At 34.8% G+C, this 244,485-nt stretch overlaps 17 protein-coding genes across 26 annotated transcripts; 9 read left to right on the forward strand and 8 right to left on the reverse strand.

Moving 5' to 3' along the window:
* Positions 1-1,770: 1,770 nt before the first annotated feature.
* On the forward strand, positions 1,771-4,211 carry LOC111518367. Of its 4 annotated transcripts, none has more exons than XR_006954004.1 (7): positions 1,772-2,009; positions 2,072-2,181; positions 2,253-2,325; positions 3,331-3,525; positions 3,588-3,697; positions 3,769-3,845; positions 4,010-4,211. XR_006954004.1 is itself a non-coding variant. In XM_023174864.2 (4 exons), the coding sequence occupies exons 1-4, from the start codon at positions 1,892-1,894 to the stop codon at positions 2,440-2,442; spliced, it is 336 nt and encodes a 111-aa protein (XP_023030632.1). In that variant the 5' UTR covers positions 1,771-1,891; the 3' UTR covers positions 2,443-2,501. The 4 variants fall into 4 exon arrangements, 2 of the variants coding, with proteins under 2 accessions (XP_023030632.1, XP_023030631.1); XR_002723955.2 differs by having other exon boundaries at positions 3,769-3,841; XM_023174864.2 differs by lacking the exons at positions 3,331-3,525; positions 3,588-3,697; positions 3,769-3,845; positions 4,010-4,211 and adding an exon at positions 2,408-2,501 and having other exon boundaries at positions 1,771-2,009.
* A 569-nt stretch (positions 4,212-4,780) lies between these two features.
* LOC111518374 lies at positions 4,781-5,793 on the forward strand. Of its 2 annotated transcripts, none has more exons than XM_047010273.1 (4): positions 4,781-5,039; positions 5,102-5,211; positions 5,283-5,355; positions 5,423-5,575. In XM_047010273.1, exons 1-4 carry the CDS (start codon positions 4,922-4,924, stop codon positions 5,551-5,553), a joined length of 432 nt encoding a protein of 143 aa, XP_046866229.1. In that variant the 5' UTR covers positions 4,781-4,921; the 3' UTR covers positions 5,554-5,575. The 2 variants fall into 2 exon arrangements, with proteins under 2 accessions (XP_046866229.1, XP_023030665.1); XM_023174897.2 differs by lacking the exon at positions 5,423-5,575 and adding an exon at positions 5,582-5,793 and having other exon boundaries at positions 4,787-5,039.
* Positions 5,794-8,488: 2,695 nt separating this feature from the next.
* On the reverse strand, positions 8,489-10,976 carry LOC6640558 (mitochondrial sodium/calcium exchanger protein). The gene is made up of 7 exons (XM_002063050.4): positions 10,516-10,976; positions 10,116-10,441; positions 9,983-10,057; positions 9,412-9,924; positions 9,208-9,359; positions 8,910-9,144; positions 8,489-8,851 (listed from the first exon to the last, which is right to left on the reverse strand). The coding sequence occupies exons 1-7, from the start codon at positions 10,797-10,799 to the stop codon at positions 8,556-8,558; spliced, it is 1,881 nt and encodes a 626-aa protein (XP_002063086.1). The 5' UTR covers positions 10,800-10,976; the 3' UTR covers positions 8,489-8,555.
* Positions 10,977-19,732: 8,756 nt separating this feature from the next.
* On the reverse strand, positions 19,733-21,679 carry LOC6640557 (phenoloxidase-activating factor 2). The gene is made up of 3 exons (XM_002063049.4): positions 21,635-21,679; positions 20,856-21,374; positions 19,733-20,801 (listed from the first exon to the last, which is right to left on the reverse strand). Exons 1-3 carry the CDS (start codon positions 21,644-21,646, stop codon positions 19,902-19,904), a joined length of 1,431 nt encoding a protein of 476 aa, XP_002063085.2. The 5' UTR covers positions 21,647-21,679; the 3' UTR covers positions 19,733-19,901.
* Positions 21,680-21,985: 306 nt separating this feature from the next.
* LOC6640556 (phenoloxidase-activating factor 2) lies at positions 21,986-24,992 on the forward strand. Its single transcript, XM_002063048.4, has 3 exons — positions 21,986-22,060; positions 23,446-23,938; positions 24,004-24,992. The coding sequence occupies exons 2-3, from the start codon at positions 23,453-23,455 to the stop codon at positions 24,880-24,882; spliced, it is 1,365 nt and encodes a 454-aa protein (XP_002063084.1). The 5' UTR covers positions 21,986-22,060; positions 23,446-23,452; the 3' UTR covers positions 24,883-24,992.
* Positions 24,993-41,922: 16,930 nt separating this feature from the next.
* LOC6640555 (mitochondrial sodium/calcium exchanger protein) lies at positions 41,923-111,787 on the forward strand. Of its 3 annotated transcripts, XM_047010235.1 has the most exons (7): positions 41,924-42,057; positions 42,122-42,342; positions 42,394-43,229; positions 44,170-44,279; positions 44,344-44,578; positions 44,635-44,805; positions 68,350-69,027. In XM_047010235.1, the coding sequence occupies exons 1-7, from the start codon at positions 42,007-42,009 to the stop codon at positions 68,376-68,378; spliced, it is 1,653 nt and encodes a 550-aa protein (XP_046866191.1). In that variant the 5' UTR covers positions 41,924-42,006; the 3' UTR covers positions 68,379-69,027. The 3 variants fall into 3 exon arrangements, with proteins under 3 accessions (XP_023030528.2, XP_046866190.1, XP_046866191.1); XM_023174760.2 differs by lacking the exons at positions 44,635-44,805; positions 68,350-69,027 and adding an exon at positions 111,101-111,787 and having other exon boundaries at positions 41,923-42,057; XM_047010234.1 differs by lacking the exon at positions 68,350-69,027 and having other exon boundaries at positions 41,923-42,057; positions 44,635-44,936.
* On the reverse strand, positions 48,314-70,642 carry LOC6640514 (fatty acid CoA ligase Acsl3). The gene is made up of 11 exons (XM_047010233.1): positions 70,452-70,642; positions 70,021-70,025; positions 57,438-57,737; positions 54,726-54,861; positions 52,214-52,652; positions 51,932-52,138; positions 50,767-51,241; positions 50,532-50,704; positions 50,201-50,464; positions 49,856-50,131; positions 48,314-49,789 (listed from the first exon to the last, which is right to left on the reverse strand). The coding sequence occupies exons 3-11, from the start codon at positions 57,458-57,460 to the stop codon at positions 49,635-49,637; spliced, it is 2,148 nt and encodes a 715-aa protein (XP_046866189.1). The 5' UTR covers positions 57,461-57,737; positions 70,021-70,025; positions 70,452-70,642; the 3' UTR covers positions 48,314-49,634.
* On the forward strand, positions 51,321-52,182 carry LOC6640515. Its single transcript, XM_023174762.2, has 2 exons — positions 51,321-51,734; positions 51,800-52,182. The coding sequence occupies exons 1-2, from the start codon at positions 51,424-51,426 to the stop codon at positions 51,903-51,905; spliced, it is 417 nt and encodes a 138-aa protein (XP_023030530.1). The 5' UTR covers positions 51,321-51,423; the 3' UTR covers positions 51,906-52,182.
* Positions 71,741-90,431, reverse strand: LOC6640513 (protein patched). The gene is made up of 6 exons (XM_002063044.4): positions 90,107-90,431; positions 76,063-76,616; positions 74,026-75,997; positions 73,751-73,958; positions 73,414-73,685; positions 71,741-73,352 (listed from the first exon to the last, which is right to left on the reverse strand). Exons 1-6 carry the CDS (start codon positions 90,233-90,235, stop codon positions 72,555-72,557), a joined length of 3,933 nt encoding a protein of 1,310 aa, XP_002063080.1. The 5' UTR covers positions 90,236-90,431; the 3' UTR covers positions 71,741-72,554.
* A 6,223-nt stretch (positions 111,788-118,010) lies between the features above and the next one.
* LOC6640512 (zinc finger CCCH domain-containing protein 15 homolog) lies at positions 118,011-119,667 on the forward strand. Its single transcript, XM_002063043.4, has 3 exons — positions 118,011-118,206; positions 118,340-118,774; positions 118,836-119,667. The coding sequence occupies exons 1-3, from the start codon at positions 118,138-118,140 to the stop codon at positions 119,562-119,564; spliced, it is 1,233 nt and encodes a 410-aa protein (XP_002063079.1). The 5' UTR covers positions 118,011-118,137; the 3' UTR covers positions 119,565-119,667.
* Positions 119,668-120,913: 1,246 nt separating this feature from the next.
* Positions 120,914-123,879, reverse strand: LOC6640511 (low-affinity glucose transporter HXT4). The gene is made up of 3 exons (XM_002063042.3): positions 123,305-123,879; positions 123,077-123,249; positions 120,914-122,084 (listed from the first exon to the last, which is right to left on the reverse strand). The coding sequence occupies exons 1-3, from the start codon at positions 123,588-123,590 to the stop codon at positions 120,945-120,947; spliced, it is 1,599 nt and encodes a 532-aa protein (XP_002063078.1). The 5' UTR covers positions 123,591-123,879; the 3' UTR covers positions 120,914-120,944.
* A 57-nt stretch (positions 123,880-123,936) lies between these two features.
* LOC6640002 (vacuolar protein-sorting-associated protein 25) lies at positions 123,937-124,704 on the reverse strand. Its single transcript, XM_002063041.4, has 2 exons — positions 124,549-124,704; positions 123,937-124,481 (listed from the first exon to the last, which is right to left on the reverse strand). Exons 1-2 carry the CDS (start codon positions 124,596-124,598, stop codon positions 124,007-124,009), a joined length of 525 nt encoding a protein of 174 aa, XP_002063077.1. The 5' UTR covers positions 124,599-124,704; the 3' UTR covers positions 123,937-124,006.
* A 2,706-nt stretch (positions 124,705-127,410) lies between these two features.
* LOC6640001 (latrophilin Cirl) lies at positions 127,411-135,766 on the reverse strand. The gene is made up of 10 exons (XM_023174899.2): positions 135,574-135,766; positions 134,009-135,504; positions 133,720-133,947; positions 133,449-133,662; positions 132,072-132,312; positions 130,572-130,737; positions 130,281-130,510; positions 130,123-130,220; positions 128,205-130,058; positions 127,411-128,136 (listed from the first exon to the last, which is right to left on the reverse strand). Exons 1-10 carry the CDS (start codon positions 135,606-135,608, stop codon positions 127,671-127,673), a joined length of 5,028 nt encoding a protein of 1,675 aa, XP_023030667.1. The 5' UTR covers positions 135,609-135,766; the 3' UTR covers positions 127,411-127,670.
* A 4,051-nt stretch (positions 135,767-139,817) lies between these two features.
* On the forward strand, positions 139,818-171,923 carry LOC6640000 (protein unzipped). The gene is made up of 5 exons (XM_023181968.2): positions 139,818-139,855; positions 140,727-140,795; positions 169,849-170,590; positions 170,655-171,004; positions 171,069-171,923. Exons 3-5 carry the CDS (start codon positions 169,849-169,851, stop codon positions 171,489-171,491), a joined length of 1,515 nt encoding a protein of 504 aa, XP_023037736.1. The 5' UTR covers positions 139,818-139,855; positions 140,727-140,795; the 3' UTR covers positions 171,492-171,923.
* A 7,076-nt stretch (positions 171,924-178,999) lies between these two features.
* On the forward strand, positions 179,000-197,987 carry LOC6639999 (neuropeptide-like 1). Of its 4 annotated transcripts, none has more exons than XM_002063038.4 (5): positions 179,000-179,347; positions 192,929-193,054; positions 193,220-193,898; positions 194,402-194,679; positions 197,007-197,987. In XM_002063038.4, exons 1-5 carry the CDS (start codon positions 179,267-179,269, stop codon positions 197,349-197,351), a joined length of 1,509 nt encoding a protein of 502 aa, XP_002063074.1. In that variant the 5' UTR covers positions 179,000-179,266; the 3' UTR covers positions 197,352-197,987. The 4 variants fall into 4 exon arrangements, with proteins under 4 accessions (XP_002063074.1, XP_023037841.1, XP_015034225.1 ...); XM_023182073.2 differs by having other exon boundaries at positions 194,402-194,698; positions 197,007-197,070; XM_015178739.3 differs by having other exon boundaries at positions 194,402-194,685; positions 197,007-197,070.
* Positions 197,988-202,332: 4,345 nt separating this feature from the next.
* LOC6639998 (protein gooseberry-neuro) lies at positions 202,333-220,849 on the reverse strand. The gene is made up of 5 exons (XM_002063037.4): positions 220,373-220,849; positions 219,102-219,415; positions 212,426-212,537; positions 203,039-203,683; positions 202,333-202,964 (listed from the first exon to the last, which is right to left on the reverse strand). Exons 1-5 carry the CDS (start codon positions 220,428-220,430, stop codon positions 202,675-202,677), a joined length of 1,419 nt encoding a protein of 472 aa, XP_002063073.1. The 5' UTR covers positions 220,431-220,849; the 3' UTR covers positions 202,333-202,674.
* A 15,120-nt stretch (positions 220,850-235,969) lies between these two features.
* Positions 235,970-238,568, forward strand: LOC6640165 (protein gooseberry). The gene is made up of 2 exons (XM_002063036.3): positions 235,970-236,257; positions 237,183-238,568. The coding sequence occupies exons 1-2, from the start codon at positions 236,203-236,205 to the stop codon at positions 238,445-238,447; spliced, it is 1,320 nt and encodes a 439-aa protein (XP_002063072.1). The 5' UTR covers positions 235,970-236,202; the 3' UTR covers positions 238,448-238,568.
* Positions 238,569-244,485: the final 5,917 nt, after the last annotated feature.

Genomic DNA, 244,485 nt, shown 5'->3' on the forward strand with positions numbered 1-244,485 from the left:
CATGGCTATTCTTTAGTGTGAAAGTCATCAAATATTTAGGACACAAGTGCCAAAGAATGGTATTGAAATGTCGAGAATAGAAAATTGATTTAAATGGTTAAATTGAATTGATAAAAGGGCCAACAATGTCTTTAATATTGTTTGTTTTTATTGAACTGACGTAAATTTTGTTTATAAATTCTTATCAAAATGGGGGTTCCTCGGCGCTCAATTGTAAATTTCAAATAAACATTTATAAAATTTACAATCTGATACTATACTATGTATAATATTTAGTTGATAGCAGCTGAAATTTTCATATAAAAGGGGCTGCATATTCATAGTATAAGTTTTAATTGTACAAAGAACTCATGAATGATGTTCGAGATAGGATTCGGTATAGTTGAGTATTTAAGTATTCCTTTATATTTGAAGGCAATATTTGGTAAAATTTTGTTTACTGTTATTGCTTTTATTTTTATGCCGGACTAGTAAATGCAACTAAAGTCTCAGTCTGTTCAACTTTAATTTAGCATTTCACCCAAAGGGTGCACGATAAAAAACTTTGTAATATTTGGCTGATTTCTAATCGATTTCAAAAATTTAGGTAAATATTTTACGTTGAAAATCACCTTTACAGGTGTGTCGCAGAAATCTCTAGAGATTTTGAGGCAGATTGTAATTGAAATCTACCAAATGAAATGTCGGTGTCACAGAAATCACGTCGATTTCATTTTTCTTTACCTCTTTGGGCTTTGATTGTTATCGAGATCTGTGACACACCTGGTAATAAGAAATGAAATAAGATTCCCATTAGGTTTTTAAGAATTTTTAAAAATTCCCTAAATTTAATAAAGAAATAGCAAAATAGCTAGAAGGTTTTTACTTTTTGTCTGATACAGATCCTAAAATTCCTAAATTGGAGGCTTAAAGTGAATACATACCACAGGGCGGACTGACTGACAGGAAGGCGGCCATGGCTAAATCCCGTTCTAAGCAAGAATATATATACAATTTGTGCCCACAATAAATAGAATTGCTGTTATATTTAGTATATTATTTATTTATTTAGTAAGTTGTTATAGATAAGAATATGTGCGAAATTGGTTTTGACAAACACATATTTTTATCTGGTTAGATTTCGACCTATTTGAAATTTAAATCAAACCTTGCAATTTAGCCGACTCGAGGTCAATCTTCCAAAAGAAATTTTTTAAAAGATAGCACAAAAAGGTGAGCAGGTTGTCTGTATAGATATTTCAAGAACCACCAAGTTCTATCATCTGCAGACCTTTCTAAAGAACTCCAGAGTTGCAATAGCCATACCATGTCTTCAACGCTAAAACTAGTTGGAAGATGATAAGAAGATTGACCTCGAGCCGGCTAAAGTGCAAGGTTTGATTCATATTAATTTATATGAAATATTCTAGCTTCGAATCGTCGTTTACACACGCCTCGTTCGTAGTTTTACTAGACTCCCCGTTTTCGAATCTGCCTTGCCACATCGTCTTGTCTGCTCTCCTTGCCAACTTGTCGATCAGCTGCTTCCGAATAGATCTGACCTTATAAACCTACCATACCATCTCCACATATGTATATGTCTATACTAAATGGGGCCGAAAAGGTCGGAGGAGGGTTGCAGAGGGCCCTTCAAGGGTATAAAATAATAAAATTTAAAAAAGCTATCACTTAGTTTCATTCAAGTCCAAATGTTAAGTGGAATATATATGTACATGTACATATATAATTAAAATATAAAAAAACAGAAAACACATACATAGGTAGTAGCCGACACTCCAAACTTCATAAAATTTAATAATTTCATTAATTTTCAGGTTAGCATTCTGATCGTATTTAGTAGGTCTAAAATATTTAGGTAATTTTTTTTTTCTAATCTTAAAAATTTCGTATAATGGGTTGCTGTCGACTGCAATTTTGTTTTTGCGGATTCGAACTTAAAGTTGGAATCTGGACTCTTGCCATACTAGAAATTCTTCTAGGCTCTTGCTATTTAATTGTCGAGTCCAGTGGTGAGTAGATTATTTTTGGAATGGCCTTTGGTCAAATCTTCATGAAATTTTGTTTCTTAAAGGATATTTGAGTAATGTCGATTGGATAAAAAAGTGGTTGCAAATATTGATCTATATTCTCGCTACATTGTCAGTGATTGGTGGTTTCGTATTAATAATTGGAATTGCAAGAGTAAGATAACCAATGCTCGTTATTGAATAATTTTTTTAAACCATTTCCCTGTTGATTTTCCATAAATACAGAAAAATCGTGTGTTACTTATAGCGGGTACAGTTCTAGGATGGCCAGTAGCTATTTTAAATGTTTTCGCCTTAAGTATGTATTATGGTTTATTATACCTATGTGTTAATGATTTATAACCAAAATGGAATTTACTTCAAATTTCGACCGATTTCAGTATACACTTTGGAAGGATTTTCATTTTGGTTATAGGCTACCGTCATGTCTGTTTTATATCCTTTTGTAATACATATATATTTTTTTGTATCTTAGTCTGGCAGATTTATTTTTCAATTGTCCTTTGTTCATTATTGGATCAAATTGGATAATATATGAATTATTCAATCCTGAACTGCTAAATAATTTGGGTCAGCGGATCAACAGGAAGAACATTTATAAATGCCCTTTAAACTGTTTTGTAGCATGCAATTATTAGTATTGAGTAAAGAAGCCTTGTCACAAGATTAAATCTAAATAATGTAAATAATTTTTTTGACAAGCGAATTATTCTTTGGCAGAAGAAACGATAGAGATATGTTACTCATATTATTGATTCCTTCCTTCAGAATACAGTACGCGGTTCACCGTTTTTATACCATACACCCATAGGGTGAAATGGTATATTAAAGTCGCCAAAATGTATGTAACAGGCAGAAGGAAGCATCTCCGACCCCGAAAAGTATATATGTTCATCATGATCAACAACCGAGTCGATCTAGCCATGTCCGTCTGTCCGTCCGTCCGTCCGTATGAACACGCAGATCTCGGAGACTACTTATAGTCTTAAGCTAGAGCCACCAAATTTGGTATGCAGACTCGTGTGGTATGTAAATATATAGAGTTAATTGGAATTTTGGCCACGCCCCCAGAATTTACATAAAACTGTTTTTCTTAAAAAGTTTCACAGATACTGCAAGGGTATAAAATAATAAAATTTAAAAAAGCTATCACTTAGTTTCATTCAAGCCCAAATGTTAAGTGGAATATATATGTACATGTATGTATATATATAATTAAAATATAAAAAAACAGAAAACACTTACATAGGTAGTAGCCGACACTCCAAACTTCATAAAATTTAATAATTTCATTAATTTTCAGGTTAGCATTCTGATCGTATTTAGTAGGTCTAAAATATTTAGGTAATTTTTTTTTTCTAATCTTAAAAATTTCGTATAATGGGTTGCTGTCGACTGCAATTTTGTTTTTGCGGATTCGAACTTAAAGTTGGAATCTGGACTCTTGCCATACTAGAAATTCTTCTAGGCTCCTGCTATTTAATTGTCTTGGCCAGTGGTGAGTAGATTATTTTTGGAATGTCCTTTGGTCAAATCTTCATGAAATTTCGTTGCTTAAAGGAGCTTTGAAAGATGAAGTTTGGTTAAAAAAGTGGTTGCAAATATTGAGCTATATTATCGCTACATTGTCAGTGATTGGTGGTTTCGTATTAATAATTGGAATTGCAAGAGTAAGATAACCAATGCTCGCTATTGAATAATTTTTTTAAACCATTTCCCTGTTGATTTTCCATAAATACAGAAAAATCGTGTGTTACTTATAGCGGGTACAGTTCTAGGATGGCCAGTAGCTATTTTAAATATTTTCACCTTAAGTATGTATGTATTATGGTTTATATGATTTATAACCAAAATGGAATTTACTTCAAATTTCGACCGATTTCAGTATACACTTTGGAAGGATTTTCATTTTGGTTATAGGCTACCGTCATGTCTGTTTTATATCCTTTTGTAATACATATATATTTTTTTGTATCTTTTAGTCTGGCAGATTTATTTTTCAATTGTCCTTTGTTCATTCTTGGATCAAATTGGATAATATATGAATTATTCAATCCTGAACTGCTAAATAATTTGGGTCAGCGGATCAACAGGAAGAACATTTATAAATGCCCTTTAAACTGTTTTGTAGCATTCAATTATTAGTATTGAGTAAAGAAGCCTTGTCACAAGATTAAATCTAAATAATGTAAATAATTTTTTTGACAAGCGAATTATTCTTTGGCAGAAGAAACGATAGATATATGTTACTCATATTATTGATTCCTTCCTTCAGAATACAGTACGCGGTTCACCGTTTTTATACCATACACCCATAGGGTGAAATGGTATATTAAAGTCGCCAAAATGTATGTAACAGGCAGAAGGAAGCATCTCCGACCCCGAAAAGTATATATGTTCTTGATCATGATCAACAACCGAGTCGATCTAGCCATGTCCGTCTGTCCATCCGTCCGTCCGTCCGTCCGTCCGTGTGAACACGCAGATCTCGGAGACTATAAGAGCTAGAGCCACCAAATTTGGTATGCAGACTCGTGTGGTATGTAAATATATAGAGTTAATTGGAATTTTGGCCACGCCCCCAGAATTTACATAAAACTGTTTTTCTTAAAAAGTTTCACAGATACTGCAAGGGTATAAAATAATAAAATTTAAAAAAGCTATCACTTAGTTTCATTCAAGCCCAAATGTTAAGTGGAATATATATGTACATGTATGTATATATATAATTAAAATATAAAAAAACAGAAAACACTTACATAGGTAGTAGCCGACACTCCAAACTTCATAAAATTTAATAATTTCATTAATTTTCAGGTTAGCATTCTGATCGTATTTAGTAGGTCTAAAATATTTAGGTAATTTTTTTTTTCTAATCTTAAAAATTTCGTATAATGGGTTGCTGTCGACTGCAATTTTGTTTTTGCGGATTCGAACTTAAAGTTGGAATCTGGACTCTTGCCATACTAGAAATTCTTCTAGGCTCTTGCTATGTGATTGTCGAGGCCAGTGGTGAGTAGATTATTTTTGGAATGGCCTTTGGTCAAATCTTCATGAAATTTTGTTTCTTAAAGGATCTTTAAATAATGTCGATTGGATAAAAAGGTGGTTGCATATGTTGATCTATATTATCGCTACATTGTCAGTGATTGGTGGTTTCGTATTAATAATTGGAATTGCAAGAGTAAGATAACCAATGCTCGCTATTGAATAATTTATTTAAACCATTTCCCTGTTGATTTTCAATAAATACAGAAAAATCATGTGCTACTTATAGCGGGTACACTTCTAGGATATCCAGTAGCTATTTTTAATGTTATCGCCTTAAGTATGTATTATTGTTTATTATACCTATGTGTTGATGATTTATAACCAAAATGGAATCAACTTCAAAGGAGGAATAAAAAACTTCTTAGAAATTGATGAGGAAAAAACGGAAGATTCCGACCGATTTCAGTATACACTTTGGAAGTATTTTCATTTTGGTTATAGGCTACCGTCATGTCTGTTTTATATCCTTTTGTAATACATTTATATTTTTTTGTATCTTTTAGTCTGGCAGATTTATTTTTCAATTGTCCTTTGTTCATTCTTGGAACAAATTGGATAATATATGAATCATTCAATCCTGAACTGCTAAATAATTTGGGTCAACGGATCAACAGGAAGAACTTTTAGAAATGCCCTTTAAACCGTTTCGTAGCATGCAATTATTAGTATTGAGTAAAGAAGACTTGTCAAGATTAAATCTAAATAATGTAAATAATTTTTTTGACAAGCGAGTTATTCTTTGGCAGAAGAAACGATAGATATATGTTACTCATATTATTGATTCCTTCCATTTAAGTAAACCTGCAGAACACAGTAGGCGGTTCACCGTTTTTGAACATGAGTTCTTCGGGCTTTAAGGTTTCATGTGTTTTCAGTGGCAAATACTGCTTGAATTTGGAATGATAGCTACCAAACACACACACACATCTGTGTTATTAAAAAATCATCTCGATATATTTTAGTAAATTTCAGAAAAGCCCATTCTGTGATGTTATGAGTCTTATCTGCTTACCTAGATGCAAGATGCGATTGTTTCATTTTTAGGACTAAATTTTCTTAACTGTCACAGGTTTGACATCTTAAAAAAAAAAAGAATCCCTCTAACCATTTAGAGCTTATTTGCACCCTTTTTTAAGGATTTAATAAAGTTCTTCCTTTAAGTCACACGGATATAGTGCTTTAGTTAATAGCAATAGATTGTTCAGGTCTTTCAATACTTGTTTTAATGATGAATAATAAAAATTAATCTAATCTCTAATACAATATGGCACATATATGTTTTCAGTTGGAAGAACATTGAAAACAGAAAGCAGAAATTGGTGATGAGTTCGGGAACCTAAACTTTGTTAAATTTTTATAATATTTTTTCGTTATATTTTGCATCATTTGGCGTGTGTTTTTCTGTAAGAAATGTTTCCTACGAGTAACCACTTAAGCCGCTAAATTTAGTTTACTGATTTTCCTGATTCGATTTCCTCTCGCATGCCAGTGGCCAAAGAGGTCGAAGAACTGAGGAAGACTTTGCAGACAAGGAAATTGTTTGTGCAAGATTTAATATAAAAAATCATAAAAATCACAACTTCAAAAATTGTGCTTAAAGTTACCATTTGCCGGCTTAATGTTTGTTTTTATTTTAACACTTCTATTTCTATTCTATTATATAGCTACATACATTTAAAAGACTTAATTTTTGTGATGTCAGCAATACAGTAAAAATAGTCATTGCAATATTAAAGTAGCCAATGAAAATAGTTTCCCATTGCAATCTCAGTGAAATTTTTTGCAATCCATCTTAATGTTTAGTGCAGTCGTTTAGCAAGTTGATGTATGTGTAAAGAGAAACATACTCTCTCATTCTTTCTTTCTCTTTCCTTTTAGTTTGAGAAACAATTTGCTTGGTGCCTTCATCCTCACCATTCATCTTGAAATTGTTTAAAGTTTATTTGCCTCCACTCACCGATTTCTTTCATATATGTTTTATATGACCTGCTGCTGCTGCTGCTGCTGCCATGGATTATTATTATTACTATGACCATGCCATGGGGGATCTGTTCTAGGCAGGGCTTGGCAGTATGTGTAGCCATGCAGTTGCCTGAACTTCATCATTTTTCTTAATAAAGGAAATACCCCAAGAAAATACCAAAAATATTTCTTCAACGCCCGCCACAGAAGCGAAAAGTTGCCCGTTTTGCCAGTTTGCTATTTCCTTTGCAAAAAGTCTATGGAGGAGGCGAAAAAAAAGCGGAAAACTTTTGCTACCATATTTTTATTTTCCCCTAATCCTCCTCACCCCTGGGTTACTCTTGCAATTCTAGGGTAAACTATATATTGTGTCGAGTTGTCAGGGCCAAGAAAATATATCCGGACAACAGCAGCAAGTAAAACGAATATTGCAAGTTGCGGCCTAGTTGTTGCCTGGTTACACACACACACACACACACACTCATACATACACCATAAATAGCTGCTTAGCTGCATTTATAACTCAATTAGCCAGAATGCAGAAGACTGGGGGCCAACATGGCGTATACGCAACAGTTACAACTAAAATTATGCAGGGCCTTCTTAATTAATGTGCGGGTAACTCCAAGGCACCAACGGCTTGTGGCAGTTCCAGTGCCTATATAAGGTAGTTGTAGTTGTTGTTGTTGCTGTTGTAGGTTGTTGGTTAGATTTGCATATCATTTCTGCCTCACTTTCTCGCTCTTTCTCTCTCTATCTCTCTCTCTATCTCTCACTCTCTCTCTGTCTGTCTCTAATGAATATGATGCTGCTGCTGCTGCTGTTACTTGGGCTTGTCCTTGTCTGATTTTGTCTCTGTGGCTTGACTGCAATTAGCGTCGACTTACACTTGACTTACCATCGGTTGAGGTGTGAAAAGTTTGGCATCCTCTTACCGACATCAGCAATCTCTCACTCACAGTCGTTGAATATTGGTAAAAGGCATTGCAAGTCTAGTAAGAGTTTTATTGTGCTGATTGCATGGCTTTAATATTGACAAAATGTTTATAAAATCTTTAAGAAAAGCGTAAAATTTAATTGACTTCTTCTGGTTTTAGTGGGGGGAATCGGAAATCACAACTTCTTTTAGTCAGCACTAAATCAATTGCATGATTTGGCCAAAGAAAAAAAACTAAACCAAAAGGCAGGAAAAAAGCTTGAGTGAATTGCTAACAGCACTTACATGGCCCAGCGAACAACATGAAGGAGCAACGACAACGAGTCCAAGGACTTCTATGGCATGTGGATAAAATGACAACATCCGCTAAGTTTTCTTTTGGCAAATGTTTCCGCTAAAGGAAAAATATTTCATATAAAAGAGGATGATATAAATGTATATATTTTCAGTGTGTAGCAAAGGAAAACTGATTAGTTATTTTTTGAATGTATATTTGATTTTGTCTGTGGCATACAAATTTAAAATTTTGATAAACTAACATTTATAACAGAAATTTTGCTTCACTAACGTTTAAGGATTTAATCCGATGCAAAGGCATCTTTTAAGCTAGCATCCTTGGCATAAGAATGCACAATACCCTGCCATATGAGTATGGCAAAAAATATATACAGAGCATAAATGCCCATCGAGAATATGCCAATCGAACGACGTGCATAGAAATTCAAAGTCGAGGTCCACAAAAGTGTGGCGAATAGGCCAAGATTGAGAAATATATAGGCATTTAAACCATATTCCCCGGTTTGATCCTCTTGGGTGGGTACTTGACCATTTAGTATTTTAACATACAACACAGCACCAGTGGCCATCAAAACAGCTAAGGAAAAGTTATTAGGAAAAGTTACTTTGTGGAGTAGAAATTATTTAATACTCACTGAAAAAGGGACCGCCAATGGCAGCTGCATATGCCATCTTTTCATAGCCTTGTGTGGCCATGGCCGAATTGGCTACCAAATCGCCTAAAGCCCCGGTTACCGAATTAACCGTAACGCCCATAAAGTCATTATCAATACCCAATATATTACCAATCACTTCCAATAGCAAATCAATTTCTGATGCACAAACGAATATTAGAAACATGGAACCAGTTAAATTCATTATGGTATATAACTAAAAAAAGGGCATATGAGTAAGATAATTAATTGCAGGATATTTTAAGATTTACAAACTCACCCAATGATAGCCTGGCGGCACATCGGTTCGGGCATGACATAGTACGAATAAAGCAGCTGGTATGGTGACTACAAATGTATAGACTCCATACATATATTCATCTTTTATGGCCGTATACCAAAGTTGTTTCTTATCCGCACGCAATAGCAAAGCTATGGCCAAATGATTTGGATTAGATATCAAACGTTTGAAGACTTAACTTACCCTTGAATACCACAACAGTTAGGAATGGATTAATAAATATATGACATACATTCAATAATTTACTCCAACCATTTTTATCCAATTCAAAGTCGACTAGGGGTATATAGAGGGCACAAAGTAAGACAACCGGAACCTTGGCCAACAAATAGGCACGTATGAACATACTGGACTCGCCCCATTCCACACAATCGATGGGGGTTAACGATTGGAAGAATTCGCGAAACAAATGCCGATTCTTGTTGTGAGTTAAATTGTAAAAAACATTCCGTTTCGCATTTATATCGACACTTTGACGATTTGTTTTAACTTTTGTGGTAAAGGCGAATTTATTGTGATTACTGCTAACTGAGTTCGAACGAACGGATAAAAGATTAACGCCCGATGTCCGCTCTAGAATCTCAACTTTTTCATCCTCGGCCAATTCATCGTATTTATTTTCCAGATACTCAAGTCTGTGTCTCACCTCTGGTGTCTGTCTTTGATCGCGAAGACTTTCTATCTCTTTCAGCATGTCTAAGTGTTTGGTTTAACAAATGATTTAAGGTGATCGTTGAGCTTACCATCTACTTACGTTTCATAGAAATACGCATTAGATAGACATCAAGAATATTTACCACCAAATAGAATATATAAACCATCACCATAACTAACAAGTAGAAGAAAGATCAAGTCAAGTTTTCAAGTCCAACTCATTTGAAACTTACTATAGCATTCACTTATCGTCACTTGATCATCGCTATACAAGACATATTCGAGCAAGGATACACCCAATATAAAGAATAATACATCTCTTATTGTACCATGAGCATTCATCTTAAAGGGACTTATATAGCAGACCAAACCACCCGTAAACATTGAGACAAATAATGCAGTCGACAAGCTATTTGCAAATACCGGATTATCGCCATCGAAATTTGATAAATTGGCAAATAAATCGGGTGAAGTATTGCCAAAGGCCAAGAGCGTTACACCAGCTAAATGCTCATTCATATGCATCATTCGCGAGACTACCTTGAGAGCTGGACCATAGCTATTTGTAAAGGGGAAAACAAAAGTTGTAACAAAAATCCATGCTTTAATTGATTTTTCATTTTTACTGCTTACTACATATCGACAACATGACCCAGACACAATAGCAATAGGAAACAAAGCAGCACAAAGAGTGTGATGAAAACCAATTCTTGAAATTGATTCACACATTTGAAATCACATGCCAAAATTCTCATATAGGGCACAAAATGTGTTCCGGCTATGCAATCTGTGGCATTCTGTACAAAATCACATCTTTCCCTGTACGGAAATTGTGTGACCACATAACAACTGACTTTATCCCAAAAACTATTGAATTCTTCATCCATGTCATTGGGTTCCAGTTCCGTGTTCTCCATCGTTGGCTTGGCTATATTCTCTAACTATTTCCGTGATCTTTTGAACTGGGTATCGGTGGATCAGGGGCGTGGGAAGTAAAAATTCGTAAAAAAAAATAAGGCGAAATTGTTTATCAATCAAATATTGTCACATAATTTTTGTATGATATGTATAAATTTTTAGATTATAACAAATGAGTGAATTTTTAAATCAATGAAAACGTGATAGATTATAGTTCCAGGATTCCCTATTGGAAAAACTTTTTAAAAAACTACAATAAAAACGAAATAGAAGATATGTTAGTCCTTCTAAATATTCTAATTATTTTACTTAAATATTAGTAGGTTTTTATTTCGGTTACGACTAGATGACTTTATTCTTAGGTGTAATAACTCATATCAAAACATATCAAAATAGATAACTAGCCAACATGGAAATTTCCATATTGAAATTTCCACATTAGTTAGTTTTGATAAAATATATTTTATAATTCTCTTTGTATTCAAGGTCGACTTTTCAAACTATTTTGGATTATACCAACTATCAACACAAGCGTGAAATACTTGCTTTAAATTGAGGCCAGGGTCAGTTTAGTATTTAGATTTTTCCATGAATATTACGAATATTACGAAAAAGTCTTTTATTCGAAAGCTGCCAATATTCATAACAATATTAATGTTAATTAATATATATTTGTTTATTTCTTCTATGACATTAAACATATCGTATGACAGTTAGCCATTGCCAGATGATTTTAAACATTTTTCACTTAGCCCAGAAATGGGCGTGGAAACATTTTTATCTAACCTAAATAAAAAAGTTATTAGAAATAACAAGAGTCAAAATTTTATCTCCTACCTATAATAAACATCGTTACATGTCATCCATCGAGCTGCGATCGGTGCACCAGATGCGAACCAGGCAAATGCAAGAATTACTAGCAACTAATGGCAAAATAATATTATACTCTAGTTAGTATTAAATGACTTAGATAGAGACACTTACCTTTTGGTACATTAAGGCCAACATTTTAAACTGTATTGTTCTCTGTCCGATTGACAACTATTTGCTTTATATTCAATACAAAGCTTTAATATTTGACACAAGCACGAATAATTGTGTTATGGATTAAAGCGAGTCAAATTTAAGTCAAGGTAGATTGTACTCCAACCAAAAGGTTTACATTATAACATTACAACATAAAAACATTAGTTTTTCCATTAAATAATACACACTTCTCGGACACGATTTATATATTTGTTTATTTCTTCTATGACATTAAACATATCACCATTTTAATGGTATGGCAGTTAGCCTCCCAATGATTTGTGAGCTTTTCCACTTATAAAATTATGGGGAATGCGGACTTTATTGTCATACGACCTAAATAAAAATATTGTTAGAAAAATCAATAGTTAATATTGTATCTCCTACCTCAAAAAAAGATCTTCTACGTTTCGAAGATAGGAGTCCAGGGGATCCTCTTCAAGTGATACATCTGCGATCGGTGCACCAGATGCGAACCAGGCAAATGCAAGAATTACTAGCAACTAATCACAAAATATTATACTCTAGTTAGTATTAAATGACTTAGATAGAGACACTTACCTTTTGGTACATTAAGGCCAACATTTTAAACTGTATTGTTCTCTGTCCGATTGACACCTTTTTGCTTTATATTCAAAACAGATCTTTAATATTTGACACAAGCACGAATAATTGTGTTATGGATTAAAGCGAGTCAAATTTAAGTCAAGGTAGATTGTACTCCAACCAAAAGATATTACATTCCTTGAGGGGTACACTTTTTTGATCGTCCCAATCTTAAGCAAATTGGGCACAGTCATTTATATATTATATAATATTTTAAACTAACAATTACTCTTGGGGATTTTAAGGTTTCTATGAAAGCTATATACGGTCCGATTTGGCTGAATCTTAGATGTATTTAAGCTCACGTGCAGACAGACATGGATCAAGGCTGATTATTCTTTATCAGCCTATATACTTTATATGGTCGGAGATGCTTTCTTCAATGCTTTGCACACTTCCGACCAAAATTAATATATACATCTTTTTTGCAATGGTAAAAAAAAGTAACATTATAACATTACAACATAAAAACATTAGTTTTTCCATTAAATAATACACACTTTTCGGACACGATTTATATAATTTTTTATTTCTTCTATGACATTAAACATATCACCATTTTTGTGGTATGGCAGTTAGCCATTGGCACATGATTTTAAACATTTTTGGTTAATCAGAGGCTTGGGAACATTATTATCATTTGACCTAAATAGAAAAGATGTTAGAAAAATCAAGAGTTCAAATTTTATCTCCTACCTCAATAAAAGATCTTCGTTTCGAAGATTGGAGTCGTTAGGGTCTGCGATCGGTGCACCAGATGCGAACCAGGCAAATGCAAGAATTACTAGCAACTAATCACAAAACAATATTAAACTCTAGTTAGTATTGAATGACTTATATAGAGACACTTACCTTTTGGTACATAAAGGCCAACATTTTAAACTGTCTTGTTCTCTGTCCGATTGACAACTATTTGCTTTATATTCAATACAAAGCTTTAATATTTGACACAAGCAAGAATAATTGTGTAATGGTTAAATTAAAGCTACGGTAAATTTGATCATAAGTCCATATCAACTATTGAACCAAATATTGCGGGATGGGTAATAAGTGTATGTAAGAAGTTTTTCTAATTTTTCCATGCGAAATTGGTTGGAATTTTAATTACCCCAAGTTTGCTGTATAGAGTTAGATAAGAAGATGAGATATTTTATAACTCACTTTGTAGTCAAATAACTGTTCAAAATATTTGTCTATATCTTAAATTCTAGGACTTTTTTGGATTATATGTCGTGTCAATATTAATATTAGACCGAAGCCAATTTAATTAAACTTAACTATTAACCCATGCGTAAGAAATCTGCTTTAAATTAGAGTCAAGGTCAGTATAGTATGTAGATTTATTTCTATGGCTATAAGGACCATAAGAATGAGGCCCTTCAAGTCGAAAAAGTTTTTTTTTTTTAAATTTAAAGTTGGTGTTCAAATTCACAAAGGTTTTTCCTTTATTAAGTCACATTTTTATATAACCCGATTTGTATATATACATTTATATCTTCTACATTTCAGGTGGAAAGACAGTTAGCCGGTGCTTGTCTTTAACAAAGCTTCACTGAGCTCTCTGCTATCGGAATAAATTGACCTATTTAAAAATATGTTATTAGTGGATTCAAATGTCAAGCTTTTGAGAATTTTTCCTGAAACATACCCAGGAGAATTTTTCCTTGGCACCCAGGCAAATGCAAGGACAAGTAGCAACTAAACTCAAGAGAAATTTTTGCTTTAGTTAGTATTAAGTGATTTAGAGACGGAGACTTACTTTGTAGAACGTTAAAACCAACATTTTAAACTATCTTTTTCACTGTCCGACTCAACTATTTGCTTTATATTCACAGCCTGTAAGTGTTTAGTATTAGACAAAAGCGAGTATAATTGTGTTAAGGATCTAAGCGAGGCGTGAAATATTTATCGTTGTAAATTAAAGTTACGGTAGACTTTTTTTAACTAAAAGAAATCACATTCCATTTACGAAAGGTAAAAAATAAGTTCATATTAGCTATTAAACTAGAACTAGGTGGGGCAAAACGAGTATCATACCGCAACATATTTTAAAACCAGAGGTCCGGGGCTAACTTCGACCGCTTCAAAGTTTGTATTTATACCCTTGCAACTTTTTTGGTAACTCTTTTCTTACCTATAGCCATCAAAGTGGAAAAACGTTCTATCTAAAAAGGCGAAAGAACGACCTACAATCTTAGCATAGCAAATAACGAAGATATTGATCAAAGTCAGTGTTTTCCACCCATCGTTCCTATGGGAGCTATATGATATAGTCACCCGATCTTGATCAAATTTGGTACAGTCACTAACAGATATATTAAACTAACAAATATTTAATTTGAAAGCAATCGCGTCAAAAGTAACGAAGTTATTGAGGAAAGTCACTGTTTTCGAAAAATCGTTCCTATGGGAGCTATATGATATAGTCACCCGATCTTGATTTGGCATAGTCGTTTATATGTATAAATAACTTAACAATATTAAATTTCATGATAATAGCTCAGAAAATAACGAAGTTATTAAGAAAAGTCACTGTTCGTGACATTGCAGTTTGTATGGGAGCTATATGATATAGTGGTCGGATCCGGCTGACTCCGAGATATACCTCTGCAGTATATACAAGCCTACATGCAAAATTTAAACTCTGTAGCTCTTACGGTCTAGGAGGGGTTTGCGTTGATCCAGACGGACGGACGGACGGACGGACGGACATGGCGATTTGAACTCGTCTCGTCGTGCTGATCAAGAATATATATACATTATATGGTCGGAGATGCTTCTTTCTATGCGTTGCACACTTTTGACCAAAATTAATATACCCTTTTTGCAAGGGTATAAAAAAGATATGTATGTCGTGATCCAAAAAATGCTCTTTTCGAATTCAATAATTGCTATCATAACATTTTGAACTAAAATTTTGAATTTTCTATAAAATTTGGCCATTATCCATAATTGCTAAGATAGAGCGGAATTTTATTTACCATACTACAAAACTCTACACCTTTACAATTTATAAGAAACGGAGATAAATTTGCTATATAGAATTAAAGCTTGAACAAGATGAGAGTTTAATTTTTGTTTTACCAATTTCTCATAAAAGAATACATTAAGAGTAAGCTAGATACACATATGTACTATATATACGATATATATTCAAGCTTTAAGTTTACATAGCAAATTTATCCCCGTTTCCTATATCTAGTAAAGGGAATATAATCTCAAAAATAAATATATAGATATAGATACAAACATAATTCTGATTTATTCTATGTAATGAAATTTCCATATAGAACTTGAATTTTAGTGGAATTTGAGCAGGTTAAACTTGCTTAGTAACATTTAATGCATTTTCTATCGATTTGGGAATTTCTTGATTTTTTTTTTTTTTGTCAATTTAATTTCATGCCTTTTGGTAATAAGCAAACAGCTCGAGACCAATTTGACTTTGGCATGCCTGGTCCACAGCAGGACGCCGACAACTTTTGATGTTGTTGGCCCCAAAACAATTATGAGCCTAAATCAACAAATATTTTCTTGTGGTTGGGCAAATATTTAAGGTTCTTAAAAATGATATCAGAAAATATTTGGTAGCCAGACCAAGACCAAGTCCTTTTGGGACAATAAGAAAGACAAACAAGAAAAGGAGAAATTGACAAATTTTTACTTCTTTTTTTTTGTTTAAAACACACTTGCTTTTAAATATAAATTTATTTAAGAGTCTGTCTCTCTCTCTCTGTCAATGACAGACTAAGTCGTTTTTTCTACGCCAATTGAAACTTTTCAGCAATTGTAAGAATTTATGTGCTAATTTTCATTGCTGGCTCTGAAACAAACAACAAAAAGGGCAACAAAAAAAAAAAAAAAGCGAACATTGTGGCAAACGGAGGTGAACCAGAAGCAAGCCAAAGTCATTTACTCTTGCCATGAATGTTCCACCTTCTCCACAGTAATCCTCCGTCTCCTACTCCTCCTCCCCCACCTGCTGCTGGTGCTGGTTCTGCATCTACAAAATTCTACGTTGTCGTCGTTTAAGCACAATTGACTGGCGCTGCAATGGAAATTTATGGCTGAGCAGGTGAAAGTTCTAGTCTTCTTTTGCCATTTTCCAATTTCCACCAACGATGGCATAGATTTATAGGGGGAGGAAAGACTTTTCGATGAGACGGCTTAAGCCGCTGATTGCTAAATGAATTACTCAAATTTCAACATCATCATGATCATCATCGCAATCATTGTCGTTTAAATTTGCCTTGTTAATTGGCAGCATTTGGGCACAAAAACCACAACCAACAATCAACAATCACAATTTTGCCAACAGACTAAATTTGCAGGGGGAAAAAAAAAAACAAAAAGTCAAAGACTTGAACTCCATTCAGTTTCAATTTAGTTTATATTTACCCAGAACCAAAAGAAAGAAGGCAAGAGAAAAACAACTTAATTAGAACTTGACTTTTTTCTCCACTTTTGTTCATTTTTAATTGGTAAGTTGATATAATCTAATTAATCTCCAAGGGTGAACAAGAAATGTTTCAATCTAAAAGAAATGGCAATAATTATCATTATTTTTATATAATTATTTGTATAAATAAAAAAGTTATAGTGTATAAGGAGTATGTAGCTCTTTTTCTATAACTTGACTTCTTAAGTAAGTAAGAAACATCCCCAAGACATATAAGAAAATATGTTTTAATGAAAATTAGATGAAGAGAGATCGACAAGCTTAAGAGTTCATATTCTATATTTAAGTTTCTTAAGTACATATAATTTTAATAAAAAACTGATTTCCAAATAAACTTTAAACTTGAATAAAACTTAAAAAGGATCTAAAATTGAAAAATCTCACTCCCAAAAAGCCCTATGTTATCAGGTTTCATAATATTTTGAATATTTTTTTACATATGTAACAAAAGTTTTTATGTTGTGTTATTTGAAATTGAACCTTTTTTGCATATTTTATTATTATCTTATTGAATTGCTTTATTCTTAAGCAAATCTTTTGTATAAATCGAAAGTAAAGTGTCTTTTATATATATATAAAAATTATAAATTATATGTATATAAAAATTATAAACTTCTTGACACTATTGACAAAAGATAATATATAGAATATACAATTTTTTTAATTTCAATGTACCTATTTATATTTTTTCTTTATTTAATTTTTAGTGTCCCAAATCATTTTTAATATTGAATTGAGCCTTGTAAGTTGCATGAGAACCATGAAGTGATTTTGGGCTCATTCAATCGTTTTGGCCCAGTTTAAAATTGGCACTTTAAATTTTGCTGTTCCTGTTAAATTTACACTAGGTGAAGCATAAATGCAGATATCAGTAGCTAACTGACTCACTGACTGGTTGACTGATTGCTCATACGCCCCGTTGACTGCCCCTACAAACGAATGCAAAGAGTTGTCTGCGTTGGATTTCAATAACCAGAGCAGCACATTTTTTCTCCCTTTCCCCAGCTCTCTCTCTCTCTAACTGCTGGCATTTTGCTCTTGTTTGGTCTCTCTTTCTCTCTCTCTATGTTTCACTGTCTCGCTGACTCTTCGCCAGTCGAAGTCTAAATATTGGCTACAAATCAAAATTTGTTTGAGCTTCATCCAGTCACATAAATCAACATGGACCGGACATGAATCCTTAAAAAGGCAAAAGCAACAATATCAGCACAAGCAAAAAAAAAAAAGAAAGAAACAACAAAAAATTGTAAACAAAATATATCATCCACTCTGCCACATTTGACAATTTGCAAAAGTTATTGTCTAAAATGTGCATTAAATTTGCAGGACTCTTCCGTGTGTGTGTGTGTGTGTGTATGTGTGTGTGTCAGACTCCTGTCTCTCCGTGTGCCATAATTAAGAATTCAATTTAAACTTTTGCAACTTTTGCCAGGGTTACGCGGCATCAGGTGGTGGCTCTAACGTTGTGGCTTTTTGTTGGGGCTTTTTCGGGGTTCTCTTCTGTGGCCGTGTAAAGTCAAAAAGCCGCAACATCATTATGCTACACACACACACACACGACTAACTCATCTGCATGCTGCAACTGAAACTGGCAACTGGCAGCAGCAACAACGAGAGAACGTGGCACAAAAAAGTTGTCCTTAAACCATTTGAGCCACACGCACACATGGCGTATGAGCAATATAAACAGATGCTAAACAGTTTCGACTGCATATTTAATTAGCTTCAAATTGGCAAAACGAAAGAGAGGTAATATCTGGGCAATAGAATCCCTTTATAACCGAAACTTTTCACTTCCAACGACTTAACCTAAGCCATAACCACTTCAAAATTGATTCAAACAAATGTGACATTGTTAACATTCAAGTCTCATTCTAATTTTAGTTGTGTCCTCATAAAGGTCTAAATTTGGCTATATGAACTAATTATGTAAGTGATATTTGCAGCTTGGAATCAGAATTTCGTTGCACTGTTCAATGTGACTGAAAAATTATAATAAAATACCCAAAATAAAAAAAAAACATATTAATTTAAAATAGATATTTAATTATTGTCAATAATTGAAAACAGATTTATTCTGCATAATTGATGTTGAAAAATTATATTTTATTAAAAGAAAACAAAAAAAATTAATCGATAACTTCAGTAAAAAAATAATTATATTTAAAGCTTTCAATACAAAATCTAAATAATTGCAATTATTTGAATTCTTACTCATTGTAAAATGCTATTTATATTCAAAATTGTATTGTCCTCAATTTGAATGAATATGCATGAATATTAAACACTGTTTTCCATTCGGATTTCAAACAATTTTATCGGGATCGGATTTCAGGACTGTTTTCTCTTTCGTTTTTAAGTCCGTGATGAGATAAGTCATTGCCAATTCTCTCAATGCAACGTTTAGATTCAATCTCCCAAATAAATTTCAATTATTCTTCAGTATTTTAAGCTCATATTAGCCATAAGTGAATTAATTTGTTGTTCTTAATATATATTAATATATATCTTAAATAAAAGAATTTTATGTAGCAAGTAGAACCAGAAAACTAAGTTGAAAAAATAATCGAAAACAAATTTCACCCCTTTTCATTTCCAAACGTTTTAAATTGTAATGCTTATGCCATATTTTTATTATGAAGCTACAAATCAATTTAAAGTAAAATTTCAATGTTTAAAATCGTATTCATTAGGGTTAGAATGAAGCAAATTTAATTGTTTAGCCCTACAAACATTAACTTATCTAACCATTAAAGGAAATTTCAGTAGTTCAAGTGACTCTGACAATGCAGATACAAATCCCTTTTAATCAGTTAACCTAAACTTACTCAATGTCATGAATTAATACCCATACCATAAACTTTATTTACATCACGTTTTTAATCGCCAGTTTTGTAAAAATAATGTACAAGTAATTATTAACTAATATACAAAGTTTATGTGCCTTAGTTTTCTTACTCTCTAACCGGTCACCAGAATAACAAAAACCTAACCAAATTCTACGAATTGTCTATGGTGTTGGCAAGACAAATCCTCGTTGCTGTGCTTGGCCATTGATCCAATCTCGCAAATAGGCCACATTGGTATAGGCGGCTGGAAAATCCTTATTATTGCATTCAATGCCCCAAGATACAAGACCTGCTAGTTGATAGCGATCCTTTTGGCCCGACATGGTGCAGAAAAGTGGTGAACCACCATCTCCTTGGCATGTGTCCTTGCCCTCAACACCGCCGGCACAGATGAAACTTGGACTCAAGCGGAAACGAAGACCTAAAATGGTGCGTCTGAGTTTTTTCTGGCATTGGCTATGTTCCACCACCGGCAAATCGATGCGTTTTAATAAATGCTCCTCTGGGGCCATCTTCAAAGTTGCTGTTGTTAAATTCATAGGTGAACTGGGCGTTCCCCAACCAGTAGCAATACATTGAGCCTTTAGTAGATCGTCTTGCAATTGCACCGTCTCAACGGGTGGCAGGCATATGGGTTGAATGTGTGGCGAAATTTCGAAGGGCTTCTCAAGGACCAAGAGTGCCATATCGTTATGGAAATTTGCTTTATTGTATTTCTCATGCGTTAGTTTGTTGGCAATACGACGCGTCTGATAGGGATGAAGTTCACGCTGACTATTCAGATCCCAATCACCGGCACGGGCCAGAATCGAATCGGCATCATATTTGGCCACATTATGAGCAGTTGTTAGTACAAGTTGAGAATGTATTAAAGTGCCACCGCATATGTATTTGCCGTCTATATCCATAAGGGCAATCATCCAGGGATATTGAGCGAATAACGATTCATTGTCATTAAAGCCAACAAGATCATAGTATAATCCTTTGGGATTACTATAACCACAACCTTGATAAGTGAAATTCGTTGTGACTGGTTGCAATCTAGTGGACTTTTTCTCCACCTAATAGAAAAGTTGATTAATTATGGTTATTTGCCATCGTCTAGCCAAACTCACCCGTTCATTTACTGGGCAACATATCTCAAAGTATTTACAACCAAAATTGCTTGCACTATCAATTTTAGGCCTTATAATATATCTGCCATCATCATTAACCTCTCCAGTTCTACACAAATGTCGAGGGACACATAATCTTTGCCCTCCACAACTTTTATAGTCATCATTATCGTCTCCATCTTCAGCAGCAGGATCACCGCTCTTGAAGTTGATTGCTTCTGTGGTGCTAGTTGATGTTGAGGCTGTTGTATCCCAAGGATTACCAATTGTTTCTTGTTCCTGATTAAAATAATAATTGTCCAATTGCTCTTTGTCACAACAGACTAAACCATTGCCACAATAGCGATAAAAGGAGCGTGGCGTTAATAGACCTCGACCCGAATCATCACTCTTGGTGCAAATTTCTTCAATGACACAGGATTCAGTGGCTTTGCAACCGTTGCGTTGGGTTAAACCGACCTTCGCATGGCAGCTGATCAAGATGAATAATGCCCAAAGATACGAGGAATACATGTCAATCTAAGAAAAAGAGAGACAAACAGAGATAGGCATGAAAAAAACACTGAGAGAGACAGACAGTAATGTTTCGGGGTAATTCCCATTAAAAATTTAAATTTATATATTATTTATAATTGATTTAAATAAATGATTTATGTTTTTATTACTCTGTAACTCACATGAGATTACTAAGCGTATACTCAATATTTAATTAATACAATCAATTTGAATAATTTAATCAATAGATCAACTTTTCTTGCTACTATATAATTTCTACTCACTTGTAATCCCATGGAATAAGCGTTGAATTGAAATCTCAATGCAACAGCAGCTCGTTTGTAACTGAATTCATTTAGCTTCCACACTCGGAATTTATAAGCGAACGCAAAAAATTAATTCACATGGATTTTCAAGTCTTAAACATACATATATATTTTAGTATTACTCTTAAATAACTCTCATTCTCTTTTTTTCCTGATAGATGATGATGATGATTAACAAGATAATCTCAGATCTGTCTCTCTCTCTCTCTCTCTGTGTCTTTGTCTCTGATCTCTTCAATATATTTCAAGCCGGTTCTATAAATGCTCGATAATCGCATTGAGATGCTTCAGTTGAAGTTGAGTGCGCCATCGGAACGTATGAAAATTAATTCTTTGCAAACGGAATTCAAGTTTTTTTTTGTTTTCTGTGTGATATATACATAAGTATGTACATACATACACACAAATGTATTTATATGTACATACATATTTGTATTTAAATCAAATGCGCATATATATGTATATGTATATATATAGAAATCTATATTAATAATCAATATATATGATTTTGATAGACTGATTTGTGATCTTTGTTTATTTCTGCCAATAATAAATAATGAGTCGAGTTCCGTTTTCATATAAACGTTGCGGTTTTACAAACTAAACACGACATACAGTGGTCAAAACTATAGTGAAAATTGTGTGAAAATTAATCACTTGGATATTAGCCTACATAAAAGATTTAGTGTAACAAAATAAGAAAAATATACACTCATTTGAACTGATAACGTTAAAATAAATTATATTTACGTTGCAATAAATGCATCCATTATAGCTCATTCTTATCAGCACTAATGAGCACTTTGGAATTTCATCGAGTACATTTTTTCTAAATACCTCAACTGCTAAAAAATAGGCCTAGTGAAAAATAAAATTTTGCAAAATCAAATAAAAAGTATTCTCAATTCCTTTAACAGTTTTAATGTGCCTAGTTCAAAAATTTATAATTTGAAATATATAAATTTATGATTAAATGTTTCAAATAAATATTTATCGTTACTGGAATATATTTATTCTATAAGTGTTCAAAATCAATAAGAATGAAGAATTCAAAATAATTGAAAAATAAGGGATTTTTTCTAAAATAAGAATTAAAATTAGATTTAATGATTTTTAACTTGATAATGATTTGGATTGCTTAAAATTGTGATAGTACTTTATAGGGATAAAAGAATACGCTAAAGAAGCAACGACAAAATACAACTATATCGCCCCTCATTAACATCTCCAACTATAATAAGATAGACATAAACAGATTAAAAAAAAACTACTTTTCAACCTAAGTAAACTTTCAATTAAACAGAAATCTAACTAGTATAAGGCCATAAATAGTCACTACAAATTCGCAGTAGATTACTAGCTTAAAGAGCTAAATACCAAGAAAAACTCACACCATATAAATAAGACTACATTTACGACATATGAGACTAACACCCGAAAACCCTTTTCTTTTAAATAACTCAAAATTATTGTCATATCCTTGACATGTCCACGAATGTTTCAAAGCCTTAAAAACCCAAATCCAAAACCACTTCTATCTAAAAAAACGTCTGATCGAAGTTGCATAGTATTTTAAATATCATAAATGAATGTTTATGGCTGTCTACTAGAAACCTTACCGACTTCATTAACAACTTTTTTGATAATACTTTATTAAAAAGTAGTAAATTGTCATCTTTGGTTCTCTAATATTTATAGATCTTAATGCAGGACATACTAAATTTTAGCCACGAAATTTCGTCAACTTAAAATATTTGTATTTTTTGTAGCTTCACGATGATGGCATTTCGTGGATGGAAGTGGCTGCAAGTGCTGGCCCTTATCTGGTCAATAAACTTCTCCTATGGACAAAATGTAGACTCTCTGTGCCGCTCTGATGAGGTTTGTGTCACTGTGCAGCGTTGCAATGAGACCGATGATTCGGGACGTTTCAAGGGTATACAACCACGGATAGCTCGCTTTTGTGGTCCTAATATGAATAACATATGCTGCGAGCGAGAGCAACTGGAGAACTGGGATGCCGATGCAGCAAGTCGAGCTGGACAACCCACATCGGGAATAATGACAAAATCAATTGTGGGTCAATCAGTTGGCGACGATGATGAGAGATATGAGAGCTGTGGACCAAATATGGAATGTGTGCCAAGGAAATTGTGCCAGGACAATATAATAATCGATGATGGACGACATATTATCAATCCAAGAATTGGCACAAGTGAGTGTACGAAATCTTTGCATCGTTGTTGCCGCATAGATCAGAAGGTAAAATGTTTAAAAAAAAGAAAAGGAATTTAAAAGTTTATCCAAGTACTTTGTCTGATTTACAGTTAAATGAAGATGAGAGTCCGTATATTGCCAAGCTAACAAATTTCAAATATCGGGGATGTGGCTGGAGCAATCCCATGGGTCTCATTCCCGACAAGGATACCTATGAGTATGACTCGGATGTGTCTCTGTTCGGGGAATTTCCCTGGATGATGGCCATATTTACGGGACGTAATCAATATTTATGCGGCGCCACTTTAGTTCATCCCCAATTGGTAATAACAAGTGCTCACAATATCAGAAATCAAACAGTGGACACACTAGTTGCTCGAGCCGGTGAATGGGATCTCAATAGTCTGGATGAACCGCATGAGCATGTGGTGGCACGTATTCGTCAAATAATCACCCATGAGGAATTCGATCCGGATAGGTATTACAATGATATTGCTTTGCTGGTGCTGGAAGAGCCGATGAAATTGGCACCACATATTCAACCACTGTGCCTGCCACAGCAGGAGTCACCGAAAGTGAAGGCCGAATTCAATACGGGAGTCTGCTATGCCACCGGTTGGGGAACCAAGAAACCAAACAGCGATAAGCTGGAACGCGTATTGAAACGCATTGATTTGCCGGTGGTGGGCAAAGCCGAATGTCAGGGGATGTTGAGAACAACAGTTCTGGGTAGAATTTTTCGATTGCGTCCCAGTTTTATTTGTGCTGGTGGCCAACGGGGCAAGGACACCTGCAAGGGTGATGGCGGTTCACCACTCTTCTGCTCGCTGCCAGGACACACTGATCGCTTCCAAATGGCTGGCATAGTGTCGTGGGGCGTTCAGTGTGGCGAGGAGGACTTGCCAGCGGTTTATGCAAATGTTGCATATCTCAGAACTTGGATCGATGACAAGGTCAAGGCATTGAATTTCACTCTGGAAAAGCCATAACAGAAAACACGACAAATCTCAATCGTAATAATTAATAAATAGAATTTAAACAACGGATTTATAGGCATCCCAAGGAATAATACAAACTTACAGATATCATGGAAAATTAATTCGATTTCTTTTCTTTTTGTTTATGGTATGGTAGAAGAAGGTAAGAATAACATTTTATTGGCCATTTTAAATGGTCTAATACAGACTTAATTAAGTACTTTAAGTAGTTTTTAGTATTTTCAGCGTTATCTATCTTTATTTATATTTCATTCAAAATTATATCAACTTTGTATAGGTTTTAGTGCAGGTTATGCAATGAATTCCCAATTGAATGCAGCAGCCTGACAGTCGAATTCCCAAATCTAGGTGAAGCCGTATTTTAGTTCGACTACGGCAAGAGATCAATTAAGTTAATTTTCCAGCCTTGAAATCATTTTTTAAAGAATATATAGAGTATTTGAAAGAGTATATAATCCTTTGGATATGTTTTTTTTAACCTCCAGCTATGGCCTAATACAAATATGTTAATGGTTTTTTGATTGTATTGACGAACTAGATCCTTATAGCAGAGATTTCTTGCTTACTTATTTAGATCCATATATTTACTTATTTAGATATATATTTATGGTTCGAGATACCCAAAATTATTATCTAAATTACTGGTCCATAGATACGAATCTGGTTTCTATATCTATATATTTTTCACGGGAGCCAGTTACAAGCCTATCATACGTGTTTCCATGTCGGGGTCTGGCATTACCATGATCCTTCCGATACACATGGGAGATGACACGCAAGACTCTTTCTTTAACCACTAGTTTACCATGAAACTAAGTACACAGAAGCTTTGATTTATAGTTATAATTCGTTTATTAATCACTTGAATCACTAAACTAAGACTGCCGCTCTTCCAGAGATCGGGGCCTTAAATATACCTCGATAGGGCTGATCAACGTCTATTGATGGTACTGTGGCCGATGTTGACAGTAGGTTGCTCTTCCGGTGAATTCATCAGAAATGGGTTGGTTACAAAGGTGAATAGAAAAGTGTTTATGCTAAGTGATAGAAAGTTAGTATTGGGTCAAGCGTTAAAGTGCTTACTCTAGGTATAGGAAGTCGATTAAAATGAGTCACAACGTACTTCTTAGGGTTACGGGATGTGTGTTTTGTCATCGTGACTTTTAAAGAGGGCGGGTATACTACCCAGAACTCATTCAGCAGTTTCTGGTATTGCGTGTCGTCTTGCTGCATCATAGTTGGTCGGGGTGCAGGGCATGGATCTACTTGTTCTGAAGGATTTGGCGAATCGTGGAGAAACGCGTGTGCTAACTTCTATGTATATATTTGTATATATATGCTCAATTAGAAGTATTTTCATATACATATGGGAGATGCCTAGGATTATACAGCTTGTGTAATACACGTTTTTGACTTCGTTTCAGTTTACTCTTTATAGCATAGAGCAGTAATTGAGATCCCTGAGTTCATACTGCTTTTCAAGTACTTTCATAGGCGGTCACAGCGGGAAATAGAAGCAAAAATTGAGACAAAGCCTGCAGAAAGATTCCAAGATAGAACCTTTTGACCCACAGTGATGTATGTAAGTATAGACATACATATATTGATAGTTATACATGTTATCAATAAACTATACTACACAATTCTATAAAGACAATTGCTTGAAGATTTGTAGCGCAAATTTATTTATTATTTGCAGGCATACTTTTGAGCGAAATGATTTCTGTTTGATAGAAATATATTCTTATCATTTATCAATGTGTTTCCATGCCTTATCTATCTTGGCTATCTCTTGCCATAGCAACTTGTCTCATTCCCACCCCAACCCCTCCTTCCCAGAGGTTTCCAACTGGGCAGAGCGACCAACTGATTTATTGCAACTTTTATCGCCGCATTGTGAAGTAAAAGCAGTAGCAGAATACGAAGAAGTAGAGAAATAAGAAGGCAGCTTATAAATAGTCCAAGTCATAGCATATTGTAGATGCTGTTTTCCCCTTCCCTTCTCCTCCTTTCCTCTCCACTCACTTCCTATACTTGCACAAAATTAAGTGAAAAAGCTGAAAAGAAACAACAGAAATGGCAACAGCCGAACAACATCAGCTACAGAGAAGCCTCCTTCATGGCCAGCATGGAATCGGGTTAAGAGTTTCTCCCGGAGCAAGAGAAGAAAAAAAGAAAGAAAAACGAAGCAAAGCAGAAAAATGAAATAAAAAATTGAGAAATTACACGCTGTGCAAATAGCTAAAGGGAATTGATTTTCGGGGCTGCTCCCTGCTCCATGAGTGCTTCAGCATCCAGCACTTGAATTGTTTCAGCGAATTTCTTATTATTTATTGCTAATACTCATGCTAGTTGCTATATCTATGGATTAGACTGGTGGTGTATCTTATATCATACATCTAAAAAAAGCTTCTTTAATGACAATATCTTAACATTTTATCATTCCATTTTGAGGGTATAGAAATTTGTACTTTTCGGTATATTCTTCTTTCCACATGAAGTTATAAGCCTTAATAAAAGAAACACCGATGAGAAACTATCATACAAAGATCCCATTATCAATGACTCGTTTTCTCTTTCTGCAATGACTAGGAAAATTAAAATGCTACCTATATAAAATCTATATATTTGCCTTAAGTTGTTCCATGAAGATTCTTATTGGGTATCAGTTTAGTTTCAACATTTAAATTCAGTTTACCTAATCTTAATATTTCAGGCCTTGAGAATGAAACTAAACTGATTTCTTACGCATTCATTTTATAGATGGATAGCTACTAAAACAACAATAGAAACAAACACATTTAAAGTGGCAAATTTGGAGAATTGTGCAAGCAATAAACCGAAGAAAGGAGAGGGAAAGAGTGAGCGAGTTAGTAACAAATAGAGAGAGAAATAGATTTGAATGTGTCGTTGACATTTGCTGTTGTATCTCATTTTCAATCCCCAAAGCACTTCTTCTTCTCTCTAACTCTCTCTCTAACTCACTCCCTGTCTGCCTGTCTGTCCCTCTCATGTCGTGAGCAAATTCATGGTTGATTAGTTTAGTTTCCATTTCCTTGAAGCTGGGGCAAAAATCAAATATTTGCCAAATTGATTATCATTTAATTATAATAAAGCATAATGCAAAATGCATATGCAAACTGCAAATGTGTGCGTCTATGTCTCCCTCTCTCGTGTATGTGTGCATGTTTGCAATTATAATGGCCCTGGCCGCAATTGTGTTGCATACTTTGAGGCACATTTTCTCTGCCCCGCTTTCAGTCTCTGCATAGCTTGTGCCCTCTAGTTCTCTCTCTCTCTCGCTCTCTGGCATCAAATTACAAATGATATAGTATCAAGTGAGGAGGGGTAGGTCGTGAGGGGGAAATGGTTTGGGTTCAAGGGAACCATTGCTGCTTTGTGGCCTGCCAAACGGGAAATAGAAACAGCTGCAAATGGCAGTTAGTTCTGCTGGTGGATGGGTGGCTAAGTATGTGTGAGCCCCATGGATGTTGTATGAAAAAAAAAAAATAGGAAAACATGCCACTAATGTTGCAACACACACTCACATACACATACACGTGAACAATTGACACTGGGTAATTGCAGTGGAAAATCCGCTAAATGCAACCATAACCATGTTATTTAGACACCCTATAAACAGTGGTCTATGATGAACTCATAGAAACTATATAATCAATAAAATGATACATAATATTTTTATAAAAATAATAATTTAACTGTCTTTATCAAATTTTTTAACTATTATTATTTTCAACTTTTGGTTAAAAGTTAAATAAGTAGTTGAATAAAGCTAAAGAAAGTGGAAGTAAAACTAGGAAATACATACTTATCTGAAAGATCCTTCTGAAATGTTTTTTCTTGGGAGGTTCTTAAACATATTTTTCCCAATCCTATTTTAATGCTTCTTTTTTTTAATGTGTATGTTTTTTGTATAGTTTAAGTTCAAGTTTCTTTTTAAGAGCGCAAATAAAAATTTAAATTCTTTTTAATTTACTACTTTTTCGAGATTTAACAAAATTTTTAAGATAACTTTTGGATTATTTTTCAATTATTTAGTATAAATACATCTTGAAACATGTTTAGACAATGATTTATTCATGCTACAGCAACCAGAAAAAGTTATGTAAAGTCAAGAATTGCAAAAAATATGTATGTATGTACATCATTCGTAAATACATCCAATTAGCTGAAACAAGAACTGAGCAAAAAAACATACAAAAGGATTTTGAATTATTTTATTTAAATTTATTATATACAAAATATTTTTCGACATTTACCAACCTTTTTTGTTTGCCTGATCAAGAACGACTATGTTTTATATAGATCTTTTCAATTTGTCCGATTTTGATATCGTTTTACCTAATGAATAGAATCCACTTGGTAAAAAAGATATAGAGCCAAGATATATGATATATGAGCCAAGATATATGACCAAAAAGTCATCTACAACATTTAAAAAGAACACCTGTCAAAAATAGTTAATTACCTTTAATTAACTAAAAAGGCGATACTCACAATAAAATTTCTAATAATGTTTTGTATCATTTGAATGAGAAACCCAAGCAGAACAGAAAGTCTATTATGACCACTTGACCACAAGAAAGAATTGAAAATCTTTTAATCAAAAACTAGATATTATGAAAAAATCAGTTACAGTTACAAAAAAGCGATAAAACTGATTGTAAGATGTAAAATCAAAGACGAAAGGAAATCCTGTCAAAATAGTTGTTGTTGTCTTCAGACTAATTGTAAGACAAAAGTTTAAAACAATTTATATAAAGACAATTTTTCAAATCATGAACAATTATTACTTAAGGATCTTAACTAATTTAATAATAAATTAAAAATCAAATAGTATCTTAAGAATTTCAAAAGTTTTTATAACCTGTACACCTAAAACGATCAAAGCCATTAATAGTAAATATATTCAAAGAGAGATTATGTTTAAAGTCGACTTCTTGTGCTTTAGTCAACTCCTCCCACTCGTTGTTCTGTTTGCCTACTTCAATCTCTTTCTCTCTCTTTCTTTTTGTGTCCGTCTCGCTCTCATAATATTCTTTCACATTCACATTGTTGTCATGCTAATTAACAGCCCGAGAATAAATTACGAACATGCATTTGAAAAATGCCAAACCCTGTGGCCAGTGAAAAAGTGTCATGGCTGCTGGGCTGAGAGGAATGGACTGGAGATGGTGGGGGGGTGGGGGCGGATGAAGTATGGGTGGAAAAGTAGTGAAGCCTGCCAGCTATCATTGTGCTGGTGGATTTCGCTCGTTCGCTTCAGTTCGTTCAGTTCGAAACAATTAAATGCATGCCAACGTTGCGTATACGCAACGCAACGTAACACATTAAGCATGCGCCCCGTGTATGCCGCTTCATATCCAGTTCTATATGCTATTGCTCGGCTCGCCCATACAAACACATATAGGCAATTTCATTTCCTATTCCAAAACGACATGTTGTCAGGCATTTTAGACAATTTGTTATGCAAATTGCTTATTAACTTTATGACCAGCTCTACTTGTCCACTTGTCGCGTTGCACACAAAACATTTTGAATTGTCAATTAGCCTGGATATATGTTTCTACATATGTATGTGAAGAGAGAGAGAGAGAATTAGTAAAAGAATTTATTTAAACAATTCAATAGAAGTTTGAACCATTTTCCAATGTATTTAGGTATGAACATAAAATTGTCAGACTTCGATTTTAATTTATGTTCCTCCAATGTGACTCTTCCCGTGACCAGCTCATCCCCCTCGTTGTATCACCTGCTAATGACATTGGCGCTATGGTGCGCTATGGGCCAAATGGCCTTTAGTTTAATTGAAAAATTTCATTTTGTTTTAGCTAAATGGCAGCTGTGTTATTTATGGCATCTACTCGATGTTGCCCATAGAATTCTCTAGCTATTCGACTCCACCTCCCTCTCTTCCCATCCCTTTCCAACGTAATATAGCCATTGGGCACTTACTCAGTAGCCGTGGCTGGTGGGAGGTGGTCCGGGGGCAATGGCATGATTTGTGTTGTTTCATTTTAATGATGCCAGTGGGAAAGCAAAAAGAGACTGCATAACAGGGCAGTTGGTGTAGGTGTAGCTAAAAATGTATAGCAAAGTTGTTAATGATAAACTCGTTTTGCAATAAATGAGCTAAAGTTAAATAGCTAATAATTAATATTATAGTTTGAAAAGCACAATTTATGCAAGTTTGGAAATCTTCATAAGACGTAAATTCTCTTCTAGGAGAAATTAATTGTTTTTATTGATTTGCTATCTATGTATATCTGATATTATTAGTGCTACTTCTTTGCAATCTTATATGTACGTTTATATGTGCATATATATCTAATCTTATGATGTTCATCAAGTTAACCTCTAAAGTGGATCCAACTTTTATTTGAGGGACAGTTGTTTCGGTTAGAGACCTAAAAGGAAAAAGTTCCCCTTCTAAACATTTGGCAGAATCATTCAAGAAAGACCTTTATTTTACAACTTTCAAAGTTTTCTTTAAAAATTCTTGCCATTTTCTTTGGTGAATCTATAAAGTTCATAATATTTGTGAAGAAAATTTGAAGAAGATTGGATTTTGGAGGTAAAATTAACCAGTTCTCCCTCAGAATTTCCCTAATTTTTAACTATCTCAATATATATAAGAATAACAATATGTTATCAATATATTTCGCCTTTGCCATCTTCTAATTAAATTTATTTTTGTAAAATGTTGACTTTGTTTTAATTGCTGCTAATCTTTTAAAATCTTTATGGCATTTACATATCATGAATTTGAACAAAAATCTGTCATTTTGTAGCTTGGGAAAACTAAGAATTTTTTGAAAAATCTTGGCTAAACTTTTGAGATATTAAAAAAAGAAAAAAAATTTTATTTTCCTGCCTTTACAGCAGTCAATTTTTAATTTATTTTCATTTTGTCTTTATTTTCTTTACAACTCATGTTATTTTTATCATAAAATCTTTACAAAAACTAATTTTTGTTGCCAAATTTTTAATTTTCACATAGAAACCATCGTCAAGATTTGTCAAAACAAAATATGTGAAAATAATGTAAAAAAATTGTTTCTATGAATTTCTAAAATTTGTATACCATTTAAATTTGTTGTTGTTTGAAATATAACTTTTTCAAGTCAATAAAAAAAAATTTTTAACAAAGAGCTGGGGAAGTAGAAATTTTTTTGCCATATTTGAAGTTTAAAAAAATATTGTACCCTAACCTGAAGATTGTGAAATTTGGTCATGGAATTTTCAGTGCTTTTTGGAATGACTTTTGATTATTCCTAAAATATAAAACACCTATAAACATTTAAAATCACTCTTTTGTGACTTCATAACTTTTAAGATGAAGCAACTTTTGGTTATTGTGATTATTGAGCCTTTAAATTTCCATTAGCTTTAAGAGTAACGTTTAAAAGTGCAATTAGGCAGCGTAAAACAATGCATCAAAGCACGACATATACAAAAGGACAAACAGGATACGCCTCCCGCTAGATTCTTTCCGAGCAGTCGCCAACCTAAATATCGTGTATGTGTGTGTGTGTGGGGTGAAAAACAGAAAAAAGAAAACAAGAACTAAAAATACATGCATATGTAGAGCCAAGAGCGAGCACATGAGGAAAAGAACTGCAAGAAATAGTCAAACAAGCCAACTACTACTAGCCACACCCACAAACACACAAAGAGTAGGCGTAGCAAGTGAGTAGATTCCTGTGTCCTCAGTCCTAAGTCCTTTGGGTTCATAAGATTATCTTGCCGACTCTAGACTCCTCCTGACTACCGTCTACCGACAACTGACTTTGCGGTTGTTTGTCTTCGACGGCATTACGCTGCCTTAATCTATATGCAAATTACTAAGTAAGTGTGTGTGTGTGTATGAGAGAATGTGTGTGTGTGTGTGTGTGTGTATACATGCATGAGACTGTAATCATTGTTGTGGTCGTCCAGTCCTTTGCTGTTTAGTCTTTAAGGTACACCAAATGAAAATGTTAGCCAAGAATCAGGCTAACAGGTAACCCAACAAAATTATTCCAAAAATGATATTTTGTTTTAACATTCATGCTAAATTACAACCCTTGCTCTGTCAGAGGCGTGGTCGGAATTATTTCTTACCACAAACCAAGAGATTTGAGCCAAACAAAAAAAAACCAAAACTTTGTAGAACTAAGAACCATTGACTTTAGAAATGGTCAGGAAGGAGACCAACTAAGACGGACTTAAAGCTAAGGTAGACAAGTTAACGACTATCAACATACTCTTTAAATGAAATGGTCATATGAGTTTTGGAAAGAGAATGACACTTTCAATTGATTCAACATTTCTTCAGCAGATTTAGCTCAAGGTAAAATTTCTCAAATCGGTACAACAAAAAATTAAATCTCATGATAAAATTTTGTAAAAATAAAGAATAAAGAAAGAAAATTAAGCTTCAGCCTGGCTTTTCCCCCCTTTGGAATAGTGCAAGATGAGCATATTAAAAACGAATTTAATTTAATACGAATTTTACATGTTTTTCGCTTAGTTAAGAGATAAAAGCTAACAATTCTTCAACTCAATTTCTAGATCGTTTTGGTATTTACTTCGAGATAAAGAATTAATTCAAATACTATACAAACATTTGGATAACAAAAATTTAGAAAATTTTTTTTTTTTATTAAAGAATTTCCTTGGATTGTTTTTTAACTATTTTCATTAGATTTCTTTTTGGAAAGAAAATTTTCTTAAAATCTTTATTCTAGAATCTATAACGTTTTTGGATACTTTCAGAAACAACTCTTTTATGAAGAAGAAGAACTCAGAATGTCAAACTGAAAACAAAACTAAAATTTTAATTCTAGTTTAATTTATTAAATATATAATAATAATTAATATGTTTTATTCACTTATTTCTAAACCACTTTTATCTTTTTAATATATATTCAGAATGCATTTTAAGATAGCAGATTTAAGATTGTTAAGAAAATTATTAAAATTTTAAAATGTCCATGGTTTTAAAAATATTTATATGTCTTTGCCAATCCTATTTACCTATTTCCTAAACACAAAAAATTTTAAGATGGCTAAAAGGCAAAAACTTCGTTTTTGAAAATATATTTTTAATCCCATTTCCAGACAATTCAAACTTTAAGCAAATGAAAAACGATATATAAAATTTCTATCTCTTTGTTTTTGCATTTTTCTTAAAATAATTTTACTATTTCAGTATTGAAGTATTGAAGTGGGAAAAATGGACACAATTCAATCCACAAGAAACACAAGATCTATATGATCTTATCTTTTGCAGAACTTGATTGTTCGACTGGGGATAGTATGGTAAGTAGTCTCTCTGTCTGTCTCTCCCTTCTTCTCTGTCTGGGTACGCAAAACTTCTCACTAGTCCCAAATCATCCATGTCTAGAGTCAATGGAAATCTTGCAAAACTCCTTTACTTGACAACTTCAACTCCTTGAGGATTGTGGCTGGGGGATGGATGGATGGATGTTTGGGTGGAGGTTTGTTGCTTCTTCAACTTGCACTAATTAAAACTGCAACAGCTGGCAGCTTCAAGATGCGAGATGAGAGGGAGAAAAAAAAAGAAAAAATAAGTAAACATTTGGCAAATGTGCAACCGGGCATACAAATTTTCCTCTCCTCACACTTAGTCTCTCTTTCTCTCACCTCTCCCCTGGGTGGGTCTGCATATAATTCGACTAAACTTGCTCTTTGATTTTTTGCTTTTCTGCTTCTTTTTTTGTTTGGTTTAAATTTTTGAACTCTGACTCTCTAACTCCGTCGACAATTGGAATGTTCACAGTCGCTGTGCGTAATTTGATAAGCAAATATTTTTCAATATGCCACACAGACTGGAAAGTGAGAGGTGAAAGAGTGAGAGCATTTAATAAAGAGCGGGCAAACAAAAGGTGAAGCAGGTGAATCAGGTGAGCGACGGGGCTAAATGTTGCCCGGAGCCAACATCAATTTGCATTTGCCGTAAAGAAAACAAAAGTTGTATTTAGCATGGGAAAATGATATGAATGAATGAATATATATGTGCATACATATATACATAAATGTATATGCATGTTTTGCTTTCATTAAATTGCGCACAAATGTTTGAAAAAGAAGGCAAGAAAAAAAAAACAGACCAACCAACATTAAAGAGATGGAGGGATTTTATTATGGTTCCTGGTCCTGCTAATCAGGTGTGGAGCGGAACATTTCGTTTACTTATGTACCTTCATTTTGGCTGCTGCATCTGTTGGGAACAAATTTACCTGGCTTGGTGTCGACATTTTTATGGGTTCTCTCCTCTAACAGAGGAGCAGCAGCAGCAGCAGCAGCCACTTGGGTGCCCAATTAAAAGTTTTAGCACATTTTCACTTGAAATTAATTGTCGGTAAACGTAATTCATGTCCGAGACAAGAATGCGCAAGTGAGCAACAACAGCAGTAACAGGGAACTGGAACAGGAACATGGACACGGAATTGGTAAGGGAAGCGATGGAGAATACATGGTCATGAAGTAGGTGAAGGAATATATATAGTTAAAGGAGCTGAAGGAACTCGTAGAGGCAGGACCACACTCTCTCGTAAGTGTTTGCCAAATGCAACAGCAACATTTTGGTTGGTTTTTGGGGGATCTCGTGTCTGCTGCCACTTTGTTGCCTTATTTTTTGGATCTTATTACCATTGCATACTTATGGGCGCTAATGTTGCAACATTTCGTAAGCGAAATGCTCGTTCAAAGTTGAGAAACGCCCCATAAAGAATGTGTTCAACACACACTTAACCAAATAACACTAGCCATTTCACAAAATTACCTACATTTTCTCTTTTTTTTCGTCAAAATTGAAGTGACTTTAATTTAATTTTTACTAAGTTTGCAAAGCAGTATTTAGAGTTTTTTTTAAATGTTGTTTAAATACAATATGTGTAAGGGACTACATTCTCATTTTTTAACTTCGGTGTATGGGAAAGTTCACATTAGAACCATTTCTTTGTGTTTCTTAGAATTATCTAGAGATGTATATTACAAAGTTCGAGAATTGAAGTCATTTGAATTGTCCAGCAAACATTCAAGTAAATTTAAGAGATTAGATCTCTGGTGTTTATCAACACTTTTTGACGTTGTACAGCCTTCTCTTAGACAACACTGAAAAACCAACACAACAAAACATTAACGAACACCAAATAACCCAATAAAATGGCGTCTTAGACTTCACGTAACAATTGGATTGGTGAATTATGATAATTTAAAAATTAAAAATGCATACAAATTTAATAAGTTATTTTTACCCATCCAGTTGATATCACCTTGGATCTCATGTTTCAATCATATCTTTCAAGTTAAATTCACATAAACAAAAATTAACAATAAAATGGCAGAGTTCTTAAATTTTTCCTTGCAACACATTTGCATGTTTATTTGTAGCTTGCCATTTTTCTTCTCTATCTGCGACAGAGGCGTCTCCAATTTCCATCCAAAAAACGATAATCTATTCCAATTTCAGCAATCCTTCAAGCAAAACAATTGGAAAAACATCAATTTGAAAGCTAACTGCACGACCTCAATAACCACACACTTATTTCTTAATTTTCAAACCAACAACAACCAAGCGTACAATAAGAAAGCTAAGCTGACGACACGGCGTTGCCAGATGCTATGTAAATAACTTATCATATGCCATAGAATAACTATTACAAGTGCTGGTAACCCTAAAAGTGAGATTAAAATGTTGAAAGCAAATGTGTTGCTTACTTTTAGAGGCAAAATAAGTAACAAAGCGAAGCTGAGTACAAGATTTCATTAAAGCTTCTTGGAATCCGTAGTCAAAGGTTAAATAAGACAGCAATTGTCTCTACACATATTTAGCAGCTCCAATTAAGAACTCAGTTTGCCAGCTTTGACCTTTGCAAATGCTAAAGAACTTAATTCTCTCACCTCACATTTCCGACACGACACTTTTCTCTCACACATTCTGTGACCCATTCAAATGTTTATTTACCCTAAAGGGTGGAGTGCGGGGGTAGCGGTAATAGATGCATTTGTCCTTAAGCTTGACTAATCAACTTGGACACTTTCACACACACACACACTCATCTCTCCTCGAGCCAGTGCTAATTATGTGAATTGGCCAAGAGCACTTGGCTCTGTCTGACACTTTGCCAGGCAATTGTCATGGCGACATTTGAACACTTGTATGGTGGTGGGAAAAGAGGAGGAGGAGGAGAAGGTGATGCTAAAATGAATGCTGCATACTCGGCATAGATGAGTGCATATCAAAGAAAAGAAGCGCCAGCATGTGACAAGCTAAACAGACCACCATCATCATCATCATTATCATCTTGAACAGGAACGGAAGAGAAAGTAGAGATGCCAATTCAAATCAATTCTGACAGAAAAAGTCCGGAAAGCAACAGAGTTAGAGTAGGTCAGGGTCAGCTACATATGTACATACATACATATGTGGGGTGCCAGTTACTCAACCATTAACTAGCCCAACTAGCTGACCAAAAATGGAAAAAACACAACAAACAAAAGCCCAAGAAAGACACCGAATGGCTGCCGTTGGTACACTTTTGTGAATTGGCATACACGTGTTCAAAGACAAACAACAATATGCCAAAGACTGAACCAAAATCAACTCACGTTCGGCTCGTTATTTATTCACACACAAGCACACACACACACACACACACACACATTTCCAACTATTTTGGCCTAAATGGTGCACTTCTCTAAATGGCCGCAAAAAAGCATCAAGCAATAACAACACTAAAAATAAGAAGAAGAAAAAAAATAGACCAAAAAAAGACCAAAACGAACGAATGAAACCAAATACAATCTATGTACAAACTACAAACATACAGTCAAATAACAATAACAATTCAATCAAATGTTCTCATGCTGCTCCAATACACATACAAGCAAACATACATACATACATATATCTATATAGGTACATATATAAAAAAAGTATATGGAAATCTTCAAATGGTAACAAATAACAACAATGTGATATTGAAGGGAACGGGGGGTTCGTAAGGGTTAGATCTAGTTCCACATCGTTTGCCTTTAGAGCTGGCTAAGAAATGGTGATAGAGAGCAGCGCGGGGAGGGGAAGTATTTTGGCCACAATGTTTTGATTTAAAAGTCCAAGCTTTTTTTTTAATCTTACCACCTTGGCTCTCTCAGAGGCTGCGCAGTTCGAATGTGTCCCAAAATAACCGTTAGTTATCTAAAGCATCTACAGGAGAGCGAGAGCAAAAGAAAGGTCTTTCTCTCTTTAGACCACATTAGTGGCCAGTAAACAATTACCCCTCACCAAAGTTAGGCGATGTTTTTATACCCTTAACCATAAGGGTATTATAAGATCTTAATCTTAACTGCTTTCAATCCAATTTAGGCAAACTCATTGACGTTAAGAGCTGAAATTTGTTGATTTATTAATCGCCATGGTAGCAAATTTGCAAAAAGCAGAAAGTATCTTCGGAAAATCATTTCTGCCTACACCAAAATTATAAGACGACCACAACTACTCAGCTAAAAGATATTGTAAAAGTTCTATAACTTTTACAATTATGAACTTAAATACATCAAATGAATTCTACCCTTGACCTACCTTTTCTACCTTTGACCCTTACTTAGACCTTCTTGACCTTGTAATAAAATTCATAGAATTTGAAATTCGATTTCTATCAAGTTCCTTTTAGCCTTTGAGGCAAAGTGCTTATGAACAGTTAAAGAGGAAAGATAGAACAGGTATTAAAGACAAAATCATTTAAATTATTGAAAAAATAATTTGAAAAAAAAAAACATGAAAACATATTTCCAGAATCAAGTATGTACTGATATTAACATTTGAGAATAATTCAAACCCAGCCATTCAAGGGAAATAAACAAACATATATACGAAAGTAAAAACAAACATCAGAAGTAAAATAAAATATACATATTTATTTACAAAAATGCAGAGACGCCGCAAATTGAGTTCCATTAAATCACGAAAGGTCAATGTTATAGTTCATCTGATGGTTATCGATCAGGATCGTTTATTGCCAGTGGTTATAATTGGAGCCGAAAGTCGCCTCGATGCCTTAAACGAAATGAATCAAGTGCGTTACTTGGAATTAAGTTAAACAAAATGTATCAAAAATTAACCGACTTCGCGAATTGGAAGATGTTGGAATAAAGCTGAACTTCATTTTGTTTTAGAGTTCCCTCCTTGGCAAACACATTTTTACGACTTCTAGTTTCCATTCCCCGAATAGATCTGTTTAAATTGGTGAGGGGTAAGAACTTGGGTGTGTGTTTGAGTGGGTGGGGAAAATGGGAGGGGGAGGTTGTTGAAGTTTTGCAAACGCGTGTGCATTTTCACAGCCATTTGAACTTGGCAACATTCGCAAAATGTGCAACATGGCGTAAAGAATTCGTGTTAAGAGCAGAATCAGTTAGCAAAAAGAAGAAAAAAAAAAGCCTTTTTCAAACAATTTACATAGAACCAAGAGAACGAGATGTTTTGAGAGTAGACACCCTTTTTTTTTCTTGTATGCACAAATCAGTGAAAACAAAAAGGTCTCCCGCCTATTGACTTAGGCCACGAAAAAAGAAATAAAAGAAATAACTGAAAACAATTGAAATAGTTGCATCAATTGAAATCAAATTGTATTTAATTTACCAAATTGAAATGCCAAAAGGCACTCACATGGAATGCAAGGGACACGACACACACACACACACACACACACACAGTCAACCGCACCTAATGTGCTTTCAATGTCAACGAAAGTAACACACACACCCGAGAGGGAGCAAAAAAGTAGATGGCAACTTTGTGGTAACTTTTGCTACAAAAGTTGCAAAACTTTCACTTTGAAGGACACATGGCCAAGAGATAGACATAGGATGGTATGTATGGATGGGGGAGAGAGTCTCGGCCGAGACAGAGACACTGGAACCGTCAGTCAATCTCAGTTCGCGCCAAAAGCGGAAATCAGATGCCATATCACAGGCAAGACGAACTCAGTGTGTGTGTGTTTGAACAAGGCCAGTCTGTTCCACAAAAGCGGAAATGAAATCTAAGTGAACATTGAGTAAAAACAAACGACAACATAAAATCGAATAACCCAATACTTAGAGACAACAACATTGCACATACGACTTTATCATTGTCATTGGGAGAAACAACAACAGGGCCAATAAAATGCACTCGAGCCTTTTTTTTTTGTTTTCTGTGTTTTTGCCTTTCTAAATTGACATGTAAACCAAAACGAGAGTTTCTACAAGAAAACACATGAAATCGATTTCAAATTTGCAGTAAAAATGCAAATGCCATCTGCAAACAGCAACAACAACAAAAACAAGGACATGCAAATTCCCATTTGACTTACAATAAGTTTCGTTTGTCAAATGTATCAAAAACACACTGGGAGGAACATGTAGAGTATACCACACGTTGACACAGTTTGAAATGCTCCTCCTCTTGTCTCTCTCTATCTGTTGCAATTTGGAATATCAGATACATTGAAGAGATACATTTTCAGTTTGGCATTGGTTTTCATGCATTTTCAATAAGTCAATGTTATGAACGTATGGATGTTGAATGCAGCTGATGGAGGAACGATGAGTCAATTGCTTGTATAGTAACAACAAATCATCTTGGTCAACAGTTGAACAGATGCAAAAACACAGAACTGAATACTTCACTTTGTGGTCGAATGGAAACTCAAAAGCAAAGAATTGTTGAATTTTGCAAAAATCGAAAAAACCAAAAACAAAGACTAGCCCATCGTTCATTAGCTTAACCATTTTGTTGGAATTTATTAAAGACAAAGGCTTACTGCTATATCAGAGACTTAAATTTCAGATGCAAACGAAATTGCGTATACGTCAGGAAGTCCTAAAGCTGTAGAGAATATTAAGGAAATGCTAATTCAGAAAATTCAACTCCAGGGGAAATTGGGTATACGACACATAGTCTCGTGGCCGCAGAAAATATTCCAAGAAAGAGACCAATGGACCCTTTTATCTTACTTCTATATATATAATATTATGATACATGAAGATACAAAATTTGTTACTCCTTGAACCCCTTCAAGGCGTCCCCGCCTTTCAATGGTCTTCCTTTTCTTTCCTAATCCTCTAATGATGTTCCACATCCCCATCAATGTGACTACAACGTGACTATGCAATTTATTAATTGTCTTAGTAATGACAAATCTTAAAAGAAAATTCAAATAAAAAAAAAAAACGTCATTGGCGTCATTTTACGTTACTAATTGAAGTCTTATTTGAATTATGAATTAAATTATCAGTCGTATTAAGTTTTTTATCGGATAACAATCAGATACCTTATAGAGAGTCAAATTATCGCCCATCAAAAAATAGGATTTATAAACTAATTCAAAGCAAGTATCTTCCCTTTCTCTCTCTGTATTTGGAGTAGTCCACAGTATGCCAAGTTTTGGCTTAAAAACTTAAAAAAAAATGGTTTTACTCTTCGAGATTTTTAATCCTGTTAAAGTAAGCTGAACAAAAAATCCTTCAAACTTGACCTACCTGCAGAAATGAAAAGCTTAAATAGAAAGTTTTATCCTGATAGCCTTTAGCTTAAGAGATAACTATCTACTTATACAGATATGATATGACTATATCAACACAGCTTCTAATGAACTTTTTGATGTCGGAAACTTCTCTTTTTCGTGTCACAAACATCCAACCAATTCTATAATTTAAAAAATATATTGGGAGTAAGAACATACTAATTTATAGAATTGTTTCAGACCGACTGAAGGTAAAGGGGACTTAAAAATATGTAAACTAAACATTTGCAGGAGATTTCCAAGCAGCGTTATAGACTATAGAGAAGAAACTCTTTTTTGGAAGATTCTTGAATATCTTTAGAATCTATAATTCAGTTTCTCTACTTTTTTTGGTTTAGTATTAAGCGTATATAAAATTCACTATTTGTTTGTATCTCTATGAATTATATTGTCCTTTTTGTACAACATTGTAGTAGGCCAAGTTGGTTTTGTAACTATAATTAAGTTAGTTGAAAATAGTTTTCAATAATTTTACTCAATAATAACATAATACCTAAGAAAACTTAATACGAATTTATAAATAATGCCGATAAAAAACGAAATATTACAAGCCTTTGAGGATCACAAAGAATATGTAAGTAAAGAATTATGTACCACAGATCGTTTAAAATCACTTCCCTACCCCGCCCCTCGTTTAGTTAAGCTGTTCGAATGTTAAAATTGTGCCCTATGGCATGAGATGTAAATATGTAACATCCACCAAGACATGTGTTAATATGGGCAATTTAATTAATTATTTGATATTCATTGAATGCGGTTTGGGTGTCCAAAATAGTACACAAGAATTGTTGGCAATTATCGCTTTGTCATTGCTTTGTGTTGTCTATTTACTGATCGTAGCCATAGTGGCTGATAAATAGTAAGTAAGGGGAAGATTATCCTTTGGATATTTCTGATTATTTGTTTACAGTTTCAGTCCTGCTTTGAAATCAATTGCCAAAAGTCTGCGAATGAATGAGCATACAACTGGAGTGACTTTACTTGCCTTTGGCAATACCATTTCAGATTTATCTTCCAATTTGAGTAGTAACTCTCAGTCTTTGATCTTTACAAGCAGCTTGGCATCTGCTTTATTTGCCATGTTGGTCACTGGTGGACTCATTTGCTATCTATATCCTTCGCAGTTGGCTAAATATAGCACTTTACGTGATATCTTATTCTTCATATTTGGCATTATGCTGGTCGAGTATTTATTTGCCACTGAAACAGAGGTGTCGGTCTGGACTTCGATTGGAATATTATCGATTTATTTTGTCTATCTTGGCATAACCATAGCCGATGGTTATCTACAACGAGATGATGATAATAAGACGCTGGTCATTTTGAATACTAAATCCCATTTCACTCGTTTATCTCAACGCTCCTCATCGAATACCAAGTCTTTGAATAACAAGTCAAAGTCGAATGTTCGTCTATTGCCGCGTAGATCTCTAATGGCCACCACATCGCGGATGACCCAGACGAGTGTCAATGAGACAGCCACTCGCACGGCGGACTACAAAGTGGATAATCCAAAGAATTTGAACTTGGTCGATGATTTTTTTTTGGCCATTCAGCCCATCGATGAGGAAGTGTGGGTGAATTCGAATGGTCCATTGCGTATATTTCTAATTCTTGTATCTCCATTGGTCTTGATATGTCAACTTCTGATCCCGGTTTTCAATGTAGAGCACGCTCGTCATGGCTGGTCCAAGTTGCTAAATTGTATACATATTGTGATTGCTCCATTATTTCCAACCATGGCACGTAAGTAGAAATAATATATTCTATAAACAAGTAGAAGGGAAAGTAATATGCATTTATAGTAATATGATCATAGAGCTAGAAAAATCACTAGTTTAGGTCCTACTTTTGAAGATGAAACTGACATAAGATCAATATATTCGGCTTAAAAATCTAGTAATTCACGTTAGAGGCATTTTGTTAGTAGAATGACTTTTAAAAAGTTTAAAGACTATCTCTGTGACTTACTAGGCACGACTAAAAGATCGAGTTTTCGATAAGTGTTTAGAGACTCCCCAAATTACTCCTCTGTATAATCATCACCATAGATGATTATTTGCGAATATAATCGTTAAAATTACTATGTGAAGTATTCGTAAAGTAAATATCTTCCTTAGGCGGATTTAAGGACACCAAATGTCCCGTTATTCCAAACTTTGCTACAGTTTCCACTCAGTGGACTGCACTGTCACTATCTCGATTGGAAGATCAATATTACCCCAGAGTCTGAAGATAACTATCTTTTGAAATAGCCATAGAGCCAGTGGAAGATCCTCGGAGGGTGAAATGATAAAAGTTTCACCAAGATTTTACCTATGAAACAGGTCCAATTACCAAAGAATGATTTTCCCTCCAAAATGCACGATTTTCCCTCCAATAGATCAGTTAGCTAGAACAATTTAAAAAGTTCGTTTCTTTAACGGACTGTAAATATATATTGTAGATAGTTTTCTCTTCATTATCTCTGCCTTCCACTCCACTCCACTTCCAGACCTAACAAAAAAGGGTCCCCACTTTTCTTTCACCTCTGTCTGCTTACCAAGTTCCAACCATTATAAGACTAGAAAACTAAGAGGAAAAACTGTTTTGGGGAAATACGGAGAGTAAGGCCGGATGTTTTGAATGAAGTTTCAGAGGTTTCTCTGCTACATTTTTATCTCCTTTTATTTCTATATTTTTGCAGTCTTTATAAAATATACACCTTGGCAAGCATTGATGGTTTTAATAACAGTGCCATTAGCCCTTTTGGCATTTTTTCGCTCACGCACAGATGTTCCACCACGTTTTCATGTCGTAAGTTAAAAAAAAAGAATGTCATAATCCAAATCTCATGGAAATCCAAACCATTACCTTGCAGATATATCTTTTTGTGGGCGGTTTTGGTTCCATGTTCATGATCTATCATTGCACTATTGAGATGACTGAGGCCATGAAAGTGGTGGGAATGTTTTTGGGTTTATCGGAAGGTTTTATAGCTGCCACAATATCCTGTTGGGGCACTTCATTGAGCACTTTGGTGACGAATCTAACATTGGCTGCTCATGGTTATTCCGCCATGGCATTTGCTGCCTGCTATGGTGGTCCTTTCTTTTGTAAGTTGAAATATTTTCAATATACGGGGAACAATTTACTCTTATATCTATTAAAGCTTTCATTATATCCACGGGTCTATCGATGACTTTGCATAGCATGCAATTGCGTGAGGAGAATATGGAGAAGACATCCTTTGGCGCGAATGCCTATGTCTTTCTCATTGGCACATTGACAAGCACATTGATCTGGTCATTATCCTATGATTTTTATGGTCGTCGATCGATTGGTATATTTAATTTTGTTTTATATTTAATATTTGTTCTCTATTGCGTTTTATGTGAAAACGAGATCATACATTCTTATACAAAGGATAAGATTTTTTCGGTTGTATAACAAAAAAAAAAAGTTAATTCGAACTTTTAATATATTATAACAATTTTTGTTTCGTTCAGTTGAGTTTCTCCTGTGTTGTTTTTTTTTTTCTGGCCATTTATCACATCGCATCGCATTGACTTTTGGTATACGCAATTGAATTGATTTATGTTGGGGCATAAAAATATGAAACAATGTAATGGTTGAATCCTTCCATGGCATACGTTGTTGTATTGGCCCACTTGTGGATGGTTTCACCACCTCCTGCTCCTCCTCCTGCTGCTGCTGTTGGCACACTAATGCGTTTGTTGACCCATTAAATGCCATTCAATCCGATTCGCCTCTTTGGGCATTATGGTTAAGCAGCTTCGCCGTTGACATTTTTATCAGAAATGTTGTACACCCCTACCCTCCCCTCCCCATCCCCCTCAGACTATCTGTCTGACTGTCATACAAAAGCCATTCAGCGTAACGTATGAGTATGAAATTCTTAAGGTTTCATTTCGCATGTGCTCTGAACTCTGAGCACTTTGAGTGTTGTGTGTGTGTGTGTGTGTGTGTGTATGTGGTGTGTCTGTCACAGTCTATTAATTTTATTAGAGCCATTGTCATTCAGCTGTCGAGTCCTTATTTTTGTGGAGTACTTTTTTTTTGCATTTTTATGGGAAATTATAATTCAACAATCGCATATAATCTGACAGATGAAAAAAAATGCAATAAATTTGGACAATCTCTTGCTGGTCAGTAAAAGTTTTCAACACAAAAAGTGGTAAAAAAAAAATGCATAGATTATAACAAAAAGTCGACCTTGAGATGCCCTTTTGGTGTTGACCTTAATTCAACCAGTGAAATTCAAATTTTGCAGGAAAATTCCGTTTCAAACTTTGAGTTTTGAAACAGATATATTTAAATATCATCTATTAGGATCAAAAATATATATATAAATTATATAGAATCTATATATCTACCAACTTCCATCACACTTGGCAGAGGCACTAAACCTAATAAGCCATTCAAGCCAACAGGATAAAGGGTATAAATAGACTAGAATTTTTTTCTTCAAGCCAAAAGTTTCTAAATATAATAAAATATTGTGCCAGACCGTGGCTATTTCTTATTATGATTTATTTGTTGCATTAGTGGATGTCTCAGGCAGAGGAAGTAAAATAAAAAAAAAAGTCCTTACTCACACTTACACGGGGGAACCACTTAACAGTGTCTGACTACTGCGCCTGAAGGTATGCAACGCTCTCTTGCATTATAAATGGCTCTACTCGAGGCGAAGGGTAGGCGAAAAAGTAGGAGTTAAAAACGGAAAGTGCCACCGGCCCCAAAATGGCCCAATAAACTGACCGGTCAGCGGGAGCATTAACAATTTTTTAATGCACAAAGTCATTTGGGAGACAAAACGAAACTGGCAAACAAACAAACAGAAACACACAGCAACCAACAGAAGCTACAGTAAACACAGCCTGTGAGTGGAACTCAGCGAGGCGGTTAAATTGTACCATTTACATAGTTAAAATCCTTTTTTGCCTTCTCCTTGCCAGGCGGCAAACATTGGCGTGAATAAGTTAGAGCCTCACAACTTTGTCCTGGCAGTAGCAGCAGTTGGAATTTGTACATGGGTGTGTCTAAAGGGGTCGCTTTTGGGTAGAGATTTGTAATTGGGTTTTGTTATTTATTAACCCAAGAGCCTTAAAAAAACTATATTGCTTACTGTTTTTTTTTAACCTGAAAAGTAAAAACAATTTCTCGACCAAAATTAGCACATGCATGAAAAAGTGTTTTAAGTTTTTATTGTTTTTTATATAATATATTACGCTTTGACTATGTAGAATTTGCTATAGGTAGTCGAACGATTTTGTTTAAAACAAAACGAATTTTAACAAATATTTTATTAAGCAAGGACAATTTTTTTTTATTAGCAGAGCATTCTAAAAACTGTTTTTTCTATGGCATACTTTTGAGTGCATATTTTACAAGCCCAGATCCCCTGATTTTACAAAATCACGTCTAGGCAAAAAAGGGGTTTAAATTTACAATCACAACAAAAACAACTGCTGCATCTATTTAAATGGAATTTCGTGAAAATTTGAGCAGTACTTACCCTTTTAATTCCTTGCATATTAATTATAACTACTCTAAAAATAAACTCATTCAGTTCATACAAAAAATTTTTAGTAAACTTTCATTATCTATTCCATTTTTCAATCCTCTGTTATTAATAACTTAATAGGATTTTGTAAATTTTATGCCTATTTTTAAATCATTCAATAGGCCGACAAGATTATTCGAGTTCCTACCTATCAACAATTGATGAACTGAATTGAAAAGTATTACATAAAGATGCTAAATAAAATAGAAAACTTTTATAACAATTTATAATATAGCAAAGAAATATCTAAGTTGATATTGCCCAAATTAATATAAAATTTAAGAAATGAATTCATTTAAAGATGAAGAAGTTGGAGAAAAGTTATTAAAGAATATGATTGTTTTCTGCTGGACCTTGAAGTCAAATACGTTCAGGATCCAGGGGAAGTCTGCGAGGTCTCGACAACTCCCAAGATGTCAGTGATTCTGATAATTTTTCACTTCCTCTAACTTCTTATACCCCCATTTACTGAGTCTTTGAAGTATTCGAGCAATCGTGATAAATCTTCACTGTGAAAAAAATGCCTTCATTATAAAATTATTGAAATTACAGAGCCGAATATCTTTATTTTTTTATCGCACCTTCCCCAAAAACATTATCTAGATGCGTCTATGTGCTATATTAAAGCCTGACGACAGAAGTTTACTATAGGAGACATTTTTAGATAACAATTTTTTATGAAAAGAAGAGAAAAATATCAGAAAAAAAAAACTAAAATCATCTTTTATGTATAATAAGCAAAAATCTTCAAAGGAATGTTAACAAAAGGTCCATATAAACTATAGCTTATGGCACAAATATTCTTTAACCGAAACCTAAATAAAGGTCCTTGTTGACAACAATGGAATATAAAATCAAAATCGAGCAGTTTTCGAAAAAGTGTAGATATTTTTATTGACTTCTCTCAGTATTTGATACGCTCGAATATACAATAATGCAATTTAGTGTATACTTATAATTAACTATAATGTGAAATCGGTATTTCATTCACTTTTTTGTTTGTTTTTTGAATTCTTTTGGTTGTAACTCAATAATAATAATATAAATTTATATATTATTAAGGTATTATTAAATTTTAAATTGCTACAACATCTTCAATGCCCATCTTGCCATATATATAGATATATATATATATATAGTATGTGTATATAGTACAAATAAATTGCTATACAGCAATGTCACTGTATAATTTGTATTTATTTTCGATTTTTGGAAAAACTGAAAAGTTTTTCGCACGAAAAAAATTGCTAGACATTGCTAAAAATATTTGTTGTTTTTTGTTTTATTTCTTTTTATTTATTTTGTTTAACTAAAAATATGACTAAAGTTTATTCGGTCTTGCACACATCTAAAAACAATTTAGTTATCTTTCTTATTTTGTTGTTTTTATTTAGTTATGCTTTTCATTTTTATGGTTTAGTAAGTCTAAGTCTTTCATGTTTGTTTCATTTAAAAATTTTGACATAATTCGTAATTCAGGAAATTCTAATTTGTGTTTTTTTTTTGTTTTTAGTTTTACGTGTATCATTATTTAGATTGCATAACTAAATTGCGCTAAAATATATTTAACAACAATTCATGGAGGGTTTTCATTTTGGTGCGTCCAAGAAAAAAGCAATCAAATCACTTAAGTGATTTAAGGTGTTAGTAGTAAATATTGTTTTGTTTTTTAGTGTATCTTTAGTATTCCTTTTTCGCTTTTAATTCATAATTTCTTTTGTTTTTGCTCCATTTTCCGTTTTTCGCTTCGTGCTACAATTCAAAATTAATTCATTACATTGCCATACACTCTTAAACTTAGCATAGATTGAAGAACTACACTAGATAAATATACGTGTTCTGTTTACATAAACGTATATGTATATGTATATTGTATGTACATAATTATTAGGCAACCGCTTAAGTTTAATTGTTTTTTTTTATTGTTTTCCTATAAAAATAAGTATTATTTATGCAATGTGTTTCTTTTGTTTCTTGTTTTCTTCTTTTCTATGGGTTTGTTTCTATTTCTTTTGCCATAAACAAAAAATGTACTAAAAACCAAAGCTGTACATTCATATAATATTCATTCATCATCATATCATCATCATTTTTATCGTTATCGTATCATTATCATTGTCAATCTTGTTGTCGTCGTTAGGTTTTATCTATCATTCATCACCATTAGCAGCATTCGTTTTGTTTTCTTTTCTTTCACACTCGAAAACCAAAAACTTTTCAAGAATTACATTTTCTTTCCTTCTTTTTTTTTTATTAACAAAAAATTTGGTAAAACAAAAAAAAATATATGTATGGAGGCAATTAAGCAACCAATTTTTGTTTAATAAATTATATAACTTGGCTAAGGTGCTTTCATTTTTGATTTTCGGGTGTGTGTGTGTGTTTTGGCTTTTAGATCTTTTAGTACTTAAACTATGTTTGGGGGGGTGGGGGGGGGCGTTTCTCTAAGCGATCTATGCCTATATATAGCTGGGCACACAAGCTTTCAATTGCTCCTGCTGCTGCTGCTGCTTCTGCTACTCCTCTTTTAATTGTTTGCTGTTGTTGTTGCTATTGCTGCTTGCTGCTATTTAGTACATTAATTTTCATGAGGCGTACATGCGATTAATATCATGCTGATATCTATCCTGAATATCCTTGCGCTTGAGCTTAAAGGCAGCCGTCACCAAACCCATATCCGGTGACCAGACTTCCTTGCAAAGCGTTATGGCTGCCGGCACTTCGAACTTTTGCAATTTGCCTGTAAATAATACCACAAAATGCCATTAAATTTCAAATTCATTTAACGTTTTTTTTGCAAACTTACATTTGCGTGAATGATCGGCAATTTCCTTGAGTATGGCCTTCTCCATGACGGGTGATGAGCACAGATCTTCAAATGATTTATTCTGAAGTCCATGACGTTCGGCCAATTCTTCAAGATGCTTCTGATTTGGTACGACCAGCGCTACAGTAAATTGCTTAGTTGGATCACCATAAACGCAAATATTCTCAATAATGCCGCATGTCTTCAATTCCGATTCAACTTTGCCCAATGACACATATTCGCCGGCCTGCAGCTTAACGAGATCCTTCTTGCGATCTAAAAACGAAAACAGATTATGAAGATTAACTTGAAAAGGAAGAGGAACAATCTATTTGCTTGACCTACCAATAATTTTAAGTACACCATCACTTTGCACTTCACCAATGTCACCAGTTTTGAACCACCGACGACCATCTTCCTCGAAGAAATCTTCATTGGTCTTGCCAGGCAATTTATAATAACCCTGTGATACACAATCGCCACCAATTAAAACTTCTCCTTGGGGATAGGGTTTGTTTGTAATGCGATAATTTCCCTCCTCCCAGTTGACCAAACGTATATCGCAGACAGTTAAGGGGGCACCAGTGCGTCCATAGGTCATGTCACGATCTATTAGAGAAAATCCAAAAGTATTGAAGTTAATCATTTCGATTGGATATACCACACAATCACTTACAATCCATTACTGTAGCTCCCGATGTAGTCTCTGTTAGACCATAACCCTGAATCAAATCCACACACAAACATGTCTTAATCTGTTCATGTGTATCCGATGATAGAGGAGCTCCACCAGACATCATAATCCGGACACGTCCACCCATTAATTTAGCCACTTTCTTAAAGACCAATCTGAAAGGGGGCAAAAAAAAAGGATTAACAAACTTTTTTATATGCCAATTCATTCAACTTACTTGTCAATCAAGGGCGTTAGATAGCCTCGTGTTATCCATTTCACTTTGTACTGATAAAGAAATTTAAATAATGCCTTCTTGAATGCCGAATCAGAGTTGACCTTGTCGTTAATGCCCTTGGAAATGCGATCAAGTATCAATGGCACCGAAGTCATGCAAGTTGGTTTCAATACGGTGGCATCTCCCTTGCATCCGCGCTTTATCTTGCTACTCGTATCGATCAGTGTCAATGGCGTTGAATAACCAATGGATACGCCCGTCATTAGGCAAACACTCTCGGCAACCAATTCGAAAACATGAGCCAATGGCAGAAAACCAATTAGAACATCATCTGGATAAATTGGCACCATATCACAGAAACCCTTCATGGTGGCAATGCAATTTTTATGCGACAAAAGTACACCTTTTGGTGTGCCAGTCGAACCAGAAGTGTACATAATAATGGCAATATCATCGCCCTTTGGTGGCACATTCTCTGCAAGTGAAAAAGAAAATCAAAAGATTAATAAATATAGAAAAGAAACTTGGCAAAATTGTCTAGTAAGAAATCAGTTTATCATGTTGATTACTGTCGGCTCTTTCGAGAACTTTTACTCATTTCAAAATTTTCAGTTTTATTTTCGGTAAATAATTATACGAAAAAGTAAATACAATAAAATGGATGGTTTTGAAGAATTGATTACATTGACCCCCATGAATTGTGTGAAATCTTGCAATGATCTCTTGGATGCTGCCGATGTAAAACCACGTTCATATTCTTTATTTATTACACTCTTTGGTCTCTATTGTGGAGCTTTAATCTATCGTTCGTATCGCAAGAGAACTCTTCTGAAGGAAAGATTACAAACAGTTCAAGTGGAGAATCCCGAAGTGCAAATAATTGTTATATCTTCCGATGAGACAATGAATTCCGAAGATTTACTAACACACGATTATCGTTTGGAGGCCAAGAATGGACCAACCATGAGGTCAACCGTGCAACGCGAGAGTATCAAACCAAGCGTTGATTTCTGATCATCTCTCTTTTACACAGATGGCAATACTGCAAGCAATTTAACCAAATGCGGGAGCAAGTGAAACCCATAGAAGAATCATTTGAAGAACAATTTGTTTCCTCCTTCCAAACAATGGAAGATTAAAACGACGAGACGAGATGTGTACTTACCAAATTTAGAGTCCTGACCCGTTTTGACAACCTGAGCAAATGGCAAAACCTTGACACCCTCCTTGAAGCCTGTGGTCTCTGTCTTATGCAGCTGATCCTCCATATAGATAATGGTAGTCACATTTGGGCACTGAGCCAGCAAAGTCCTGAACTTGGGCAATAGATCATGAGAGGTTATCACTGTGGTTACTTCCGTTTCCGAGATACCTGCAGAACAGAAAGTGCAATAAATTAAATCATCTTTCGGCAAAGGTTTTTCTATTCCTTTTGGATTTTACTTACAATGAGCCACACCATCATCTCCCAAAGTGGCATAGACGGTAACAATGGGCATGGCCTGTTTGAAACAACCATGGGCCGCAATCATCCATTCCGCTCGCGTTTCGGCAAAGATCACAATATTCTCACGAGGTTTCTGTCCCAATTCACGTAGACCACGTCCAAAACTAGCTGCCATGCGTTCCGCTTCGGTGAAATTCTTCCATTTGTAATCGCCCATATTGTATTTCTTAAAGACACGACCATTTGGCTGCACTTCATCCTCCTCGCTAAGGATTTGCCTGGTGCCCAGGCAACGTTTGGATGAATGAGTTTTTGCCACATAATTGAAGACCTTCTCCAATGTATCGATATTCTCTTGTAGCATCTTCACATGGACATCACGTGGTGGTTCCGTGGTCCTGTATGTTAGCTCATTATCATCATTCTTGATGACTTTGGCCTATAAACAGAGAGAAGAGAACAAAGTTTGTAAGTTTTGGTTACCGACTAAAAGTTTTTGATAAAAAGTGGGGGGCGGGAGAGAAAGAGAGAGATAACAGAGACATGTGAGTATCAGTGGTAGGCATAGTGGAAAGAATTTTGTTTCGTTTATAACCAATTGGGAATGATTTGTTTTGGTTTTCGTTTTTTTTTTTTACTTGGCCAACACCAAAGAGTCTCAAATCAAAACAGGGCTTGGGAGCTTGACTCTTCGAACTGAACACGATCACCAATTTATATTGAGGAACATTTAAAGTGCTTATATGTGTACGTCTGTGTGTGTGTGTGTAGTGTGTGGGGATGTCAAGTGTGAGTGTATGTGTGTGTGTGTTTGTAGTGGTTCCTTATTTCACATATACCAAATAAAAGAACAACAAAAAATTATGACAAAATTAAACCTCAATATCATCCGGCGCGTATTTGGACTCATCATCAAATTTATTCTTGTTTAAGATCTTTGCCTGGGAATAAGGATCAAAAAACACCAATTAGCTGTATACCAAAACCCAAAAACAAAATAAAAACATAATACTCCTTATGGCAAACGAAATTTTCACTTGCTTTTTAAGTGTCATTAACTATTTAAGAGCTTGATTTCCAAGTCTCACGCCTTTTTAACGCTTTTTTAAAACTTTTCCAGAGTGCAAATTACTTCCTATATTCTTTTTTTTTTACAAACAAAATTTTTAATATTCTTAGAAGCTAAATATTTAAATTAGACTTTTAACTTTTAAATATAAAATTTTATTTAAAGTGTTAAAATTTTGTATAATATTTGCTATAAACAGTTTATAACACTTCAAAATTCGTTCTAAACTTTTCCTATATACTAGATAATCTTCCCCGAGCATATCCTTTCTCTTTCAATCAATCTATGGTAATGAATTTGATAACCTCTTATCTTATCAATTATACTATAAAATATTTAAATAGATAAATACACAATTATATATTCATACTTTTTTCTTAATTATGTCATTTTATGGCTAAGAATTGATATGCCATATACTTTTTATAATGCAAAAAAAAAATCAGTTATCAATTCAAAGGTGTTTATATAGATAATAATAATCCAATTGCATTTTTCCTTTTTTGTGTGTCAACTATCTATTTATGGCTATATATATAGACTAGAAATTGATTTGCTATAAAACTCTTTTATAGCAGCGCACGAAATTCTTATCAGATAAAATAAAAAACACAAGTCCAACAAACATATAGCTATGACTTATTTTAAGTATTTAGCCCGCTTATCAAAACAGTTGAAGAAATCAATTAGGGCAAATATATGTTTGGAAAGTTTTATTCCATCTGATACGGGTCGGTCGTCCTCCTCCCCCTCACTCCCTAGGGTGGGTTTAATCAATTTTTCTAGTATTTTTCCGCTGAATTTTTTCTTTGGTTTGTCCAACTAGATTAGTATCTATATCGCCCCATATAGAAACCTTGATTTGTTCTGCTGATTATATCTTCATTTTACTTATTCTACCTACGCATCAAAGCTATGCGATTTTTTTTTCTTTTTTTGCTTTTGATAAACCAAAATAGATAGTGGAACTGACTCTGGGGGGACCAGGGCATAAATCAAAAGTCAGCAATTGATTAGAAAAATGTGAGAGACAGAGAGAAAGAGAGAGCAGCCCCAACGAACGAGCTAACTTTGCGTGACGGTGAAAATGACATTTAGAAGAAAACTCAAGAGAAAACTGATAGTAAAAACAAAGAAGAGAGATAGAGAGAGTGAGCTATAAGCTAGAGTAGAGATAGGTAGGTAGGTAGCTAGGTAGATAGATAGATAGATAGGTAGGTAGCTATAGGTACTTGTATAGAATCAAAGTGCTGCAAAAAAAAAATGCTATGCGAAACATGCGATTACAACGAACTTTGTAACTTGGTGCAAAGTCGAAAGTGCATGTAGCTCAAATAAACTTGAATTCAACTTTCGACCGAGACAGGTTGCAGCAACTCAATACATCTTACTAGTTAAATATATGCATGTATATTTATAGAATTTCAACTTCCTTCAACTTACCTTCACACGCCTCGAGTCCTGTCGACGTTTCCATGGCGCCTGCAATACCAAATAGACCGGCAGCGTTATGATATCATAAACGAATGCAATTGCCTTGATGGCACCAATTGCGCTCTGCACCCAGAAACTGTCCATTCTAATAAATTAAAAGAAAGCGAAATGCAAATTAGATAAAATGCAATAACCAAATCGAATTTACAAAAATTATATTCAATTATATATACACATATATATACGTAGATAGATAGGTATTATATATATTTTTTGTATACCTCAACCCACTTGTTCTAACGCTGTCGCAGGCCGAAAACCAACTGATATGAGCCCACCTGCTGCCACAGTTAGTAAATCTTATTGAATGGGGCAGAAAATTTTCAAAAAAAGGGGTCTCTCTTTATGCTCACCGCACTAAACTTGGAGCTGAGAAACATTTTGGAAAGCGATAACACACACACACACACTCTCACAAGCGCCCCATGGGAAATAGTTTGGTTCTTTATCAGCTTGAGATTATTTCTTGCCATAAGGTAGTGTAACATGCACTCGGCTAGACATTTATACGCTCAGTTGTTCGGTCATTCAATCGGCTAAGTGATGCCTCTTTTGTCTATTTGTAATTGATTAACCCTCAACTTACCCCTTGATTGAGTGTTGCGGTCTACAAAGTATTATATGTTGTTTAGTTTAGCTAAGTTTAGTTAGAGTGTTAACCCTCTCAAAGAATAGTTGCTGTTAGTTTTCTTATCGAATACTAATCGTCTTGTTCGTCTGGGGCTAGTCTGGAATTTGTCGTTACCAACGGATCGAGTGATAACACCAGCTGTAACTAGGTCTTTTCTTTTAAAAGAATCTTGGACTATCAAGGTCTTGCGTGAGTAATACCGATAATAGTCAATCAATAATTCCATGATTCTCTCATAATCTTAAAATATACAGTCATTGCTGTTGAATTTCACTGGAAATCCAATAATAATATCTTAAGTTCTTTTTACTATATTTTAAATTATACTGTAGAAACTTTGTCAATGGAATTTCAGTGACTAAAACTTTAACAATCAATATTTTATATACATTTTGATCAATTTTTAAGCTTTTTCAATTAAATTTATTTGAAAACTTTACAAAAAACTGAGAGATGAATTTAATTCATCAGTTTTAAACTGCACCTGAACTCATTTTTTCGCCTGCTCTGTCTTAGGCGATTGCAAATTTGATAAGGTCTTTCTTTTTACACCCCGAAAATATCGATCTTAACTACTGTAGGTTGTATTCAATTAATGATTGAAACTGGATTGATTTAAGTATATTTACGAATAATTGATTTAATCCACGTTATTACCTTGAATCAATTGGTTTGAAATTATATAAATTTACGAATCAAATATTCTAAAATTCTTTAAATATTCTAATATATGTTTATATTGTTTAATTTGCAGTTTCTCAGATCTTTTATAGAGTCTTATATAAAATAAGTCAGAATTTCAAATATAAAAAATAAAATCCGAACATTGATTCTTAATTTTTCAAACTATGTGTTTTCTGGCACTTGGTTTTAATTTGTTCTTTTAAATATTTTAAAATTAAGACGCAGTTTTCATACTATTAACTTTAAACCATCACAATATTGACATCCCAGAGTCCCAAGAGCTCTGCTTATTCTTGTTTGCTTCATATAGTTGGAATTCTCAATTAGTTGTAGCGTTTTAGATATGGTATGGTCATTCGAAGTTTTGCTCAGTGGACTGCGTTGATTATATATTTCTAATTGAAACTAATTTAAATTCGTTTGAAATACTATAATATTGATTTGATTGAACATATGTTCCTCATTAAATGCATACAAATTTCTTGCAATTTAACTACATAAATTTTTATATATATCTGGATAATCGGATAAAACATATTACTATTAATACAAAACTTTGCTTTACTTAATGGAATCTATTTCATTATTTTAACCACCTTGATGGTGTATCCTCTCCCAATTTTTAGTTTATATCTAATCATTTCCGAATTCAGTTTAATTTCCTATTAATCATCATCGATATATATGTATATAGTACACTATATTAGCCTTGAAATTGTTATTGAACTTATCCCCATTATTTAAATATTTATTTCTTTATATTTTATCCAATTTAGATATAAATCATCTGGTTGGCTAAAGTAATTTCCGTTTCATTGACAATTTCGCAATGGAAAACTTTCTTTCTAGTTGCCAAGTAAATTATTTTATATTTGACTGTGTGTGCTGCTTGCTTATCAAAATTATACTAATTAAATTTAAATGCAGAAACTATGTCTCGATGTGTGTGTGTGTGTTATTAAGTGTATTTATTCGTTTGTGGCGTGATTTGTGACCGTGCTATCTGCTAGTATTGAATATTTGTTCGGTGATTTCCTTTTCATGTATGCAATATTCTCTCCTATCCATTTATAGAACTTTATCATTTCCTATATAGTTTTGTTTTGTTCTTTTTATTTTGGTTTTTATTAATTAATAATAAAAGGTAATTGACGGTCTAGAGAGCTTTAAGAGCTTATCCAATTAGGTTGGTATTAACGTTGGCCATAATCGCATGATGACGTTTCCGTCCGTGATAAGGCATAAAGTTCAAGTTCAAGGACATGACTTTTACTTAATTGATAGCAAAGCAAATGTGTTTCCATCACCTTATGACGTACTAAAATTAAGAATTAGGTTGTACTTACTGCGCATCATCTTCGATGAACATCTTGATGGCTTTTTTTGCAACTCTCTTTCTCTTTTTGTGTGGCAATGATCTTCAAATGCGGAGATGATTAAGGAATTGGTGGTGGTCAATGGATGACACTGGAGTGGAGAGCACTTCCAGCTCTGTCACACGCGCGCACACACACACACAAAGAGAGAGAGAGACAGAGATAGAGTGTTGTTGTTGTGGGTGGAGTATGAAGAGCAAATTGCCTAGCCACCAGCTTATATATATTTTAGCACAAATGATGATCGATCGGTTCAGTTATAACGTTTAGCTGAAATATTTAACAAAAAAACAGAAAGAACAAAGAGACAAAAATATTTATTATTACGAATATGTTTAATGAGTATGAGAAACATTAAATATTTATCATATTGAGAGTTGTCCTGTGACCATGGAGAGAGAGAGAGAGAGAACAAACACAAATGCATATATGATAATTACAAAAACAAATATCAAAAAAATTGGGTTAAAATAAGAAAACACAAGAACAAAGCAAAAGACATAAATAAAAACAAATAACAAAAAACCATCAATCCAAATAGAAAACAAAAACAATAACAATTTGCTTGTGAGAGCGAAGCACAAACAAAAATATATAGAAAGTCTGCCGAAAAAAAAGAATATGAGAAAAAATCACAGCCTTGCACTTTAGTCTCAAATTCCAGGAAATATCGACAGTTAGCAGTCCCAGAGCTTATAAACAGGGACGGATTATGGGTAAATGCCGCCCGGGACCCCGTCAAATATATAAGTAAAACTGTAAAAAAATCTTTTCCCGACTTCTGCCCTTTTTTTGGATCCGCCACTGCTTTTAAATAAAGTTTTCTGTGGGAACTTTAACCATTAGAATTTGAAATTCAATGCATTTTTTTGCTATAATTTTTTTAAATTAAGCTTTTTGTTTTTAAATACAAGTGTTTAAAATACGTAATTATTTCATTTTGCACACGAGCATTTAAAATAAAACTAAGCATTTTAGTTGCCTTAGAACAACAAATATTGTGAATAAAAGTCTAAAAATGTTTTATTAAGGTAATAACTCTAAATTTAAAACCTTTTATACTTAGAATCTAAAAAATTATAATTTTTTGAGTCAAAATAAATCGTATATTACCCCTATATAAAGAAATTACCTTCTAAAAGAGTATAAAAAGTTCTCTAAGCTCAACCTTTTGTTATTAGATTCTAAATATGTTAATAACAAAATGAACTTTTGTTCAAATAAATATTCAAAATAAAAATCGAAAGCAAGTCAAATAAGTTTCTCTTTCTGTTCCTCTTTTGCGGTCGCACTTTTTCTCTCTATCTCTCTCCTCCTATATATGTTTTACTTTTGGTAATTTGCCAGCTAGAAATTGATAATAAATACAACGAAAAGAGAGAAGAATTCTTTTTCAAAAATTATATAGACCAAACTGACTAAAATTAGAATACAAAGATTACATAATGTGTTAGAAAGAGATGATAACCGGCTACCACACCTTTCATTTAACACTTCTAATACTTTCTTCCCCTCTCCCTTGCCCACTCTCTTGCTCTTTCATTCTCTTTCTCATAGATAATTTCATTGTCCTAGGTCGCGACGATGAGGAGGCCCATTCAATCAGTTAAATCGAAAAATATTTTGTTTGGCCTATATAATTACATTCCTCTCTTTGTTTTTGTTTAGACCGCGTCCACAGGAAAACTTTTAATCGAAAAAAAATAAACATTCAACAAGTTTCCAATGTTTTTGTCAAGAGCCAAAGTCCACTCAGAGAAAGAAAGAGAGAGAGAGAGACAGAGAGAGTGAGAGAGACAGAGAGAGTGAGAGAGAGAATGTTCAAATTCAGCAAATTTTACGTTTTCCATTCGAATATCATTTTACTTTCTTAAGAATCTACCGATGGCGATAAATGGAATATATATATATGTATGTATATAAAAATAATAATAATTATAACTAAGTATCCCTCACAAGCCACAATACAATCAAATGTTCAAAGTTCATACAAAAATAATTTAAGCAATGTTTTATCAGTTAAAAATAAAAATTTAATTGGTCTTTTAAAATTCGCATGGTCGTAAAGAAAAGGAAGAATCAGAGAGAGAGAGAGAGAAAGAGAAGAGGGGCCATTGAACTGGAGAGAATACCGACATATATACAAACCCGCCAAAAAAAAAAAACTTGATTTTGAAGAGCGCGTCACTATCATCAACAACAACAACAACAACAACAAGTTGGCAAAGAGTAACAAAGTCAACAAAAATATTAACAACGTGTTTTGTTTACAAAGAAAGAGGCCAACAATGAAGGGGGAACCAAATTTTGGCATTTAAATGTTTGCCAACTCTGGCAATGACAGTAAACAGCCAACAACTGGCACAGTGAGACTGAGCCAAACGAAAACCAAACCAAATATTAAATAAACTAAGGTTCAATATTGTACTCAGGTTCATTTGGGGGTTTGAAATTGGGTTCAGAAGCGAGCGAATTAGACTTAAAATCGCAACATTTAGTGTTTCCCCCAACATCGAGATGTTCTTTAAGGTGTCTGAATATTGAAATCGATTAGACGGTAAAAATATTCTGCCTTAATCTAATCAGATAATGTAATCACACACATTTCCACACAAAATTTCCTTCTATCTTTCTACTTGTGTTGGTCTGAGATGGTCCTAAAAATTACATTTTCCTATTTGTCTCTTTTAATCTCAATAAAGCTATTCACAGAGCAGTTAAGCTATGGGAGTTTATCGATATCTTAACGACTGATTTCAGGGATATCTAAATGTTATCTAAATTGAATTCCAACCACTGTGCCAACTCTGATAGTTTTCATAGTTCATAAAGTCAATTGACCTAAGCAAAGGCGAAAGTTGTTTTGAAACTAAATAACAGTCAGCAGGTGCTTTAATTGCATATGTAAATAATAACAACGAAGAGTCAATACTCTATCATAATAATAGTAAGAGAATACCTTGATAGAATAAGAATGTGGAAACATTTGAAGTATATCAATGTCTGGAGAAATAATAATATCCATAAATTCAAGTGAAGAAGTAAATTTCTTTCTATTTCTCGATATCTCTGCCAATCGCCATACGTTCGAGCAGCAACTGCCTTGAACTTGGTAGCTGCAGCTTCTTTTATAGCCTCAAATTTCTCTAGTGACTGAGAGAAAGTGAGATATACACTCTCCTTCTTATGGGCTCACACTTATTTTCTCTCAAGTGAAAACAAGTCTCGAGAGCAAGAAAGTGCCCATTCTGTCTCTCTTTGATTTTTCATTTGCTCATTTCTCTACGCTGCAATGGTTATGCAGGTCAGTTCTTCATAAATGGGAAAATTGCCAACAGTAATCGGATAGACATTTAACTTAATTCGCTACCGGATATGTTTCTATTAATTACCGAAATTAAATTTTTACTTTACTGAGACCACTTTGAGAGATTTCGGATTTCACTTTTGTTACAATTAGTTACAAATATTATCATATAGACATTTATGTACGAGTATGTATTGAAACTAACACTAAACACTTGTTGATTACAATTTTCTCATGAACTTTGAACATCTCATGCGAGTGCCGCCTGACCCTCATCATAAAATGCGTTCCAAGTCGCGCCCCGAGGTATCCAAAGGTTAAAACCTACATAATCAAAACAAATGTAGAATTATTTAAAACAATCAGGAAATCAGTCATGATGATTACACAAAGTATACAAATATAAGTACATATATCTTTTCTAATAGGGGACAAGTGTTGTGAGAAGATGATTCAATCATAGACATAGACGACAAGCTAGAAACATATGTAGAGCGACCTTCGTGGGTTAGATAATCTACCTCACTACTTAGCGCACACATGTCGTATGCGTAATATTCACACAGAGAGCGGCGAGAGGTCAACAAGGCGCAGCAAAATGAACTCGCAAAATTTTGGCATGTGTTTGAAATAAATTTACTCCGCTTGCTTAAAAATGTTTCCAGATATTAGATTGAATAGCCATTTGAAATCTCTTTTTATGCCTTTAAAATTAGGTGAAACTTATTGCAATTTGCTACGTTTAAAATAATTGCAAAATGACGACGACTTAATTACTAACTGTATACATATACATATATATACAAAAGTCGTCGTCGTTTTTTTTTTTTATTATGATTATTGTTGCAGTTTTTGTTTTTTGTATTTCCCCGTTTCTCCACTTTTGCTTACATTGCACAACACAACAAAATGCATTCTGTGTGAAGGCAAGAACAAAAAAAAACTCTCTCTCTCTCTCTCATTCCGCCCGTTATGCTTGAATAACTAACTCAACCTCGAACTTGAATATTAGCAACAACAATTCATTCGATAAAATATCGACAACAAATTATATATTTTTTAAGTGTTTTGTCACGCAACTAACACACAGTATTTAGAACACAATAGTCACAAAGTTCCAAGCTCAAAGTTTTAAGTTGATTTGCTTTTCTGTACAATTACGAAACGAAACGTAAAATCTGTTCTATATTACGTGTATCTACACAACAAAAAGAAATAAATAGACAAAAGAATTGAACGAGACATAGAAAGAGAGAGAAAGAGAGAGAGAGAGAGAGAGAGGCAAGTTAAAGTCGTATTAAAGTTTCTATACCCTAGCAAAATGTTAAGAAATTGTTAAGTTATGTAAAATATTATCTCTTTATGGGAATAGTTTCAGAGATAATACTTTGGCGATATTAACTATTGTTTTAACTATTAATTGAAGAGCCTTAAGGCTAGATAATCACATTTAAAAACTCTTACTTTAATTATAGATGTAATGTGATAAAGAAGAGGTTATCTTTACTTATCTTTACTCACTTCATTTAGATATTTAGTTTAAATATTTCATTATAATTGACTGAAGTACTAATGATTTTATAAGTACCTATTCCTAAAACTAGCAAAAAACATAGATAAGGATTTGCCATTTTGCACCAAGGAGCTCATATCGTTTGTTTAGGGTAATTTGAGGTCGTTGTTTCTGATTGCCGAAGTGCAACCAACTATTTTTAGAGCTTTTTCTAGGAAGTTCTCTAACTTTACAATTTTAAAATTGATCTCGAACCTGTTTTAATTCAACTCATGATTTTTGCGTCTTAATCCAGAAAAACCGAACTCAGCGATTCCAAAGCCCCCTAAAAATGGATATGAAGTCCTTGTCATGGAAAAAAGGTGTATTTTGTTGCCCTATGTAATACTAACAAAACTATTACGTTCCGATTTTAAATTTTTTAGTTTAAAACTGCAAAACAAAGTCGAAAAAAATCGGGCTAGTTTATAGAAATTTTAACAGTTTGAAAGGTAAAAAAATCTTTTTGGTAAAGGATTCTGGGGATTTAATAAAAGAGAGCCTATCAAACACACCTTTAAATCTAGTTTTAATATAACCAGTAAAAACTTGAAATTATATGAAATACTACCAATGTGTTATTTATAACAAAATTGAGTCTCCTTATTCCTACTTCGTCTTACACAAAGTGTATTAAAGAGACGCAATAAACACCAAGAATGGACACGTCATTGATATGTTAAGATCTCATTGGTTAGAATCATTGTTAAAGCATTGCAATTTAATGGTTAAGCTGTTTTTTATCGTCTTTAAACCTTTCCTCCACATTTAAAACAGAAGGCATGAGACTAATGACGTTGTATGTGTGAAATGAATATGAATAAAGTTGTTTAATTAAGTTGAAATTATTGCAAAAATAATATTTAATCATGTGGAAGAAGAAAACCAAAAACCTGTTTTGTCTTCCATACACGATCAATATCTAAAAATATATTTTGATAAGAATGAAAGTTTGTTATTGCGAAAAATATCTATTAAACTGGAATGGCCTTGTGGAACTCGCATTTTAGAATGATTATTATCTCTAGAGAATGTTGAAATGACGCTCTCGAATAAGAAAGGGTAGAAATTCTTTTGCTAAAAATGTTTGAAAGTAAGATTTTTGGTTTCTTCAAATGCCGCTTATTAAAGTTTACTAAAGATTTTCAAATTTTTTCACTTCAAAATCTTAAAAGAGAGTTTCTGTGGCTTTATTCAAACCTAAATCCAAGAGTACGATGACATTTTGATATTTAATTTAGATTAAGAATAAATGTTTATAACATCATCAATGGTTAATAAGAGGAAACACAATTGCATAAATATTTACACAATTTTACTTTTAATGAACAATGAATAACAACAAAATTTAACGTATTTTTCCACTTATTTTGTATGTGTCAGTGTGTGTGTGTACACAGTTATTTGAACTATGGGGTCAGTGTATGTATAACGGGAGTTATTTCGATCAACCTTGACATTGACTACAATTGCAGAAATGAAATTGATATGCAACTTGTGTGATTTATGTACGAATCAAATGTACTCATAGGTAATTGTCCATTGTCCGAGAGTCTCTCTCTCTCTCTCTCTCTGCTGCTCGCCTTTTGGGGGAGAGAGAGGTCAACAGAGAGAGAATGAGAATGAGAGAAAGAGAAGGGAAATATAGTGTAAAAAATCATCGTATGATTGTGCCAAAGTCCAAAATAAAAAATAATTTTTGTTCGTTTGCAACGCGCAACGAGAGTAAAAATAAAATTACTCGAATGAGATTGAAATAAGAAAAACCAACAACAAAAATCGGTACATATATTCCATTCAATGAGTGAATGAGTAACAACAAACACGACAAACAAACAGAAATAAAAAAAAACACATACACATAATAACAACAACTGTTCGTATGCTAATTTATTGCACAGATTTAATATTACCCTGCATCGTCCCAGCAAGTGCGTACATTTTTATTAAACTTAACTAATCGTTTCCAAAATAACCAAAGAAATTCTTATAGAAAAGTAATAACTTTTATCAATTTATTATTTTAAAATTCAAAGTTTATATTTTTAAAGTTATTATTTTTTTCTTCAAATCGGAATACTAATGTATATTCTTTGGTTCTAATTGTCAAGTCTTGATAATTTATAACCCTCTAAATCTAAAAAAATGCTATTCCCTAATGGAAATCGCGATAATTTTAATTTCTTTGTAAATCGAAAAAAAATGATAACCTTGCCATTTCGAATTATCGGGACTCAACTGTAGTATTTTGTCCAAAAACTCTCACGTAAAACAATTACGACAGCAGTCGAGAGATTTCCCTTGGAATTGAGAACAGAAAATGCCAATAACGGCATGGAATTTTTATCGATTTACGTTTGAAATCTCTCGGAAACGAAAACAGACCTGATAGTTGAGGAATAGGATTTCCTATAATAATCATTTGAGAACTTTTCTTATAAAATATACACAAAATATTGTTCCTTGTACAAAATTTAAACTAACTGGAGTCGGTTTTGTATTATGTTAGTTAATCATTCAATATTAAAGCGTTCCATATGTATGGTAGTACGTTGTCCTTTTTATCTAAAATATTCAATAATATATCAATAACAACATCAATTTTCATAAACAGTCTTATTTTTGACACTGACTGTCTATCTAAATCTTTTCGAAAGACCCAATATACCCCTTCATTTCTACCTCAATTATGCAGAGTATTTAAATACATACAAAAAATACGAGATTACGTTGAGAGTACGAGAGTACGAGATGGCGAGTACTATGAGTGACCGACCACAACCACCACTAGCACCACCAGCATCAGCATCTGTCTATGTCTATGTCTATGTGGGGGCGAATTTAAAATAAATTTGATTACGGAGTCTCGAGTTCTCGGGCCCCACACAGATGCATTAGTAGCTCGGAAGAATAGCTGAGAGTTAATTTGATGGCTGTTAGTAAAAAAAAAAGTGAGAGCATTCATGTGTGTCTCTCTTTTGCACTCGCTCTTTCGCTTTTTTGAAATGTCTCTGTGGTGTCCATGTGAAAGTAAAACATAAATGTGCTAAAATAAATGACCTAGACAAGATTATTGAATGGCCCACCCACTGCGGCAACAGCGGAGAGATATCAGGGGCCAACTCTGTTTGTCTATTTGTCTTATCTATCTAGAGTGAACAGAGACCAAGATCACTGCCAGACAATTAATCGATGGATGGCGGGGCACGTGGCGCAGTGAAAATTTTCCACATTGAAAAAAAAAATAGAGTATTAAATTAAAAGTATTAAATCCCCACGTTCAAGTTGAAGCCCGGTTTAATTGACTGCCAAAAAACCGGTTAGAAAATCTCTCAAAGTCGTGACCAAACAAAAAAAAAAAACAAACACACACAAACTTAAATTAACTTTAGAGTTAAATCTTTCTAACTGTGTGTGTGTGTGTGGGACTTTGTGTGTGGCGCGTTTAACGTGTTTTCAAACATAGAATTCCATAACCAGGAACAACAATGGCAATTCCAATTTCATTATTTGACCCTGACTTTACTTAGAATTTTTAATCTTGATCTTGACCCAGCAGCATCTTAGAAGCTGTAACTTATAATGCTATAAATTACAATAAAAACTAAAATTAAACACATTGTATTACATCATTTAAATCATTTAGATTTATATAAATTAAATGTGTTGTATATTTTTACACTTCCTTTCACTATTTAAACAATTTTAACAATTTTTGTCTCAGAAAACCCGTTTGTAGATTCCTTAACAATAAATTAATTGGCATTTAAAGCCAAAGAATTTTCTGAAATACAAAGAATTGCCCGAAATTGGCAGTTTATAGAGAATAGAGTTAACAGGCGAGGCCAACCTAAAGATCCTTAACGTATAAAAAACAACTTTGTACGACCAAAATTGTTCCAAGAATCGTTTCCACTTGAAGGATGCGGTGCAGACCAAAGAACTTTAAGCCAAATACGTTAAAGTGCAATGTTATAATGTTATACACTAAAAATTCTTAAGTTTAGTATTCTGAGCAATAGAAATTCAACTTTAGAGCTGACCTTTAGGATAAATGGTAAAGAAACACCGAAAGTAGCCAAAACATCAAACAGGAAACGGAAGGCACTGCTTTTTCAAAGGATTGCCGTTTTTTGCCAGTAGTTCACCTATTACGACATTGGTCAGGAACCATTTCCTCAGGACAAAACAAAGGGAACTTCTTATAGTTTAGCGAACTGTACTGCTCTTTATCGATATAGTAATGCTTTTCAATGATTACTCTATCACCTCCACGCACATGTAAAACCGAGCCAAATTTAATGATTCACTTAAAGTCCGAGGGGTATCGAAAGGGTGAGAGAAGCTGTTGAAACGATCGCGTTGGGCAAGCTGCCAAAAAAAAAAAAGGGTCGGAGCTAGGGGTTGGCATGGCCGATTACAAAATGTCATTACGAGTTAGGGTATAGGGTGAGGGGATCGGAGGCAAAGGTAGTGTAGCAGACATAAAATCGCGTGACTATTTTTGATATGTAAAGTGAAAGAGGGAAGGAGAGAGAGAGGGAGAGAAACAGAAACAGAGCGAGCAAAGAGCAACAACTGCAGCTAGAGAAAAAGTCACGAGGCGGAGGCAGAGGTTGGGGGGTTGACTAAGGGGAGGGTGGGTCGTTTCGTATGCAACGGCGGTTGTGGCACGTTTTTCTTTCTTTCTGTCTTTCTTTTCGCCGCATCACATTTTCGTTATACCAGCTGAAAATCGTATGAGTTTCAGGGGAAATGAATGGTTCAATTTCCCCGTCCCTTTTTCCGCCCTCGTGGCGTGGCAGCAACGTGGTATAAAGCTCAAGAAATGAATGCGGCGAAGAGCAAAGAGCAACAGCAACAGGAGAGACAAAGAGAGCAGCAGCAACAACAACAACAACTACCAAAAAAGGGAAGCGAAAGAGTGACAGAGAGAGAACTGTACGTCTGAGTTGACTGTACAAAAGTGCAAGGCAAGAAAGAGACAGCGAGAGAGAAAGAGAGTGAGTGAGAGCGCACTCTAATGAAGGGGCAACAAATGAAAAGTGTAAAGGTCAAAGAGCATATTGTTTACATGTAGAAAAAGCAGCGACGGCGCCTGACCAAAAGAGCTTCAACGCGTTGGTAGGCCAAAAAACACGTTGGCCATGAATGAAAAGTGCAACCGGCAAAATGGTGGAAAGAGGGACTGGGACAGACACAGAGGCAGAGGCAGAGAGTGAGGGAAATACAATGCGTGGGTTATAAATAGAATGGCGAGCAAAAGACATGCAGGTAATGATTTAAATTAAGCTTACCGTTAATAAATATAGACAGAGTGCATATCAAGTATTGCCTTCTTATATTTAGCACATATTTCAGTTAATCATTCGAGTGACTTTGTTCGGCATTTTAACTATATTCACCTATGTATATAACATCTTAAGAATTTCATTCTTATATGTAGAACAATTCACTTGGTTGGTCGCAATAGTAACTTATTTTAAAGGGCCTGCAGTTAGGAGGTCTTCCGGATATAACGACGAAAATCGTAGGTGCGTCGTTATAACCGGATTCTATTGTATATAGAATTGCATTCTTAAGCGCAAAAGACTTTAGTTTAGGGTAAACACGAAAATTTGAGGTATGTGAAACTTGGTTTAGGTATTCAAAACTTAGCCTCAATGACTAACCTTGATATATTTCAACACTTTCAAGTTCAAGTTTTTAGACTTAAACTTTCGTAAAATTCACTTAAAAAAGTTCGAATATCTTATTAAATATCCATACTTTCTACAGATTTAGTGTTTCCTTATGAGAAACAACGTATCACTTGCAATTGTCATGTTTTTAAGGTGGTTTTGTCAAAGTCAAAGCCCTAATACTTAATATTTTTTAACCAAGCCTGACTTCACTTCACTATAAAGTTTCTTAATTTGTTTTAATTTGTATTACCTTAAAGTTCTACCTATAAGAGCTTATCACTTGCAATATTCACCTCCAATCGCATTGCAATAATTAGATTATTTGGCTTTATCTTGCAGAGCAATCCACAATTTCATCACAATTTTGAATTTACAATCTAGAGCGGAATTGCTTATGGAAAAGTCATTATCTCTGTGGTTTGTCTAGCTACGACGTGTCTTTTACCTTACTGAAATGTATAACGAACGATTGGAAACATTTCCGGCCATAACAGACCATAAAACCGCGCCCAGGCAATGGCTTGGCCTGGCTCAGCTGGTACATAGGTAGCAAGGAATCACAAAACAGATGACCCCGTGTTAGAAGAGAGAGAGAAAGAAACCCCCCTTTTGCTACCGCATGACCTCGCCCCTTTTTGACCAACAAAGCGAAAAACTCGCATGATTTTCAGTTGGTATAACAAACTGCTCTGAGAAACAGAGAACTACAAGAGAAAGAGAAATATCAAGAGAGAGAGGTCAGAGAGAGAGAGAGAGCGAAAATCAAAACGAGTTTGCGCAAATACAACAATTACAATGGAAATTACACGTGCAAATCTGAAGACAGAAGAAGAAGAAAAAGATAGGGAACATGTGAGTGGGTGACAACGGGCTTCTTAATACCCTATACACACACATAGCCTAAGGAATTTAGTGGTACTACATGGACTAAGAAGTTAAAGGAACTTATAATTAGTCGATACTTCTCAATAAATTAAAAATGTTTCTATAAATAAATCATTCCTTTTCAATTTTGAACTTATCGGTGTTTCACTATACATACATACTTATATATGTACTTTAAGTTCAACAATCAAAGTTTATTACGTCATCAGACGTCGCAATATAGACTTCCATTAAAATTAATCACGATTTTATCTTGACGTCCTTAGCTGCTTCAAACAGAAACCTTCAACAATCTGACTCGAATGGATCAGGGCCGGATTTAAGGGAGGGACCTCAATTCCCACTAATCTTCTCTTTTCCCCTTATCCAGTAATTAGCCTACTAACTAACTAAATGACTTTTAAAACGACTTGTCTGATAAGAAGCTTGAAATGATTATGAAACTTCAGTAGAATTCAGCTTAAACAACTGCGTCAATTAAACTTGAACTTGGTAATGACAAAAAAAACTTTTAGTGAGGGCATCGACAAGTCGTTGTAGTAGCTAGAGAGAATGTTTTGATTGCTATTGCTGTTATTGTTTAGGTTTATACATATATCATTTCAAATGTTTTGAATAACGGTAAACGAACGAACACAAATGATCCGAGGGAGAGGGGAAAATCAATAAACAAATCAACAGAGTAACAAATGAAAATAAAAAACAATTGTTGTTGTTGTTGCCATTGACGACAAGCCATCGGAAAAATGCAATTGCAATGCAAATGCGTCAAGCAATTTAGGTCAAGTCAAAGCGAAGAAGGACCCAGAGCAGAAAGTAAATCAAGCGCAAAAGAAAGAAAAAAAACAAATTAAACGCAACGCAAAAATGGATAAAACTTTAGTCATTGATAAGGTGGCGTGACATTTTGAGAACATAAATAAAAAGAGGTGAGAGGAAGGTGAGAAACACACCGAGAGAGTGAGAGAGAGAGAGGGAGCAGAGAGAGAGAAGGCCACGCCGGCAAATAAGCGAGATATAGAAAGAGATGGAATGCATTTGCGTCAGCTGGTTAAAATTTATAAGAGGAAGAAAAGAGTGGGAGGCGGCAGGGAGAGTATCCATATACAGTTTAAAAAATCTTACCTGCTCTTTTTTAGTTAATGTTGTTTGTTTTTGTTGTTGTTGATGTTAGAAATTCCGTCAAATTTGTAAGAGAGAGATAGAGAAAAAAGGCCATTAAAGATTATATAAAATTAATACACACACGCACGAAGAACAATCACACACACACAGGCATATAGAACCAGAACCACCGAAATTCCGTTGCGTTGGCGTTGTTTTTGCTTTTTTTTTGGGTATTAGTGTGAGTGTGTGTGTATGAGAGAGTTTGTGTGTGGTGAGCACGTTTTTTTCTTGTTAGAATTTTATTTTAATGCGTTTTGGCTCAGGCATCACTTGAAACTTTCACAATTTGCGAAAAAAGGCACAATTACTCATACACACAAAACCACACACACACACACACACACACATAGAGACACGTATGAAAGAAATACACTGCGACTGACACTTACTCGTACACACACACACACACGCTGGAGCACACTCCTCGAAAGTTAATTAAACTGCGTTTTATTTTATATTTAGTATATACTTTTTCTCTTCTTTTATTTTTTCTTAATTTGCCGCCCGCATTAAATTGGTTTTTATACTCCGCTGAAGACGCGTGCGTTGAAGAGCAAAATAACAGTACGCCCGCTCACTTTGAAATAAAAAACAACAATAAAAAAAAACATCTTCAGTGTTGCCAGAAATTTAGAGGGTAATGTGGCCGAATATCACGACATGTTGAAAAGCACATGGCATTGCCAGATGCAAATTCTGGGCGGGAAATCAAATGCGTTGCTGATTAACAAAGTTTTCAAAATGGATAATAATATTGTATAATTGCAAATGAGGTCGTTTTAAATAATTGCAACGCATTTTCTGGGAAATCCTCACGTGATGGTGATGTGCAATATATTTGTGGCAATATATTTTTAGGCATCTTAAAGATTTTCGGATTCTGCCATGTTTTATGACATCTTCGAATCTCTCATAAACATTTTGTAAATATAGAATGAATTGAAAGTATTTAAAGTTGTTTTTTAATTGTAATGTATTTAATTGTTAAATTGCACCACAAAAAGTGAATTCCCTACGAATACCCTTTCGAACCACACCGAACCGAGCCATTTAAGGTCGAACATGCAACAAAAGAGCGAAAATGCGGCAAAAGCATGGAACTTCCAACCAATGAGGCGAACGGCAACCGATGAGCCGAACCGATGAGGCGAACCGCAACATGCTTGCGTTTACAAAATTCGCCTTAACTTGGTCGAAATGCTTCAAAAAGTGAAAACTCCGAACGAATACCCTTTCCGAACCACACCGAACTCCTTGCAACCACGTCGAACTCGAACATTGTCAAACACTACCATTGTTTAGTGTTGAGAAGCGATTAAATATGAGGAATTGGTGTTGCCAGAGCTTGCAATTTAATGCGCGGATTTTTTAAAATTAGAAATTACTGTTTTTATGCAACCAATTGCAAATTCTTACTGTGATTTGCACAGATTTTAAAAAATATTTGGCGGCTCTGGCATAAATTTATTTCATTTATATTGTGACTAGCAACTGTGATATTTTAAATTTAGCCAGGCACAGACAACGATTACCAAAACCAAAACCATAATAATATGGCGCCAAGTTTTTAATCAAAAGACTCATTTTTGTTTTCAAATTTAAAACTTATTGAAAATACTCTGTTCAATTCATATTAGTTTATAGTAAAACAACTCATTTAAATTGTTAATTTTTTGTTTTATTTGTAATGTTTTCGCTTTTCAAAAACTCTGTATAATGTTGTGTAATAAAGTGTGTGTGTTTTTTATTTTGTTGTTTTGAAGACAATCTCAGTCTTTGTCTAAGAAATTTACATAGTTCCATAAATGCGGAGTTACTTTATAGTTTACATTGTTTTTTTGTTTTTTGTTTTGTATTGTAAGTACACCGTTTCTTCCTTTTTTTTTTTGTTGTTATTTTTTGTATGGGGGATGCGGGTTGGAGGGATTTCATCGGGGAATTCCCACTTTTTAACTTTCTTACTTTCTTTCGTTTTGTCGTTTAAGCGATACTATTTTGGTTCAAGTCCTTGTGTTTTATGTACATATTTAAACTAAATTATAAACTATAAATTACTAGTTTTTCTTTTTTGTTTTGTTTTGTGTGGGCGGTGAGTGGGTGGGTGGGGTAGATAGGGGGTGTGGGTGAGGGGGTGGTTTGATGTACGAATCTCGCTTAGAATTGTAGGTATGTAAGTACATAGCTCGATGTGGTTACAATTACAATAAATATTTCTATAAATGTATAAAAAATGCCTTAGATGCTAAAAGAAGAAGCTGCTAGGCAGGGGACACAAGAGGGAGATGGTGGGGGGGTGGGATCAATTGGGTTTGTTTCTGGAGGGGATTGAAAGTTGTTTTTTTGTTTTTTTAGCAGCTCTTAAACTATACTTACAATCTACATGAGGAAAGTTGGATGGGGGTAGAGGGGGCTGGGTACGGTGGAGAAATTAACTAACATGCACATACACATATACAGCAAAAAAAGAACTAGGATACTACAGGAACTAAGTGCTAACTCGTAAAGTTATAACTGCGTACGGCTCGTCCGGGTGTGACCAGCTCCACCTTGATATTGGCCGTGGCCGTTACCTTGGTGGTATTACTATCCGAGTGGGTGGTCTCCACAGTAACCTCCGGTTGAACCACAATACTTTGCAACTCCGGCGGATAATTGCACGGAGGCTGCTGTTGCTGCTGCTGCTGGGAAGCCTTATGATACGATGGCGGTGGTTGCGTTTGAGGTGGAGGACCACCATGACCTCCATAGGATTGATGTTGTTGTTGATAATTCACATTCATATTATTCACTGGAGTGCTCCAATCATTATGCATTTGTATGGACGAATTGCTCGATTTCCATGACTGCGGCTCTTCCGTAATGGTTGTCAACGATGGATCATTAATATTCACATCCTTGTGATAATGATGCGATTTCTGGCAATTGTTACGCGACGATGATGAACGAGAACCATTCACAATGAACGATTTGTTCGAGTTGCGTTTCGAACTGCGTTGCGGTAAAGGTGATGGGGTAGATATACGATCGGGATGCTCTAATGGTACCAACTCTGCCTCCGGGCCCAACATACTCAGCATTATGGGAAATACAATCAGACTGTTACAGGCTCCAACACAGAGTACGACCAAGAGCAGCCAACAGAAGTGACGCAGAACAAACTCAAAAGGCGATGTGGAGAGCATAAAGACAGCCACCCCCGAAGTCAACATGCCATGGACCAAGGGACCCAAACCCATTTGCATGGCCAAGTGTATGCGACGCTGTCGATTGCCCAATGAAGTCATAAAGCCCTGCAAGATAAAAAGCAATCGATTAGAAAGAGAAATTATTGAAATTTTCGTCTAGACTTACCAATGAGATGTGCACATTGAAACACAGCATCATTCCCACACTAAGTATGAGTATGACAGCGGGTATAGCTGATAATTTAATGCCCAACAAGGTCATGGCTCCAAATATTTGTGCCAAAGAAGCCAACACACTTATGATTACCAAAACTGCTGCCCACACCGAGAGCAAGAGCAGGGAAACCAATACTAAAGCGGCCACAAAAGCACAAGCCAAAATCATGGCCAATGAGGAGCGTAAAGTCATATATTGTTCCCAGAATATAAAGGGAATACCTACGGAAATGAAAAGAAACATTAATAAAAACTCTCAAAGTGCTAAAAATGTCTGAGTTACTTACCCGATGGATAATTGGGCAGACCAAAGCCCTCAAATTTAAGACTCAAATCACGTATGTGACTGATCAAACTCTTAATTTCCGATGTATTTGTCAAGCCATGCAAATAGAAAGGCATCTGGGCATAGGTTAGAGGCAGACTTTTGGGAATCTTTAGATCATATTCGGATGGTACATGATAATACTGACGTGGTTCCGGATACAGTTTGGCCTAAAAGTAAATAGAAAATGGGGTCAATAAATGTTTTAAAGTTTGATTAAAAGTCCTTCTTATTTACCTGTGAAGCTCCATAGGCAAAAACATCATTGTAGGCCCAGGCAGAGAGATAGTTATAGAATGCCTTTGGATTGATAATACCCTCGCTGACTAAACGATTTGTTTCCACAAGACTCTTATCGACTGGATTATCCACATAGCCTGTTTGTACAATCAATTTGTAGGCCAAAATGGCATCGCTACTTGCATTTGTGTGCCAACTCTCTTTGGTCAGGCGTCCATCTTTGAATTCCTCGTCGAAAATGCGTTGCAAATTACTCAACCAATCGCGAAAGAGTAGTAACCAAAAGTCGGGTAAGCCACCATTATCATTCTTAATCACATGGGGTACACGTACAAAGGCATCATGATAATCTCGTAACAGTTGCTGCTGCGTTGGATACTCGAAATTTCCTTGGGTCACCGCATACATGCTATAGAAGCCAAAGAGGCGAGTTTGCGCATCCAGAAATTTATGCTCTTGACTTTCCTTTGGCACCAGATCTATGATATCCAAGCCGTCTTGTAATCTCGTCGAGGCATAGAGGCTAAAGATTAGGGCACTTATGAAACCCATGACAGCCAGAAATTTAACCCAACTCAGCATCAGGAATGGTGTATAGTATTTGTAGGCAAAGTGTGACAACGAAAACGAGGGCAACAGTGAGGAAGTGATGCTTGGATGTGTCTTCATGGGCACATTAACACGCGTCTCCAGCAAAGGATTCTGAACCACAGCACCGCCACCTGCGCTACCACTACGTGGAGTATGATTACAATTCTTGACATGACGATTCTGACGATTGCTATTGATGCTATTATTATTATTGTTCATATGCATGGGTGGCTGGAGTACAGCTGGTTCCTTCCAAATGGGAAAGCAACAGCAGAAAATATCCGCTCTGCCAGCCGTGCGTCGTCTCAAGTCGAGGGATATTAGAGCCGGGAATACTAGCAAAGCTGCAGCGACATTGAAACACATTACAATGGCCGCCTGCAATGAGAATACCTTTAAGGCTGGCACTGGTATGAAAGCAGCAGCAAAAAATGAACCCGCCGTGCTGCAGGCACTGAACAATATGCTCGGTCCAACTTTCTTCAATATCAATTTCGTTTGCTCCTTTCGATTACTCTCCGCATAGGCAGCCGTCAGCATAAAGATGTGATCCACCCCAAGACCGAGGGCCAAGAAAGGTACCACCTGAGTGCTGGCGGCATTGAAAACAATGCCCAAGAGGGCACATAGACCCAAACCGGCTGCAGTACTGAAGCACATCAACAAAACACCAGCCACACCCACACTACTCTGACCGCGGACTGGATCGCGCCAACGCAAGAGTGTACAGAAGGCATAGAGAACGGTAATGGCCACACCAATCACTATATTCCAGGCACGCGGATGCGAATACTTGGCCAATATATCATCCAGAGTGGCCGAACTGAACACATACACATCATAGTTGGCCGCAATGCGTGAGTTTTTCCTCAACAATTGTTCCACTTCGCGTGAGAAATTCCTTTGCCAGGCATTCAAAACTTCGGCCGCCTTCTCCTGGGTCCAACCAATATGATGTACCTTGAAATTATCCCACCACTGATCGTACATCTCTTTTTCGGTCATCAATTGTACAACAGTTTGCAGGGCCTTGGCTTTGCGTAAATGTGCGCTACGATTACGTTGGGCGCCACCCACAATTAGCTCCTCGGGCCAATGCATATGCTTGGCAGCATAACCATAACATCCTCCAGATAGTATGGCTCCGACATCCGGTGGTTGGGCACTATTCTTATTCGGTGCGGTTTGTGGACATTTCGGGTTGAGAGGATTAAGACATGGTTTCTCCATGTAGCCACTACTAATGCCAGCACGTTTCAAATATTGTTCCACTGTATCGAAATCGAAACTAATTTGTTGCTCCGAAAGTTGTTTCTTCATAAATTGCATCACATAAGTGGGATTCAAACTGCTCCACACATGTCGTTCATTAAGGAATCTGCAAAATGAATGAGGAAAGGACATTAGCTAAGATTCAAGAGTAATTTTTTAAAATGAACTTACGGTATATAGACTGGCACTTCGGGTCCAAGTAGCTGACTGCCCTCCCAAAAACAATCCAAAGGTGTTATGATCGAACATGGCGACATTCGTTGCAGTGTATCCTCTATGTAAGAGTGTCCTTCGAAACTTGGTGTACTTGGGGAATTGCACATATCACGTAAACCCCATTCTGTATCGTACATATGAACTTTCACCGATGTCGCTTTAACAAGGACCTCTAAATGTGATAATAATGCCTGCGGATGCAGCACTGAGGCATTCGGATCATGTGCCGTTTGTATTACCAGTTGATGCGTCGTCGATTCAACCTCACCGATAGTTTTCTGTGTATATGCCAACTCGGATTCGAGTCGTCCGCCTTCTTGTATCCATAATTGATGGACTTTTGAGTGTATCTGTGCACTTTTGAGGCCCACACAAAAGGTGCTAAGTACTAGAATGGCCACAAATAGGACCTTGCCCGCATGCTTTTGCACTGAGCTGCCAAGTTGTTCGAGGTGGGATTGAAATACTGAGCGCAGATAGATTGCCGTGCGGTTGCCACGCGCTTTGCCCTGCAAAAAGAGAGATAGAAAGATATAAAAATTTGGGTTTAGTTCAGTTTGCTGCAGATTTTAGGGAGGGAAGAGGAGGAGAAGGAGGAGTGTAGGGACTTTTACGTTTGCCATAAATAAGGCATTAAAATTATAACGAAACAGCGTGTGGCCTCAGAGACCCAATATCACATCCCCAATGTAGCAGCCATATAATTTATATATTTTCGTAGCATCTGCGACCCATCATCATCATCATCATCATCTTCATCAGCAACAACAACCAGCCTCAGACCTACAACAAAAAAAAACTAAAGATACAAGACGCCGCTATTGGCATTTTAGCCCTTACTCCGGACCTGAGCCCTAAGCTTTAGCAACAGGGCCTGGCTTTCTCAATCTTTTGTCTCTTCCCTTTACTTTGCCCTCCACGTTTTGTCTGGAAATCGAGCATGCTTCTCCCCAGTTCCCCAAAACAAAATAATAATAATGAGGCAGAGCACTAGAGAGCTAACATCTCAATCGAACAGTCATTCGCACAGTGGTACAAATTAGACCACTGAAAACTCCATGGAGAATAAATTTTTAAATTTCTAGGAAAAATAAAATACTTTGAAGAAATATTAAAGAAACTCAATAGTAGAATAGTAGATACCTACACCTAAACCAGTTGGGAATTGCAGTTGCTTTAAAAGGAAAACAAGTACAAAACTTGAGAGAATGATTTGGCATCACAAAGAACGATTTAATTTCCTTTAAGACTTGACTTTCATTCCTTCTTTTCATTCCGAATAAACAAAGTGCTTTTTTTGCCTGAACCACTTGGGAATCATTAGTACATTAGGCGAAAAAGCAATGTAAGAGCATGAAAAGAAGAGTTGGTATCACAGAAATCGTTTTAATTCCATTGAAAACTTGTGGTCTTCTAGAATCCCTTTAAAATTCTGTACTTTTCTTTTCGTACTAACCCAAATCTCTTTAAAATTCGGTTTTTCTTCTTTCGTAATAAACCAAACGTTCCGAATTGAAATTAAAAGTAACTATAAAAAGTTTTTTCAACATTTTGTAACCAATTTATAACATTTCTTGACCCGGAAGATTTGTTATATTAGATAATAGATAAAAAAAAAAGCAAAACTTGTTAAAAATATAAAGCAAATTGGTTTTATTGACCCCGTACCACTGTGCCCGCACCCAAAAAGAGACCTCCAGAGGATAGCGTCTACACAACAACAACAAAACAACGACAACAACAACGAAAATACCCAAGTCCAACTTCATCTCGAAACGTCTGAGCATTTCCAGTCTCTTCTGTTGTTGGAGTTGCCCCTTGCTGCATGCTACATGCTACATGTGGCCTGCTGCTTGTGTAGTCTCTTCTTTCGTCTCTCGTTGGGCTTTTATCGCTTTTCACAGATTTTTCCGCGCAGTTCAAGTCAAGTTTTTTTTTTGTTTTCTTTTCTTTTCTTTTTATTTTTTTTTTTTACCTTACCAAACTTGGCTGATGGAATGGGAATGGGTTAAGGCTGAATAGATAGAGGTAGTAGTCATGGGTAACCACAAATTGTCTTGGCTTTTGGGTTTGGTTTTGGTTGTTTGGGCATGGGCAACATTTTATGACTACCGTTAAGATCGCTGAAGCGGGAGTCAGTCATAAATAAAAACCCAAGACAGGCAAAAGATAGCTAAATAGACAGAGAGAAAGACAGAGGGGGAGGGCTGCTTCCTGATCGTTGGCATTTCCGCAATCCAAACAAAAACAAAAAATTAAATGGAAGGAAAAAGACAACTTCAAACGACTTTGTCGCCTTTAATTAAGTCATTTGGCGGCGGCGGCGGCGGCGGCGTCGGCATTTTCCTTGATTTCACATGGTTATGGGTTCTTTCGTTTGGTTCATTTTTTTTCGGAACCTGTTCTTGGAATGTTTTTCCTCTAGGGGGGCACAAGAGCAACAACAAAAGAAGATGCACAACAAATTCTAGGAATTTTTTACTTTAAACACAACTCACAATGTTGCTTATAGTAAGTAGTAGAGTTGTAGCCCCGAAGGCAACTAAAAATAAACTTAATCTAGATTTTCTTACCAAAAACACGAAAGGCGGTCGGTCTGTCGGTTGAGCAGTGCTGCTCAAACTATGTGTATGATTGAGACATCAAAAGGCGGCCTAAAAAGTCAAATTCTCCCATTTTTTTTGCCTTACTGTTAACGCTTGCAACATGCTGTGCAACATGTGACATATCATCAATCTTGTTGTTGTTGTTGTTGCATGCAGTCACACCCCCGCTGCCGCGTCGTCGTCGTCCTCCGGCTCGACTTGGTTGTCGTGAGGAAATGTCACAAATTGATTTATGACCGTGCCCCGGAGACGACGTTGTCGTCGTTCCTTTGCAGCACAGCAGTTTCAAATGAAAATGTATTCCCTCTAAGCAACAACTTCATTAGAAATGCACATAGACACACACTCAGACACACACACACACACACACATAACACACAGGGGAATAGTCTTTCATCGAGGTTTTCTTCTGAGTCTTCTAATCCCGAGGTCTTAATCCCAAACCCAGTTTCACTCACAGTTTGATGCACATTGATTGACCGCTGGGCATAACGAATTGGTCTTTGTTAGTGTGTGTGTGCGTGTGTTTGTGTGTGAGATGGCAGGTGCTACATAAGGTAACATCAACACACACACTATCGAACAAGTTTATTTTCACAAAACTTAATCTTCTTCTTACTCTTCCGAAAGTTTCCATCAATTGCTTTTCAAGACCCCCCACAAAGAGTGTGAGTAATTAATTGCATGGCACATTAAGGCGCACTCGAAAACGAAATACGTATATGAATATTTATGGAAAACAAAACTCAAAAAAAAGAAAGAAAGATCGGGGGGAAAAAAAACCAATGTTTCCATGCCCATTTTGCTAATGGAAAAATATCCACTTGAACAAAACCAAAAGAGGCGCGTCAAGCCATAATATATAAGTATACAATATGAGCACGGCAACGGCACGGCACGGCGTGGCATGGCATCCAGTTATGCCGCAATAAAAATTGAATGCAAACCAAACAACGACAACAACAACAACAGCAAAGCAGAATAAATATTTTAGCATAAAATGAAATTCAATAGTTTTATAGTTTTTGCCTAGACCACCCAAGACATCAAAAAAATTCACATATGTTTGGAAACTATGATGAAGTGTAGACGAATAGATAATTACCCTGCATTTAATTTTTTATAGAAGCGACACCTAGCGGTTGCATTAATAATCAATGTTTCTTCATGATGCTTAAGGCTAAGTTTTAGAAACAATATAGTGTCAAGGGCTAAAGAACAAGGAGAATAAGTATCATTTTTGAGAATTTTCGAATCAATATCTATGCAAAGGATCCTCACTAGATCGTAAAGTAGATATTTCGAGCTCGAAAACGACTTAATTATGCACAAGCATGTAGCCAAAGCACTAGAAAGGAAGAGCATCGAGAGAAATATTAATGATAAGACTTCAAAAAAGGCCAAGGCGATGTAGAATGAGGATTGGATCTAAAAAAAGTAAACATTTCGAGTTCGAAAACGGCCAAGTGATGTCTACGCATGTAAACGGAGCATCAAAAACACAGGGCAGCAGGAAAATGTACATATTTCGAATTCGAAATCGGCTAAATAACGCACAAGCCTGTAGAAGACACACTACAAAGAAATGTTCGAAAAAAGCTGAGTGAAGCAGAAGAATGTAGAGGAAGATGCAGAATTCTTGGACTGCGAAAAAGTAGACATATTTTAGTCAGGACACTAAGAAAAAGTTAAGATTTCGAGTTCGAAAACGGTTAATGACTGACATGCATACATCTAGAAAACATCTGAAATACAGGACACAAAGAAAAAGCAGAAATTTTCAGTTCGAAACAGACTGAATTATACATGACACAATAAAAAGACAGAGCATTAAGAAAGCTAAAATATTTTGAATTCGAAAGAAGCTTAGTAACGCACAAAACGACCCATAGAAGCTTCAAGTATATCAAAACACCAAAAAACAGTTTCGATATCGAAACCAATATATTTAAGTGTTGCAAAAGTCCATTTATAATATTTTAAACAATAGTGCAAGCGTAAATAGAAAGAAAAAAGAGGATAGTTTAGCTTTAGCTTTAACGTAAAGTTATACCTTTTATCCATCTATTTTTTTCTATTAATATGCTCTTCAACTCTTCGACTACAGGGTATATAAACCATATGAATAATGAATGAATATGTATTGTATTATATTGAATAGTATCGTTTGGCTTAAAGTCAATATGTATATGTATATATCACACATGAAGACATAAAAGACACGTTTAAAGTTCACCCATTTAATCAAAGAAATAAAAGTTTCTAACAAAGCGTGGCCAAAAAAGGATCTCCATAACTTGGCGATCAGCAACTGTGTCATCATGATGATCATCATCATCATCATGATCAGACCCAGCAGCAGTGGCAGAAATGTTTTCCCATATGTTTCTCACGTAAGACGTGTGCCATAAAACCTGTGTAGATACGTTCATAAAAGTTATACGAACGCTGATAACGTTTTTGAATACTAAAAGCAAAAAAAAAGTGGAATATCTCCTCCATCTCCCTGCACTGGTGCCATGTGAATTTCCGATTTACGACAAAACGCGAAACGAATCTTCAGGGTTTCTTTTTTTTTAATTTTATTTTTCTTTCGTTTGGCATTTAAATGGAACTTTGTTTTATTTTCACACACAGATGCCCAAAAGGCGGGCAGACAGCAGCAGCAGCAGCTGTCAAAAAAATGTAGAAAAACTACGTCAATATAAGCTCTATTTTTAGTCAATTCCATTCCATTGTGTATATACTATATAGACGAAATCCATTCATCTGCCACACACACACTGATCTCACCCCAAAAGACCACACACAATGCTTGACAAACATGAAAAAAAAATCAGAAAAATAATTATATTTCTTTTTCAACACACACAAAAAAAAAAAAAAATAAAATAAAATACAGATAAAGAAATAACAAATTAAAATCTGACCCGATGAATGCAAATTATCATTTGCCGCCAATTTATGGCGCCCCCAAAACGTGACTAGCAAACAGCAAATTTTTTTTATAACTTTTTTGATTTGGTTTTTAGTTGATTTTTTTTTTTTTTTTTTTGTGGTATATAAATACGAAATCGTTAAAAAAAGGTTTGAAGGTCATTGGAGCATTGGCAGGCAACAGGTGAGAGTTAAAAAATTGAGTGGCAGATGGCTTACAGTTAACTTTGTTTAACCACGAAAGTAGAGAGCAAAAGGAGGCAAAGAGAAAGAGAGCGCCAGGTGCACAAGGACCACCAACGATAGAGTTACCGTATCTACACTTAGAGAAATAGCCATGGGAGCAATAAAGAAATGGCTAATTGTAAGATAAGTTTGTACCTTTTGATCCCATTCAGCTTTTTTATTTGGCTATAAAAGATTATATTCAAAAAACTTATTACAGTAAAGTGCTTTAAGTTAATTCTATACAGGACTTTAAGTAACGATGTGCCCAAGCCCATAAAGATCCTTTATAAAGACTAAGATTTAGCACTTTTGTTGAAAGTTCTCAATATTTTTAGCTTCAAATTTTAGCTATAAAATAAAAATAAGAGTGTTTTGTAAAGAACTTTAAGGTGAATTTGATGAAAAAGTATCTGATGGACTCTCGTAAAGAGGTTAATTACTTAAAGTTGCTTGCTTTGTTAAATTTTCTTATCCTTTTTAGCTTTAATATTTGGCTATAAAACATAACTTTTATAAGGGGATCATGAGAATGTTATTCTACGATGGCTTTTAAAGAAACTTTCTGAAAATTTCTATACTTAGAAAGTTTCTATATACATATAAGCCTAATTTTAATTTTAGTTGAGTTTCCCCTTCATTTTTAGCTTGAAAATTTAGCTACAAAACATAAACTTTTATAGCCGTTAAAAGGAATTATATTTTAAAGTAGTTAGGACTGCATCTAAAGCTTTTCTCATATATGTATACCCCCCTGTTATATACCTAAATCTTTCATTACATTTCTGTATAATTTTTAGCTTTAAAGTTTAGCTAGTTAAAATTGTTTTAAAAGGTAGTTCCGTGCAAGTGTTTAAACTAACCTCTTAAAAACATAATAATCATATATAAAGATATTGAAGACATTAAGTTAAGTTAAACTTAAACATAACTTTTAATAAAAAAGAACTTGAGAATATATTTCAAGGTAGTTCAACTATGCGTATAGCGTTTTTCGTGGGTGATTAAAGAATGCTGTAATATGTACAAAACTGGTACTGAAACTGAAACTGGAACTTCACCTGCCCTACCTACCTACCTACCAGACAACAACAAGCAGACTTAATTTCTTTATTATTTTCATATGAAAAGCCAGTCAGTCAGTTGGCCTCTCAGTCTCAGTCCCAGTTTGAATACGAGTACGAGTCCAAGTCCAGTCTACCTGGCCGCATTCAAAAAAACTCAACTTCAGCTTCCATTGAGGCACACACACAGGTATAAACGCATGTTGGTCGGTTGGTCGGTTGGATGGTTGTTGGTTCCTACCTCCCTCCTCCTTCTTTACCTACCTATATCCCTCCCTCTCATCCTCCCCTAGTTGGCGTTTTCTGTCCATTCTGTCCGTTAACTGCTTTTTCAGTGAATTCCGTGATTATTGCTTGAATGTTTCTTTCCGGTACTCTGATACACTCTTCTTCTTCTTCTTCTGCTTTTATGGGCCCGTACACTCTCGAACTCTCTCAGAGATCTCTCATTTTTGCCCTGGCCCAATGTCACTGTGCGTCTGGGTCTTCTCTTCGTCTTCTTCTTCTTCTTCGGTTGGTCTTCGGTCTCAGTTTTACCTTTACCTTTTGTGTTGTTGTTGTTGTTGCTGCTGCTGCTGTGTGTGGTCGAGTTAATGTCTTCATAATTCTTTTGATTTTTTTTCTTTTTTTCTTTGGGTCTCTCTTTCTTTCTGCTGTTGTTGTTGCTGTTGCTGCTGCTTGCTGATGAAGACAATAACAGTTTTATGTGCGGCCCGGGCCGGCCCGGTCCGGTGCCAGGTCCCTGGCCCCTAATGAAGACGAAACAAAAAAAAAAAAACACAGCAGAAATATATACATTTTGAGTTCCCCTCGCACCAGCTGCAGATCTTTTTATTTTATTTTTTTTTTTGGTGGGGGAGATCTCTCTATCTTGGTTTGCGTGTGTTTTTTTTTTGGAGGCCTCAAAATTGAGCTGTCAATTCTTCGACTCAAAAGTCAGTGTGTAAGTCTGTGTGTGTGCTTGTATGTGTGCGGTTGTGCGTGTGGGTGTTATGTGGGGCAAAGGTTTAAATTGGAATGTTCGTCTTTTTTTTGGGGGGGGTTTCTAAGCAGATTATTGAGTTATTTATAGTTCCATTTCTATGCTGGCCATAACTTTGGAAATCGATCAGTTATCATTTAAAGGTTTAATGGAAAAAAGTATCTTTATTTTTCTCATCATTCCTAAACTTGATATTATGGAAATATGTACGTTCATGTTTGTTTTTCCAAAGAAACTTATAAGTATTTGTAGTCATTTTATGACTTTTTATAGAAACAAGTTAGATTTTTTCTTTGTATCCTTAAGTAAGGAGTTAAGAGGTTTGTTTGACCAGATTTGGTCATAGAATCTTTTGATTATATACATATATTTCTTCTCAGGAGGTTGTAAAAATTTGGCTTTGTATCCTTTTTAGATTGAAGAGTGTTTTTTAACTAGATTCTACTAAATGTGGACATAGTATACTCTGATTTTATATAATTTCTTAGGGACATTTAAATAATTTTAATAATTATGCTTTGAATCCTTTATAGACCAAGTTTTAAATTTTAGTAAATTTTATTATGGAATCTTCGGATTATTATCTTCTGATTTTATATAATTTCTCAAGAACTTGTAAGAATTTCCCTTTGAATTGGATCATATGATATATGTACATATATTATTTGTTATAAGAGATTGTTACAATAATCGCTTTATATACATATAAACTTATATAAGTATCTAAAGAAACTAAAAAATTTTTGTGAATTTCAATATTACTACCAATAAATACTTTGATTTTAAAACATTTCTTTAAAAATTATTATAAAAAAGATGTTTAAATTTTCAATAACCAACTTATTTTTAAGTAAAATTTATAGAAATTTAAGAAGATCTGAAAACATTGAAGTAGGTTATTATAAATGTCATAAGCTAAAGAACATTTTCTAAAAGAAATCCGAATACGAAAAGAAACCTTTAATATTTATTCTTTTATCTCCAAGTCACTTTTAATATTTATTCTCGTATCTCTAAAACAAAAAGGAAAGACTAAGTCATATGCAAATATAGTAACTTAAGAAGAAATCTGAGCATTTTCTTAAGAGATAAACTAGAGGTTTAAATTCTTTAGTGTGGAACTTGCTTAGATAAGATCTTATCTGTTTAAGGTGTAAATCACATAAATCATGGTCACACTTTATGAGAATTTATATCTTATATTTGTAAGAGAACAAAAAAAAATGGGAATAGATGGAAAATGTTTGGACCCCAACTCCAAAAAAACCCCAGAGACGAAAGAAAAAGAGACCGAAACCTAAAAATTGAAAGATCAAAGAAGCCAAACCGAAATAAAAACAAGAGCGAGGGCTGATTCAAGTGGTGAGTTTCTACAGAGACACTCGGAAGGGCGGGTCTGTGCAAACTAATCCTTAAGCAAACACACGTCTCATTTGAGGAGTGGCCCCTGACGGACGGGGAATGCCGAACGGAACGGCTAAAAGATACCTGCATAAATTGCTATTGCTTTTTTTTTTGTCTTTTCTTCTGGGTTTTCTTGAAAAGTGGCTTCCGAGAATGTGGCAGGCGGCAAAGAGTGAGTGAGTGGAGAGGACGACTCAACAATGTCGATGAAGATATCTCACGCCTACAAAAGCATTTCCGGCTTACAAACAGGAGAAGAAGAAGGAGGAGGTATAGAGGAGAGGGTATAGAGATTGTCAAGTAGATAACGAGAGGAAGTTTAACTGTTATGTGGCAACATGCTGGGCATGTTGAAAATACAAAATCATAGCATAAAAATTTAATTCGTATAACTTTTTGCACATCATCTTTCTAAAATACATATTTAAGTTAGAGTCTCCCCACCCCCCTTTTCTAGTTTCTTTGTATTTACTCAATTCATTAGTATAGACAAATTTCATGCTACTGGTTTTTCTATGTCTATCTCCCTCTCTCTCTCTATGTTTGCTCTTTTGGTTCTTTTGTGGATGCCACAAATATTTGTAGATATTTTCATCTATTTGTATTTGTCTTTGGCTTTAGCTATTTGTTTTTCATGCTTAGTTGTGAAAAAGAAAAAAATGAGAATTTCGTAGCGTGGCGGCATGACTAAACAGAAATATATTGCAAAGACTTTGCTTCTTCCTCAATGCTTCTTTAAAATGCCGCCAATGTATCTCTGTCTCCTCTGTGTTGACTTCCTGTGTGCCAAAGTGTGTGTGTGTGTGTGTGTACTACAATTGGCACAACAACAACAACAACCGAGTCCCAATGCTTAGTGTCAAGTGGTAATGGGAAGGGGAGCCGCCGCTGCTCCGTTCATCGTTTTCATTCATGAATTTATATGTATCCACACACACACACACACACACACATCTATCTATATCTATATCTACATATATATATGTATATCACATAGATACAATGGCTCATCGTCGTCGACTGGTGTGTACATGGCCTGCATCTTTAGTGCGGCATTGCCATAAATATGAGTTTGCGACACCCAAACAAAACGCATAGAGAAAGACAGAGAAATACGAAATATCAATGGGACAGCAGAGAATAAAAAGAGACCTGACAATAATAATAACAAATACAATCCAGATAAGCTCATATCTAACAGATCGAATCTGAAAGATACACTTTAAAAGGTTCTCTAATCAATTTGTCTAATGTTGTTTGATTGGTTAAAAAAGTTTTCTTTTAAATTTGTTTGGCAACTTCCGTTTCCCATTTTTGTTATCTAGAAAGTTAGAAAGGATCTTCAGACCAATTTTAATAAAAATTACGAATCGACATTCAATACATTTCTAAAAACTCGTAAGAATTCAAAGAAACTAATTAACAAATTTCTCTGAAGAACCATTTTCCGTTTCTTTGACTAAAAAACCGTTTTTGATTTAAATTTGTATATATTCTCGAATTTGATTTTATAAAGTTTCGTAAGATCCTAATATTCATAACATTTGAAACTATCTTTAAGCTGAATTGGTCATAAGATCGATTTTGATTAAAACTACGTAACGAATTTTAATACAATTGAATTCCATTTCTAGATAATAACATTTTTATTTTCTATATTTTTCAGACAGATTTTATATATGTATCTATTCCATATAATTGATTTTTACTAAATACTATGTACTCAAGGCATACATGAATACATTCAAAACTTTGATTACTCTGATTAGTTATCAATGACTATACATATTCCTTCAGCTATTCGAATACTCTTACAATGAGCACGAAATTGAATGAATTTTGAGAAATGAATGAATGTACATATGGATAAATATTCACAGAATTAAGAGCACTCATTTGTCAATGAATGAATAAAAGACAGATTGATTCTAAGAAGCTAATGAAATGAAAAGGAGGAAAGCTAGGTTTAATTCTCATTGCTGAGTGGAAAGTTTTTGAGTTCTTACAGAATTTATTATGTTTTGACAACAAATGGACCTTTCCATATAGTTAGGGAATAACAATTTGTATATATTTTCAATATTGCTTCATTTCGCATTCAACTCATTCATGAAAACGTCATCTTTTGCAGACCTCCCAGTAGCGAGATACAAAAAAAAAAACAAACCAAGACGAAAAAAAATAATAATAATAATAATGTTAATTTGCATAAGCTAAACACAAAAAAAAAAAAACGGTCCGAAACAGACAGACAAACACACACACAGTGCTTTTTGCCTTGCTCTTTGGCTTCGTTAGACAATTTTAATGTCTTAATATATTTCGTTAAATTGAGTCATTAAAATAAATCGCCAAGCCGATGACGATGTCGTCGGCGGCTGTGGCAGCAGCGGCGGCGGCGGCGGCGGCGCCCGTCACGAGCGCAAAAGGCAAAACTGGCAACAACCAACCAACAATAACAACAGCAACAAGACACGACCACACCTCAGTTGCAGCAGCAACATCAACAACAGCAACAACAGATCCAGCCAGAGACCAGACCGAGTCAGAGTCAATTTTGTTGCTGGAATCAGTCCGTCCGTCTGTCTGTCTGTTCGACTGTCCGTCCATATCCAACACACAGATCGAACGACGATCGAGTGGAGTTGCCACAACTTTCGAGAAGTTCAAAAGCAGCAGCAGCAACAACAACAAAAATGTTACAACGATTGGGGAGAAACGGACACATAGTGAGAGAAACAGAGACAGAGCCAGGGAGACATAGAGAGAGAGAGAGAGAGCGAGTAGAAGAGATAATTGAGCTGCATATAGAGACAGCAAAAGAAACAACAGCAACAACAACAATAATGAAGACATCAAGTTGTAAAAATTCCCCTACCTAAGGACAGGGATAACGACTTTGAGTTACCCTTCAAATTCCAATAGATTTGAATATAACCAAATACAAATACATTCATAAATGGAATGAATCAAAATTTTAGAATAGACTGAATTGATTGAATAGTTAGAATAGAAATATATTTTACGTCTTCTTGGACTAAAGTAATATGCCCTTCTGACACCCTAAAGGGTGTAGATAGATCTTTTACAGTTTGAGGATCTTGAAAATGCTGTTACTACAATTTTTCATCTTTTTTTTTTTGTTTTGTTGTGAAAACCAATACATTTTCATTATCATTGTTACATTATTCGGCTGCCAGCCAAGCCCTTGCCATGCTGCCGCTTTCCTGTTCCCTTCCCCCACCCACCTACCGAACGTCTCTCGCATAGCTCACCGAAAATTGTTGAGCAAGGCAAATCACAAGCAGCAGCAACAGGCAAATTGAGCAAGGGAGTGGAGAGAGAGAGAGCGAGTGAGTGGGGGGCAGTGAAGGGGAGTAAGCAAGCACGTACGAAATGACTCTGACTCTTCCTCTTCTCCTGTTTCGCTGTCCCTCTACTCCGCTCTCTCTCTGGCTCTGTCTCTCTCTGTGAGGCCAAACGCGCCCACCCATGTTGGGGCTGCTGCTGGCTACGAAAGCAAACAAACATACACACACACACACAAACACAGCAAAACAGAGACTGTCTGCGCCGACGACGACGTCGACAGCATTAACATGCAATGCGTCGGTTGTTGTTGTTTTTGCGGTTGTTTATTATTTTGCTGCTGAAGCTTTTTTTCTTTTCTTTTCCTTTTCTTTTTTTTTATTTTGGCGCTCAGTTGCAGTTTTGTTGTTGTTGTTGTTTTTGCGGTCAAACCGTGCACAGTAGCTTCAAAGTAATGAAGTTGTCGGCGAATTTAGCTGGATGTCCTGCGGTGTGCCAGTTTGTGTTTATGCGTCTGAGTTATCTTTTTTTTGTGCTTAAAAACTTGCATAGAGCTTCATATATTTATATATGTATGCCTTTCTTGGGAAAGCTTTCGAAAAAAACTATATGCTAACCTAACCTCAAAAATATAGGAATAATTTTGAGAATTAAAGTTTATAAAATATGAGTTTTAACATCTTTTTTTTAGGTTTTACTCAAATTCAATATTCTCAAAGGATTAAAATTTATACAGCCTATAAAACGTTTAATATTATGTTTTTGGGAAAGATTTTCGTGTAAGGATGCACGATAATACTATTCATGCGCTGGAAAGTATACTATAAAAAACGAGTAAACACTATGCTACCAGTTAAAAAGTCAAAAGAGCCTGATTAGATAAAAAAAAGTGATATATGTGTGTATATCAGATAATCCTTTCCCAATAACTGAAAGCGCAAAGGTATCAAAAAAACCTAATTCACAATCTTACATAAGACCTAATTCAACATTATTAAAGCTCTTTTATATATTTTATTTTATTTTGATTCCATGAAATATATTAAAAATTTAAAATTGGCAATCAAATATAGTTTTATACTATTTTTCACAGCTCGCTTATGGTTCAAATTCTACGAAAACACGTTAAAATGCCAAAATGCCTTAAGAACAACAACAAATTCTCATGAATACAATAAGCTGTTTTACAACTTAATTCGCCCAGCTTTTAGTTAATCACCTTAATTAATAAGCTTGGCAACTCTATTAACTAAAAACACAAAAAAAAAAAATAGAAGACCAAATGAAAACGAAAAGAGACGAGGGCGAGAGCAAAAAGAAGCTAAAATAAAATTAATGGCCAACTGTCGGCAAACCCTAATGGGGCACATTAAAAAACTAAACTAGCTGAAAAATGTTTCAATTTCGATGGCGTTTCGTTTCGTATTTTGTGTGTGTGCAAATTCTACGTGATATTTTTTTTCTGAACTTACCTTATCAATTTGATCGAGCGCCACTTGGGCATCCACCCAGCTGGTACGTATATATAGATCCGAGAATAATTTCTCATCGACCACATCGCCGTGTGTGTCCGGTACGCGGGGTAAATTGTCCCTATCCATTATGGTATGGTATGGTACTTCTTCTTCTTCTTCTACGTCTCCGTCTGTTGTTGCTTATTCTTCTTCTTCTTCAGCTTGTTTTTCTCTTGCCTTTTCTCGTCTTCTCAAAATAAAAGTGCTGCCAATGTCGGTTTTTACTTTGTATCTACGAGTATGTTTTGTGTATGTACGTGTGTGTTTGTGTGTGTGTTTGTCAGTCAGTGTGTGTGTGTGTAGTTGTGTTTTGATGTTTATTGTTTATATTTTTGTTTGTTGTTTTTGTTTAATATGAAATTTTATATTTAGTTTAATTTGCATTTTCAGTAAATTAAATTAAATTTTTCTTAAACACTTTTCTTTCGTTTAACTCTCTCTCTTTCTCCCTAACGCATACGGCATGAATTCTCTTTCACTCTCAGATGTTTGATTCGGTTTTTGTTGTGATTGCTGGCTTCGGTTTTGTTGTTGTTGTTGTTGGTATTAATAAAATCTTGATGGATTTTTGTTCCACAACATTTGTGCACATTTTCTTGAAGAATTTCAACAATTTTCACACATATGTAATTTTATTTTATACACCAGATACTATTATATTTTTCTTTTTCTCTGAGACGCCTCACGTTTTTCTTCAATTCTCTTTCACACAGCCGCTCTCGCTCTCTGTATTTCTCGCTTTTTTTTCTCGTTTTATTTTTTTTTATTATGTTTCACACACACACCACTTTGCTTGCGCACGTAGACGATTTCGTTTTAATTCATGAATTTTGTTTCGAATTTGTGAAATTTTCCATTTGTCGAAAAATTCATCTTGTACAACACAAAAAAGATATTCGTTACAAAAGATTTGGTATAATATTTTATAAAATTTGTCACTTTAGCAGGTCTTGTCGAATATATATGTATATAATTTTTTGTTTGTTTGTTTGTTCAATGCGCGTTGCTCCGTATCAAACAACCGTTTCGTTCGAGGATCGCTGAGAGAATGTATCTGATAGATGCGCTCGCCGTAAATACTTGCCCTCTCGCCGTAAATACTCTGAGAGAATGTATCTGATAGATGCGGCACGCCAGGCCAACAACTTCATTAGGGCCGCAGATACATTTACTCTCGCGAGAGAGTGAGCGATTACGCTCTCTCGTTAACTGCGGCCATTTTGGATTGAGCTCGCTCTCTGCGAGGGGAGTTTTACTAATCATTAGATGACCATCTGGTATGAGTAATTTTTATTTTTATTTCAAGTTTCTTCACTAAATTTAAAAAACAAAAACTATGATGGTAAAATATGTATGAAATTGATTTATTAATCAATCAAATTATTATTCGATATATGTATGTATGAAGTTATTTTATATAACATTTTTTCAAGTTTTTTTTATAGACTGTTCAATTAGGTCTAATAATTATATGATCTTGCGATACTTTTGGGTGAAAAATAATTATATTAAACCGTATATAATTATTTCATATATTTATTAACATAATAAACAAATTTTTTTTTCTTTTAAGTTTTAATTAGACAACATTCGCGGAAATTCTTGCCTTTAAAATGTATTAACTAATTAATATTATTTAAAAAACTTGCATTATTGAGCTTAACACAAATGTGTTTTCAAATTTTGGTTTCAAAATTAATCCAATTAACTGTGCGGACTTTACAGTTTTGTACGTTTTTTAAATTTGACAGTTTGACAGCCACTGTGGACGAAGACAGAGCTTGCTAATTTCTATTGTTGCTTTTTGGTTTGGACCACCCAAGCGAGGTTGCTGGTGGTGGACCACCCAAATATAAATGTTGTTGTTGTTGTTGTTGCCTTCATTAAACTCAACGGCCGGCATTGTGGGTGGTCCTCGGGTTTCGTATCCCTCTGTCCCTGTCTCACTTGACGGCAGCGTCGGCGGCCTTCATCGGAGCTTTTATTGTATGCTCTCTATATATGTATGTGTGTGTGTTTGTGTGAGTGTATGTTTGGGGAGCGCGTGCGTGGCAGGCTTTTTTCCCCCCGTATGAGTGTGTGTGTGTGTGAATTGTTGGCAAATTTGTTAGCTTTGTTGTTGTTGCATGTTTTTAATGCTAAATTATGAGCAGGATGTTTTTGTTTTTTTCATTCTTTTGCATCTTCTCCCCATTCGCGGAGGCTGTCCCTGTGTGTGTGTGTGTGTGTGGACCACACAAGTTGAGATGATTCTCTTACCTTTTCGCGGGCAAATTATAGCCATGGACTGTGATTGGAGAGTTGGATCCCAAAAAGGATGATGGAGTTTCTTTCGAAAAGATCAAATACAATTTGCCCAAGAAATCAAAGAATAAAATATTTATTTTTATAGCCTCACACCTGTTTTTACTATAACTGTTTAAAGCAAAAATTGGCGCTTCAATTCAAATTCAAATGCAACTGTAACTGAGAGTGAGAGATAAACAAGATGGAAAGACAGAGAGAGAGAGAGTGTATGGACCCACCGCCATGCAGCGGGCTATTATAATCAAACAGTCAAAGCAAGAACAACAACAACAGCAGCAGCAGCGGCAGCAGCAACCACAAACAACAAACAACTTTGATGACGAGCAACACATATCCCCCCTCCCTTCTACATGCATCCCCCCGTAAGCCCACAGGCTCTCTCACCTGGCCTAACGTTAACTCAAATGTGAATGGCTGCACTTCTTCATCCCCTCCCCATCAGACATCTCTCCCCCCTCTCTACTGACTTGTTTGGTTTGTGTGTGGCTTTTTTTGGCGACTTGGGCGGCAGCTTCAGCTGCTCTCTCTCTGTGTCTGTCTTTTGCTCTCTGGAGATTGCGCCATTTTTATACCCTGTATTTATATGTAAAAAGGGTATATATAGGGAAAATGCACTTGTCTTAATAGATGAAAATTTGAGAAATTTGTTTCGAAATTGGGTCTATAGTATGCTAATAGTTATTATAGAGTCCATATAACCTATGTATGTATGTATCATAATCTTAATCTATAAATAGTCAATAACCTTTGCACTTTAATTTAATTCATTCTAGGTATTCCTCAGTCGTCTACAAAAGTTATTGCTTATTTTATTTTTTACTCAAACACACACACACACACAGACAAAAAGAGATGAAATGACTCTCAACTTTTTGGTTTTTCGTTTTTGCTCTCAATGACTTGCATTTTGTTTTTGCCTGCTCCAAATGCTCCCCATATGGATCAAGACAGAGAGAGAAAGAGAGAGAGTAAGTATAAGAGGGAGAGGCACTCACACACATACACACACGCATACACACGCTCGCGGCGGCATCTCTGGCAGCTGCCACTGGACCACCAACGTTGAGAGCTTCATTTGCCGTTTCAGTGGTTGTTGTTGTTGCTGAGGACAACATCTTCGGCCTTATATCATTCACAGTGAAGCGAACTAAGCAATAAATGGATTTCACTGCAGGCAATATTGTGAATGATTTAAGCTAAACTCTCTCGGCCAGGCCTAAGCCGTGCTCGCACTCTCTCTACGTCTCTCTATTGCTGATCTCTTTCATCTTCGTTGGCGTTTTTTTGTGCTCCCCTCACTATCTCTCTCGCTCACTCTCTGTTGGCGTCGCTATCCTTTTTGCTCTTTCAGTGGATTTTAACGACACGCTGTTTGTTTTTAATCGTATAATGTCTTAATTTATAGTGCAGCCAGCGGGCTGCCTAGATCTGCCTTTTGCCTCTTCTCCCGACCGTCCCCCCTATTCGGAGACCGGGTTTTAGTCGCCGACCAAGGCAATTGCATTTGTCATTGGCCTATAACGCCATTAACATTCCGCCTTCTTCTGCTCGTTGCTTCCCCCTTACCCCCCTGCCTACATACTCCCCAACCAACCCACCAACTCACGATGACCACTCGCTATGCCACTTAAAGTTTAACTGCATTTTCTGTCGTACTGTTGTCGGCTAGAATGCGATGAGGAGGAGTAGATGGCTATATGGAGGGGGACGAAATGACCGTAGAGGGGCGTTTGGGTGTATTTAATGTAATAATTACTATTTGCCACTGGTAATACGTAGAGGAACCAGCCGCAGTCGCGTGTGTGGTAAATTTGTTTGCGGTTGGCAACTCTTTTTCCTTTTTTTTTTGCTGTCTTTTTTTTTGTGGTATCTTGGCGTCGGCTTTTGCGGTTCATGTAATCAACCGCCCAGTCAGCAGCTCCCCCTCCCGCCCCAAGCCCCATCCAGTTGGCTGTCCCTCTCTCTGTCTGTGTGTGTGTGTGTGGTTTTTCCAGCTTCTTTGGTGGTCCTGTCCCTGGTCTTTCGATGGTTTCAGTTTATGGTTTTGGTTTTGGTTTTGCCAGTCCAATGAATCGATGGCTTTTTGGTTATCATTTGGCATGGAAAGTTGTGAAGTGGCCAGCTTGATGAGTTTCAGGTGTGGGTGGCGGGACAAAGCTTGAAATTTATGAAAGGACTTTGATTGAATCAGCTTTAAATTATAAGAGATTGTTATGCGATATCATAGTAAGTTTACCTTGACTTGGGTGGACCTTGCTCCTTGTGCTCCCACATAACTTTTGGAAAGGTTTTTAGAGGGTTTTACCTATTAGGAGCACCTTTAATGGAAAACCAATAGTTTGCTTCAAATATTTCTCTTTCTCCACACATTTATATTAGTTTAATCAATTGACAGATCATGTTAAATCGATGCAAACAACAATGTCATTCAAAGTTAATCCATCTAAAGCTGACCAGTTTGATATAATTGCTTAAATCATCTAAGATTAAGCTCAAATTGACATGAAACATGCATTATTTCCAAGTTTAGATTACATTTCCTTTGTTTTTTTTTTGCTGATCATGATGCCGCCAGGACCAAATGTTATCCATCATGCTCATATTTAATGTATCGTACTTATACACTGGTAATCCTGCCGACTGAAAATGAGCTTATCGGTTGGAGACCATAACCCATTTTCAACTTGGAGTCAGTCGGATGTGTTAATGTGACTGCAACAACGATAAGAACAACAATAACAACAAAAACCGAAACCACAAAAAAAAGAGCAACAAACAAAATACATTGGAGTTGGAGTTGGAGTCAACAACAACAAGCTTAAGATAGATATAAAAGTAAGGCGATAAGCTTCAACATCAACTCCAACTCTGGACTTAGTGGATGGACGACAAAGCTGAAGGAATGAGACTGGGACAAAGTGATTGGAGTTGAAGGAAGGTTTTGTGGCGGGGGCAGGGGGCGGTAGGTAGGCTGAAAAATGTTGACGACGCATGCGTTTTGCGTTGGTTGTCAAATTAATTTCGTTTTGTGACGACGTCGTCGTCGGAGTCGGAGTCAGAGGCAGAGTCGTTTGGAGTCAGAGTAGTCGTCGTCGTCGTCAAAGTCTTATTGGGTCTTACGGCCATGACAACAATGCGACTGCGTGGGCGATGTATATATATAAGCAAACAGAATTGTTGAAAAGAACAGAACCCAACTCTGGGGCATTTACATATCTTTAGAAGACGCATGCATAATTTGGTGTCTATATCTCTCTCTCTGTCACTCTCTCTTTATTATCTGTGTGTGTGACAATAACGCAGTCGAATGGGTGGTACCCAATGACGCACTGTAGCAGACAGCCAGACATCCTTAGCATACATAAAAGCTGGTGAAATGTGAAATGTGTTGACTCCACTCCACTCCACCGCCAACCCAACCCAACCGAAACCAACGCACCGCACTTCTCTTATCGTTATACCTGTGCTCCAACCATTTATGTAGAATTCGCCACAACAAAAACAAAAAAAAAACGTCTTAACCGCAGACCCAATCTCAATCACCCTACCATTCGGCTTGATGGGGAGCTTGGTAAGAATTCGTGGAATGACTGCACAAATCGACGACGACGTCGACGACTACGACGATGACGATGACGACGATGATGATGACGCCTGGGTGGTCCACTCTCGCCCGGTGGTTTATGAGGCACGTGCGCTGGAGCTTATGGGGCTGCCGCCAGCTCATTGAGTTGCTTATTTACGGCTCGAAGGTATTTCGATATATATTTTTTTATTTATGTCGACTTGCCCGACTCTTTATTGGTGTGAAGTGAAGAGTAATAAGAGTAGGTACACAAATTTTGCGGGGGTTGTATAAGGTCTGAGAAGGTGGGAAGTTCAAATGAATTCAGGTAAAAAAACAGATCGCAGAGATGTGTAAACAAGAGATGTTATGAAAGATCGGATAGAACAATGCCCCTTTACATATACATACATACATTATATATCAATTTGCGGTTACAGTGTTGGTAAACAGACTAGAAGTTCTTCTTAACTTCTTGGTAGTGTAGGTTAACAAGTTCTAAGCAGACTTGAATATAAGCTTGACGACTAGAGAAAACATGTTTGAATATTAGTTTAATGACTTAAAGTTAGTAGTAAATGATCGAATTTTACGATGGTTTAAATTGGGACACAAGTTTAATGGCATGCTAAGTTAAAGACTAGAAAAAATAGGAAGAAGGGGCCCTAGTAAGCAGCCTAAAAGTTACGTAAAACTGAAGTACACTGGCTCTTAAGCACTTTTCCACACTCAAGTACTCCATGAGTCGTTCAAGTGATATTTAAGTTAACCAACACTGCTTGCATAACACTCAAGTACTACTTATGCAAGCAGTGTTGGTTAATTTGAATATGACTTCAACGACTCACAGATCATTCACCTATAAAATCGTTGCTCTATCACGGATCATTCACCTATAAAATCGTTACTCTATCAGAGATTTCCCAAATCAAGATTTCAACGATAATTTTCATAATTTAATTAGCCATAAAAAGCATCAACCGGCTATGCAAGTTTTTCTCTCCATTTGTGGTAACTATCTGCATATCTAATCATTGACAACATTTACCATTTTCCATTGCCTAATACAATCAATTAGGCAAATGTATATGCTATGTATATGTATGTATGTAACCGACTTAACTGAACTCAACTGAAGTCATCATAAAAACCATCGAACCATAATTCAACAACACTTCACTTGCCTGCCGAGCTGCGTTGACAACTCAACTTGTTAGGCCCGACATATCTCTAAATCGATACGATCGCTAGAGACACTGTGAGATGTGAGGAGAGACCACACGAAAACCAGGCCTAAACCACAGGCTCTGGCCTGGCTTGGCTTGGCCTGGGACAGTTTATGGCCTTTTGCGACTCGAAACTCAAACTCAAATCAAATGAAAATCTCTTTCCAAGTTGATTTGCAGCTCAAAAGCGAGCGAGAAAAGACACCCAACTGTGCCGACATACATATATATATATAGTCTCTGGAGTGGTGGTGATGGTGGCGGGGGGGAATGGGATTCGGAATGGAAATGGTTACCGCTCTGTGACCGTATATCATTTGTTTACATTGTATTGAGTTGTTAGCTGGCCGCCGTCGCCCGATGTAACATTTTAATTGGCATTGGCCAAGGGCCGCACACGTTGACCCGTTCGTTCATTCGTTTTTTGGGTTTGGTTTGGTTTTTTTTTTTTTTTGGGATACAATTTCGATAAGCCTATCAATGTCGGGGTCATGCGTGGGCTGTCCAGATATTGGAAAAGACTTATTTATTTTTTTGGTTTTTTGTAAGCTTGCCGGAAGTTTGTGCTTAGCCCCTAACTGATTCCTTAGCTTGGTGGCCATTAATCAAACAAATTTTCCTTCCCCCCTTTTTTTTTTAAGTTAATAACTTTATCGAGCATTGTGCGGGTCTTTTCTCTGCTGCGGTAGGTAGAAATAAAAACTTTAAGAACCGCATTAAACCTCTTAAGTTCCTATTCAGCTCTCTATGACAGTTTTTTTTTTTCTAATGCATATTGTGGCTGGCTATAGAATTGACTAGAGAATAGAATAGAATAGACTAGAGAATAGAAAAGACAAAAACTCGAAACGCCTTTTGTCATGGACACATCTTGAGAATCTATTTGTTTGTTTTTGTTTGTCGCACTCGGTGTAATGATCGGCGTTTGTCATTGTAAAGGTACAACACAACAACAACAAAAAAGACAGAGAAATAGAGGAACATTGCGTGGGAGAGCGAGAGGTGGTTGGGACAGGTGAGATGCAGATGGAAATGGAGATGAAGATGAAGTTGTAGGTGGATGTGGAGAGAAGTTCCTATGAAGTCAACAGCTGGTTTCAAAAGAACTAACAAATGTATGCTGAAAAAAAAAATAACTATGAAAAAACTTCTTTAACATTTACTTTTGGGAATCTCTTTCACTTTTTTGTGTTTCTTTTTCTTTTTTTTTAGGAAAAATTAGGCAAAAATGGAAAGGAAATTTTTAGAAATGCTAATTAACTGAGACCTAAATGTCAAGAGAATTATTCCTTTTCTTGGTATTTGCATTCTTAAAGAAATGGGGAAAGATTTACATTCAAATATTAAAAGTTAGTCAAATAAAATTTGAAATCTTATATTTGAAATATAAAAATCCATAACAACATTTTTTTCTAAGTAGAGTAAATGCTTAGGAAATTAGACCGTTAAAATTTTAAACTAAATAATTGATGATTTTTCTAATAAAAATCCCAAATAAGGCCCAAAGTTTGTGTAACTTATTGATAAGTTAGTAAGAAATATTAAAAAATTTGAATTAAAAATAAAATGGTATTCCCAAAAAAGGAATAAGCATTTTAACATATATTTGTGAATAAAAGTTTAGTTCAAATTGTTTTGTAAAATCAATAATTTAATATTAGAAACTGATATATGTACATCGATTTGTGTACAGTTTAGGTAGAAGAACAGAAACGGATTCAGGTCATTGGTCCAAGAATATAGGACTATAACCTATTTTGATTTTGTTTTATCAGTAATTTTTCGACAATTTATTCTAGAGCCGTCCCTGTTCGGGGATGTTCTCGGAGGACATTTAATATCTTTGTAACTGATTTTTCTTTCTTAAAAAATATAAATATAGTTTATTTACTTCATTTATTAATGAAGTCATTCCCCTATTTATACATATATTCAATTCGTTGTCTGTTAAAAAAGTAAGATACAAAATATTTGTATACTTTAGCGGACGATCTTATGAAAAATGTAGTATTTCATTTTACATTAAAGCTTCAATTAAAGCTTAAACTGTGTTTAACGTTGTAAATAAATAAAAAATACATAATTTTAAAAAAAAGATGAGATTTAAGTTAAATAAATAAAAATTATTGTCCAAGGAATGATTGTAAATATAAAAAAAAACTTTTAAATAAAATAAATATATATTTTTTAAAAAGAAAAACAATTATTATTATAAATAAACTAGCTAGTAAATTAAGTAATTTAATAAGAGGCTTGGGAATTAATAAAATTTTCTTGGTACTTAAATAAAACCAAAGAAAATGAATCAAAACTAAAAAGCTCTTCAGAAAATTGATTAAATATTTGATCCTCTGATTATAATCAGAATTTATTTATTTAAATTAAACAAACAAATAGTTTTCTTTTGAAAAAAAAGAAATTCAATCATAATTGAACGCTTTCAGAGATTAGAATCTTCCAAGTGATTCTATTTACCTAACTCCCACTGTATTTTATTCTTCAAAAATATTTTTAAATTTGCTTTAATGAGTTGACTTACAAAACTTACACATCAATCTAAGAGAGCAAGCTACAAATGAAGCAAACGATTGAAGTTGGATAATAAATTGACTTGAAATTAACTTTGAGTAGAGTTCTCTTCAAAAAAAACTTAATTTTATTACAAAATTAGCTAACCATTAAAATGAAAGGAAAAAAAGTAAGAAAACGATTCGTTCTACCTTCCAAGAATGATCAACCGACACACACACAGGCACCGAAGGAGGTCCTGAACTCATAACTCATCATTAATAACCGAACCTAAATAAGACATTTTATTATTGTTACCAAAAAGAAGAAAAAATTGAATTCCAGCTGTGTAACGGGCCCAGAAGCAAATGGATGGCCAGTAGATTGAAAGACTTCTTCTTTTCAGGTGTTTTGTTTTTTTCTGGGCGGCGGCTTTTCAGTCAAGGCAAAGGGAAAGGAGATCTATATATATATATACATATATACAAATGTAGAGGAAAATATCCAGAGGGGCCTCAAAGAAGACATCAAAGTGAGGTTGTCGTTCGTTCTGCTGTTGTTATTATTATTATTTGTCTCACACTTCCTACACCTAAGGGCAATGCCATAATTAAAAGAAAGAAGGAAAATGCAACCCTCTTCTTTCCCTTGATACCTACCCCTAGAGCACAACTAGTTGATCTGATCTGCTCTGGTCTGCTGTTAATCTCATTTTTGCCAAGTGCAAAAGTCAGTCTTTGGAGATCAAAGTCAAAGCCGTCATTCGACATTTTGCCCCGAAGCGTTAATCTGGCGTATAGAGAGCTACCGCTACCTGTTCTTTTTTCTTTTGCTTTGTTGTTTCTTCTGCTGATGATCATCGGTCTCTCTACACTCTAGTGTCTTCATCTTCTTACAACAGTTTCCGTAATTTTCGTAAAAGCGATTTGTGTTTTGGTGTTTTCTTCTTCTACTCGTTCTGCGAAACTAATTGATTATTTTGCCCAGTTGTTGACGGCAAATGGCAAGAAACGGAAGACAAGTTAATTTTCTCACACCTTTTTTCTACGAATTAATTTGTTTTGGCCTAATCAAGTCAACTACCGACCGATGGGCCTGAGAAGATAATAAAACCGAAAACAGAGAACGACAAGAGACTCAAAAATAAAGAAAGAAACATCAGGAGATAATCTACAATGTGCTTATGCCTTCAACTAGGACCCCATCCAACCCATTATCATCAGCGCAGCATCAGGAGAGTCCCATAAAGACGAGGAGTTGTGCTTATTCGTCTGCAAGTCAAGTCAGCAAATTTTGAGTATATGGTTTCAGATTTCATCAATGTCAACAAATTTTGAGATTTTTTTTGCATTTGAAAATTGGCAAAACAAAGCCACAGAATCATAAGAAAAACAAAAATCCCATGAAATCTAAAAACAAACAATTTTTTTGATGTCTTTATAGCTGTTTATTTCTTTAAAAATGTTTTTAAAATCTTTTAGAATTTAAAATCTTCTAGAAAGTGAATTCAGTGGAATTGACTAAAGTTAAGGAATATAAAATTCTTTAAATATTGCAATTCCCTAAAGTAAAAATGTATAAAGGATAGAAAGGGTATAAAATGTTTCTTTGAATAACAATCTTAAAATCTTTTCTTCAGTACTTGAAGGAAAAACTTGAAAACTTGTCATAAATTCGAAAAAAAAAACAAAAAATATTTAAATTATTAACTTTTAAAGGAGATTAATGTGTTAAGTTGCAAAGAGTTTATCCTATTGCTGTCGAATATGTATTTAGATTAAGAATATTCATCATAGTTTTAATTATGTAATCACAACAAATTAGGCGCTTAATATAAATCAAAGTTGAAAAATGTCATACATATAGTAGAAAATTTTAAAATAGAAAAGAAGGTTTAATAAAGTTTTAGCTGTTAATTCAGTAGTTTTGAATTTAAAAGAATAATTATTATAATCAATCAATTATTATACATATTTATATAGTTTTAGATAACTTAATATTATTTGTTTTAAATTTTGATGAGGTCATTTCTCAATACAACAATGATAGAATGATAGAAGAATATAAAGTACCTAAAAAACTTTTTCTTAAGGTCCAAAAGCGTACAATCAATTTTACAAATTTTTAAAATACGACGGGTCTGAATTTTTGAGCTATTCATCGAAATTCATTTTTTAAAAAACCCATTAGAGAAACGCCCACAAAATTTACGGTACATCATCACAATAGAATGACCAACGCAACGTTATAAATTAACACATCAAAACTTTTCACTAACATTATATAAAAATCTCATAAAATCTAAATTTAAGGTCAAAAAATTTATGTCTCAAATTTTTTGCCGCCACTCTACGATTTGATCTATACCTATGTAAATACAGTAGAATCCGGTTATAACGACTCTCAAAGGACCGAGGATTTTCTTCGTTATATTCGGAAGACGTACTAACCGGAGGCCTTTTCATATAAGTTTGTATTGGGACTAACCAATCACTGATCGAACTTTAGTCGCTATATTATACGGAAGTTATAAACGGATTCTACTGTACTTATATTATTATAAATAAATATTTATCCCTACAGTGTCTCCTGTTTTTGTGTTAAGCCTGTTCTAAATGGTTTCAGTTCATTTTTGTAAAAAATACTGCCGAAATTCGCATAAGTGAATATTTTGTAATATCTAAGGAAGGGTGTAGCTACCTATGGTATGGACAAGGGGGGTAAATGGTTTACATTTTTTGGTATTTAAGGAATTCAAATCAAAAAGGATTTATGAGACAAAGTTAAAAAAAGCTATTCCGACCCACTCTAATTTGAATCCTCGTTACGCTCTTGTATTAATCTACATTTCATAGTAAGAATATAAAATAAACTTAAGTTCAAGTTCCAAAAATGCAGATTTGTGTCATGAACTGTAAGATATTTTGATTTTTGATCATAGATTCCTTATTTTTATTACCAGGATGATTTAGTTTGCCTTTTTTAATAGTATTCTCTTTCATTAGCTTTTTACAAAGTCTTCTAGTGGACTCTGAAGTACACAATATATAAAACCTTAAATTATTGAAAAATTTTATTAACTTATTCCTTGCATATTACATTTTCCTTCTGGTGTAAACTTCATAAAAATATTCTTTCCCATTTTTTTACCAGTTCATTGAACTTTTTGATGGGCATTAAAAGCAAACTAGAACAACAAATTCCTTCAGTTGAATTCGGAGTGGGATAAAAAATCAAACAGCTTCCGAATTTCCGTTGAAAAATAAACAACAAACCAAGCGGCAAATTACTTAGGCAAATATTTATTTAAGAAAAACCCAAAATGAAAACCAATGAAAAAAGCGAAAACAATTTCGGTATTTGTCTTCTTTTGTTTTTATTTTTTGATGATTCATAAAAAATATTGTATTATAAGCTTAATTAAGGCAGAATAAACTGTCCAAGACAAGGATAACATTTTTGATTTTTTTTTTGGGCGATAAAGTTTCAAGTCCAATTGACACAGCAGGAAGAAAGAGACTTTCGGGATCAGATCAGATGAAAGAGGAAACTTCGTATTCGTATCAAGAGGGAACCGACAATTCAGAGACCACCCGGAAAGCCAAAAGAAAACAAAATCGAAAATGAAAGAAACATACAAAATTAACCTACCTACATACTTATTATGTATATACCGAATAGATGGCGGGTCCAAAAAGTGACATACAAACATCCGGATGGCTGTATAGAGATCGTATAGATATATATTTCATGTACATATATAATCAGATGTATGTATTTTTGTGTGGATGGCTGGCTTTTTGAATAGCCCCAAAAGCAACCTTACATTTATTGATTTCATCGCAAGCCAAGATGTTTGCCAGTTCAGTTCACCAGTTTTGCGTCTCTCTTGGTCTTGGTCTTGTCACTCCACTCTGCCCCCCAAAACCAAACCCCTTTTCGGTTTTGCTCATCGCGTAGAACAGTGGCAGCCGCACAGCCCAGAGCGATTTACCACACACCCATCAACATTTCAACTTAATTCCTTTTCGAGTCGCTTTCTTGGCAACAGCAGTGCCAAAATTGAACCCTACATCTGGCATAGACGACTGGCCACAAAAACCATTAAGTATATATGTTATCTTTAGGATGCAATACTTCAAAGAGTGTTTAGTCTTTCTTTGTAGTTTGATTTGATTTTTTAAAGGTTGTAATTGGTAGACTTTTAGATCACTGAATTCCTCACATTTGTAAGCTCATAAGCTCTGAAATTTCTTAAATATCTCAAAGCTAATTTTAAGTATAATAAATTTCCTTTCATTTCCTTAATTCCATGTTGAGTTACTAATGGGTTCACTTAATGAATCTTCCAAATAGCTTAACCATTACGTGTTCATATAATTAACCTTCATTTAAGCTTTAAGTAGAAAAAATTTCAGTTCATTAACTTCTTTTTAAGATGAGTTATGGATAGGTACCTACCTACCTAGGGGACAATTGTAAGTCTACTGTTTTATAAGAATGTTTCAATGGAATGCCATTAGATCATCTATACGTTTTTTTTTCGGAATTATACTACAAAAACTTTAAAATTTTTTATTTAAGTTTTTCTTTCTCATAGATTTAGTTATTAATTTAGTATTTTTTGTTAATAAGTTTGAGAGGAACTACGTTAAAACTCTTCAAAAAAAACGTTTTAAAGATCGTGTATTTTTGTTCCTTGTATATATTATTTAATCCCACCTTAGAAACTCTTAAATGGTTTTTCACTTAATAAGGTTTAAAAGATTTTCTCTAATTTTATGTATCAAATATGTAATTTAAGACTTTTCGTCCAACATTTCTGTCCTTTTAAAAGCGGTTAAGCACGAGAATCCTTTATTTAAAGATCTATGGATCTATTTTTTCGATTTGAATATAATTTCGTATTCAGAAATTGTTCTTTTGAGGTTAAGCTGAGGTTAATTTTACTGAAAAAGGTCCTTAAATGTGGTATCGGTTCAGGGACTTACTTCATAAATAAATAACTTTAGTTTTACACTGGAATCGATTTAAGGACTTAATCTAAACAAACTTTTCTTTCGTTCTGTGGGTTACTTTTTGATTTTTCTGTTAGCAAATGAATTGATCAAAACTTTGTCCGGTTTTTGGAGACTTAACTTTATATCGCTCACTAATTGTTTGTTAAAGACCTTTCTTCATTTCTCTTTCAGCCTGAGAAGATTTTTAAAGTTCGCTAGTTAAAGTTAGGTCATCATCTAGGTCTGTCTGGCCTAGACTTTTACTCCGAGTCTTTGTCGATTTGTTGTTTTCCTTGCTGATTGCCAAGGTGCTGCCTGCGATCGCCGCGTATGCCATGAATTTGTTCCACTATACGTGCAATCATGTCGGTGCCGGCTGACTGAGTCTGACTTTGACTTCATCTTGGTCTTGGCGGAGTCTTGAAGTCTTGGCTCCTGTCTTTGGCTCCTTCCTCGATATATATATGCACATATGTACATACATATGGTTTAGGTATCTGGGCCTGTAGACTGGAGACTTTGTGTAAATCAGTAGCCTGCTATTGAAGATGCTACATGAACTTTGGCTGCCATGGTTCAATGATGCAAAGGGGGGTCGAAGTAGAATATCTCTCTCCCTCGCTCCCTTTCTCTCTCTCTCTCTCTGGTTTCACTTCATTCTGTAAGCGGCTTAAGTGAATTTCATTTTCCACAAGGAATAGAATGAGGAAAAGGAATGCTTGATGTGAGATGGACTGACAATGTACGTGGAAACCATAAAATATATATAGGGAATTTTTTTCTTTTTTTTGATTTTGTTATATGAATTTCCATTGGCCATTTAGAAGAGAGTTTATGTTTAAAATTCTGCTGAACTAGAAACTGATAAAAGCTAAAGTTCGTAAACGTTCTAACAGTTTTAACTTAAGCCAAGTTGATGAGATTTATTTCAAGTTGTTCTTTGATTAAGGAAGAACGAGAAGCCTTCTGTTCTGTCCTGTCCTTCTCCTGCCTTACAAACTTACAGGCTAGTTGACCAAATGTAAGTTGATCTTACCTGCCTGTTGGAAATATTCTCACGACTTTATCCTGCTTACCTTTAAGCCGTCAATCTGGTGACAACAGGAAGTATAGCATTAGAACACTTATCACTTCAGTTACGGCCACCCGCATAATCTTCGTCGGTCTGTCACCAAGGCAATTTTCCATACCTCTGAGAAGATGAAGATGACTCATGTCTGGACACTTAAGTCGATCATAATGGCCATTGGCCAGAGAGACAGATGCCGAGGCAAAAAGGCACTTAGAGCCCAAAAAAAGGGGCCAACATTTTCGAGTCGTGGCTCAAATGACTTTTACGGCCGACTCTCCATTTAGGCCAAATTTAGACATTATCACCGACAAGCACACACACACACACACACCGAGACAAATTCACTCACAGGGGACATAGAGTCACTCTCCCATACCGATCATTGTTTGTACAAATGTTTTGCGGTTGTGTAAATGCGTGTAATTCCATTTTATGGCTCCTGTGCATCAACCCACCCCCAACTCCTTCCAACCAACCATCCATCCATCCATCCACACACACACAGACACACACACACACACAGACACTACTGGGATGGGATGGAGACGTTGAAGAACTTGCTGCACATGTAGGATGGAGGATGGTGGCCAGCTCAAAAGGTAGGTTAAAGCAAAAAAAAAAAGAGAAGAACCCGACGACTACATAAAATTGTATTTAGTCATGCTACATCACTTTGTAATAATTTTCATTTTGGCGCTTGCTTTGATCTTAAACCGCGGCCTCCGGTCCAAAAACAAAAACAACGAAAAACCAAAACTAAAGACAGCAAAAAACAAAAAAATAAATAAATATATATGTATATGAAGGAAAAGAAATCCACAATAACAACAACAACTACAAAAACTGCCACCGTGTGGCGTTCCGCAACGAGTTGCGTTAAATTTGAAATTATGATCGTGGGGCAAGCGCCAAGTTTTGCTTCTTAGAAGTAACCACAGCAGCCAAAAGCAACTAAAAGCAGCAGCCACTCCGAGCCAAGCAATTTGATTTGGCAATCATCAATAATGCGAATTGAGCATGAAGAAAAGCGAAATTTATTTTTGTACTCAAAAATTAATGGAGTTATGCAAAAAGACAAAACACACATACAAAGCAATCGATGAAATCAATAAATTGATATGAATAAGCAAATCTTAAAGGTGTTATTAAACCTAAAGAACATGACTTTAAAATGTTAAGTTTAAATGAGATTTTTAAATAATAAAGGGCAATTAGAATTATACATACATATATAGACAAAAGTATGTAATTTATAGCGTAATCGAATGTAGAGATCTATATATTTGGTGCTGAATGTTGTTGATTTGGGGGAGAAATCCTACTTGGCTATCGAAATTGTACCAGTTTAAGAATTTAAATATGAATCTGTTAATGTTTCAATAGTAATATCTATAATATGTGCAATTAGTTTCATTGTTAGTTGCTTAAAACTATATTTGCAAATCTATATTAAAAGCCTACATACCCTAAGCGAAATATGTGAATTATTGAAAATAAAGCACAACTTGGAATGAATTGAATGTAATGTTTATATAAAATTCAATATCTTATTATATCTTGAAATAAATTTAAGATAAAGTAAAGAAAAAATGAAGAAAATTAAGATGCTGATATGCATAGACTTTGATACTATAACATACTAATCCTTATAGATCATAGAAATCTTAAAAATTCAGCTTCAAATCAAAAAAAAAGAAAATATTAGTATTATAAATAAAAATTCAATATATAAAGTATTAAAAATTTTATTTAATATGTTTCAAAAGTCTAATCAATGCTTTTTGAAATGACCCCTAAAACTATGCTAAAGAAAATTTCTGCTAAAAACTAAACTAAAACTAAATTACTTGACAAGGAAGATTTTTGGATATATGTACCTACATACATATGTACCTAAAAGAATCAAGGTCCACCCAATTAGAAGTCTTAAAAAATAAAAACTATCAGAATCAGAGTTTGTAGTTTTTGCATGGAAAAGAAATCGAACATTTTTACTTTTTGAAATTATGAATCCTTTTGTTGATTAATTTTTCCCTCTTCTTGAGGGTGTTATAAAATTAAGATTTTTGTAATAAAGAGAGAGAGAAAGATGTTTCCCTAAAAAAGAAATCAAGTCGATATACCCATTTCCGTCTGTTCGCCTTTTTTAAACAAACCCACGCCTTGAATTCATGGGCTAATGGGCAAATGTAAAATAAACTAAATCAAAATTGGTCATGTTATAATGTTTTTGCGCTAGGGATAGTACAAAATCGATACTTGATCCTTTCCAATCAAGAAACTGTAAAAATGTGTCTGGTATACAATTTAAACCAAAACACTGTGTCTTGAATGGAGTCTGAAGTTTAAAATTTCAGTGCGGTCAAGATATCCTGGATACGTTCCTGATTGCTGTAGAAATTATTATTAATATGAACTTCGATGCTTTATTTTGCTTACTATAAAATCTTTAAATCTAAGCTAAAAAGTTCTTCGATTCCTTTCTATTTCATAAACTTTAGAATAAACCAAATTTTGGTTCAAAATTTCTAATTTTTGTCAAGCACACCGAATGGCCTTATTATATGTGCCAAATCCTTATAGCTTAATTTATCCTTTCGAATTCAAAACTATTTGTTAACTAGTGAATTTGTCCAGCTGATTACTGCACAGTTTCGACATCGATTTTGGTTTTCTCCTACAAGTGATCTTCTTCGTTTTGTCTGTATTAAATGCCTATGTGTGTTTGTGTTTGTGTTAACTGTTAACTAAAGACTTGGTGTGGTCTTTTAGCTCTTCTCCCCCGCACTCTTATGGCAAATGAATAAACACTCAATCATATACCCCCCATATGGTTTCTGTTTACCCACAATTGTTGTCACGGTTGGCTATTCAGAAAATTGTTGACATGCAAATGGCAACGAGCCGTGTAAACTGACCAGGGCAAACTCTGCCGCAACCTCCGCCTCCAACTCCATGTCTCGATGTCCATGTCCGTGTCCGTCCATCTCGGCAATAGCCTTCGCAATAAGCCTCAGCTCTCTTCCTCACTCTTTCTTTCTCGGTTTGTGTTTTTGAGCTCATATATCATTGGCCGTTTGTTAGGTAGTTGAAAACGTTTTCCCTATAAATAGCACGTGTTTGACCTTTGCCTGAAATCTCCAAGTGCAATGATTTCCAGGGAAAGAAACACATAACCATATAAGAAGGCATTACAAACTTCTCGTACGTTGTGGCTCTGGCTCTGGCTCTAAATTTTTATGGTACGAGGCCGACTAACTGTTGTGACCTTGTTTAGTGCTTGTTGTTGTGTTTTTTTGGCTCTTTCATAGCTGTTGACGTTGGCAATTAACAAGAGATGACCGTTGTATTTGCTTTTCCTTTTTCTTAAAATCTTCAAGATCTTTCAACAAGATTGCTTTTTGTGCCTATGATTAAAATGGAGCAGCAAATTTCAAAATATTTCAACTTTGTTAGAGAATTTTTGAGCTCAAAAATGGGTTGTAAATGTAGAACAATTTTAGGTGAAGCTTTTGAAATAGTTTATAGTTGACATTATTATTATTTGGGATAGGGTTAAATAATTTAGTATAGGATATACATAGCTGTAAAATATCAAACTAACTAAATTATAGTCGACTCAATGGACAAAATAATTAAGATTTTTGTAGGTCAGAAAGGTTTAATTAATGATAGTAAGTAAAGCAAAATTTTTTGTTCTTTATTTAAGATCTATTCAGGAGACAAAGCAAACTTGAAATCAAAATTTGAAAGATTTTTGACAAATTAAAAAGCTTGCAAATTTAAAAGAAAAATTATTCGATTAACGTCTTACATTTTTACTATAAATATATATAAAACCTGTTATTAGGTTCATCCTTTTTTTTAATAAGAGAAATACAGAACTATAAGTTGTAAAAGAATTAATTTTTGAAGAGTATTTAAGCAACAAAGTTCTAATAAGTTTTAAGTTCTAGCTAAATGAAGTCGAAATAATTATGCAAATATATAAAACCTGTTTTGAATGAGTTTGTTTAAATAATAATAAACCATATTAGAATAATACATATAATTGTATAAGTTATAATATTTTATATGCAATTGAAAATGTTTCAAAGTTTATGGAAGTAGTTCCAGGAAACGTTTTCTTGGGAGATAAACGTTTTTGACATAATTTTCATTATTTAATCATAACTTTGAAATAATTCACGATATTGTGTTTAAGTCCTAAGTTATAGAGCTTATATAGAACTTTTACCTACTTTATAGAAACTACTAGAAATTCACATAGAACGAGAGCTTTCAGCCAAAATTTTGCATTTTTAATACATTATATTTTCTGAAATGATATTAGTTTTTAAGAATATCCCGAATTTCTAGAATTCAGTAAGTAATTTTTGCTATTATTCGTTTTAAAGTTTTCTTTAATTTAATATTGAAAACTAACAACTAATTACTTAAAAAACTAGTTAAGTATATGGTTCTTTTACGGGTTTATCTAAATGAATTTACTTTACTACTTTAATATATTTTAATTAGAACTTTTAAATTATGTCCTAATAACATTCTTTTGTTTTGAAAATGCTTTTAAAACATTCTTTAACCTATTGAGAAATAGTTTTCTTTGAAAATTAAGACAAAGATTATCTACAAGTTTGGTTAAATAAAACTTTAAAATCTTTAAGAAATCAAAAAAGGTTACAAAATGCCTAAAATATGTCTTTAATATAGGAATGGAAAGATTGCAAACCAAATTTCTATATAGAAACAGTTTTAAATTGTAAATGATAAACGTAGATAATTTCATATATTAATTTTTCAATTTTCTTTTAAATTTTTAGGTAAAATGTTTAATAACAAATTTTGTCACTTTTAAATTGAAAAGAAATTCATGTCTTATTGTTAGTTTAAAAGTCAATTTATTGATTTCTAAATGTCAATTTTTAATCTAAACGAACTTTAGGCCTAAATTTGAAAAGTTAATTTAAATTAGTTTTAAAATTAATTTATTCAGCTTTGTAAATTCAATTATGCTAAATTATGTCACTAAAGAAATTTATTCCTAGATTTTTAATAAAAGTTCCAATTCAGATTTTTACATTAATAAATAAATAGATAAATTATAGAGCAACTTTGTTTAAGAAATATTTTGAGACATGCAAATTTATGCTAGAACGACGAGTATATTTAATAAATGAACGAGATGATTATCAATTGTAGATGTCTGTTCCAATATATCAGACAATATTGAATAATTTTATTTAATTTTGTTTTGTTCTTTTTTCTGTTTTTAAGGTAACCAAATGCTCACATCAAGTTAACAGACCAATTAATTATAGCCAATGGGCATGAACAATATGTGACAGCCATGAAACACGATCGATGCCAAAGGAGGAGGAAGCTATCGAAGCAATATATATAAATATATATGTTTGTATGGAGAGGCATGAGGCATGAGGCATGGGCATGGAAGAGAAGTGGAAACTGGAAATGGACTTAAGCATTCGAGATGCGGGACCGACCCAGAGGCTCATGAAAAGGACCACACGCATCGTGTGTGACGGCGATAAAAATCACAGCATGTTGCAAACAGCCTGCCCCGGTTCAAGTAGTGGTTGCTGTTGTTGTTGCTGCTGTTGTGGGCAAATCTTTTGACAGTTGTGTTGAAGTTGAAGCATAAAGATGCCAAAAACAACAACAACAACAACAACGACAACAATCACAGCAATAATACAACCTAAAAGCCGACACAAGTGCAAGCCAAAGTCTCGCTGGTCTCAAAAAAAGAAGAAAAAAAAGCGCATCAATCAAACGCACCGCCAACGCCGCCGCCCAAAGACCGATCCCCACTCATCCCCACACACAGCAGACACACACACACACACACACTCATACACACATATTCGATCAATCATTTATTATGGCATCGGTGGTGCCCCTAAACAACGTTGGTGGCGGCCTCTAAGAAAAAAACAACAAAAAAAATTAAAAATAAAAAGCAACAAGAAGAAAATGAAAATACTTGGAAAATATAGCTAATTTTCTATGGGGCCATATAATTTCCTTTTTTAATTTTTATATTTCTTTTTTTGTTCCTAATATTTTTGGGCGGACAGCCAATTTTGAACACGAAACAATTGTATCGTTTTCCATCTATGGCATTACGATCGACCATTTCAATTCAAATATGATTGACATTTTGAGTAGCGGGCTGATTGTTAAAGAAATATATAATTTCATAGGCCAATTTTAATGGTAGAGGACTAGGGTAATACCCCTTGAAATATTTTCATGTGGAATTAATTTAAATTGAATTTCAAAATTGGGGTTTGAGAAATATATTTGGAGGGTTTTTGCTAGTATCAAATATTGATTTAGACATTATATTTAACAACCATTCAAAGAAGTTTTTGTTTTTAACAATAAAAAGGCTTGGAATTGTAAAAAAAAAAAAAGAAAATGGGACTGAAAAGAGAAGAGGTCCTCTTAATACCATAGGACCTATAGTTAGTTTTAAACTCCACATTTGGCCCAAGCTGAAGATGCTTATAGAAGGTTCTATAGGTTATAGAACTCTTTCTTGTGGAGTAACTGTATCTTTATATAAAATTGTAGATCTATAAAATATCACTCAGACATTTTGGAACAGGGCTTAATAAAGGTATATAATAAACTGCCAATTTTGGTTCTGTTTTTCAAAAAGATTTCCTTTTAAAATAAAAAAATTATGCTGATTAAAAAAAAAAAAAAACAGATGTTAAAGATCAAACATTTTCAACAGTTTCCTACAAAAACACTATGAGTTTGTCCATGGACGGATCTATAAAATACTTTCGCGTAGGATCCCATTTAAAAATCAAGTTTCTCAGCAGTTTAATTTCAGTCAGTTTGAGGATTTATCTAAATAAGATATTGTGACAGAGAGAGAGTATAAAAAGTATCTTATTTTCAGGCTTTAGGATATATCTTAATATCTTTGGGATTTATCTTATAATTAGATAATATTTTAGGTTGTATCCTGAGATGATTGTTGATTTCATTTTTGGATATTCAATAAATATTCAATGATTATCCAATAATAATCAACAATATACACAATGTTCTTGGGAATATTTTTGGGAGTCTTGACGCCAGTTGAAAATACCAAAATTATTCATTATTCCATTGTCCCGGATGCTGTTAATTCTGTTTTGCTTCCTACTTAAAGGCTAGAACTCAAGAACAAGAACTCAGATCTTAGACTAGGCTACTAATGAAAATATATGTATGTAATTGAAAACCTTAGATCCTCAGTTCTTAATGATCTTCATTATTTTGATATTGATATGAATATGAATGGTAACTACTATATATTATCTTTTAATTTAAGGAATCAGTAACAGATGTCTTTAAGTTTGAAAGAAATTGACATCGTAAATTTTCAATTTTTACCATAATAATTTGATTATTAAATGTCAAAATTACCATTTCAGATAAATAAATCTATAGTGATTATCAATATTTTTTACATTTGTATAAGATAATATAAATAGAGATTAATCTACCCTTTCACCATGATACTGAATACTGGGTATATCAAAAAATTTCAATTTCTGAATGAAATTTGATGAAATTAATTGCGCTATGCCACACAGAAAGTTTAAATAAAAACCTCCAATAACAGCAACAACAACAAAAAAGCAGACCGACCAAAAATCACGCAACTCTGTGGGTTCGAGACCGCCCAAGTTGTCGAGCATCGTTGGTGGGCTCCACCGATCGACCGAGAACAGCAAAAACAGAAGAAAAAAACAAGAGAGAAAAAAACAACAACAACAACAAAATTTAGTTGTTTAGCCTTATCGGCACATGCATAAATATGGAAATTTTTTCATTAGCGATTTCCGTTTCCGATTTATCTTAATGGCCTCTCGAGGCAAGCTCCAAGTTGTTGTTTTTATTGTTGTTGTTATTGTTGTTGCTGTTGTAATTAAGAACAGCTACCGTTTGCTCCAAAGGAACGGAAAGATACGATGGGGGGACCCTACATGAGAAAAAGAGCGAAGGGCGGGAAGGGGAAATGTTGAGAAAAAGGTGGAGAAGTACTCCTCCATATCTCTGTCTGTTTTTTTTAATGTGTCTCTCGTTTTATCTGAGGGGGACTTTCGTCCAGGGCCGCGCTAAGTAAAAACATTAACTAATTTTGCAAATTCTCATTAGTTTTTAAAGATATGTTTGTATTATTCATTATTATAAAAGAATTGGAAATTTGAATAAGCAAAATCTCTTCTGAGAGTCTATAAATTTAATAAGGATGTTGGATTGAGCTCAAGTGAACTTAACAATTTAATTGTTAAACAAAATAATCAAAAGTTTTCTACAAATTCAAAATCCTGTTGAAATTTTGAAATATACATATGAGATAAAATTAGTTAAATCATCTTTAACGTAAAGGAGAGACTGATTAGATCTTAACTAAATCTTAAAAATGTAGAATTCTTTATAAGTTCTGTAGAAAATTTTAGTCCAATATTAATATTTTAGTAGCTGAATTCCTAATACTACATTTGTTTAACTTTAAGCTTAACTAATTTTTAGGTTAAATAAATTTTTATCAAGAAAATCGGGGCTAAAATTAAAAAATATCAATTTTGGCACCGATTTTCTTGAAATATTTTAGAAAATTTAATTTAAATTTATTTTCTTTAATTGTACCAATCAGTTCTTGAAATTCTGTAGAAAATTACCTAGAATTTTATATTACTTTAAAAAAGAACCCTTTGATCTCCAAAGAAGATTGAGTTATATTTCAATGCCAAAAAAGGAAAAAACCTTTTTATCTTTATTTGTTGACCTCGAGACAGCAAATGGAAGGTTTTATTTTATTATTCTATTTTATTTACCTATTTATTATTATTTTAAGCCAAAAACATATTTTTAACAATTTTATCTACTGTTCAAATATATACATACACATGTAATATATGTATATTTAATATTTAATTTCTCATTAAAAATTAATTAGTTAATTGGAATTAGGAAATTCATTAGGTATACAAAATTACATAATATTCTCTCAGAATCTCTCAGAATTATGTAACTTTTGAAAAAAATTCAATGCATCTAAGAATATTGTATTTTAAATCCAAAATTAATAAAAAAATTTAAAAAAAAATTAATTACAAAACTGCTCATTTATAAAATTTTTACTTCAAATCTAACAGACTTGTATAATTATTATTATTAAAGTATAGGATATAGTTATAAACTATCAACCTAACTATATTTTACAAGCACTGGCAACTTAGGCCTTCGGCTTAGACTTGTATTATATATGGACTTGTATTATATATGGATGTATGTGTGCATTTTTTTTAATTTTAGAAAACAATTTTTAAAGCAGTCTAAAATATATGTTATTTCACATCTAAAATTGGCTTTTAATTATTAAATATACGAAATAGTTTGAATAAAATTTTAAATATATATTGTTTTTAAATTTTAGAAACTAAGTCTAAAATCTGAAAAGATTCTGTCATATTGAGACATACTTTATTAAAACTTGAATAATTCAATCATAATTATGATTGGATTGATTAGGATTGATAATTACCAATTTATATAAAATCATCACCATCACATTAAATCCCTTAATCTAACTAAAAATAAAACTTTAAACTTTGAGATTCCACCCACGGCCAATCACGAATTTGAGATCAACCCTTTTGAGCTTTTAAATTTGTGAACTGATTAAAATTCGTTAGGAATTCGTTAAGTTTAGGATCTTAATCACTTAGTAACGGTATTCCCCCAGACAGTTCACGAAGGTCTAGAATCTAAGAGGATCATTAAATTAAATTGATGTTCTAAACTATTAGCAACTGTGTCTCCTCCCTATACATTAATTCTTGCAGTTGTTTGTTTAGCCCTTGAAAAACTTGCTTAGAGCCGCCCCTGCATTTTGGCCAATGGAAAGCTGCTGGCCACACACATACACACACAACTTGGCAACTTGGGTGGCAACATTCACCAATGTCCGTCTGACTCTGAGTGTGTGTGTGTGTGTGCTGGCGGCGCTGCAAAAAAAAGAAAAGAAAGCGCGTGCACTAAAAAAACAAAACCAACAAAAACTCATCGGACCGGAACTGCAACTGGCGCTATATGCAATTATAAAAGAGTCTTCTCTTTCGCTCTACCTCTCTCTCTCCACCCTTTCTCGGTTTTACTGTTTTTCCCCTCCTCATCGTCTTCTTCTTCTTCGTTTGCAACTCTCAAACAGTAGCAGTAGCAACTTTTGCCTTAAAGATTGACAGCAGCAACAACTTACCACGGAAAACAGTTTAGAGATGTATAGACCACCCTGGCAATTGACTGTCTGCTGCTGCTGCTCCCCACTTGCTCAATGTGTGGGAGAGGGGCAGCGGGGGTGGTATAGTTGCCTCATCATGCAGCAGTTGCTGTTGTTGTTGTTGTTGCAGCAGCTTGTCGCCACTCTGTTGTCGCTGTTGTTGTTGTTGCTCTCGTCTCTTATGTGTGTGTATTACGCAGCGTGTTTTGTTGTTGTTTTTTTTTTTTGATCTTGGCGCACTGTAAATTACACAGAGAACAACAATTGTTAATGCAAATTGTTGTTATCTGGTACGCGGATCCGCCGAGCTGTCAACAACGTATAATTGTATGGCAACATTTCGTTGTTGCTTGTCATAATATTCGCCAGAGGGCGGTATAGTTTATTGTTAGGATCCATTGCAAGGAACAAGAGCAGCGGGAAACTTTTTGATGTCGAATTGAGGGAACAGTGAAAACTTTGTTATGTTTGCTGAGGTCAGTGGTCTGGCGAATACAGTTTCCATTTATCGAGTTTTCACTGTAGTTGTTGCTGAAGTCTAATTATTATAACCCACACACAGTTCATTGTTGACAATTTTTAACCGTTACTTTACTTCTTGTCAACTAAAACTATAGTGGCAACTTTTGCATTCAACTAAAATGAAAACAAATAATAAATATTATTATTTTTTTTGCCATTCACAGAAACCATTTTTGAGTGAACTACTTATAAAAATTCTCAAAAACAAAGGGGCATATATTTAAGTAGTGTTATTTTTTGCCATTATCTCATTTTCATTTCTAGGGAATCTCAAATTATTGCTCTAAAAATTTCATTTTTATTTCTAGAGAACCACTAATTTTTTGCTCTAAAAAAATCATATCTAAATTTTAAGGCCAAACATAAAAATCAAATTTAAGCACTTTTTTTTGCGTTCGCTCGCACTAAAGTTTCCTAGAAAATGCCTTTTATATGTGTGTGTATACATATGGACGTACGAAATTCATGCCCATGAATCCCAAGACCAAGACCACACACATGACGACGAGTCTTTTGCCCAGGAGCGCACACTTGAAAAGCTAATAAAAAAAACAAATAATTGCTAATTTTATGCTCGAATAAATGAGCCTGAGTGCCCCAAGTAGGATCAAAATGGGCGCCCCAACCAAGATCATTGGGTAAGTGTGTGTGTGTGTGTGTGTGAGTGTGTGAGTGCGAGTGAGAAAGAGTGAGAGTTGAAAACGTCACGCACTATCAAACAAGAAAATGATCAATGGGGGCACAAGCACACACACACACAGACAGACAATCACTCAGATAGAGGGAGAGCAAGCGAGAAAGATAGAGAAGCGAGGCAGCTAATAGACCACCCATGACGATGACAACGAAAGGCCACCCACGAAGACAAAGTAAGTGCGAGCGAGCGAGTGAGTGGAAAAAGACCTTTGAAAACAATTTCAGAGAGGGGGAGAGCGAGAGATACAGATACAGGCCAGATAATTGAAATATGTACAACTTGAACATGTGCGTTAAAGTGGTGTACATACATACAGCAAATAATAATAATAATAATATAAAAAAAAACACACAAAAACAACAAGATGTTATAGGGTAAGGGCAATCAGCATAAACAAATAAACAAAACATGTGTATGCCCAAACAGAGACCAAGCGAACAGCTGCGACATTTGACCTTTTTTAACCTACATTTATTAAAAGTGTTTGACTTTTCTGAACAAAAAAGTATTTCAAATTATTAGCCGAAAACCGTTATATTTTCACAGTCGATAATTTAAATTTTTAAAAATTGTTCTTTTTTACGGCTTGTGGCAACTCTAATGCCGGCATTAATTAGGGTGACCATACATCTGGCAGTGCAATAACAGCCCTGCCACTTTCTAGAATTCTGGCAACCTTCAGGTGCTGATGCCACATGTTATTTCATTTTTTATAAGTGTTATTTGAAAAAGTTTCCAACAAATTCTTGTTTTTGCTGCACAAGGAGCAGCAAATAATTAGTAAACATGCCCCCAAAAAAGGCGCCCGGTCCTAGCAAAAAGACGGAACAAAAGAAGAAGGAAAAAGTCATTGAGGTAACAGGATACACACCAACACAAACACAGGCACACAAAAGCACAGGCCATAAATTAACACCCAAATACATATACATATATATGTATATGCATATATTATATATAAATTAAAGTTTAATTTGATTTCTTTTAGGACAAAACTTTTGGGCTAAAGAACAAAAAAGGCAACAAGCAGCAGAAATTTATTCAGCAAGTGCAAAAGCAAGTTCAAGCCGGTGGCCATCATCCGCGTGCCGATGGTGATAAACGGAAGGATGAGAAGGAAAAGAAATTGGCCGATCAGCGGGAGATGGCCATGATCTTCAAGCCAGTGCAGACCCAGAAGGTGGAAAAAGGAACCGATCCCAAATCGGTGGTCTGTGCCTTCTTCAAACAGGGCATCTGCACCAAGGGTGATAAATGTAAATTCTCCCATGATTTATCCCAGGAGAATAAGGTGGAGAAACGGTCCATCTATGTGGATATGCGTGATGATGATGATTTAATGACGAATTGGGATGATGCCAAGCTCAAGGAAGTTGTCGACAAGAAGCATTCGGATGAGAAGAGACGTCCAACCACTGAGATTGTAAGTGTAACGAGACGAAAACTTCAAAATTGGAAAATAATTTCATGTTTCGCTAATTTAGATCTGCAAATACTTCCTGGAAGCTGTGGAGAAATCAAAATATGGTTGGTTCTGGGAATGTCCCAATGGTGAAAAGTGTATCTATCGTCATGCCTTGCCGCCTGGTTATGTTCTCAAGCGCGACAAGAAACTGGAGGTGAAACAAACGGAAATATCCCTGGTGGATCTTATTGAAAAGGAACGTGCCGCTTTAGGACCCAGCCAGACGCGTGTTACCCTGGAAACCTTTTTGGCCTGGAAGAAACGTAAGATAGCCGAAAAGAAGGAGAAACTGGCTGCCGAAGAGGAACGCAAGAAGAGTGACTATAGCAAGGGTAAACAATTCGGTATATCGGGTCGTGAAATGTTTAGCTTCAATCCCGATTTGGTTGACGATGGCCCCATTGAGGAGGGTGATGCTGCCTTCGATATTTACCAACGGGAAGATGACGACGATGAGAATGTTATTGAATTCAAGGAACTTGATTTGGCTGCTCTCTCGTTGGCAGCCCAAGAGGTAGATGGTTCTGGTACCATAGCCTCAAGTACTCGTCTCCTAGATCAGGCCGCTGAGGCGGCAAAAACTGCCGCTGCCGAAGATGGTGCGGCTGCTGCCCAACAAAATGGTGAAGATGACAATGATTCCTCATCGTCTACCCCTGCCAACGATGCTGCCTTCATCAATAAGGATCTCTTTGTTGATTTGGCGGACGAACTTGATGATTTGGATTTGGATGATGTTGATGATTAATTAATTAGTTTTGGCCCCCCTTAAAAAAAATGCCAATTGCTTACTTAATTCAATTCATTACAAATGATCCGAATATGAATAATAAATAAATTGTGGCTTTTAATTTGTTGCATTTTCTAAAAAACAATTTTCAATTCCTTTTTTGGATTCAATTGGATGGGAAGTAATGGGATAAACAAAGTAAGTATATTTTAAGTACATTTTACGGTAAAACATCTGTAAATTTTTGTTTATAAATGATTTTGAAAATGTCTTAACAAAGTATCTTCGGAATATTCGTTTTCATTGGTTTTTTGAATAACTTTTGTTTAGTTGAAAATTAAATATTTGTAAAATACGTTGACAAAATGTGTTATATTTGAAAATTCTTAAAATTGAGAAGAAGTTTGGCAAAAATCCTAAAGTTTTAAAACATACAAAATCAGGACTTGTCTATAAATAATTAAATGCTGTTTGGGATAAACCAATTTACACACAAAAGGTATAAATACATTTTCTAATTTTTATTCTTTGTTAAGAGTTTTAATGAAAATATAATTTTAAAATTTAATAAAAAAAGAAATGTCATAAATTAAATGAATAGTTCCAAAAAGAAATTATGATAATCGGTTTCTCAGATTGAATAAAGAACGTTTTCTTTGGGGAAATGTTTTTTTTAGAAAAACAAACAAATAACATTATTCAGAGTTCATAAAAATATGCTGAGATTTACACTTAAGGGGGATTCTCTTGTTTGGGAAAAATGTTTTTCCGATATTTTTAGCTAAAAATATTTCTTGGAGTATTGAGAATCGTTCCAAAAGATATATTGTCGAAATACTTTAGGATATATGACTTTTTTGTAAGATAATGTAAGTCAAAGTTCAAACTTCAAAAGCATTTATCTCGAAACCACGTTTTTTTTTGAACTGGATACAGCTCGTAATTCTTAACCGATTTTAATGAAACAAAGTGCAAACGACGTCGAATAGCTACAATTCTAGTTCCGACCTTATTCTAAGTTTTAGGATTTTTGTAAACAATTTTTTTTATTAAACAACGTAAAAGTAGAAAAAAACAGGTTTTAATTTTTAAGCGACCACAAATCCTGATTGAGATCGTGGACAGAATTACATCTATACTAAATTTAAACTACGATTCTACGTGGTCTTATCCTTGCCGCCAGTAGGATGCCTCATTTGGGGCCCAGAACTTTTTTAACGAGAAGTAACTAAAACAAAAACCATAATTCCAATAACTCTAAAAAAACAGACTTCCAACCAAGATATAAACCCCTTGAAATTCTGATTTAGTTGTGAAACTTAAAAATCCGTTTTCGAAAGTAAAACAAATGATTTTAAAGAATTATATACTTTTTGTGGTTTTTGTTCATTTATTTTTCTAATAAGCAGCAACATCATGAACGCGACGGAATCTTTTGCCCGCCTCCCGCAATGTCATGCCCCGAGTCTCTGGCATTAGGACAGCAAAGGCTATCAGTGCCACCACCATGATAATGCCGACAGCCACAAAATAACGAAACTCGATGACAAACACATCCAAGAAGCTAACCAAGACAATAATGTGTATAATCTGCTCAATGCAAACGATCAGGGCAATCAAATAAGGTTTGGTTTTCATGGGAAACGCTTCACCCAGATAAACGGATGAGGTAGCAACATAGAAGCCAGCAAAAATCTGAAAGGCCATGCAAAGATGACTCACCTGAGTCATGAAATACCAACTAGTCTGATGCGATGGTTCGCCATAGATGCCAGCAATGCCCAGCATTAAGGCAGCCATGCAGGTTAGACCCAAAAGCGAGGTGAACTTACGTCCCGGCCAGTCGGAGAAACCAACACCGAGAGCGGTGCCAACAAAACGCAACAAGCCATAGACGAATAAGGTCCAACCGTGATTGTAGCCCAAATACTCGTAGCTACTCCATAATAAAGCGCAGGTCAGTGGAGTCGAGAAGGAAAAGGCAACGATACTGCGAAAGAGCAGCATCTTCAGGAATGGCATCACCGATGCACCCAATTGATGGCCTATGCTCTCCGACTCTCCCTCAACCACATACAATTTGGCCTCACCGTAGGTTGAGTCCAACAAAACATCCGAGCACAGAGGTCCGCCCAACAGAATACGTTGACACTCACGGCCCTTGGACTCTTGATTGCGGGTTATATAGAAAGTCGGCGATTCCACGGACATTGACAGACTGCCCAGTGCAATGGCCGAGAATATAATGCCAAAGATGCCATGTACACGATTTGAAGCCATATTCAAATATTCATATTCCCATTGTGAATTATATATCACTTGAATGGCCATGCCCAGGCTGAGGCCCAATTGTTCAGATCCACTGACAAGTCCACGATTATTAGGACTGGCCGCCTCTGAGCTGTGTATGAGAAATGGTACCGTGATCAGGCCAATGCCCACTCCACCCAACCAGCGTGCTGCCAATATCGGTTCATATTCATATGGAGCACTGACAAAGATAATGGCATCGATTAGTTCCATTATATTGCCAAGAACCTGCAGAAAGAAGAAGCATAAACACACCCATTAGAGGCCATAAATTGTAAAAAGAATTCAAAAACAGGTAGCAACGTTAAATTGACAGATAGATAAGATACTAGATAACAATTTTTAACTATGAGATAGTATAATAGTTAAACATTTTTATAAAGAAAAAATTAGTCAGATGTTTGTAAAGCAGGCAAGAAGACGTTTTCGATAAAGTATATATATTTTTGATCAGCCTAAGAAACTGAGAAGATATAACCATGTTCTACTGTGCAAGTCAACTTTACGCCTTGATAAGCCTTTAGGATAAAAATTCGTATTAAATCCCTACTACTAATCGCTTTTTGCTTGAATAAGATAGAGCATTGCGAGTTTTCGGGATCGGACCACTATAACATATAGCTTACATGGCAATGATACTTCAAGAAGATGTTTTAAACAAGAAATAGCTCAAACAATATATAAATATATAGAAAAAAGTAAGAAAAAACCTTTTTAAAAGTAGATCAAGTGAAAAATGACTCAGAAGTTAGAAAAATCTTAGTCGAACATGGCTATATAGAATTTTTATCCTTTTCAAGAGTATATGAGAATACATCAAGAAATAAAACTGATTCAGGAAAATTTCTGGGGGAAACTCAATGTGTTCATCCTTAAGAGTATATAAGAATAGAGGAAATTCAATATTTTCATTCTTAAGTCTTATATATTCTTATATGGAATGAAAATATTGAATTTCCTCTATTTTTTTGAATCAGTTTTATTTTATTGATTAAGAATATATAAGACTTAATCAAGAAATAATACTGCTTCAAGGAAATTTATAGAAGAAATTAAATATTTATATCGAAGCCCACTTCTTCATCCTTGTAAGGAATATATAAGACTTAATCACGAAATAAAACTGATTCCAAGAAAATGTTGTAGAAGAATATAAATGTTTTTTCGCAGACAACTTTAACTTATTCAATATTTTTCTTAGTAGTTATTATTATACTTACATAGAAAACAGTTTTGGGTAAAAACTGCACACACAATGAGGCAACAACTGCTCCAATGATGACACCTATAAACCAGCTGTAGTTATATTCAGGTGTTATTTCGAAACCGGAGTAGTAGCTCCAGCCCAAACCCTGTGCCATATCCATGCCGCCATAAAGAAATAAAGTGGAAGCTAAAAAAGGGTATAAAGACAGAGATTAAATATTTTTAATAGCTTTGCTACTCACCAGTGCCCACCATTTGCCTTTGTCGCTTCTGTGATTGAGAGTTATTATTGATGATTACATTTACATTTTGTGTTGGTGGTGGTGGTGGGGGAGGTCCTGCGGGGGCAGTTGTTACAAATATTGTTCGAGTTGTTGTTGCTGTTGTTGGTTGCACAACTGGAGGCACTGAACCCGTCACAAAATATGTTGTATTTGCAGTCTGTTGTCCATAGTTTGGTGGAGGTGCCCCAAAATGTGTCTCCTGCTGCTGGGGCAAGGGCCCCGCGGTAACATAAGTCTTTTCCATTATATAAAAACAAAAACTTATTCCTCTTCGAGAGGCACTTTCGTTTCGAGTGTCTGTATGATAACTGATATTACATAGAAAATGTACAAAAAGAACACCTTTGCTTTCGGCATATCGATATCTTAATAATATATAATACACACATTTATATATGTATATAGATATCAGTAATCAGTTGTTAGATACATGGGGTATTCTATGGGCCACAACTTTGGCTGTGATTCATGGCCAGAAATGTCAAAGATTATGATAAGGATAAGTGATTGATACTTTTGATTATCTATAAATAATGTAAACAGAAACAGATGACTAAGCATTAGCATCTTTCCCATCCTGTTCTAACACGTTTTCTATTTGTTCGGTTTATTGTTTATAAAAAAAGAAGGCCATTATCACAACAAGGCAATAATAATTAATTAGAAAAACTTAACACCATGGCTGCCATCCATTTCGATGAGCTCGCATCTGCCCTTCTCCTCCAGCAGACGCAAGGCATTGACCAGGACCGCTTCATCAACTCCATGAAAGGATTGCTGTGTGGTATTCTCACCCGAGGCAATCTCGTAGAGAGTACAAATACTATTCGTTTGTCCTGTCTCCTGTATCCAATCGTAGACCATATTGCCATACTCTTCTAGAGTATACCAATACACTTGCCACTCTTGACGCCTTTTGTCCAGTGGCGCGGCATGGCCACTTTGCTGCAGTTGCTCCAATATCAATAATATCAATTCCGGCGATAGGCGTCGTTTGAGTGTTTCATTGTGATAGAGTGGAAAGTTCTGTTCATTAATGCTGAGTGTAAATCTATTGAGATGTTTGAGGTATTTGAGAAAGAGATCCGCCCACACTTTTAATTGTTGTTGTCTGGTTTCTTCATGGGGCTGGAGACTGCCAGGAGAGAGAGAATCCATATAAATCTACAAATTTATGGGACACTGGAACATGGTCTACTCACGTGAAGAACGGGGGAAATGTATACTCCCAGGGCCATTGGAAATCGCTCATTCTAAGGGGGAAAGGGATTTAATAAAATTTATTTATTTATTAATTTGTTTTTCTTTTGTCTTTTAATTTTGCAACATCTGTGTGTGCGGCAAGAACTTGGCGACCACTGAACTAGTTCCAAATGGTTTCATTAGACACCTTAGAACTACTTACAAATTAGTGGTTCCGTTTGAATGTAACGGAAAATATATCAGGAACTTCAAGGATAAAAATGCATTAAATGTTTAAAAGATTTTTAAGTTTTCTTATTATTTTCCAAACTAAAACGATCATTTTCAAACCGATTTGAAATTAGAAAATGAATGAATGAACGCAAAAAAGTAAAACAGTTTCATTTTTAAATCTTTTTCGAATTAGAAAATGACTGAAAAATAATTTTTGGATCCTTCTTTTTGCTAGTGTTCCATTTTTATAGCGCTTTGGAATTAGAACATGAATTTTCAATATTTTTGAGGTGATATTATTTGGACTAATTGGAAACCCAATGAAGCGTTGTTTGGTCGGGTTTTCACATAAAAACAGCTCAAATCGCTTTGAAATTGGAATATGAATTTTCAATAATAATTCGAAAACCAATTAGGCGTTTTCAAATCGTTTTTAAAAATAAGACAATTCTATTTTAAAATCGCTTTTAAAATAGAAAATGCATTTTTAATGTCAACATCATCTTAAAAACATTGGAAATGCATTCTCTAATTGGTGTTAAGCGTTCTTAAAACATTTCCATTTTCAAATGCATTTGAGATATTGATATTGATTCATTGAATAGATAACAATTGCCAAACAAGTTAAAACATTTCACATCCTTTTCAAGCACAATACGATTTTATTTTTAAATCGCTTTGAAATTAGAAAATTAATTTCCATATTGATATTAAGTGACTGAAAAAGCTAACAATTTAAAAAACCCATAATACGTTTTCAAAAATAAAACGATTTCATTTCCAAATCGCTTTAAAGGTAAAAAAATGAATTTGAGGTGATATTGATTGACTAAAGATTTAACAATTTGAAAACCAATTAGGAAATGAAAACAAAAGATTTTAAACTTGATTCCGACTAATTATTTAGGAATGGAAAACGAAACGAAAACAAATCTCCTTTCAATCAACTGATTATATAAAACTTAACCACTTCATGGAAAAATATTTAGTTTTAATTACCTGTTAAGCGTTGCCTTCTTCTATTTGATCTATTCTATCCAAGATATCTGAATAATTTTATAAAACTTTCTGAACTCCTGGAGAAGAGGCAGCTTATACTGAATAATAAAACTCTTACCTTATTGCATTTCCATTTTCATGAGTTTATTTGTCTTAATTAGAAAAGTTTGTGTACATTAACATGTTTTTTTTTTTCATTTTGGGGAAGGAATTTGGTTTGGTTTTAGTTTTTCTATGGCAAATTGCTGTTTGCGGAAACGAAGTTTGAAAAAACAAAAACATATAGAGACACAATATACATTCACATTTATATAGGCGCAACACTATACATTCAATATTCGAACCATTCACATGCAATACTCATCTCAATTCAAATTCATTCAACTCTTTGCCCAAGTGAATCGTAAATAAGTTACGTTCGTTCTACATTAATCCATTTACATTTATTTCAAATTTGTCTTTTCTGTATATGTGTGTGTGTGTTGACAATGTTTATATCTGGGGTTTTTCTCTATTATATATTTTTCAAGTTTGTTTGCTTAAGTTAACTAATCTTTGCTAAAGAAATGTCTGTCAGGAAGGGAGGAAAGGGGAGAGTGTGATGTGATTTTGGTTTTAGTTTCTTGTGCCTTTTTTTCTATATAGTGTTTTTTGAAATATCTCTCGGTTGTTTGCACTTTTTTATTTATTATTCATAAATATGTTTTGGTTTTTATTATTATATTTCTTTTTTGTACACATGCGTGAAAGTCATCTAGGGATTTAAGGTGTCGTACAGAGCCAAGTTTGGTTTTAGTTTATATATATATATTATATATATATATACTTTAGCTTAGTTCTGTTTCTCTTTATTTTTCTTTTCTTTTGTTTAGTTCCTAGTTAACAAGTGAGGTTTGCTTGAAATCATTCTTTGCTAGATAGGTAAAGTTTCCATTTGTTTTTTGTTTTTGTTTTATTTTGTTGCTGAATCGATTTTTGGTTTTTTAAATATTTTGTTTTTTTTTTTGTTTTTTAGTTTAGTTTTTATTTTGTTACAAATAATAAAGCAATCTAAAGAAAAATACATACATACACATATGTGCTTATAGCATACATATATATTAACTCTATATATATATATATTAATTATATATCGGATGAAAATGTACACACATCGACGAAATGCTTTAATCTGGTTTTAACTCTGTTTTAGACACACACAAAACTAAGGAGAGCAAAAATTGCAATAACAAATGGCATAAAAATACATAATTGGTTCAGTTCTAGAATATTTAAAAAGAAAAAAAAAAACAAACAAACTAACAATTTGTGTGTGTGACAAAATTAAGAAATCGGAAATCTGTCGAAACTGATTGGACATATTGCCGCATAATCCGCTTTTTTTATATTGTACACTTATTTATATATATATATTTATATATATAGATAAACTACTTAAAAATGGCATGTGGTGACATTATACATATACAGTACATACATTCATTTTTCGTTTTTTTTTTTGTTTTAAATTGGTATAAAATAATGCATGCAAGTTAATTTTCATTTTCATTTTTTTTGTTTAGGTTAAGCTTGCCTTCCTTTCTGTTTTTGTTTTGTTTTTCTTTTTTAGCCTAAGATCTAGATTATACATTTATAAAGTTTTTTCTTGATTTTTGTTTTGTTGTGTTTTTTTTTTCTTTCTTGTTGGTTGGTTTCAATTTGGGATTCTCGAATCACTGCACGTATATATATAGCATAATATATATATATATATATAGCATGATGATGAGCATGTACCATGCTCCATGCTCCATTAATTATTTCGACTAAAGACTAATACTAAAGTGGGAGACCTAAGCTATATAATTTTTGCCTAAGCTGTTTGCTGTTTACTCCTCCGCTCCGCTCCGATCCGCTGTGCGCTCTCTATTTACTTGGCCAGCGGCTCTAGGTAACAGCGTACTGTGTTATTCTCATCCAGCATTGCCGATAGATGACGCTGTTGAGGCTGATGGCCAAGCGATGAGGAGGTGGAGGGGTGGAGTGGAGGATGCAAAGGATTACTGTGCGATGTATGCGACGACGATGATGTTGTGGACTGCGGTGATAGTTTTTGCAAATGCTGATGCTGTTGCTGCTGACGCTTCTGGGCGGGTGTCTGATTGGCCGGTGGCAGTGGTGGCCCATGGCCAAATAGCTCATTTACCGCCAATCGGCCACCACGCATGGAGCCCTCACCAACGCCGCCGCTAACCCCAAAAACCGCACCATTCTGTTGATGTTGATGCTGATGTTCGGGATGCTGCTGATGATGAAGATGATGATTATGCGATCCATTTGGTGGTGCTAAACCCGCTCCATAATCCAATGGGGCACCATTCTTGCGTAGCTGACGTCTACAAAAGAAAATGAGAGATTGATTTTAGGATTATAGCTCAAGGGATTTGCAATTTTGTCTACTTACTGAAACCGTCGCTGAAAATCCTCATCTTGTAGGGCCATCAGACGACGCATACGCTCGTCACTTTGTGGTGGCAAACCATGTGCCATTTCCATATCTTCCATATCGCTTTCATCATCCTCCTCCTCTTCTTCCTCCTCATCACAGACGTTATCTTGCAGTTGTTGGCCAGCAGTTGGCTCCTCATCATCTTCCTCCTCCTCATCATCGTCGTCGTCATCATTGTCGGCTGCACAACGTCTCGCAGATCTTTGTTGAGCCATTTGTTGCTGATGTTGCAGCTGCTGCTGTTGCTGTTGGAGTTGTTGATTTCTGGACGAAACACTGCCACCACTTAAACTGCCAGCATAGCCAGCACGATTTCCACTGGCAGCCACTGCGGCACGCATATTATTAAAGACCCCAGTGCCGACACTATTGTTGTACACCTCATCGACATCAAAGTCACCGACTTCATAGTGCTGGACATCCGAATTGCGATTGCTTAGGATCTCCTCGTATACTGGACCATCGGCGGATGATCCACCGTTGGGCCCTGCTGCAGCTGCTGCTCCGGCACTGCCTTGATTGTAATAGGCATCGCCCATGCCCAGATCACAGTTGGAATGCTTATTTCTATATTGACGCTGCATAAATTCCTGCTGATATTGCGCCATATGCGGCGGTGGTGGCGGTAATTGTTGTTGCTGTCCACCGCCAGCGCGTCGCTGTTGCAAATGCAAGAGATGAGCATGCTGTTCCGCTTGCTCCTCATCGGAGGAGAGTTGTTGTTGTTGCTGCTGCTGCTGCTGTCGCCTCTGTTGATAATAGGCCGCTGTTCCTCCAGCTGATGATGGGGGATCCAAGGCTTCAGCATAATGTGGATAGGGCTGTTGCTGTCCTCCTTTGGTCTTTTTATACGATGGATAGAACAACACTTGCGATGCGGCAGTGGCACGACTATGTAGCGAACCACTTGGCGAGGGTGGCACAGCTCCGGCTCCACCGCCAGCGCCACGTTTCTTTTTGCCATGATGATTATTATGCTTCTGTGTCCAATAGAATACCTCATGTGCCTGCTGTGGCGATGAAGTGGCTCCACCTCCTCCACCACTCTGATTGTAATACTCTCTGGGTGGCTGTTGTTTCATTCCTCCCGGCTGTCCCGGTTGCTTCCAGCTATAGTAATCCGGTTGATGGTAATAAGCTTCTCCGGGCACCTGTTGCTGCTGCTGCTGCTTGTGATTAAAAATGCGATGCGTTGACCCAGCTGAACTTGTGGGCGAGGCATGACCCGTGGAACGCAATGTTCCTCTTTCCAGAACAACATGACTGCCGGCAACGGATTGGGCAGATGGCGTAGTTGCTTGCAAAGTGCCCGACATTAAACCACTCTTCAGTGTCCTCCTCTGTTGGGCCTCATTCAGTTCACAATCGGATGTTGCTCCCATTATGGCATCTTCTGTAATGGCCATATGTTGCTCTTGCTGCTCATGATCATAGACTTCTTCTGGTAATTTTGATTTCTTGGCTGTTCCAGTGGATGGCATAACTCCACCCACACCCACACCAACACCCCCATTCCCACCAGGTGGTGCTACAATGCCCGATGAAATCGAAGTCTTGGAGCAACGTAAACATTTCGGTAGCCAAGCATGTTGTCTCACATATTTCCTATACTCTCGTCGTATCTTCTCATTCTGTATGCAATGGAACACAAAGACATATAGCCCAAGTACAGTATTGAAGCATATAAAGCAATAGCCGTAAACAGTGGACACATCATCGTCCATTTTGGCTCCACGCAAATAGAAATAGGCCGAACACCAAACGGCACTCAACAAGAGAAGAAACACAAAGGAACATCTGATATCAAAGCTGTAAAGAAAGAAGATACAATTGAGTTTAAATTAAAAGAGACTTATCATTTGTTTCAACTTACCGGACACTGGCCAAACGTGTATGCTCTTTGGTCTTTAGGCCCGTGCGACTTTTCTTGCACATTATAAACCACGACAAGAAAGTATAACCAATGGCAGCCTAAATCAGACAAAAAAACCATTAAAAATTAGAGATCAACTTGAATGCAAGTTAACTTACCGTAAAGAAGAACAAAACTGGAGCCACAAATGTGGCATAGAATAAGCCATTCGTTTCCATTAGCACACAATAATCATTTTGAGTATAAGTGCTTGGATTTATAATCAATGATATGGCCACCACAGACAATGATAGGCCATAGGATAAGAGATAATAGCAATTCACTTTATGCGTTTGATCCACTTCCAAAAGTAATTCATCCGATGTTAATATCGAATACGAATGAAAGGCTAACAACGAAAACAAATTAAATATCTACATGGAGAAAACCTACTCATTCTTCTCTCTTACCTTCATAACAAAACCAGGCAGTGCCCGATAAGATGGCGCAATGTAGAAAAACTGGTATAAAACCACAAAAAATGCTTGTTTCGGTCTGTTCAATGCCCAGCAGAAAGAGCAGCTCAATGGCCAAGAGGCAAATATAAATGTTGCTATAGATGGAAGTTCGGGCGGACTAAAGTAAAAAGAGTTTAAAAGTTGATAGACAGAAAGACAGAAACAAATTTTTAGTTCAAGTTCAAGAGTTGGTCGAAAGGGGGGCAGGCGGCAGTCAGAGACGCAAATAGTTCTTAATTTAAGATTTTTCATATAACAAATTACAATTTTGAGTGGTTTTTTTTGGTTGGTGGTGAAAAAAATGTAAACAAAAAATTTTAAAAATAATTACAAAAAACATATACAAAAAGTTAAGAACAAGACACGAAACAAGCATAAAACAACAACAAGAACAAAATAAAAACTATAATTACAAACGACACACACAAAAATTAGTCACATTTCGCTGGTAGAATTTGTTTTATTAAATTAAATTAATTACACAAAAAAATTAGCAAAATTGGTTAATCAAACAAAGAAAGAGAACAAAGGAGTCAGTAAGGAATTGTGTTAAGGCATGCTAAAACAAAAGAAAACTTAAATTATGACAAATTACTAAGTTAATAATAAACTAAACTAAAGTAAACTATAAATAAATGCAAAACTAACTAACTAAAAAAAGAGAAAAGTAGAAAGACTTGTTCTAATGTCTTAGAGATTTAACAATTTGAGTTACTTATTAAGCTATATCACAGCCTAGCCTATTCTTGTTTATATATAAATCTCAATTTCTATATCTTTTTTTTGATTTTTTTTTCACCACCACCACCACTTATATTGTATATCATCCATATTGGCATCAACATTTAGATTTGGATTCCGATTATGATTATGATTAGGATGATGATGATGTAGCTGTTGATTTAGATTATGATCCTGTCCATGGAGATTATAATTATGATTGATATTTAAATTATTTGTGGCCGTTGCATGTTGTTGCAATGCAGCAGCAGCAGCAATTGAAGCAGCAGCAGCTGCAGCTGCCGCTTGTTGTTGCTGTTGATGTTGTTGTTGTTGTTGGTGCTGCTGCTGCTGCTGTTGATTATGATGAAGATGATGTGGATGTAAATTCAAATTTAAATTATTCATTTGCTGATGATTTGATAGAACAACAGCAGCTGCTGCTGCAGCTACAACTTGTTGTTGTTGCTGCTGCTGTTGTTGCTGCTGCTGTAGATTGTAATTCAAATTGTTACGATGAGAATTTCGTATGGAATTGTGTTGTATGAAATTTGTATTAGTTTGCATTGTATTAATCCCATTTGCATTTGTTGCTGCCTGACTAATGGGCGTGGTCAATGTAAGAGATTCATGGGTCTGATCACGTATATTATTTTGTTGACGTCTACTGCTGCCTGCCCTTTGTTGATGTGGCAATGTTGTTGAGGAATTTCCACCTACTCCTCCTCTTACCTTGATAAACACTCCATTAAAGAGTTTCAGCGTTAGCAAAGCAATCACTATGAATATCACACAAATTGCAATGCTTATATAGATAAATATACGCATATTCCCATCGAACATGGTGAAGAGAGAATGCTGATGCTCATCCACAACGTCCATGAGTATGGCAAAGTTTGTTAAATGCATACAACTGCAAACACTGTGTGTACGATTCGTGTCCACTAGATTGCAACCATTGGCTGACCAGGCACTGCAAAGAAAAATGGCAATTCGATTAGTTAATGAGTTATATAGCTTGCACGTAACTTAAGGTTTGTTTCATCAGGATACCTTAGAATAGCCCCACTGATCCTATTAACCTTCCTTTCTTATTTTTATGCACAAGCTCCTATATTGTGATATTGACTCGCCTGAGTTAATGGCTCAAGTTTATCTGTCGGTACCATGTAGACGGAGTAGAAATCCTATTATACCTTTAACCCTTAGTCGTTGTTCTTCTAACTATGCCATGCATAAAACATTTAGGGTCCTCTGTTCTGATTACAACCTTCTATTTCCTGTTAACTGCTCAGATTCTTCTATTACTATACTTAAAACATCTATCCTTTCCTATTTAGTTTATAGATAGCTAGTATTATGATTTGTTTGACTGTTTTTCCTAATGTGTATCGTCAACGTCGGCTAATGATCATATAATGTTCCTTTGCCACAATTTTTGGCATTGCCAAAACATTTCCCCTATTAGTTTAAGGTTTAGGGACACTCTTGGCCACATTATTACAACAACCTAGTTTCTAACATAGCATAATCTGGCCCTATGCTTGATATTTCTTAAGCCCACATCTCTCCAAATTTAGAATTTACGGTCATAAGCTCTTCTATATATAGTAAGACAATATTTTTGCTGATTTGCATGCAATTATATTGGTCCATTATCGTTTTCTGCCATATATTGGGCCTACATTATATTAGCATACATCAATACAGTCCCTCATCCTGTTATAACGTTTTCATTGTGAATTGTAAATCGAATTTTAGAAACAATAATTTCTAAAGAAGTCATTAAATATTATATAAGGTGGCTAAATCGGCGCTTTACTATTCCCTGTACATCATATGCTATATTAAAATTGTTCAGCCGAAGTTTCGCCGTCTGTAAATATTTTGAGAACCTCTTTTGCGTAATGTTTCCATAAAGTTTTTGCATTAAAGAGTATGTGTAACTAAAGAGGTGCTATTTTTATTTACACCTATTACTCGTTTCTGTTAAGTTTTAAAAAGAACAGTAAAAAAAAGCAAATGGAACGTATTTTTTTCTTTAAAACCCTATTATTTTGTAAGATTTTTCTTAGAGCCTATTAAAAGAGTATACGGTGAAACACTTACTGATCAATATAGTTCCAAAATACACAGGTGGGATTGGTTACATTCTCTGTTTTCAAATGTTTCAGTGTCAATGTGATGGGTTGTGATAATTGTATGTGACGACCTTTGCCCAAACTGGCGGAAATAACTTTACTATTTAGTATGCGTAAACGTTGTTGCATATCTCCTCCAGCATTGACATCACTATCATTGGCCAAGATGGCTGTATTACGCACTAGAATTGGAAAATTAACTTAGATTTTTATTCTAAACATTAGTTCAATTGATTTACCATAACTACGTGCGGATTTTAAATCAAAATGATCATAACTGGGCTTTAGTATGGACTCTAGACGATCAAAGGCAGCAAAGACAATGCGAACTAGTCCCCCTTCGCTATTCTCGATGAGAGCCGCGCGTGGCAACTCAATGCGATCCGAACTGAGGGGCCATTGATCGGAATCGGGGAAAACAACACTCGATTGTATGGTTTTCGTTTCCAGCACACGCACCGAGAGCACTAGAAAGGAGTTAGATTTCCATAAGTTTAAACTTTGATTTCAGTTAAAAAGTGGACTTACATATATTCTTGACTTTCTGAACAACACTACGCTCCCTTATAATGGTATCGGCCAGGAGAAAGGCATTATATTCCAGGCCTGTAAGCAATGACGTGGCCACGCGCATTTGATCCTCAGGATTGAGATCCAACCAAGACGATAACTGTGACTCATCCAATAGATTGGAGCCCGTCTTGACCACACAATGTAACAGTTCCATTATCATGGCCTCACGTTGCCGCTGATCGGGAAAAGTTTCCTTATCGTGAAGCATTTTCTCGGATACGGTTTGTATAATCTTGGTGGTAACTAACATATCACCGCCATAGAGCGTCTTACTGCTAGTCACTTCGGACATGTCATTGGCTATGGATATTAGAGATGAATCTCTTTGATTCACTCTCATTTCTAGATTGTTTAACCAAAGACTTCGACATTGGGTTAGATCGGGAGTGAGTGGATGCCAAGTGGGTTCAAAATTGCGTTGTCGTTGATTCACTTTGTGGGCCATGCTCACTGGTGGCTCACAATTGCTGCTATTGTGCTGACAATCCCCGACTGCTGTGGGCATTGCTGTGCTGGCCAATTGCTGATCATCATCGTATTCATCATCCAACCAATCTGTGGGTATTCTCTTCATCAGAACACAACGCCATTTGGCTATGCCAGCAGCACCGCCCGGACATGGCTGGACATTAACATCGCCCACTCGTGTCATATTCCAAAAGAGATTACGCGCATGTGTGGGACCACAGAAGAGTTTCGATTCATCCTCACCGCCTCCGGCCATGCCAGCGGCATTTAAATTGATATTATTTATAGTTCGCACAGCGCTGCCATTGCCTGTAATGGGTGAGCCACTGCTTGCAGTTCCTGGTGTACGATTGGGTGAGCTTTTCGTGGTCAGTAGAGTGCCATCATCTGATCCCGAGCCTCCTACACCGGTTAGTATGCGTGTGTTAGAGGGAGCTGTGGCATTATTCGCAGCATTTGGTAATTTTCCACTCGCTTTGGTGGGTGGCAACGTCTCATCCGTATGATGATTATGATGATGATGCAATTGTGGCGGTGGCGGTAAACCATCATGTCGTCCACTTGGATTCTTGGTCGTTGTGGTCGATGATGATGATGACGATGATGTGGCCATTCCTTTTAATCTTCCACCTGGCAATGTGGCTGTACTTCCGCCGATTGTGGGCGTGGCATGGGTAGCTGGTGATGGAGCCACATTAAATAGCCCACCATTACCATTAATGCCCACCACACCGGACAATGTGGGCAAACGTGGCGGCGGTGGTGCATTATTCGGTGGATGTATCAAACCACTTCCATTACCAAATATCGGTGGACCATTATTAAGTACCCAAGGCGGTGGACTTGGACGATTGGTTGTCGTCGATGTCTGAGCTGCTGAAATGCATTGATAATGCGCCTCCAGATATTTATGAGTCCCCGGACAGGGATCACCAAACATGCTAGTCGCAGCCAATACACTGCAACTTTGCTTATGAGAGCATCTACGAAAAACAGAAAAAGAAATTTAAATAAGTCTTATGCTTTGGACAAAAGGTTTTCTTTGATCTCACCTTGAATTCAAGACAGTTAGACTCTTTGGGAACATGCAATTGACACTCCAATCCACATTGCCATGATCATTGCATATGGTTATCGAAAATCTTCCATAATTTGCCCTTATTAAATTGATAAGATCGCCCGGTTCGCATTCAATTGTCAATTTCTTACCTTCACAGGCGTAGGCAGTCTGATATTTGGGCGCTGTAATTTATTACATCGAGAAATAACATAAGTTGACCATTCAAAAGTTTTTCCTTTTCAAATTTGTTGTATACAGATATATATATTATATGGTATATAGAGAGAGAAATGATTATTAACGTTGCGTTGATTTGTTGTAGTTTGGTTTGGTTTGGTTTTTGTATGATGATTATCTGCAAAGACACTTACACAACTAGATATAGGGATATATGCATATAGAATGTAATGATTGTTTAGCATGATACACGCTCTATTTATCTTTTACGCTCGTAGCCGTGGATATACTTAGTATGTGTGTGGTTTGGTTTTTTTTTGGTAGATTTGTTAGGCGATTGTTGGGATATGCTTGGCTAGCAAGTAGATTAGTTTAGTAGTCATAAATACCAAATCCTCCTGCCAGTTTTTGCCATCAGCTAGGACATCAAACAAGTATCAAAGGAAACCCTGCAAAGAAATTAAGGAATTAAATGAGTTGTCTATATATGAAAGAGATCAATTGATGTATAATGTTTAATTAAATGTCTTTATGGAGCTGCTAAAAATGTTTTAAATACTTTCAGACAACTTTATGGAATTCAAGAATACATATATGGTCTAACGGTCTAACTTGGTCAGTTTACCCATAAGTTTAGATAGTTTGAACCTAAGAGTAAACTTCTTGTTTAAAATTATTATTTCGCTTTATTCAAAATTAAGTAATAGGTAAACAACCCCGTTTATATATCTCGGGAGTGCTCAACCACTGAGAAAATGGGTTTTGAAATAATAAAACTTTGCCTTTAAGCCGGGTTGAGCTCAATCTTCAAATTATAATCTTCAAATTATATTTTTAGCATTATTTGTTAGAATTAGATTGTTACTGCAACCACAATTCATTCATTCATTTGGTAGAAACTTTTTGACAAATGATAGTTTTTTGAAACTATTTTACGACCTCTTGTTGATTAAAAAATTTGTAGTTTTATACTTGCTTGAAACACGATTCAAAAAAGAATCGAAAATGTGTCTCGCACGTTACAAAATATGTCTCTATAATGGAAACTAGTCGTTTATGACTCAAAATATGACATAAAAAGGATTTGAATCTAATTAAACGAAGAGGTCATAGGCAACATCTCAAAAGAAGTCTGCTGGGCTTCTTTTTTTCCACCGACAAATATGTCATTTATAATCAAAAACGAAATACAGTAAAAACTCCCTTGGGCGGACTTCGAGTATTTCTGTCCGCCTGTGGGAGACGTCAAATAATATTCGGAATTTTTAGGCATATTGACGTTGGTAATAAACATATAAGTAAACAAACGTAAATGAATTTAAAATTCAATTTCTTTTTATTTTTGAAATGTTTTTAACAAAATAACATTTTGAGAAATTGGTCAAACGTAGATTGCTTAGACTTTTCTTGTTAAAACTTGAGTTGTAAGTGCTTAAAATGCCTTTTTTGTGTTTTATAAAAAAGTGTTGTTGGCCTCCTAACGTTTTGTATTAAAATATTCAAAAAATCGTGCTCGAGTCCGTCCCTAAAACTCTTAGGATTGTAAAATTCGTCTAGCTACGGGAGATGTCTAGAGCTCTTCCCGTAACTATTCAAATCAGATAGAAGATTCGAAAAAGGTTCGTGATCAGAAATTGTGAAAAAAGTGAATATGCACATGTCCTGAGTAGAATCGAAGTAATAACTATTACAATTACAATTATAATTGTTTGGACTGCCTGTTGAAGAAGGTAAAACCGTCTTGGCTTATAAATTTCCTAGCCACCAATTTCTGCCAAGTCAACGATAATGCCAAAGTTTTAATAAAGACTCAACCCAGCTCAAATTTCATTGGATTGGCCCAAGTTAAAGTTGTTTTCATTCAGTATTTAACATTTAAGGACTCAAAAAGGTACATTTGGATTGGAGTTTTTTGTTGCAGGGTCAATAGTTAATGCATTTTTAAATAATAATTATCATTAAAAGTGTATTAAAATCTATTAATTTCTAATTTCTTTAGAAAATTTTTAAAATTTATATAGAAATCAGATATCTATCCAAATATAATCATTCAAGTTATAGTTATATCCAGCCTAATTCTTTACCTAACTCTTCAATTTCTTAAAATAATGGAATATAATATGACATCTAGTCGAATTTTATAACTGAAATTATAGTTATGTAATAGTTATCTTAATAGTATCTTAATTCTTTAACTAAACCTGAAATTTCTTTAAATAATGAAATATAATATGATATCTATTCCAAATATCATCATATACATATACGAACTGTATCAATCCTAATGTCAAATTTCTTTATGACATGACCTCTCCAAAAGCAACTTCCTTTGTTCGACTCAACAGCCAAATTAGTTTGACCTATTTGCAGGTCAAGGGTTAACTTACCGCTGCCTTTCCATATGTGACTCCTCAGCCAAGTAGGTACTTTAGCCATAACTCAGCTTTATCTGGAAAAACCAATAAAAATGAAGAAAAAACCATTAAATGTTGGGCAATTATTTACACACACACACATATTGATAGAGGGAACTAAAAATACACACCATTCTTTTTCTTCTTCTGTTTCCATTTTCACTTCTCCATTGCAGCAGAACAAAGAGACAAAGAGTTTTCGTCGTTCATCGGACTCGTTTTCTCTGTATACTCCAAAAACGGTGGAGTGGAGGGAGGGTTTGGAGAAATGCAGTTGCATGATAGAGAAAAAATGCGACGCGAACGCCTACGCTGACTGCGCTGCTGCTTGTCTGTTCATGTTTTTTTGGTGCTTACTTGGGCTTGGCCATTGGAGCACCCTTTTCGTTGATTTTCTTTATACCATCTGGGCATGTCCTTAACAAATGAATATTTCCATGCAGTTTCCATCATGGTGTTTGCAGTTTTACTTTGATATTTTCTTATAAAATGCATTATTTGCTAAGAAATTGTACTTTTCTTCTTTTCTTGAAGTTTTTTCTGCTGACGTAGACAAAGACTAAGTCTAGCTTTGACCTTAGGTACTTTAAATTAAATTACTTAAACTTTTTAATTGCTATTATGTTTGTTTATTCACAGTTATTAGATGCATTTTTTGTTATAATTAAAAATTTTTGTTTAGTTTTCATTAAGTTTTTAAGCCGTTTTAGAAAATCACTCCGTTTCTTGTAGCTCCACTTTCGAAAAAATTCTGTATACTAGAAGCAGTGTTGTCAAGTTCGCCTTTTTCTCGTCAAATCTGGCTTTTTTTGATGTCAAATTGCGGGAACCGCGAATTTTGCATTTTTTTCTTAAATTGTATCAAATAAAGACTTAGTCTAAGGGAGCAGACACAAGAAAATTCTGAAAGATATTCGGAAAGAGCCGAAAAAAGTGGATTTGTAATTTTCTGTTAAAATAAAGTTTTTAATCAAAAGTTAGCATCACTGACTCAGAGCTGAAAATGTCCATCGATGAAGCTGAGTGGCGCCACTATTGATGTCCACATCTAGCTATTTGTTGCTCGGTACAGCCACAATCTTTAATTTAAATAAGTATAGCATATTTTTTGGCAGCTGGATAAATACAGTTTTCATACCTTTTTAAATCCTTGGATCCGATGAAATGAATAAAAAAATTTAATATACAAATATTGTAACATGTTTTTAACATAACAAATAGTTATTTATTCCAAACAGATTGGATTATATGTCTGTTTTAAGTAAGAAAAATACTAGAGAAGAAGAAATTGAGAAGTTTTCACATATTTATATTAAAAAAATGTATCCATAAGTGCAATGAGTAAAATCTGCTAGATTTGAGCAATTCGAAAAATTAAGAATTTACCTTTTAAATTAAGACAATCGTGTATTTCCGATTCTTTTTAAACTATAACGGACGCAATCGATATAAAGCGGGAATACTCGATAACAAATTCGGAAAATCGATAAAAGTTTGAAAATTTCCGTTTCCAGCGAATGCTCAAATTTGTACGGCAAATGTTCAATTTTTTAAGGCGAATATTCAAATTTTGCTTCGGCGAATTGAAGAGACTTGCGGCGAAGTGTGGTTGTTGTTTTTTTTTGTTTTTTATTATTGTTTTTGTTTTCAAAGAGAGCGGGTGTGTTTCGCGGTCGCCGAATTGTGAGTTAAACAATAAAATAAAGGATAATAATAAATGTTGCGCATTTTAAATGTTTTTGATTTGGAGTAAATTTGTTTAATATTCGGATATTTGAGAAATGTTGCATTATAAAACTATATTCGGAATTTAAATACTGAATAAAACAGATTAAGAGTAACCCCGGTATATGCAAATATAACAACTTTATTTGAATTTTCTCAATTTTGTCTTTAATTCAACAAAAATTCAACAAAATAATTGTGTGAAAATATCAAGTTTATAATAAACACGAAAAAATTTCAAATTAATAATCAAACTGGTTTTTTAAGTGTTTGGGGTGCGCGTTAAACGTTAAAAGTGAATTTCGTTGGTTTTGTTTTTTAATTAAAAGGCGGCTCAAAAAAATTCCAATTAAAGTATAAGCATTTTCAAATATATAACGGCAAATCAAATCAATCAACAAAAAAGAAACGAAACAAATATACATTTGTTAAGAAAAAATAGAGGGTCCAGCATCCTTGTATACATTTTGCGTCTATGTGTGTGATGTGCCTTTCGATGACGTCATTCCCACTTTGACCAGCTCAGTTTCTCTTCATCTTTTCCCCACCCCCACGACCTTTCACTCTATATATTCCTCTATCTCTCTCTCTCTCTCTCTTTCTGTGTGTGTGTATGTGCTTATTCTGTATATGTATTGAAATTAGAACGAAGGAACAGTAAATAAGAAAGTTCATTTTTTTTAGATTTCGCCAAGGCCAATAGGCCATTCCAGGCTTTTTTATCCTCTCGCAGAAAAAGGCTCTTGACTGTCGCGTGTGCCAATAATAAATAACTAAATAAATAAACGGAATTTTACGAGCTAATTAAATTTGTGTGTCTTGATTCTAGAACTACTTTTTGTGGAATTGGAGCTGCTTTTTGAATTGCGAAATTTCGCTTTAAAACATATTAATTGAGGTAAGAAACTTATATCGATACATTTTGTCTAATTGAATTGAATTTGCATCGTTTGTATCAATTAAGAAAATTTCTCGCTAACAACTGTTCATTTTTTGTGACAATTTAACTGGAATTTTGTCGCCTTTTTGTCGAAGCATTGTTCGACTTAGTCAGAGAATTGGCAGGAAATGCAAAATACACGTTAAAGCGTTTCGTTTAGTTCAAATAGTTCGAGGTCTAACGGAAATGCAATTTTTACATTTGAGCGACAATTTTGTTATAGAGAAAATTACTAAGAAATTACATACATACATATGTATGTATCTTAAAAAGAATTTGTATGAAAGTACTAAAGTACTGAAAGTACTTATTTAGTAAAAGATTATTAAAAAAAAAGAAAAAGTAACTTTCTTTTTAAATTTTTAACAAGAAAAAATAGTAAAATCGTCAAATATGATAAGCATTAGAAAAACCATAAGAACTTTTATGGTTTATCTTATGATAATTTATAAAATGAATAAGCTACATATGTACCTTCATTCGATCTTACTCATTCAATTTAAGGATTTTCTCCTATTCCTATTTTAACCAACAATAACAACTTAAAACTAAAACTGCAGATTAAAAAATATTCATCAATTAATTACAAACATTTATTTACTTCGTGATTTCAGGAAGCTGTAAATAGATTTTTATTCATTAAATTTTATTGACAAAAATATTGATTCATAGTTCACTTAGCAAAGGACAAATTTGAAAAAAAATTTAATTTCACAAAATTTGCAAAAACTTCTCTTAAATAAAATTAAATCAATTTTAAACAAAATTGTTACTTCAAACAGAGAATTTCATTTATAAAGAAGCAAAAGGGCCTGTCCTTGAGTATCATTCTATATTGTATTTTCAAAAGTGATATCTAATTTTAAAGCTTTTAAATAATCTTTTAATTTAAAATATTATTCAATTAATAAGTTATCTTTCATTAAAAATAACTGCAACATCTTCCAATAAACCTTAATAGCAAAAATCTCTATTAAGAATATTTAAATTAAATTAAAGTCGTTTTCAAGTTAAAACTATTTCTATCAATCTGCATCAAAATCTCAATAGCTACTTTTTTTTGTTAAATCTGATCGAAATTAATTATAAACTAAAATTAAACAAGTAAAATTCGTAAAATTGTTCATAGCTTAGTCATTTTGTGCTAAATTAACTATTCTATTCGAGGGATAAACATATAAATTTTCTTATGTAGTAACAATAAATTAGGTAGTTATTAACTACTAGTTAATATACATATATGCCATAGAGTTGTAAACTAACATTAAAGTCGAAAAACATGAAAGAGAAAATAAGATTTCTAGTTGTTTTAGCTGTTGTTTCAGCATCGTAGGATAGGAATGACTTTCCTTTATCCAATAGGAAATATAGTGGCTTTAAAGGCTTTCGTCTTATTTACTTATTAATCAAAACTCAAGGTGGTACCTGTATCTCAAAAAAGAACTAGAGCTGATGCTTTGGGATTCGCACAGTCAAATTAGAAAAACTCTAAGCAACAACTAAAAATTTTCAATTTTCTTTCGTTGTGTAATCGTAATAGAGTAAATTTCTAAGAAATTTTATATCAAAGCCTTTCTGTGAAAGTGCGTAATATTCTATTTGTTCTTTAGTGAAAGTTTTATTAAAAAAAAAGCAAACAAAAAAAATTAGTACATAAAACAAAATTCCAAAGGACCCGGCTAACTTGGGCCGTAAGGGAGCACCTTTGCTTCCCAGAGAAAATGCTTCTGCATTTAAAGTAACTTTTTTTTCCTCTTTTTTTTTTGCGGCAACCCCCGAAAAATGGGCAAAAGCTGTAAATAATGGAACAGCAGACAAGCAGCAGACTGTACGAACAGCAACAACAACAACAACAACAAACTCCATTGGAGTTTACAAGGAGGATGAGGAGGAGGGGAGAGATTACTCTCAAAGGAAAACCGGGTTCGCAGAGTCGAGTCGGGTCGATGCGAGATGTAGAGACCAACCGTATAATCAAAGGCTTTTTATGGCGCCATCAAACAAACCAGAAAACTGTTGACTAAAATTGTCTCTATGTTCGGCTGTCTCTTTCTCTGTTATTAGGCCGGAAACTTAACACGGCTTCCGTCTAGTCCTGAATTTGTTTTCCTGGAGCACGTTCGACCTAATAATCATAAGTGGAAGGGAGAAGAGAGGAAGCAACTCCAAAAGAGTTGCAAGTGCTTCCGCGTGTGGTTGAGAGGGTGGCAACTAAATCGATTTTTATTGACTATTCAAGTTGAATGCCCCGGCCATTTGATTTCAGTTCCCTTTTTCCTAAAAGGCAAGTGCGATCATTTTTATGTATGTATGTATGTAACTATATTTATAGTAAAACTCGCTAACTTTCTCAAAGTCATGCAATTGTTTTTTCTTCCTTCTTAGCACGCAATTTTTGTTGCTTGCCAAAGTCCTTCGTGACTTTGGGTAGAGACACTGTCTGCTACGGCAAAATCGAAATTTTGTCGTTTTGTTTCCATAAAAAAACTTTGTATTATTTAACCATTCAGTTGTTCTTTTGTTTGATTAATTTGTCCTAGATTTTAATTTGACTATGATTGGTGAATGGTGAAAAAAAGACAAAATATTTCTATAAAGAGTTAAGATTTTTGGATTTTTTTGAGATTTGTTCATACAAATTTTATAAAAAGTAGTAAAATTGTATTTTAAAAGTTGAAGCAAAGGTTAAGAATTGATTGTATGAGTGTGAAAAGTATTCATTATATCGTCTTATGAATTTGAAACAATTTTATGGTATATTGAATTGGATACGAAGATTTCTATATGTACATATTCTTTGTCGAAATAATAGGTAATAGCTATTACCTAAAAGCTTTTAGGTAAACATTCATTTTCGTTTTTCTTAATATGTTTCCTTGATCTGCTTTCATAGTGATTCAATTCGTTGTTTTTGTTCACTTGCTCACTTTACTGCTCAGTTGTTCAGTAGCTTACAACATTGCTCAATTTCCCAGTTGTTCAACTGCTCACAACATTGCTCACTTGTTCAGTTGCTCATATGTTCACTTGCTCACTACATTGATCACTTGTTCAGTTACTCAGCATAAGCATTCTAAATTTTATTTCTCTGCTATTTATGTTAGTTTTAGCCAACAATAGCTAAAATAAAGCGTTTTCGAGATATAAACTATTTTAGATTCTGCAATTTTATTGCAATGGGTAAGAATATGGTAGGCTAAAAACTAGATAAAACATCTATAACAGAAACAATAAAAAATAAAATCCAAATTAAATCGTTAAAGAGTTTTCGAATATCACCGCTTTGATTTTGGCGAAAATTTGACAATATGTATATATGATTTTCGTAGACGGACGCGATTTTATTATTATATAAGGTTAAAAAGCTTATGTAAATAATTCTTATAATATAAATAAGTTACAAATTTTAATTTGTGAACAAAACAGAACAATCGGAAGAGAACATGTTCAGTTGCTCAGTTTAATGAACAACTCTTTTTTGTTCACTCACTTCACTCATAGGAAACCCAACATTAGTACAAACCTAAGCCTTTTATTTCGAGTAAAATATTTCAAAGTAGTGTTGAAATTAATTAATTTGTGTTGGATTTTTGAATAGTCTAGTCTTACATTCTAACGAAAACTACGACAAACCATAAGGAACAATTCCCAAGAAACAAGGAAAAAGTCAGCCTTAAAATATTCCACACTAAATGAAAGTACATTGCTAATGTACTTATAATTGTGACCATGAGTGTATAAATATTTAAAAAATGAATAATGATGCTCTTTAAAAAACACTTTGCAACAAATCCAGTGGCTTGAGGCACTTGAGTGTCATTCCCTGAGAATATTTCTGCTGCTACTTTTGGCGTTTTGTCCTTGGATAGCTGCACAGATGGGGGAACTTATGTACTACATACATATGTACATAGATATATACATATGTTTATACTGATTCGTATTATATACATTCCCTACTCTTATTTATATAGCCAGTGGCGTATCTAACTCATTATTTTGGCGAGGGGGAAATCGAGCTTCACCTAGATCCGCCACTGATATGACACTTAAACATTTAGTATATGAAACTGGCGCCGAAAAGCTATTTGCCTGGCACCACCCACAACCCTCCACATTCTTAGGGGTATATAAAAGCTCCAACAGCTGAGCCACAGGCAAAGGACAGACGCACGAAAACAAACAAAAGCGAAAAAAAAGGGAATTGTGGCGGAAAATAAAAGGCAAAAAGCAATTGTGGATAAAACAAAAGTTTATAAAACATATGAATAAAATGTTTTCAAGTTAATTTCAGTCAAGGCGAATCCTGTTGAAGGACGCCTTGGATACATGCGCCTGATGAGTCATCGTCTCAGAGCATTGTCTATTCTATTTTTTCGTTTTGTTTTTGTGGCTCCAAATGTTAATATGATAAATTTCGCATTGTCTTCAATCTCGTTGGCGTCATATTTCTCTGTTTGCTGTTTGATTATAAAACTTCATTTTGGCGCTCAATTAACTCTGGTCGAGCACGCGATTTTCTGTTGGCCCACATTGGATCTATGTGTGGTAGGTTTTCGTTTCTTTTGTTGTAATGGCCTTTTAAATGTGGCGCCAAGTGACGCATTTAGTATTTGAATGCCGTTTAACGACATCCTTTACATTTCTGCTTCATTTCATGTATAAAAGGAAGACCTTCAAAGGACAAATAAAGTCACGTCACTCCATGTCACGTGGGGTTGAAGTCACAAATGTTATACTTGTTAAATGAGGGGAACAGCCCCGACGCGTCGTGTGCAACTAAAAACCAAAGGTCACACATTTAAGAAGGGGCAGGGACTAGACGGCATTTGATGATGTTAATGGAAATTGTCGTTTTTTAGTTAGTTTTCACCTTGAAGAGGCAACCCATTTTGATTACTTTCTGTTTCTCTATTTATTTGTTTCCAATTCAATTTAATTGAAAGGAACAAAATGTATCAATAAACACAGTTGGCTCTCAATTTCCAGTCACTTGTGTTCATTGGAATGAATGTGTTTTGGCTGCTTGTGATGTCATCCACTTTTGAAGATGTGTGTGGTACTTGAAGATTTCTTTGTAGGAATAGAATGACTCACCGATGAGAAATTCATAAAAAAATTTGATTTTAATTTATATTGACCAATGGATTAGATCTTCTGAGCCCGGAACACCATTGCTAACTTCTCTTATCTCTATATATGAATCACGTTTCGTCTGGACTACTTTAGTCTTAGCCTGTTTTCCTGTACCTGTAACACTTCAGAGACACTCACGTTTTTTTTTTTTTTGGAAGGGGGTTTGAGTAGCGCGTGAGGTTGCTGCCATGGCGGAGATTCTTGCTAGACAAGAACGAGGATGATGACTTGTCGCAAATGCCTGCGAGACATTTGCGGCAACAGCAAGTAACGGCAGCTGCTGCTATGCCATTGTCCTTTGGCTGTTTATCCTGCCCTGTGCGAGGGATGGTTTGCTCTTCGATGTGTCTGGCTCTCGCATAGAGCGAAAATTTTGCCACTCGCAGAAAATGTTGCTTCTATATTTTTTTTTTGGGCAGACAAAGCAACACGAAAGGACGAAAGGAACGGGGAGTGGGGAGCGGGGAGAAGGCACAGGGCACGGGTACAGGCAGTGAGAGCGCATCCCATGGCATTTTCTATATACAGGGGTTGGCTCTGGCCATGCGCTTATATTTTTATTTTATTATTTATTTTCTATTTCGTCTTCTATTACGTTTTGGTAGCGCATTTCGTTGCCCTTCCTTAGCCCATCTCTAATTTGCCTCTCTGTTGTGTTCGCACATTCGTTATTCGTTTGAGTTGAATTACAGTTCCGAAATCCTGCTACAGTGGTGGCATCTAAAATTGACAATACTTGGTTAAAAATTGAAATATTTTAGGAATTCTTGAATAATGTTATTGATGAGTGTGTCTTTCGTTATCTTCCATCCCTGTCTTACTTTCATTTCTTTAGGTATTTGAGTTTATTTTCAACTGTGATTGAACAAGGAAACTAACCAAATGGAATACTGCCAGTTAAAAGTCGAGTCCTTTGCTTGAATTTTGATTTTTCTCACTTGACTGGTGCTTGTGCAAATTTTCGCAGCATTTCCGTTTGCTTGTGACATAATAATAATAAAATTTTCCCAAATGCAAAGGCAAGTGCCAAAAACTACCGAACTAAACAGGGACCACCGTGATAAAAACCAATTTCTGGAATTTTAGCTGCCAACACACCGCATGCATTATCGTATAACGATCTTCTCATCTCGGTTGCAGGATATGCTCCGCTCCCGACATGTGGTCGGCGCCCGCCAGCAATTATTCACGTTCTGTAAACAAACAAGCAAACAAACAACCAACAGGCACATAAAATTTATTTCTATAGTCAGAGTCAGCCTTTCATGAAATTGTTATTTTGCGTGAAATTTTTCAAATATTGTACATAAAAACCACCCCACTAAATGTCCCACATTGCATCCCCCTTTTACCTTTATTTTCTTTTCTTTGTTTTAGGGAGAAATTAATTTTATTTCGTTTTTTTTTTTTGAAAACTTACCCACATTATTAGAATTGGTCTTATATTGGCTGACTAACTGCTTTAATTCTTAGGGGTGTCCTTAGCTCATATGGCTTGCATTCTAGGGATTAACCTACCCCACACGTCCTACACTCACGCGTCCTGGGCCCGTTTTATGCTACTCAAGTGATTACCGTGCCTTTGAAGTTGTTTGCATGTTGTTTGTTTGAAGAGTTTTTCATAAAGTTTGAAAACCGTAAACAGTTTGCGAGTTGCTAGAAAGGATTTTATTGGGAGATCAACTAAAGAAAAAGAAAGGGAAAGCAAGAATCCTAGAGTGGAAGAGCGGCTACTGGGAGGAAATGAGGGATATTTCCCAATAGCATTCAACTGGTCAAATTTCGATATCCAAGAACGTCAAGGAAACGATTTGCCACACTCAAACTATGAGATAGATTGGCTAAAGTAAACTTTAGAACTAATATTTGAATATCGTTTCGAAAGTTCAATTTTAAATATACTTTGCAGAGCTCATTTTGCCAAGCAATGGCTAACAGTAATTTAAATCTCAGATTTGTTTCTTTCGAATTTGGTCTAACAATATCTAACAGACGTTCTAGTCTCAGCTTCTTTCAATTGAATTTCACCAAGTTTATCCTTAACCTCATCAGCTTCAATGCCAAAGTCATTTTTTCCACCATCTGGCAAAGATTTAAACAGCGTTTTCCCTTTTTTTATGCAAACGTCATCTGTGTGTTTTGTGGGATTTTTCCTTCCAAAAGCTAAATCCTGCAAAAAAATGCAAAACCAAAAAAGAACGTCCAAAAACCCTGTACAAAAGTTTACGCTAAATTTCTGATATACAAAAGGCAAGTAAGTGTCTCACACCTCACTTCCTTCTCAAAGTTCAACAACGTAGTCTTGCATCTTGTACATACATCAAGGTGTGTATGCACAGCTGTTGCCAACTCTCTCCCTCTCCTAGGCTCACCCGCAATCGACATAACTCTCAGTGTATGTGTTCGCCTTCCTTTCCAACAATTCCCCCACGAGGACAACGAATTCGATATGACTCCACTCCACTCCACTCAGACCACCTTTCGCTGAGGCCACAGTAGACGACTGCAAATGGAATTTATAAATCTGCTTTGGCCATGGCCATAACCCTGGTTGAGGTGCACGATTCAAAATGCCTAAAGGTATTGCTGATAAGGAAGACTACAAGAGCGCCACTCCGTTTAATAAGGAGTTCATCTTAATGTTGCCCAAAAGCAGTTCTTTCTTACCTTCTTAATGCACCTTTACTTTCTTAAGAAAAACTTAAGAGCCAGGCTAACTTCAACTAGTTTGGCTGCAGTCAGTCAGTCGCTTAGAGAACACAAAAGTTTGGCTTGCTCCAAAGTACTTTTTAGACAGGTTAATTTTGGGAGCTATGTGATATAATTGCTTGATCTTGATGAAACTTTAACTAAAATATGTTAAATGTTATGCCAAACCGCTTGGAAAATATTCGTATTCATCTCAAACTTTATTTGTTACCGGGCATTCCAATGGGCTGTATTATGGTCGGATCTAGAAACTATTTTTGGGGAATGTCTGATCCAAAATAAAGATTTTACGCCTAAAAAATTCAGTAATTTTCGATGAAGCATTTTGCTAGATTAAGAATTTTAGCACAAATGCCTCCCCACTTGGAAGATTCACTAATTAGGAGTTTAAAGACTAGAAAAATGTTAAAAATTGTTTCAAATATTCATATTCCATGGAGTGTTTAGACACCACAGACTTCCACACTTGATCCGTCCATGGGAGGCATACATATATATGATACGATGATCCGATATTGATTAAATTTTATATATGCATACATCAAAAATAATGTTTTATTTGTTTTAAGTTTATTTAAATTTAAAAAAATCTATTGTTGAAAAGTTGTCAGGTTTAATATTATATGGGCAGAATTCCCAGGTGAATTGCTTTCCGGTCATTTTGTTTGAATACAAATGAGCAAAAGTCCCATCAGATCTAAAAGAGGTCTCAGAGATGTTGTCTGTTGTCCAAAAGATTGAGGGAAAAGTGGGCATTCAATTCTTGAACAATATCAATCGCTAACTCTTTGAATCTTGGACTTTATGAATGTTGTATTTCCAACGTACCAAGTAGCCTTCACGAGTCTGCGAAGTAGTTTGTTTTGGAATCTTTGGAGAGTTCTCACTTTTCGCGTTTGGAACTATGAGGCACAGCTGGTTATTTCGGTCCTTCCATATGGGCTTGAGTATCGTGTTATATACATACATGGAAATAGCTTATTTGATAAACTGAGTAGCCAAGCACGTAATGGGATAAATGCGTTTATGGAATCAATTTCAAAATACCTTCATTATTTATTTCAAGTCTAAACCTTTATGACTTGACTTCTTGAGTCTTAGCTTCTTAACCTTTTAATTAGGTGCCCTCCTTTTGTATTATATAGTTGGTTTAAGTTAATCCAGAACTTATAAAGCTTTCCAATTATGCAATACATTGTTCATTGCGTTACAAGTGTCCAAAGTTACAGAAATATGTATAGATAATGCGTCTCCTTTTATAATAAAGGCATGGGAGATATTATTTTATTTTAGAATGAACACAGTTAATAAATTTCAAAGATCTTAATTATTGAACTGATGGAGAAATGAAATTGCTTTGTTGTTCAATCGTGTATTGTTAAGACCAACAAAAAAAAAAGGATATGTAGGTATAGGTACATTTATTCCCTAGTCACTAGACCATTTATGTGCTTGACAACATGGTAACAGCATACCAACAGTGAAGGATAAAATAACAAACTGACACAGGACACAACAATGTAGTGGACAAGTGGATGTACATGGAACAATGAAAAATCAATAGTCCGACACTTTGGAGACTCGAATTGTGCTGTGTGTACACTACGCAATGTCACATTCCTAGTACACACTTGGCTCAATGTTGGCGCCATGTTCATGGCTCCTGTCGGAGGCACATAACATGGCAACTTCTTGTTTTGCTGTTTCTGCAAATTAATTGAAGGTATGAGAAGTGAGAGGGGAAATAAGCGTACTATTTCTTTTTTTTTTTGTTGTTTTGTTTTGCATAGAAAAGTCTCTTTTATGTGGCCATGTTGGCGTCAGAGGCAATTTTCCATGTGGTTGCACCACCGCAATTGAGGGTAATCATAACTGGGCCCAAACTAAAGGCTCTATATAATTTTCTCTCTGACCACACTAAACTAATGGACTGGGTCACTGCATAATATTGATTTATAAATGAATGGGGGAGTATGTAGGCTGACCACACAGGAGCCTGAGATTGAAATATGTGGTTAGAGGCCTTCTAGTCGGAATGATGATATATATATGTTTATTTCATCAAGGATTAATCCAAATTGTTCGAGGTTAAAACGAATTCTCCCTATCACAATGTCTCTTATCTAAGCACTTTGTCATTTCGCTTGCCTTGGTTCATGTTTCCGACATTCCATCGAGTGCAATCTGAGAGCTGTTTCTCTGTGTCATTTGCATAGAAAATCGCCAGACCAAATTGAAATGCCTTCTGTGGTTTGTTTCATATATTTTTTGCTGGAATTTGCAGGAACTTAATCATCTGCTTCCGTACTAAGTTTACAGTGCTGGGCTTAAGTTAAGGTACAGAAATATGGCGCCAAATAATTAAGAACAAGATTGCATCTTGAACATAATCTTCAGTTCAAATTGTGTGGGTGTAGAGTCTGTAATTATACAGACAACAATTAACGATAGTGTTTTTTTATAAACTTTTTTCCAAAGAGAGAAGGCGTTTGGTTTTTAAGGTGTGTCGCCATATTATGCCCATTATTTTACGATGGCAAAGCTAAGTATATTAGTGTCGATAATATGGTGGTAAAAGGAAATACAAATATTGGAAATGTTAATGGAATAGATAGAGGTTAAGGAAATTTTCTGACTCTCATCATCTGCATTTGTTTAACAGTTGAAATTTATATGGGGAACTTACCTACTAAAAAAAACTCTTTCGACGGCCAAACAAGTGTTATTTCTTTTTTAATACTTATGCAAATGGTTGCCAATATAATTTAGTACTGTAAAATTGAATCAAAGGCAAAAAAGTTGAGCTGCAAATAGAATTTTAGATTCTTTCTTCTTGTAGATTTGTCAGCTTTTGGTGAAAAAATAAAATAGATACATTGTGTGATAGGATGATATTTCCTTTATCAAATGATGACAATTAGATGAGAAATTCTCAAAAGAAAGTTTCTTTGCCTATAGAAGGATATTTAGTAGTGTCTTCACTGTATACAGATCTATACAGGTTTTCTTAATTTGAGCATACCTTCAAAATTCCTTAGGTCAACTTGTGTTATTTAATTATAATTCAAGTCCCCTTATTTCTTAACATTATAAAGTGGATTGTCTGAAATGTTGTTTAGTTACCGAAAATGCATTATGGAAAATAGATTACTTAAAATGCATTAGAGAAAATACTTTACTAAAAATGCATTATGGAAAATAGATTACCAAAAATGCATTAGAGAAAATACTTTACCACCGTGGAAAGATAAGGATCTTTCATGTTCAGGGGAACATAATCAAATTGTATACCCAAACACTCATGTTAAAAACTATGTATTGATAGCTCTTCTTCGAGGAGAAAACCTTTTATTCTATTTATTTGAGAAATGACTACAGGTTTTATAATCTGTGTATTGATAAATTTGATCACAAGAAAATCGAACCAAAGTAAGGTCAGTCATTCTGTCAATCAAAAATTTTCAAGAATAAAAACGACTTCGCCTCAGAAAATGATGAACTTTTCACACCTTAATATGACAAGGCCAAAACCCTTGAGAGTCCCTTTTTGACCAGTTAGCATATTAAAATTTTATGGTTTGACCCATAAACAAAAAATAAAAAGGAAACATAATTAATTAAGTTGTTTTTTTATGCTATTTTATGAGCTCATTAGCTGAATTAGTTTCTTGGTTAAGAGCAACGAAAAATATCGAAAAAGTTTTCTTTTGATTGCAAATGAAAAAGAAGAAACATTTTCCTACGTCATCGTGGTGGTAACTTTTTACCCTTCACTTGGCTAACACGCATTCATGTGGTATAAGCTGCAATTTCCTTGGCCTTTACCGGCGGCATCTTTTGTTCTAGCGGATTTGGACGCAATTGCCGGTCCACGTGCACAAAGACGACGCTTATTGACTTTCAAACTGGAGAACTGGTTTCGATTTCCTACCTACCTTCACTCGGTGTTCGCTATGCCGCTACACAATGGACTCCTGACTCCATCAGCTCTCTACAATTAGTGTGGCTAAAGTCGTGCCTAACGGTAAACCATATATCTAACTCCACTTTTAACTTGTACACGTACCGCAACTTGCACTTTATAACTGAATGGACTGCGTCTAATCTTTTCAAGATTTCGTGGGACTTAATGTTGATAATGTCGAGCTCAAGAGTGATGGATTATGTATGTAGACAGATTTCAGACCCCAAGGCTAAGTATGTATATCTAAATGGTGTTTTGATGTTTAATTTTTTATATTTTTTGTTGTTGTTAATTGATTTTCCAATTGATAAATTTCATCATAAATTGCATTTTGGAGTTTCAAGTTTTCCATAAACTTGCGAATTCGCACCATTTTTGGCATTCTCAGCGGCTCCTTGTATAGATAATTTTTTTTTAGTCAGAGAGTTGACTCTGAGTTACATCATAGTTTTTGCACTATGTCAATTAGCTAAATAAAACAAGCGCTGAAAACGACAATCATTACCATCAATCTTAATTGAAATGAAAGGGGGAGAGAGATGGGGGCGGGGTTTCTCCTTACTGGCTTATAAAAATTCAGTGAGAAGATGTCAGATATCTCACTTCTTCCATTTCTAAAGATGATTTGCGGCCCTCGATGTAATATTTGACCGTGCGACAACTTAAGTAGCTTGAATTATGAGACAAGACACAAGACCCAAGACCTAGACAAGCTGTGCGCCTCCAGAGTAGCTGGCATTTTGTATCTGTATCTGACATTTGCATCTGCACTTTGTGTGTCTGTGTGTGTGTGTGTGAGTGTGAGCAAATTGTGGGCAATCATTGTCAATTTACAATGCATATGCAAAACTGACTTGGACTTGTACTTGTCTCAAAGAAAGACTAAGATCTTTGGCACAGTAGAGACTATAAAGAAATGTTTTGTGGCCTTAGTTATAAAAGAAAGATTTTTTTTAGTAGAATGTTCCCTGTACTCTGTACCTTGAACTACACTCAGAGTGCTGGAGTCGCTCTGTCGGCTTATCCAAGCTTTCAGTTTAGTTTGCTTATACACTTTTTTTTTGCTTTTATTTACCTTGTCTGCCTTTTTTATGAGGGGAACACTAACCCATCTCGCCTCAGTGTTATTCAGTGTTTTTTTTTGGTGATGCACAAACTTTTAACCTTTTTTTTTGCTTGTTTATCTTTGGTGTTTATTTATTTGAATTTATATTTTTTTATAAAGTTTATTTTTATACCCTTGCAAAAAGGGTATATTAATTTTGGTCAGAAGTGTGCAACGCATAGAAGGAAGCATTTCCGACCATATAAAGTATATATATTCTTGATCAGCACGACGAGACGAGTTGAAATAGCCATGTCCGTCCGTCCGTCCGTCCGTCCGTCCGTCCGTCCGTCTGTCCGTCTGTCCGTCCGTCTGGATCAACGCAAACTCCTCCTAGACCGTAAGAGCTACAGAGCTGAAATTTTGCATGTAGGCTTGCATATACTGCAGGCGTTGTATATCTCGGATTCAGCCGGATCGGATCACTACATCATATAGCTCCCATACAAATGACAAAGTCACGAACAGTGACTTTTCTCAATAACTTTGTTATTTTCTGAAGTATTGTCGTGAAATTTAATATTGGTGAGTTAATTACACATATAAACGACCATGCCAAATTTGATCAAGATCGGGTGACTATATCATATAGCTCCCATAGGAACGATCTTTCGAAAACAGTGACTTTTGTCAATAACTTCGTTACTTTTGACGCGATTGCTTTCAAATTAAACATTTGTTAGTTTAATATATCTGTTAATGACTGTGCCGAATTTGATAAAGATCGTGTTACTATATCATATAGCACCCATAGGAACGATCGGTGGAAAACAGTGACTTTGATCAATATCTTCGTTATTTCCTATGCTAAGGTTGTAGGCCGTTCTTTCGGACACATTAGCCCTTTTAGCTTAAACGTTTTTCCACTCTGATGGCTATAGGTAAGGAAAAAGTTACCAAAAAAGTTGCAAGGGTATACAAACTTTGACGCGGTCGAAGTTAGCCCCGGCCCTCTGGTTATTGATGCAATTTGCAAATTTAATCTTGCTCAACAAAATATAACACATTTGAGTAATTTATTTCTGTTCTGTTTTGGATTTTGGGCTTCTTTGGATTTATTTATAAAAATTAACGTCTTGACAGCTCCTTGGCTTACAAATTAAGTCGTCCGTTTAATGCAATTTATGTTCTTTGGGCTTTTAAAATTGCTTTTAAAAATGCTCAGACCATGCAGAGAGTTCTTGAAAAATCAACTCAAGGGAAGTGAACACTTTACCCAGTGACACAATTATATGTGCACACATAGAGGTATGTAAATGTATTTACATAGAGGTATGTAAATGTACTTATTACTCGTAGTTAGTGATGGCAAGATTAATCTTATGATTAAGTAAATCATTAATCGATTTATTGCTCAAATAATCGCCTCATAATATACTAGATTCTTAGAGCCAAGCTTTAAAAAGAAATCCATTTACAATATTGAAATTACAATTATGAAAATAAGAAAAGATATAGCAACTTAAAGCCTAGAAAGCCCTAAGCGACGTTCTATCTACTCAAGAAGTTGAATTTGATTAAGACTCTGGCACATAAATGCCGAAGAAAAGTCCCATGATATGTATATCTCAAATTCAGGACGAGTTCAACGTATTACATTTTAGCTTGTCGATATTGTTTCCCAACAGGGACTTTTGTTGTGTTTCTTTCACTGAAAATAGGATTCGATTAACCACTACTTCTTAATTTACTTTTAAATAAATAAAGTTATAAATTCGATACCAATAAATGCATTTTCTAATTTAAAGATAATAAAAATTAGATCAACTTCGTAAAATATCGTTCATTAATCAAATATTTGCATTTTTCTTCGAATAATCGTCATTAATAATCGCACAACTTCGATTAATCTTATGCACTATTCGATTAATGATTTTTTTGCCATCACTATTCGTAACTTCCGTTTGAAAACAGCTACTGCATTTCACATTAAACTTATCATATCATTTTTCATACGAAACATTTGATCCTTATCTCGCTTCGTTTTTTTCTTCCAACGAACAGTGGGTTAATAATTTCAGACAGATTTTCTGCGCTCTTCTGCTTTTTAAATTAAAGATCCCTACCGGATAAAATCAGAAGGGACAAACGTTCATATCTTATAAACTAATTAGTTTATGGTAATTACCATTTTCCCCATCGTTGTTTCTTAACTCTTTGCCTCAAAGTTTATGATTAATTTTAAAAAACTTATTTAATGGATGTTATAAAAATACTAAATGCTTAATAATTGTTACGACATTTCTTCTAAATGCCCCACTGTGCACTGTCGTCCCATTTGGTTAGCGGTTTTAGGTTATTAGGTACTCATTCTCGTGGAGTTCGTATGTATAATGTGTTCTGAAGATGCGTGTCAATGTTGTCAAACGATGTCATCAGCATTAGTTCAAGTGTCTGGCATACAAATTTGACGTCACCATATCAGCTCGATCATCAGAGATTATATAACTATACATACAACATACATATGAATATGTATAACATGCTTTCAACCTCAATTAATTGTTGCATCTCTCGTAGTAGAATTTAATTTTATAATTGCTCTGGTTACACACGGCCAGACAGGAGAAGAAATGGCATCGAGCTTAAATTCCTTTGGTTTGCATGTCATCGCCAACAATTGCATGGGCATGGCACCTGCCGAGTCGAGCTCTAGTTCAACTATTTATATAATTAGTTGACTCAACTCAGCGACTTTTTTTTCATATCTATGCTAATCGTGTCCTAGTTTTGCCAATGCATTTTTATTGTTTGAATTGTGGCATGCATGCAAAAATGTTTCGTTCATTTGACTTCATCTTTTTTCTGTTGTTAATTTGGTCTAAAATGAGAATTGCAACATGCTATGGTTTTTTTTTGTTTTAAGTAATTGGACAATCTTGTTTGCACACAAGTTGCTTCATTGCAGTTTTTTTTGTGAATAAGATTGTTCTCAAAATGTAGTTCTAAAACGCAATTTAATTGCTATGTGAAATATTTTATAGAATTTTGAGATTAAAATTTAACCTCTTAGTTTCTATTTCATCTAAATAAGTATCAAGCACTTAATATGAAAATTTACTATTTGCTGAGGTAAAATTTTAGTTTAATGTGAAAAATTTTTCTTGATTTCCCCCCAAAAGAACTACAAAATGCTTGTAATAGGCAGAAGAAAGCTTTACCGATCCTATGAAGGATATACATTCTTGTTCATCATCAATAGCCGAGCCAATTTAGACATATCTGTCTGTCCGTCCGTATGAACACCTAGATCTCAGACCTGTATAACAACTAGAGCCAATAAATTTGCTTGGTGTACTCGTTTAGTGTGCTCACTAATCAAATTTATTTCACATTTTTGCCATGACCCCTTTCGCCTCCGCAATTCAAACTTAACTGATTTTCTCAGGCTGACCATTCGAGGCAGCTTTTGTTTAAAGCTCTTGACACGCCTTCTTCCTCTCTCTTAATTCGATTCGTTCTTAAATTTAATACACTTATTGCTGTTATTAAAATTTATCGATATACCAATTTTCATTGAAATCGGACTAGATATAGCCAAATTATAGTTGTAAGCGTTTTCCACTATGTTGGCGAAGTTGGCCGTTGTTCAGTGACGGCGCTAGAGTGCTCAAGTGCTTGTAAGTGTGAAGGAGACAACACATGTTTGTAAGTAAAAATAATTTTTTCAACTTAGATTTGGCCTTATCAATTAAATAGAGTTGTGTAACTTGGTGCATGGTATAAGGAAGTCGCCGTGATGACTAACTTACTGCATTTTACAAGGTTTGATTACAGAAAACATTGATAGTGACAATTATTTTAATATGACTAACAATACAGAGTGGCGATTCATTTCTAGGTTTAAAAAAAAATGTAAATTTGTTTGCTCGTGTTTGGCTTAGTTTATAGTAGTGGAAGCTGACCTCATATGATCATAGTATATAAATTAGCAGATAATATAGTACCATATACACATATATGTAGAACAATCTACTCAGACACACACACAGATGTACAATTTTAGCTGCAAATGCGAATTAAATTGCTAGAAATTGAAAGTGACACTGAACATAAATTGATGTTATTGTTACTGTTTCATAGACGCTTTAGTTAAAAATAGAAATAAATTGCAGAGACTGAACTTAAATTGGGAAAACAAAAAACAACAAATAGACTTAAGTCTAAGGGGCTTAAGTAAAAAATTGCATAAACCAACTATTTTTGTCTGGTTGATGGGGTAAACATTTGGCAACGAAAACGTAGAAAAAAAAAGGGTGGCGGGGCAACTTTTTGAACTTTGTTGACAAGCAAAGTCAAAGAAAAGAAACAGATGACAATGGAAATTCAAAGAAAAGAAACAGATGACAATGGAAATTGGAAACGAAAGGGCAAATGTCTAGCCAAATGGAAATGAGCTGCAACGCCTCTCTGCGTATGTTGGAAAGATGTATCTGAGAGATACATTTTGAAGTGTGGCACGCTATAAGCCAGTTGAAGATATTTACTGGAGCGCAACATCATTAGATGTCGACAAGTTTTGTTGCAAAGCCTTAACGTTGTTGTAACTCGATGCCACTAATCAGCCATGAGGAGGTGCTAATGGTTTCCTCTTCCTCCTCCTCATCTAGCCTCCTTCAAGCTTGATCTTGATCATGATGGCATTGAATTTTATGCCACTCCATCATTGCATGCATCAATGCCATCATCTTGATCACTACTAGATTCAGTTTTCCCGCTAACCATAAACATAGGTTTGATGTACAGTTAGAAAACAGAAGAAAACAAACAAAACCACAACAAAAACCAAAGAAGAGTTGAAGTTAAAGTTAAAGTGGTAGGTCCAAGTTGTAAGACGAGGAAGCTTTTGTGGTTTTTAAATGTAAAATAAAACAATCTAAATACATAATTCAACAATTAATATATCTAAATTGCTAAATAAACGGCAGCTGCTACAAAACTCAAAATCTAAATTGAACAAAAGCTGCGTGACGAGATATTGGCAACGTTTTTTTGAAAGATTAAAACCGCGCTCACGCTATGAATATAAAATTCAAACAATTAGAAACTGAAAATAGTGTACAGTATCTCACACATCGTTTGTTCGTTGTGTGAGCAACATTTACAATTTATATATATACAGCAACGATGAATATCGCATTATCTATTCTCCCCAACCAAGTATCATTTCAAAGTCAGCACCAAAAAAAAAAAAAAACAGAAATGATTTGTGATGTGTATTATGGTACTTTTAATGCTGACATATGCGATTTTGATGTCAGGCTTTGTATATTGAGCTAACAGCATATGCAAATGAGTTTATTACACAAACAAACACACAAAAAAAAAAGAATAAAAACAATTTTTTCTTATTTTTATATACCGAAATTGGCAACTGACAATGAGAGAGGCTGAGATGATAAATGACGTCATCAAGATAAATCTCAGAACAAAATTGATTAAAACTGTCAGTAAGAGCGCAAACAAAAAAATAAGGAGTCTCCTGAGTAAGCAAGTCACCTTGAAAATTTACAAACAAGTTGAATTCATTTGACTATCAATATAAAATACAAAAAATACGTTTGTTCCACTATTGATTGTTGTAATGATTAGTTAAAAAAAAATTAATAGCTTTATGTTACATTTACATGAGTTTTGCTTGAAGGTAGATTTTTATTATAGTAGCTTTTAGATGCAGTTGATACGGTTAGCTGTATACCCTTTCATAAATATATTTTAATATTGAACAGAAGTGTTTAGCACGTAAAAGACTGCAAAAATTATATATAGTCGACTACAAGAATTCATTCAGCCTTGATTGTCTGGGTGGATCAACTCAAATTTGCATATACCTGTATAACAACAGCCTTATAAGCATGTGAACTTCTATAGTGTATACATCGGATTCAGTTGGATCGGACTATATCATACAGCTACCTTAGAAACGACTAACTTACTAACAGTGACTTTATTCACTATCTACGTTATTTTCGAAGCAATTGTTATATAATTTAGTATGTGTCAGTTTAATATACTTCTTAATAGCTGTATAAAGTTTCATTAAGATCGTGTAAATAAATCGTATAATTCCCATTGGAAGCAACGTTCAAAAAATAATTTTGATCCTAAAAACTTTTGGCTTCTTATGCCACTATCAACAAACTAGGTTATTAATTATAATAATACTCAGATAAAAATCTATAGCTCTGGCAACTTTGATCAAAATCAGATAACTATAACATACATAACTTTGTAGACTGTTCTTTCGCGGATCGAATTTTTAGATAAAAAGTTTATATGTTTTGAAGTTTGTGGGAAAGAAAGAAAATTGAAAGTGTATAAAACCTTTGAAAGGTCTAAAGGTAGGGCATAAATTCTGGTTTTTAGTAGTAGCTCTTACAACAAAGTAGTTGTAGCAGAGTAAATAAAACCAAAAAGAATGTTTAAAAAATGTCCATCACTTTATGTACTCATCTTACGTATTTGAAGTACTTATATGTATAAATAATCATCTAAAGTAAAGAACGATTACGACATGAAAAGAGGTTACGTAATTTATATATGCCTATTCGGTATTTCTTACTATTTACTCCTAAGATTATAAAACTTGAATGAATCATAATTATTATTCATGGAAGATTTTACAATTTTTATTAAATGATTCGAGTTCCGATTCGAACTATTAATTTATGAATCATATTTAATGTTATTCGTAGATACAATTTTTTAACATTTATCTCCTCTATTCTGTGTAAAGTGTATATTTTTCTAATGCCTTGCCAAAAAATTTGGCCAAAATATTTATAACTTGTTTAGGCTTTGCGAGTCTCTCTCACAAAAACTTCTACAATGAAAAAATAAAAACCAGTTCAACTTTTTTGTGTGCTGCTTTCATTTGGCGGCTTACAATTTGAGAGCCCAGCCAGCACGTGGTTCAATTCTTCGTATTCTGACCCGCGGTACCGGTTTTTGCGTTTTTTTGTTGTTTTTTGTATTATTATTTTGTTTTATTTGTTTTTTTGGGGTATGTGGATGACGTAGCCCTGGCGGCAATCGGAGCATAAAACAGATGGGGCCCTCTCTTGTTTCATAAATGGCCCATGACCAATTGTATCCTAAGAAAAAAAAAAAAGTGGGGTCAATGTTTCTTTTCTACGGCAAAGTATTTAATGGAAAAAAAATTAAGCCAAAAGAGCCGAAATGCTTTGCCTATTAAATTATTGAATTCAATTAATTGATCACAATTGCTGTCACTTACACAATATGTATTTATGTATATATATTTTCGTATATGAAGTAAAGCGCTTGACTTTTAATGCATAATTAAAGAGCAATTATAATGAAATATTGCATTGCTGAGTACACTATGGGCAACAAGGGCCACAGAACGCTTAAAAGTTCTTTAAACTTTGATTTGAGTTCTTCTCTCTTTATGTACCTGTACCCTTGGAAAAAGACATAGAAGATAGTATACCAGACCGTATAAGAGAATAGAGCTTAAATTTTCTAGCTCTAGATCTCTGTTTTGACAACCTTATTTATATACTTAATTATATAGCGATTCGGACCACTATATATGTGTATATATGATACTGTATCGTCATAAACGGAATATCATTGTAAACAGAATCATTTTAAGCGTCATCTACTGTATATAGTTTGTAAAGTTTTGCATTAGCATTGTTACTTTTCATACTTTATAATAAAATTGAACATTTCTTAGTTAAATATACTCGTAAATCACTGCGGCCCATTTCATAAAGAATGAATAACTATATTTTATAGCTCCCAATAGGAAAAATCAGCCTGCAAAATAATTTTAGTCACTGGAACTTTCTTATGCAGTAAACATTAAACTAAGGTAATTAACAGATGCATGTAATGAGCTGTAATACTACGATGACATTATCATATACATAATCTGTTATTATATACTATATATGTACATGGTATACTAACTTGCTGGGTATACAAACGTCGTCACGCCCAAAAGTTATTTTGGCCCCTCCGTTTTTGTTTTGTTTTCTTTTGCTTGGAGCCCATTATTTATCTTTAATGTCAATCAACAGAAATTAATTTCAACATGCAGAAAGATTCTTGAAATACATATAAAAAAATTAAATTTACATCTGGCTGCCGAAAATTGATTGATTCTTGGTATTACAACAGATTAAATTAATGTTGAAAATATTTATAACTTGTCTTTAAAGTCTTTTACGTATATAAATGTTGATAGTGAAATATATACATACATATTTATATGTCAGGCCCAACCCAATTTACATTAAACTCTGTGGTGAAATTAATTTTCAAGTTATGACATAATTTGAAATCTTAATCAAGTTGGCTTCTTGTATTGAGTTCATTATCTAAGTCTTTGTTTATAATAATATGTCATTTCATATTAGGCCCATTGATCGACTTTTTTTTGGCACAAAGTCTACTTTGTTACTTTTCGAAGATTTTGGATTGATTTCCTCTATAAATTGAATTACTTGAAAATTTGAAATATGTAGCAAATAGAATTTTGTTTTTATTGTTTAAATTTATTTGAAAAATATACTTTTTCCGATTAAAATACATACATATCTATACCTTTGAGACTTATAAGTTTCCAATTAAGGTAAACTGAAACTTTATCAGAACTTTGAAACCAAAAATTGAAAACAAAAAGGCAAAAAAAAAACAAAATATTTTGTTTTTTTCATTTTTTTGGACACAAGCATTATCTTTTAGTCTACAAAAATCAATGCAAAGAAAATCAAAAAGGATTTTTAACTTTACAGGACCAGTGTAAAACGATTTTAGTTTGTTTCTAAAATAGTTAAATGACAATTACTACACCTAAAAAAAATGTGTATATGACAATTTGAAGCCAAAATATCTTGTGACATTTGAATGTAAAATTGTATCAAAAATTTGGTTTCCACAGAAATTTATGTTTAATTTAGTTTTCATTCAATGAGCAACAAACAACGAAAATTTAAATATTTAATTATGTATTTGAATAAAGCTTGACAAAATTCAATTAGAATTTAATTAATACAAATTTTGAAATCCCACTTAGGGAAGGTCATAAAAAATGCATTTTGTTTATTTATCTTCAAATTATTCACGCCTAATGATTGTGTAGGGGAAAGGGGGGAGGGATAATTTGGAAGTTGAAATAGCATTTGATACGGTAATGAAGTAAAAAAAAGTTTTGTTTTCTGCTATGCGGGATTCAAAGTAGCAACGAGTCTGAATCGATTACATATTTGTATTAAAAACTTTAAAAAAATACCCAAACAAATTAAGCTTAAAAACTTTATTTTAAATTTAAGAATGATTTGGTTTTAATTACACATATTTTAAATCAAATCAATGTATTATTCAGGAGGTTAAAACTAGTTTTTATTGAAATTGAAAGCATAAAAATTATGCATGTGCATCTTAAATATTTTGTTTAGTTAAAGTTGATGACAAATTTATTAGGCATCACGAATTAATTAATTAGGCTGGCTCATTTGTTTGCCACTTTAATTAACCGAAAAGTTAAGAGAGAAAAAGATGGAAAAACACTAACCAAATTGAAAGCAAGTATTTGGAATAAATTTGTATGTTTTAGGTATACATAGTTAGTTATACTATTATAGTATATAAGGCAGTGGCGGATACAATGGAAGAACTTTGTTCCCTAAAGTATGCTATAAGCAGTACACAATTTTAGCTTTCTGATACTTAAAACCATATTTTTCAGTCAACAAATATCCATTTTATTAATCTGTTACTTGAAGAGGATAAGTTCTTCCAATTTACAGCTCTAGATTCACCCATGAACTATGAACTGCTTCCAAGCTGTAGAGTAAATTTATATACTTTCCATTAACTATGACCTAAACTCATTACAAAGAACTATTAGCTCCAAAATAAAACTGTATTAAAATTTCATTAATGACATAATCAATTTGACACTGTGGTTTTTTTGTTAGCTTTGTTTTTTATGTGTGTTACTTGAAGTGAGACGACTTTATGTGTAGACAACAAAAACCAATTATAACACCTTCTTTCCCCATACATTGATTTATTGATGGGCAGAACAGCTTGCTACACATCAAACAAAACGATCGATTGATCCATTAAATTAATTGAGTGTATGTAGTTAAACCGATTTACCAGCGGACAAAAAAGAGGGGAATAGGTGTTTACACAGGTGGGTCTAGACATTGTGTCACGTGCATCATGTGCAAACTGCATTCAATTTAATGGGCTTGTCCCCCATACCCTAGCCCAAGAGGCCGAGAGGCCCAGATGGTAGTCAACAGGGTGCAACTCTCGTCTAGGCGCCTTAATTGATGCCACAGTAACAGATGCAGATAAACCAAATGGAAAGCCATGTGATCCAACTAAATCAATATTATAATAATCCATTAAAATGTAAATAATGTGTATTTGAACTGTAAATTAGATGATTTTAGCTTGGTCTGGGCTTACTTGTAATCAGAAAGGGCAACGGGTTGCAATTCTTGACCAAAGCGATAACCGCAAAAACATGTGCGTTTTTTTGCTCTCTATTCTTGCTTCTGTGCTTATCTGCTGTTACTTTTTGTGCAAGGCATTTTAATTAAGTTAGCAAGAGTTTTTTTTTTCTTTTTCTTCCGCCTCTCCTCCATAGTGAGGCACCAAAAAAACCGCAGTACTAACAACATTGCAATTTTATAAATGTACATATATTCTTTGATTTCAACTGAACTTCCTAAATAGATACTTTAGCGAATTGTTGGTCTATGGTTGGCTGGTTAGCTGATCCGCTTGGTTGACCGACTGTTGACTGACCTTTGGAGCTGTATCTAAAGCTCTTGTTGCGTAAAGAATCAATAGAACTACGCTTAATACATACAATCACTAGTTTCACGTCTATAAATCACAAAAGTAATTATAAATATATAAATACCATTGTGTGGGTAAACAAATATGGTCTAGCTAAGACCAACTTATCTTTATAGAGACTTTACTTATCAACAAACACAAAAAATACATGCAACATATCTGAAAAGGGATTCTAGAGAGAAGGAAAATACCCCAATCTTCGTTCATTGAATTCAAAATATGAACTGATTTTATTTACAAAAGTAAATAAATGAACTCTTAGACTCTAAGCGACAAAATACTTATTGTAATGACCCACGTTTTCGGGGGTTAAAAATTGTTTATGTTTTATGCTCAGCGTTGGATACTTGATACCGCGCCGCTGTTATAATCTTAAGTGTTTTCTACAGAGTAATAATTGTCATATGAATCTTTATGACTTATTTTTGTGTTATGTTTTTGCTTCGTTTTGTATACTTCTTGTTGCATCTGATTTGGTGAAACCATTTCAGATGAACACGATGTTTAATCTTAAACAATAACTCTTAACTGAGTTATCTATTGATTTATGCATTGCCACATACATATACTGAAAGCTATTTATCAGAGTCTCTGAAGACTGTTAATTTATATGTACAATTTCATAGCTAACTATATGTTACAAGCAAAAGACAAGTTATTTATGCCATAGAGTAGAAGATATGGTTAAACGTTGAAAAGAAAAAAATTGTATAAGTGGTTTAGTTTAAGCTTAGCCTGCTGCTGAATTGATTTCCAATTGCAAAAGTTAATAATTACTTAATCGCACGAGCAAAGAAAATAAATTAAAATCATTAAGGCATAACTGTTATATGTTTTGTGTGACTTATATAAATATGCGAGTACATTTCCTAGTAATTGCTTTCTTACGATTAGAAAGGAATGGTCTAGGTATAAATTATGTGGAATGGCAAAGAGAAAGGAATGAAGAAATAACTCTATGATGACATGGAACTTCTTTTATTTTGAGTTTTACTTAAACCGAAATGCAGCCACTTGTTTCCAATTTTTTGCAATTGAGGTCTATTGGAGTCAATTTGGGGCTTTCAGCACTTGTATGGGATTTTATATCCCGTAAAATTGTAGGCAGAGGATCGTAATCCAGACGAGGGTGTCGGAAACGGCGACCCCATAAGGGATATAAATTCTAGATTAGCATGAGAAAGCGGATACATCTGTATTAATTACTTTTACACCTTCATTTATAAATCTATTGGAAGAAGACTTGGTATTATTGCCTAATTGCATTCAAGTTTGACAATTTCTCGGACAGAAACGCTATAACTTATAGCTGCCATAGAAGCTAACGATCGAAAAAAGTATATTATTGGGAAATATAGAAAAATCTTATATTAGTAGGCCTCTTTTTTATGTATAATTGAAAATCATTGAAAAACGAAACCTATTTAAGGAAATTTACCGAATGAATGAACGATCTTTAATGGTAGTTATTGCTTAAATCTGGTGATAATTATGTATCTATATATGTTACTTAACTCTCTTAGCCTGTGAACTAAAATCAATTTTACTCAACTCCACTTGACGCAACAGAATTGTCTAATAATTCAATTACAGTGTCAGACTTTCATAGAAAACTCTGATTTATGGCAGACAATATTGAAGCGAGAATACTTCAACAAATTTTAAAAGACTTCTCCTAAAGAAAAATTCTTTTTATTACTTCTGTTACTCGTATTTTTACAACAATTGTCATGAATCTAAGAGCTGCTTATGATACCCTTGCGGTGGGTATTGTAGAATTAGTGAAACGTTTGTAGTTTAAAGAAAAATTCTTTATCGATCCTTTAAAGTAGTTTTGATAAGCTTTAAAAACTGAGGCCGTTTTTTAAATAAGTTGAAATTCGACTAAGACCTCCTGAAAAACTCTTAAAAGAAAACTTTTATCTGTTTAGATTACGAACTTTTCGAAATTTAACTCAAAACTTGCATTAAAGCCAGCTCGAGATCAATCTTCCTAAAAAGATAATTTCAAAAAGCACCCCAAAAACGCGAGTAGGTAGTCTTCATAACTATTTCAAGAACCACCAGACTGCAAAATCCATACCATATCTTCAGCGTTAAAACTAGTTGGGAACAACTCAACGAAGCGAATAAAATTTGTTGTTTGCTGTAATATTTCTCCAAAATTTAAATTATTCTAAATGTTATTATCATCATATCTCTTAGATTCATTCAGATTTGAAATACGGTTTTAAAATTTTGTTGAGAGACACAAAGCTGTATAAAATCTCTAACACATATAAACACCTGGCTGTAAGAGTATATTAACTTCGCCATAGTCTTCGTCATAGTTAGCTTTTTCTGATAGCTCATTTTTTTGTTTTTTGTTTAAATTCCCATGCCTTATTGCTGCCTATGTCACGTTGAAGGGCTGTTAACAGCTTTTAATGATTTTCTAATTAATTGTTTCCCTCAACGGTTGGTGTCTGCTCAACAGTGCATTGCACCGACTATTCTGTGTAGTTATTCTCACAAGTGAGAAATCAAGAGTGTTGAATTGACCGGATATTCAGGAGGGGAGAGCTCAGCAGAGTGAGAGGTGGCATTGGTGGGGGGAGGTTATAGTAGTATAATGTCAAATTTATAAACATAAAGTCAAATTGAGATGATTAAAGCGCGGCCTCGGGGCCCTCATAATAGCCAATTCAATTGGGTGTGCACACACACACACACACACACACACACTAAGTTACTCGAGCTGTTGCAACTATGCATGTTGTTGTATGTTGTTTGTAAGTAGTTGTTATACGTGACCATGAGGGTCAAAGTCAAAGTTCAATAAAATCCAATTAAATTGCCACAAATGCGGAGTCCATTCGTGTCCCAGCCTCTTATACCCGCAGTGTCGTAAATCTTAATAACCTTATAACCTGCAAGTGCCTTTCAACAAAAAACAGAAAAACAGAAAAACTTGCCTTTGATTTTCAAAATTTGAAAAAGGCAAACGTGAATTTTTCATCAGTTCAGTTTATTTCCCTTATTTATGTGAAAACATTTTTGGGATTACACAGAAAAAGAAGAAATAATTTTCTCTTGTTGATTTTTCTTATTTAAATGAATAACTTTTCGTTCACTTTATGACTTTACTTAATTCTTGATGCTATTTTTAGCACATTTATTGCATGCGAAAATGCAAGACAGAGGGAGAGAGAGAGAGTGAGAGAGAAAGAGAATGGCAAAAGCCAACAATGCGGTTACCAGAGGTCAATTTATGACTGTGCCTTTGGCTTTTGAATCCGTCATGTATGCTGTAGAATTTTATGGCAGTTGCTTCCGGTGTTGAGCAAAAGAAAAGAAATGAATAAATTAATGAAGAATGAAGTAGTAGAATGAACGAGTGTTAAGCGTGTTATATAATACCATGTATCTATTCAACTAATCGCTGTAACCCCTTTTAGAAAGTCCATGTTAGCTGTTGTCATCCATTATTCAAGTCAAATTTTCACTACACATCACTTGAACTCTCTTTCTCTCTGGACATTGGTCCCTCCCAACGTACTTGGAATAGTATGACAATAGCACATCATTTGTCAGGCAAACAAATGATGTTGCATGTAACCTTATCATCTTATATCCGTTGCAGACAGCGGTTTGTGGGTGTGTGTGGGGAAAGGGACTGAGACTGAGAGGTAAGGTCAAGCGTTAAGGTTAGACCAAAAAGGAAGCAAAGATGTCAGTCGACTGCAGACAACCGTAATGAAACTGAAGTTGACGTGCTCTAGTGCTTGGTAGTCCTTAGTTTATGCATGCATGCCTGCAATGTATGCATGTCCTTCTGGCTTTTTCACAATGGCTTCTAATGAATAAACATGGCGTCCATTCACTTCCGCAATGGAGTTATAAAGTTACTTATACGCCACCATGGTTAGCTAGAGTAAACAAGCGACAAATTTATTGGGAATACTTGCACACCTTCATGGAGACACATCCAAACTGAACTCCGTTTTACAAAGTTTGTAGCTAAAGTGGACGTCAACGTGGACGTCCTCGTGTTGACATTGACGCCTCTAATGACCAGGGAATAGATAGACAAAAGAAAAGTATCACAAAACAAAGAAACAAAACAAAATTCGTCTAGGCATTGTTTATCCTTTTCAAGCTTTTAATGGTTGCTAAAGGAGTTCATCCAGCGAACTTCCGCTTTTGTAACCGTTGCATACGGTCCCAAAACTCTTTACAATGCACATTGGGTCATATATTTTGTAAATTATATTAGGAATTTAATTAGATTCTAGACATCAAATCAATCATTTAAAAAAATCGAATGGCAAAGGGTGATTTTTTGTCCTGCTTACAAAATACCATGTTCTATTATTACTCTACTTTGCTCTTCTCCTATCGCAACATCAGGCATCTAAATCTTTATCGATATAATGGAAAGTAAAGGTTTATGTATGTGAAATTTCTTTATATTCATTTATTCTTGAATTAAACGATCGACTTTGTAGTTACGGATTAACTTTGTGAGGTCTTATTGAAAAAAAACCAGTGTTATAAAGTAATTTCCGCCATCTCCTGCTAAAAAGTAATTATGTAAATGCTTACTTTAAACTGTGCTATTTCGCAATTATAGCCGAAATTTTAGGTGAAAAATTCTGTTCTACTTAATATCTGGATCAATTAAAATCGACCTAAACAAGCAATTTTAAAGTAAACTGTTGATAAAATGCATTTCATTAACGTTTAAACTAACTTTAAAGCCAAAATTTTCAAGAACTTCACGTCGGACATAGCAAACGTGAAATATGTAAAAGAGTTTTCTGATATATTAGGAACCAATCCAAAAAGAGGAATAAAATCTTGTGTTATATTCATTGACCTCAATCCGGCGATTAAAAAGGTTTGATATATTGATAGATTGCAAAATTATCGTCAGAACGACCAACTTAAATTTTTATATATTTATATTATAAACATTTGTTTCAAATATTTGAAAAAGAAAACGAAAAGTTTAGCCTTAAAGTATGTGAATGGGGAAAATTGCAAAAATCAAAATTATATTTAAGTCTTACTGTTCTGGCGAAATTTCAGACCTCTAGCACTTAAATTTATGTCGAAAACAAACGAATTCCGGCCCAATGTGCAAGGAACCTAACTTTTAAACTCCTATTGCATTGACTGTTTGTCTACGAAACTTTGGTCACTTAATTTCCGTTGTTTTCTAGCTTGTTGTTAATTCCAACTTCTGTTTTTATTTTCTTTTTTTGTAGATGATAAAGGGCAAAACACAACCAAGACGAACTGGAGGCAGAATGATGATCACCTTCACATTTATATTGACATTGATGCAGCTGCTGTTGATCAATCCCACAGAGGCAGCTGTCCATCCCGTGCTCACCTATAAGAATGCCTCCACACAACTGGGACAAATGGTCACATCGAGCACTCTGGTCTGGGAAAGTTATGATGCCAAAGATGCCAAGCAATTGCAATTTGCAGTAGAAGGTGGAAAATATATTACTGAAGACGAACACTATGCCATCTATGTGTGCCGTGTGCCCATCGATGGGGTCCACACGTCGGGTCACACTGAGAAAGTTCTGCAGAAGCATGTGTGTGTGGCATCCCACTATAAGCATGGCAAATACGAAGCATTCGATGTATTGATGAATAAGGGACATTTGGGTAAAATTGGCTGGAAACATTGGCGTAAATTTGACGCTGGTGTTCCAGTGGGAGCCATACGTATTGGAGATGACTCGTTCATTGGTCGTCATCGGGCATCACGTCAGCACAATGCCGAAGGAGGCGAAACACATTGGGGAGCTGACTTTAATCTGGGACGCTTGGAACCTGTGGGTTTGGGCAAAATCAAGGTGATTGAGAATGAGCGAGAGAAGTACTATGATGATGGAGAAGTTCTAATTGAAACGGAACCATTCCGCTATGAATTGAGAGACATTAAGTTGGATCGTATACGCACTGATATAAGAGAGAATTTGACAGAATTGAGTAAGTGATTTTCTTCTTAAGTTAAATTTTGAAACATATTTAATATATGTGTATCTCTTTTTAGCCACCGCCAAGCTGGAGAATCTGGGCGATAAGTATAGTACAGTGGAGACAGTGATGAGCTATAGTTTTGATTATCTACAGTATTGGGGTTCGCATGAGGGCGTGGCACGTGGTTTGCCTACAAAAATCTATGAAAAAGATGTCTCACAGCCGGCAGATATCAATTGGGCCTTGAAGCATGGCCAAAAACGTTTTGAAAACAAAGCGGTTCATACTAAATTATGGCCAGGAACGGCTATCAATGTTACACTGCGAGGAAACTATGTCACACTAGAGGCACCCTATACAGCGAAATTGTTTGCCTTCTACTATGGCAGTGATGAGAGTGTCTCACGTAAGATTAGTGCTGAGGTAAAGTGAATTTTATGAAAAACTTGGACCAAAAACTAACGTATTTATAATTCTATGTTCACAGGTGCGCAAGAGTTATTTAAAGGATGTCAAATTGGAATTTAGTGCCGTCTATTGGATAGAAAATGGTACAGTAGTGCCAACAACAACAACAACAACCACATCGACTACATCGACCACAACACATGCCACAACCACCAGCACCAAGGAGCCAACACCCATCAATGAGCCACCTTTGGTACACATTGAGCATATGGGTGAGAAGCATTCAGGACCCGATACACTAGAGAAGACCCTGCACGATTCCCCGTCGTCGAGCAATGAGGTTAACTCACATCATGAGGCACCAGAGAATATGTCAAATCCGAGCAAAGATTTGGCAGTTGCAGGTTTTGGTGGTGGTCCAAATAGTGGAGCCGAAATGTTGGGCAGAACACTGATGACAGTAGTTTTAACTGGTTTGATGGCAAGCATATTAAATCTGTAGATCGAAAGCAGGATATATAGAAGATATATTTGTGTCCCGAGTATAGTGTAACGTTTAATTGTTGTTGTTGTACCTGTTGTACCCGTCTTTGAGAGCGAAAAGCAGAACAGAAGAACCGAAGAACCAGAGAAGAAACACAAAAACACACACACACCCACACCCACACACACCAGATAAATTAGATCGAATAGAAGAAGATATACATATATAAAACAGGGCAGCTTTCTGTGTGTGCGAGACGAAAAATGATAAAACGAAAAATGGAAATATTTTTTATACTTTAAAAACAAAGGCTTCTATAATTCTAAATCTTATGCAACTACTTCATCCCACATTCATATTACTGTTTACAAATTGATAAGAACTAATTAGATAAAACTAAAGAAAAAATAATGTATAAATAACTCCAAAAATTAAACTCAGTACATTCCTAAAAAATAATGAAAAACAAATAAATCTATTCCCTCTTTCCAACACAACAAAAAAAAAAATGAAACGGAAATGAATCAAAAGTAAAAGTAAATGAAAATATTCTATAATATACATACATACAAAATACATAAACAAATACATACATACATTTACAAATCTAAAACAAGGAGATGTTTTTTTTTTTAAGTTGCTTAAAGAAACCAATTCTGTTTAGCTTTTCTTATTTAGTTTTATAAGCCAAGAACCACATCTAGTAGAAATAATTCATAAACAATGATAATATATATATAAAAACAATGTATATGTAAAATTGATGTAAATTATAAGCATGTATGTATGTGTACGGTATTATGTAAGAAAGAAAAAAAACCACTCCAAAAAATATGTAAATTAGAATTTGCTATTCTATATAATTTGCTCTATATATTTATCTATCTCTAACTCGTCTAAGTTAAACGATTCATAAAACAGAAATTTTATTCTATTTTGTTGAAATGATTTTAAATTTTTGAAAATCTAAGCGAAAAAATAGTCTCTCGAATATCAGAATAAAGCTTGTATATTGAAACGAAGTTTTTTTTCCATCATTCTTTTTGTTTATTTTGTTTTGCCCATCAAAACTCAAATGTCAGAACTTGTTTAATTAGCAAGCAACAAACTTCGTTTTGTTTTTTTTTGTTAACAAATTTGTGGCATAAATTAAACAAGATTTTGTTCTCTTCTTTTGAAGTTGCCATGCAAACACATATCGTTTGTTTTGCGTTTGGTTGTTCATTAGTTAAGTGTAGTATATGAGTTTGATGAATGGCTCATCATTTTAGTGTGCTTGATGAGTCATTTGAAAGGAAATATTTTGGATTACATGTACTTTAAGTATTCAACAATCAATAAAATTCAAGAAACTATCAAATAAATAACTCCAAAGATAAGTTTATTGGCCAAATGGCTAGCCAAATCGCTAGCTCGTCTGTCTTTCTGTCAATCTATTTAGGTATGTTTTTATTTAGTAATGTTTTGACAATTAAACAGTTTGGCAACTAAATAGTTAGCTGAAAAATGAGGATACGAAGTGGCTTAGACTTTGGCTTTGTTTTCAGTATTATTTTTATTGAAATTTAAGCTTGTTGTGTATAAACACAACAATGTATTAATAATAATTAAAACTATACGAAAATCTGGAATATATGTATATTATTATATTATTAGGCTATATTGGCAGTGCAGTATTAGCCATTTAGCAGTACAATCGTGTTAAAAGATTTTTATTTCATTAAAACGTCAAAAATAATCTGAGCACATAGGTAAATACAAGAAAATTGGGGAAATTATGAAAAATTTGTAAAACGTATTTGGTTTACGATTTTCAAAAGTAATATTGCCTTTTAATGTTTGACCCACTTATAATCAAGTTGTCTTTTCAAGCGAAACCAAAAATGTCAAAAAAGGGGCAAAGCATTCCAATAAATCTTAATTTCATGATGATATACATACGCTTGTTTAGTCCACAAATTATAAGATTCATATCTTATTATATATCTTAATCTTCAAGTTAAAACGATTTTTTGGTTTGGTCGAAATTAATAATTGTTTTAAAAATGTTCCATATTATTTAAAATATAACTTTATTAAACCAATTATGAGGTGACTAAAATATAGTCTGAAATAAGACAGATTGACAACAAATTGATGTTGATTGATGTTATCTATGCAAATCTGTTAATACTCTAGATTTTGATAGATTTTCACTGATGTATTACGACGTTAGACAATGATAATCTAATTTGGCTGCTTCTTCTGCCACTGTTTTTTAGATTAGCTGAGCCTTTAATATCAGCTTTATCCGCCAAAGTTTTTGAATTTATGTGTTGGTCCATTGCGTGAGTTTTTCTTAAAAGTTTTTGCGTTTCTTGGGAATGGTGCTTAAAAATGCATTTTGACATTCAGAAATATTTGTGAGGAAAAACACTCGATGAAAGCAAGTATTTTGTAGGAAAATCAACAGTTTACATGTCTCAATAAAAAGATTTTCAAATCAAGTAATTAAAATCAGAGCTGTCCTTGTTTCCGAGTCTTTTTCGAATTCGCTGTTATTAATTTCGAGTAAAATAGTTTCAAACATTTTGTTTTCGTCTACTGTATTAGGTTGCTACTTTTCCTTCTCCATTTTCTGCTTTCTTATGGCCAAATTTAGTCTTAACATGGAAAAAAATATAAAAATATTTGGTAGGTTAAACGTTAATGTATAAGTGAGAAAATTGGCAATTATTTTTTATTTCATTGAGTGAAAGGCAAACTATTTGGAACCAAGAAACTTGACTCGAAATCAAAACAGAGAACAGAAATGGTAATTTCGAATGGGAAACGAGAAAAGGTCTCAAATCTGATTTCGACAAAATCAACCGGAATCGAAAACGAGAATAGGCCCTGATTATGTTTTAAATATTATAGATAGATTGCTCAGATAAGTTTTGGACAATATCCTTAAAATAAGTTGTAGGATCAGTAAAACAAACTTTATACCACAACTTTTAATTTTAGCCCCAGAATCCAATTTAAAGCCAATTGAAAAACTTAATTTTGGATGCGTTTTTATAGATACTTAAAATTCTGCTACCAACTCTTTCAAACTTGGTTAATTAGGTGTATAATTAACAGCACGTTGATATTTTATTGGTTTTTTTTGAATTGGCTATTTAATTTTTGATTTTCGACCAGCTTAGCTTAAGGTTTTGTTATTGTAAATTAGCATATTGAAATGCCATGCAGTCTGCGATGTTATTTGATTATGATGCAAAACACGTTTGTTATCTCGACATATTCCTCTATATATGTTGACGTATCCCATGATATATTAGATAGCACGATTGTTGTGTTTTTTTGTATTTTTATTATTCATCAATTCACCCGCCACGGACAGTTTTGTTCTGCACTGTTGGTGTTGCCCCACACAAAAGATCCAGTTTTACACACAGACAAAATAAAAAGTGGATTCACATTAGAATCTCATGGTATTGATGGTTTTTGTGTTGTGGTGTTTGCAATATATTTTTAAAGCGTGACCACATGACCGTGGCAAAAAACAGGTTCGCTCTCATATCGAGGGGCAGTTGACCTATACTATTCAAACACCGCCCAACGCCTCTGATTTCGTAAGGGGCGGCAATGCGAAACGAACAAAAGCTATTATATACATACATATGTGGGCGGTTATTGTTTATTCCTTTTTTCAGTTTCCTTTGTGAAACATTATTAACATCTGAACGCTTTGTAAGTTGGTGCGGCATCCACGCCCATCGAAATGTAGCAACAAAAACAAAAAGATAACGTTAATAAACACCTTTTCGATCAAATATGTATGTTAATATAACAAAGTTCTTAAAAATAAATAGGTTTGTATTACATCATGGACAAGTAATCAAAGATCGAATAATGCCAGGTAAATTCTATATGAATTTTTTTTTTAATGTAAGTAACACAAGAAAGAACTTCTATGGTTTCAAATTTAAACTGAGGCATAGTAAAATATACTAAATATATTTATATTAGATGTAAAAAATGATTTATTTTTTTCAGAGCTCACAATTAGCAGCTGAGTATTCTTTTTGATTTCGAACGCGACCAAAAAACTAGAATTCGATCCATGTATGTAAAAGACTTTCCTTCGTTTTCTGCAGCAAAATGAAATTTTAAGATAACATATTTAGCAGTAAGTTATTTCTCTAATGTAATACGCACTATCTTACTTAAAGTTATATTTTGCCTTTCTGAAAAAAATTAAAATATAGACATTTTGAAGGGCATCGAAATTTTGCTTTTGGAAAAGAAAATGGGATTATCAAATTAATTCCTTGTTCTATAGTAAATTTAGATTAGATATTTCAAATTTTTTTAAAACAGGTCAACATTCTTTTTTTTTTATTTTTATTTGCGATCTATTCTAAATGGACATAAGCAAATTTTGTCGAAGGAAATCATGAAATGGGGTTGGAATCACCCCTCGATCTCTGGTGTCAATGGCAGGTCAAGTAGGTGACTTTTTTTCAGACGTTTAATCTGCAAGCTTTTGTCCAGCGAAAAGTACCGAATGCCACACCTTCGGATCTCGTAATTTGACGGGATGTTAAGGTCTTTGTGGATGATTGAGTTACAGCTACTAAAAACTGATTTGTATGAACTTCTTTTATCTAATTTATTCATCTTGATGATGCTGATGAAGAATATATGTTTTTGCTAATCGAATATATGTACATATACTTAATGATGCTGTGGCGGATCTAGCTACTTTTGGTGAAAGAAATCGGGCATTTGAAGGGGAAAAATGTTTATTTTGATCCATTGAATCGCAATTGTATCAATTTCAGAGGAAAATTCTGAGTTTTGGTGAAGAGAAAATTAAAAAAGTTCTGCCTCTAGAAAACCTATAAAAATTGTAAATTTTTTCTTCAAAATACCTTAGTTTTTCCTCCAAAATGGAAGCGCTAGATTCAGCACTGTACAAAAAACACATTGCGTATTACATTGATATAAATTTTTATCTTAACGTTTTAAAATGTTTTACGCATTAAAATGAAATAAATTTTTATGTTACTTTCACAGTTTAACAATTGCACATAATTTGCATAATTATGAGAGAGAGAGAGAGAGATGATGATGCAAAAAAGAAGAAAAGGGAAACCGAAATCATCCTTAATAAAGTTGCTTCGCTCTGCTGACCACACCTGCGGCTGAGGTCTATGAAAATTTCACGGTCGGTCTGCCTTTGGTGTGCGCTAAATGAATTTTCCTGACAGGTTTTTATTGTTTTTCTTTTTTTTTTTTTCTGTTTGCCATATCCGTGTGCAATCTGCAGCATTCAGGCGTGTCCCGTGCATAAGAACGAACCCTTTTTGTGGCATCCCCACAACATTTCACTGCATGCGTGGTGCAATTTACTTTCATGTTACTCTAACCAACTCTGACTCGAACTCACAGAGTGTGTGTCTGACGTTATTTATGCAGCTACCATGTATGTATGTACTTAGAGCTGCCTGCCCTTTTGGTTTTTTAAATTTTTGTATACCTTGTGCATAAATTCAGCTTAAATTTCAAGTGAGAGAGAGGGTATGCCATTTGGTATTTGGTTATTTATTGCTCGTGGGATTTCCATTGACACACATCACAGAAAATGTACTTAAAATGTTCGGAAAACTTTATAATACTTGCATTTATCTTTAATTAAATATCTGTAAAAGAAAACCCTAGAAACTGTGCAAAGTGTCTTGGTCTATCGTATTGGGTTATTCTGTCCGATTATTATAAAGTTTGTCTTATGAATTGTGCCCCAGACGACGTACATACATAAGCCATAGGCTAAGCTCACATTTCGATTTCATTTCAATTGAGGCAAATAGCGTTGCAAAGTTGCGCAAGTGCTTTTGGTTGGGTTGAATAACGTAATATATGATGGCAAACGGCAGAATCGAGAGCATTGCCACCATATGGCAAAATTCGCAAGAGATTCGAAAACGAACTGAAGCGAAATTCTACTCTCTTTGATTGGACACAAAGAGCTTAAAACTCAAATGTGTTGTGCCACAGTGAAGCAAATGTAGTTTAAAAGGGCAAAAAAACAACTCTACATCTACATACAGTGGTGGTCAGCGGCAACTTTAATTCTGATTTGCTCACTCCTGAAATAAATTAGTGAAGCAATTTTTTCAGTAATTTGTTGGTCATTCGATTTAGATGATAATCCGTAAATGTCGTCATCTCAACATTCGCCGTTTTTTTTACATGTGCATTTGGAAAAAGGGTTCCCATTTTCTGGTTACCTTCTTTCTAAAATCTTTAATATTATAGATAGACAAATGTAACTTTTAACGAAGTTTTAGATCATAAAAATCTCAGATAACGTGCTTACCAAAACTTTTATATTTACCTCCAGCTTTCGTTTTGGCCTTAATCAAAGTTTTGGGTGATTTGCATGTCATTTTTGGGGTCTTTTGATTTGAATCCGTTTAACGACACTAATTTGTAGTAAAAGTACTTTATTACTTGAACTAAGAATACAATTGAATCGAATTTCCTGTCGAATGATACAAATTTTGATAGAATTGTCATAGAATTTCGATAAAAATTATACGGTTTTATATGCTTTACTTTGGCAATGGATTTGTATACAAATGAACCATATTGAAAAGAGAGAGTGTCCTTGGTACAACTAACGTGATTGGTGATCTAGCCATGTACATAAGTATAAATATAAGTTTAAGTTTTTTAGTATTAAAGTATTATTTTTAGTATTACTAGTTCGAAAGTGTTCGTGTCAGGTATAGATCCAGGGGATTGGTTTTGGGGGTTAAAAACTCTAAAACTTAGACTCTGAGTGATCTAAACGACTTCTAGAGTAAATCGTATATGGGACAAAAAATAGCAGTTTCTTCTCCGATTTTACGCAGAAAGCTCATTGTTTCGATTAAATCCTGCAAAATTTCTGGTAGTTCTGTCTCTGGCTTAAGTAAATATATGAAATAGGTGGTTGAATGAATGTATTATGATCTTATATAAGAATTTATTTCACTTCGTGCAAAATATTCTGAAGACTCAATTTTGTTTCATAAATTTAAATGAAATATTTAAGCTAAATTGTTTTGGATACAAGATAGGTTAGTGGTCAATAGAAAAGATAATAGAGAAATAAGTTAGACAAGTCAATTGATTCGACTTACTTAATAAATTTTTAACAAATTGTAGTTTGTGCCATTTCTAGGTCAATATTTATATGTCTAGGAACCACTGTGCGTTGTGCAAGTAACAGTATTGTATTCGCGTGACGTCATTACCTACATAGACGGCCCAGAGAAAACGGGACACGAGAGGCTAAGCGCCTAAAAGTATGCCGCTTGCTAGTTAGCAACAGTTGAAAACGACTCTGAAAACTTATCCGGGCCTGCTCTCTGGTTACTCTCCCACGAGAGCAAAAGCACGACGATACCCGACTCCGGGCCGACTGCTGTGTGCCGTTATCCGTTAGAAAGGACTTTTTGCGAGTATAAATAGCAGGATGTATGAACAAGCTGCATGCAGTCACACGATAGACTTTCCTGCGAACATTCCTGGATAGAGGAGTTGGCCTAAAACTTGGGCACAGAAAACTTATCAGTAAAGAACCGTTATAATTTAATTTCCGCGATATTGTCGACAATTCAATTTTGAGGCCTTTGTGTTAGTGTTAGAGTGTGAGTGTGCGTGTGTGTGTGTCCGGGTGTGTGCAATATTTCTATCTATATTGCACTTTGCGTTGGACAAAGCGAAACAAAAACCAATTAACAAAGACTTATCAGGACACAAAAAGAACAGGAACAATGCAGGCGGTGCACAAAATTGCACAAACCAACCATGGAAAATCTATGATGCTGATACTCTCCATGTTGCTACTCAATGCCGTAAGTCCACATCATCATCATCATCATCATCATCATCATCTCGCGATGGGGGATTATAGTTTCAATTTTGAATGTTTACCGCTTATCAGCAACCAGCAACGAGCACTTTGAAATCTCCCACTGTTATGAGTTCAGTTCGGTTTTGTGTTCTGGCCCATTCTAATTTCCTTTGTATTTCTGTTTTTTGCGAACGTGTGTGCAGCAAGGCATAAATATCGCCAAAATTGTTGGAAATTCTTGTATTTTCCTTTTCGTTGGTACTGTACATTGTTAAAGGTTTTCCTTTTAAAATTCAATTCAGTAAGGCTTCACTCTTGTTACAAGCACAATTCATAACAGAGAATGAAACGCACAATTGAAATCACACAAACTTGAATTATTTTGAGCATTTTTAGCTATTACAAACATTTCTGTGTTTCTAATTTGATTTAGATGTTTTGTCATTAGACATATTTTAACTAAGCCTTTTCTTTTAAAAGGTCTTTAGATGAAAGTTAAAGGGTGTTTTTACCTACATACTTACAATATTATAGGAATAGGAAGGATATTCTGTAGGAATATAGTGTGGGCCAGATTCTCCTTTCTTTTTTTTTTTTTTTGGCATAAACTCCAATTTAAATGATAGAGGTCTAAAATTTTGGAAGCACATTAATAGAACTAAATTGGATTTCATTTTTTTTTTTCGCAATCATTTCTTACAATTTTATTGCAACTTTTTCAAAATTATAAAATTTTGCATTTTTGCATATTTTTATTTGTTTTGTTTTAAAATATTTTGAAGAAACTCTTATAATAAAATAAAAATTTTATAAGATAAAAAAAATGTTTTAAGACAATTATAAAATTTTCATATTTTCTTCAAGATCTTAGCTTGAAAGTCACTTTAACCGTTTAATCATTGCATTTTAACAACAATCGCATGCTGGGCCGAATCGACAAGTATCTGGCATTAAGTAGAATATTATTATAAAGTCGTGCTGGAGCATTTTCGTTCATCTTCCAGTTAAATGTACTGCCAAAGCCGCCAATAGCTGCTTTGAATTCTTCAACTTCTTCTACTTTACTTTGACATACATTATGATTCACAGAAATACACAGAACGTATGTTTTTAATCCACAGAAAACTAGTAATTCGAATAAGATTTGTCTCTTTTAGAACGATACAAAATAGTAGACATATACGACCAAAAAAAAACTTTACTTCGAAATGATTTTTTATTTTTTATTCATTATCCATTTAGATGTTTTACAATATAATTTTCTCGCCAATTTTCTGACAGAAAAGGCTAACTAATTAACTGAATTTTTGTTATATTAGTTATATTTGGACAATCTACTTTAATTCTACTTGAACTAAAATTATAAAAAAAATTATAAGATAAATATAAAAATTTCATATTTTCCTGAAGATCTTAGCATTGAATGATTCCATAAAATTTTTGACTGTAAGAAAATTATTTTGAAATCATTTAAATACAAAGGCTATTCTAGTTTGGGAGGACGTTTCGGCAATTCACAATAAGTTATTGTATCATCGAACACACTTTAAAAAACTTGAAATCAATAATTGAACCATAGGTTTTCATCTTTGATAGAATTAAAACTCTATTTTCAAAATCGTCTATGAACACCATAGTGTTTTATCAAGTGGCTTTTTAAGATATTGATAGATCTAATTTACCTAATGTTATTTACTTATAAATTTAAAAAAAAATTCAAGTTTTGTAACCGAGAATCGTTTTAAAATTGCTGGTAGTTAAAGTGAAATTACTGAACAATGAATATCCTTTGATAAACAAGTACTCTGCAGTACTAGAATTTTAAAGTGGATTAATTTGCAATACATTTATCTTGAATTTATCCTATCTATATTGGCAGAGTTAAATTCTAAACCCAAAATAAAACTGTGCAGCCCATTTGATTCTATATTGATTCTAGAGAGCGAGTTAGTTTACTAACCTTACCTTTTTATCCTTAACTCTACTGAGAAGTTCCGAAAACCATTTCCAAACCCCTTTCAAATCTAGATCGAGTTTAAGTGTCTTTTTAAAGAAAACGTATTAGGCAAAACATCTAAGTTAATTCATCTTCTTAGATACAGAATTTAAAAAACTGTTTGTAAATCTTAAGAAGCATAATGACTCTCAAATCTTTATTAAAACAAAATGTTTTTATTAATTGGCTAAATTAATATTTTAGCAACAATTTTACGCTTACGTTAGCCCTCACAGTCTCAAGAACTCATTAAAATCAAGCATTTTCTGTACAACATTTTTACAAAATGTTTTAAAGAGTGTTCTTAAAGCAGCTACCTTTCGTCTTGCAGTATAATAAATGACAATATTTGAATGTCCACTTACTTCAAGTTGAAATTATCTCGACGATCCCTTGAGGTACCGTTTACGCCAGATAGGGGGAAAAGGATGAAGTGTCCTGATGCTAATTAAGGCGCTGACTGGCTAAGTGGTTAGTTTTACAGTCTTTGCCTTTTCAGTAGTTTTTAATATTGCAAGAGCCACGCCTTTTTCGTAGCTGAAGGGTGACTGCCATGGCAATTACTGAAGCAATTGCAACAGTTGTTGGCGGTCCTCACCCACGTCCACACCCACACAAAAAGAGAATCGTAACCGACCATTTTCTCGGTGCCACATGGAATCATGCAAAAGCAATTTTTCAGGTTTCCTATTTTTCTATAAATTTGCAGAATTTACACCCTGCACACAATGGGCAAAAGAGTATATTATGTGACCCGAGAAAGAATTAGTGAGGTGGGTCGGAACCTACAATGCAGGGTAAACCTAGGTCGATTTGACATCTAACTTTATGTTTATGTTTTCTAGTATTTTATTGTTTCGTTTCTATTTTTTTTTTGGGTTGTGAACAATTTATGCGAAATGCCTGACATTTTGCGTTGTGCTCCGCTGACATTTGTCAACGTTGAGCTCAACCGTTCTAGTCCTAGTCCTTGCCCTTCAGCTACAACTGCTCTTATTGCTATTATGTGTCCAGTTTGGACAGCTTTCCATCATAAAGATGTGGCCGTGACTAAAATTGCAGGACTTCATTTCACAAACCCTTTTAATTTCAACTCAATCTGGGTCTTCTTTTAAAAGTAATTTCTTTTTCAAATCTCTTGTTACAAGTTTCCCAAAAATAAAATCAGCTTAATTGCGGTTAGATGAACAAGCTTAAAGGGAATTAAAGTGAAATTTGTTCCTTAATCAAAGACAGCAAAGATTTAATGAAAGGAATTCCAATTTCCTTGCAAAGTTCTCTTTCTGTACTCATTGCCATGTCAACTTTTGCAACATGAAAGTGCTTTCAATTTCACATGTCAATCGAAATGCATATTTGATTTTACACCATGAAAGTGTCAAATGGTTGTTGAATGGACAGAGAGAGGGTGTGGCTGGAAGTTTTTCATTTTTTAATTGGAACACTGTGCCCATTTTCTTTGAAGTTTCTGACAGTTGTGAATCTTAATGAACCTTAATTTTATGCCTTTCTAGTTGATATTTCTCGAACAGTAACTGAAACTCTAAAGACTTTGATATTCTGAAATTTTTATCAATATATTTTTTTACTTTAATTATGCAATACAAAGAATAAAGAAATACTTTAGTGCCGGAATCAGAAAACTGCGTCTTTTTGGTTTTAAAAGTGAAAAACGTTTAACACTAATCCTTTTTTAAAACATATTTTATCAGTATACAAAAATAAATACCAAATTTGCGTTTAGTTTTTATGGTCTCCGAGATATATGTGTTCACTATTTAATTTTTCGCCTGTTGATTAGAGCATCGAACACCAGAGCTTATTACTAAGTCTAACAACAAGATTAAATTTTATTTTCAATATTGCCAATCAATGAAAACTAAAAGATTTTGCCCCGATATGGAGTAACTTTTCCCTTGAAGTATGCAATATGCTGGAAAGTTATTCATCATTTTTAACAGGTTTATAACTTTTTGTGTGCCTTGCAACTTACTACTAACAATGTTAGCTTTGTGTTTTATTTTTCGTTCACAGTCAATTTTTGGGCTCCTTTTTGCATACTCTAGTGGGGGAACTTGCTCCTGTTTTACAGCTTTAGCTTCACCACTGAAAAAACAGATAATAGATGATTTAAAACTAAATTGGATTCATTTCTAGCTCTTCCAACTATGATCAAGAAGTTATAAAAACTTAAATTAAGAAAAACTATAAAGTCACTGTAACAATACTTAAACTTGTTTAAACAAAGTCGATATTTCAGAAAAATAAAATTGAAAAAATGGGGTAAGAAATATGAATACTTTTGCATTATACATACATATATTGACAAACTACTAAAATAAAAATCAAAATATGGCAAAAAAAAAGTTAAAAAAAAGTTAAATAATTTGTTTAAAGTTTTTATATTTTAAGACTTGCAAATGTCGGCAGAAAATTAAGTTGAGCTTCTATTTGGATATATGTATCAGTTCTCACTCCAAAATTACAGGCATAAGGAAGCTTTTCCGACCTTACCCTAAAGAATATATAATATATATGTGTATTGTTTCAGGGTTTAAAAACTTGTTCCTCTTAAAATGCCATATAAACGTCAGCGAATAAGTCTAAATTCTAGTTTAACTCGTCGAGGAATTTATAAAATTGTTATGGGGTTGTAACTCAAATGACTGCAATAATGCTTTCCACTAATATGTTCATTTATTAAGACATCAGAATGCATCGTCATGCAAATGGTGGGGGAGTTAAAGAAAGACATCAGCCGACATGTTGTGGGTGCTGATTTCGTCATGAATGGGTGGGTGAGTCTATGTATGGAGATTCGCTTGCAATCAACGTTTTTTTTGCGCTTTGCAACTGTGGATGACGCAGCTTTCAGTTGCATTCCACATCAATGTCAACGTCGACCAAGATACGCCAACGTGAAGGGGAATATAATTAGAAATCAGATCGATAAAAGAACTGCACATCCACACACATCTCTTCCACCTTTTTATAGTCAACGAAACAGAAAACATACATACATAGAAATAAATGGGTTTGCATCTCATTAAATTCGTAAATCGAGCATACGCACTGTCGAACAAAGCAAATATTCATTATATACACATACACAAAAGGCGGAATGAACACAGAAACGAGTGTAAACACGTGTAAATATCTACATACACCTGAATGGGAGAAAGTCCTATTACTTTTTCTTAAAAATTTCATTCTTAGACTTTAATTTGCCGCCGTAAAATAAACATGGAATGCGGGTTAAAAGAATTTCTGGCCATTGTCTGCAAACTTTTCTACAAAGTTGGAAAGGAAAATAACATTGATTAAGCCATGGGCAAACAGACATTGATTTAACCCAAGCTAATATTGGGATTTTAGCAAACTTTTTCAATGCTTGAGTTTGTTTAAAAAATTTAATGGAAAATTCTCTTGCTAAAACTATTTAAACCTACATATTTATGCTTCGACATTTTTTCGGAAACTTTTTGTTTTGCGTCATGCAGCTGAAAAAATCTTTTTTGTGCATATTTCACATTATGCGTTGATAAGATGTTGACAAAAGAAAAATGTTTTCACAAATATTAAATATGCTAAATATGAGACTGATGAAAGACACGTCGAGAGAGGGAAGTTGGGAGAAGGGGAAAGGAATCAATATCATGTCATGATGTGTGACAAAACATTTTCATTCAAAAAATACGAAAACAAAATGTTACCAACCAACAAAAAAAAAAAGTCCAATTGAATTCAATGTAGCAAAATGGTAATACAAATAAACGAAAAAGAGGGGGCTTAGAAAGATGTTGTTGCCCCCATGCTTGTCTATTTAGCAAGAAACATTCTTGGCATTTACCAACAATTTGTTGCCTTCACTTTCGTGACATTTTTCCATGTTGCTAGCCCACGAGTGTGGCAAGTTCAGTTCATCTTTTTTCAGTTAGTACAACACGTGTGTCGAAAAGTTGAACCAGAGGGTCAGGCTTAACTTCGGCCATGACGAATTTTATATACCCTAGACACTCTTTGTTTACCTACTCAAGCGGAAAAACATTTTATCTTAAAAGTAGAGTTTTTGCAAAAAAAAACGGCTTACGAAATTATGCTGGAACATTGAGATACATATGTATGTAATGGTATGTTTATATACCTCTGTATAATATAGATTTTCGATTCTAATCTTTGTAATTTGCTAAAATTAGAGAATTTTTTATGCTCACGTTAATTATCCAGAAACAAGTTTGTTGATTGAAATCATTTTTCTAATACCAATACTGACACCAGATCTTGATGAAACAAAGCACAATTATTAGACAAAAGCTTGGGAAAAAAACGAAGTTATTCATGAACCTTTCTATGGAAGCTATATGATATAGTTGTCTAATCTTTATGAAATTTGACAAAGTTATTAATTAGTAAAGTAATCAAAAAAATAATCAAATCACACCAAAACTAAAGGGAAAGGGTATTAAAAACATTAACAAAATTTTAGTTCTTTTTAGTGAACACTTTTATAAAATTCCATGTCAAAAGGTAGAAGTATTTTGTGGTTTATTGCCATAACTTTAGCATAATCAAATTTTTTTGTGCTCTTTTCAGAAAAATATAAATACTACATTTAAGGATCGAGGAATTAAATTTGGGCAAATTCACCCCTTAAAGTATGCAATATGATAGAAAAGTATTCCTAATTTGCAAATAAGTTTATAACTTTTCGTAAGCCTTGTAGCTTAGAAATTGTGTAGCAGTAATGTTTGCTTTAAGAATTTTATTTTTAATCACAAAAATTCGAAAACTTCTTTAAATTTAAAAAAAAAACAAATTCTGGGACCGCTTATAGCATACTTTTGAGAGCAAATTTTTCACGCCTAGATCCGCCTATACTAGAATTAATAGAATAATTATTGTATTTAAAAGAGCATTTCATTGTTCTGTTTAATTTTTGATGATCTTGACAAACCAAATGATAAATGTCATCCATCTTCTCTTAGAAAACAAACATGAGTTTTCCCCGTTCCAAATGTAACATTTGTGGCAACAAAATGCAAAATGCATATAAATTACGCTGACATTTGTGGCATAAAAATCCCCTAAAAGAGTATATAAATTTCGTTGCGTCAAAACTTTTCATTCTACAATTTTAATTGAAAGCTGTTGCCATAAAAAAGGTTCTTTGTAAAAGAAACTCTCTTATGTCCTTTAAGCAAAATATTTTTGAGGTTTCTTTGTTGCTCATATTTGTCGTAAAAGTCAAAAGGCTAAAGTCACCGTATCAAAAGTCATCGTCATAATCAGTCACAAAGCCTTTATTAAAGAGCGACAAATATTAAAGCAATTGTTGCTTTTAGCCCAGAATTCGGCCACGTTACAATCGTTTAAGCCTGTTGGGATTTTGTGTAATGGAAATGGAATAGTACTCACACTCGTTCGGGTAATTACAGTTGAAAAAGGGAGGCGAAATGATAAAGTTGCGGACTAATGGATAAATCAAACGTCATAAGCATGAGCCACATTAGCCAATGGTCTGCATGAAAAAAATTAGTCCTCATTCGTTTTTTAAGTTATATTATTTTTTTTCTCTGTTTGTTTCTTTTTTGTCAAATGTTAAAGATGAAAGTCTAACATTTAATGGAGGAGGAAAAACAATTTCACACAGGTCAGAGCACTTAAAATTTAATGCTACCATCCAAAATATTTATTCAAGTAAGGAAAAACAGCCAAAAGAAAATACCGACAAACGACATCATTAAATTCCCCCAAGGAGATCACGTCTCTTTGGGTGTCTTTTCCTTTGCCATGTCCGACTCCTCCACCCCGTAAGTCTCTGTGTTAATAAAATTTGTTTTGCGGCTCTGTTGAGACGGTACATAAGCCGCTCAACAGGCGGACGAGGACAAAATGGTAAGTGGAAAGTTGTTGGCTATTGGTTTGCGGCCATCTTGGCCCCCGCATTCGCCCTCATTAAAAGCCAAATAGGTTTTGGACTCAACTCGATAATACTCGTTGGTATATGCATATCCGAATTGCACTAAGCCTTAATTTCCAATTAGCCAAATGATCTTGAAATCAATTCATTCCCTACGGTAATGTCCAGTCGAGTGAGAGTTTTCCACTTAACTGAACCTGACAATATGTAATCATTTTAATTGAGTTTAATTGTTAATCAAATTTAATTGAATTTTCAAAAGGGCTTTCTCTCTGTAAATGGCATTTTTCTTCAACAAGCTTTTAATTACGCGGCAGTGAAATAAAAAAAAAAAGACAAAAGTGTGTTTCGTGTTGTCAAAAGCAGATAAAAAAATAAAACGCTGGTAGGTAGGTAGGCATGGCATTTAATTAATAATTATGACAATAAGCCAAAATGATAAAAGCCCAAAAAGAACATAAAAAGTATAGTAGCAAAGGGGAAAAAATTTTAATTTAAACAAGTGAACTAAGCTGTAAATAATTCACATTTTGCCCAAACTAGTTTGGACAAAAATAATTTGTATATGTTGACTAAAAGTTTGTAAGGAGATACCTAATAACTATAATAAGTTCAAAGGAATTGAAAAATGTTTTTCTGTTAGACCTTTTCAAACCCTACACCAATTGAGAAAGAAATTAGAAAACTAACCTTCTTCTTTATATATATTCAACTTATATTACATATCTCTTATACATAAAAAGACTTACATATGAATACTTTATTGTGTTTACCATATCGTCTTACATATAAAAACTTTATAGTTCTTCATAACGACAAGATGAACAGTAATTTCAGTCGAATACTTTTTTAGCAGTCTCACATTGAGCCGAGAGTGTTATTTTGGCATAAAATTTAAAAATTTAGTAAAAGAAAACTCACTTTTAATGTTAATATAAAGTATATTCTCAGTCGTTATTTTGCTGCTAATCGCTTACAGAATTGACTCCAGTCCAATATATGTAGGAGTTGTGACCCGGGTTTTAAAAAAACTCTAAATTTTTTCCTCAGTTCCGGAAAATGAAAAATTAAGAAGTTTAAAAATTAACCAAACGCAACTTTATTCCAAAGAAAGTATATTTATTTGAGTTACTTAAAAAATTGTGGAACAAATTTATTCTGGATAGCTTTTTTAGACCGAAAATATGAAAGGAATGTTACACCAATTGTTGTGATTTAATGACAAGGCTCAAACTGTCATTCAATACCATATATCAAAAATATTTGAGAATGCCACAGCTGGCCGCCGCCCCTCCTTTTTTCTCCATTATTCCGAGCTTTACTTTGCCTAATTTTCACTGGCAGTTTGCCTAATTCATCTATTACAGTAGATACAAATGTCATTTTACTTTATCAAGATGTAAGTTACAAAGTAATCGACTACAAAACTGTTTACTATAGGGAAAAGTCAGCTACAATGTGATAACTTACTTTTAATAGAAAGCAGCAAAAATATATATTACTTACTAAGCTCATTTCAACTATATAAGAACGTCATGAATATTGAAGGCCAGGGTAAGTAAAATGGAAAAACCAAAGTCAGGACGTATCCAGGGCGGTAGTAGAGGGGATCGTGAATCCCGAATCAGTCTTTGAAGCTGTTCGTTTGTTCATAAATGTTTATTACCTGTGCATGTGTCCAGACAAAACTTTACTAAAATTCCTGTCTACAAAGGACCTTAACTAATTTGTCGCAAGATGGCGCCATATGCACCTAATGTATGTTAAATATAAGTAGAAACCGAGTATAATTCTTGGCATATAAGTTTTAGTTGACTTTGCCATTAACTTTATTTTGAATGTGTACGTAAATGCTAAATGCTCACACTTAACTCCAACTAATTACGTATACGCAATGTGTTCATCTATAAGTAGTAAGGGTAGCGCAAAATAGTTAAAATTAGTTTCATTTTGTAAACTAATTATTCTATTCATATATTTACAAGGTCTCAATTCAAGGCTTTGTGGCAAAAAAATCGTCAATTGGGCCCAATGTGCAATCCGTTGCTTTACTTTTATCTTGTGAAAAATTTCTTGACTTAAGAATCTTAACTTAAGGGTTTTAGGGTTTTGGACCAAACTTTACTGTCACCTACTCAAACGTTTCTCAACATTTACATTTTACACTGGATTTTTGGGACAACTACTGATGTTCGCTTGACTTATTTTTTCCACTAAAATAAATTTTTGTTAGGGAATTTGAGAAATTCTTGTACCACGACGAGAAAAAACAACTACGACATGACAAGCTCACACAGTTTATACATATACAAACCCAATGAGACCCATTCTCCTTTATTTCCATATACTTTGTTGGTTTAGGCATAAAAACGAGAAGGAGTCTTGGGCGATGCCGTTGCATATTTAGGAGGAGAATAAGGAAAAAAGTATCTAATAAAAATAGAATTCAAGGATTCCAGAGCTGAAGGTTTTCATTTTAAATTGTAAAATATTTAATTTGGAATTTACACGTTTATATATGTATATTTGCATACCCTCTCATCCTCCCTTTCTCTCTCTCTCTCTCTCTCTTTCTAAATGTTTTGTGGTTGTCCTGGCGATTTGTGTTTCCGCTACAAAAGAATCGCGAGGCGTAAAAATATTTACTTATTTATGAGCATTTTCGCGCTTTTGTCAACTTAACGATTTATGTGTATGTATGTGCCACAGGAAATTTATGAGGTAACCAAAAAAAAAAACATCATTTATGATTGTGTAAATATTATTTGTAAGCTTCATCTCCGCTTACCCTCCGCTTACCCTTACCCTTATTAAACAAAATAGGGAAAAATATTTTCGTTCATGAAAACACTTGAAAGAAGTTAAAGACAAATATTTAGGCCCATTCTTATTTTCGATTTCAAATGATTATAGATTCAATTGTAGTTGACATAAATTTTTAAACGATTTAAGAATCGTTTGCCTTTTAGTCAGTGAAATAAAAAGTAATTGTTAATTTTCTTCATTAATACATAAAATTTTTCAGGTATTTATCTAATATTCTTCAATATATTGACAGCCAAATGTGACCTTAAATGAGTAAATTCGACCCTTTGATTAGTTAAGAAAAAGTTTGCCTTTAGGTATATGTATATTGATCTATCGAAATAGAATTGACCTCTTCTCGTTTTCTAAAGTGTTCAATCAAAATGCTTTTGCTACTGCTTATAATTGAAATATTTGTTTATAATCGTATAAAAAAGAATTTCATTTGTCAGTGCTGTAGCACTTTTATTGTAATGAAATCATTTAGAAAACTGTTAAACAATTGAAGCTTATGTTTTTTTTTTGTTTCTCAGGACCTGAACACAAGAACAAATTGATACCTTATAATTATATTATTGAGATCGGCATTCATATAAGTAGACACGGTAGAGAAAACCAAAATATTTTCAGATTAGCTTTAAAAATTAAAACAATGGAAAATTTCACTCAATTTGGAAACAGATTATTTTTTTTTTAGAAAATCTGATTCGAATTTAGGTTATATACATAATCTGCAAGTTATGTATTTTTTGGTTTTGCATATTATGAATGTGTATAATTTAGGTACGTTTTCTAAAAATGTAAAATAAATCCAATAAAAATGTTGGGATATGTATGGCTGAAATCCTAAGACCACGTTGTAGGAGTGTTTGAATCGTAATTTTGTCCAAAAATGAATATTATCAAAACCAGCGTTAACAAAAACTTTGAAACGGTATATAGAATTCATAATCTTATACTTTATTCGCTCATTATATTATTATTTTAATATCTTATTCTCATGATTTTAGATAATTTTTGGGAAGCTATTGGTTACCACGTGGAAGGTTTTGGGGAGTGTCTCATGGAACTAATAACATTCTGAGTTATGTTATAGTTCTTAAATTTTCTTAAAATTTCTTGTGAAAAAAATGTATCACTTAGTTAAATATATAAACATTTAGATAAATAAACCTTCAATGATCAATATTTAGTAGTTTGATTTGAAAAAGTTCTAAAAAATTCGAATTTTTCAGGCATAAATGGTCTTAATAAACAAGTCTTTTTATGTACGTTTAAGTGAGTCTGATAAAAGGTGACTTTTGCACGTTTTAACTTATTTTATCTTTGTCTAAATCACAAAAAGGCAAAATTTTCCATTGTGCATATTTTCATTGGTTTTTTGCATTGCAAAGAAATAAGCAGTGTCCATTAAAAAAGCCAACAAAAGGCGAAAAAACAAATACTAAATATCTGTTTTTATGATATTTGTTTTTGGATTCAAGGATTTCGAATTTAATCCGATAACAACTGAAATCAAGGATATTGGAAATTGCATTAAAACTGAAATTTAAGAATTTTTTCAATATAATAAAATAAATCAAACACCTTGTAGGCATTAGTGCTAATACAAGATAAGCCCTGCCCTGCAGACACTTGACTTGAAGAAAAAAAACGAACAACAAGAAAAACACATCCAGTACGTACACGCACACACACAGACACACAGACACACAGAAACACACTTCACTGCACATAAGTAGTTGTCAATTTTTGTTTGAGATTTATGCCGTCGGCGAGCACATCCTGCAACACACACACACATCCAAACAGACAAACACGCACACATTCTACCCACCGAGAATTGTGCAAGCCCGTTCAGTTATTAAAAGCGGAAGCATTGTTTCTTGGTACTCGGAAGGCTCAAACAAACAAACACTCTCACACCCATACATACATATATCCTGTACATGCTCAGTTCCTTCCCTTTTCCTACCATGTGAGCTACTTAGTCCTGGCATTATCCTTTCACTTGAACGACCATTTGGTTGGCAAACTGTTTCAACTTGTCGCTTGTGTACACTAAAAGGAAAATATTATGAGTTTAGCTAAGATGTTTAACACATATTCACACCAACACACTCTCACGTTGAATATTATATTTATTTTCGGTTCTTAAAGTGTCAAACCATTTAGACAAAAAGAAAGTTATAAAAATTGATGTGACATGTATTAGAGGAAATAACTTTTAAGTATTTGGCTAATAAGCCAACAACTTGCATTCAGAGTTAACGATGTGAAGTACCAATTAGCTTTAGCAGGACTCACATTAAAGATGTGTTAATTTCAGATATAAAATTTGCTCAAAAAGGACCCCAAAGAAGTTTTGGGATGGTTTTTGGGAGACAAGTTTATTAGGTTAACAATCTTTGTTTAAGTTTAGATCAATATCTATAGAAAAGCCTTCAAAAAATCGAATTTAGTTGGCAAAATTGAACAATTTTGAAATCAATAAAGTTATAAACTTTTGCCAAAAGCCACCTGCATTTAAATGGGGGTCTTCCAAAGAAATGAGGATAAAAATACATTAAATGGGGCTCTTCCAAGGAAATGAAGAGCAAAAAATATTAAATGGGGCTCTTCCAAGGAAATGAGGAGTAAAATACTTTGCATTAACTTAAGCTTAGTAGGAGGAAGCGCAAATGCGCTAAACATCGACACATTTTAAAAGCAATTTATTTTAAATAATTGCAGCAATTAAGCAGAAAGGGGATTTATTTTTGCTTTGAAACCTTTCCCTTACTTATGATGAAGGCAATTGAAATGTGGACTTACTTTATCATTTTGCTTCATTTTTTGTTTTGTTTGGATTTTCTTTTTAGGCCTTCGAAATGCGCTCATTTGGTGTGAGTGCTGCCGAGGATGATGGCACTGGCAATGTATCGCCCTGTGAGCTGGAGTCGATAATAAATCAGTTGATGAATCCCAGTCCGGAATATCAGTTACATGTAAGTCACCTGCTGCCGTATTTTTTTTCCATTTATTTGTAACAGGTGAAGGTGAAAGGATTTTCTTTTAGCCAACATCTGCGTGTGTGTCTGTGTGTGTGTGTGCGTGTGGGCTTTAAACTGCCTATCTATCTCATTTTATTTCTTTCTTTCTACTTTCTCAAGGCCTCTGCATTGCGTAATCAATTGAAAAAGCTGCTCCGTGAACGTCAGCAATCTGTGGGCGAAGAGCAACTTCTGGGTGATGGCTATATGGAGGAGGACAAACGTTCAGTATCTTCTTTGGCAGCTCAGGGATTACTTAATCCACCCAAGCGTAGTCTGGCCACATTGGCAAAGAATGGACAACTGCCAACAGTAGAGCCGGGTGAGGATTATGTTGATGCCGATTCGGGTGAACCAAGTTCCGAGCAAAAGCGTTATATCGGTTCCTTGGCTCGTGCTGGCGGTCTAATGACCTATGGCAAACGAAATGTTGGTACTTTAGCTAGGGACTTCCAATTGCCCACTGGGAAGCGTAATTTGGCCATGTTGGCTCGCCTCCAGAGTGCCCCGACCAGTCATCGAGAGCAACCGAAACGTAATGTGGCCGCTGTGGCCAGATATAACTCCCAGCAGCATCATAATCAACGTGGAGCATCTGCCGAAAAGCGTAATTTGGGTGCTCTGAAATCATCGCCTGTCCATGGTGCCCAACAGAAACGTGAAGATGAGGAGATTCTATTGCCAGCCGCTGCTCCAGACTATGCTGATCCCATGCAAAGCTATTGGTGGTATCCAAGCTATGCTGGCTATGCTGATCTCGATTGGAATGATTATCGTCGGGCTGAGAAACGTTTCCTAGGTGAGTTCATAGATAAGAGTGATCTGGCAGGAAATGGTTTAAACCCAAGCACATTTGTCATTTTTTCTCTACGAAACTTTGGCTTAGTCAGCCTAAAATAGAACAGTAATATCATTCAAATATATTTATACTACTCCTTATGTAAGACTTACTCTATAGGCTTCTGATATCCTTAAAAAATTTGATTTCAACCACAAATTTCTAGAGCTTTAAAATGGAAAAGCTATTTCTTTCTGAATGAATAAAACTTCTTTGATTTATTGACAATGTGCTTGAATTTATCCATTTTCCTTTTGAGGAGTGTAAATGTGGGAGTTAAGTTTGTTTTAAGTTAGTTGTACTTGCTGACTCCCAGCATTCTCAAGCACCTTAGTTAGCAGCTTTGCCCGAGCATTCAAATTATGCACATTATATGTAAATACCAATAAATATATATAAATATGTCTCTATACCTTATGAATATAAACGAAAAACACACACATAAAAAACAAAAACCCCAAAAGATACCTCTAAGGATCCTGAATTATTTGGTATTGAACATGGCTATGATGCCACCGCCATCAGTGAAGAACCTTTGGCGGCAGCGGCAAGAGAGGAGAAGGAGGAGGAGGAGGAACAACTTGAATTGCAGCAACCATTACCGCAAAAACGTCATATTGGGGCCGTCTATCGATCCGGTTTTCTGCCCAGTTATCGTTATCTACGTAGCCCCACTGTAACCGGCAGCTATGGCGGAGCTGGCGGGCGTTTTAGTCGCTCGGGACGTGATGCCAGGCAATTTGTATGAGTAAATGGCGATGGTTCGATGTGTGCTGCTTAATTTCTTTATAGTCTTGATTTAATTTTGTATTGATTGATTTCCATTTTGTTGATGTTTCTTGTTAATGTTATGTTTGATGTTATATGTTTGGAAATTGTATGACATTTGTTTGCGATAGAGCTCCATTTTTAGCCTGTCTCAGGAACAACTACTCTCTCTCTCTCTCTCTCTCTCTCTCTCTAAGTCTATCCTTAATGCTGAGCTGTCAAGTGAAATGGAATGTAATTATTTATTTTGTATTTTTCATTTAATAGAACATCGCCAACTTGTCGTAAATGTTTTGTGAACAAGTAGTCAAATGCTTTATTAGAATTTTTACTGTTCTCTGTATCTTCTTTCCGCCTTCTTCTCTAACACTTCAAAATCAGGAGCGAAATTACACAAATTGAGGGTCTATACTTATAACAATCAGACTGATTTGCACATTTCCGTTGCAATCGGAAATTAGATTTTCGATGCCCAACCTGTAGCCTGTCCCCAACTTCGAGGCAGTTGTCTTATAGCCAAACAGCCAATTTCCGGCCATTCATTTTCTTTGCCTGTTTTCTCACCTTAAATTGGACAAACAAGTTTTCCTTATTTAAAGAACAACTTTACCATCGTCTCTCTTAACTGTTGAATACTTTATTTAACTCTTGTAAATTGACAAAACATTAAAATTAGTTTGTTGGTTCTACTTTTCAGTGTTCTTTTTTTGTGAGGGTTTTTGTGTATTTTATTTTTCTCAAGGTTTGAAAATTGGGTTATTTTCTTGGCGTTGATTTTTTGGCATTAAGATTTTAAGGTTTGTCAATAACTCTCTACAAAATATGACAAATTCGAACAAGAATACCAAAAAGGACAAATAGATTTAATACCTAATTATTTGTTACTCCTCCAAAAAGTTATCTCTTATGTTCTTGGTTTTCTTATGTTGTTATAAGCTGAAAGACAGATAATAAACAAAGTAAATTCCATTGGGAAAGTAAATTCCTGAAAGGAAATACAAGGCTAATTGTAAGTTGTAAAGAAAATGTATAGCATACTTTTGGGCAGGTGCATTCAGGCGCTTAGCAATTTCTTTGAATATATTTTTTCCTATTCCCTTCCGTGAGAATCTTTAGTTTTTTAATAACATTTTTTTAATAGATAACTGCAATTAACACAATTATCAAAAAACATTATTGATTAATGCAATTATAGCTCAAATTTAAAAGCTAGAGGTCTAAAATTTAGTAGTCATATTGAAAGGACTAAAGTTGAAATTATATCAGATCAGGCTTCGAGACTACTGGCTTTTTGCATACTTTAGCTTAAATCTTTTTTGTTTTATTTACAATAATATATATACTTTTAGCTTAAAATCCAGCTTAAACATCAATTGAACGTATTTTACCAACAATCCAGTCAAAAATTGCTTTTTCTTTACAAATTTAATTGATCCTCACATGCTTTACCGCAGAATTTCTTACCTAAAATTTAGCTTAAATTACAAAATTTGAAGATAATGAAAAAAATTGGGCAAAATATTAGTTAGTTACAGTCTTTAAAATGCAGTCTACGGTTTATTCGCACTACCAGACAAAAATTCACTCCACAACTCACAAAGATTTTAAATAGAGTTTTTCTAATATAAGACATTACAAAGACAACTACACCATCGATCGTAGGATTCAAAATTATTTAATATCAATATATAATATATATATTTCACGTCCAACGTCATTTATTTTCTATAATTATTGAATTTTTCATATACTTTACAAACAAGTTTCAAGACTTTATGCCCAGAAAGAAGCCAAGCGCACTTTTGAAAAGAGCCCTGCTAATAAAATTTTGAGTAAAATTTTTGTTGCATAAACTTAGGCTGATTGCTAAGGGAATACATAATCTAGCATACTTTAGGGCTGCAGTAAAAATCTTTAGTTATTGCATCTTTTAAAATTTATTTTTCAATGCTGATTTTAGTTAATTTTTTTCATAATTCATAAATGTATAAAAATGTATTTATGAAATTAGTTTTGTGTTTTTTTCTTTTATCGTTCAATGTATACTATTGGCATGTTCTAACTATAATTGGCATGTTTGGAGTTGGTTGAAAAGTATTTTTTAGCACAACTGTATTACTTATTTGGGCAATTTATAGAACTTGCAGCGTAAATATATGTATATTTGCATTACAAAAACTAGAATAATAGAAAAACGGATCGAGTGTTATAGTAGACCTAATGTTGTTGATGACAAGATCGAAACCAAAAAACAGAATTCACACTAATTCAAAACACTTTTTGATACATGACAAACCGCAGGTCGGATATTATTACCCCCAACAAGAGCGACTGCGTCAACCAATCGCAGCCGTTTGTAAACGATGTTTTCTACCCAATCAACCGATGATCAACTGGAACAGTGCTGCCGGCATACGCGGTCGTTTGCCCAACAAATATAATACAAATACTAATTATCCGGAATCTGAGGATAGCTGGCGCAGTATTAACACCAATTCACTGCCAACGAATCGAGCCCAAATGCGCTCTGGTCTAACAACATCGCGCACCTATCCGCCCTTTCATTCGTGGGGCACTCCACCGCGTATTACGGCACTCTTGCATCGGCGTGAACTACGTGGCAACAACATGGACAATTTTGAATGAACAGACAATATCTTAACTACTTAAAAAAAAAACAAAAACAAAAAACCAAAAAAAAAAAAAACACATACCAACTATAATGTTAATTAAATGGCTAAATTATCTAAAAAGAAAAGAAAACTATGAACATGATAAACGACTTAATCGTTATACTGTATTTGCAAACTAGTGACATGCACACACTATTGGAAGAGAAAAAACAAAACACTTCTTAGTCACACACACACCTGTAGCACAACCAGCAAAAGAAGCCCCCCCAAAAAAAAAAAGAAAAGGGGGCAACTGCGAGTGCCAATTCAATACGTATCTGTATCTATATATCTAAAAACAATTTACATATAAAAATATATATATTTAATTGTCTGTAAAAATAATTACTCAAGTAACTGATATCAGTGCAAAACAAAAAAAAATATCAAAAAAATCTATATATCATATCACCCAGTTTATGATTTACTTTGTCAAGAAAGGAAAACTCAAACAAAATCAAAGCCAATGTCGTACCTTAGCAAAGTGAAAATAAAGGAGAAAAGTTTTCAAAACCCCGCCCGAAACCCAATTCCCCCCCAATTCTCTCTCCCCCTTAAATTGTGTGAATTATCAATAAAATATGATGACAATAATTATTATAATTCATAATTTAATTTTATATATATATTATTGAAACTGCGACAAAAACAAAAATGACAATAAAAAACATCTTGTTTTGTGGACAATAAATGCAAAAATAATTGACAATAAAAAATTATTCGCAACGGAATATTGTTTAAATGTTATTCGAAATGAAAAACAAAAAAAAACCAACATATAATTGTATAATTAATATTCTAATCCTAAATAAAAAGTAAAAACATATTCAATGTGCGTAATTATAAGTCTGATGTCGTCAATAATTCTTAACTTATTATATATACTTATACCTATTATATGAAATATATATACATATAATTATATACACACATAAATACAAAAATATATATTTATTTCGTTTATCTGTATCTGTATTTAAAAATATCGGAAAAGCGCATGTAGAAAGAAATGATATGAATCAAAGTAAAAAGTAAAAAGTAAAAGAGTAAAAAACTCAAGAAATTAGTCAACAATTATTAAAACAAATGTTATAACTTATATCTATATACACAGACGTACATTATACTTATTACCGGCTCCTAACCTGAACTACTAAAGTTGTTTTATTTTCTATTGGGGACAAATTCCCATATTTCAGATACTTCTAGAAACTATGGTAAGTGTAATTAACTTGAATAAGATAGAGATTATCTTTCAATATGAACTAGTGCAGTGCAGTGGTAAGTCTAACAGGTAACAATATAATATATTTAATATACCCCCTAAAGTATGCAAAAATTAGTCAAACCAGATGGCCGGGGCCTCTGCAACCATTGCAATTTTCTTGGTAACTCTTTTCTTACCAAAAGCCATCAAAGTAAAAAAACGTTTTATCTCAAAAATCTAATGTTTCCAAAAGAACGGCCTTCAATATTAGCATAGCAAATAACAAAGATATTAATTAAAGTCACCGTTTTCGACCGATCGTTCCTATGGGAGCTATATGATATAGTCACCCGATCTTGATCAAATTTGGTACAGTCGTTTTAGGTGTAATAAACTCACTAATATTAAGTCACGACAATAGCTCAGAAAATAATGAACTTATTAAGAAAAGTCACTGTTCGCGACTTAGCCGTTTATTTGGGAGCTATATGATATAGTGGCCCGATCCGCCTGAATCCCAGTGTAAAATGCAAAATTTGCAAAATTTCAACTCTGTAGCTTCAACGATCTAGGAGTCCAGACGGACGGAGGGACATGGCTGTTTGAAATCGTCTCATCGTGCTGATCAAGAATATATATACTTAATATGGTCGGAGACACTTCCTTCTATGCGTTGCACATATCTGACTAAAATTAATATACCCATTCAAAATGATCAGTAATGAATTGCAAAAAATTAGATTTTTGATTAATTGTACATATTACATTTTATTCTGCTTCCGAAAGTCTATATGAATAGTATATATAAATAAGAGATAAGAAACAATTGTTTTAATATTTTCGTACACAACCTTATCGCTTTGGTCTATGTCAAAATGCAAACACATAATTGAATTGAAATAGTTTTTTCACTAAGAAAAAAATAAATTCTTATCGCGACAAACGACATAACAATCCGAAAAATATATAATTTAATGAATATTTCAAAATGAAATCATTGCTCTCAGAGACATTAGAGACACAGTTGCAAAAGTAAAGTAAATTAAACATTAACAAATTCATCATTTTCATATATTCTGGATTACTTTCCAAAATGAGAAGGAAAACTGTCTTTCTACTTGTTGGCCTCTTCCTTGTTTTTGATTTCCAGCATGTAATCTCTGAATCTCTTCTCCTGGATGATCACGGGGTAAGTGGATATGGTGAATAACACAAGGTGAAGTTTACTCTGATTGACAAATCCGTTTACATAGGAGTGTGGATTCTCCAGTGACGAGGAAGATTTGTGTGCCTTATATTGCCATAGGTCTATGAAACTCGGTCTAGCTTATATTATTGAGTTGAAAGAAAAAATCAAAGTACTCGAAGAGAATCATTTCGAGAGTGAAAATTGTCAGCTAAGCAAAGCAATTGACAATTTGCAAAGTAAAATTGATCAACAGAATCTACAGATAGCTAATATTAACGATTTTATCGCAAACTTTGTAAACCGGCAAAATCAGGTGGAAGAGAAAGCCAAATCTGAGATAGACAATTTTAAGAGAGAAGTAGAACAATTGAAAGAGAATTTAGAAAATGTTCAAAGTCCAGCAGCAAAGGATGAGGAAGAAAACTTAGCTGAACAAAGAAATAGAGAAATAGAGAACCTAAAAGAGAAATTAGCTACCCAAAAATCAGATTTAGATAAAGCAATTAAAGACCTCGAGTCGAAAAAGAAGGAATCTAAAGAATATCAGACTAGGGAAAAGGATTCTAGCAACAAAATTGGAGAATTAAATTCGAAAATCTCATCATTAAAGAAAACTCTAGAAGAATCTAAAACTCAGTTGACTGAATCGAATCATTCAGTTGAAAAACATTCCCTACAAATAAACCAAACTAACGAATATTTAATCGAGTGTCAGAAGAGAATACCAAAAACTGGTTGCAAAGGCCTCTCTTCGGGAATTCATCAAATTGGGATTCCCGGGATGGATCCGATTTCTGCACTCTGCGAGGGAGATATAGAAGGTGGTGGGTGGATAGTTATTCATAAAAGATTTGATGGCAACGTAGGCTTTAATAGAACTTGGACTGAGTATCGTAATGGGTTCGGAAACAAGGAGGGAGACTTTTTTATTGGTCTTGAGAATTTGCATCTTATTACCAATTCCCAAACCTATGAACTTTACGTGCAATTGGGATATCACAGTAAACCTTTCCAATTTGCTAGTTATGGTAATTTTAGAATTGGCAACGAAAGTACGAAATATAAGTTGGAGTCATTGGGAGAGTTTAAAGGGACAGCTAAGAATCCTATGAAGTACAATTTATATGAAGCATTTTCCAGTTTTGATCAAGATAACGATCAATTGGAAAATGATAATTGTGCTCGAATTCATGGAGGCTGGTGGCATACAAATTGTGGCTGGGCGTAAGTAACCAATTTAATTATACAAGAATGAACAATTGTCAAATATTTTGTTTATCTTAATTAGCCGCCTCAACGGAATACATTACAAAAGTGAAGTCGAATACGATTCAGGTATGAGCTGGTGGTGGAGGCTTTCTCTGAAATCTGTCCAGATGCTTATCCGTCCAAAATAAGGTTGAACTTCATTTCAAAATCAACGAAAATCTGGCAAAACTATGCAATGAAAAAAAAAAAAGAAGATATTTCAGCTACAAAACAAGTAATTTTCAAACATAACTTCTGGACGGACCCAAATTTGAGTGGACTATTTCCGTTTTCTGTTTTGTCTCATTGTTAGATGACACTGACTGTCTGCCTAAAATAATGTTTACTGTAGAACTAAATTTGAACAAATGCAAACTTAATCTTATTTTTTTGCAATTTATAATAGTAATATATATATATACATATATATATAAAACATCAATAAAAAAAAATTGTGACTTCTTTTTCTTATCTAGATAATAAAAAAAATGCGTTCTATTTAATTTCTCTAACAGTATCCAAATATGTCCTAACTAAGAAGTGAACCAGAGAACCTGACATACGATTATTCGATCATGCTGAAGTTTGTATACTCTTTTAAGTTCTTTTATTCTGTAATCCCTTAAAAAATGGACAAAACTTGTTGTCTCGAAAAAAAAGAAAGAAAGAGCATGACGAGGTTAGTTTATAAAGTTCGTTTGTCTGCCCATCTGCCAGTCCGTCTGGATCAACATGCAAGCTCTATTTCCCGTTAAAGGTATTGTGCTGAAACTACAATTTAAAAATTTACTCCTTTCGTTTTCTCTTCTAACTCTAACCAGACGGCAATTCAAATAGAATTAATGTTTTTTATCTTCTTTTGACCAGAAAATCGAAATAATAAATAAAATAAACTTATGAATTGGTTGCAAAGGCCTCTTTTCTGGAGGATTTTGCGCTGATGTAAAATTTTTTTTTGCGCTATTTGAACTCGTCTCGTCGTGCTGATCAAGAATATATATACTTAATATGGTCGGAGATGCTTGCTTCTATGGGTTGCGCACTTCTGACCCAAATTAATATACCCTTTTTGCAAGGGTATAAAAAACTAAGTAATAAACAAGCTTTTAACACAGACTTTCCTGGAAAATCGCCCATATGTTTTGTTTGGCTTCAAAAAATGTATTTCTTTGTATAGTAAATGTCCTTATCAAACAGTCTGTTATTATTTCTAGAAAGACCAGGAAAAATATATATAATCCAAATTCAAGCGTAACAATCTTATGTAATGTATTTTGTTTTATTTCAATTTCGTTTAAAATTATAATAAATATATTAAAATATACTATATGCTAAGATATATATTTACATCTAATGTAATGGATGTATCTCAGGATGTGTGAGTGTGTCTGTGTGTGTTTTGTTTTGTTTTTTGAAATGGAATTACGGCCCGAGCACCTTAATGTGCCGTTTAATGTCTAGACTCTAAAAAGACACTATAGACCTCGGCAGTAGGCGAGATGTAATGTGAAATTATATAGCCATAGGTTGGGCAATTGGCTTTTTGTTTTTACAGATTTTGCATTGCATTTGCGATAATTGAAAGTCGTGTTTTTGTTAGAAAAGAGGGTGATGGGGGGAATTGGCGGAAAGTCAGGTTAATTAACTGCACCTTTAGCTCCAGTACTTGGCTTGACCCTGCGCCGGCAGCGGGTGATTATAGGCGGCTGCCACATTTCCATGTGCCGCTGCCGCTGCATAGTCATTCAATTGATGTTGGGCCACATGGGCATTATAGTTGGCCGCCGCCACAGCGGTTTGGTTAAGATGGTAGGCAGCCTGTGACCAATTGGATGGTGATTCTAGCTTTGGATAGTTTTCGGTCAAATGCAAAGATGGCGAAATCTTTGATACACTGTCCGCTGTTAGCTTGGAGAAGTCATCAATGCTTAGCTTTGAGTAGTCTGAAACAAAAGTTAAATAATCGAAATTAACAAACAGTTTAATCAATCGGAATTAAGAGTTCCCTGTTGCTTACCTTGATGATAGTAATTCTGACTGCTAAAATGTCCGGGCTGAGCAAAGCCACCAGGAAAACCATGTTGCGCCGCACTCTGGACCAAATCATAGCCACCCATTTGGGTATGATGATGAGCAGCCGCTGCGGCCGCCGCTGCACTATGATGTGAGGCTGGGGCATGTGCTGTATGATGGGCAGAATGATGGCTACCGCCACCGATTTCACCCATTCCCGCTCCACTGGCAGTTGTGCCAGCTGCCGGGCTATAACCAGCCATTGAACCCACCCCCACACCCACTCCGAGTGGCCCAAAGCCGAGAGGAGCAGTTGCTGCAGAGCCACCCAAACCACTAACTCCTCCTCCAACGCCGCCGCCGCCGCTGCCACTGCTATTCATGGGTGAGAGACCAGACGATGAGCCGCCGGAATGTTTGCGCAGACGTGCCCTGCGATTGGAGAACCACACTTGGATGCGAGCCTCTGTTAGGGCCGTTGTCTGGGCCAATTCCTCTCTGGTATAGACATCTGGATACTGAGTGCGGGCAAATGCTCTTTCCAAGGCTTCCAATTGTTCCGCTGTGAAAGTGGTGCGCGATCGACGCTGTTTACGTTTCAATGGAATCCCAGGCTCCGATTCTGTATCACTAATGTCCGAGTCGCGGCCTACAAAGAAAGAGAGAGAGAGTTAGCGATCGATTGAGAAAGTTAGATCTTTCGAATTGTAGAGTTCTTTATTAAAAAAGACTACTAAAATTATTAACGCCTCGTAAGAAGTCATAAAATTGTTCACGCTCTCTGTATATTTCCCACATCACTAAATCATATTCGACGCATAGCTATTCGAATTCAAAGAACAGAAGACCACCGACGTGGTTTGGATCCCACCAGTAAACTCGGCTCCATTTGCTGGCTGCATATATTAATTGAAACATCAGGGGGAAGCGAAACAAATCTGTCAAAAGCCACCGACAATCCAACAACTACTAGATGACGACGCCCCACAAAATGGTTTTCCAGAGGAGTTGCCGGCAGGCAGCTCGTAAAAGTCACAGCACTTGACAAGTGACACAATATATCATATTACACAAGAAGATGATCGGCAAGTTGTCAACGGATCGAGTGCAGAAGATGAAGAAGAAGAAGGAGTGAGCCAATTAACTTCGGCATCGGTTTTACCAAAAAAAATGAAACCGACCAACCAACCGCCGGCACATCTCATTGGCAATCGTGTATGAAGCGCGGCGTGTGGCGTTGCCTCAACTCTCATGCATTCAAATATACCGAGAGCCCCCTGTGCCATATGCCCCATGGCCATGCCAAATTATTTGGAGAGCTCATTACACAATAAACTGACAGTCAAGAGTCGAATGGCAGAGTTCGGAACGGCTTGGGATCAAAGTGTTACAGAATTGTGTGTGTTTCCCACCATATTCAACACGTTTTCTAAGATCATTTTTCATACAAAAGGACTTCTAAGTGAAGCGGAAATACTTTTCTCTCAATTCTCTGACCTGCTTTGATTCAATTAATTGTCCTGCGTGTGGCATAGGATGCGATGACTGATTTTTGGGGCTATTTTCTATTGCGGTGAACTAATCTTTTCCGGTTAGTTGGGATTATTAATTGATATTGATATAGAGGAGGAATATGTTCGTTTTTTTTCTGGGTTACAATGCGGAAATGAAATGAAATATATGTATGTTTGTCTATATGTAGGTGCCTATTATTTAATCAGCTTATCATGATTTCAAAACCATGAATGTGAATACATTTGAAAGCACCTGCATTCGTTTTTAATTCAAATATAAAATGTAAATTGTTTAAATCGGATTTGCAAAATTTATCTAGACACTTGTTTAAATAGATTTGTGAGCTCCAAGAATTGAAGTAATTAAGTCGAACCGACTTTGGTATCTCCTGCAATAGGTATCTACTTTCAACTCAATAAGTGAAACTTATATTTTAAATTTTAATTAGCGGTCAACTCCTCCCTTGTGCTATATTTTTTAACCCCTCCTTTTCGGACATGGGTCTTGTAAGACTTTTTCAGACGTTGAATGCGATTTGAACATATTTATACTATAGATAGCGCTACTTATGCTTTCAGATGGCTTCCTAAGATTTTAATTGAAAAAAACCTATCTCAAAAGGTTCTAGAAAATCGAGATTTACGATTTGAAAAATGAAATCGTATTGAATTAAAAGTAAAACTTTATAGAAAAATTTCTGTAGTCTTTGTTTTTTTCTGACTTCTTCTAAATTAATCGACGTTTTATAGCTCTACTAACTATGAAACTTATTTTCGAAACTTTAACTATGAATCTTTTCTTTTTTTTGAACGAAAGAAGGTAAAATTTCGGATACAATGAGATTTTGTCGATTAAAATTGGATAAGTATGGAAAGACAAGTGTTCTGTTCAAAAGACCAAATTGTAAAGAAATAAGGGGACAACATCTTCCATCTCTTTCCCACTTGAGCTGCTTCCATAACAATACATAAATTCTTCTGTGTTTTTGTAGTACTTTAATGTATGCTTAATCTGGTATTTGGATTTTCTAATATTCGATGTGATAGTTGGTATAGAGTAAGTAATTAATTTCTTTCGTACCGATAGATAACACCACAGACTAAAGGCTATTACTTCGGACTAAGTTATCTGATCAGAAATATATGAATATTTAGCTTATTTCATACGATATGCTTTACTCAGCCTTTGATATACATTTTAAACACTTTAATGTACCCAATCACCTGATGATATAGCAGGGTATAACAAGGTTTACGGCACGCTTATTGGAGGGCTTCGCACAAAACTTTAAACCACACCCAAAATCCCCTCAAGCGAAACTGACCAGAGAGGTCCGGAACGCCCACAGTTTAGTAGATTGAAATAAAAATTCACATGCGTATTAAAATGAATGAATATGAATGATAAAATAAAAGGAAAAAAAAATACAGAAGTCGGACTATTAATCTTTCAACACACACGCAACAATAAAACTTAATTATACGAAGAAAAAAAACACAGATGGGGGGATTTTCAACTCTTTCGACCAAATACAAAAAAAAAAACTGCAAGAAGCTTACCACAAAAAGAAACCATCCCAAAAAACAAAGGCAACAACAAAAAAATCAATTAGTTTTTAAATGTTAAACAATTTATTAATTTGTTATTACTGGGCCATCAATAATATGTGAAAAAGAGAAGAGACAAAGACCTTTTCTTATATATATTTTTTTCTTTATTTTTTGGCACCCGGCAACGCTTTTGGCTACTGTGAGGGCCATGTGGGTCTTTCAATCTCCCCTCTTTCTGTGTTTATGACTTTCTTTTGAACGAAACCCCAAGAAAAAACGTTTCATTTGGGAACTTTGATAAATCACTGCGTTTGTTTTTTACCAAGTATTCCATCATTTTTGGACGACGCGTTTTCAAAACAGCAGGTAGTAAGTGTTGAGGGGAAAGGGCAGAGAAGGGGAGCAGAGGTGGGGCTTAGCTTTTGTGTGGTCAATAATATAAAAAAAAACACAGCTTGAACTTCACAAGACACAAAGTGCAAAAGGCAAGTTTGTTTACACTCACGTGGAGACCAATCACTTTTTTGATGGGCACATGACCTTTGTGGCACTCTCCCTCAGAGGTTTTCCATTTTCTGTGGTCAAATGTAACATATCAGTAGACATTATTGGAATACCAATACCCTTAACACTGTCATCAATCAATCTAAGACACAATTTAAATTGCTGCAATTGCAATTGAAAAAATAAAACAATTTTTTTGAATTCATTTGTTGTGTTTTCAATTCGAAAGAAGGGGAATATTGGTTGAGTCCGTGTCAGGGCTTGGAGCCCTTTTTTTTTCTCGTATGTCAGCTGTCAGTTTTTGAGACAAGACACGCGCGTTCTGGGCTTAGAAATGATCTTGGTCTCTGATATCTCCAGCAGTTCCAACTTCAGGTCAGACAGATTTTGTGAAGAGCTTAAGATGCTTGTCAGCAAAAGGATTACAGGAGCATTAAAAAATATATATATGCACATATATTCAAGGTTGATTTTGAAAGGCATAACATAAAAAAAGCCAACGACATGCAACGCCCCCCGAAAGTGGTTTCCCACTAAAACAGCTAATTTTCCAGCAAACAATTTTCTCCCAAAAAAAAATAAAAAAGAGACCAAAAAATTAGTTATAATCATAATCCCTTCAAAAAAGGGTAAAAGAAGCCGAAATCAAAATGAAAATCAGTTGAATCCCTTCGAAATGAAATGAAACTAATTTAAATAACAATGCCTACAAAATACTTGATCAAAACAAAATCTTCAGACCACAAGAACAGAAGAGAAGAGCGTGGGGAAGGGAGGGCACACAACACAAACTCGAAACATGGCTAAAAGTGTGATAATACGTTAATAAAATATTTTTTAACTCATCAACACGACGAGAAACCCAACCGAGGGAGTTCGGAGTTCGGCAGCGGTAGAGAAGACACAACGTTCGTTTACAATGAGATCAAACGGAACGCATCAGGACACCCTGGTGGGCATTAAAGATGCCGCACACAATCGGTGCATTTGAAGTTGTGGCGTTGCTTTTGTTACGTTGACACTTTTTTCGGGCATGAACGATTTTAATGGGTTTCCCAAACGAACAAATGAGCCAAGCCAATGAATGTTGAACCTCTCGGCCTGTGCGTGCAACATATGTGTGAGTGAGGCAGAGACTTGAGGCAGTTAGAGAGGCAGGGCCTCACAGGGACCTCACGCACATGAACTGGAGGATATTTTTTTGCGCAATCACCAAAGAGTCTACCAATGCCAAGTCATTTGTCATGTGACACTGCAAGAATCGAATCTCTTTCTATCTCTTTCTCTCTCTTACTCTCACTATGCTATCCCGTTGCGTTGCATTATGGCAAGGTGTGAATTCTCTATATATCAGTTTGTCGAGGATCATACCAAAGCGGCTATTGCGGTTTATTTTTTGTTGTTTTTTGCAAATAATTGAACCTGTTTCAAAAGGTTGCCTTATTGTCTAGGGCGTAGAGGTAAAATATTTGGTAAATAGTCTTAGACATTCCCACGGAATGTAGGCGGCTTCCCGCTTGATGCATTGTCCCTAAAACGCCTAATTACCACAAGTGTTCGAGAGATTGACTCTCTCTCTCACTCCCTTTCTCTCTCTCTCCCTTTCTTTCTATAGTGTCGGTGTTTTGGCATTTGATAGTCTTTTGTGTATTTTCAACTCACTTTCTTTTGAGTGGGCCGAAATTTAAAAAAAAAAAAATAAATAAAACGAATCGTACGCGTATATCAGTCATGTGGTTGGAAATTTTTCCAATGCGCCAGACAGTTTGTCTATTGTCTTTTTGAAAATGTATTTAAAGAAGGCGTAGGCCACATTTAGCGGCTTTAAATTGGGCGTGTTAATGCCATTTATCAATTGGTATGAAACATTCTTTTTAAAATTGCCGTGAATTTCTCGTTTTTTTTCGATTAGTAAGAAATTTTTATACTCTTAAATAAAGAATTTAGTATTCATTATGCTCGACCAACCATGCCTATCTATCTGTTTTCTTCATATTTATTAGCCTTTGCAAAAAAAGGTACAAAAATCGTTGAAAATTATTAAAAAGAAAAGGAAGGTACAATTAGACAATTGAAAAATTTTTAAATCCTTTATGAATCTTAATATATGTGTACACAGTGGACAACATTTGCAAATATCTAGTCAAAAACAAAATAAGATTGCTGATTCTTTTAAGATTTACCTGGTATTTAAATTGTAAATAGATATTTGCAAATGTTGTGAAATAGATATTTCTTTATAAATTCAGAAAACAGCATTTATGGTTATATGTACATAAGTAGGGGAGAGTTTCTTTTTATCGTTTATATATCATATAATTTTATACTAAAACGAAAGGTGATTGGGAAACTTTGTAATAATGTACCATTCCATTATTAATGTGATTTAGCGTAACCTTTATCGATCATACAGAAAATTGGCGTTATCAAAATTAGCGTAAAAATGTGGCGCATCGGAGATTTAAAAGTTTTTATTTCAAATGACAGCAAATATCTAATCCGACAGCAGAAGTTAATATTATATATTCATATATATTTTATACAACAAAAAATATTTTAGCAGCACCAAGAATTACAGTAATATGATTGTTGTAAAGATGGGCTAAGACCTTCATTATGACTCTTAATTTCATCCTTTGTATCCGTGTTCAGATCTCCCGAAATTACAGCATTAGACTTCGTGTAGGACGCGTTTTTAACTAAAACATGACAAATTTTTACAGTTTCTTTTTGATCATTGTTCATTATACGATACTGTACTAATCATAAAGCAATAGGGTTTGCCGCATATTCATACTTGTCATATTTTGATTTGGTTATATTGTCCAATTTTTGATTAGAACCCTCTGAAATTTGTATCTGCATCCCTTTACGTTTGTAAAGCCTGATTCTCTACTTTCAATTAAAAGTTTCTATTCTATAGTTTTCTTCAAAGATAATTAGGATTTTGAAGCGATCAAAACCATGTGACCATGTCATGCTTGCATAATTTGACTTTATTTGATGAACGAGTTTACTGACAATTCAATCACTCATTTGATCACTGACTTGTTCCGTTGCTTAGTCACTTTGCACTCAATTTCGACTAAGTTGTTCAGATGACTCTACTTGTTCAGTTGAATGTCTGATAATGTTGTTAAGTTTTGCATTGACTGTATTATTTTCTGAGGTACCTCACTCTTGTGAGGAATATATTTGAAGATATGTTATTGATAGTTAAAATTTTGCTACAATTAAAGCATCTCAGACTGCAAACTATTGATAGATCTTAGCTAATATCTTAGCTATTAATTCATCCATTTTGTCAATTCTGTTGAAGTGCGAGAAGAACTGAACATGTAAGTCAGTAATCTAGTAAGTTAGGAAACTAGTGAATCAGAGAACAAGTGAGTAGTTAAGAAGAAAAAGAAGTTTAACGAACATGTTTACTCACTCACTAAAGAGAATTATTCAGTTTTGTTCACTTACTCACAAGACCCCAACACTATTACTCTGTCTCCAGTGCGCAACTTTTTCCCTATCCAATTTTCAGCACTTCAACTTAAAAATTTTAAGACTGTCTAAATAAATTGACAAAACGAATAACATACAAATAACATCGATCTAAGTTAAAAACCACAAAAGTATTTTTAAAATCGTTTTCTTGGGAAACAAAAATTAATTTTCGAGTTTGAAAAAATACAAACCCCAGCTATTTATGATACTACAAATTGGATATATCTAAGTTTATTGCCAAATATAGGCTATGATAAAGCGATCTTACTTTGGCGGCGGATCTTACACAATTCTACCGCTGAAACTAATCAAAATTCGATATCCAAGAACGATTTCTTCTCCACAATGCAAAATGACCTCCCAATGGCCACACAAATTATGAGCTATATAGATCTGAAGACACCTATCATTCACCTTGCCCTATTTATCTACATATATTACGTATATATTTCCTTCGCTTAGTCTTTTTCAGTCACTATTTTAGCGACTTTTTGTATACCTTTTTATGGGCTTCCCAATTAGTTTGCATCTTAATAGACTCAAATTAAAGATTTTAGCAATTGAAACTCGATAAATGAGCCACTGACCATTTGAAGCGACATTTGTTGCTTCAATTTCAAATTCGGTGGCCCCTTACACATAATTTTCTATCTTTTCAATTATTATTTTTGATATTTTATAATTTTTTTTCCTTTCTTTGGTTTGGTCTTTGGTAAGAGATCAAAGCGAACCGCCGCTTAAACACAGTCAGCGACAATGAGTTGGTTAGAGGTTGGAGAGAGAGAAAGAGAGAGCTTGGTTGGAATTGTATAAATCGTACAATATCAAAATCAAACGAACAAAAATTATAAGCAAAATAAAAGACGAAAGAAATATATATTTAATAATGCATAATTTTCATTTTTTTCATCTTTTTTTTCGGGGTCGACGGCGCAGTAGGGAAGAGATTTCATCGCCGGCGAAGAAGGCGTTGATTATAGGCACCGCCGCTGCCGACATGGTCCCCCCAATCTACCCATTCCCATTCATATCACAGTTGCATCTCCTGAATGTCTCTGTGATGTTATTCCGATTCTGATTCTGAGCGAAGAGATTGGCTGACCAAGCCAACGTTAATAATGATGGGTGCTGTGCATCATTTTATAGGGTCAGATTGGGGATTGAGGCTTGTGGGTTGGGGTATGCGGATGCAGATGTAGCAATGTCAATCATGATGCCGATGCTGATGATGATGATGATGATGATGATGGGAAGGCGTGTGCTTATTATACGCTTCGACATAATAATAACAGCCTTCAGACTCTTAAGTCTTGGGTTATATATAATTGTATTTAAAGGTATATAATTGGCATTTGTACGATTGGAGCCCACAATTTGTTATTAGTTAAATGGGTTAAGCATACAGGTGCCAGGTGCTGAAATTTATTAGCTAACCCTAAGAGGTCAAAAGTAAGATCAAAGAGATGACCTTTTCTTTCTATTAGGCACAGCATGACAAAGAGCTTCATTTCCTTTTTGAAAAAGACCTTGAGAAAAAAAAAGGAAATTATAAACAAAATTCATTCAAGGTGATACAGGAATGCCCTGTTATCCTATCATGCTATTGTTAGTATGTTGTTTTATGTTTTGACAGGATCGGTTCAGTCGGCAACATATCACAGAAAAAGAACAAACGCAATTGTCGGCAAAATTAACAAATGGCAAAGACAGAGAGAGAGAGAGAGAGGAAAAGAGAGGTCAAAGCTACTTGCCTCAAAATTGTACAAAGAATTTTCTACCCAATTTTCCACAACAAACAGAAACAACACCAAAAAATATAAATCGGTTCGCTTTGACCTGGTCCGATCGTTTATCGAATGACTTTGCATATTTAGCATGATTATTGGCCCTGTCCAGAAAACTATTCACAGAGAGAGAGGGACAGACTTGTATGGGGATCTCACGCCGGGCATTGGAAACCCGGTTATTAGCTGCGTCTCGAGCTGTCTCGTGTAGTTACTTTTGATTCTCAGGTGTCATCATCTACACCTATTTCTGTTTCTATAGCAATAACATAGGGCCCCAAGATCGTTATCGTATCAATACAGCAAAGGGCGATCTATTGTAGTGTTTCTTTTTTTTTTTGTAGCGGCTTTTATTTAACTTTTAAGTCGCTCGTTCTAAGACGATCAAAGCCATGAAGCCGACACACACAAAAGTTTGTGTTGATTTGAGCAACAAATGATTTGATGATGATTTTCCGAAATTATCAAATAAATGATCAGTAATTTTTATTAAATACAGTAACATAGAAGAAAATAAAAAAAACAATTCTCATATCAACTTACTGCCCAGAAGACCATGTATGGTATAGTCCTTACGTCCATCTTCGCTGCTTCGATCATTGCCCCTTAATAGCCGACTGATCGATGATGTTGACGGTGGATCCGCAAAGCCCTCCTAAATGGATGGAAAAGAAAAGCGTTTTTTATTATCAAGTCTCATTTCTTATCTCTGAATTTGAGTGTTGGGAAATAGGTGATTTCAGAAAAAAGAAATGCTAATAAATCACATCAATCCAATTAAGATAAGCACAACAGATTTTCGATTGCTGCTACTGTTGACCCTATAAATTATACATAAGTATGTAAAGATAAACTAAATGTATCTCCATAAATGCCTTGATAGGTATAGTAGCTTAGTTTTTATTGTGTGTGAGAACGAGTTTTTGGTCATTAAAAGATATACCAAGAACACAGTTGTTAGATCAAGTTGGATAGTACTTTGCTAAGGTTCAAATGTGTGTTGAATTTTTGTAAATAATATCCATGGATTTGCAAAATTTAAGGTAATTAATGAAAAAGGTAAGAATAAGCGCACCGACTTTTATATACCAAGTGAAACAACATTTTCCAAATAGATGATACCTTCAGACTTTTAAAAAATTGTTTTCAAATGCTTCGTGGCATAAATAGGCCAACTCGCTCACTCTTACAAGCACACGAGCTCTCTAGCGCCTCCATCGAAAAGCGGCCAATTCCGCAATTACGGCACACCTATTGAATTCCGTTTATAGTATAAACTTTACAAGCATAACTTAGCTAATTCTAGTCCGATTTGAGTTAAATTCGTTATTGAAAGTTTCATTGTGGTAATTTAAATATTGAAGGAAGAAAAAAAAACAATTTCAAAATATTGGTTTGGAACTGGGCATTCAAAAATTCAAATAAACTTGATCTCAGTGCACACAACTCAAGTCTACAAACTATATACATACATACATATATTCTAGCTCTCATAGTCTCCAAGATCCAGTTGATCATACAGACGGACTGATGGCTGAATCGTCTGTTGATGCTGATCAAGAATATATAGTTTATATGGTCGAAAATGATCCGTTCTGCTTGTTAAAAACATTTTGGAGACTTTAATGTACAATCTCAATCATAATGATTAATTAATGATCAATAATAATAATAATAATAAGGCAATTGTAAGAAATCTAAATTCTCGTAAAGCAACAAAAAGCTCGCTGCTGCAAAATTGGTAAAATAGCAGGATCTCTCTTCAAAGCAGATACGCGCTCCCGCTCTCTACCTTTTTTTCGCTCTTATTTCAGTTTTAATTTACCGCTCATTGCATTCGGTGGCAAAAAATTTGTAAAAATATGAAGAAATTTAAAGTAAATGCAAATAGTTTAAGTCAGCAATAAAATAAAGTTATTATACTCTTGCAGAAGATATTATACAATCGGCCAGATGTTTGTTACTCAGCTTCTCTGATATTTTTGATTCTTTGAAATTGTCTGAAAGTTTAAATTGAAAAACAAAGCAAAAAAGCATGTGAAAAATTTGCCTAAAACAGAATTGAGAGAAATGCTCCACAAGCATTAGATGTTTGTATGTGTGTGTGTCAATAAGAGCAGAGACTATGTAATTTTTTTTTGTCAGTGTGTGTGTAGGGTTTTATAAAAAACTGTGTATCTCTATGTAAATTTGGGATACAGCCTTGAGAAGGTGATAATGGAGGAACGGAAGGTAAGTACATACCTAGTATTTTGCTGTTTTTGTTGTATTTTATTGCTAGTGTTCAATGAAGTAAGTTAATACAAACTATACTATAATACATATGTACATATGTAGTACATACAATATACTATAAGTTCAATATAATTTAATATAATAATTCCCCTGAATATGGATAAAATTACATGGAAAACCATTTTGGCTCTCTTTAAGCCGACTCCTGCTATACTGTTGCTCTTAATTCTGTCTTCGTGTTTTAACAAAAATTTAGACGTTGAATCCTTGGCGTGCTTTTTGCACATATAACGTATCGATACTTATCGATATTAAAAATAGACGCAAATGATAGACATCGATTATATAGAGCAAAAATTTTGGCGATTGTATTTTCGGATTTTATTCTATTGGTGTGAACGTTAAAATATGGTAGTGCATTTTATTGTGAGTGTAGAAAAAAAAAAAAAAACTAAGGATATCTGGATTCCGAAAATTTTAACTATTCTAGTATGTCCAAGAAAACTTATATACAAGGAAATTCTAAATTAAAGTTATAGAGGCAAAACTGTTTTAATCTAAATTCTTGTAATTGGTCAAAATAGACTATTAGAATGCTTTTTTGATAGGAATATTATACGAACCCTACAAAATAATAAACTGTGAAAATTTGTCAGTCATGCGGTTACGTTTTCAAGACAAGTACATTATATGATCTGATGAGATCTGAGTTTTGAAGCCCATTTATCTATATGGTATTAAGTGATTTAGGTATGACCAGTGGAAAATTAAGGTTTTTTTTTTTAAAACTCCACTTAATTTTAAACAACAAAAGTCATACTTTCAGATATTGTTTTTTGTTCTTCAACTACATACAAAAAATAAAAGAAACTAATACATTTTATTTTAGATTTAAGTTGTAGATGATTGCAATAAGTACGACTTGTATCAATCTAAAAGTTTAATATTTATTTTACTCCCTTTAACCATTAAATTGACTTTTAAGGTACAGTGTGTGTGTGTGTGTTTGTGTGTGGGGACAATGCACTTGCAGAAGCTGAAGAGCAGTGACATTAATGCAACAGTTGCTGGGCAGCTGTTTGTGTTTGGACAATTTTTATGCTTCTCCACTTCCCTCCCCCTTCCAACCCGCGCACCTATTTTCATTGCTCCCTCTTTTAGCCGTGCTTGTGGCAGTGTCTCTTGTAATCCAATTAGGGAAATGTCAAGCTAAGCTAAGACTTGGGTCAGCCGCCATGAGAATTTGTGTCTCGTCGTCTGTGATTGCGGTGTCTGTTGGTAGTGTCGCGTGTTGTCTTAAATTTCACAGGTGTTGAGTGCCGAGAACCAAGATGATAAGATGAAAAATGCAGCGGTATTTGACACGTCTTGAAAATTGTGATGAAGGCGGGGGGAAGAAGACCTTTAAATATACACCTAAAATTTAAGCTTTTCTTATACCTTAAGGTCAACTAACTGTCTGCTAGTCTGCTAAAAATACAAAATATAGTGAAATGATGGAGAGAAATATCTTTAAATCAATTTTCATGTCGTTCTAAACCAAAGCAATGCCAAGCAAAACCGAAAACTGTCAGTTTTCATTAAAGCAACATGTCGACTTCTTTAACAGAAACTTCAACTCCAACTGATCCGAAATAGAGTGGCATGTGCCGCACAAACATTTTCATGATTAATAAGAATAATATTTTTCTCACTAACACAATTATGTGGTAGGTTTACCGGCCACAAAACGTGAACAAAGGTGCCACAACTGGCACCTCTCACATAGACCGTAACACACGTTACGCGAGACGCCGAAGCGGAAAACCGAAACTGACATTTTGTCCAGGTTCCCCCTCTCTCCATCTCTCTCTCTCTCTCTCAGAGTTTAAGGAAACTGTGGATCGCTGGCTATGAGTTAACCCATCTGACTACTGGCTGCCGACCAACTGGCTCTTATTTCTATTGAATGTGTCATGAACGGAACAACAACAACACAAAATGGGTTTTTGATTTTCAACTAGAAGAGTTATTTTTTTTTTTGTTGTTACGTTATTTATGAGCTCGAACGACTGCTGGGGCTACCGGTTAGCTTGGGGTATCTGGAATGTGTGACAGCTTATCTTGTAGCAACTGACATGACCGGATCCCCGTATCCCCGATTCCCTGATCTACCAAGAGCCCCCAACGGAGTGAGAGAGAGAGAGAGAGAGAGAACGAGCGACCGTTTCTTGGCTTAACATTTTCAATTGAAATTTAATTAATTAGTTGACAGTTGGATTGACATTCTGAGTGAGCTTTATCTGCCATTCGGAGATCGGTATTAAAATTGGTTACCTTTTGTGCATCTATATCATTTTTTGTTTGACAAGTGTTATATATATATATTCTAGAATCTAGATACTTCTAGGAAACCAAATATACATAATTTTGATTGAAGCATGGCCAAAACCCAAATCAAATGTGCATTGACTACCAATAAAATCAATCACGATCAGAGACCGATGAAAACAGAAAAGAGAATAAAAGGACAAGAAAAAGAGACTCTGCTAGCATATTTTAATTAAGCGTGAAGCGCACCTGGAGCTCTTTTTACGCCTACTGGTCCAGGGGCCCAGGGATAAAGATACAGATATACAATGCTTGAGTTTGAGTATCTGGCTCGATCATATCGATATGCGAGCGGCATATAAACTGTAACTAATTGCGGCTCCAAATAAAGACCAACCAACCAGCCAACAACAATAACGGGCGTTGAAAAAGAGGCAGGCGCACATGCATCATTTTTGGGTATATTCCGCACACACACAAACACACACTAAAAGACGCCCAAAGGTTCATAACAAACTTTAAAGTCAGTCCATCGATCCATCCATCCATCCATTGAGCCATCCTTGCCCAGTAGGCAGAAATATTAACCCAGACAGTTGGTCTGCTCAAATCTGCTCTTAATAAACATCAGCCAAAATGTTGATGTAGGTTCTGAAATTCTGCCAGTCCTTCGTTTTCCTTTTGCATAAGTTGTGGCCAAATGTTGGCCGGAAACCTATATGAATAAGATATATTTCAAATCTATTTATCTATTCTCGTAAGGTTGATAAATTAAGAGACTCTATAGTTAATTGAAACGTGACATGCATTAAGTATGCTTTTTGGTAATGCTTGCCTTTTATATTGGCTTATTCAGACGTGTGGGCCAAACACTGAGAGAGAAGAAGAGCTCATCTAAAGGCAAAATTCGAAGTAGTTGAAGTTTTATTCATTCAGTTTTTTATTTATAGTTTAAGGAGTTTAAGAAGCAGAACCCACAAGAAGTTTCTTTTGGAATCGGAACAAAAACTTCTTTAAGCAAGATTTATTTGATTATTTAGTTAAAAATTGAAAGCTCTTGATTCGATTTTTAAAGTTTTGAAGTTTTTGATAGACAAAATTGCTTAACAATGTAAAACTAATGAATTCTGCAGATACAATCTTTTCAGATTTAAATCACATTTAGAAAATTTTCAGGACTTTGACTTTTATAATCATATATGCTACGCTATATTAAGAAAAAGACCTTTTATCCTAGAATAAAAAAAAGGTATTACATTCTCTTGCCGCATTAATGAAGTTTACCGAAATTTTTCATAAATCAAATCATTTAATATTAATGAAAAAAGGTTTTTTGTTTGAGTTTTCAAAAGTGTAATCGCAAAAATTAATACAAAATATGGTTAAACAACGAAAGGGAAATCTATAACTCAATTTTAAAGTCGTTCCAGTTTATAACCAAGTAGCTCACACGAGTTGTCCTGATAATGATATGGTTTCATTACTGCATTTAAGAACTAGAATCGAAATTAATCTGTAAAATCATTAAAAATTCAAAGTTTTCCTTAAACTATATGTTAGCCATATTACAACCGATTTTTAGGAAGTTAAAATTGTTTTAGCGCTCTTATTTCACCTTCTCAAAACAATATATTTTTTTTTGAAAAGTAAAATAAGATTGAGTGAACTTAATTTAGGAAATTAAATTCGATTATCTCCTGTCCTTTTTGTCCTCTTATATTGAACTCAAAACCTTTCAGATTCATTACAACAACTTAATTTATTAAAATAAAAAAAATTTCTAAATTTGAATTTAAACCGCTTCAGATTCAATGAAAATTGTCGATATACATTAAAAATAGTTTCTAATTTTGTTTTTCAATCGAAAAGGTTTCCTTCGTTGACTTGGAGAAAAAAATTACTGATTAGCAACCTTAGAATACCTAAATATTTTTCTCAGTGTGCGCAACTTTTGATGCGCCGCTAGATGACTTTAGTTTGATTCAACAAATTGTGTATCAAACCGGAAGAGCGATGTCTGGATAGGAAAAATAGGCAAGATAAACAAATTGCATCTTTTCTTTTTTGTTTTTCCCATCCTTTTTTTTTTTTGCACCTTGTCGCCTTGAGGATGGAAGTCAAACGATGGCGACAAGAAGATGGCTAAGACCAACAACAACAACAACAATGCAAAAAAACCCTGTTAGTGTTGCCGACTTTTATGCTATAATCGATTTCTTAACGGTTTGGGTGGCATGTGAAAATTTGTCGTCGCTGTTGTACAACAAATTTGTCAATGGGCAATATGAAGAGAGACAGAGGAAGAGAGAGACACAGGAGAGCGAGTGAGATAGATGACAAAAGAGCACCTTTTGGGACATATCGGCTGACGGTATATGCAAAAGGCCTTAAAATACGATTGAGAACAATCGTCAGAATGGCAAAAAGTTTTCGCCAATGCCCAGCAACGTGCCATAAACAAAGCCAGCGGGCGGCCCGAGTATGCCACGTGACTTTTCGGAAAACGGAAGTGAGCCAACATTGTCACTAGAATTGTGTGCACACAATGGTCTATGTGTGGTTACTTGACTACTGAAGCGAAACAAAGAGAAAGTATCCTTAGACCATTGGCTCGATCACATTTTATAGCTTCCTGCTCATGCCATGGCCGGGCAGCAGAAGCAGGTGTACTCACCTTGATCAGTTTTTCGCGTATTTCCCAACTGAAAATGCCGGGATTCTCCTTACGCAGTTCATCGATGCGCGTTTCAATTTCCGGCGAAGTAACCTTGGGCTTCGAACCGCCTATAACACCGGGACGTATTGAGCCCGTCTCCTGATAGCGATTAAGGATCTTGGAGACACATCCATGCGATACACGAAGTTGGCGGGAGATAACACAAGGTCGCACGCCACTGGCCGCCATTTCGACAATTTTCAAGCGTATGTGATTGGGCAACGGGCGGCCGTTAATGAAGACTCCTCCAAGTTGGTTGACGCGACCCTGGCCTGGAAATAGTTTTAGAGCAAAATGTGAGAATCTATTCGTTAAAGCCAATTAACTGTGACGAATGTTAAAAGAATTCCATAAGTGGAAAACTATTTTTGGACATTTTACAAGGCAGTGTAAAGTATTAATAATGAAAATAAAGTAACCGTATACTGTTTTGTCTTTAAATCAGTTATATTAATATTTAGAGGACAAAAGTTTCTCAGTGCACAATTTTCCTGCGACATGAAAAATTTTGCAAAATAATTGAGGGCCGTGGTTGACCCTAACTAATTTTTACTTTTTATTTCTATTTGCATTCCATCCTAAATGGACAAGGACATGGAGATTCTTTCAGCCTTTGGGGACGAATCACCATTCCGTCTCTGGTCTAAGGGGCAGGTCAAGGGAGCGACAACTTTCCAGACGCGTAGACTGCGCCTCTATCAACACCCTGCAAGAGCAAGAGGTATGGCATACGGTGCCGCTCTAGGCTAGATACCCATGACAATGTACTGGCCCTAAATCTACTTTTAAGTAGTTGAACAAAGTGTCAAGCACATTTTTCTTAGTCTAACAAAATATTACAACTTTTTATCGCAGAAATGAGACATCCTAAGCGAATGACGAAATTGGAGACAAAAAACTTAAGTTTGCTAATCCAAAAAGAGAACATTTGAAAGCGAGGCTTGAAGTATCCTTCATAGAGACCTTGAAAACTTAAAAAAAGGTAGTCCAAAAATGACACAAGGCTTCAAATAAATGCTTCTACATGACAGACCAATCTGCCGACTTTAAGAAACGGCTGAATTAGTTCTATGGATTAACTGTAGGGACTTCAGCTACTTATTGCCTATGTAGAATGAAACATGTTTGATAATAGTATTTGGGCTTATTGGGCTAATTTGGGATCCTTAAACATAGATGTCTGTACGTTGATATTGTTTCATTATGTCATGATAAAAAAATGAGCTTACCTTGAAAAGGATAACCAGCGAACAAGGGTCGCAATGAATTGGCGCTTGACATATCCATTTTGAGGTCAAATTTGCTTAGAAACTAATTATTGATAAATTTCACTGCACCACTTCGTTTAGTTAAAAAACTACTCATCAGTTGAGTGAAAAGGTTGCACACAAAACTTTTGCGGGGAAAACCGCAGAAAATTTTAAATCACTGGAATCACTGCCAAGCATGTATGATTTCCGACGGACAATAAACACCGAATCAGAAAAAGAAAGAAGAAACGCGACCACGACGACGAAGTGACGTATGTACGTTGATGCTGCCGCAGTGCTGCTGATGCTTTTTTCGTCTTCTCTGATGACGATTTCCTTTCTGAAAATTACGCGCGCTTCAACGATCAAACAGCACGAGACTTGCAAAGCAACTAAAGAGAAGCGCAAGCATAAATTAACGAAGGCCGGCCGGGCGACGACTGTGCGGGCCAACAATGAGATCGCGCTATAAACTGGTTTTCCACCACTGGAACTGAACCACCGCACAGAATGCAGAAGTAAGAAGAGCGGCGAGCAGCAGCGAGCAGCTTTCGCGTCCGCCCTTTTGTCCCGGGGGCGCCACAAGCTGCCTGGCTCACTGTACGTCGCGTAAGTATGGCAACGATCAAAAACCAAAAAAGTTGCTGCCTGCTAGAGCGAGTGAGCATGAACTCGCTTTAATCGAGCTGTAATCGCCCCGCCCCATCTGTATTCTGATTGGTTGACGACCAGGGCGGGTTGTTCACACTACAAAAAAATGAGCAGCGAGCTCGATTTGATATCATTCAAAGCAACCTCCAACCCCCCGCCGTTGTCATCATCATCATCACTACCACCGATCATATGGTTGCAGCTGTCCTAGGTCCTTTCATGGCCGACACTCGCCTAGTGACACTTTTCTTTTCTGTCATCGACGCTGACGTTGGCAGCCAATTAAAGCGTGAAGGCTGTCGGCTGCCGACAGTCCAGGACACATGCCTAGCCACCGTTCTTACTTACTTACTTACCTCCATTATCAATCGTTCCGGTTTTGGCATTTTAGCACCCACGGTTTGTCGCTTTCATCCCTTCCTATCTTCCTATCACAATGCATAGTATCTGTATAGTATTTGCTAGTTGGGTTAGGTCTTTGTCATTCAAGTTTTATGGCGGTTATGACTTTTCTTCCCCTCCTCCCTCCTCCTGTCGCTCTCTGATGTCTGTTGTTGGCTTATCCACCAACTGACAATGCAAGTTGAGGCTTATATACATATTTACGAGTTTGTCAAATGACAGTGACCTGGCGTTTGTTTGCCTAGTGAAATGAATTCAAGGTTTCGTTAGCAGATAAAGCTCGATATGATTAACGATTTTGTGCAATGTAATAATAAGTTAAAGCTGGAAATAGTTGTCAGGCGAAAAGAGATGAAATTACTTACATAAACGTTCAGAGAGGGCTAACTAGGAAAGTTTTTGAGACAAAAAATAGTTTGTAGACTTTCTTAGTCTCTGAAATCTGGAAATTTAAACCATTTTTTCCTCTTATCTAAATTTTTGTTCGAATGTCTCTCACAATTTTCGAAACTGGCTAAGAGGTAGCTAGCCCAGTGATTACGTATTTTGGCATTCTCTCACAAGACATATGGCATTACCGTTAATGGAATATTCACCCCCCCCCAACAAAAAAAACTTCAACCCTCGGACTAGACTGGTAAAGTCATTGTGGACCGCTATACAAACATAAAAATCTATCAACAGCCATTAATTGCAGTCGATGTCGATATGAGCAAATGAAAGTCACACCTGGTATGAGTACTGGGGTATATACGGGTCTAAAGGTTTTTGAAAAATTGAAAAAAATAAAACTATATGATGAACAAAAACCAAGTAAAACAGTGAAAGGACATCAACATGAAGAATTAAGCGTGAAGTTTACGCATATTAAGGATACGCACATGCCGCCTGCATCTGGCTTGAAACAAGAAGGATATATAGAGAGAGAGAGAGAGAGAGAGAGAGACTGAAAGAGGCTAACTCAATAGATTCAGGATCAAAGAAAATGGCTGCCATTTTCAATCGTGTGTATACCAAGAGCGAGAGAGAGAACGAGAGTAGCAGTAAGCCAGTAAATGCAAATGTTTGAATTGAAATTGAGCCTAATCAGCTGGCCAGGCTGTTAAAACACTAGAGGAAAATCCTGCTCTCAGCTCTCACAACGCTAATCAGCATAAAATTGAACGTTAATGAAGCGTTATGCAACTGAATTGGGCCCTTCGAAATGTATGTACATGCATGCCTCATCTAGAATGCAATGGCAATGCAAATGAGCCACAAGACACGGCTGTGCCCGGCTGCCTCAACCTCCGCCTCCGATTTGACCTCCACCTCGACCACACAATAAAAATTCCCACAAAAACCACTAAAAGAATTTTCTTCTTTTTGGTCATGATAAATTTCTGTAATTTGCGTATTGACAGATTTCAATTATGGAAATTTTTCAAGCGTGGCATTCAAAAAAGGACTCATGTGCGTCCTGTCAAAACGGAAGTTAATTTAATAAGAGGGCATTGTAATTGTGGGGGTGGCTTCCACTTTAAAATTGAAAATTTAAATTTCAAGTATTAAATTTGCCGTTGACAGTAATTTTTAACAATTTTATAGAATTTCAATTTCAACAGTATAAATAGTTTGTGAGATTTATCCTACAAAATTATTTTTAAAAGGGCAGCAAAGCATTATCTACTTTGCACATATATTTAGAATAACTCAAGTTTCTACTTAATAGTAAAAGTTGAGGACAAATTTGAAAAATGCTCGTATTGATAAACAAATGAATGAAGTAAATCGTCTTTAGTATATGTACCATACACCAAGTGCAAAAGTATTTTAAATATCAAAGACCAAATGTCTCTGAAAATATCAGATTTATCTAATTTTCGGGGCGTCGTGACAAAAATTTAAAATAAACTCAATCACTGTAGATACTACACGAGTCTACATACCACATTTAGTGACTCTAATTCCTATAGTATTTGAGATCGAAGTTTTCATACTGACGGACGGACTGACATAGGGACGATTATAATTATGGCTAAATCGAATCGGCATTTGTGGTCGAAAAAGCTTCCTTCTGTCTGTTACTTACGTTTGGGTGACTTTAATATAACATTTTACCCTTTGGGTGAATGGTCTAAATAAAGAAAAAATTATATAGAATTAGGAAATAAACTGAAAGGAGAGGTACTTTTTTGTTTTCACTTTTATTTTTAATAGAAGATAAGAGGCATTGACTCTTGTGCTTATAAATTTCGGTGCTTTCGGAATATAAGAAAAATATAAAAGAACCAATATATTTTACAGTTCCGATAATATTTCGTTTTGACTTAAAGCATCTTTTAATGAAGCGCGCGACATTAAAATATCAAATTTTATAATTTTCGCATATTTCGAAAAAAGTGCATTCAAATATTAAAATCGACTTCTTTACAATTAGTTGATTTTGATTTCTTTCAGCCAACTACGTTACTAATGAATATATATTACTTTTATTACTATTATTAAATACTTGAAATTATTTGCTAGTTTTATAGTCCTTTCCGAGACGGAATAATGAAAGGGTTCATTTCAGATTAGCTGAAGTATTATGTTTTATGCAATTAAAAATATTTTTAAGTGACACTTTTTAACCTCCATCCACACATTTGAGCTAAGGAGGGACACTTTGTTTTCTATGATTTATCTTCTATTCCTGTTAATAAATAAGTGTACGAATCGTAATGTTTATCTTTTTGGTTTTGTTTGATTTTTGAATTGAAATAGTTTATTCAAAGATATGCTCAGTCTCCCATTTAATATCATAAATGTCCTTTATCTTTTGCATAAACTACTTTGACTGAGTGTTCTCTGTATCTGTATTCAGCACAATTATCCATTCGGAGAAGTATTGTATTAGCATCAGACGTTTGTGACTACGAAGGTCTAAGAAATTTTAAAGAATTTCATTGAAAGTATTTTCTAAGAAAACGTAAGCCAAAAATCAGCGCAAATGTGTGAAAATATCTATCAAGCAGTGCCCACCATTAGCAGTTTATAAATGAAATTCAGAAAACTATATTGAACAGACGTGGAGAATGATTTGTCTTATGCTGAATAGAAGTGCTAAATTCTCTCGCAATGGATCACATGATTTACACACAGGACTGTAAATTTTGCCGTCCATCGGAAAAAAAAGTCAAGACAACTCATAAAAATGTTTGTGCCTTTCGCTAGATAGATCATTGCTCGTCATTTTCAGCTATAAAACTATTTAAGTACAGTCAAAAAAACCAAAAAAACAAAAACAATAAATTCATTCAATAACATCGAGAGATCGTAAACCAATGAGCAGAGTGTGAAGTGCCAGTCTTGAGCGTGTTCTTGAAAAATCTGTAAGGGCATAAGGGAATTATAATAGCTGTATTTTCAGGGTGAGGGTGTTGCTTCTTAGAATGTAACCCCAACCTGCAACTGGCTATTGTCCAAGAGAGTTTATGACTACTGAATCTGAAACGAGTAGCTGCTTGTCAAGGCTGCATTCCGCTACTGCCACTTGCTGTGGGCACCCCCGTTGACCTATGACCTACGTCCAGGGGGACCGACCACGACAGCGTTTGTTTGCTGTGCAAATTTAGCATGAAGGAGTGAAAACGTTCAGGGCCAAATTGTCGTTCTCAATGTGTGTGTTTGTCTGTGTGCCTAATTTTCACTTGTTCTTGCATTCCTACCGTCCCAGATGGTTAAACAATCTATCAAACGGTCAGTCCACTGCACTGTGATGTCCTGTGATTGTTCAATATTTGTTGTTATTTTGGGTAAAGGACTTGGCTACTGCTGCTGGCAAATGAACGAATGAGTGGATGGATGGATGGATGGTTGGATGGATGGATTGTTGACAGTTGTCCAAGGTCCTGTTTGATGGATTATTTAGTGGAAAGAAAGGTTGGACTTGCCCACCTTCTTAGAATCCCCAAAACTAGAATTTCTTAATTGTTTGCCTAATTTTATGACCACAAAAAAAATTATTGTGATAATATTTCAATTTCATTTTAATAATTTCGTTACGTTCGAATACAGAGAGTGAAATCTTATGAGAAAAGGGAATGTTGCGAAAGAAGGGGAGCAAAATGTGGTTGTGGTTGAATGTTTTTGATGAGATCCGCCAGGGCCAAAGTCAGTTAAGGGAATATATATTTAAACGTTTCGCTTAAATGAAGTACCAAAAACTCAATTTATTTGCAATTAAATTGTGAAACGAAATCTGCATGAAACATGCGCGTTGCTTGCATTTGCATTGTTCAAGAAAGAGAAAAGACAAAAGGAAAACCACTCTCACAAGCGATTCCGACAACTCTCCAAAACTCTGTCCATCTAGCCGACCCTTTCTCAGTGCGCAAGTGCGTCATTTTGCGGCTTTAACTTTTGATCTTTAGTCAGCTCACACGCATACAAGTCCCCAACACCCAACTCTCCCATGCCCTTTCCCTATTTCACATCAAGCGATTTGAAGAGTCAGAGAGACGAGTCGCGTCTCTCACAGAAACACAGCCTGGACCTGGGCTATATGTCATTGTAACATAAAAGTTCAATTTTAATTGCCGCGCTTGACGTGCTCAAGGTATTTGGCTTGGCATTTTTACGATCACTTTGGCAAATGTGCGCTTCAAAGCCATTTTCAGTCAGCTCCGAATGCTGCCCCACGACAGACGACTGACTTTTGTCGGCCACTTTGTCCAGTCACTCCCGCCGACACCTTCAGCATCTCCCAAAAACTTCACTTCCAACTCCATCCATCCCATCCCATCCCATCCATCCATCCATTGAGCCCCATCCTCTCTCGGGAAGCTCTGTGTCAAGTCGTTAAAAACGTCAGCATCAGCCGAGTCCGGGAAAGAGGCAAAAAACAGCATCAGCATGCATTTTACATATGTTCATTTGTTTATATGACTGAAGTTTTGGGGCCGGTTCAGATTGGCACTCAAGTTAAGCGATTGCAAATCCGTAACTCATTCCGCATATTTAAAAAAAAAAAACAACAAAATTTTGTTGTCTCTCACTCGTTTTTTTGGTTTTTATTTAACCTAACTGGCAACCTTCACCGAAATTTCGTTTGTTGCATTTGCATGCACTGCATTTTCCCACACACATACTGACACAAATATATGTACATACAAAGGGTGTGGCACCAAGGCGATTAAGATTTGCTATGCACTGAGCCAAATAAAATCGTATTATTTTTGTTTGCTTAAAATGAAATATGCAATTAATAGAGAGAAAACTTCAAAGATTATGAATCCAAAAGATTTTCAAAATCGGTCAACAATTATAGGTGCTGGAAGATACCAAATCTTGAGATACATAATTAAAATTAAGTAAGTACGAATTAATGACAGTTTTTTACGAAAGTAAGTAAGTTTTCAACTTGAAGTTTTTAAGCAAGGAATCTTTGGATCCTTTAAGTAAGTAGAAATAAATGATCATTTTTATGAAAATTCACAACTTTCCAAATGAATATTAGAAGATTTAAACATCATCATAATGAAAAGTTAAATAACTAGTTGTTAGATTTTTGGAGAAACTATGAAAATGGTTCGCAAATGTTATCGTAAAACAAAAGTTTATAAAATTTGCCATCTTTTTCTGTGTAAGGTTCTCATGTTCAATTCTAAGGTTCGGGTTGGGGCCGCAGATTTAACTGTTATTTTTGAGATACTCACAAATTTTTTGTAAATTAATTGTAGTCCTGACAGATTTTCGCAAAGTAAAATCTGGATTAAACACAAGAGCGATAAAAATAAATAGTTTAAAGACTTACAACGTTTTGGATTGTTAAAAAAATACATGTAAATACATTCGGTTGCAATTTTTTTGGTCTTTTAGTGACAGAAATCGTATATAATAATAATAATGGTTTAATGCTAACCTAGTATATGTAGTATATAGATGGACATTTAACAAATACAAGTCTGATTCTGAAAATAAAAGAGTTTTCGATGCGAAGGTACGTCAAAAAAATTGGTTCGTCGTTTCTAGAAAATCTCAAAAACAAGAGCTAAAAGTAAAAACTAAGATCATTTTCGGAATTAGCGACCCGTAATTATTCTTGTGTTATTACCAATTCGTTGCATCAAATTTAATAATCTCTAAAACTGATATTAAACTAGAAGCGTTTAAAAAATACACTAAATATTGGTGATTTGTGGAACTTTGGTGGAATAGGCATTTCAACAAGCTTCAACAAAGGACTAAATACTTAATAGATTTGATACTTTCCAATTAGACGCATATAGTCTAAATGTGCTACGGGCGAAGTAGTGCGAGTGTGAAACCTCAGCACGCCATCCTAGCGTACAGCCTGGATAAGGATAAGTATAAGGATAAGGATTATAAACATTGTAAGCAACGCTCAGAGCTTTAGAGTCATCACGAAAGGTTAATTAACTTTATTAAACTTATTAAAAGTTAGAATTTTGGAGAAACAAAGTAAATTTTTTGTTGTTAAGTATATTTAAAATCTATCCAGACTTGGACAATGATTAAATTGGATGAAAAACATATAAAACATGGCATTAGCAAAAGTACACTCAAAAAGCAAAGCCGCAGAAGGGTTGCTCTTCACTCGTCATCTTCTGAGACCGAGGAGACTATCCTTACCAGTCAGGATCAGGCCTGAAAGGCAAATCCAGAAGGTGCAATCTTTTTAGTCTGCGAGGAGAAACAAAGTAAATCGTACAAGCAATTGAAATATATTAAAAACGTTTTGACCCTTCAGTTGCTCCATTATGATTACTTACCTTATTCTGCATAAGGTACTTAGTGTAATGATATCAGGCAACCTATCACAAATTAGTTCTTAGTTATGAAGAAAAATCAAATATTCAAGAATATGCAAATTGGGATTTTTTGTTAACCATTAATTTTGATCAGTGTATGAGACATATATCTTTTGCATCAATAACATAAATTAAAAACTCAGCAGAAATGGAGGAAGCGGCTTGGGCTTTTGTGGTTAGCCAGTCAGCGAGGCAGTGAACTGCAGTAGACTGCATGTCGTCTCCCCCACATGTGGAGAGCTAAAGCCAATTCCACTTGGACCGACAGACCCACCGACCGACCGACTCGGGGTCGGGGTGTTCTTTTTCGTTATAATTTATTTAATGGTTAGCAACAAGCTCATTCTGTTGAGTAATTTGCTAAACATGCAACTGCCAATCGACAGTGCTTAAGAACTTGTGAATTTCTTAACAGATTTATGGGGCAGGCGGCAATAAACGTATTTCTTGTGTTTTTTCGTCTTCTTGTTTTTTTGTTTTTGGGTTTGTTTTACGTTTTGGTTTTTTTTTTTGGTTTGGAGGCTGCCGAATGCGTTTTTAAATAGCGAGTTCTACGAGTAAATCAAAGATCTGTAAGGACCGCCAGCCGAACCGATCGACTGTATGTCAATTTCCTGTGAAAATCCTGGTTGTAGCTTGCAGCGAAGATAACTAAATTACCACAAACATGAGACGAGACTTCCAGGCGTCTCGTATAATTTGCGATAGAGGGATATTTGACATTTAGTCGCGGTGCGTTGCGGTCGGGAGGGGGTGGGGTTTACGGGGCGTAAAAATATGTGTTATCCTAACCGCAACAACAGGTGATTGAGACTCACAAGGACAAGGCCAAGGTGAGGGAGAGAAAGAGAGACTAACAAACCATTAACACTCGAACCGCAAACTGCCAATTCTTTTGCTACCTGTTTTTCAGTCAGACCAAGGAAAAATAAAAGGTAACAGGCATATTGGCGTAAGGAAGAAGAAACGGCGGTAGGTCCTCTCTTGCTTAGAGGTACATTTTTGTCGCATGATTAGAGCCCATTACAAATCGTAAGTGTTACGCTACGACGACACTAGGTGACCAGACCAGGTGGTCTTGTTGTCTTGTCTACTTGTTTTTTTGTTTTTTGTTTGTTTGTCCAGCCAAATAGACTTGTCAAACTGTTCGAATGATCGATTTGACACACCAACTTAGTCAACTTTCATGATGCTAACATCCTGTGCCATAACCATACATACATATGCCTGCGACTCTGTCCCAGATGCCTTACCTCTACCCATGCCCTTTGCCCTGGCGTTGCCAATTGCTTTAGCAGCGCTTTTTAGCCTAAACACACACACACACAGTCACACACACAGAGGCAGATAAGATTGAAAATTAAGGTCGATGCATCTGGTTTTTGGTAGGCGTCGATAACTCAAGTATAACCAAAAATAAAAGGTGTTGCCAAATTATGCTAATTTAATTGGTCGAGAGCTGTCGAGTTTATTTCACGGCACATTTTTCGCCCCTTTTTGTCCATTTTCGTCATAGTGACAATAATTAACTCTGTCTCACATTTCTTGGCTCAATGTGTTAATTGACCTGCAAATTGATTTTGGTCGCCCACTAAAGTTAGTAAAATATTTGATACAATCTTAATTAGTTGTACACAAAATTAGTCATCTTTTTTTTCAGTATTCACATGGTCTATTTATTGTGAAATGGTTTAAAAATTTATAAATGCGCAAAAAAAAAGGATTGAATCTAAATTTGCAAGCTTTAGCGTTCTTTTTTCGCTTTATGTAGTTGAAATTCCCAGCTAGTTTAAGTTGAGTTTAGTTAAACAAATGGCATAACACTTACAACTCTGAATTTTTTAGCTAAATCTACTGATAATAGAACTGGTTCTTAAAAAAGCTCTACAGACAATATACTCACCTTTTGTAGTGCCGATTATTAAAATCTTTATATTTCATGAGATTTATTGACCTCAAGAGTTTTGATTATTTAGTTTTGCTTTTACTAACTTTGTCCGTATTCATGGCAATTTTACTGTCTGTGAGACTCTAAGATCGGACTTATATGGACGGACAAACTTCGATGGGTTAGTATAATTAAATCTGACAGTGTTGGCAGGATCAAAGTCTGCACTCCAATTATAGTAGATCCAATTCTTATAGTCTCCATGATATCAGCATTTTATATAGAGCATTTCACTCCTTAAGATGAAAAAACTAAAAAAAAAATATTCAAAAATTAAATACAATCGATAAAATTTGATAAATTCAACTCGAATATATAAGAAATTGTAGAAGTTTAGTGATCATAGCAATAATAAGTTTCTTTTCAAAAGTTATATCACATTTTATACGATTTACGATTTCACAAAGATAATACTTTTGTGCGGTAAAGTTCAAAAACTACTTTGGACAACTTTCTGTTTAAACTAAAGATTTTGTGATCATTGATTCTTGGAAAAACATCAATTAAATGCAAAAATGCCGCAACAAATCAAAATCTAATTAAATCAACTAAAGATAACATACAGCTTAATTCTTCACAGTTGAAAAATTAAAGTTTCCGGTAATTTTGGGAAATGGTGGCGGCGGAGGTGGTGGGGGGCAAACTGGGCTTAACGGCAACATTGAGTTGCTGGCTTGATGCCACAATTATAACTGAATCAACTTTGACATGTGCCGACATCTAACTGCCTATCGATGTGTGGTGTGTGTGTGTGTGTGTGTGGAAATAATTCAAAATCACTGCCAGCCAATTGTCACTTCGAAAGCCGTTGGAAAAATCAACAAAAATTGAAATTGTAGCAAATCGATTTGGAGCACAGCAAGAAAATTTCCAGAAATGCCCCCTTTAATTAGAATCTTTGCCTCTCTCTCTCTCTTTCTTTCTCTCAATCTCTATCTCGATGGAAACCTTACTATAATTATTTATTTTCCCCATTTGCTGACTGATAACTAATTTCGGTGGCTGGAACCACCGTGTCAATGGATGAGACGCGTTGCAACCAACCAACCTCCGCTCTTCTAAAATGTATGCAGAACTAAAATGCATTTCGAAAATCCATTTACTATGGAAAATAAATCAAAAGTCGGGAAAGCGACCGCGACTGCATCTATGTGAAAAACTGCTTCAAAATGTGCGTATTTATGTTGATTATTTATGTATTTCTCTCTGTATATACATATATATCTATTTGGAGATTCTTGAGGTTGGCCGGCATCAGCTTTGGGCATCAAAGGATTGATTGCCTGTCACTGATTATGGGGGAAAATCCCGGTTAATAATTCAATGTCAAATTAGTTGTAATCAAAATGTGATAAATATGTGAATTATTATGGGGGAGTTACGTATGATAAAACATTCTACTGAAGTATATCAATGAATATTTAAAGAGAATAAGTATTGATTTGGTTCTTCGATTATATAGTTTTTATGGTGTTTGATATTATAAAGAAAGTTATATAAGCTTTACAGAGCTGCTTTCTGAAGCTTTCTGACTCTGAGCTGTCATTGAAAGTTATGAGATTTGAATGGCAAAAAAATCTAATTAATTTTAATTCGACAAGTTTAACCTTGACCAGACCTTTTTCGACTTTGCATACGTTTTTAACATATTTCTACTATAGCTAGCGTCTTGTACTTTTAGGTGGCTTACTTAAGCTTAATTCTTAATCGATTGTAGGATATAACGAATTTATAAAAAAAACTGAAATAGGACGAAAATAAGGATCTAAAATTGTTTATTCATGACAAATAGAACGAAATAGGACGAAAATAAGGATCTACATTTTTTTATTCATGACAATCCTGGGGCATACATACCATACCTGACATACCTATTCAAAATGTTTGTCATCATGTTGAATTTTTTGCCCAATTTTGACTAGAATTTTACATGCTATCTGTCTTCTTTTCATTAGACAAACTATATGTAATCTATCTTTTACGGTCATTTAGTTCATAAGGATTAATAATCACATCCATAACTTGAAAATTGAAAATTTTTTATAACTTTCGTTTTTTCTGCCAAAAGACATTTTATAGTTTTACCAACTATGAAATCAATGAATAAGTTATTATGGTTTAGAATTGGATGAGCATTCAAAGACTTTTGCATTGTTGAAAATACAAAATGATAAATTAATAATATCGATAATAAAAACATGAATACATTCATAAAGCAAATAACTCTGATTTCTAAATTTGTAGTAATTTAATGCTTCAAATTAATGCGCTTGGTATTTGTTGGTCAAAGAAAAACGATTAGAAAAGAGTTGAATTCATTTGTAACCGAAACCAAGTTGAACTCTAACTTGTATTTGAAAATATAAGTTCTCGTTCCAAGTAAAACATTTATCGATTCAATAGTAACATCGTCAATATTTTTTACTCCTTAGTTTCTTCCTTAAGGCATTTGGAGTTGGGGGAGTTCCTCAAACTTCCTTAGTTGATATTTAATAAAAATTTGAATCCTTCAGTGATATTTTTGCTTTTGTGGATTAGTTTAATATATTCCCAAACTAATAAGAAAAGAAAGAAATTAAAAATATACAAAATGAATCCCCATAGTAGGGATCAGGCACGGTAAGACTCACTAGTGCAGAGGAATGTTTTGAAATAGTTTTTGGAATGATATAATGTGTCAAGAAAATATATATAAGATAAGATAACTAATATTTTTGGCTTAGGAAATTCACTAATTTTCGAGGAGGCGTTTTGCCTGGTTGAAGAGACCGACCATTCATTTTTTGGCATTAGACTCCCCCTGGATCCGACCATGCTACGTATGTATATGCATTATATTTATTAGGATACATAAGTAGAGTATTTTCATAATTTGTGTAAAAATCTTCATTGTTGAAGTTATATGTACAATCTAGGGCCATAATCAACTTGTCCTTCTCAGAACCATCAAATATCAATCCTTCATATTTCACTTAAAATATTTCTTCGATTCTCTAAGGATAGAGCTCTGGACTCATTCCTTTTTCGTCTTGTCGGCATTGACCCTTTCATTAGTTAATTCATGTCATCATTGACATCACACCTATGGACAGGTGTTAAACGAATTTTATGGCTTAACGCCACGAGCATGGATCTGGAGCTGTAGCTCCTATCAAAAGGCGATCGAGTGCTAATCAAGGATCAACTGAAAATTAACAGGAATGCGTTAAACAAAGGGGCGCTACGCAAAGTTACCACTGACTGAAATTAATGTTCATGACTTTATATTTTTTGTGTGAGCGTGAGTGTGTGTGTGTGTGTCTTTTTTTTTTTTTTTCCTTTCCAATTCAAAAGAATCCGCGCACACATCTTACGCCGACGCGGGCTGTTAGAATTCACACTTCTTGGGTGTCCTTGACTGCTGCCGACAAAGCGCCGCAAACGGAGCGAGAAAAAAAAGATGAAATAAACGAAACCACAGATCATGTATATAATGGCATCCTTTGTTTCTTACCCTCCTCCAATCATCAACGGTTTGTAATGAATTTTGAACTCCTTTTTGCTGTGTCATGTCATTGGCTGGTCAGCAATAGAATTGCTCCGATATCCTTGGTATTAGTTAATTTTCCGGCTTTCCTTCCAACAACTGACACTCCAAAAAAAGAAATGAAATGATAGTAAGAGTATTTTCCATTTTGTGGGCGTTTAACGGATCACACATTGTTATTAATTCGTTTTTAAATCGCCTTTAAAGGAGTGATATATTTATACATATTTGTCTTATCACCTTTTGGGTCCAACCAAAGAAAACAAACCTACCAAATGCTACCCAAGTGATGATCCTCTGACCAAGTAGCCCCTGAACCTAATTAATCATCTTTTATTTTTTGGGGAGATCTTTGCCGCCCTTTTGTGGTAACATTTGCTGTATGTAAACAGTTGCGGTTGGGTTTTAATTTAGTTTTCTTGTTCTTGTTCTTCTTACAACAGCTGTTCTCCCAGAGGGTCAAGGGGGGGCTTTCGTTTAAGCTGACATATGGGCGTTAGTGGTAATTTTTCAGCGGCATTTACTTGGGGAACGTTTTAAGAATCATTAGCGTAACAAACAAAAAAATCAATATCAGACTTGACTTAAAGCTAAAGGCTAAAAGAAGAGGAAGAACAACAAAAAAAAAAGAGAGAGGCAATGGAATAGAAATTAAATTCCATAGCATTTCAAAGCCATCACTCAAGTCAAGTTAAGAGCCATTTTTCCAAAATAAGTATTTCAGACACTTTTTGTTTTGGCACTTATTTTTCACAAGACTAGAAAATATTCCCACAAAATATGTAGATAAAATGTTTCTAGTTAACTGTCTGCCACTCTCTTCGTGTGTGTGGGGTGTGGGTGTTCTCAATTTTGAATTGAAAGTGAAGCAAGAAGAAAAGAGCCCATAAAAGTGTGGTATACAATTTACCAGATACAGATACAGATACATCAATGACAGGCAATGCTGAACAGTAGCCGTTTGAGTTGTCATAAGTTTTGAGCGATTGCCTCCAAGGCAAAAGCAGCCACACCACACACAGCGTGTCGGCCAGTCAAACAATAGCAGCACAATTATTGCCAAATGGCTCACACACACAGAGTCAGAGTCAGAGGCTCCCACGTTGCTGTGTCTCATAGATACATAAACAAGAACTTTGTTGCTACGACGCATAAATTTCAATGTTGCTCTACTCGGCGTATACGCAACATAAGTTGGACAACAAAAAGTTCTTTGATTTCAGCCGACAGCAAACTAAGCAAAAGTCATGCACTCTTCACTGTCGGAAATATGATTATTAACCATATATGTACATATATTATATAGTACTTATTTTTGCTCTCAAGAAAATTATAACTGAGTTTTTGGCTGCTTAAGTTTTTCGACCTTTTTGGCCGAAATTTTCCCTAATTAACAGAAGGCAACGGGTGTTGCCACACACAATAATGGTTTTTGGTAGTAATTGAATCACAGAAGAAACCAAAAAAAAAGAAACAAAACTTTTCCAGAAGCATATTAAAGTGGAGCATGCCACAATGCAGTGTAGTGCAGCTTAAGGAAAACTATGCTAAAAGCATAGCCAACATCACGTTCCTAGGGAATGCCAAATGGTTGGTATGCAAACGATAAATTCCTTTTTACCCACAGTAAGTACTTCAATGGATTCCCCCCAATGCCTACTTCAAATCAAATCAACTCTGAGTGATGCAAAATCTTTATTTGTTCTCTCTCTCTCTCTGACTATATTTATGAACTGGTCCACCCACACGGACAGGAAACATAAAATTAGAAACTGTTGAAACTTTACAACTGCAGCTCTCACATATATCCAAATCAAGAGCAAATAAAAAAAAAATAAATGATCAACTCTAGTCAAAGACTAACTAAATTAAAGTTACTTCAGTAGAAACTCCAAAAAAATGGGGCGGAGTCTAAAATTGAAAATTGCAGCCATGCTAAGAAAACTCATTGGTTCATTTTGTAGTGCTCTGAACTGCTCTAACTTATGGCACTATTCAGCTGGTTTGATCAATGTGCTCTCTCTCTCTCTCTTTCTCTCTCTCTCTCCCTCTTTTTCTCTTGTTCATTTGGTGCTCTTCCAAGGCAAATTAACCACCCTCGCTGGCTAGCTCACTCGCACTCGTTCGCTCTGACCGACCAAAAACTGGTTTTAGTCTTGTTCTGTTGTTGTCGTCGGTCGATTCCCGTGTCTCGAGAATCTCACAAATTCGTTTTAGTCTTGCTGGCTGACCGTTTCAAAATCAGTTTCGAGCTGTCAAGCAAACGAGCAGCATCACACACAGAAGAGATTAAAAAAAAAAACCAAAACACTGTTGCACATGCGCATAAAATCTTAACCTTACACACAAGTGAACAAGAAAAAGTGTCGTGTAAAAAAACAGAAAAACAAGTTATTTAAGGAAACATATCAGATAACGGACTATATATATCATCATCATCATCGATATCGACATCAACATCAACATCATCACCGACAACAGAGACACTATGGCTGTATCGGCACTGAATATGACACCATATTTCGCTGGATATCCCTTTCAAGGTAAGCATCGCTCTATTACCAATTACCACAATTACGAGTACAAAACGACTTGGCATAGAAAACTGCTCGCTCATCGTTGAGAGGCAACAGTGTGCCGCGCTTTCGCCGCTGGTAAACCCAAACGAGAGATCATTACCCGGTCTTCGGTCGGCAATCATGATCAGCTTTTTGACTTATTGATTGTGATCGGCCCAGACCGACGACCGATGCCCATGCCCATGCCCAAGACTAGGTCCAAGACTCTGCCGCATTCTTCGGCTTCCATACTACCAGACTTTGCAGACTTTTTGGCGCGATCGTCTCTCACTCTCTCGCAAGCTCTGTCGGCTCCTATGCTTTGATCTTGGCTCAGTGTCTGTTGTTTGAATGTTGGATGGAGTAGGGAGTCTGAGTCTCAGTTTTGGGGTCTTGTGTATCACGTAGCGTAGCAGCAACATCAGCACTCCTCAACTCCAAGTCCATCCCGGGAATGGGTTTAATTTCTTATTTTTTTTTCTGTTTTTTTTTTTGGGGTCCGGCCTTTGACTGGCACAGCTGGGTGTCTGCTGCGCTTATGGATTATTAGTTTGATTTGATTGGGATGCAGCTGTGCATGATCAGTATTTTATTTTTTCCTACAGCGCTTTGCTTTGCTTTGCTTTCTTTCTACACATTTCATTCTTTTGAGGACTACGCAAATTGGCAATTTACGCTTTGTTGTACCTACAAATGGCAAACGCATAGTTTTCACTACTCTCTCTAGAACAATAGAAAATATATATAGAGAGCCTCTTGGGCTGATCCTGCTTAACGCAATTTGAATGCAAGGCCAATTTCTAACTGACTGGATTACTTATATACGCTCAATTGGGTTCAGAAGAGAAAAGTTAATTGGACACACACAAAGATTGCCTACTAATCATATCTCTCCTTTATCTCTTTTTAGGACAAGGTCGCGTCAATCAACTTGGCGGCGTCTTTATCAATGGTCGCCCCCTTCCCAATCATATACGTCGACAGATTGTCGAAATGGCTGCTGCCGGAGTGCGTCCTTGCGTCATCTCACGCCAATTGCGCGTCTCGCACGGTTGCGTCTCAAAGATACTGAATCGCTTCCAGGAGACAGGATCCATACGCCCTGGAGTAATTGGCGGCAGTAAGCCACGTGTGGCCACTCCCGACATTGAAGCACACATTGAGGAATTGAAGCAATCACAGCCGGGAATATTCAGTTGGGAAATCCGCGCCAAATTGATCGAAGCTGGTGTATGTGATAAGCAGAGTGCTCCATCGGTTAGCTCCATTTCACGGCTATTACGCGGATCATCGTCGGGTGCTGGTACATCGCACAGCATAGATGGCATCTTGGGCGGTGGAGCTGGTTCAGCGGGCAGTGAAGAAGAGGAGAGTGACGATGACACTGAACCCAGTGTTCAGCTGAAGAGGAAACAACGCCGTTCACGCACAACCTTCTCCAATGATCAGATTGATGCCTTGGAACGTATTTTTGCCCGTACTCAGTACCCAGATGTCTACACCCGTGAGGAATTGGCTCAGAGTACTGGCCTGACAGAGGCTCGTGTGCAAGTTTGGTTCTCCAATCGTCGTGCTCGTCTACGTAAACAATTGAATACCCAACAAGTGCCCAGTTTTGCCGCCACAAGCAGTTCTTATGGAACAGGAGCCACATCCTCGGTTAGCGCTGCTGCTGCTGCTGCTCCCAATATGTCTATGGGTCTCTATGGATCTCAGGCGTGGCCCACAGCTGCTACTGCCACAACTGGCTATGAGCACCATACTGGTTTCGGTGGTTCAGTGGCCTCCATGTCACCTGCCAGCAGCACCAGCGGTGGCTCTACCAGCGGTTCGGCTGCCCACAGTCCAGTTCAGGCCCAAGGTGGCTCCAATTATATCAATTCATCCGCCACCGCCTACGGTATGGGTGGTTCTTCAAGTGGAGCCTACTCGTCTTCGGCCTACGCCATGCCCTCTGGAACTGCCAGCTCAGCTGAACAATTGCGTTCACAATTTGCTTCCGCTGCTGCCTCTGGTGCTGCCTCATCCTGGGATGGTTACAATTTCGCTCCGAGCTCGTTCTTCCCCACTGCGGCGCCCAGCTCCAATCACATGGTTGGCTACCATCATCAGATGGATCAAACCAAGAGCACCATGGTTTCTGCGGCTCCAACGTATCCTTACTTTGGCTTCTAGATTCTATTATTGTTAGCGGCTGCACTAGCTCCAGTTTCTAGAGTTAAGATTTTAGCTGGTTCTATATGGAAAATTCTTTATTTTAAGAGCTTAAGACTGTTTATACTTTATGTTAATATGTTTTTAGAACTAATTCTTATTCAAATAAACAAAATTATAATCAAAATTTAAACAAAACTTTGATTTTTATTATCTACAATAATATTTTTACATTTAGATAAGAAATGGAAATTGGGTAGATCTTCTTTTTGACCAAATAGTAAATGGCAGAGCCCTTTAACTTTTGTAGTACTTAAGAGCACTTCTTATGGTTGAACAAAACTTTGAGATTTTCATTGCAAATCAATCATACCCATTAATACTCATTAATGCCCATTTAAATAGCTTTTCATACATGGCAAGCCCTATAAGTGATCCAGAAATATCTCATTAGAGTGGGAACTAAACAAAGCAAATGTTCTTACATTCTGTTAGACATTGTTTGGACCACACATATGCTAGGTGGACAGGTTTGTTCTGTCTTTGGCTAATCCCTGAAAGTCTTACAAAGATTGTCCCCTAAAATGACATGGCAACAATAGACTAAACATGACGATCCAATAGGACCAAGGACTTGATGGAGGGCGCTCGCCTCTGACATCTATCTAGACAACAAATCGACTCATGAGCGGACAATTAAACAATTAAAGACAAAAAAACCGACACGAACTCAAACTCGATAATACAAAAATAATTTCGGCAATTCGTTTAGAAAAGAACCCACACACATATCCGCAGTATAGAATAGAGCAATTGACAATAGAGAGATGCGCAAAATATGACTAGATGAAGCCCACCAGAGAAACAAGACCACCAACGAGACCCTGGAGCTGGAGGTAGGAGTGGTGGAGGACTATCAAAGATGCCGACATATAGTGGGCCTGGCCCATAGAGTTGTATAGATGAGAGGGCCCCGAAAAAAAAGGACATGAGCGACACAGAGACACACAAAACGGAAAAACCGGGGAGTGGACAAAGCCATTGACAAAATGCTAGTAGAAGGACTTTGACTTCTACTTGTGCACTAGTTGCCGATCAGGTTGCCGAAGTCCGTCCTAGTTTCTTGGGTGGCTGTTAGGTAGTAGTAGTTCAAAGTCCCAGCGACCTTCCCGCTGCTCTCAATTATGTGTGCACAGCGGGCGTCGCACTTACCACCTAGAATGAATACATTCAGGGTCGTCTGAGTGTCTAAATGAAAACATCAATTAGTTTATATCGTTAGGGTCGCAAGCAGTCTAGCTAGACTGCATGGAGAGAGCGAGAGGGAACCCAGAGTCTTGCTACTAGTACACAAGGAAGAAGAACCTGTCCTCTACAAGGGTGATAATGTGCCTCAACTGTGTGACAATCATAATTGATCGCCTTGCTCGTCCTGGTGCTCGTCTGGGTTTTTCCTACCTTACTCCACTTTGTCAGTGGCTCATACAGTAGCCTGCGGCTTAGTTTGTCGCATCATCTTCCATGTCGTCCTTGTCGTTCGTATCCCTTGTTGTTGGGCCCACCAACTTGGATATTTTTATACAAATTTTATTTGTGCGGCAAGTGTGGTAAAAAGATCGAGTCGTGTAAGTCCTTTCGGTCTTTTGTTTTGTGTCTTTCTTTTCTGGTGCGGCACTTTTTTGACAAAACTGCTGAAAGGCCTTTACCATAGCCCTCACTTTTCAATCTACCGATCGTGATTTATGCGTTTTTGATATGCGAATTCTTTTTTGGCCAACTTCCTGTGTGGCCTCCGGACCAGAAGTGTAGCTCCGGTAGCAAAAATTCATTTTTTTTTTTTTGTAGCCGCTTTGTCTGTCTCGTTTTGGGTTATTTTGATTGATGATCATTGAGATTAGTCTGATGAAAGATCACTTGATGACTCTTAGGGTAACACATACACCAAAAACATAAATACGAAACCTTTTTAAGCTGCTAAATTTAATTTATTTTTATGGAAGAACTTTGTCTTGGAATTTATTAAAAGTTTAAAATTTAAAATTAACATTTATAAGGGACAATGGTTTTATGTCATAATATTTTATGTTATAGTTCTTTAAGTTTTGTGTCCATAAACAGCCAGATGACTTACCAATCCAAACAGCTCAAATTTTAAAAAAATGGATCAAGGATAAAAAAGTTAACTTAATAAAGTATACCTTCTGTTCTTGTGATCTCAACTTAATTGATAATGTCTGGAGATTCATATCTCGAGAAATCTATGTAACACTTCAAAGATATAAAGCTATTAGGACGGATCCAAAAAAAGGATGGAACATAGGGACTTTCCCCGAAATTTCAAACTTCAAAAACTGTTAATCTTTTCGATTAAACCATATCAATAAAACTTGTATAGTTTCTAGTTTTCTATCCATCATGTATCGACATTTTACTCTCTTTAATTCAAAAAATTTTATCACACTATTAATAGTCTATATTGATTTTGTTTTATTACGCATATTTCGATTGGACCCCCTCGAACATTTTTTTACTAGATCCGTCCCTGAATGCCATAACCTCAGCCTGAAGTGAAATATACTTTAATTCTAAAAAAACCAGTACGATTTCGTTGGTAACAGCATTTATGATATTATCTTAAATAATTATGGTTCCGAACACTATTAAAATGAGTATTAATATTGCAAATTAATGAAAATAGAAAACAATTTAAGTTAAAGATATTGTCGCTATCCAAGTGCTGTAAAGGAAAGTAGACCTGATCCTCAATATAGAGAGGAAAAATCTAGAAGAATAACCTGTCAATAAAACGATTAACATTTCACTCAGTAACATACTGAAAAAAATATATATTATTCATTGTTCAATTTTCTTATTTTTGCTAAAATGATGTTAATTACTAAGAAAAAATTTGAATATGAGGTATTGTACATATGTATATATTGTATATATGTTGATTGTATTGCAGTGTATGTTTGAAATAATTAGATATTTTCTAGATTTCGTTCGATTCAAGAAAACGTGCTTAATAAATGCGAACAATAATAATAAATTATACATATAATAATAACGCCTTTTGCTGCTTAGCTCAATTTCATAAATTTATAAATAAGTATGAAGGGGAAACTTCTCTTTCCCTCACACCATCCCCAAAACCACGATTTTACCTATTTAACTGGTCAAATTTAGATATCTAAGAACGATATTTTCTTCAATGGTCGATTTATTTCACAAAATTATAAGCTAGATGGGTCAAAGGAAAATTTTGTTCTAAAAAGTAAACCAGCTCTAGATTTTAGCAATAGCCATATTTTCCAACATAAGAAGAATGCCTTCTCATTCTGCGTTTACTTCGCATCAAAACTCCATTTTGTGCTTTTCTAGAAATTTTCAAAAACTCCATAAATTTTACGTAGTTGTTCTTCTTCGTTTTAGTGGCCATTAACAACTTGTGTTATGCAAGATATTAATCAGAGTTGTTTATACACTTAATAGTTTAAATTGATTGTAACCAATTGTAATTGCCACCGATCTACAACTACCAAAAACCAACATCTACCACCACTGCCTGCTACCAAATATAAGAGACCATATACACAATATGTTGATGAAATTTTCCGCTTATTTTTCACGTACTCATTCACTCATTTCAAACCACACGCCAAAAAAAAAAAAAGACAACCAAAAACCCAACACATACTCATAATATACATAAGTTGAGGTATGTATATATATTTATCATATATTCATTAAAAATTATTTACGTATATTAATATGGCGCAGCCGGAGACAACAACAGCGAATCAACGGAAGTTGGTAGATATTCGGCGTTGATAAAACATCAAAACCAATCTGATAAGGAACGCTTTAAATTCCGTTACGTAACGCAAATTTAGAGCGTAACAATTCTGAAAGTGAGTGAGTGAATGTGTGTGTGTGTGGCAGAGGAGTTCACACAATGTTTAGTAGGTTTTTTTTTTGTTACTTCTTCGTTCCTTTATTTTTGGATCGCCTGAAGTTAATTCACGCATGAGTTTTGATCGATTCGCATTATGAATTTGATAAGCCTGTTGTTTGAGTTACTCATGTCGAGCTTTTAATTATGCCAAAAGTTACATATGAATGTACTGGACCTAAACTGTGCCGAATATCCGCCAATATTAAATAGTGAGTTGAACGAAAGGAGGAGTCTTCTTAACGGCACATGCTTAGCCTCGAGTAACTCATAATTTCATATTCTGGCCAGGCTTAACGATCAGTTCGACCTTTCAGAGTGCCTCCATCGTGTCTGCCACAATCGATGACATAGACATTGGGGGTTTCAGTCGGGATATGTGGGGAAGAGGTAATCTCAAATAACATTATAATTCAATAACAAAAACAAAAATCCCCCGTCCCCTTCATAATGGAAGAAGACGAAGCAGAAGTAACAGCAGCCAGCTTGTCTGCAGTGTCTGGCAAATGCAATTGCAGAAATCATCAGAAAAGTGGGCACAACATGCAATTTACATCCCCGTCGGCGATTTTACTTTATGTTTTGATCTGAGTCCACCAGTGAGACAAGGATCGACCTTAAGCGAGCGTAAAAATATGCACAAAACGTCAACTAGCAAGCAGCAGAATGAAAGAAAGAAGGTAAGAAAATATGGATTAAAGAAATCTGATTACAATGGAGTGGAGTGGAATTGCTTGATCAGTTCTTCAAATTGAATGTTATTTTACAAAATGCGCTCACGTAGTTAGGCGTGCAATATGCTATGAACGACAGACTCAACTCACTATGGATTGGGTTACCACCCGACTGTAGAGTTGGCATAGCGCGCGAAGATTCTTTGATCATTTTACGCTTATTTGGCGGCACTGACACTCGCTGATCTTTAGCATATTTTACGCTCAACTTGTGATCAAACCGTAACTTTGCTCCTCTCCTTACCATCTCTCTCTGTCTCTTCCCTTAGTATGACTCATGGTCCCCCCATTTACCATGTACCATCCATCAGATCTGGGTAACTAGCCGACGACTCTGGTGATATATTTGCATTTTGCTTGGGAAAGTCGACGAGTTTGAGTCCAAATTCCAAGTCGAACTTGAAGCCGTTGTTGTGGCCATTGAGTCTGTGCCATTTTGTTTTGCTGTACATTATTTTATTTGAGTTTTTTTTTGTATTTTTTTTTTTGCTTTTGGCTTATATTTTATTATTTTTATCTTTATTGTTATTGTTGGTACTCTTCGTGGCTATGGCAAGGCTATTTCTGTGTGATTTCTTTCTTTCTTTCCATGGTCGCTGCTGCTGCTGCTGCTGGTGCTTGTACATAGCTTTTGTGCTCTTTTACTTTGATCTTTTGCCGAACTCAAAGCCCGCAACTCACCTCAAGTTTAAGACGAGTAAATTTTGCCTCCCCTCTGAATAAAGTTTTGTATTTTTTTTTTTAAGTTTTTTGATTGCTCACAATGGGCTAGACAAGGCATTTGTTATTAGCTATGTCAATTGTTTGTAACATTTGCCATTTAGTTACAATCAAACAGCTTTCAACTCCAACTACAAGCTAAGGTTTTTAAAGCCAAGGCGTCTGTGCACACCTGAAATAGAGATCTTGACAATATTTTGGAAAAACTCCACTCCACTCCAAAATGCTTTTACAAAATTTTGTAAAACACAAAGCCAAAAAGCAGAAGCAAAGAGTTTTAACTTAATAACTATGTTGGTTTCCGTTTGTGAAATTGTTATAAAATTTAATAATTAATTTGATCGAAATCGAACTATGGCTTCTTAGGAAATTATTGGCCAAGATTTTAGTTTAATATAATGTTATGAACTAATTATAATCCTGCTAATGTAAATAGATAAATCGTTTTCAAACTCAAATACGTTTCATAGTCAAAACATTCGAAATTGATAATAAATATGATTTTGAGACGAATCTCTGTCTATATGTGAAACGATTGCATAGGAAGTCAAGTGGACAAATTTATTTGTAAAACGAAAGCAAGATTATCAATTAATTCCTACAAATTTATTCAGAATCAAAACCCTTATTAGAAATATATTTGTTGGGTTAGC

This window comes from Drosophila willistoni (assembly GCF_018902025.1).
Source record: "Drosophila willistoni isolate 14030-0811.24 chromosome 2L unlocalized genomic scaffold, UCI_dwil_1.1 Seg196, whole genome shotgun sequence".
In the NCBI taxonomy this organism is placed as follows: Eukaryota; Metazoa; Arthropoda; class Insecta; order Diptera; family Drosophilidae; genus Drosophila; species Drosophila willistoni.

Bases quoted from the DNA above. Each gene is read 5' to 3' on its own strand.
- LOC111518367 (XM_023174863.2), top strand. From the start codon at position 1,892: ATGGGTTGCTGTCGACTGCAATTTTGTTTTTGCGGATTCGAACTTAAA. The intron at 2,182-2,252 runs GTAAGATAACCA...CCATAAATACAG, and splicing joins TAATAATTGGAATTGCAAGA to AAAAATCGTGTGTTACTTAT. The intron at 2,326-2,502 runs GTATGTATTATG...TTTGTATCTTAG, and splicing joins TTTAAATGTTTTCGCCTTAA to TCTGGCAGATTTATTTTTCA.
- LOC111518374 (XM_047010273.1), top strand. From the start codon at position 4,922: ATGGGTTGCTGTCGACTGCAATTTTGTTTTTGCGGATTCGAACTTAAA. The intron at 5,040-5,101 runs GTGAGTAGATTA...TGTTTCTTAAAG, and splicing joins TGTGATTGTCGAGGCCAGTG to GATCTTTAAATAATGTCGAT. The intron at 5,356-5,422 runs GTATGTATTATT...TCAACTTCAAAG, and splicing joins TTTTAATGTTATCGCCTTAA to GAGGAATAAAAAACTTCTTA.
- LOC6640558 (XM_002063050.4), bottom strand. From the start codon at position 10,799: ATGGAGAACACGGAACTGGAACCCAATGACATGGATGAAGAATTCAAT. The intron at 9,925-9,982 runs GTAAGTAGATGG...CCAAACACTTAG, and splicing joins AATGCGTATTTCTATGAAAC to ACATGCTGAAAGAGATAGAA. The intron at 9,145-9,207 runs GTGAGTTTGTAA...CCCTTTTTTTAG, and splicing joins TGCCGCCAGGCTATCATTGG to TTATATACCATAATGAATTT.
- LOC6640557 (XM_002063049.4), bottom strand. The intron at 20,802-20,855 runs GTGAGTTTGGCT...CTTTTCTATTAG, and splicing joins GTTGCCCAGTAAATGAACGG to GTGGAGAAAAAGTCCACTAG.
- LOC6640556 (XM_002063048.4), top strand. From the start codon at position 23,453: ATGATGGCATTTCGTGGATGGAAGTGGCTGCAAGTGCTGGCCCTTATC. The intron at 23,939-24,003 runs GTAAAATGTTTA...TCTGATTTACAG, and splicing joins GTTGCCGCATAGATCAGAAG to TTAAATGAAGATGAGAGTCC.
- LOC6640555 (XM_047010234.1), top strand. From the start codon at position 42,007: ATGCCGATAAAAAACGAAATATTACAAGCCTTTGAGGATCACAAAGAA. The intron at 42,343-42,393 runs GTAAGTAAGGGG...ATTTGTTTACAG, and splicing joins GCCATAGTGGCTGATAAATA to TTTCAGTCCTGCTTTGAAAT. The intron at 44,579-44,634 runs GTAAGTTGAAAT...TATCTATTAAAG, and splicing joins CTATGGTGGTCCTTTCTTTT to CTTTCATTATATCCACGGGT.
- LOC6640515 (XM_023174762.2), top strand. From the start codon at position 51,424: ATGGATGGTTTTGAAGAATTGATTACATTGACCCCCATGAATTGTGTG. The intron at 51,735-51,799 runs GTCAACCGTGCA...TCTTTTACACAG, and splicing joins AAGAATGGACCAACCATGAG to ATGGCAATACTGCAAGCAAT.
- LOC6640514 (XM_047010233.1), bottom strand. From the start codon at position 57,460: ATGTTCATCGAAGATGATGCGCA. The intron at 52,139-52,213 runs GTAAGTAAAATC...TCTGTTCTGCAG, and splicing joins AGATGATGGTGTGGCTCATT to GTATCTCGGAAACGGAAGTA. The intron at 49,790-49,855 runs GTAAGTTTGCAA...TATTATTTACAG, and splicing joins TGCCGATCATTCACGCAAAT to GCAAATTGCAAAAGTTCGAA.
- LOC6640513 (XM_002063044.4), bottom strand. From the start codon at position 90,235: ATGGATAGGGACAATTTACCCCGCGTACCGGACACACACGGCGATGTG. The intron at 75,998-76,062 runs GTAAGTTCATTT...TTCATTTTGCAG, and splicing joins GAAGTGCCAGTCTATATACC to ATTCCTTAATGAACGACATG. The intron at 73,353-73,413 runs GTAAGTCTAGAC...TTTATCTTGCAG, and splicing joins TCAATGTGCACATCTCATTG to GGCTTTATGACTTCATTGGG.
- LOC6640512 (XM_002063043.4), top strand. From the start codon at position 118,138: ATGCCCCCAAAAAAGGCGCCCGGTCCTAGCAAAAAGACGGAACAAAAG. The intron at 118,207-118,339 runs GTAACAGGATAC...GATTTCTTTTAG, and splicing joins AGAAGGAAAAAGTCATTGAG to GACAAAACTTTTGGGCTAAA. The intron at 118,775-118,835 runs GTAAGTGTAACG...TCGCTAATTTAG, and splicing joins GACGTCCAACCACTGAGATT to ATCTGCAAATACTTCCTGGA.
- LOC6640511 (XM_002063042.3), bottom strand. From the start codon at position 123,590: ATGGAAAAGACTTATGTTACCGCGGGGCCCTTGCCCCAGCAGCAGGAG. The intron at 123,250-123,304 runs GTGAGTAGCAAA...ACCCTTTTTTAG, and splicing joins AAGGCAAATGGTGGGCACTG to CTTCCACTTTATTTCTTTAT. The intron at 122,085-123,076 runs GTAAGTATAATA...TTCTTTCTGCAG, and splicing joins TACCCAAAACTGTTTTCTAT to GTTCTTGGCAATATAATGGA.
- LOC6640002 (XM_002063041.4), bottom strand. From the start codon at position 124,598: ATGAGCGATTTCCAATGGCCCTGGGAGTATACATTTCCCCCGTTCTTC. The intron at 124,482-124,548 runs GTGAGTAGACCA...CTCTCCTGGCAG, and splicing joins ACATTTCCCCCGTTCTTCAC to TCTCCAGCCCCATGAAGAAA.
- LOC6640001 (XM_023174899.2), bottom strand. From the start codon at position 135,608: ATGTTCCCAAAGAGTCTAACTGTCTTGAATTCAAG. The intron at 133,948-134,008 runs GTAAGTCCACTT...ACTCCTTTCTAG, and splicing joins TCAGAAAGTCAAGAATATAT to TGCTCTCGGTGCGTGTGCTG. The intron at 130,738-132,071 runs GTAAGAGGAGGA...TTTTTACTTTAG, and splicing joins TTAATGGAGTGTTTATCAAG to TCCGCCCGAACTTCCATCTA.
- LOC6640000 (XM_023181968.2), top strand. From the start codon at position 169,849: ATGATAAAGGGCAAAACACAACCAAGACGAACTGGAGGCAGAATGATG. The intron at 170,591-170,654 runs GTAAGTGATTTT...ATCTCTTTTTAG, and splicing joins AGAGAATTTGACAGAATTGA to CCACCGCCAAGCTGGAGAAT. The intron at 171,005-171,068 runs GTAAAGTGAATT...CTATGTTCACAG, and splicing joins CACGTAAGATTAGTGCTGAG to GTGCGCAAGAGTTATTTAAA.
- LOC6639999 (XM_002063038.4), top strand. From the start codon at position 179,267: ATGCAGGCGGTGCACAAAATTGCACAAACCAACCATGGAAAATCTATG. The intron at 193,055-193,219 runs GTAAGTCACCTG...TACTTTCTCAAG, and splicing joins GTCCGGAATATCAGTTACAT to GCCTCTGCATTGCGTAATCA. The intron at 193,899-194,401 runs GTGAGTTCATAG...AAACCCCAAAAG, and splicing joins GGCTGAGAAACGTTTCCTAG to ATACCTCTAAGGATCCTGAA.
- LOC6639998 (XM_002063037.4), bottom strand. From the start codon at position 220,430: ATGGATATGTCAAGCGCCAATTCATTGCGACCCTTGTTCGCTGGTTAT. The intron at 212,538-219,101 runs GTGAGTACACCT...CCATCCATTTAG, and splicing joins TACGCGAAAAACTGATCAAG to GAGGGCTTTGCGGATCCACC. The intron at 202,965-203,038 runs GTAAGCAACAGG...CTTTTGTTTCAG, and splicing joins TCAGAATTACTATCATCAAG to ACTACTCAAAGCTAAGCATT.
- LOC6640165 (XM_002063036.3), top strand. From the start codon at position 236,203: ATGGCTGTATCGGCACTGAATATGACACCATATTTCGCTGGATATCCC. The intron at 236,258-237,182 runs GTAAGCATCGCT...ATCTCTTTTTAG, and splicing joins CGCTGGATATCCCTTTCAAG to GACAAGGTCGCGTCAATCAA.